The sequence below is a fragment of the Epargyreus clarus genome, unplaced genomic scaffold (genome assembly GCF_041222505.1).
Source record: "Epargyreus clarus isolate Ecla_fem2 unplaced genomic scaffold, WU_Ecla_fem_2.2 ptg000007l, whole genome shotgun sequence".
In the NCBI taxonomy this organism is placed as follows: Eukaryota; Metazoa; Arthropoda; class Insecta; order Lepidoptera; family Hesperiidae; genus Epargyreus; species Epargyreus clarus.
The window spans coordinates 18,107,104-18,391,094 of NW_027332215.1; the positions used below are offsets into that span (position 1 = coordinate 18,107,104).

Here is a 283,991-nt window from a genome sequence, read left to right on the forward strand (position 1 = left end):
ATAAAAAGATCTACTACCCACTTTTTAACGATTAAAATATATATTTAAAGCGATATCAAAAAGATAGAACCTATTTCTCCGATAATATTGCTAATTGTAGAACTTGGTATTGCTAATATAAATAATTAAAGTTACAATTAAAGTATTCGTAAATTAAATTAAAGTATCAATTAACTGTTGCGGTTACTTCATTTTTATATTTTTGTCTTATCGGAATATTCGTAACCATTTTAGTTTAATAATATATAATCTACTAGTTTTTACTGTTAATCTACTAGCCCGTGGCTTCGCCCGCGTTAATAAATATAACATACTAACATACATAAAACTGAAAATTCGTACCTTCAACTTTGCTAAAGATCATCACTTGATCAAATGCATAGTTTACGATCCAATCCTTATTAATATTGTTTGTTTTACTAATATTGATGTTTTGGGTCCAAAAGATCGATTCTCCGATTAATCGATCTTAGATCGCCATGCCCTAGTTTCCGGGATAAAAACAATCCTATGTCCTTTCTCGGGTCTCAGACTATCTTTGTTCAAAATTTCATTAAAATCGGTTCAGTGGTTTAGGCGTGAAGAAGAGACAACCAAACAGACAGACAGACAGAGTAACTTTCGGATTTATAATATTAGTAAGGATATAATATTGTAAAAGTCGTAAGGACATATTATTTTTGTTGTATACAGGGTGAAATTGAAGCTTTTCCCATAATTTGTCATTTAATTCCAGAATTTAATCCGTATAAGGGACACTATCCGATAGTGGAATAATATAAGGTGTGTATTTTTTTTTTCAAAATGAACTTGTGATTCCCGTATATAGGGATATTTTAAAAAATTCGCCACCAGATGTTTACTATTTTATAAAAATAAGTATACCCTAAAAACTAATGATGCAGTATTAGTTTTTATCAAAATTTGCCTCGTAACACCTTTTAGCATTTTTCGCTAATCCTTATAGATTCGGATTTGAAACATTCACCCTGTTAAAATACATTAATTATCCTGTATTTGTCTTTAACCCTGTTTTTTTCTTACTAAAATAAAAAAAAATATGAGAAAATGTTTATAACGTGTTTTTTACTCATATTCTTTCTCCGGAAAAATACATTGGCCCCTTTGACCGGTAGGTTGATATATTTACATCAAAGATATTTATAAATTATGTCAGATATTATTGCACCTTAGTTGACGTCACATGTCATAACACATGTCACAATTATTTGATCAACGTTATCATCACATATTTTTGCTGCCTATAAATGTCAGATATTTTTGCTGCGTTCGTGCAGGCATATATTATTGAACTCGTTATTGGGTCACATATTTTTGCTGATCTGCCCATAGTCATATATTTATGCTCGTGACTGTACATGTTCAAAACTATGATTATATGTATATGTTACAGCCAAAGTGTTACCCCTAAGTGATAAGGGTTGTTCACCCTTAACATTTATTTATTTATATGGCAACATAACGTTTGCCGGGTCAGCTAGTATTTTATGAATATTTGCAACGCACTGGACTTATGTGATACTAAAGTTTGAACTCTTGTCATCTTAAATTTGAAATATATTTGTAATGATCGTGTGGCCTAATGGATAAGGCGTCGGGCTTCAATCCGAAGAGTGCAGGTTCGAGTCCTGCCACGATCGCTCGGCGAATCGGCGTTGTTTTTTTATGTTATTTTTTTTTAATAAAGTTCCTAATGAAATTCAGTGTACATTTGCACTATTTAAAACTTTAATAACATAAGAAATATTTTGTTATCAAAATGTTCAAATAATTTTGGCCGGTACCGATTGCGTAGCGGCGCCACTGTCGTAGCTGTGCGCTACACTTATAAAACCATGCAGAGCATCGCTATATCGTGCTCGATTCTCTTTACCCCATCCTCGAAAAATACTGACTATAGTCTTGATTCACAGATATTCTTTAGTTAAATAAGTAATTCTCCTAAAAACTACTATTTCAATGAAACTTCACTAGGTATATAAGTATAAATGGACATGACAAGTACAAATTTCCACTGCTGTTTTAAGGAGAAGATAAGCATAGGGCACGTCGTTTATCTCTACAACTTACAAATCAGTATCATAATACTTCAAAATAACCTCTTTCATTTGGGAAATCGCTTAAAACCATTTTATGCAATCGAGTTTTTAATCTTCCACATTCCCTTCAACCAGCGACCCATCGATGTGTTGAAACGAATTCTTTACGTCGGCCGAAGAAAAGTTATCGGAGAGTTATATTGGATTGTCTGCCCGAGCGGAAATGTTTTCGGCCTACGGACTTATAAACATACACATAATTGGCGATTACCTTACGTAGCTGTTTCAAGTTTATTTTTGGTAAGGCTTCGCTGAGGATAGTTTCAAAATTCGGATAAAAAAAAATGTTACGCTGAAATTTGACATGACAAGAGTATTGAGCCTAGTAAATAGTCACTTTTTTTTGTATTTAACATATTTTTTCTCAATTAATTTGTAATGAAATGTATTGAATTGTAACATACATACAACGATAGTATATGGTACTATTTTCACAGAAAAAAGTATCATAGTAAGATATGCTTCATAGCATTCCCCGCCACCTGTCGTGCAGCCATAACACTTCCAGCGACGTGTACGAAGGTCTAGCTCTGCATGAACACAACTCTACTACCACCACACAGATGGCGCTACGATATGCGAAATAATATTTAACCATTGAATTGCTCTATTGTAAGTGCAAAAATGTACTTACAACAATTCTAGTTGTATTATCGATAAACACCCAGACCCCAGGACAGTAATCAATCTAAATTCATCTTTCAGGTCTCGGTTTGTTCGGGGATCGAACCCGGAACCCTCTGCGCGTCAGACCAGTATGTGGACCGTTCCGCCAAGCAAGAAGCAAACCTGACTATCCCAGTATTGTCAGACCTAAAACTTAGCTCCCACTACGATTAAACGGACCGCATTTAACTGAAAGTCTGAAACCGCAAAAAATTAACACATTGCTTTCTATAAAAGTGCACACATTAGTGACTTTTGTCAGTGACTGATTTAAAAAAATGTAGATTGTTGCATTTCGATAAAGCTAAAAATTTTTGAGACCTGTACCTACCCTTAGTATGAGCTTTTACGTTTTTTATTTTTATTTCATTTACTCCCCGCCCGCTCCGGCATCTGTGACCTCCCCTCTAGGTGAGCTGGAAGAAGCTCGCAGGACACACCAAAAACCAGCTGTTACACGTAGTTACTGAGCTGGACGAACAGGTCCAATCGAACTCGGGGCCGATGAACATAGCGCAGAAGTCCATGAAAATGATATAAGCGGGTAAAATGAGACGGAAGAAATACTATAGGTTGAAATCGGAAGAGGAGCCCATTTTTGCCTTCCAACAAAAGAATTTCTATAACTATATATTATAATGGAGAAGAAGAAAATAATAAAAACTTTGACGTTACTGTCTATGTGTAAGCAAAATGTAAAAAACGGTAGGACTTTATCAAGATGTGGTTATTATACCTATACATGACTTTTGTTGTATCGCATGAAATCGTCAAGTATCTACGGTGGTGGGCCTCGGAGATATAAAATATCATTATTTGCATGTAAGGAAATTCAGCTTGTGACTGTTTCCATTATAAGGTAAATGTAGTCAATCGTTCAGAAAAAGATACCAATTTTTAAAACTTGATTATTAAATAGGCGTTTATTTTGTTATTAAACTAATGTTGGACATTTAATTACAATTAATTACTGTTAGACACATCACTACTGTTAATGACCAGCACTAGCTGTCATCTAGACAAGTAGTTTTTCGGCGCGTTTTTCGGTGGAAAAACAAAATGGAAGTTTTCGCAAGTTCGTTGTACGTATAAAATGTTCAAATAGTTTTTGCAAAGTTATCTAATATTACATACACATATTTTGTATATACAGGGTACATTTTTCCCTTTTTTTAATCTGCCATGCCTTCTGAAAGCTTTTATTCCTATATGTACATTTCTTCTATATCATCCAAGGATTAACGTAGCTCATTTCCAAGTAGTTTGCAGACAAAGTCCTTACGAGTTATTCTAGTTCAAGCTTTAATCGGCTTGTTCATGACTAAAATCGAGAATTGATTATTACTCATACTTATTAACTATAAAATGTTAATATGTCAAATTCCTCACATATTTCCCAAACAGAACCAATTCTCACACTAATCCCCGCTTGAGTTGGATTTTCCCGCAAATCGGGGAATTCCCCACAAATATGCAACCCTGCCGGCATGTTCGATGCCACCAACCCCACCCCTCTGAATTTGTCCCCCCTCGTGTTTTCCGATAGATGATATTCGTCGAGCAATGTTCGTCGAATAGAACATTGTGAATTATTTTGTATTTTATTCCATTAAATATATTTCCTTTATTAATTTATCATCGTATATAAATATATTAATAAATGTAATTACTCGTTCAGAAAAAATAGCAATTTTAAAAATTTGATCATTAACTCCGTCTTTGTTTCGTTATTAAATGGAGAGCAGCAGACGGATATTTAATGAATTTATGAGAAAAAACAACATTCTGCAAACTAAAAACTACATTCAACGTATTACAATAACATGTAACGATCAACTATTATATTTTAATTTTTATTATAATACTTGATTAAGTGTTTATACTGTCCATAATTTTATTATTACCGTTTATTATGTTTACTATGCATTTTGGCAGTCTTTAAAATTCCATAGGAGCTAAACACACTTGTGAAACGCTGGCGTTCACCACACCTTTGAGAGTGTGAGAAAACCCTTCATCAACTGCTAGCGGGGAACTTGAATGACTTCGAGTTAGCCCCCAAATGACACAGCGTGCTAGAAGCCAAAATAGCCATGGAGCCGGATGGATGGAGCCCGTCGTTTTAATTACCCGACTGCCAAGGAAGGATTATGTTTTTCGCGCGTATCTTGTATGTTTGTCTTTGTTTATTTCATACGGATCTAACAAACAGTTGGACGAATTTCAACAGTTAAGGTGTCATTCTATTTGTCTGAATGAAAAAAAATCAAAATGGCGGATTTTTGGCGCGAAATAGTAACAAATTTTAAAAAGAAATTAACCGAACCTATAGAGTAGGCCATCAAAAGAAAGGAAATCAAAAGGAGATTACACATACATTTTATATTATGTATCGAGATGACTGTCTGGCTAAATAAGTAGTGTTGCTGTGCCAGAGTTGAACGCAAAGGGAAACCGCTGAACTTTAGGGTGCTGGAATTAATTTAATCATGCGATAGTTACAAATTAGATCACATGGTTCATTTCTTTAATTCCTCCATTCTGTCTACCACTAGACCACCCCTTTTTTTTTTTTTTTTGTTTACGAGGGGGAAACCTTCAAAAGGTACCCGACGACGTGGGAGCGACGCCGGGTTATGTGGGATTTTTACCGCACTAAAACCCCCCCGGTGGTCGTCCTCAACGCTTGTTGGAGAACTCCGGGATCTCCGAGGGAACACAACCGGAGTCCTCCAAGCGCAATGCCCCGATCGGGCTCTACCCTGGGGGAGCGATACCGTAGCCCTATTCTACTCCCGAGACTACAGGGACAACCACTAGACCACCCCTAGTTTTACTGTATATTTTTCTTAGTTTGATTCTCCTAAAAAAACTAAAAGCAGTTTACAATTAACGAGTAGGTACTACTGAAGGTGGCTTCATTATTTCGTCCTCTTGTATGTCTGTATTAAAAACAGTATTCCCGATAAGTATAGTAGTTTAGAAGGATCACAAACAGTTTTAAGTTTATAAACATACACATGTCATACATCAGTCAGAAATGGGCTGGAATAGGGAAATCCAAGAATTATTGCAAGTTGGCAATAAGTTGTTCTGAAGTAATTATCCCACGTGAGTCTATCCCAGGTGATGCCGATGTGAAAGGTTTTGTTTGAAAATCTTGGTAATATCCGGTCTATAGCCCTATATATCTATTTGAGTATAACCCAAGTTTAATTGAAAAAACATAGATTAGTAAAGATTACTCACTCCTAACAAGAAAATGTACCCAGTTTTGAGAATTGAAATAGTTGCGTAAAAAAGTTTTGCCACGTCTCCGTGCTAAAATATTTGAAATTATTATTATAAATTATTTAATTATCATGTAAATTACGCAGTATTAGTTATTTATTCGTAAATTTTCTCTAAAAATGTTTTTATTTGTCAAAAATTCAAAAAAAGAACTTACTATAATAAGCCATTTGCGGCTTCATTCAATTTCAAGGCGGCGAAGTATCTTTACTAATCTATGTGAAAAAAGGGCAATATTAAAAAATGACTACATTCGAACCAAGGTTCAGTCTCAAGTTATCGCGAACGGGTTGTTCAATGTTATGCCATTTTATGTAATTGTGACTTAAGATCTACTTATTGACATAATGTTATTAAAAATATTGATATAATTGTAGGAATACTAGGAATTAAAATAAATAAATGTATAGACAATTATTTTCTGTACTTTAATATTTCCAAAATTTATCATAATCCACAACTACAAGCCAAGAATAAGGTTCTAAAATCTACTTACAATATCACGCTCCCAATCTTTCATTTTGTCATTACCCTGTACGCATTCTTAACAGATGATATCTGGCTAAAATATCTGTCGCTGTTACTTTGGCACTTAAGTAAACGATTTATGGCATTTGGGAAACAATATAGATGGACATAGGCGTAACGATATAACTGTACACATAGACAATGTATATCATTCTAATGTTTTCACGTATCTTTCGTCCCTTTTGCGATGATTAATCTGTTTGGCAACATTCCTCACTATTTATTGTCCCTAAGTGTCAATCCCCAACTTTCACTAGCGCACCTTATAGAATAAGTTTACATCAAAACATCATTGAATCGAAATTAAGTAAAGTATACATATTAAGTCAGAAATACATGAAATGGTAATGATTACTTAAACGTTACATCTACTACATCAACAAGATAAAATATCGACAGCCAGAAAGATTTTATATTAGTAGACAAATGTCTTTCATTAGATCTATTGACACCAAATCTACATTATCAATAAAATAGTCGTATGGTTACTAGACATTAATTATGCACATAATTCATAAAAAGTTAAAAGTAAGTTACAATAACTATATCAATGATCTCAGCTATTTGGCATGACAATATGAGAGAATATAAAAATAATGTGGTATATGTCAAGTATACTTTAAATGGCACAATTGCAATGTGCAACGCGGGTGTGGAAGCGTAAGGTGCGTTTTTAGGTTGAGGTCTTCGTATGCTTGATACCCACAACTTGGAAGAATATAAAATGAACTTAGTTTTCTTTTTCATTTTAACGAACTCATTAATTTGTTTAAAACTACCTATAGTAGTATACTTTCAACATAATCAATAACGATAATACGCTAATCATAATATATTAGAGAAGTAATTAAAGGGCTGAAAGTACAAATTATATCAACAAATATTGTAGTTTTTTAAACATTTCAAATATCGCGAGAGAAAGCTTTGCGTTACTTAATATATGACAGACATATACGATTCCACACATCATATTATGCTGGGAGTCTACTAGCGACTAAGGTACTTTTATCATAATCTATCTATATGTAGGATCTGGAGCCAAGGAAGGTATGTCAGGATTAGGAATTCCCATATTGCAGGGATTAAATAGCCATAAATAATAATCAAAAGGTTTATTAACACACCAATCTTACAGGATAGGACAACACTCAATATAATAACAGGTGTACAAATAGTAAAACAAAGTTAAAATAGTTACGAACAGAATCTTAATTCTACGTTAATATAATGGCAACACTACCACCTGAATAATGACGAACAGAACCTTAGTTCTTCGTTCGTATAGTGGCAACACAGCCACCCGAATAGTGACGAACAGAGTCTTAGCTCTATGTTCGTATAGTGGTTACACAACCACCCGAATGGAGACGAACAGAGCCTCAGCTCTATGTGTTCGTATAGTGGTTACACAACCACCCGAATGGAGACGAACAGAGCCTCAGCTCTATGTGTTCGTATAGTGGCCACACGTCCACCCAAATAGCGTATCGCCTTGTTCAGGCAATACAGCTAAAGCATAGGGTATCGCGCCAGCGATTCCGCTTATGCAATATACAGTGCAAGACTGTACCAGGTAAACCAACAGTTCTGTTGGGAGCAGAGCTCTTTCATGAGTCTTATCCGAAGATAGACTGCCTGCACCAGCCAGGATGAGCTCTTATATAGGGGTAGACCACGCCCCTAATTCCCGCCAAACAGCTCTGTTCAATGGCGTTCGAAAATACGTCAAGTGTTTAATCGATACAGTTCCAAATTTGAATTATTAAAATTAAATCAAATATTCGTTCAGAAATTATCGTAAAGTTAATACAGTGTTCTTTATTTAAAAACTATAATCTAATTACAATGTTTTGAACAGAAACCCACTTAAAATCGAATTATATTCTCAACTGCCTGCGACATATATATATGAAGATACTCACGTTCAAAACGTATTAATCAAGGTTTTGGCTAAACTACTGAGGATAGAATCTTGAAATTTGTAATATAGCTTCATTTTATAATGTAGATGCGCATTTTTTGATATTTCACCGTTAATGGGGTTAAAAGGGGGGTTGAAAGTTAGTATGAAAGTCCGTCAATTTTAAAGCAATCTCGATGAAAATTGATATTTAGCTTGCTGATTTAAAATAATAATAATCTAATTTAAGAGTTTTTCCAAAATCAACCCTTAAGGTGGTTAAATAGGGGTTGACAGCTTATTTTAAAATTTGCCATTTTGGAAGCCAGCACTATGAAACTTAGCCATTGCCTTACTGGTCTGATATAGTGGAACTTTAATTCTACCGTTTATGGCAAATCAACCCCTATGAGTGTTAAATAAGGGTTGTAAGTTTGTATGAAAGTGCCCAATTTTGATGTTAACGCTATGAGAATCCCGATGTTTTCGATAGAAAATAATTGAATACCTACCTATTTCACCATTTTTGTAAAATTAACCCTTAAGTTGGTAAAATAGGGGTTGACAGCTTATTTTAAACTTTGCCAATTTGAAAACTAGCTCTATAAAAGTTAGCCATTGCCTTAATGGTTAGATATAGTGGAACATTAATTCTGCCGTTTATGGAAAGTCAAAGCTTATGTGGTTAAATAAGGGTTGTAAGTTGGTATCCAAGTCCCCCAGTTTTGATGTAATCCTTATGACAATCGATATTTGGTTTTTCGGTAGAAAATAATTAAACACCTATTTCATTGTTTTTGGAAAATCATCCCTAAAGGTTATTAAAAGGGGGTTGGAATTTTATTTCAAACTTCGTTAATTTGGAAGCAAGGACTGTAAAAATTTGCATTTGGCTTTCTGGTTGGAAATAATAGGACACCTATTTCACCGTTTTTGGAAAATCAGCCCCTAAGGTCGTTTAATAGGGGATGGGACTTAATTTTAATAACCTTTAATTCGGAAGCAAGGACTGTAAAAATTAACAATTGGCTTTCTGGTTGGGAATGATATAACTTTTTAACACCGTTTATGGAAAATCTACCCTTAAGAGTATAAAATAGGTGCAGTAACTTCTTTTAGAAGTCCGCAGATTTTGAAGCAAGGTCAATGAAAATTGGTATTTGGCTTTCTGATTGAAAATAATGGGACACTTATTTCACGTTTTTGGAAAATCAACCCTTAAGGTCGTTTAATAGGGGATGGAACTTTTTTTAAAATCCGTTCATGTAGAAACAAGACCTATAAAAATAGCATTTAGCTTTCTGGTTCGAAATAATAGAGTCTCTTTAACACCGTTAATGGAAAATCTACCATTAAGAGGGTAAAATAGGGGTAGAAACTTCGTTTAGAAGTCCACAGATTTTAAGTAAAGACTTTCGTCGTGACTTTCTGATCGGCTTTCTGATTGAAAATAATAGGACACTTATGTGACCGTTTTTGGAAAATCAACCTTTAAGATCTTTAAATAAGGATTTGAACTGTTACATAATCCGTTAATTTGGAAGCAAACACTATGAAAATTATCATGACACACAGTGAAGCATCTGAGTTACTGTTTTTCTTTTTTTAGATCAACCCTTAAGATGGGTATGAAAGGGTTTATGCAGCATGTCTTTCTCTTTACACACTTGTTATAATTGTTTATATTTCTTACTATGTTAAAACGATGTGATAAGTGGTTTGAAATAATAAAATAAAAATGTGCATATTCCCTATTGAAATAGCAAAAATTCCGGGAAAGCTAAATTTTCGTAGAGACCTTGGGTTTACCATTACAAATAAAGTGTCAAAAGTCCCCATCGAACCGATGTGTGCGTCGGCACTTATTCGTGATCAAACGTCAAAATTTTAGGTTTTTTGGATTTTTTTCGAAAACGGTAAGTTTTATCGATAAGTACCTCAGGCCAAAGTTGTAGCTCTTAAAATTCTCTATAAAATAGTGCTTATAATTTTTTTCTTTCGAACCAATCACTATTCAGATATTGCGCTTGTAAAAAATACGTTTTATATGATATCCACACCACCTGTGAAATAGCGTACTTAGCGCGTTTTTTAACGTGGTTTCCCCGGGAGGACTATTCTACGAAGATTATTGATATTGGTTATTGAGTTCAAGTGTCGTTTTTTTTTGTTACTTTAATCTGATTTATACTCTTCATACTCAACTTAAAGAATCATGTTTTGATCTTCTTCAGAAGTTGTTCAAATGAAGACGAATCAGTTGCCTCTTCATCAAGATCATACGATTCTTCCTCTCTTGTATTTAATTAAACATTTGAGCAAGACAGACCATGGCAATTGGTACACGCTGAAAAACACTGTAATCCTACTTTTCTACAGCCACATTTAGTACTACGGACGGCGAAAAGACTGCAGCAAAAACTCACGTGCAGGCAAAACACGTACGCAATCATAAACCCGTTGTACAATTAAAAGTATCAATTTAAGATATAATTATTTCAGAAAAGTATCTATGAAACGATATCGTGCAAGTTTTATGATCGCGGACAGCATGTGGATACAAACACGCGTGATAGAAAAATGTCCTAAGGGCTACCCTGCACAGTATCGCGCATGCGCTGTAGCTATTGATCACAGTCAATAGGAGTTTTCGAGGTTTAAATCAACAGCCTCCATAGCTCAGAGGATAGAGCAATGGTCTAACAAACCATGGGTCGGGAGTTCGATTCTCCCTGGAGGCATGCGTCTTTCATAATGTATTTTTTTTCCGTTTTTATGTGTTTTTTTTTTCACTTTTTTCCTTTTTATAATGTATGTAAATATTAGGTTTTATGTTAAATTGTGTGTAAAAAGAACAAACAAACAATGTGTGTCATCGATTTTATTTTAAACTAGCAGAACCCGCGGCTTCGCCCGCGTAAAAAATATGATCTATCTTCTTCTATATATGAGTATATAAAAGCGAAAAGATACTCACGTTCAAAACGTATTAATCAAGGTTTTGACGAAACTACTGAAGCTACAATCATGAAATTTGAAATATAGCTTCATTTTATAATGTACATGCGCACTAAGAACGGATTTTTTGATATTCCACCGTTAAGGGGGTAAAATGGGGGTTGAAAGTTAGTATGAAAGTCCGTCAGTTTTAAAGCAAGTTGGATGAAAATTCGTATTTAGCTTTCTAATTTAAAGTAATAAAAATGTAATCTAAGGGTTTTTCCAAAATCAACCCTAAAGGCGGTTAAATAGGGGTGGACAGCTTATTTAAAATTTTGCCATTTTGTAAGCCAGCACTATGAAAGTTAGCCATTGCTTTACTGGTTAAATATAATAGAACTTTAGTTCTACCGTTTTTGGAAAATCAACCCCCATGTGGGTTAAATAAGGGTTGTAAGTTTGTATGAAAATCCCCCAGTTTTGATCTAATCTCTATGAAAATCTGTATTTAGCTTTTTGGTAGAAAATAATTAAACACCTATTTCATTGTTTTTGGAAAATCAACCCTTAAGTTCGTTTAATAGGGGATAAAACTTTATTTTCAAATCCGTTAATTTGGAAACAAGGATTATAAAAAATAGCATTAAGCTTTCTGGTTCGAAATAATAGGGCTTCTTTAACACCATTTTTGGAAAATCTACCCTTAAGAAGGTAAAATAGGGGTGGAAACTTCGTTTATAAGTCCGCAGCTTTTTTAGCAAAGTCTATGAAAATTGTTATTTGGCTTTCTGATTGAAAATAATAGGATACCTATTTCACAGTTTTTGGAAAATCAACTCTTAAAGTTGTTTAATAGGGGGTGGAATTTTATTTTAAAATCCGTTTATTTGGAAACAAGGAGTGTAAAAATAGGATTTAGCTTTCTGGTACGAAATAATAGATCTTCTTTAACAACGTTTATGGAAAATCAGGGTAGATTTTAAGAGGATAAAATAGGGGTAGAAACTTCGTTTAGAAGTTGGCAGGTTTTAGAGCAAAGTCTATGTAATTTAGTATTCTACTTTCTGATTGAAAATAATACAACACCTGCTTCACCGTTTTTGAAAAATTAACCCTTAAGGACGTTTAGTAGGGGATGGAACTTTATTTTAAAAACCGTTAATTTGGAAGCAAGGACTGTTAAAATTGGCAATTGACTTTCTGGTTGGGAATGATAGAACTTTTTTAACACCATTTATGGAAAATCTAAGTGGGTAATATAGGGGTTGAAAGTTTGTTTAGAAGTAAGCCGATTATGAAGCAAAGTCTATGAAAATTGGTATTTTGCTTTCAGGTTGTAAATAATATATCACTTATTTTTCCATTATTTGAAAATCAACCCGTTAAATAGGGGTTGGAACTTTATTTTATAATCCGTTAATTTGGAAGCAACCACTATGAAAAATTATCATTAGACTCAATGAAACATCTGGGTCACTGTTTTTTTAGATCAACCCTTAAGACGGCTACAAAAGGGTGTTTGCATTATGCCTTTCTGTTTACACATCTGTTTCAGCATTTTTAGCAATTCCTATAAGTAAAGAAAGTTTATTTAAAAACCGTTATTGACTTTACTTCCTTTGGCGTGTCTGGAAAAAGAACAAAGTGCAGAGAAGTTTAGTGTAGGGCGAAATTCCACGGGCCTTCGTAACATATATTTTTAACATGGGAATGTATTGCGCGTGCTGAAGTACAGAACTGCGGTTTTTTAGGGTTCCGTACCTAAAAGATAAAAACGGAACTCCATTACTAAGACTTCGCTGTCTATCCGTCTGTCCGTGTGTCACAGAGCTCCATCTCTGGAACCGTAATAGATAGACATTTGAAATTCTTACGAGTATGCATAACGGTGGCCGCTATAACAACAAATACTAAAAATAACATAGGTCTCCATACAACAAACTGCTATTCGATATTTTTCCAACTAACTTTTGAACCGTTAGAGGTAGAGGAGACAGTTCAAATTTTCACAATGTGTGTACTTTAATGGCTGCTGCAATATTAAATACTAGAAATAAAAAAAAAAAATCGGTTGTACGGAACCCTCCAGGTGCGGGTTTGACTTGCACTTGGCCAATTACTAGTAACGCGCAGACCCGCGGGCCACACACCACCCGTGGGTGGCGGATTGCCGACCGCTGGTGTTGAATATTAGCTTTCAGAAATTTCCTGATAAAGTTTTTATTGACGCATATGTACATAGGAATGTTTTTAAAATTCTACTAAGGAGGTAAAATAAGTGTTATATATACATATAAAATTTGTGTTATACATACGTGTTATACATACGTATACGGGAATCTTTTAGGTTCGAAGTTAGAAACGTGAAATTTCAGATAACGTCTATTCAGACAATCTATACACGACAACGTGGACGGGTGCAAATTTCATATATGATGATGCGTAATTTTATTTAAATCGGCCTACATTTTGGTATAGGTAGGTACTGATTAGGTACATCGCAACTACTTTGGACACACTGCGTGCCAACATTTTGTCCTGCCGTGGAGTATGGTTGTGGCTATGCGTGGATTAGTGATGGATATGTGGTAGACACATAGACCTTGGATTAAGATTTTGGGCTAGAACAGGGCTACAGTATCCCCTGCCTGTCGTACGAGACTAAAGGGGGACTACTGGTGTTGCGGGCGGCAAGAATGGGAGCTCTAACCGCCCAGCGCCAGAGACCATGGGAAGAACCACTGTATGTAAGGCCCCATATAACATGGACGGTTCCTATGGAATAGTGTAAATAATATAATTATTGTATCCTACGTGAAACTTATATTTTAAACGAAGTTTCATTACAGTCCACTAATTAGAGTTTTAGTGTATGTTTCTGAAGAAAGCTTGACCCATTTAGATACACAGTGACGAAAAAAGAAAGCTTTTAGTAATGAAATATTAATACTACTTTATCGTTAAAATTGTTAAAGGTAAGAATTTACGATTACAGTTATTTGTATGTCATATCATATCTTTTTTACGCGGGCGAAGCCGCGGGTTCTGCTAGTACGTACATAATTTTGAAAACGTGGAAAGTCTAAATTACAGCTCAGAAATAAAAAAAACAATTTTAAAACGAAATTGTGACAAAAAATAACTAATGTACATTTTCTATTCAGCGAGACTTACTTGCGAGATTGTTTAATTGCTTAAAATCGATAATTTTGGTCCTCCGCCATCTCTAGCTACCCTGTTAAAACTCTTTTTGTATTTTTGTATTGAATTTTAAAGGTATTTCAGCCGTTTTATTTATGTCGTCATTGCATCATCTTTGTCTTTACATCATAACCTTATTACTATTGTGATGGTTTTGTGAAAATCGTGTAACGTTCTAATATAAAGATTATCAAGAACATTTGTAAGCTAAGGATAAGCAAAGTTAGTAATTTTGTTCATAAACATATATTTTGTCAGATATACCACGAGATGGCGTTCTCTTGTCGCTATGATATGATATAGGAGGACATACTTCAGAAAATGAATAGAATTTGAACTACGTGCAATTTTCCCAGTTAAATTATAATGTGTAATTAATTATGAGCCATTGAATATCAGTTACATAGTTTTAGTAGTCTATACAGATAAAACAAGTGAACTATTTTTTTGGATGTCGGTAAAAGTTGCTTGGCTGTTATTTAGTTAGCATTTTACTTGTAGGTAGAGTTATTGGCTTTTTCAATTTATAAGTTAAAGATTGTCAAGTGAGGGAGAAAAACGGTATTAAAAATTGAATATGAAAAATAGGGCTGGTCTCAAAAGAATTATTAGATTTAAGTACAGGATTATAAGATTGTAGATAATATCTTGTCGCTTACGAAACGTTCTTTGGACATTTAAATTTTATATTAGATCCAATATCAGTTCATATTCATTTACAGTGCCCCCTTGTTTTAATGTTAAGCGCAATGTTCTTCAGATAAATATCTCTACCTAATATGGTGCTCTTCAAAAATATGTCCAAACTTGTCAGTTTTTAGTGTAAAAATATTGAGAAGTTCATTTAGAAACTATATGTGTTATGTTTTACATGTGTATTGTGATAAATAATATGAAATTTGCAAGTAAATCTGTACGTTTACTAAATAAGTCGGTTCATTTGAAATGGACTATACTGTAGGCTAATTCGCCTGTTGCTTACGTAGCTTCCGTGGTGTAGTGGTTAGCGCGCTCGGTTGAGAAGCCGGGAGACGGTGGTTCAAATCCACCCGGAAGCATTATCCGCTTCAGAAATGCTTTTTCTTAAAAACTTTGATATAACTTTTAAAAAAAATTACTCTGTTTAATTTCAAATTTTGATGTTTAATTTATTTTAATTGTTATATATGTATAATGTTTTTGTTGTAATTATTATTGTAAAACGTCTTGTAAATAAACTTTAATTTTGATGATTTAGTTTTTTTTTAATTTATTTCCTATTTTATTATTTATTATTTTATTATTTTAGCATTGTTTAATAATAACATATTTTTTATTTATAACGCAAACTATATAAGTTACTTCTTCTATTGATAAGCTACGTTCTTAATACATCAACAGCATAAAACGTAATGTCATATTTCAGTTTTCCATACATAGAACATAATCCACAAAGAGTGTCTTAAAGAATTGATCTTATCAAAATATAGTATTTTATTCTAAGGAATTTACCTATTCTATTTCCCAGGAAATTATACAAAATAGTTTAGACAAATACTTTTTAGGGCCTCTTATTGTTTTATAGGGTCTCTAAATAAGGTCAGGTCTTCTGGTGTAAAGGGGTGGATTAGACGTTTAGGGTGGATGCATGAAAAGTTTCCGTTAATTATAATAACTTGGATTCTGTTAATTATAAAATCATCCCTTAATTATTATTCTTAACATTAAAGTAAGTGTGTTTTTCTTGTCGTGCGTGCATATTCTTCCACGTGACCTACCCGCACACATATCATTTGCATCGTTTCATACACATACTCACACAGGTCGCGAAGACTGTAGAGAGTTAATTCATGTATGGGGGCGATCGTACTAAAACCAGGTTAAAGGTACTTCAATCCCTTTATAGTTCTTGTGCTGAAGCGGGGATGCATAAAGAGTAGTTAAACAGATTCACGCCAAGTTAAAATTAATATGTATTCCGGTCCCTCGCTGAACGTCTCCAAGATTTACTAAATAATTAACTCAGTGTAGGACGTACGGTACAAAGGATTGTTTGACTTTCAAATCCGAGCCAATAGAAGGCTATTTGCAGAACGCGCTATCGAACGTTTGCTTTTAGGTATTAACAGCAGTGTTAGGCGCTGCTGTGTTCCGTTTTGAAGGGTGTGGTAAGGGAGACAGATTTTTCCGAGGCGTTCCAGCTTAGTCCTCAGGGGTAGCGGCGCATCTGTGCCCGACCTCAGTTAGGAATATCTAATCCTATCTGGGGTTGATTACAGATGTCCATGGGCGGCAGTAGCCACTTATCATCAGGTGGACTGCATGCTCGTCTGCTACTCTTATATTATAAAAAAGTTACAATAAATAATTAAGTTGATCTTCATTCAAGGTTGAAATTAATTAGCCGATATTTGATACCTTTCTTTTTCAATTGTTCTATGTTAAGTAGGTATACGTTCTTTTACTAAATACTAGTTGGAAACTTAATGTAATTTTTATGTACTATTAACAAAATAAAGTATATTTCGTCGGTTTGCAGTTTACTGGCCAGTGATTTTGTATTGATAGTAAGTCATACGAGCGCTCTAATTTTATGGCATAGAACATATAAGTATCATATTATTAAGATTTCCAAAAAAAGTGAGGGTGAGCGTTAAAGGGTTAAATTAAATTAGATTGTTTAGGACGATTAACAAGTCAATCTATTTATTTAAAACAAAAGATTTTTAATTTTGATATGAGATGTTGTTAGGTTAGATAGTGAGATATGGGTCGGGAGTTCGATTCTCTCTGGAGGCATTTATCCTGTATGATTTTGATTTTGTTTTCCGTTTTTATGTGTTTTACACATAGAAGAGATGGTTTTCACTTTTCTCTTTTTATAACGTAATACAATGTTTTTCTCATTTTATAATCTGATACAATCTCGCGTAATAGAAAAAACGTCCTAAGGGCTACCCTGCACAGAATCGCGCATGCGCTGTAGCTAATGATCACACTCAATAGGAGTTTTCGAAATTTAAAGCAACAGCCTCCATAGCTCAGGGGATAGAGCAATGGTCTTACAAGCCATGGGTCGGGAGTTCGATTCTCTCTGGAGGCATTGATGCCTTTCTTGTTCGTTTTGACTTTTCTCTTTTTATAATGTATTATAATGTACTATAAACAAAATATTACGTTTTATGTTAAATTGTGTGTAAAAAGAACAAACAAACAATTTGTGTCATCGATTTTATATTAAATTATTTAATAAAATTAAATAATATTAAAAACACTTAATAAATACATAAGTGACATTAACCAGTTTCAACAACCTAACCAATCGTATGTAGGCAATATAAAAACATACTCGTATCATTATCCGAAAAAAAAAAACAATATTTCTGTTGATAAATCGTGAATTTGCCGCTGTCTTATTTCTTATCGTAAAATAAAGTATTTAAATTTCACCTTGAGAATAAAATTTTGTGTATAGATTGCTTAGCACATTTCTAATAAGAAGACAAAATTCGAAAATTCAGATTAATCGGATATATAGACTTTTTGAAACTACACCCCTTCAGCCAATATGCTATGCTACTAACTCCATCCTATCCTAAATATTATTAAAGGTAAAGTTTGTGAGGATGGATTGATGTATACACCTTATAAGTACATGAGAATAACATGTAGACTTTTTTTATAATATAGGAGTAGCAGACGAGCATGCAGTCCACCTGATGGTAAGTGGCTACTGCCACCCATGGGCATCTGTAATCAACCCCAGATAGGATTAGATATTCCTACCTAAGGTTTGACACAGATGCGCTGATACCCCTCAGGTCTAAGCTGGAACTCCTCGGAAAAGTAAGTTTCCCATACCACACCCTTTAATCCTAGTGCTTAACACAGCTGTTATTAGGCAGAAATAGGTGTGGCGGGGGTGCCGCCGGAGTCAAACCACAAAGAGTTCTAAGACCTTCAAAAACTCTATCTGAAGCCACTTACATAGTCGCATCCAAATGTTTCCGCAGAACGCAAGAACTACTTCACGCTAGGAACAGGTGTGGCGGTGGTGCTCCTCGAATTGTAGTGGTTGTTACACCTTTACCTAACATTAAAAAACTTTCAGCACTTTTTCGTAAATCAGCGAAATATGGCGAATGGGGAAGGAAAATAGTTTTAGTTTTAGTCAGTTTAGTTAGAAAAAAATAAACATATGTTAAATGTTTTTACGTTCCGTTTGTTAAGCGAGTTACAACCTATACCTAATGAAAACCTTGCAATCGCGTCGAAAAGTTGTTTCAGCTACAAAATAAATCTAGTAAACAGGCACCTACATTCGCAGTTATATTAATTACATCTTAAGTTATGCCTAACGTTTACATAACAGACAAACCACTGCAGGTTTCAAATTTGAATAATAAACTATTTTCGTAACGTATTCATGATTTTAACATAAATGCAAACTTGCAAATTCGCATTACACTGTAATTTGTTATTCACCGCAGATCGCAACGTTTAATTTCTAATATCATTTTTATTTAAATATTTATTACGGAACAGAATTGAGGTAAATATAAAAAAATACATAAATAAAACATCTCCTAAATATGTACTTGTGTACAACTAATTATATCTTTAGATTATTGCATCAGAAATATTGCAATTTGTATATGCGGTAGGTAATGTGTACCTATAATTTTTCCCCTGTAACCCTCCGTGTGGAAGTTCAAGTCGCACTTAGCCAATCCTCTTTTTATTTCTGTTCTTACAGACGGCACCTATAGGATAAGTCAGGCAATGCGCAAGAAGTACAGACGCGAGATGGACTACGTGTACGCGATCATGAATGTCTTGGAGCGTATGCTGGAGCGGCCCATACGATACCTGGACGACGTCGGCACATGTCATGTGTTTATATACTTAGAATAAGATAGCTATATACACTCACGACTTACATTCATTTCCGGCCTATACTTTAAAAACTAAGTAAAATGAAAATGAATAAAGTAACGTTAAGAAAAATGTTTCATTATCATATTAATTGTGTTTTGTAAGTTAAATCTCTAAAAATACTTAGTAACAAATTATTAACAAGTAAGATTTCTAGCGTTTAACACTCCTATTTTTAGGTAGAAATAGTGTGGTGGTGTGGCAGGTTTGAGCCACAAGGGTTTCTATTACCTTCTATATAATAGAATGTAAAGTGTCTCCTCGCCTTGCAGGAAGCCTTCAACGTGACAAAGCGGTACGAGCTGCCCGTGAGCAAGCAAGACATGGAGCAGGAGGACAACCTGCAGTACAGCTGGCAGCAGCTGCAGGCCACCGCGCTCGCGTCGCACGTGCAGCTGCTGACCATGCAGCCGCAGTTCGAGGACGACCTCGAGAGCAACCTCGACCGGTTCAAGGAGGATAACACGGAGTACTGTCATGTACAGGCGCGCGGGACCAATGCAACCAGGGCTGAGTCCCCGGGAAGTGTCTGATCGGTTGATAGATTGACAGATGGCGCTACAATTTGCGAAATAATATTTTACTATTACATTCCTATATTATTATTCCAAAATAAATGTACTTGCAATTCTATTTTTTTGACATTTTTTTTCATAAAATGCTCTACATGAAGCAGCTGAAGATTATTATTATATATTTTGATGTTTTTCGACTTAATTAATATTTTTAGTTAATTCATACACAATATAGGTAATTTATTTATTCGGCAAGTAACTTATAAAATGTCTCTTATTTTGGAGAGAAAACGTGAATTTTTATACACGTATGTATGATATTCTACACGTCGGGAAGATCAAATAATATCTTTAGCAAATTAATTTAATGATAATAATTTGTAAGCCTTACAAATTATATTAAAAACAACAAAATATATAGAAAAAGAAATATTGATAGTCGCAAGTCTCGTACCAGGCATCGAACCCGAGCCTCCCAGAGAGAAATCCTTCTTGGATTCGCATCGACATCGTCATCGCGTTAGTCATATCTCGTATGGTCTAGTGGCCAGGATACCTGGCTGTCAGCAGGACGCCCGGGTTTGCATCCCGGTACGGGAGTGATTGGAAACGAACGGTCTATTTTTGTATTTAACACATTTTTTCTTAATTAATTTGTTTAGCATTCCCCGCTATCTGTCGTGCAGGCATAACACTTCTAGCGACGTGTACGAAGGTCTAGCTCTGCATGAACACAACTCTACTACCACCACACAGATGGCGCTACAATATGCGAAATAATATTTAACCATTGAATTGCTCTATTGTAAGTGCAAAAAAATGTACTTAATTATGCACTTAATTTAACGCGCGCGTTTAACCGAAAGTTTGAAACCGCAAAATAATGTAACACATTGCTTTTTATACAATTGCACGCATTTGTGACTTTTTTCAGTGAGTGATTTAAAAAACGTAAATTGTTGCATTTCGATCGCGGTATGTTTAGCGCGTTTTTTTGTGACCTGTATCCTTAGTATGAGTGTTTACGTTTTTACAAAAATGACTGTTTTGGTATTTGTTTACGTATTTGCCTATACATGTCCAATCAGCGCCCGTAGCGGCTGTATCAGAGCTGATGTACTAAGGGTACTGTTCGGCAGAAATCCGTGATGATACTGAAATAAAGTTAAGCTAAAAGGCAACCGCAGTGCGTGTTCGCATGCGTTTTTGCGGAGGTCGATGCACACGACAGTAATGTAACCACCCCCACCACTCTATAGGAACACTTAAAAATGTGATGCATCTTAGTCTTTCATTGCTTTATAGTTTTAAAAGGAAAGTTTTCAAATTTTGAAATTTAAGGGTACTTTAGTAACTCTTCGTTTTTTAATGTGCTACTATTAAGGAATTTACACACTGACATTTAAAATTAAAGATATTTGGGAATATATCTCGTTATGCTGTGGCCTCACGATCACTGAATATTCAGGATCCTAGCTTTATCGAAAACAAAGATAAAGGTTGAAATGAAAATGCCCCGAATAAATATACTATATGAAGCTTAAATTACTCAGTTTACTCATATCCCGTATGGTCTAGTGGCTAGGATACCTGGCTTTCACCCAGGAGGCTCGGGTTCGATTCCCGGTACGGGAGTTCTGCATTTCTACGTAATTTGCTTTTTTTTCGATACGATAAACAAAACATATTACAAATGTATGTAAAGTTTAGGTATAAGTGATGATAACATAAATATGAATATAAATTTTCGCTTTATACAGAAATCAGTTCATTTTGGTGCAACCTATAATAATAAACAAATATATAGTATAAAAGTAATTGTTTATAGGTAAGTGGAAGGAAGGGTGATTTTTATTTGATATTTGATGCAGCAACGTAAGTTTAAACCTTAATGAAATATAAAAAATATGCTTCATCGTATTCCCCGCTATCTGTCGTGTGGAGATGAAACTCCTAGCGAAGTGTACGAAGGTCTAGCTCTGCATGAACAATACTCCACCACCACCAGACAGATGACGCTACAATTTGCGAAATAATATTTAACGGTTCAATTACTTTATTGTAATCGCAATATACATGTATTTGTAGTTCTATATACAGGGTGAATTCTTCAAATAGGCCGACAGGGCCAAATCCGAAACTATAAGGATTAGCGAAAAATGCTGAAAGGAGTTACGAGGCCGATTTTGATAAAAACTAAAACTACATCATTAGTTTATTTTAAATATCTTTTTCATTAGCCGGGAATCGAACGAGTTCATTTTGAAAAAAAAATACACATTTATATGATTCCAATATCTGATAGTTTCGCTTACACAGACCTAGATATAGGTCTGTGGTCGCTTATAATGATCAAATTCTGGGAAGTAATGTTATGTGACAAATTGAAGGAAAAGGAAAATTTTAAAGAAAATACATATTTTTCCATACATTGGTGTACTAATCCTCAAAGATTATACATAACAAATGATTTTTTGTATAATTCTTTAGAAACATACATAAGTCATACCATTGAAGAATTTGTTGGTTAATCAACTAATTATTCGATGTTATGACCATGACATATGGCTTAGTATGAGAAAGTAATAGTTTGACAAATAAGTTACCGCCGTTTTTAGGATTTATTTTTTAATCAAAATAGATAGATTAAATAGTAAATTCTTATGGTTTGTTGTTTACAACCTCGTTTTAACGTTAAATATGATTTTCTATATCTCTTTGTTTAGTAATCACTCGGCTTTGACTCGAAAAAGTCATTCTCACAAATTTTCAACTTTACATCTGTATTAAACGTAACTCCGCCCATAGCAAGTTAAATCTATTACAATGGCCCTAAAAATAACCTTAACTAAGTCGGACATCAAAATATAAATTCTTGGAGAACAAAACGTCCGTTTCGTATGATTTGAAACATTGAACCAAAAAAATCGTTAATACTCTACTATACTTACGAATAGCCAAATTTAGCCCAAACTCAAGTGATTTACTAAGAAATGAACCATGCACCTGTAGGCTCCATCATCAGATCAGTTCCAAGATGTCAAATTATGGTATTGTCATTCAAAATACATACATGTACGAAGTTTCATTCCGAAGCGACCATTCAAAGTAGGTATAAATTAACTTAATAAATTGTATTACTTTGTTTACTAGTTAGTTACTTAATTGTTTTTTTACAAATGAAGAATGATATTTTTAAGTGTGTAATTAGGTAATAATGTGATTTAGTACTGCCTGACACGTTGTGAGTCGGTAGAAAGCAATTTAAATAACAACTCCATCATTACGTTTTAGTTGGTTTCGGTCCCTTTCATGCAAAAACGGCCTTAACTTTTTTCTCCAACTTTATATAGTAAGTGTGGTACCTTTTTGAAATTTCTAATAACTGGACATATTTTTTTTGCGCAATGTACACTTATAGTCCAGTACATTTTTTTTTCACCGCGACGAGTCAAAGTTGAGGGAAAAATAGTAAAAAAATTAAAATCTAAAAATACCCGTATTGTTTTCATGGTTCCTTTACATCTTTTAAGCAATTTAAATTTCAATATGATAGACCAACTATCTGATAGTATTTAACAGAAAAAATAAACACTGCATCACCAAATTTGTACACGCCGTTAATGAAAGAAGATGAAGAGGGCTGAATTTCTTAAAAAATCTAAAACAAATGATAGTGCAAAAACGGTGCCACTTTTACTGAGGTATTTTTTTTTCCCACAGAGATGTCAGACCCTCACCTATGTTCTCCCCAAGTTTGTCGTAGTACTTACGGGACACCCTGAATAATTTACGTTATAAATAAAAAAAAATCTATTATTAAACAATGCTAAAATAATAAAATAATAAATAATAAAATAGATTCCCTATTTTATTATTTATTATTTTAAAAAATTAAAAAAAAAACTAAAACATCAAAATTTGAAAGTAACAGGGTATTTTTTTTTTTAAAGTCATATCAAAAATTATTAAGAATAGAAAAAGAAACGTAAAAAAATAAGTAAGAAAAAAATGTATCCACCTGCCAACGCTCCCGGGTGGATTTGAACCACCGTCTCCCAGCTTCATAGCCGAGTGCGCTAACCACTACACCACGGAAGCTACGTAAGCAATGGGCGAATTAGCCTACAGTATAGTCAATTTCAAATGAAGCGACTTATTTACTAAACGTGCAGACTTACTTGCAAATTTTATATTATTCTATATTATATAATATATCATTTGATATAACCTCCAAAAAATATTATTTCGTAAAAATTGATAAAAGTGTAGTATAATTTCGTTTTATGTGCATCAGTTACATTTTTAAACGCGGATGAAACCGTGGGCACATCTAGCTACTCATATGTATATTCATATTCGGCATCCCAAACGTAGTCATATGTAAAAAACGGCACCCTAAAAAGTAAGTTTGGTTTTTAATGTTATCGGAACACGAATTATTTTTCACTTCAAATCAATTTCTATCGTCTCAGAGAAGTCGAGATTGTGATGTATTGATTCGATTAGATTAAAGATGAACATTTTTAATAAAGGCTAAACAATTGAACTTACTTACTTCGTAAGGAAAAATCAACCCCTTAGAGGGTAAAATAATGGTTAAAAGTTCATTTGAACAACCGTCAATTTTGAAGCAAAAACTATAAAATGTTGTATCAGGCTTGTTGGATAAAAATAATGAAATTTTACCCCTAAAGAGGTTATATAATCACCGGATAGATCTTTTATAGATCGTAAATGGTGGTTTTTCTTTTGCGAAATAGTAAGACGTTTAAAAAAAATATTAAACCTATCGAGTAGGGTATCAAAACAAAGGAAATTAAATGGGTATAGGATCAAAAACTACTAGACCGATTTTAAAAATTATTTCACCATTCGAAAGCTACATTATCCACGAGTAACATAGGCTATATTATATATGAAATATATTTGATAAATAGATTTTGAGGCGGTACAAAGTTTGCCGGGTCAGCTAGTTACCTATATTTCTAGTATTATTCATACAACCTGTACAGTACACAACCATGTTATAAGTTAAATCTAATTATTTACACTTTTATGAATAACTTTTTACAGATTAATTTACTTAAAACAATTTAAAAAAAACATGATATAATATGTGGGTCCCTAGTAGGCGACAGGTTCACTGACATTTTGTGATAGTTGAAATTTACCTAGTAGTAGTATAGTACCTAGTAGATTAAGTATCTAGTATTAACATAAAAATTAAAAATATATATATCTGGATGTGTTATTGTCGAAAACCGTCACATCACCCGCTCGTCACTGTGGCATGTTCACGACTGTTCGTGCACTTGAACAGCACGGTATAGACTACAGCCTAATCCTTCTCACTCTGAGAGGAGACCTGTGCCCAGCTGTGGACTAATTATGGGTTAATGATGATGATGATGATGATAATGATGATGATGTAATTATTGTATATTTAGAGAGAGAGCAGGAATATGGATCTAATATTGGCGAAATGTAGTTAATATTCACCACTTTATATTTTAAAAATTCATATACCTACTAATGAAGCTACTTCCTACTATGATAAAAAATACTAATAATAAAAATAAATACGTGGTACGGAACCCTTCGTGTGCGAGTTCGACTCGCACTTGGCCACTTATTGTTATTTTTTAACAAAAATATATAATCATAGTTTGGTACATGTTCAAAACTATGATTATATGTATATGTTACAGCCAAAGTGTTACCCCTAAGTGATAAGGGTTGTTCACCCTTAACATTTATTTATTTATATGGCAACATAACGTTTGCCGGGTCAGCTAGTATTTTATGAATATTTGCAACGCACTGGACTTATGTGATACTAAAGTTTGAACTCTTGTCATCTTAAATTTGAAATATGTTTGTAATGATCGTGTGGCCTAATGGATAAGGCGTCGGGCTTCAATCCGAAGAGTGCAGGTTCGAGTCCTGCCACGATCGCTCGGCGAATCGGCGTTGTTTTTTTATGTTATTTTTTTTTAATAAAGTTCCTAATGAAATTCAGTGTACATTTGCACTATTTAAAACTTTAATAACATAAGAAATATTTTGTTATCAAAAAGTTCAAATAATTTTGGCCGGTACCGATTGCGTAGCGGCGCCACTGTCGTAGCTGTGCGCTACATTTATAAAACCATGCAGAGCATCGCTATATCGTGCTCGATTCTCTTTACCCCATCCTCGAAAAATACTGACTATAGTCTTGATTCACAGATATTCTTTAGTTAAATAAGTAATTCTCCTAAAAACTACTATTTCAATGAAACTTCACTAGGTATATAAGTATAAATGGACATGACAAGTACAAGATTCCACTGCTGTTTTAAGAAGAAGATAAGCATAGGGCACATCGTTTATCTCTACAACTTACAAATCAGTATCATAATACTTCAAAATAACCTCTTTCATTTGGGAAGTCGCTTAAAACCATTTTATGCAATCGAGTTTTTAATCTTCCACATTCCCTTCAACCAGCAACCCATCGATGTGTTGAAACGAATTCTTTACGTCGGCCGAAGAAAAGTTATCGGAGAGTTATATTGGATTGTCTGCCCGAGCGGAAATGTTTTCGGCCTACGGACTTATAAACATACACATAATTGGCGATTACCTTACGTAGCTGTTTCAAGTTTATTTTTGGTAAGGCTTCGCTGAGGATAGTTTAAAAATTCGGATAAAAAAAAATGTTACGCTGAAATTTGACATGACAAGAGTATTGAGCCTAGTAAATAGTCACTTTTTTTTTGTATTTAACATATTTTTTCTCAATTAATTTGTAATGAAATGTATTGAATTGTAACATACATACAACGATAGTATATGGTACTATTTTCACAGAAAAAAGTATCATAGTAAGATATGCTTCATAGCATTCCCCGCTACCTGTCGTGCAGCCATAACACTTCCAGCGACGTGTACGAAGGTCTAGCTCTGCATGAACACAACTCTACTACCACCACACAGATGGCGCTACGATATGCGAAATAATATTTAACCATTGAATTGCTCTATTGTGAGTGAAAAAATGTACTTACAACAATTCTAGTTGTATTATCGATAAACACCCAGACCCCAGGACAGTAATCAATCTAAATTCATCTTTCAGGTCTCGGTTTGTTCGGGGATCGAACCCGGAACCCTCTGCGCGTGGACCAGACCAGTATGTGGACCGTTTCGCCAAGCAAGAAGCAAACCTGACTATCCCAGTATTGTCAGACCTAAAACTTAGCTCCCACTACGATTAAACGGACCGCATTTAACTGAAAGTCTGAAACCGCAAAAAATTAACACATTGCTTTCTATAAAAGTGCACACATTAGTGACTTTTATCAGTGACTGATTTTAAAAATGTAGATTGTTGCATTTCGATAAAGCTAAAAATTTTTGGGACCTGTACCTACCCTTAGTATGAGTTTTTACGTTTTTTATTTTTATTTCATTTACTCCCCGCCCGCTCCGGCATCTGTGACCTCCCCTCTAGGTGAGCTGGAAGAAGCTCGCAGGACACACCAAAAACCAGCTGTTACACGTAGTTACTGAGCTGGACGAACAGGTCCAATCGAACTCGGGGCCGATGAACATAGCGCAGAAGTCCATGAAAATGATATAAGCGGGTAAAATGAGACGGAAGAAATACTATAGGTTGAAACGGTTGAAATCAGAACAGGAGCCCATTTTTGCCTTCCAACAAAATAATTTCTATAACTACGAGTATATATTATAATGGAGAAGAAGAAAATAATAAAAACTTTGACGTTACTGTCTATGTGTAAGCAAAATGTAAAAAACGGTAGGACTTTATCAAGATGTGGTCATTATACCTATACATGATTTTTGTTGTATCGCATGAAATACGTCAAGTATCTACGGTGGTGGGCCTCGGACATCGATATACTACCTCGGAGATATAAAATATCATTATTTGCATGTAAGGAAATTCAGCTTGTGACTGTTTCCATTATAAGGTAAATGTAGTCAATCGTTCAGAAAAAGATACCAATTTTTAAAACTTGATTATTAAATAGGCGTTTATTTTGTTATTAAACTAATGTTGGACATTTAATTACAATTAATTACTGTTAAACACTTCTCTACTGTTAATGACCAGCACTAGCTGTCATGTAGACAAGTAGTTTTTCGGCGCGTTTTTCGATGGAAAAACAAGATCAAACAAGATGGAAAAGCAAGTTCGTTGTACGTATTAATGTTCAAATAGTTTTTGCAAAGTTATCTAATATTACATACACATATTTTGTAGAGTTGATTCAATCAAGGTATATTTTTCCCTTTTTATAATCTGCCATACCTTCTGAAAGCTTTTATTCCTATATGTATAAATATACATATAGGAATAGAAGAAATGTTCTATATCATCCAAGGATTAACGTAGCTCATTTCCAAGTAGTTTGCAGACAAAGTCCTTAAGAGTTATTCTAGTTCGGGCTATAATCGGCTTATTCATGAGTAAAATCGAGAATTGATTATTACTTATTAACAATAAATTAATGTTAATATGTCAAATTCCTCACATATTTCCCAAACATAACCAATCCTTACACTAATCCCGCTTGAGTTGGATATTCCCGAGAATCGGGAAATTCACCACAAATCGGCAACCCTGCCGGCATATCCGATGCCACCACCCCCACCCTCTGATTTTGTCTCTCCTTGTGTTTTACGATAGATAATATCCACGGGAATCTGCTGCCCTGGTAGTATTGCGGGTCTAAAATACCGCCTCCATAAAATCTATGTACATGTCTTGTCCACACAGAATGGAGCGTTCATCTCCTTGTGTATCATGCCTTCCTAGTACAAATGCGGATTCAAAATTTCTTTGCGGGCATTGGAAATAACTTTTGTTAATATTTTGCGTAATACACGATAGATTTATGTGAAAATAGTCAAAACATTTTTAGAATTTCCCAATAATGTTAAAAATATAAAAATCTATATGATTTTTATGTTTTACAAATTATTTGAGAACATGTCGCATATTTGGAAGCAACAGAGCAATGTTCGTCGAATAGAAAATTGTGAATTATTTTGTATTTTATTCCATTAAATATATTTCCTTCATTAATTTATCATCATTTAAGTATATCTAAATAAATGTAATTAATCGTTCAGAAAAATAGCAATTTTAAAAACTTGATCATTAACTCCGCCTTTGTTTCGTTATTAAATGGAGAGCATTAGCAGTCGGATATTTAATTAATTTATGAGAAAAAACAACATTCTGCAATCTAAAAACTACATTCAACCTATTACAATAATATGTAACGATCAACTATTATATTTTAATTTTTATTTTATACTTAATCAAGTGTTTAAACTATCCTATTAATTTACTAACTATTAATTTTATTATTACCGTTAATTATGTTTACTATGCCTTTTGGCAGTCTTTAAGATTCCATAGGAGCTAAACACACTTGCGTTACGCTGGCGTCCTTACCACACCTTTGAGAGTGTGAGAAAACCCTTCGTCAACTCCTAGCGGGGAACTTGAATGACTTCGAGTTAGCCCCTAAATGACACAGCGTGCTAGAAGCCAAAATAGCCATGGAGCCGGATGGATGGAGCCCGTCGTTTTAATTACCCGACTGCCAAGGAAGGATTATGTTTTTCGCGCGTATCTTGTATGTTTGTCTTTGTTTATTTCATACGGATCTAACAAAAAGTTGGACGAATTTCAACAGTTAAGGTGTCATTATATTTGTCTGAATGTCCCGAGTGACCTTAGATAAGTGTTAGGAAAAAAAATCAAAATGGCGGATTTTTGGCGCGAAATAGTAACAAAATTTAAAAAGAAATTAACCGAACCTATCGAGTAGGGCATCAAAAGAAAGGAAATCAATGGAGGAGGTTACACATACATTTTATATTATGTATCGAGATGACTGTCTGGCTAAATAAGTAGTGTTGCTGTGCCAGAGTTGAACGCAAAGGGAAACCGCTGAACTTTAGGGTGCTGGAATTAATTTAATCATGCGATAGTTACAAATTAGATCACATGGTTCATTTCTTTAATTCCTCCATTCTGTCTACCACTAGACCACCCCTAGTTTTACTGTATATTTTTCTTAGTTTGATTCTCCTAAAAAAACTAAAAGCAGTTTACAATTAACGAGTAGGTACTACTGAAGGTGGCTTCATTATTTCGTCCTCTTGTATGTCTGTATTAAAACAGTATTCCCGATAAGTATAGTAGTTTAGAAGGATCACAAACAGTTTAAGTTTATAAACATACACATGTCATACATCAGTCAGAAATGGGCTGGAATAGGGAAATCCAAGAACTATTGCAAGTTGGCAATAAGTTGTTCTGAAGTAATTATCCCACGTGAGTCTATCCCAGGTGATGCCAATGTGAAAGTTTTTGTTTAAAAATCTTGATGTCCGGTCTATAGCCCTGTGTATTAATCTATTTGAGTATAACTCAAGTTTAATTGAACAAAAGGGCAATATTAAAAAATGACTACATTCGAACCAAGGTTCAGTCTCAAGTTATCGCGAACGGTTTGTTCAATGTTATGCCATTTTATTTATGTAATTGTGACTTAAGATCTACTTATTGACATAATGTTATTAAAAATATTGATATAGTTGTAGGAATACTAGGAATTGAAATAAATAAATGTATAGACAATTATTTTCTGTACTTTAATATTTCCAAAATTTATCATAATCCACAACTACAAGCCAAGAATAAGGTTCTAAAATCTACTTACAATATCACGCTCCCAATCTTTCATTTTGTCATTACCCTGTACGCATTCTTAACAGATGATATCTGGCTAAAATATCTGTCGCTGTTACTTTGGCACTTTAGTAAACGATTTATGGCATTTGGGAAACAATATAGATGGACATAGGCGTAACGATATAACTGTACACATAGACAATGTATATCATTCTAATGTTTTCACGTATCTTTCGTCCCTTTTGCGATGATTACTCTGTTTGGCAACATTCCTTACTATTTACTGTCCCTAGGTGTCAATCCCCAACTTTCCCTAGCGCACCTTATAGAATAAGTTTACATCAAAACATCATTGAATCGAAATTAAGTAAAGTATACATATTAAGTCTGAAATACATGAAATGGTAATGATTACTTAAACGTTACATCTACAAGATAACATCAACAAGATAAAATATCGACAGCCAGAAAGATTTTATATTAGTAGACAAATGTCTTTCATTAGGTCTATTGACACCAAATCTACATTATCAATAAAATAGTCGTATGGTTACTAGACACTAATTATGCACATAATTCATAAAAAGTTAAAAGTAAGTTACAATAACTATATCAATGGTCAGCTATTTGGCATGACAATATGAAAGAATATAAAAATAATGTGGTATATGGCAAGTATAGTTTAAATGGCACAATTGCAATGTGCAACGCGGGTATGGAAGCGTGAGGTGAGTTTGTTATAAAAAAAAAAATATCACGAAGCAAAAATAAAACATTTCAATACAAACCAAATAAAATGTGTAAACTAAACTTAAATAAACTTACATACATCACGGTATGAGTCCTCGAATACAGTATTCAAAAAATATATTAATGCACCTGACACGAATTATCATTCGTTGCAACTTAAATTATAACTTAATATAAATATTATGTAGTTTGATTTTTTCTAAGCCCTATTACTTGCCAGACATAAAATATTCTTTGGGTTAAATCGCAGTTACACGCCACGTTATGTACGCAAGTAACTCTTAAAAACATAATTAGTATGTGAATAAAATATATAGGTATAATATGTATTTATCCGCTGAAAGGGCGTAGGCTCAGTTGCAAGAGAAAAGATAATAATTATCGGTCTGCTTTAGTTTTCACTATAAAATACGTATCATTTAACGCGTAAATTTTAGCTATGTATGGTTGATACCCACAAGTTGGAATAAATATAAAATGGACTTATATTTTTTTCATTTTAACGAACTCATTAATTTGTTAAAACTACCCATAGTAGTATACTTTCAGCATAATCAATAACGATATTACGCTAATCATAATATATTAGAGAAGTATTTAAAGGGCTGAAAAGTGCACATTATATCAAGAAATATTGTAGTTTTTTAAACATTTCAAAGATCGCGAGAGCGCGCTTTGCGTTACTTAATATATGACAGACATATACGATTCCACACATCATATTATGCTGGGTGTCTACTAGCAACTAAGAAACTTTTATCATAATTAGATACATATATAATTTTGATGATGGCGAATAATGTCATTAATAGGTTACCATATATTCAGTTCAGATTTGAATTTGTACGAATCATAAACGTGCATATAAAATATATTACACTACAAACTAGCAACCGATTTAAATTGTACTGCTATACATGGGTGTCCCCTCACAACTAAATAAAGCCTGCAGAGTAGTTACTGCTAATGCAGTCTACTTGAGGTACAAGCTAGTGGCCAAATAGTATCGGATGTTTTCAAACCGCCCCTAAACCCTTAATAGGATTAAGGTTCTATAAGTGATATATATTGATAAATGAGACCGGCGGATTAACTGGCCTTATTGGCTACTAACCTAACCCAACTCCCGACCGCAACCGACATTGCTGAGCGTTATATATCGGATATGACATGCACTTAAGTCGTGCTCTGCGATATAAGTATCGGTATAAATGGACATGACAGCTACAATTATTTACTTTTATATAACAAAACAATTTTTTCCATACCCCTTACCTGTTTATTTATCCAAGGACCTGGCTTTCACATAAAAAATAATGCGCATTTATATATTTCCCCTTGTCTATTACTACGTATTACATGAATAACGAATTGAATGACGTTAAAATACAAGATTGTATGATTGGCACTTACTCCGAACATAATGTATAAAAATGTTTTAATTAAGTATATTTCATAGCTAAATAAATTTCTTCCTCTTAAATTAAATTCCACGTAATTTTTATTAAAATCCATATAATCTGTGCAACAAATAATTTGCGTTCTCAAATTATTTATTTATATATCTAGTAGTAGTAGAAAAAATAAATAAATGATTTTTTTTAAACAAATGCAGAGAAATTATAAATGAAAATGAGATAAATTAAAACATAATATAAAATTATTTACATAAGACGCTTACAATACAAAACCTAATTAAAGTGTATTATAGTGTGTTACGTACGGCTATAGAGACCCTGCGGGGGTTTTGAAAATAAAAGGCGGATACTTGAAGAAATAAGCATAATTTCGAGCTACTAAGTACCAATAACAAATGCTGCCTACGTTGTATTGTAAGAACAATCAATGTCTCTATACCCGCTACCTAAGTTTCAATAACAGTCTTTTATTAACGTTTAAATAAATGTTTCAATTTGTAAAATAAACAGACTCGTATCACAGGTGTCCTTTTATATATAAATGTAAATAAATGACTATTATATTCAAATTACCATAAAATGTCAACATTGGTTAAATTCCGTAAATATAGTATTGTATTTTATTACCGACCTGTGGTACGTAACTAAATAATGGCACCGAACATACTTTTTATTTTTAAATATAATCATTATTAAAATAATCAACAATTATAAAATTCATATAAATAATTGATTTAAGTGGAGAACGCTTATATTATTTTGATGTTACTTTTTTATTATCTTTCGGTAGAAAGTAACCTCAGATAATGCCATTTCTCGTTAACGTCATTAGGAATATGACGATAGTATTTGGTATATCAAACACAAGCTTTTTAACTGTACAAAATAAATCTTTATACGCTTCGACATATCAACATACTGTGCTGACGTTTTCCATCTAAATCAAATATAACATTTTTGGTACAATTTTGTACAAATCTATGAAATAATGCCATCAAATGCATATTATGATGCTACAGGTAATGTTAATATGGTAAACTGTTTTAGTTCACACACAATGGTAAAATATAACTGGTAAAAATCGCGGCTAAAATTTCTTTACATAATTTTACCCGAAATAAACCTTGTCACTAATTTGGTTTACGATGAATAACAATTATAATAAGTAAAATTAATTTACCATCCACCAAATATAATACTAAGGGTGAATGTGCCAATTGTACTTCAACCATTCTTCAAATACCGAAAAGGAACGTATACTACGCGCGCGAGATCGTGAATGACGTCAGAAGCCCGGGGAATACTTATTAACTTCCATAATTGTAGTAACAGTTCTTTCATAATTGATGGCGACACATTATATTCTCAGATAAATTATAATTATTAGAATTTAAAAAGATTATAAATTATCTTAATAAAGTTTCACATGTAATTTAATATTATTATTATCGAATAATAATATTTGAAATAACAGCATAATAACTTTATTACATTTGAAATTGTCGTCCGTCGATAGGCCAGTAGAATGTGTCTCAAATGTTTACCTCATTTATAAACCATAAACAAAAATATATACTATTTTTAAGAAAATCTGTCAAAATGACTCATTTGGAGGGTTTTCGTATTGATAACCATGCGCGATCGCCTGAACTGTAAGATGATCTCAGGCCCCGATACTAAATTATACTCACAACTCGCGTGCGTATTATACTTGCCGATTTCCACCTCACATGTCAATCGTCTGTTTAAAATGTAAAACTTGGAAGTTATAGCGTGATTTGTCACTTGAACTTACATACTTTTGTAAGTACTAGATTTAGTTTCCTAGGATAACAAAATCTTAATTATAAATATATTCAGATTTTATATATCCTTTAAAAGTACACAACGCAACTGCAATAATAGCAGACGAGAATATGTACCATAAATCAAATATAAATTTGTACTTTGTATGGTACCAAAGATAAACGTAGTTTTCTATAAAATATAAGCGATTTGGATAAAATATGAGCGATGTTCGCTTTTCAAATACAGATAAAAGATTTGGCTTCTCTGTAAAAATATAACTTTCTAAAAACAATCTAACAATTACCAGACCTCAGATCTAACAACAATCTTTGCAGAGCTTTATATTTATATTACTCTAACAACTGGAAAGTACATGATCGTAGACTACCAGTCCTAATTTCACAATAACATCAATACAATAATTACTTAATATCCTAAGTATATATTAAATAGTATGTATTCATACACTTCCTTATTACACAGCCCTTGGCAAATAAAACTTAACAAAAGAATGTTAAATAACGTTTGTTAAAAATATAATCCTATCATATTAGGTGCTACTCAAAATAAAGAGAAGCAATTATTCAAATTTAAGAACAAGTGTCCTAAAATAATAACGGTAAAGGTAACAATGAACATAATTTTAACAATTATGTTAAGAATATAATATATTCTTATCAAAGTCTTATCTGGTACGTCTATTTTGGTTTCAGTTTCAAATATGTTATAAAATTTACAACTGTTATACTAAAATATAAAACGGTTAGATGACTGAATGAACTGTATATTTTTAACCGTTTTCTCTCAACGCACACATGTATTTTTGATACAGCCCAAAACATTAATATTTGTAATGTTTATGTATTAAATGACGGTAAGCCAAGTGTCGCTGTACAGATATACAATATGAGTTCTAACATCTATAATATATTATTTAAACATAAACCTTAATAATCTAAAGTTGCTAAATAGCTACACCTTCCGAAATTAATTTATTATCAAATTATATTTATAATACTCGATGACGTCCGACTCTCCATATATGTGTAGCTTTGAATGATGCATGATGTATATACATTTTAATAATGAATTGTAAATGCATTGACCTACTACACAAATATACATCGGGCCTTATAAATAAATCACCAAATAAACATATTCTAGACGTCAAACGTGTTTATGATAGCATCATGTGAAGAAAAGTCGAAGGCAGTCAAAGGTTGCCTGCAGATGGGAAAACTTAAATCTGTTTTTTGAAATTTCAAACTTTAATAGTAAAAAAATAAATTTCTTATATTATTACATTTTTACGAACAAGCACATATATATTTATTCGTTACAACATATTATGGCTTCATAAACTCCGTACAAACATAAAATATAAAAACAAGTTAATTTAAATATTAATAAGTAATATGCACGGTGAATTTTCAAAGTGGGCCTGGATTCAGAAACTGTATGGTATAGCAAATAATGCTGAAATAAGTTACGAGGTCGATTTTAACAAAAAAAAACCTTCCTAACCTAACCTCAGATTCCTAACCTCACTTATTTCTTATTACACATTTTATATAACGAATTAGAGCAATTATTTTAAAAATTGTGGCGCCTTCGTATATTCGAGTAGTAAGCCAATGTGTAAATGCCCTTAATATTGATATTAAGGAATTTATCAATACCCACATAAACAACGAGCATACTCGAGACAAACATTACACTACGCTTGAAATGTTTTATAATACGAAATTATTTTTTAAAGTTGTGCAATCTTAAACTTAAAATTACTATTATTTATCTTCGATCTAAGAATGAGATCGTATGTGAAGCTTTAGCTATGTATTTATGTCGCTGAAGAAATGTATCGATTATACAATTTAGTTCCTCATCCAAGGGTAAGAAATAAGTATATGATTCTGGACTAAAATTATCACGGAATTGATACATTTTAATATTAAAAGGGTATTCACGATACGCGGTTTTAATTTTTCATTTACCAAGCAAGTTACCTATAGTCTGATTCATAATTAGGTGTCCAAAACGTAAGCAAAGGTTGACCTATCAAGAAAATATGTTTCAAATGGTAGTTTCTCATTTTTGACGATATTAAAGTAATACAACAATAATAAAATAATAAAATACAAATAAATTAAAATTAATTTACATTTTTTATTATTTATATCACCTCAATTTCATTCTATACAGTAATAATAATAAAAAAACAATATTTATGATAGAAAATTAAAATGTGATGATGGTAACACAATCTGATTCCAAAACATTTCTCGAACTCGAATGTTTTCTCATTTTCATAGCGTTTGTTAAATTGTGTATAATTGTTAATGTTTTCGGTTTTTGTTGACTTTGTTAAAGTTTTTGTTTCTTGTTAATTTTGACAGTGACATTTCTTTGTTTACATTTTGGACACCTAATTATGAATCAGACTATAGGAAGAATCAACTGCGTTAGCTCTATCCGGACAAAAACATAGACCGCTTTCCTTGTCTTTGGGTACGAACCTTGAACTGTACAATATTTAGCAAATATGTATTTATTGTGGCATGTGTGGGTGATGTTCGTTTTGATGCGACTGGTGTGTTGAATGCTGGGGTTGTTGTTGTTGGTGCTGCTGCTGTTGTTGTTGTTGTTGGTGTGGGTACCCGGCGATGGGCTGTGGCGCTGTACCGTCGTATAGGATCTGACGCTGGTTTTGCTGCATCTCCTCCGCGGCCGCGTAAGGATTGGGCACCTGGGGACATGTATCACATATGTTTAGTAAAGAGACATTTAAAATAATGTTAAACATAGGAAAAAATAATTAAACAAAAAAGGGGAAAAATACATTAATATGTAAACAGTTCAAATTGCAAATTTTAATAAAAAAAAACCTTCAAATATGCAAGGAACTTACTTGTCAACAAATTATATAATTTTTAGTGACCGACTGAAGTTTCTCTTACAGTTTCGGGCATGTTTCTTCCGCGTTTGGCAACTCAGATTTTTGTTTATATCTATCATTTATCTACGAAAACTTTATCCACTTAATTTCATGTAACCCCATTTCAATCATCATTAAGAGAAGTAAATTATCTACTTATTTATATATGTCGGTAAACCTCATAATTTTTAGGAATTTTGAAAATTTACAAATGTCTTATAAAGTTTTCTAAATATCTAGGACAGAAAACAAAGCTTCGGTTTTAGCTTAAAATCCAGTTCGGTAGGACTGCATTAATTTTAGCCTGGAAATAAACTCTTGCTTAAGAATGAAATAAAAACAAGTTTGTGCTGATATACATAAACAACATTTTTATCAAGGAAAACCATAATTATGACTAAAAAAATCGAGGTCTATACAAAAACCACTCACGTTAATAAGGGGCTGCAGGATGCCGAGCCTCGCGAGGAGTAGCTGCTCCTTCACCTGCCTCAGCTCCTCCTGCTGGCGTACGATCATCTGCTGCAGCTCCTCGTGCTTCCTCTGTAACTGCTCCTGCCGGGGCCACTAAATCAAATAATGGTATAAATGCACAAACACCCCCCATTCGCGTAACTTGAAGGTGGTAGAACCGTGGTTGGTTCGACTCCGGCGGCACAACCGGTACACCTATTTCTGCCTAATAACAGCAGTGTTAAGCGCTAGTGTCTACTGGTTTGATGGATGGTAAGAGAGACATATTTTTCTAAGACATTCCAGCCTAGTTCTCAGGGGGACCGGCGCATCTGTGGCTGACCTCAGGTAGGAAACTAATCTTATTTGGAGTTGACTACACATGTCCATGTGCGGCAGTAGCTACTTACCATCAGATGAACTGCATGCTCGTAGGCTACACCTATATATTGAAACAAACGAATCTTTTTTTATTTACTATGGAAGCAGGAAATGTGTCAGTCATCTGTTGGTAAAATACTACTGTGCCTATGGACACATATAATCAACTATGCTGTTAATAACTCCTGTTCGTTAATTTCTTAATGTTGCATTCATGTCTTTCTTCGGCGATTAGGCTATTATTAAATCCAGCAATTAGGCTGACCTGCTTTCTGACGGAAGGCAGTCACCACACACTTTCCACCATTTTGGTCTTATAATATTTTAAACGTTTCTTCGAAAGCCCATGTGATAGAACTCTGGTTGCAAAGAAATACGAGTAAATGTACCCACAGACTGCTGTAACGTGACAAGCATTGTAACATGAAAGGATCATTCCGTACATGTGGACGCAGCGCGCGCCCTTATTTGGCAATGTACCCATTCTCATCTGTTTTCGTCATGGGCGTGGCGAACATAGCTGAGTCTGTCGAGAACACCAAAGACAGTACCATTTGTGTTCAGCGAAAAAAACCGACAAGTGGCGGATCGCAGCGCGCACGAATTGAAATTACCTGTACGCGCACGCAACGTGCACGGTTCGTGCGCAAAAGGCGTCTACACTATGGGAATTCTGTTACATTGCATGTTACGTCACAGCAGTCTGTACCTAGCTTAAATTCCACATGTGTTGTGTGTTAGTATCGCGCGTGACGCACCTGCATTTGCGCCTGGTCGGAGGACACGATGACGGGCAGCGTGGGCAGCGGCAAGGGCAGCACGCCGGGCACGCTCACCGCGCTCACGTACGGGGCCGGGTCAAGGTACTGCGCGCCTATGCCATGCTGCGGAACCAACGCGGCCTCTGCGCCCTTGACCGCCTGCGGGTACACCATCATGCCACCGTGACAAGCATGTCGGAAATACTGCCCACTGCCGGGCCCCACTTCATTCGTCTATTGAAAAACAAATTCCACACGTTTACATTATATCACATGCGAGCCGCATGCATGCACCAGACGATGCCACCGAGCGAATCATGCGATCACATTCCAGCTCGGAACAACGGCATCGACCTACACACATAACACATCCATACATACAGATACATAGACGCCATCAAGTTTGTGAATGCAATTAAAAGTAGCCAAACGACAAGTACGAGCTCGGCACATTGTCAATGGCCCCACTAAGATATGGACACATGCGACCAACCTCGAATTCTTGAAGTCCCATGGTAGAATATAATCCACTGTCGGCCTGTGAAGTCAAGACACATTCATATTTTATGACAGTTCGCGTGCAAAATCATTTGCATCTATTGCAAGATCCAAAATTAATTTGGTTTGAGTGAGTTCAAAACTTATTAATGCAAACACACAATGCAGAACACACGTTACATAGTTATGTAATCTATATTTACAAGGTAAATTATATGTACATAATTTCACCCCACAACCATATACTATTATGTTAAATACAAGCCAAAATGAAATTAAAAGTGTGTCTTGTGATTAGTAACTAATTACGATAGTGTGTGGACATTAATAAATTAATTAATAGGCAATTATAAACACTCTAAAACAAAATAGTTATTAACACTTAAAAACCAAAGCATAGTTACTGTTAGTAAGAAAATTATTTTGATTCAAAAAGAGAGTACATACATACAAACCTTTTATTGCTTCATGCATATAATATAATATTGTACAAATCATTTGCACGACTTAATATATTATCTACAACTGTACATAGTTGTGTTTTAGGCGGAACGCTTGTGACTATTGCAGTCCATTTGATATTTGGTAGGATTTCTCACCCATGGATATTTGAGCGATTAAATCTTATAAAAAGAAAGAAATTGTATTCTTCTTAAGATAAAACAACATGCTAACAGAACACTACTCCTATGCGTGCGTAAGTAGCGCTGATGTACAACAGTCGAATCATAAAAAAATCACCATACCATACCACTATTCTAGTTGAGGATCGAAAAATACTAATAATACAGAATATAAAAACCTTTTAACTATAAATGTGCACGGCTTATTTCTATAACGCACCTATGTGCAATATATTGTGACACTTTCTTTGTATGTCAAATCCCTTAGTGTTTAAAAAGGTTTAGAATTATTTATGGTTTGACTTCAGCGCACCAGTGCCACACCTATTTTTATTTAATAAAAGTAGGTGTTAAGCTATGCTGTTTGGTTTGAAGGATGTCATATAAGTAAGGGAGTTATATATGTAAGTATGACAGTAACGTTCCAACATAATCCTCGGTAGTATTTAATCTGTGGTCGACCTCTAAAACCTAAATCTAGTTTTAGTTACAGTTATGTAGCTGCTTACTATCACATGGACTGCATATTCGTTTATTTCTGTGACCAAAAATACAGCAAATTCTTTTCCCACATACAGCACACATACATTTCAGCACAATTTTCATTTTCATCTTTATTTGACATTTTATTGTTATTGACATTTTATCTTATTACAATTTTAATAATATTGGAAATTAGTATCTACAATTTAATAATTTGAATTTATAAAATGCTACTTTTAAATTATATTTGTACGCCATTTATGTCAGAACGAGCGAAAATTCTTGACTATATCACCAATGTATAAACCTAATTCTACAAATGAAGATTTTTGTATTTGTACTAGCTGACCTGGCAAACGTTGTGTTGCCATATAAATAAAAAATAGTTAAGGGTGAACAACCCTTATCACTTAGCGGTATGAAAAATAGATAGTAGCCGATTCTCAGACCTACTTCGGAGGAGTATGGTAACTAACATTATGACACACGAGTTTTATATATAAGACAGAACTACATACCTCACGTAAGCCGTTCCGTTGCGAGGAGCGGGAATCGCCCGAGACCGAGGCGGTGTCGGAGCCGGTAGTGTACCGCGTGAGGGAGGCGCGCGGCCACGACGCACCGGCGGTCGCGGCCGTCGCGGAGGTTGCGATCGTGCCGCTAGTGCTGCCCGCCGACGCTGATTTCACTGACGCCGGCTGGTGTATCATAATTATAGTCGTCACAGTTTAATAGGCCCATTTTGACACATGCCATCCTAATGTCATTAATGTATTAAACCAACTTTTTAGTAGGCAGGTTACGAACACGAGACGGCTAGAGCTTGCGGCTTCAAACCATTCAAAAGAAACCATAATCGATTAACTTTCAAGTAATCGAAACTTAGAATTACCAATAATTCATTATTTATCCCTTTTTCAACACAACAACAATAAAATAATCAAGACTTTGTTTCTTAGTGAATGATAAAACGAAAATAAGTACAGTTTACGAGCGATGCTTTATTTATTTTTTTAAATATGATTAAGTTTTTAAATTACACTAGAATTTATTTTCTTTTCTTCTTTTTATTAAATATTTAGATGATTTGGAAAAATATTTAATACATATTCTGTTTACAAAATATTAAGTAATCTATACAATACATTGTGGATTTTAATCGATTTGTCGTAAAAATCGTTTTATTTGGTTATCGATTTATATATCACATGCTTAGAGCCTAATGATGGCATGTGTCAAAATTAGCCTATTAAATTGTGACGACTATAGAACGTTAATAACAGATATAAACCTTGAAAAAGACGGTGAACAAAATGGAGTAGTAAACTAAGCAAACTAACGATTAAAATTGGCCCAATACTGCATTACTGCCTAAACACAACAGTGTTCAGTGCTGTGGTGTTTTAAGAGAATGGTAAGGGATACACTCAAATGAGGCATTACAACATTAATTCATAGCCTGAATATTATATATGCAATAAAACATTAGAAACAAAGTTATAGAAATCTAAGTTGCCCTAAGTTGAAAGTTGCTAATGTAGGCAGTATTTATTATTCAAATACGTATTTGAAAGCTAGCATTAAAATAAACTGCAGATTAAAAATCACGAAGCTATATTTGGCAGCATGCCATAGAAATAGTAATACTTCTATCGTGTACCATATTATATAGTGTAATTAGGCCTCTACTTTAAATATTTTGTGTATAACCTTTGGTCCCATAAAGCTAGTATCAAGAATTATAAAGCACTACACTCACCTGCGAGAGAGATTGGTAGTTGCTACCGAAAGCCTCGCTGGCCTCGGACATATACGAGGGCGATACGTCGACCATAGCGGGTTCTTCAGCAGGTGCCTCCTTCATGACATCGCGGTTCAACTCCGCCTCGCTCACAGTGTCCGCTTCGCCCCCCTCTTGCTTCGTGCTCTTCACTACGTCGGCGTAACTGAAAAGATATTACATTTAAGTCTATTCACTTTGAAAGATAATAGAACCTGTGTGTTTAGACTCTCGATCGAGGAGTGTGAGGTTCAAATACCAGGCATACACCTCTGGTTTTTCAAAGTAATGTGCGTATTAGAAATTAACGGTTTTAACGGTGAAGGGAAACATCGTGAGAAAACCTACACAGTCGACATAATAAAAAATTGTTCTAAAAGTTATGTGAAGTCTACTAATACGCATTTAGGCAGTGCGGTGAATGGAGTAATCCTTCTCATTCTGAGAGGAGATCCGTATCCAACAAGGGGACAATAATGGGCTGATGACGACAACCTGTATCATTTACCGGTGAGGTAACCCTACTTGTGTCCATCGGCAGTAACCACTTATAGTCGGCGTAAAACTGGTAGTCCGCTCCGAATATAGGAATGAAACGCGTCCACCAACTTCAGAGCGAACTTGCAGTTTAGCGCTGACTATATCTGTGGATTGCATGTTCGTTTGGTACTTCAATGTTTAAAAAAAATCTCCTAATATTATTATTATTCTTATCACTTTTTTCTTTTTTAACTTACAAGACCTTATATTATACACAACTACTTATAATTACCTCACAACTCGGTGAGTGCAAACAACGAACTCCGGTTTAGAATTCCACTGATGGTAGGTAATATAGAAACGGCTTTGAAGCCATATCCACTGCTGGCCTTTAGTTAAAAATCTGTAGTAGCACGATGTCAGTTCACCTTTTTGCATTACTGAAAATAAAATTTGTTTTAATAATTATGTGCAATTCTATTATTATTACTATAGGTTCTAGTAATGCTGGCTTATACCTATGAGTATGTTTAGAAATTCATCATAGGTATTTAATGAAATTGTCCGAGGTATGTTACTGTGGTCTACCTGACACCATGTGGTCTGCAATATTGTTTTTTATACCCTCAACAGTCTTAATTTGAGTTTCAAATCCTAGACACGCACCTATAAGAGGTGCTAACGGAGCTATTTGCATATTGAAATATAAATATCACTTGCTTTAATGGTAAAAGAAAATATCGCGACGAAACCCACACGCCTGAGAATTCTTTAAAAAAGTTCCCACAGTTCTGTCACATCTACCAATCGAGCTCTTGGCCAGCATGGTCTACTTTGGCCTAAAAGAGAGAGAAACATTATAATTATCTAAATCTCAACCGACAATACACTTACAGGCTTCGTGACAAGTGATGACTTTCTCCAGATCGTCGAAGTGGTAGTAATCATAGCCGGAGGTTCCTAACACTTCAAAAGGCAGATAGCCGATGATAGGCGGCGCACGGTGGTCGAGGAACAGGAACTTCCACTCGAGGCTGTGTCTCGATGTGAACTCGTTCCGACTAGAGTCCACCAGCGAAACGTCACGAATCAGTTGCGGTGTGTGCAACTTGCCCGTGCACACGAATAAAAACCTGCAAACAACCAAAAAAAAAAGAAATTTATATTCCCCTTTTTTGTAGGTATATCTCATAGATAAGTATAGTAATATCTCACCGCCTTGTAATTGAAGGAAGCCATTAAATGGCTTAAACAGCTGACACTTCAAAAAATCATACCTGTATTATTCCATACCATCATCGGATAATGTGAAAGAAATTATGAGGCCGATTTTGAAGAAAACTAAAACTGCATCATTAGATTTAAAAATAAACTCTCTAGCCGGGAATCGAACGCTTTCGCTTAATACACCCTGTAGAATTCGGATAGTGTCGATTGTAAATATCAAATTCTGGCAAACTGGTAGTGGTGGTTCCATTAGAGTATAACCAAATTTAGCCCCGAGAAAAGACGTACATTACTGATAGCATGTCATTGGTTAATTCTTTAAGCCTCAAAAAAGACGTATAAGAAAGATAGCACGATAGTGGTTAATTTACCTGGGTTCTTGTTCCCCGAACGGCGTTAAGTCGTCGTTGTCAACCGGCTCCAGATTCGCACCTGCCAAAAATACATTCAATCTGTAATATTGTAAAACCTCGTTAATAATAATTTTATTAATTTTAGAATTTACGTATTTCAGTTCTTACTATTAAGTTTATATTAATTATAAAAGTAACTTTGAAGAATGATAACCTGAATTATGCATATATGCATGCAGCTCCAATACATTGTGCAGTTAGGCTAAATATAATATATAGGTACCTATACAATGGATAAGGGGTGTTCAGGGGTGGCGGCGCATCTGTGAACGACCTCAGGTAGGAATCTACTCTTATCTGCAATTGATTACAATGTCCATGGGCAACACTAGCCACTTACCATCAGATGGACTGCATGCTCGTCTGCTACTATATATTATAAAGAAAATATCCAGGGTTTAGTGTCACATGGGTCTATGCCCACGTGGGTGTATCAACTGCACGCGGATCACAAGTGAATTAACCGCGTGCGGAGGGGTAACGCGTGCGAACGTACATTTGTTTAGGTTTTAATCAATTTCATTTATATAACTGAGGAGTTTATTGCGTATTGTAAGCAGTTTTTTTGTAATACTAATTACCTACTATATCATTAAATTTCCATCACATAACTTATAGGTGTGCTTCACAGAGGCACTATAAAGTCCCAAATACAACTTGAACATTATAAGTTGTATACCTAAGAGATTAAAAAAATCTCCGGGCCAGCGCGGTGAACTATGGCCTAATGTCCCGTGGGACAATAATGGGTTGTTGATGACGATGATGACGATACCTCGTTTTGATTATTTTAGTAAAACTGTTAATTATTTCGTTACTTTGGTTACATTAAAGGATAAAGGCTTTTGTTTCCAATAATATTTTGTTTTATTTAATCTCACTATAACCTACAAGCAGTTTTCATCTTTACAGTGATGTGATTTTTTTAACTAGACGAGATCCCGAAAATATCGATTAAAAATCACAATCCCGCGGGATCTCGACTTTACGATCTCGAGTCGGGATTGCATTCACTATATATACGCTCGAAATATTATTATCCTACGCAATCGGTGAAAACACGGTCAGACTCGCCTATTTACCCAAAAAAAGATTATTAAATGTACTCACGGAAGTGGCCATTGAACTGCACCAGTTCATACGACACCTCATCCCGGAGGTCCAGCGCCCCCCGTTGCAAGTGGCATTGGAACATAATCTCGTTCTCTGAAATAGGGCAGAACAATTCTATGTATATCTCTCGGTGTCTATAAACAAACAATAATGGCACGAGAGTATACCGTACAGTATAAGAGTAAAACTTTTTACTTATAGGTACTTTAATTTAAAAATAAATGAAAGAAAACAAAATAATAGGTGTATCAATCTTTATTGTGTCCCCGAACAAGTGAAAGTACAAAACGTACGTTGTGTTATGTACCTACCTAAAAAAATGTATTTATAATTACTATGCTGGTATAATTTTCTGCAAAACTTCCAACATTTACAACTTTAAATGTTGGTGGTGAAAAAAAACAATTTCATTATGTTTTCGAAACCGGTAAACCAAGTAAAATTTCAAAATTAACATTGTTATTTATTTATCACTAGCTGTGTCCCGCGGTTTCACCCGCGTTAAAAAAAATGACGCGGTTGAAACCGCGGGGCACAGCTAGTTCTAAAATATAAGTAGCCTAAGTTACTAATTATTACATCAGCTATCTGCTAATAACAGTCCCGCCAAATCGGTTCAGCCATTTCAGAGATTAGCCAGAACAAACAGACAGACAGACAAAAATTTAAAAAATACGTGTGGCACTCGGAGACTGCCGCAGTAAAGCTATTGCATAGCATTTTTTATCAACTTATGCAAATTGCAAGCGTGATATTTCAAAAAGTCATTAACCCGTCAACTGGCGTGTGCGCCCCGGGGCGCACAGATCGCTACTAAAAAGTATCACCGCTGTGCCGGTCGGAGTGGGGGGTGTTAGGTTTTTTTCGTTACGGAATTTCTGGATTCAGTCTCCACGCTCAAGGCCCGCGATAGAAGCTATGCAATAGCTTAAAAATGTTATTTTGGTGTATGTACCGTATTTATATTCATATGCATGTAGTAAAAAGCGGTTATTTCAATATTAAAAACAGACACTCCAATTTTATTTATATATATATATATATATATATATAGATGATGTTAGTATAGAACTGGTTGTATACTAACATAATATATATGATTTTAATGATATTAATAATGATTCTCATATCATTAAAATCAATAATCAATCAAGACGTAATTACAAATGCTATTTGGCAATAATAACTTTATCTAATATTACGTGACATAAATTTATCTGATATGACTCGTATGTGCAAAAAGTATATATAAATTCTTTGCTGGACTGTTACGAATAAACTTTTGTCACCTTCTTGGTGTTTACGTTAAGTTAACTCAACTAGTTAACTTAACGTCTTCCACTTTCATCAACTGTATAGACAGGGCCGGATTTAAGGGAGGGCAACCGGGGCGGCCGCCCCGGGGCCTCCAAAGAAGATGGGAAATAATCAGGCTCTTTGTAAAGATTTAGCGGGTTTCACTTATTCCGTTGGAAACAAATATTTTGCAAGTTTTCTAAAGTGAAACCCCATGACATTTCATCAACAATTGAACGTAAAAATGCTAAAAAGCTATTTATACACTGTGTTGTTCTTACGTAGATTCGGGTGCGCTATATAACGTGCGTATACAACGTGGATAATGACATTTAAGTATCGCTTTTAAAATTATAACTTTTTTGGTGAGACCGTAAATGAGATTCACTGTAAATATTGGATTTAAATGAAATTAATAAAAATTACAAAGCTAACCCAAGACCATTAAACATTTCTATTCCATGTCGAAAAACATTAAAATTCGTTAAAGAATTGCAACGAAATGAAGCGAAGTTATTAATATAAATCGTATATGATTATTAGTATATTAAATAAAAAGAAGAAAAAGTAAAACAATAATTAAAAACTGAAGTCTTGATAATGTTACGAATAATATAATTTGTTGTATTGAGAAAATTGATAAAGATAAGTTTCTATAAGTTTTATGTCATCGGTTATGTTCCATTAAAGGTGGTAAAAATAAGTATGGTTCGGCCATGTCCATGGGTGACAGTGACCACTAACCATCAGGTGTATTGTATGTCCATTTGTTATGTTCTTAAAAAAAAAAACAAAACTGCTATTAACATTGTTCAGTCATCATATATCACATATTTTTTATAAAGCAAAAATATAGTTACAAAATACTCGCTAATACAGTCGCGTCAAAATGCGTATTTGTGTTAATCAAATTCAACATTAAAGTTTAAGTACCTACAGAATACGCTCTGCTTGCCACAGCTACACGGAGTAAATTTAATACCGACTTTATCTGCGGATTTAAACCTGTCCTATATAATAGTAAATGTAGTTTCGCTTCATATTTATTGCGTGTCCATGACACTTCGATACATTGTGTCCTTTATACATAGATCATTATATGGCTTTATATTAAACATTCACATATTTTCACCTACTGTCTAGTATCATAGTCGATTATTTACTATTACCTCCAAAATTTTAGGACGGACAATTTTAGACAACACCAATCAATTAGGTTGGATAAAGAACATAATAAACCAAACGTAGTAGGTTTGGATTTTAATAACATAAGAAAAGCTAAATTTAGCTAGCGCCCCTAACCGCTTTAGCTTAGTTTCCACCTTTGCTCGCCTTCAGCACCCACTAGTTCCCACACACTGTCTACACTGTCTCTACACGTAGGATGTATGTATTTTTAGTTCATATTTATTATCCTATTACATAAGACTGTCACGTTTAATATATACAATTGGCATGTGCGACGAGTAATCACCACGTTGACAGTAATAGGGTACTTGACTTCGGCGTGTTACCAGTTACAGTCACCAAGGGTTCCCAGGCAAATTGAATAAAAACCTTGACCGCATTCAAATTAGCGATATAGTATGGCGGGTGAGCTTCGCGACAGGCTTGCAACAGCTAAATTACGACGAAGATATTCAACGAACGGAAGATATAAATTTAATCTACTTAATATTTAAAGGCAAATGTTCAGAGTAACAATTATTTTTGTAACGCCGGCAATCACAGGCATTGTTTCAAATGAGACTCGGGTCTCCTTTCATATTAGATAAGTCATAGTTCAGCACGCCGGCAATGTGCTTTATATCAATTTAAGTATACTATGAGGATATCTTAAGCAAGCTTCGTACAACTTTGTGTGGTAAGAGACATACTTATCCAATGCATTCTAGCTTAGCCCTCAGGGTAGCGGCGCATATGTGGGTGACCTCAGGTATGAGGTATCTAATCTTATCTGGGGTTGATTAGAGATGTCCATGGGCGGCGGTAGCTACTTTCCATCAGGTGGACTGCACGTTCGTCTGCTAATCTTATATTATATAAAAAAAATACTTTAAAAGACTTGTGCCGGGAATTTGCAGGTCAGACTACCACCACGCAAAGCTGATATTCATACCACAGCTCGTGACATTACTGTAGAAAAAGCTTCAAGCTCCATAGGCTTGCTAAAGTTACTAGCTCGCTCTAGCTTAGTTAATAAAATCAACATATTTTTCGCTAGCGTTTAGTCTTATATTGTAACTGCATATTATGCAGTTAGACGGCAGATCAATATTATAAAACATAGCTAATATGCATTTATTTTGGATAATATTTACCAGTCGTATAAGAAGTATTAAATGCACGCTGTAATATGAATTACCTAAAGGCAGTGTAAACACAAATGAACTTGCTATTGCCTCGCTTGCTTTCAATTTTATATATAAAACGCATCTAACTCAGTAAGCGATCAAAATGATAAATAACCATCCTTTGCGTCGCGCAGTCGGTTAAAAAAATATAGACTGTGTAACCAATAAAAAGTTGCTTTACGTCGTCATTACATTTATTACAAATTTTAATGATAACCTAACTTTTTATATCAAAACCGAACTCGTTTTCATGATACAATGTTAAAATAATAACGAAATACAACACAAATCATAAAAACAAAACAATAAACATAACATAATAGAAGGAAAGAAACAAAAATCGCAAAACAAATGTAAAGCACACATATATAAAACAAAATAATCTCTGCCGAATGTGGAAAGAATCACGTGTGACAATTATGCATGTATTCGCATCGCAGACAGATTATTCAATTCAGCCCAAACGCACCGCCAACACGCGACGACGTCATGTTTTTCTATAAATACAGAAAAGTTTGCGAAGGAATAAATGTGCTAGCCTAAACAATAGCCGCAACCCGTTATATGACCAAGCCCTTTAAACAAAAATTTTGCCTTTGTTCGCGTTGGCTTTGTTGTTAAAAATAAATTTTCCATTCCTTTTACTCCACTCCCACTCCTGCATTTCTTCATATAAATTATGTAATCATCATGGTGAGGAAAAATACATTCAGCTTATATTTATCTTAATGTTCTTGTAAGAAAATAGGGACTCAATATTTGTTTAACCAATCAATAAATAAATCACAATTAAATAACATTCTCCTTACCTGAAGTGACAGGCTGGTTCGGTTCAACGACAGTCCCAGGATTCTGAAGCATGTTATATAGGCTCGGCCTGTCGTCCTCGTACGCCAAATCGAATACGCTTTTGTGGACGACATCAGCCTGAAACAATTGGACATTAGTAAAGCATTACACTATATACATAAATTTATGGACTGCATCATACAAGAATCGTACCGGATTATGTCCCAATAACGATGTGATACTCTCGGAGACGTAATAGATACGACCGGTGGCTGAAAACACCATCACGAACCCTTCGAGCGCTTCTAACACCAAATACGTGAACTCTTCATTAGAAAGAAAAGCAGGTTTCCACTCTTCATTGATGTCGTGAGCTCGTGATCTGACAGTTATTTCTGAAAAAAATAATTTTGGTAATTTTCACATAAGTCGTATGGGAAAGAAATAATTATTTAACTTCACGAATCATCCTTGTCTTCAGTCATGAAAGTGCAGATAAAAGATAAAAATAATCTTGTCGTATTTCCTTATAATTAGATAAAAATTTCTGCTTTATTTATCATGGACACTTACCATTATGATTTTTGAGGAAAGATATTGTTGACTTCAGGACGGTGGATTTGTCCATCTTCCGATTATTCGTAGACACCATCGCCCCAAGCTCATTGACGAGCATATTGAACTGGTCTCTGCGTTTTTTCTCACTCAAGTTACGTGTCCTCCTGTACAAATACAATTAAATATTATTATATTAACCTTGTTATTATTAACTTAACACGAAATGTCATCAAGTATGATAACTCCTGAATGAAATAAACAAGAAAGCCAAAAGTCGCCACTTTAGTTATCAGAATCATCTATCTCAAAGGTGCATAAGACATTTTTATGACACTTGATTCTTTCCATTATATGTATAAAAAAAATGCTTACTAAACATTAAACATCCTTATTAAACAGAAATCAGTGCTATATAGTCTGAAATCAGAGAGATTGCAAATCCAAAGCTACCTAGGAATAACAAAAAATGATAAATTGAGTTATGAGGCTGATTTTCATAAAAGCTAACACGGCATAAATGGATTAAATCTGAGTGTAAAATGGATGAAACAAGTTTTTTCATTTTGAAAAAGAAACATCCTATATTGATGGGGCTATCGCTTATAAGAATCAAATTGTAATGAGTAAGACATTAATTTCTCATTACACCTGTACACTGAGGTACAAAAAAATATTAGACATTTGAAAGATCAAACATTAATTGAAATATTATGACTGCAAGATTTCAAGAAACTGGGTGTGGCTGGATTTATCTATATACAATAGAGACATATCACAACCAACCACACCCCGTTTCTTGAGCGTAGTAACGTAGGTGATGTAATCTAAATATATATAACTCAAAGGTGACTGACTGACGTAGTGATCTACGGATTAGGCTGAAATTTGGCATGCAGGTAGATGTTATGACGTAGGCATCCACTAAGAAAGGATTTTGATCAATTATACCCCCAAGGGGATAAAATAGGGGATGAAAATATTACTTCGTAACGTGAGCGAAGCCGTGGACAAAAGCTCGTTTTTAAATATGGTATTTTTTGCCATATTAATATGGGTTTTATATGAAAGAGGTTGAGGCTGCATAAAGCCTGTTGCTACCGTTGTATGGTAGAAAGACGGGATGGACAGGCAGCTTGGGTCATTGAACTTTTGGCTCATGGTTGCTTTGAAAAGTACTACTCTGAATTTCAGCAGTGACGAAAGCTATGGCAAAGAGCAAGAGGTCATAAAAAGTCATGAAAACTTTTTGTGAGGGTGTGTTCTCAAAGATGGAAGCTGCGGAAAGGGAGAAAGGAAAGTATTGATCTTCAAATCCACTGCTGGAAAACCAGTGTAGAAAAGTGGACCCTACAGCACTCCATTACCCCTATAACAGAGTTGTTGCCACTTATGCCACTTTAAGGACTCAGTTATCCTAAATAACATTAAAGACATAAGTAGACACTATTGGTTTAAGCTAACAAGTGAATGCAGGAGTCTGGATTCTGATCAGATAAGTAATTAAGTCAATCAAGTTCTATATAATGGCTATACATCAGTAAAATTAAGTTACTGATGGATAGTACAGTAATTATAATCATCACTGACAGCCTTTAGACATCCTCCTGAACATACCATCTATCACCATAAATAAATAAATAAATAAATAAATAAATCACCGTGAGAATGTGCAACAAATACAATGTACAAGAACAACACTTATTATGGAAACATAGTAGGCTACTTACTTGCTATATTACTATTAATGGTAAGGAAAGTATAAATGGATTTTTGTGAAGAATACTACATACCTCTTGGTATCATCCTTATCATCACCATCGTCATCCATGCTTCTTGAAATTGATCTGACACTAATTAAACACAGGTATTACGCCCTAGGCACATCGCATTAGCGTAGGTGCGGTTAATTCTGTCTAACTTATATTTCCACTAAGTGGCTTTCAACAAGATGTTACATGGGGATACATAGTAATGCAACGATATTTTATATTATTGTTGCTCTTGAGCTTCAACTACGTATCACTCAATCAGAGAGCTGTACTCTACCCGCAGATGATTAAGAACACAAACTAACTAAACGAGTAAACGTGCGACAATACATCGATATTTTCCGAGCGAGTCCGAACTCGATAAAAAGTAGATGCTGAACTCTAAGAGTCTATATCGCAATTATACGACTCACAAGTCGCTAGACTAAAGCCACGTCCGATGTTGTTTATTCCGCGACAATCTAAGTGTAAGTGGCGTTAATGTTCACAATATATTTTTACATATTTTTACATTTTTTACTAGCTCACTTTACATCACTCGAAAGACCAAAGACAATGAATGAAGAATTTATTTTCTTCCTGTTATTATTTTTTCCTGTCAGAGAACATGATTGATAGGTATAGATAATAGATTACTAATTGTACGAAAAATTAATTAATGATGTCATTATAGAAAAACTTATAATATGTTCATATTCCTAAATAGTCTCTAGGTTTTGTGAATTTATCGTTACATCATAATTGAATTTAATTTTTGTAAATTTTCAAATCATACAATCATAAATTAAACCTATTCGTATTCTTGAACGTTAATGTCACGATTAAAGTTCATAGTGCGCATGTGACAGTTGTCAATAATGTCATAATTGTCATTTATAGTTGCGAAAATAACATAACTAGTGAAGTTAACTGATAATATTTATCGTAATTCGATGTCGATAAATGAGAAGGATGAAAAGGATTAGGCCATAGTCCACCGCGCTGGCCAAGTGCGTATTGGTAGACTTCACATACCTTTGAGATTTTTTTTTATAAATCTCTCAGGTATGCAGGTTTCCTCACGATGTTTTCCTTCACCGTTTAGCAAGTGACAATTAATTTCTAATACACACATAATTTTGAAAAACCAGAGGTGCGTGCCTGGGATTTGAACCTCGGACCGCTCGATCGAGAGGCCAAGTTTCTTAACCACTAGGCTATCACTGCTTTTTGTCTATGTATCAATCCTTCTCATTATGAGAGGAGACCCGTGCCCAGCAGTGGTTCAGTAATGAGTTAATGAAGATGCCGATAAATAGAAAATTGTAATAAAACATTTAAAAATCTATCACGTATCTCATCGAGTATTTTGTAATAAGGGACCAGAAACATTATTTTGTCTTAATCAAGGCAAAAAATAAAAATAAACAATTATTTAAAATAAAGCTCATTTTCATATTAAAATGAATGGTTATTAACAATTTTACCCATTATATATTTCATTGACTACCAGAAGGCTTTCAACTATATTAGTCGCTGAAAACTGTGGGAGGTCCTAAAGAGAGCTGGCGTTCCTTGTCATCTGCTACTGTTCAACAGAAACCTTAATATTAACTCGACATTGAATTTCGAATTTCGATAAAAAATATTCATGGCCCTCATTAGTCATGTCCATGTCGTATTGACAGATGTCAATATACCACTCTCCAAATTTATGGCAAAAGGTAAGACATGTTGCCAGATACAACCATTCCAATATTTCCTTGTTTCCCATACTTTATTAAGTTACCGTTAATAAATATGTCACTATATGAGAGTGGAAATAATAATAGTCATTATAATATCATATAACGAGGATTTAATTACTGTATTTTATTATTACATATTTTAATTGGAAATGGTTATTTGACAGTTATAACCATATGAAATATGTTCGGTATGATAGCTTATAAGTAAACATAAATTATACAATATTTAGTTTAATTTTTTATACATTCTAAGTATTTTAATTTTTAAATAGAAATTTTAGATTTTTTGTCTGTGGATTGCAAATTCCAAAACGGCGACGGTGCTGCTTGAAATATCACATGACGTCACCACACCAAAACTATACAAGAAAAATAATAATTATATCGTTTGCTTTTAGAGTTGGTTGGATTTATGTTGTGAACCGAAATGAATGAAAATATATTAAAGCCAATAGAGTGAATCTTCTTAAAGAAGATCCATATATGCAATGCAATAAATAAAAATGAATACAAAAACTTCCGTGAAATAACCTATGGAAATAACAAATAACGTAATTAAAATATTGCATATATTTAGATTTAATCATTTCGGACAGTTAAAACATTTCTTAATTGACTTCCGATAGAAGAAAGGTTGTCTTTAAGTGATTATCAAGCTTATTTTAAACTATACTTATAATCTTTTTTGATTTGTTTTAAGGTTATTAATTGGTTATAATTATATTTTCAGATCTTCGCGACAGTCGTATAGTGACGACGCTATAGGGTATGTGCAGTTTAAGGAAATGTATATTCAGTTGTTACAGAAAATAATTTTAGAAATGAAAAAAAGTCACACACGCAAGCAGCACATAAATTCTGCTTAGCAAGAGCTTCAATATACAAGAAAATGACGGCGTAAAAATGCTTTGAGCTGATCTGTAATTATTGTAACTGTAACATATGATAATAAATATATACAAAAGTTCTACTGTGTGTACCCAATAATAGAACCATATAAACCAAATAAACAAAGAAGACTAATATTAGCAAATCATGTATTTTTAATTATACAGTCCCGTAAGTTAACCAGTACACAAAAAATAATAACAAAGTCATAGAAATAGGTTAATTCTTATTTATTACAGAATGAGGCCTTAAAATAGAGATTTCTCGTAGATGTCTTATAATTAATTTCTTGTCTATATAATATACTTCGACTTGCTGTTTTGTTCTGATTACATCCGATTTTGACGATTTAGCGTAGACGAATCACTCCTTATTCCTTTTTCTCATTAATAATTCTCTTATACGTTTAAATTCTCTGAAGATTACGTATTGTATGTAGCCGTCAGTGTAGCGTTGTTTGTTTATAGCGTATTGACTAGAGGTGAGGCGTATACAGGGTGAATTTTTCAAACGGGCCTTCAGGGCCAAATCCGAAACTATAAGGATTAGCGAAAAATGCTGAAAGGAGTTACGAGGCCGATTTTGATAAAACTAAAACTGAATCATTAGTTTTTTAAAATATCTTTTTCCTTAGCCGGGAATCGAACGAGTTCATTTTGAAAAAAATTACACCCTCTATATTATTCCACTATCTGATAGTGTCGCTTATAAGGATCAAATGTAAAAGTATACAGGGGGTGAAAAATTCACCCCCTGTATAGTGGAACAGGTTCAGGGACTAGATATTTTTCCGGACTAGGTGGGACCTAGTTCTAGAGGTGAGGCGTATATACTGGAACAGGTTCAGGGACTAGGTATTTTACCGGACTAGGTCGGACCTAGTCCAAGTTTTAATTTGTACCTAGTCCAAGAATAAGTACCTAGTCCAAGACCAGATTGGACGCGTGTCGAGATTTTATGGGACTAAGTGGAGCAGTTTCAGGGACTAGGTAGTTTCTCGGACTAGGTGGTTTCTCGGACTAGGTAGTTTCTGGACTAGGTAGTTTACTGGACTAGGTAGTATATCGGACTAGGTAATTTACCGGACTAGGTAGTATATCGGACTAGGTAGTTTATCGGAGTAGGTAGTTTATCGGACTAGGTAGTTTATCGGATTAGGTAGTTTACCGGACTAAGTAGCATTATTACACCTTATAAATATTCCACATAGTCTCATCTTAATAACATTAGCGCTCTCGTTTTTTTTTTTTTTGCTCACCGCTCATGACACGTTTAAGGCATGAACGAACTAGCTTCATAGTCCAAGAACCTAGTCCACACCAAATTGTACTAACTAATGAGACTTTATGGGACTAGGTGGAACAGGTTTCTGGATCACGTATTTTTAAATACTAGGAACAGGCATACCTAGTCCCAAATTTACCTAGTACAACCCATCTCTAGTATTGACGTTCCGTCACAAAATGACACTTGACCGCCTGTTGTAGCACCGTAAAGAAAGTTCGTTTTCTATTAATAAATAGCCCTTTCTTTTAATGTTAGGAGTGGATCTCTTAATAAAACAGTATTTAAATGTAATAGTTCTATGTTTTCCTCCTTGGAATTTATAAAATTATTTCAAGTTACTTGTATTATTTGTATTGTATCTCGTAGTCGTAATTGGTATTTGTAATAATGTATACCGTTAATTAAACGATATAATGTTTTTAACGCCACCAAGCGTACAGTTTGAAACTTTGTTAGAAAGGGATCTATTGTTAGCAATGCCATCTCTTGAATAGTCTGACAACTGCCTTTACGGTATTTGTCTTTATTCAGTATATTATGAAAAATATAATTATAATTATTTAAAGTTCATACTAACAACGTGATGTATGAATAAAATAACAACATCCAATACTTTTAAAACAATCTATAGAAGATTTGGAGTTTTGTAAAAAAATATACAATATCTATAGTTAAAATTGTAGAACTGGCAACACCAACCGTATCGTTTCATTTATTTTATAGATAGGTAGTTTATTATCTATGCAGTTGTAGAAGAAGTGGCTTGCTGGGCAGTTGTGTTTGTTGTTGTGAATTTTATTGCGGGATTGTTGAATTGTTTACGCTACAATCTATCGCTATAAACACTCAATAAAGGAATATGTGGCAACCGCCTGGTGGACTTTCAGGTCCACCTGCACTCATTCCGGAGCCAGAGGTAAGAAAAATTCATGTCATAGTAACAAGTAAAATGCCGGCATTTTCTGAGTCATGTTACGTTATACGATTCTGACGGAGGATTGGGATTTATTTTTTTGACTAAATTGATGACATTGATATTACATCATTCTGGCGATTTAGGAGCATTTGGTGAAGTGCAAAAGGTGGACATCCTCGCCACGCGGTCATTACGTAAGGAATTATATAAGGATTTGAAATAAAGGGATAATTGTAGACGACCGGAGGATGTAATTAAATTGGAAGTTTCATTGTAAAAATAGTTACCAATAGTGGGCATTTTGCAACAAACACGTTCGCTACCCTTCGTGTACACAGTAAAGAGTATACACATAGCCATGATCGCGCCATCGGACGCCGTAAGCGACTCTACATTTTATAACAATTGTCAAAGCTTTTGTTACATATTACACATATCGTAATTAAATATTGTAATCGATATTTTTATTAACGAGTACTTTTAAAATATAATAACAACTTATTATATACAAAGTTCAATTATTATGTAACATTAATTGAATAAGTTTCTTTGTTACTTAATCAGTTGTAAAATTTTGCGCAACCGTAAAACCTAGTTATCAGCAATACTTGTGGTTTTTCTTAAAAAAAAAATACTGATTCTTTGTTTCCACATGGTTCCTGTCTATAAGTAAAAATTGTTTCAAGTAAAAATTACAAAATAAGTTAAAAATATGTTTTTATAATAAAGTATTTTAATTGTTACCACAAAGGTCGATTGCGTGCATGTTTAGGAGATTGTCTATCTCTCATTATTATATTTGAAACTGAACGTTATTGAGTAGATATAATCCACACCAAACTACTAGCCTCTCCTAGTATAGAAATGAGTCGCATCGCAACAGCAAATTGTAGATATCAGCGGGACAAAGACAGCACGGAGCCCCCATCCACTGCCTGCTCTCGCCTGCGGGAACGCAGGGGCAGATGGGGCATAGCTGTGTTAGTGTGTCTTTATTGTTGCTACAAAGTATATGTTTGTGGTTTTCCTCGACCTCATGTCTCTCTGACTACACCTGAACGCAACAATTTCAGAGCAGACCAATTCAAATTTATTTTTATTCCATAAGCAGAAATTATGTCACGTTTCATTCTTACTGGTTTATTTCTGTATTAAACAGTTTAATTCCTTTATTATAATACACCTTTACATGAGATAAACTTAGTTTATCTCAGGTAAAGGTCGACTAGGTTGTGTAACCAAAAATATATACATTTTTATTCTATCTTGATAGGTTTTTATGTGAACTTTTCCATGATGATTTAAAGTTTATGTGCATTATTCAACATACCTTTTATATACAATCTCAGCTAGATCCAGATGGCTATACATAATCATGCAAGCATTTAAAGGAAAAAAGGCTCTATAATACAATAAAACTATTAAGTAGAATGTAATAATTAAAGATAGAGCATAATATAATTAAATAATTATATTAAATAATATATTAACATTAACAGTGTAATGGAAATTAGATTACCATTCTTCATAATTATCATAACAACTAGTTTATCTCAGTTACATATTAAAAATATTATAAATATACCACAACTTTTAACTAATTAATAAAATATTATTGTCCCTAAAATAATAAACTAGCGCCTGTCGTGAATGCTGCGCTAGTCGATCCTTTTGCGTATGGTTAAAAGTTTTTTTCTCACATAATTTTAGTATGGTTACATAAAAATAATGTGGTCAAACATCACGATTGACATTTAATCATGATAGAATAACATTAATTGTAAAAAGCATATTTTATTAACAAAGTATGCATTTGCTACTCTACTGAGAGTAAAATATTATCTGTACATCATTTGTATAGCATCCCAATCGTTATCTCTGAGAGACCAGAAATCAATAATATCCCTAATGGCGGCGGCGCCACCCCCGCCGCCTACCTCCCTACGCGTCTAGCATTTCGCGAGGGTGAAAACCGGACGAAGGGCGTACTGCAATGTTTAATATTGGGGAGAGCATGTCTGCATGGTAGCAAATTCATCATATTTTAACAACCTATTCAGTACGAAAAACAGATGTCACGATATTTGTTCTAGTATATTCTCGGGCGTACATAATACACATATCTAAATGTCCTTAAAATGATAAATTCTTTATATTTAAAGTCTACCTAAGCGTATACGACGAGGATACTGATAACGTGATGCAAATAATGTCATATTACATATACATGGATTGTTAGGTCGCCGACCGTTTATTTGGAGATATGGAGAATACGTCCTAGCAAATTTTGTTAGAATTTCGTCTTATAATATTTTACTTCACCTACTAAACTTAATACAAACATTATCTATTAAAACTGTACTGAGTACAAAAATGTGATTCGAAAAAGATTTTCAAAATGTGATGTCATCTTAAAATTATCAATAACTCAGACGTTACAGAGTTCAATGTCGCGTCAGGAGTTTATAGACAGACGCGAACAAAATGGAAGCAAGGGGCATTAGTGCCAGGCAGGTTATTGAGCCTGAGCACTTATCGATCCGACGGTCGCTCTTAACCAGTTGTGCAAATGACGCACGCAAATGAGAGATGGAATTAGGTACGAGAGAGTAAATCTCTATATAAACAAAAACAGCATTTCATATGATTGGGCCAATAAGCTTTTGAGGTACTTAATACCAACCTAGTTTCAAAGTTAACAGATCTAAATAATAAACCGGGCACTTTCTTCCCGTAACCTGACATCTCACTCTATAATTACATCCTTACCTAGTATCTTAGTGTTGAAATCATGCACACACTTAAAGTTTACGTAACATTAGTATTCCGCCATTTCAATAACCAAAAACAGCTTTCAAATAACCATAACCCCATCCAAATTGAACTAGTCGTTTTTGAGAAAATCGCGGCCATAGAAATATACATACATACATAATAAAACCTCCTATTTATAAAGTCGGTTAATAACAAAACAGTTTATTGTTAGACGTCTAATTTTCGAGCATTGTATAACAGATTCCTCTCTGTGCGTTATGCTACATACTACATGCTACAGGCTACGTCAATTAAGAAACGCTTACAAAAATACGCTGTTCGAAAATACTTTCGATTTCGAATTGTGACCAAAAATAAACAACAAGCGAATCATAACTTTGAACTCGTTAATGACGTTACCTTTATTATGGCTTTCTATTAATACACACAACAACAACCTTTATATCTGGTTATTTCTAAAAACGATTATGAAAGGAAATATATTACGAAAGGTAGTTCAAACGGGTTCAATGAACCTTATATTTTATTATAAGTCAATTAAAGGATTTATGTGTAATCTACATTTTTGCCAATCATTGTTATGAGGTTTTCGCAAGTTATGATTACATTATTGAGATTTACCTAAAGTATTGTCAAAATCGCTGCTTGTCACTAAATAAAAAATATATATATTTTGAAATGACAGACGGATATTTCATTTAACTATTTATGCGAACTAGTATTCCCTGAGCATTAGCATTTTATGCCGCCGATGGACGTCTGTAATAAACTCCATATAGAACGAGGTCGAGGTCTAGGCGTATAACGGAATGGACCCCTAGATTCCAAACTAAGAGAAAAAGAGGAAGACAGAGAATACGTTGGTCTGACGACATTAAAAAGATTGCAGGTCCACTGTGGTTCAGAACTACTCAGTCGAGAGCAGGTTGGAAAGAGCTGGAGGAGGCCTTCGTGTCGCAAAGACACGCCGACACAATCAACATAGATATATAATAATATATGTAATAGTAATATATGTAATATGTATGTAACTGTGTAAGTTGGCAATAAAAGCTTAATAATAATAATAATAAAACTTTTCAAACAATTTTGTACTCAGCAGCATACACAGCTGTAATATGCAATGGCACCAAAATTAATTCTATTACGAGTAGAACCCTTAGGAGAGACACAAGGCCACCATGGCAGAGAAGACTCGAGAGCAAAATAGATATTTATAGAGCAGAAATAGGCAGACTTACACAATACATTCGTGGAAATAGGACCAATAGAATTAAGACAGCAGTAGAAAAAATAAAGAAAAAATATCAGGTGCATGCTCAATACGAAAACATTAATACTGAACTAGAACATTTCATGGACACTTTAAAACAAAAGTTAAACACAGCATCCAGTAGATTGAAAAGATACATTACATGCACCGCCCGAAAGAAGCAAAACACACAATTCACAAGCACAGAAAAAGCTTTCTATAGAGGACTTACATACAATAAACAAACTTCAAATGCAAGACAAGAATGTATAGGACCAACACCGGAAAATCTACATAAATTTTGGAGTGATATTTGGGAAAATCCTGTTCAGCATAACCTAAAAGCAGAATGGATAAATGTTATTAAGGAAGCAACAAAAAACATTCCTGAAATGATTTTCGAACACATTACATTTGAAACATTCGTACACGTAATTAAAAGCACACATAATTGGAAATCACCTGGAACAGATAACATACACAATTACTGGTATAAAAAATTCACTAGCATTTATCCATATTTACATAACCATCTTAACAAATTCATTCAATCACCGCAGTTAATGCCCCAATACATCACACATGGAATAACTTATATGATACCCAAAGAAAATAATACAGAAGACCCCTCGAAATATAGACCTATAACTTGCTTACAAACCATTTATAAAATCCTAACTGCTTGTATTAGTAAGACGATTTATTCTCATTTATCTGACCATGACATTCTTGCAGAACAGCAAAAAGGCTGTAGAAAGAACAGCCAAGGATGCAAGGAGCAACTTACAATAGATGCAATAGTAATTAACGAAGCCTACTCCAAAAAACATGATATTCACACCCTGTTTATAGATTATTGCAAAGCTTTCGATTCCGTTCCGCATAGTTGGTTATTACAGATCCTTCAACTTTATAAAATTAACCCAAGTATTGTAGAATTTCTAGAAACCTCCATGAAAAATTGGAAAACCGTACTCAAAATTAGACAACCCTCTTCCACAATTACAACTGATCCAATTCGCATTCTTCGAGGCATCTTTCAAGGGGATGCGCTTAGCCCGCTTTGGTTTTGTTTAGCATTAAACCCACTCTCTACACTTCTTAATAATAGTACTGCCGGATATAATTTAATAACTACTGACAATCGATTCTCCCTAACGCACCTACTGTATATGGACGATATTAAATTATACGCCGGTAATGTAAACGATCTTTTCCAATTAGCAGATTTGACCCAACAATTTTCTACAGATATTTGCATGGAATTTGGCGTTGACAAATGCAAAATTCTATCTATAAACAAAGGACACATAGAAACTAACAAATACGCTTTAGAGACCGGCCAGAATATTGAACCAATGGATGTAAACAGTGCCTATAAATACTTAGGATTTAAACAGTCGAGGAAAATACTTCAAAAAGAAACGAAAGCAGAACTTACAAATAAATTCAAACACCGCCTTAACCTAGTACTTAAAACTCATCTTAATTCAAGAAATATGGTCAAAGCTATTAACACATTCAGTATCCCTATCCTGACTTACTCATTTGGAATCATTAACTGGACACAAACGGATCTAAAGAACTTACAAAGAACAATAAATACACATTTGACAAAGCACAGAAAACACCATCCCAAATCTTCAATAGAGAGACTAACATTACCACGCAAAGAAGGTGGCAGAGGCATAATAGACATACAAAATTTACATAATAAACAGATATCTTCACTTCGACACTATTTTCACAGTAAGTCACAACATTCACTTCTTCACAAACAGGTAGCCGAAATAGATAGCAGACTCACACCACTTAACTTAAAGAACACAAATTCACAGTCTAATGAAGCTCTTATTACCGTAGACCAAAAAATAGCGAAATGGGTTGGTAAATCTTTGCACGGAAGACACCGAACCGAACTGAGTCAAAATTACGTCGATAAAGAAAAATCGAACGATTGGCTCATGAGAGGGGAACTGTTTCCCGAGACAGAAGGCTTCATGCTCGCTATACAGGATCAGATAATTGCCACTAAAAATTATAGGAAATTTATCATTAAAGACACCAATCAACCCTCAGACTTATGCAGACATTGTAATTCAGCTCCAGAAACTATACAACATATTACCGGTGCCTGTAAATCCCTAGTACAATCTGATTACAAACATCGTCACGACCAAGTAGCTGCAATAGTTCACCAACATTTAGCGCATAGGTATAATTTCATTCTTAAAAAGAATCCATATTATAAGTATAAACCAGCCACAATATTAGAAAATCAAACTTGCAAAATTTACTGGGACCGGACCATAATAACCGACAAAACCATTCACTTTAATAGGCCCGATATAACTTTGCACGATAAGAAAAGTAACATTGTTTACATCATTGACATAGCCATCCCTAACAGCCATAATATACAGTCCACAATTTCGGAAAAGCTTACAAAATATCAAGACCTAGCCATTGAATTAAAAACCCAATGGAAAGCGCGCATTGTTCATATCGTTCCTATAGTTTTATCGTCCACTGGTATAATACCCAAAACCCTCACACAAAGCCTTAATATCCTCCAAATGCCAACACACTCACATCACTTGTTACAGAAAGCAACCATCCTCAACACCTGCCGCATAACACGCAAATTCCTCACGTCATCATCTATTTCTTCAACCTACTCTATTTAATGTGTCATGCTTGACTTAGGTCCGCATGCCATATACTTTACCCCTTCAAAAGAGGGAGATAAATAACATATATAAATAATAATAATAAAAAAGAACGAGGTCTATCTACAGTTAACTACAGACGCATCGCCATTCCTGAGGAATAAAATGTTTCCCTTCATTTATAATTCAGCTCGTACAGATGATACATTTTCACACGTTCCTACCGAAATGTAAGGACTGCTTTACGATGAAAACAGATTTCTCCCTGTCTAACCAATACCGTTTTTCTACGAGAAATTCGAGCACAATCATGTTTATTCCAATTATTTAATAATTGGGAAGACATAAAGCATTTGGCTAGTAAATTTCATATGTATACTTATCAATGTAATAATGAATATTATACGTAAGCGTATTAATAAATCACTAAATCCTAAAGTTGTCATTGTATCTAATAAGATAAGGGAATTCTCAATACTTTTTAGGGTATCGATAGTGTAAAAACTGGACCCTATTCCTAGATGCTTCACTGCCTGTCAGACTTACAAAGCTCCGTCTCTTAATCTGTAATAGATATTCACTTATTACAGATTGCGTGTTACTAGATAAATAATAATAGGGGATACACTGTTAGGTACATGAAAGGGACGTCTATGTATGGACAAGGAAATAATATTTCTCAACGTTTTTAAATACAATAAAAAATTGGTGGTACGAATACGAAACTCTCCCTCTATACGCCTCGTACATAGCCAATTAATTACAGTACGTCACTGAAATAATGTTATAATATTAGAGAGATTGTCTGTACTTTACTTTGTAATGTTTATATGATAATATTATTTATCAATGAATCTATCGGATCGGATTCTATCGCCTAATCGTATACTAATTAGCGAAAAATATTTACCTCCATTTAACGCGAATCTTATGCGTGCGAATACTTTTTAGCGCAACACATATACTCTTGATAAGTTTAAATTACTTATCGAAATGATTTTCACGTCACATTTTAATGGTGGTAATCTTAATGGTATAAAAAAACATCTTAATGGTGACTGATGAAAATATTTATCCAAAACAATATTGACCTTTTTATGATATTAATAAGGATTCGATACTATTGTCCGAGTCGTTTAATACTAACATTATAAGAAATACTATTTTGTTTCAATTTTTAGTATCCATCATACATGTTTTGTAGATGCACTAAACTTACAAAATAAACTCACTTAACCAGGCATTCTACTTGGGTATTTCATCAGTCAAATATTTTTTTATAAAAACTTATAAATATTATCAGTGTCATATTTTAATCCGCGCTTGGATGAAAATCCATGACCTAAAATTTTTTTTCGGGTGACCGCTCCCGTGCACAATACCTTACTGTATAATTTTGAAAAAAATGTGATAAAAATGATTTTCAGTTGGGTTGGGTAAGCTAGCTAAGATAGAAAGACAAATAAATAAGTAAAACCCTTATATAATTGACATAGATTAGATTATACGTGATATTCGCATTCACATTGTGAATGTCATACATCAAAGGGAATACCTTTACCGATAGTAAAACCAATTCTTCTTTTAGAGATATAATAGGAATACAATTCTTTATGATTCGAAGAATAAAACGTCCAGTTGCGCTTTATAATACGTGTTGCAAATAATTTTAACCGTATCGTTAAAAAATCGGGCTCAAAGATTCCGTTACTGTTACATACATACATACAAACGTACAACCCAAGCTAATAAAAGCGTGTTAATAAGAATGGAGTTGCTAGTGTCTGCGTAGTTCAGCGCAGCGCCGTCTCAAGGTCTTGGAAACGAGAACCTTGGGGATCGCTGCAATTCCATAATGTTTAAAACTAAGAGAAACGATATAAAATAAAAGAAAATTACTTTTTTAATCAAGACTCTTACGTAACATACGTTATTAAAACCCTTCTTACTTACATAAACTTTTAACTATTTGCTTTTATAATTTTAAATAAAAACAGATTTATAATCTCAATAACGCTCATGGCAATTAATCAAATAAAAAACCAACGTTTGAGATTTAAACGTTGAGGAATTACGATCTTAAAACGAGTCCTATTTATAAAGAAGGTACCTAAAATGTCGTTGCATAGCATGACGAAATGTAAAATAAATTTGTAATGTTCGAAAGGAGACCTACATTATAATTTTTTTCGTCCCGCTTGATGGATCAGTATTAGTAGTAATAATTGTAACGATTACGATAACATAAAATAGGTGGTACACAGTGCAAGCGGCATGCATTTACAGAGTCAGTGTGCCACTGGGTCGTCTTATGTAAGACCACCGCTTACTTCACCTTGCGTAACGTTGTAAGCAATACCTGAGCCAGACGATGATTTAACGTGTTCTGTGGTCCACCGTACGATCCGGTACTAAGATAAAAAAATAGATGACATTTTAATAAAATTAGATCTTTGACGTAAAAAATCCATTTGTCATATTTTATTACGAATATTGACGAATTTTGACTTAAAAATACATATAAAATCTGTGTCACACGTAAAAGGTACGGTAGGACATAGGTAATAGGGATTTATAACTATTTGTTTTGACAAAAAGGTTTTTTCATTTTTAATGATTTAAGTCCAATATGAGATTACCTACTTTATTGTTTTTGTGTACCGAATTACAATTTCAGTCTAATTGTATCGATTCTACTAACGTTACATTTTCTTTTCCCAGACGCCTCCGGAGCAATCCTCCTTGACAACTACATTCTCGTCAAGTGAAACCCCAAATCCTCAGGTAAAGTTACCCTTATTTTCTTTACATCGTTATTAGGCTCATGCTTATTAGGCTCTACAAACATTAAGCGATTGCTAAGGTAATGCCTGTTAATTATGCGATAGCGCCTATGTGAAATACTCAAAATGATTACTTTAAATAAAACATTGTTTTGATACAGATCGCTGACCCGCTGCAACCATTGCAAATTCCATCTGCGACTCGGGTTTCAAGAGTTGCCGTTCCGAGAAAACGAGTAAGTTCCATTTGCGTGACTTGCTGTAATTTATCTAGTAGCCATTTTTTTTATTTTTTTTATTTATAATATAGGAGTAGCAGACGAGCATACTGTCCACCTGATGGTAATATGGTAGATGGTAATATGGGCGGTTACTGCCGCCCTTGGACATCTGTAATCAACCCCAGATAGGATATTCCCACTTGAGGTCGGCCACAGATACGCCGCTACCCCTGAGAACTAAGCTGGAACGCCTCGGAAAAGGCTGTCTCCTGGAGTCGAAGTACAAAGGGTTCTACCACCTTCCAGTTCATCGAACGTTAAAACCTAGGAGCAACCGATAAGTACAAACTATTCACTTGCAGGGACTAAGAAGACCTGGCAGTGACCGTCCGAGCGGAGCATTACGTCAGGTATGTAGTTTGACCTTAGATGAAAGCTTATTTGTCGATAATAACAAAGTAGAAGCTGTTTGGCGGTTAAATACTATACAAAGAGGCTGCCATGCAGATTTGATGAGAAAGGGGAGAGCAGTCTAGCCTGTGTTTCAGTCTAAGATCCAAGTTAGAGACTTCGCTTTTAAGTTGTCGATGAGTTTTGTGTTGAGTTGAAGCCAAATTGAAATAAGATACTAAATTAAATTTTGAAACCGGTATAGGCCAAGATGATACCGAAACCGAGAGAGCCGCAGTGCAGTAGAGGTTGCGAGGCGGGTCTCGTCTCGCTTGCATAAACCTATTACCGCTAGCTTCGCTGTATTGCGTCGTCGATGCCGCGGCCGACGCATAACCGGTCCGCTCACTCACTAGGCCAAGTTCACCATTTTGTATCAACGCTCCACTCTCGACTAATCCACATAGCCGTATTACTTTTAAAAGTACATATTAATTATAAATTATATAATTATAAATTATACTGTAAACAAATACTGACTAATATTAATCCGGGCATATAAACAATCAATTTTAGCTAGGCATTAATAAACAATTCCCTGCTAGATAAGAGTGCTCGGTGTGACGAATTATCGTACGCGTGTGATGTCACGTTTCATGATAACGACGTTTCCGAGCGGTTCATTTGAAACTTTCAGTTTATTAATTAAATGTATGTTAATATGCTTATAAAAATTATCAATACCCCTTAAATATGGTTCATACGAAAATTCCATAATAATCATATTTTGAATATCTTAAATTACATTTAAAATATTTTAAATTGAAAAGAAAATCAATAAATAAACAAACCTACCAAAGTTCGAAAAAGTGAAGAGTGTAACTCCAATTCAATTTGACCTTTCAAGCCCGAAATAGTAGAGTTAAAATTAAACTTTCATAGTTATACGCACTTTGCATTATTATAAGTGCACGTTTAAAAGTAGCTGATCAGTTCATTTCTTTTCCAGGCAAATACTTCGCAGTTTAGTTCGGAACAACAAAACCTATCCGAAAATGGTTCCTCGTGGCTATTTAAGTACGAAGGATGCCCGACGGATCAGCCTGACAGACGTTTCAGGATGGCTAATCTCTATGACATGCAATATTCATCTAATAATCTATTACATGCGATTCCACGCGAAGTAATCCCAAATGTGAATGTTGAAGGGCATGTGCCTCATAGATTTTTAACTAAAAGACAACACCCGGAGGCTGTCACCATTCAGTCGAATGAAGAGTTGCCCCGTGAGAACTTATGGCCCTTAAAGCATCGCCGTTTCTCTAATTATAGCGATGATGATTTTAGTGTGATTTCATCGTACGCCAGACCGCAAATAGTCAACGCTGAAATATCCACATTCGCTACATCAGACTCCTCTACGGATTCAGAAATACCTAATCTGTTTAGAGCACATATAGATAACGCCACTATTTGCGACTATTCATCAGTTATCGGCAGTAATTCTACATCTTGTGTGAATCCATCAACATCAATCACCGGCTACCAGGTTACTGAACATTTTAGCGGAACGGTGACCTCAAGTATTCTAGAAAACACTGATTCGAACGGCAGTGAGATGTCAAATTCAGAGGCGACATCTACAAAATACTATGGTGCCGAGCGCACATATGAGAGGAAATTTACTTCTGAAAAGCATAATGACTTAGTGCTGGTAGAGTTTTATAAATTACATGGCTCTAGAAATCTTAATCTTCCTCCCTCAACGGTGCAAGCACAGAAGGTGGCGAATAGGGTGATAACCCACACACGCCTTTATAAGACACTGGATGAGAGAGCGATCTGGTGTTTGAATTGTGATCGCATTCCTACTTTCCCTGTAACGGGACAGTGCGGCCATACGCGATGTTCCAAGTATGTATTCTACTTTTAAGTTACTATTATTATTTAGCGTATTGTTTTTAAATATTGTGAATGGCATGACCGCCTTAGTTTTTGATATTTTTTCGCGATTCCCTACTGTTTTTTTAATATAGATAGGCTTTTAAACTTCGTTTCTTTTTTGTACTGAGACTCGCGACGCTTCGCGACCCCCTTATAGAGTTTGCCCTCAGGGAATTGCGATTCGCACTTTGAAAAATACTGATTTTAAAATCTGATTTTAATATTCTATTGTATTTTATCAGGTGTGTGAAAGAAAATGACACATGCCCCTGTGGTACTCCGGCCCCGAGGTCACCCTGCCTGAATACGGTTATCCAGGGAATAATCGACAAAATGCTGCATCACGAACCTGGGACCAGGTATATATATATACTCTAACATTTTTATGTTTTTATTCTTGTTCATATTTAATTATTGTCATATATAAAAAGCCTTGTTGTTTTAATTATTGTATTATATAACCATGTATTTTCCACACAGGGTCACGGTGAATAGTGTGGTCCTCACAAACGACACATCTCAGAGGAAGTGCCCGTTACCAACTTCTTCCGCTACAGGTTAGTTTCAAATCTTGTAATTGTCGTTCAATTAACACCTCATAGTATAAGTATTTAAATGTTTACGTTATTGTGTGTGTTTTTACCTTCTACATATCATTTGCACAGCGCATGTCTCATTTAATTGCTACTGTTGTTGCGCTAATTGCGATTGTGTCCATATCATTAACTTTATTTTATTCTTATATTGCACAGGCTGTGCCCTACTTCCTATAAAAGTAATTTCCTGAAAAGGATTATTTTCATTTATTTGGCAATTCTATTACGAATCATGGCGTACATTTGTTGCATAATAGTTTTGGCCAAATAAAGTTCATATTTAGGCCGAGGTTGTGTTGGGTAGCCGTCCGTGTCGCGGCAAAGAGAGCTAAACAAACTTCTTTAAAATAGAATCGGCCTTTCAGCACAACCTTGACTTAAAATCTTAATATATTTTCAAAAAATTCGCCTTACGCTCCGATTTCGCTAAGCTAAAATTGATTGTTTACATTATATAAGAAAAGAAAATATTTCTTTAATAACAGTCGAAAGTATCATAACATCCCGCAAATTGGCATTGACTTTGTAAATTAAAGTCTATTTTTGTAATCTGCTGTAATATTGATACAGTACGAATATAACGTTGACGTGAAAGCTTTGTTCCTTGCAAACTGGTCGGGTGATATCTAGTTACACTACATTGTTTCCTGCGTATGTTTCACTGCGAAGCAGTTGCCTTATAGAGATGATCCGGAGCTGAACGCCCAGCTTTCCGCTCCAAGTAGTTTTTGTAGTCACGCGTGCGTACGAGATTGTTACGCTACGACACATCGCTGGTACTTCATTGTCATTGTTTCGTGTTGCCTAGGTCACCGGTAAGGAAGTGCTACCTGTGGTATTCTATTACTGAGCATAATCCCACGTTCTCATACGTAGATGAACTTTGTTTCTTTTAGATTGTCATAGTTTAATTTTCAAGTAATCAATCATCAACACTAATGTTTAAATTTACGACGCTTTTTTATTTATTTCTGACTGCTGATGTAGTAGTAGAACAGAGTCGGGCAGACTTCAGTCGTTAGGTATTTATTCGACTTTGATACGTAATAAACACAAGTATTCTGTTTATAATCGGCATATAATCTATTATAAGTAGAGCCATTGTTTTGTAAATTCTAAATTAGGTAGAGGACGTCGTGTTTGACGTGAAGCAATTTTTTGTGGCGTCCCCCGTAATGACGGTGAATCAGCCACCATCTGGACGTACTTAGAGCATAGTCAATGAAATCATTATACTATAATATAAAAGGCGTTATTATGACACCACGTCGGCGTCGCGTGGGCGTCGCCGGCGATAATCGCGCACCGACAAGGCTATTATGTAAATCGGCCATTTGTTTGCTACATTGCCGTTATGTAAGCACATTGTCGGCGATGCAATGGAGAGCGCGGGTCGCAGGTTACGTTAGGCTCGCGGTATTAACTCGACATGTAGATCAACTGTAATTCTGCCTTCCTGTACACCCACTTAACACCCCTCTTAATGTTAACACGTATCGTATGCGAATTTCAACTCACGCCCCTGTATAAGACGACGGTTTCAAGGTCCACCGAACAAACTTATGTAACTGGCATCGGTTTGGTTAATCTATGCATATCTAAAAGAAATACAGTCGCAATGACCGTTTGTAAAAAAAAAATATATTTATAAACGATTTTTTTTTAGTGAAATATAAAATCAATATTATTTATATACATGCTCTAATTTCCCTGTATCAAAAATCGTCATGGACTTAAATAAATAGTTGAAATAACTTCAGTACCGAAGTCAGAGATCAAGTACACGTCACTTTATTATTATGATTATACTTTACTAAGTAATCTGTAGGCAAATGACCGATTAGCGTAGGTTTATTTACTTACGCTGACTTTGTTATTGAAATAAATTTAGTGCGATTCAGGTTTGGTTACTTAATTAATATGTATTTTTTTCTATCAGATAACGGTTTTTGTTTTACTTGTGTGGCAGTAGATTATTTTTTTAATTAACAATTTGGCATAATACAGACTCCGCTGAGTATATAGACCTAAATAATTATATAATATTAAAATTAACATATATTTAATTTTATAACAAATTATAACGATTGAGTCGTCACGAAAATAATATAACGGCTCGTAATTTATGTGCCGCGTATTGAAGTTAATGGCTTCATACAGCTTATCTAATTATCCGATTTAAGCTTATGTAACTGCCAAATAAGCGCCATATGCGATAGGAATTACCGATACGGGATTGCATTACCGATAAAGATAAGCTTACGTCGAAAGATATGTATTCTAATAAGATGAGGGCTTAGCCGTCAGTGGTGACGACAAAGAACTTGAATTACGCAGCTGCAAAACTCACGTAACGGTGCAAGTGTCGAATGGTGAGCGGTGTTACGACACGTTAATGCTTCTCTGCTCTCGGACCTATTCTCAAAGTGCCCCTTATTAATCTTAACGGATAAGAAAATTCTGTCAACATCCACGTTATCTTATTTTTGTTTATTGTTTTTTTTTTTGCTTGCGTCTTAAATGTCTAATATAATTAATATGTGGAAATCGTTCTCACACTGTTTGCGCGAATGTAGAGATTGTTAAAAATTATAATCATTTTTCATTTCATCAAATATTGCATGTGTAACTGTTTACATCGTGTTGTGACCTTCCTACGTATGTATTGTGCACGTATTGTAAATAAAATGCTACAGCGCACTATTTATGTGTTTCAAAATTGTTAGCTACGCGCGCTACGGCTTATCTATGTAAGTAACGTATTCTATACGGGCGCTTACTCTCCTCACTTAGTCCGGCCGTTACGTAACGTAACGCAAACTCTGACTTCATTGGGTTACGTAACTCTAGGTTATTATGTAGCGTTGCGAGCAAAATGTCGCAGGTATGGGCTCCTCTGATAAATGATAACGTGTAATTATTGTAACAGTTTACTGGTCACTGGTCTCTTATTAGTGGGAGTTTAAGCCGTAGTCCACCATGCTGGCCAAGTGCGTATTGGTAGACTCCAAAAGACCACACACTTTTTGGACTTTTTAAAAAAAGCAGGCGTAGGTATCGTCACGATGGTGAAGGATAGTTAAAGAAAGTTATAATTAATTTCTGATACGAAAACATCATAGATGCGTGCCTGGGTTTCGAACATCGAACCCGCAGATTATTCTAAACCATAACGGACACTACCATTACAATGTAATAATAAGGTATGTAGCAAATAAACTGTAGCAACGTTTGTAAATGTTGTTCACGCCTGTAATTGGAATTCACATGTGTCTATGTACCATTGGTGAACTACAAAACCTCTTTTAACAATTGTGCTTTGTGTATCTGTTTCTGTGTTATGATTCTTTTAGTGTGTAAATAAATAATTAACAACTTTTAATATGTAACGGGTACTGACTATACGCGGTTTTAAATTATTTTTGTCAATATATCAACCCAGTTACATAGATAGTGATCATATCGAAACTGTCCATTTCGACCTGCGATCCATGAAACTGGATCGAAATATCAGCAAAAAGGAATTGAAACCCCGTATGTATACGTGATATATTAAAATATCTATTCCGCGATAATATTTGTCTAAAGTTACATCCTCTACTGATCGTAGTGCAAATATTATTGTGTTTATTATTATTCATAATAACATTTAATAATAATTGACAGCTACATCGAGGCGGACTGCGCCTTGCCGAAAATTGCGTCGCTCGTCGAATGACTTTATCTCACCCAAAAAGTCTATTTCAACCGCTGGGACTGAATGGCGCGTGCCGATGACTCCACAGGTAAACAAAGTTATTAGCGTATTTAAATATAATTATACTTATGTGTGCACGATGATAATTTTTGCCATGTGACATTGCTTAAATATTTTTCGCTTAATTAAAGCGAGGTCGGATTGTATTTGAAGGAATACGAATACATGATTGTTACGTAAGTATGTGACTTATCTTCAGATATTCACGCGGCATGTAGAAAATATTTATGACCCTTTTTTGAAGGCGATTTTATAGCAATTTTAAACAAAACTTCTATGTTCCTTTTACTCATTGATTTGTTCGTATTTTAATAAATCGTCATAATGTTTAGTTGCCTCATATGTATGTATTTCATAAGAAATCTAATTGAAACTGTTATGAATGTAATTACGAAACTTGCTCTGTGACATGTATTAAGGTGAACTAGTTTTAGTGTAGCGGTTTATTGATACATCGTATGTGCGGTTGCGGTCCTAAATTATTCGCGCGGTATGTGGTTAGCGCTCGCTCTTCATTCCCCAGTCTAGTGTTCTTGTGCCCAATTAAAAACTGGAGCTTACTTTTTCTTGCGATACGTATTTACATACATTTGCGTATGGAGGCAGGTTTTCGTTTATTTGCCATTATTGCCCCCACTAGTAGGCACAGGTTTTAATTCACAGGGATAGAGGCTTAGGCCATCATCCACTGCGCTGACCAAGTGTCAATTCGCAGACTTTACATCCTTGAGAACTTATTTTTTAAAGTCTCAGCCCTGTATGTTTTCCTTCGCTGTTTAAGGTAGTGATAATTAATTTTTATATACCTATATGTTTTATGTGCGTTCCGAAACTGAGACTATCATTTCTTCAATTGTAATGAAAAGTAAAATTTTAATGAAGTCTTTCATTAAAAGTTAAACAAAATATTGGAAATAAGATATGAATTTATCTTCACTTTTGTTATTATGCATTAATTAACATTATTTAGAGGTCAAGTGCAGTTATCTCTCTCTACACCTATGTACTCGTTTACCTGCTAACGTACTTGGTTGAGTTAAGAATAGATTAATATATTTACGAAAACAATATTATTTTTTCCGCAATTAAAATGAGTTCGTGAATATTGTAAAAACAAGTTTTCTGTAGTTGCTATAATTAACAGCTTGTAAGCAAAATAATATTACACACACTAAAAGGAAACAAACACATGTGTGAAATATTATTTTATTTAAGTATTTTTGAACGATTATGGGTAAATCATTTATTAAGGTTCCGTATTCTAAAAGTAAAATAAGGTTAAGTGTAAAAGGGGGTCTCCATACAATAAACCGTACTAGCAAGACAGTTGAAACTTTTACAATACGTATTACTACTATAACTGCTACTATAATAAATACAAGTAAAACAATAAAACATATTTTAAGGCCATTTTAGGCCCCATTTTAAAATGTGCTTCCTAAGGCGTAACGATATTTAGACGTTTTCAAAAATCGCTCTTAAAAGATACACTTCGTAGAGCAAAACATGAATTCGGACTTTTATTAAAAGTTATAATGTATGACGATAACGTCATACATTATATTTATATATTAATAATTATTTATGTAATTATTAATCGAGTGTTCATTGTTACTTATTTTCATTCTCGATATAAAATAATTATGGTTTAAAAACTAAAATCGCACAAGGAAAATCGTTAATCCTGAGGAGATCAGGACAAAATAATTAAAATCGTGTATTGTCATCGGTTCTAGATAAGTATTGAAAATTTTAAATTAATCGGACCGTTCAAAGTGGGTAAAATCGAGTTCAAAGATTTAGTTACATACATACAGGTCAAGCTAATAAAAGCGTGGAAATAAAAAGGGGCCCTGTTTATATCTATCTATCTATACAGACATTGAACGTGTCAGACACGTATCGTGGCAAACTAGTATTGTCATACATAATGTATATTAATAACGTTTTTATTATTATACGTATCGCAACTTGGCTGCGGTGTCACGGCCCATATCTGTCAAGAGTATTGTGTAGAAAAATATGGTATTGTTCGCCACGGCCTGTATGTAGCATGTTCAATGACTGTATATATAAATGTGCATTATAAAACTCAGATATAGCCCGCGTAAAACTGATAGTCCGCTCTGAATTTAGAAATGAATCGCTTCGCCATAATAAATTGTATGACTACACCTGCACGCAACAACTTGAGAACGGACTATCAGATAGGCGCGGAATATACCTACTATGTGATTTTCTCAAGTTTTCAGTTATCATAATCATTTCGTACCTATGTTTGTACCTATGTATGTGAGGGTCAAATCTTGCAACCGAATTTTAAACCAGTTAACTCCATCTGAATCTTGCTTAAACCTTTGATTTGGATGAAAAGGCATGACTACCTTAGTGAATTTATTCTAAATGCAATATGTTGGAACAATTATTTTTATTGCACACCCTTGTAAAAGGTATATTTTTTCTGAGAAGTTCAAAATAACCTTATTTTTGGGAAAAACCATTAGCTTCTAAATAACCTTATTTTTAGATAAAAAGTTAAAAACCCATTAATTTTTATTTTATTACGAAAACACACAGTGTTTAAAAACTAAGTTATATTCCTCGCCAAATTGTTAGTCCGTTCTATGCGATTCAGTTCTATATTCAGAGCGGACTAGCAATTTAACGCGGACTATACTTACAATATAATTACATAGTGCACTATTTAATAGTTTTCGCATTACATTAAGTTAATTAAAAATGTTTTTCGTACGCAGAATCGTTTCAAGCGAGCGCGGGAGCTGTTGTCGTCCGGTCATTACGGCGAGGCGGCGCCGCTGCTCGCGCGCGTGGCGGCCACCACCGCGCCGCTCGCTCGCCTCGCGCGCACTCTGCTCGCACAGGTAAGACATTCTTCTTTACCTTTTGGAAGGTGGTAGAACCCTTTGTGGTTCGACTCCGGCGGCTCCACCGCCGCTCCTATGTCTGCCTAATGACATCAGTGTTAAACGTTGCTGTGTCCCGTTTTGAAGGGTGTGGTAAGGGAGACATACCTTTCCGAGGCATTCCAGCTTAGTCCTCAGTGGTAGCAACGCATCTGTGGCCAGGTAGGTATATCTAATCCTATCTGGGGTTGATTACGGACGTCCATGGGCGGCAGTAGCCACTTACCATCAGGTGGACTGCATGCTCGTCTGCTACTCCTATATTATAAAAAAAAATAACAGCAGTGTTAGGCGCTGCTGTGTTCCGGTTTGGGAGTGGTAAGGGAGTGATACTTTTCCGAGGCGTTCCAGCTTAGTCCTAAGGTGTAGCGGCGCATCTGTGGCCGATATTAGGTGGAAATATCTAATCCTATCTGGAGTTGATGTCCTTGGGCGGCAGTAGCCACTTACCGTCAGGTGGACTGCATGTTCGTCTGCTACTCCTATATTTTATATAAAAAAAAATACGCAAATAATTTTGAAAAATCAGAGGTGCGTGCCTGCAGCTCACGAATTATTACCATACGACTGATGTAATTCGGTCCTGGGGACCTTTTTTTTTTGATCATACCAATAACCTTTCAAGATAATTTATTTTTCGCTCATTTACAACAATTTTTGGTCAGTTTTTGAGCTCTCAGCCTCTCGGGCCGGAGGCCCCGTCAAGGGCCCGTGGCATTTTACTAGTCCTACCACCCTATAGTTACACCACTGATTAATATTTAATGGGTACTCTTTGGCTACGGAGTGTTAATTCCTTATGCATTTTGCCGTTATTTCGGCTTCCAAGAGATCGCGAAATAGATCACGAAAACTAGCCGTGTCGACAATCGTGTATCGTGGTCGTGGTGTACGGTAGTACACCTCGTATATTAAAATATACTTATACTATTTTTTAGGCTTTCGTAGCCAGGATAAAAACGGCACTCTATTCATTCTGCTGTCTGTCCGTCTGTCACAGAACTCGAATCTCTTGAATTGTAATACGTAAATACGTCCTCGGTGCATTTCCTTGGCGCTATGTAAAGCGATCTGTGAGCTCCAACGGAACACGTCATTAGTTCTCTGAATGGGGTCTTCTTTTGGGTTCTACACGGGGAGAATTTTATTTGTTCGGGCTTGCGATTGAATAGAATGATTGAAATCACAATAACTAAATTTCTTTGTGATCATAATCCGAATACACAATAAAACGAAGACACGCTTTCACTTTCTAAATAGGTACTCAAGGATTTTCCAGGGAATAAAATAGTCTATAGGAGGCGTGGTAGGCACCTATGATTAGTTGCACTGCATGCGTTTGGAAATTCTATATTATAACGGAAGTACGGTAAAATGTAATGTTAGAAATACAATACTCCACTTGACAATGCGTAATACTGTCAACTTCAGTGATTTTGTATGCATGTGGACCATAAAATTATTAGTATCAACAAAGCGAGGAAGCTAACGGCAGTCTACGCCTCAGTAGCTTCCTTTTCCGCTATGGGTACAACAAGTACGCGCTCACCTTGTGGTTTCTTAACATCTAGGACATCTAGGCAATGTTATCTATAAATTGCTACGTTTGTTAGCACTTTGTGACGCGTGCAATATACCTATATAATTTTCATAAAATTGCGGAGTAAGTTTCTACATTTACAAAGCGTTTAAATATAACATATATGTATTTACTTACTGTAAAATGTGCAAGATGCATAACAAACTATTCGAGCGACACAAGTCGCAAGTGAAATGCAACTTTAAGAAACAAATAATAAACAATAGCCGTACATTATTCACAAATAAAGCAAACAAAAATATCAACCACATAGATCAGAAACAAAAATGAGAAATCTTAGTCGTGTGACAAAAGTAGGTAGGTACATACGAAATGGAATGCTTATAATTGGTTTCAATTTCATTAGGTAAGAAGCGTGTATCTAAGAGCCGTGGGTTTTGTAAATAAATTAAGAAAATATTGTGGAAAAGACTTAAAAACATAAACGGCTCTACATTAAATAATATTATTGAATGCATACTATGCATATAATACTGCATTCAATAGTATTATTGAATGTAGAGCCGTTTATTTTTTGAAACAATTCATTTACATTTTTTTGTAGATGATTTGTACTATTAAATATAAATGTATTTGTTTTTTCCCGCAGTCTATATCAGCGCTGAGCGTCAACGGCGACCCGCGTCGTATCACCCGCGAGCTGTACCGCTCCATCCGCCTGCAGTCCGCGGTGAGCTGGCTGAAGCCCTCCGACCTGGAGTGCGTGCTGTGCTACCACACGTACACGTGCCCAGTGACCACGCCCTGCGGACACACCTACTGCAGGACCTGCATCGAACGCTCGCTCGACTACAGGAAGAAGTGCGCCCTGTGCCTCCGCCCGCTGGATGACTTCAATCTGGCTGCGGTGAGTCTTCTGACGTGTTTATATTTAAAAGTTGAAGGTGGTAGAACCCGTTGTGATTCGACTCCGGCGGCACCACCGCCATATATATTTCTGCCTCATAACAGCAGCGGTAAGCACTGCTGTGTTCTGGCTTGAAGGGTGTGGTAAGGGAGACATACTTTTCTGAGGCGTTCCAGCTTAGTCCTCAGGGGTAGCGGCATATCTGTGGCCGACCTCAAGTAATCTAATCCTATCTGGGATTGATTACAGATGTCCAGTTGCGGCAGTAGCCACTTACCATCAGGTGGACTGTATGCTCGTCTGCTACTGTATTATAAAAAAAGATTATATAATATAACTCACATATTATGTAACTTTTACATGTATTCGTATGTGTGTAATATGCCATACTGCTATTCAAAATACATCCAAAAATAGTTCTAGATGAATGTCGGCGAATATTCCGATTCCTTTTAACTGAGTATGTACTCAATTAACATACTATGAAATAATACTATGTAATGATATATAGTTATATTTATGAGGTGTTACAAGTATTCATACGCCGCAAAAATAGTTTTTATTAGGTCACCGTCAGCCTTATCACTAGGTTTCAAGTTGACCGAACTATTTTAAAACTGTAAATTGCTGATAAAGTACCACGGACAAAGGTAGGACAATACAGGAAAAATGAGACTAAATGGACACATTGTTATTTGTGCATTTAGGTATTTGGTATATTATAAAATCGCAACCAAGCATTTGTAGGGCGATATCACGCGAATCCTGAATCGGTTACTGCACCAATTGAACATGATAATATAAACATGACAGCTCGCAGGATTCATTTGATTATGAGGACGAGTGCATTGTACTCTTATTGTAAACATGAGCTATATGTCATCGTAGGTGTATATTATACGTATATAAACAATACGAATTGCAACCTGTTTATATAAGCGAAAAGTTGACACAGTGTATAATTTATGCAGTGTTTGCCTTGCAGACGAAATTCGACTATAACTAGTATTAAACATTTTGTGATCTTCTTTTTATGGATACTACTAAGGCTGATCATTCATTGGATACTATTGTGTGAGCAACCGTTGTGTAGGCTACTTTTTTTTTGCTTAAGCTACTGAACAGTCGCTGACGGCGCTGTAGCTCGGGCGTTCAATTTGTTGGTTGAAGGACCGACGAGCGATACATGTTTGATTTTATTCGGAAAATCCGTTCACACTCGATTATCAACGAGTTTGTGTAGATGCCTAATTATGCTACTATGATAAATAGTTGCTGAGTAGTTTGACAGGAGTTTACTACTTGTATCGTTAAAGCTACCAGTCGCTCACGTGATAGTAGCAAATAGGCCGTCAGCCTAAAGCTTGTCAGTAGGCAGCAAAGAAAAATAAATCGATTGGTAAATAAAAGAGAAAAGCCTCGCCTTTTCCTTTTTATATACAGATCTTGCTTGTTTTTTGATAATTTATTCTGCAACGACCGTTCACATCGTAACCGTTTCGCGATCAAATCGAAATAAAAAGACGTATGTGTTCATCAAATAATAAACAGATTCAAACACGATCTATAAAACGTTACTAATTGTGGCCATTACTGGGCGAAGTGTGTTTATGTAACAAAGCCCTCGACGCGTCACCGGTAATCTAGATCACACAGACGTAAGCCACTTATATCAAAACTTAACTAATCATAAAAACGTAGGCAGGTATGGGGACTAGCGATGGTACTGAAAACTGTGTTAAATGTGTTGTTTATATTAGAATTCAGCATTTCAATTTTATCATTTGATGTCACTCCCACAATTTAGGCGAATCTATCGATATCTCATATATTAAACTCCGTTAAGCCCTTTAGACTGAAGGGCGTGCCAAAGAATGTCACATACATACATACACTCGAAAAGCGACGAATACCTCCTTAGTCAGGTAAAAATACAAGTATATTAGCCGAAATACAGATGCTACTAGTGCAAACTAAACAATCGAAACACAACCTCCACTATCATTATGATAACATCATTTAGTTAAACCGTTACACATACCTACGTGTAATTACTCGCTCCTAATTCCGTTTATCTGTAACTGTAAAGTTAATTCAAACACGAGATCGTTTCAAAAGTTCAAAATAAACGTAACCTAATTAGTCGTAAGTTTATGAAATTAGCAAAAGTTCTATTTAAGTCTGACCCTGTTCTTGCATAACAGGTCAATGTAATAATTTCAAAAGTTCAAAATAAACGTACCCTAACCCTAATTAGTCGTAAGATTATGAAATTAGCATAAGTTCTATTTAAGTCTGACCCTGTTCTTGTATAACAGGTCAATGTAATAACTTCAAAAGTTCAAAATAAACGTAACCTAACCCTAAAACCTAATTAGTCGTAAGATTATGAAATTAGCAAAAGTTCTATTTAAGTCTGACCCTGTTCTTGCATAACAGGTCAATGTAATAATTTCAAAAGTTCAAAATAAACGTACCCTAACCCTAAACCCTAATTAGTCGTAAGATTATGAAATTAGCATAAGTTCTATTTAAGTCTGACCCTGTTCTTGCATAACAGGTCAATGTAATAACAGTTGGGAGCGATCGCGTCACGCTTGTTTCTGATGTAACAAGAAAGCCTAAGCTGTCGTATTATAATATCGGTTTACGTCTGGGTGGACGTTTTATGTTTATCGTAAGGTGTCTGTATTTGTTTTGATCTTTACGTTATAAGAAGTAGATAGAAGTATATTATAAAATTTACACATTACAATATTTGCATATTTTAACAAATATTGTTGAGTAAAAAATATTTCAATAACGTATTAATTTGACAATGGAACACTGTCAAATTAATACATTATTGAAATATCTTTAAAATGAACGAACTCGTTAAAATGGATTTTTTTTTCGACATTTTTAAACCACGCCGATAAATAAATAAAGTAATAAAGCCGAGCAGAATGTTTCGTACGTTTGAATTCCCTTATCACTGAAAATACCAATCGGTTTATTAAAAATTACTTGTAAATTCGACATGTCATTTGTTGGAGAAGGGTTAAAGCTATTATTTATAAAAAATAATACTGGAGAACTAGAAAGATCTATCTGTACAATGCGCCGTCATAGACACGAGAGGTCCGGTAAAATGGTTTTGATCATTGAAATTTTCTAGTATGGAGAGTGGGAGTCGAAGCACGTTAGGGTGATGGAAGAGTGCATAAAATAACCTGTTATAAATCACGTATCCACAACTTATCTATAAGTCACTTGAGAAACATGAACACAATTACCATTGCTTATATTTTTCAGACCCGTGAAACGGAGTTTGTCAGCGCTGCATTGGCTGCCATTGATGCTGTCAGCGCGCCTCCTCCGCCAGACCCTGACGTCATTCCGATCTTCGTGTGCACTGTGGCTTTTCCATCGTGAGTATTGTTAAATTATTCCGACTAATGGCTGCGGGTTTCTATTAACAAAATAACAGAGTGGTTCTTCACAATAATGCTTCAGTGCTAACCTAACCTAACTTAACCTAATATGCTTGTATTAGGAAAGGAGTTTCCTTCCGAAATAAATCAATCCATAGATAATGAAAACAATGGAATAAATATTTTTGGGAATTTCAGATTTATTTATGCCTTGATTGATGCTTTGATTAAAAAAAACAAAATTCTTCATCCAAAAATTAATTCATTGTTCGATTAATCGATCTCTCATCGACTTGTGTAGTTATTATGAAGCAGGTCTTCAGTTTTTAAGGGGTAGTTAACGAAATGGACTCATGGAGTAACGTAAATAAGTCATCTGATAGGAGTTCTAATAGAAGCTGAGACTACAAAGGTACTGCAGCTTATCTGAACTAAGTATTAATTCCAAATCATAACAAGTCATTATGTATACTGCCGTTAGAAGGCAAAATTGTTATCTTAGTAACATATAGTTACGGGTGGTAATGAAAGGTACTATACTCTGATTCATAATTAGGTGTCCAAAATGTAAACAAAGGTGTTGACCTATCAAGAAAATACGTTAGAAATGGTAGTTTTTATTTTTGTCGATATTTAAGTAATACAACAATAATAAAATAATAATCTAAATAAATTAAGATTAATTCACATTTTCTAATATTTATATCACCTCAATTTCGTTCCATACGGTAATAATAATAAAAAACAAGATTTATGGTAGAAAATTAAATTGTGATAATGGTTACACAATCGGGATCAAAAACATTTTTTGTGCCGCCATTTTAAAGTTTCGTAGTTGATATTATTCATTTTCGTGATCGTGGTCCAACTCGAATGTTTTCTAGTTTTCATAGCGCGTTTTTTAAATTGTGTGCAGTTATTAAGTTTATGTTTTTTGTTGAGTTTGTGAAAGTTTTCGTTTCTTGGTAATTTGTTAGGGTTTGCAATACCTGTAAACGTATTTTGACAATGACATTTCTTTGTTTACATTTTGGACACCTAATTATGAATCAGACTATAGAAATTTTATTGTATAGACTATCTTGCATGTGTGCCACTAGGCAATAAGGTAATCATGGGCTTTGAACAACTATGTACATTCAACAAATGTAACATACAGGGAACAAGAATGAACCTATCATTAAGGTAATTTGTAACATATACATGTGATAAGACCTTGTTAGTAATTATGGTAAATGGTAAATAATTTGCAAAATTGTATATTCTCATATATTCCATCCGCCCGTGGACTCATTGCTATAAAACGAATAGTGATTTAAAGTGAAAATGAGAGGGTGTGAACCTACAATTTACATATTGTCAGGTTATTGCAAGAACATATTAATGCCTGTTATTAATAAGGCAATTTATCTAATGTTTTGCATACACGATATGTACGCTTGACTATCTCTGCTCTACAAGACCTTTTCTAGATCCATTTTTGGTAGGCACAAATGGTGTCATGTGCGAAATGTTTAATAACCATTAATCCTATTTGATTGTAATGATCCATCATGAATAATGAAATTATTAACGAATGGATGTTACATTACCCTAATAATATATATGTTGACTAAATCATGACGCAGCGTCGCTTACAATGTTTAAAATGATTATATCTAATATTGAATCAATACGTCATTCATGTATGTCTTACGTATAGTATCACTGATTACATGATTACACAGTAATCTTATTTATACACTTGTCGTGTTTGTTTACAATAACACATTATTATGAGCTAGTCAATTTGTACTACTTAACATGATATTGTTTTATATAATGTCTATTGAAATACTCGCAATTGATATGTGGCCAAGTTTTAGCGAATCTAAATTCGTATATAAAAACAATTGACTTCTGTAAATGAATAAACAACATCACTTTACTAATACGTATTTCTGCCGTATATTATTAGTGCTACAAAGATAGAAGACATGCTACAGTTAGTATCGATCGAAGAAATCGTTGCTTTACAATAGACACATATAGTCTGCGCCAAACTGCTACTCCGTTCTGAAGTTATTGCGAGCATGTGAAGTCACACAATTTACTATGGCGATGCGATTCATTTCTATATTCAGAGCGGACTAGCAGGTTTGCGCGGACTATACATGCATGCGGTTAAACGCTAAACGTAGGAAGCATTCGTATGCTAGATGCAACAACTGAACACGAAATACGCGATATAGCATTAATACAGTTTTCAATACTACTTCATGAGTTGCTAAATCGCGAATCGTATATGATAAAAGTAGCATGTTTATTAAGGCCGTACCCTGTTGTAAATTTGAATGGTAACTAAGTTCGCAGTGCTAACAACACAACCAAGGGTATGAATGATCATAGGTTCGCTCAATTTTTTTGGTATTGATTAGTTATTATTGGCCCACGCCCTAATGACCATTTACTATCATTCGCATAGTACTTATATTGCAAAAACTTCAGATTTTGTTGCAGTCAACCGTATCGTATTATAAATTAATATTTCATTTCAGTATCCCGTGCCCTCTGTTCATCTTCGATCCTCGCTATTGGATGATGATTCGCCGTATCCTGGAGTCCGGCTCCCGTAAATTTGGCATGGTCGCCTACGAGAGGGACCGCTCCTATTCCGACTACGGCACGGTAAGTCTGAATATTTTAGTTTGGTAGATCAATAAATCGGGCCTGTGTAAGATATATCCTAGCAGTTTTCATTGTTAATACGGTCGTGTTTTTTTTGTATAATATAGAAGTAGCAGACAGGCATGCGGTCCGCCTGATTGTATAAGTGGCTTCTGCCGCTCATGAACATCTGTAATCAAGCCCAGATAGGATATTACATGAGATATTCGACCACAGATGCGCCGCTACCCCTGAAGACTAGCTGGCACGCCCCGGAAAAGTATGGCTCCCCTACCACTACTGTTATGAGGCAGAAATAAGTGTGCCGGTAGTGCCACCGGAGTCAAACCACAAAGGGTTCTACCACCTTCAAAATAATGTTGATATATAAAGACCAAATTTCCCAATCTATAGAAAACAAACACTTTATATTTAATTACTTAACAACATGAATGCATGTAATATGCTTTGTAAACTTTACACCTAAGTTCTAATGAGAACTTAGGTGTAAAGTTTACAAAGGAAGGAAAGGACCCATGCTGTGTATACGCTTTGATTTTTAATATATCCGCTGTCATAACTGCTGTCACACAAAACTGTTTATTCGCAGGTGCTGGAAGTTTGCGATTGCGTGCATTTAGAAGACGGGCGTTCTATCCTGTCCACTGTTGGCGTGTCCCGGTTCAGAGTGATTGAGAGAGATGTGCACGATGGGTGAGTAAAGCGAACTCGTTTACATATATTTAAAGCAAAACAGTAGCTATTTGGAATTTATGTGCCGTTTTTAAAATCCATTCATTTATGCCAGGGGTTCTTAAATTCTTCTTGACTATAAACTGCTTTACATATTTTTAACTAATACTAAACATACTTCAAAGTAACATACAAAGGTTTAAATTCTTCAATTAAAACAGGTTTATGCACTGGTTCAAAAATACTAATATAAGCATATTTATGTGCGTATAACTGAATATGTCGGCTAAATACCAAATTTTATATAAACAGGTGCGACGTGGCCCGCATCCAGCCGCTGGTGGACGTGACGCCGTCCGACGACATGATATGGGAGTTGCGCGTTATGGCGACGCAGATATCGTACAAGGCGCTCGTGTGGCTCGATAGCATGAACCGCGCGGTGCGGGCGGAGATCGAGGCGGCTTTCGGCCCGATGCCGCACTTCGACTCGGGCGACGACTGGTGGGAGCGGGTCGACGGGCCCAAGTGGCTGTGGTGGTTGATCGCGATCCTGCCACTCCGGTCTGAGATTAAGGTGAGTCGTGGTTTTGAGTTATCGCATTTTTTTAGGATACAATCGGAAGTCTGTTATAGTCTGCGCTAAACTACTAGCCCGCTCTGAAACTGTGCGCAGGTTTAGTTAGCATATACTCCGTAGCGTATGAGCACACTAGCGCAGCTATGTACCCGTGGGTAAGAGCGGGCAGCGGAGGGTGCCGCAAGGATCCTGCGCTGTCTTCGTCCCGCTAGTACCTACAATTTGCTAGTGCGACGCGACTCGTTTTTTATATTCGGAGCGGATTAGCAATTTGGCGTGGACTTTACTAAGTTTATGTCTGTGCGTCCGTCCGTCCGTCACAGAGCTCTATTTTTAAAAAACGTAATAGATAGACACTTAAAATTTTACAGGGAATTTTAAAGAATACCTACCACATTAATTATGTTTAGATATACCTTACTATAAACTTATCTTAATTTTATTTCAATAATAGGTTCGGAGGTTTTATGAATATAATAAACACCTGTCTTTCTGTTTACTCTGTCGGCTTACTTTTGTAAAATCATGTTTTAATATAAATCTACTACTATATGATCACTACTAATAGATATGATTCAATCAATTGTTATTTACAGATACTAATACTGTCGACTCGAAGCCTGCTCAAGCGCATGATGGCGGTGACCCGCACTCTGGAGGTGATGGATTCGGTGGCTTTCAACAACAACAGCAACACCGAGTGCGACCTCGGCACAGCTCTCAGCACCGAGGAATGGCTGGAGAGGAATGCATGACATGGACGACTCAAGCCTCTCCCGTGTTTGTATCCTATACGCTACTAGCTGAGGCTTCCGAGCTAACAAGACCACACACAACATCAACAAACCATCAATAACTAATATTATTAAACGGTAGAACCTTGGTTTGTATACGTCAATAAGTATGTAGCGTAGTCACATCGACAGAGCAAAACTTACCTGAGTGAGAGGTGAAAAACCCAACAGTTTACTATGTATTCGTAGTATTGTGAGTATTGTGTGTTCGTTAGCCCTAATCTGGGTATATACATTATTCACTTTTACCTTATCTTTATATACTGTATGCTTTCTATACTTGATCAATATAACTAGGATTACCAAATGACACAATAATAGTGCACACAAAACATGAAAATGTTTTATTGTATATATTTCAATATATTAACTATTTATTAATTCTCTTGGGAGACTGTATCCAATTAGATGTAAGTTTTTAATGATTACACGACACAGTAAAATGATTTGCGAACCATCTGTTTCTGAGCAGAACTTCACTTAGACATTATCTACACTATATTTAATTCAATAATAATTTCCTAAATTTCATACAGTTATGATAGGTTTGGCTAAACCGACAATGATTATAATTGATATTTGCAAAATTACATTATTCCAAATAAGTAAAAGAAAATCGGCTAACTATTTGGCATCTTCAAATTGATTTATTTGTCTGTCCTGTTTTAGAATAGTAATTAAAATTTATCCGTATTTTTATAATTATGTAGCCGATGTGTACTTTAGTTACGTTGGTATATAAAATAATTAGTAATTACCGAAAAAAATGTAATTTTACGAAGAGGATATTTACATTTATTTTATAACTTAGAACTGGTCCCAATCTTCTAACTATTTGGATACTAGAAATAGCGGTATCTGATGACGATAGGTTCCTTAGTCCAATTTATTTATAATGGTACTAGTACTTCGGCCGGTTTTTAAATAAATGTCGCGTGCCAATGCTTTTTTGCGGAAGCATTTAAATTAAATAATGATTAATTATTGTGTCTCACGTATTGTCTTACCTTTTCATCTTATAAATGGTACATTGTAGTACTATTTATTACTTTGTAACGCACTATAATTAAACAATAAAAGGTATCTTTACTATGTTGCAACTGAATGTGACATCTTACTTCCAATTCTTGCCAATTAAACGTAGGAGTAGGAATTGATCTGATGTAATCGCTTGTAGGAACATACGTATGCATATCTTTTTACCTTCATCATTATTATAATAATTTACAAATATTTACTTGACTCGATATATTATAAACTCGTCAAATGTAGCTTCAATGTGTATTTAGTACTTTAAATAAATGTACTTATTTTCGGGTTCTTGATATTGGTTACGTAAAGCATAATAGCAAAAATACCATCTTAAGGCTATTTACATTCGTCTTATTCTTTGACGTAATGCTTTGCGTAAATATCAAATAATATGTTAAGTAATAATAATTTAAGTATTAATTAATATTTTTAAATAAGCTATTGAACTTCTCTGGCTATGTTGACATAAAAATTCAAAATAAATATCCCTCACCGTCATCAATAAACTTACGTACATAAGTTGCATTGTATTGTATATGCATGCAGTTGAAAAAAAATTAAACATTATGTTGCCATATTTAATAATAATGTGTACTAAGAAATAGGGGACCTTCGGTAATTAAACATTGTTGCAGGGTCAATAGTGTGATTTAGGAATTTGATTTTTTAATCAAACAATAACTTAAAATTAAATAGCGTTTTAATAGTGTATCACGGAATAAAAGTGGATAGGTTATGTTAGTTTTATTTAATACTTATATTATACAATTTACTGTAGAATGTAGAATTCCAAAATATTTCAATGTACAATATTAATGTATCAACGTACGATTGGTGTCCCATTGTCATCATAATGGACTGAATACTAAAAAATTGAACAAAATTGTTATGTTTAAATGACAATATTTATAACCAAAAATACTCATGAGAAACATGTTCATTCAGGAAAATATTAAAGAAAATGAGCTTACATTCCTTTTTAATATTTTCATATTTTTTAGTATTTTTACATATTATTATGGACGATAGATATGTTGATCGTCTATTTTGAAAGTGAAAAAAAAAATAAAGATTGCATTTAAAATACTGAGCATGTAGGTATACTTTTTATGGATTTGTAATGCATGAATATTTACATCATCCGATCGACCCGACTTAGATCACCTTCAAATTTCCATGCTGGATAGATTTGTGAAAGTAACGTTGAAAATGCATGACCACAACCACTACTACTACTACCAGTTTAATTTAATGTATCAATTCCTTTAAGTAGTGGAAAATACATCGGGATCTATAAGACAATTGTTCATGATCTCGCGACACTGGTCAAACTGTTTACATATACGTTATTCATCGCGGTATGCGTAATGAAGTACGTCAAGTTTCATACTTTCAAATTTATTTTTAGGTCTACTTTTCACCTGGAAAAATCTGGTTCGAAATTATTGTACTCCTTGTTCTTATATTAAAAGTAAGTACTTTTAATTGTTCGTCAACTATAGACGAGACTTTCTGATAAATTCTTGTATCATTATATGTAGTCATTCATAAGTATGTAGTGATCTTAATGGATAAAAATATGCAATTACACTATGTATGTACTTTTGTATGTGTATTTAGATTATCTTAAATTATTTCAAGGAGGAATATTTATAATAATATTCCAAAATAATCTTAATAGAATTAAGCAGTGTGTTGTGTTCGTGATAAATGTTTTATGGAGAAACTTTTAAGTTAATTTAGTGAGCTAGAATTCTGTAATCTATACAATATTATTAAAATGTATGTTGTCAATAGGGGTTTTACTGAGTCACTACTTTACTATTAGGGTCGTCTTAGACCGTGTAGATGGCCCAAGTCATATTTATGGTTCTTCCTCTTTAAAAAAAACTAAACGCTAAATATATGATAAAAAATAAAAGAGCAAACTTTTAGTGTGCTATAAATGTTTTGATGTAGTATTCGATGGTTTGGCTAAGATGTACATCTCCAGGGTCATCAAACACATAAGGCAAAAACTTCGTAGTAAAGACTCCAGATACTGTTTAAAGAGTCTTGGTATAACCAAAAATGTTAGTGACAATTACGATGCCTGCGATATCTTACTAAAAGTTGTATAATTATACATATCTCCTATGGGTCGCACAACACTTTAAATTGGGCATTCGAATACAGGTACTCCTAGTAGTTTTATCAAAACTCGATGGAAATTAATTTCTTTTGCAAATGAGTAAACTCTAATTAAGGAATCATTAGGAAGTATATCTTGTATTTCAGACGGTTCAGTTTTAAGGTAATATTAATACTATTTTATTTGGAATTATTATAATTAATACTAAAGGTGACTTATACATGCTATGGAAAAAATGTAGTTATGTATTAAATTGATGGAATAGAATATATTGCACTAAATATTGGCCCTTAGTTATTGTAAGAATTGAATATTTTATGTACAATTCTGAACTTAATCCTTCAGGTCCTGCTTTGTGATACAGATAAATTTAATATTATTTTCACAATGAAACATGTTGTAAAATAACGTAATAGTATAAACTCCTTCATTATCTTTACAAGTTTCATAAGAAATAAATCATTTATAACGAAATATTTAAAGTAATCAACAGAAATTCAATTTTCTTTTCGGTGCATCGTATGAAAACGCAAGAATTCGCGTAATGTCGTGACTGTCATACTGTATTTTTATTGTTCCATTAAAACCACGCCGAAAAAGAAACACCTAAAATGGCGGCCAAACGCATTCAACTTCTCACCCAATGAAACTTAGGTTTTATTTATTGAGACGTTGTAACTGATAGGTACATATTTAAAAAAAGTGTAACAGGTATGATGCATTTTATAATTATATGAAGAATACGAGTATGTAGCATTATAAACATATTTTTTAGCTTTGTTTTGTTTTTCATATATATTTTACAATCGCAATATGTCTTACCAAAAAGGTTCATAAATGTTGTCATCTGGTCAATTATATTATTTAATCCAATATTTTATTTTTATCATAATATATATAGAAATTTGTCAATTTCGTAAATATTTTCCGTATCGTACACAACTGGCCACCATTTTTATATCGTATGGCGTGGCTTTGTGAGATATAATACAGTAAGCAATAATATATGATATTGTCAGAATATAATCACACATTACGGATAAGTATACTACTTGTCTATAATCTTAATATCTCTAATAGTTACTGCTAACATTTTCCCAACACTTTCAAAGAAAATTTACAAAGAAATCCGTCATAATATGCAGTGCCGTTAAATATTGGACAAGTGTTTTCATAACTACATTTTACGACTGTAAGCACCGTAATAATGATAATTCCATTAATGTTCATAATCTAGATATACCTAGTTTTAAGTTAATTTTCTAACATTTTTATGATAGGAATTATGCATATCTGAAGTTAACTGCAGAACAACTGGAACACCATGCCATTCCCATTTTAAGAATGTTATTTTGATCTCAGTGGTTAACAGATGGTTTTGTAGGTAATCTCAGAATTTAAGTTACTTAGCTTTTAAATAAAACGTAGAAATTATGTCCAAGCTTTATGTAAATATATGTTTCAAGGGCAAGTCAAGTAATAATAGTTGTAAAATAAAACAGTTCAACAAAGCTGACAAGTTCGCTGTGATCAATTTAATTTATATGGAAAAATATTTTTTAAAGCTTGGACATTTATTGTATGTCTAATACACTTTTTATATCACCTACGTGTTTATGGTATAATCCTTTCTTATACATAATCCTATCTTAACACAGAAAGCGAAATAACTAGACACGCTAGTGCAATTTCAATTAAATTAAGGGTTTCCTTGTATTATTTTCACATCTTGAATGTAATTTTAAATATAGGCTTTCAGACAAATTTCGCATTCTGTGAACATCTTTTATACGTCAATATAATGTCTTTCGATATGACTGCCATTCTTAATTAATTATGATAATCATTATTCTAATATTGTGGTAATATCAAAATAAATACATTAATCTCAATTTGGATTCTTGGTAGTTTTTTTTTCACCTTTAGAGTAGAACAATCGTAACAATAAGTCGTAAACGATAAGTAATAATAATAATATAAATAAATATAATATTTAAATATTACAAAATATATACTTTCGGAATATTCCTAGAGTGTACTAAAGCATTATTATTTATATTAAGGCATACAACAATTATGATCTATGAATCTGAATTCAAGAGGCGATTCTATTTGGATACTGGTTACAAAACAATCTGGGTGCCCGTTTACTATATAATTGCTGATAATCGTAAATGTGAATATGATTACGTTACTTGTTAACCACATAAGTCGACTGCAAAATTTCTATCAATAAAAATAAATACACTATTACATATTATCTCAAGTAGGTAAAATTATACAGTATCAAATTTGCCGCCATAAGGCCCTTTCATACAGACAAGTCAAGTTCGTTGTCAACAGATAATAGTTGTCAATAGTGTAAATTGTTGTCATTTGTCAATATGACACGATTTTTTTTGTTAAATAGCTTTTTTGTTAAAGGGCTTTGGCTTCTTGCCTTTCAGCCTTACTTTATTGTACTTTCATCATTATAAAATATGACACGACTAATGAGGACCATGAATAATGTTTATGTTTATTGAAATTTATGTCGATAAATATTTAAAGAAGAAATTAATACTAATGAGATAATAAAACCTTGTTTTTTCTGTTCCATGAATAAAACTAAATGCAACTATTTGTTTATTTATACGAGTGGAAAGTATATTAAACGTAATATATGATTAATCGATCTCTATATTATATCATCATTGGACCGTTATTACAACCATGAAGTTATAGGTAAATATGGAGGCCAGACTTAGAACAAAATCTTGAGGCAAATACCTACGTATCTCCATCCCGCTTTCTGTGGGCCGACCTCTCTTTCTAGTGTGGACTATAGTATTGCTATCTTCTTCTTTAAATCTCCTAGAAAATTCTTAGAATTAGTCACCACAATAGCCTAACCAGAAGTTAAACACTGTCAAATAATTTACCTTTAAATAAATACTTGAACTATGATTAGTTCAATTGAAAATCCCAAAATCGTAGGTCACGTATGCATATCTGGGTTGGCAATTCAACGAATTATAATCCCATTTCTTAAGGATTCGGTAATGTGGCAACATTGGCCCTATGTGCCAAAATAAATCGTGCAATATGGCGGTTGTTTACTTTTCGGTTCATAGCTTGGTTTGAGATTTTTCGCGTTAAACATTGTTATAGTTAATAAAAATGGTGCAAAGTTGTGTTGTGAGTGGTTGCGATAGTACGTGGTGTCCAAATGGTGATATAAAATTTCACGCGTAAGTGTTTAAACCCTGATTTCTGACATCGAATCATTGTAAACATATTTCTTTGTATTTTCACATAATTTCCTCCTAAATCGATTAACCAGTGTTTTCAAAATAATTGTAAAAGATAACTATGTCAAGATCAAATACATTTACATTGAATTTCATTGATTTTTTGGAAGTTAATTTATTTTGTTTACATGACGAAGTATTGCAGTAGTGTGACCATAATGAGGATATATCTGGGACTTTCCGTAGACCGTAGGACCTTAACAGTTTTAACTAATTATCTAGGTTACTTAGTTATTGCATACACTCTTCTCCATTCTTAAGGCAGACTATTTTTTTAGATAATATTGAATTTATTATATAATAAGGAGCTCGTGGCTAAGTAATACCAGCCACACGGGTCGATCCATCAGGTTAAGCTACGCTTGCCGATGTTCGTCCGTGGATGGGTGACCATGACCATCTTTACACACCGAGAATCCTCCGGGCCTCGGCAAGCACGTTAAGCCGTTGGTCTCGGGCTCCCGGCTGTCTGTAAATCGTGGATCTTTGCCAGTCATTACGGGTCGTTAGAAGCCCAAAAGTCTAACAACCAGTCTTATCAAGGGGCATCGTATTATCCAGTTACTGGGTTGTGGAGATCAGATAGGCATTCGCTCCATGCAATTCAGCTGCATCCGGTTAGACTGGAAGCCGACCCCAAGATAGTTGGGTAAAGGCTAGGCAGATTGATTGATATATTATTATAACTATTTATATTACTTTTTATTAAATTTTTATTTATAACTATTCTGATATGTTAATAAGTTAACATTAAAACCATAAATATGTTATTTTTTAGATTTCCTCAAAATGATACTCGAAAAAAATTGTGGCTATCCATTGTACCATTGAAAATGAAGTTCTATAAAAGCGCAAGGATTTGCAATTTGCATTTTCAAGAAACAGATTATGATTTAAAAACAAGACGATTAAAATCAACAGCAGTTCCTACTATATTATTAAATCAACAAATAATATCACCAGTCAAGGTAAAAATGTCACTTAATTTAATTACCTATATTACATATACATTTATAAAGTATTTATAAATAATGGTAGTTCAAATATAATTATGACAAAAGGCAACATTTTGTAAAATACATAATCATATTATAATTTTCAGACATCAAGTACATTACATGAAGAGTCTATGGTGCCAACAGCTGCTTTGGCTGTACCAAGCACTAGTTCTACTATTTATAAAAGTAATTCTCCACATAAGGAAATGGGAGTTAAAAGTGCTGGCTGCAATGTTGAAGACCATTTCAGTAAAATACAGTGTCGGGAAGTTCTTGGAAATATAAGCAATCTTAACAAGTTAACTGTAAGTTTCCCTTTCCTTTACTTATACATAAGTATTTAGAAATAATGGTAGTTCAAGTTTAATGATGACAAGGCAACATTTTGTAAAATACATAACCATATTATAATTTTCAGACAGCAAGTACATTACATGAAGAGTATATGGTCCAAACAGCTGCTCTGGCTGTACCAAGCACTAGTTCTACTATTTATAAAAGTAATTCTCCACATAAGGAAATGGGAGTTAAACGTGCTGGCTGCAATGTTGAAGACCATATCAGTAAAATACAGTGTCGGGAAGTTCTTGGCAATATAAGCAATCTTAACAAGTTAACTGTAAGTTCTCTTTCCTTTACTTAATATTAAATACATACCATTTATATGTATTACATAATATATTATTATGAATCGTTTTAAATACTACATATACCTAAACTCGTTAATGCGATGTGGTAACCGTCACTATAACAATAAGCATGAAGCTCCTTTTTTGACGGTTAATTCTGCCTACTCATGAAGTCGTTTCTTCATGTTTACTGTATCATTTGTTTTTGCTAATGGATAGGCCCCTATGTGTTTGGCGCGTCAGTCCTCCTTACTCATGAAGGGTTGGTCTTTTAAATAAATATACGAGTATTACAAAGTTGAAGAGCAAATATTTTTTATTTTATTTGAAAAGTTATAATAATTTTCTAATCCGACATTATTTGTCGGAGAAGTTTTTTTGCCAACTGAATTCTTTAGGGAGATAGAACATGCTGTGACTTTTAGGAGTGGAGCAATACCGCATTGCACCGCTACTATAGCCCTATAACCGCGCGGCACAACTATTATTTATTAAATATTTAAATAAAACAGTCAACTGGATTATAAACATATAGTGCTGATTTCACAAAGTTTTCTTGTTTTCTTAGGTCAGCAGCAGTGAAGACCACGTTCCTGCGATGATTTGTAGGGGCGTACAAGCGAAAATAAAATCTAATAAAGAAAAAATACTTCAGAGAAAAACTAAAATTCTGAAGCAGAAAGTGACGCGTCAAACTCAAACTATCAACATCCCAACAGGAAGAGCAATATTTACTGTCTGCTGGACGCTGCACATATGCTAAAACTCGCTAGAAATGTGTTGGCCGATTTTGAAATTAAGTCAAATACCGGCGATATATCGTTTGAATTTATACGAAAATTACACGAAATACAAAGCAAAGAGGGGTTAAAATTTGCCAATAAATTAAGCGCTTTACATATTGATTATAAAAACAAAAAAATGAATGTTAGGCTTGCTGCGCAAGTACTTAGTTCATCAGTTGCTGATGCAATCGATTTTTTTAGGGTTAGTGGTCATCCCGACTTTAAAAATAGCAAAGCGACTACAGAGTTCTTGCACATGATCGATAGAGTGTTTGATCTTATGAATTCAAGGTCTCCCTTCGGAAAAGGTTCTAAGTCTCCCCTGTCGGTGAAAAACAAATGTTATTGGGAACCAATATTTAATGATACTGAATCGTATCTAAAATCCTTAACAATAAATGGAAGAGGTATTTTAAACCACCCTAGAAAAACTTTTCTACTGGGTTTTTTAATGAACATACATAGTTTCTCATTACTTGTTAATGATTTGTGTACACTGGAGCAAAATCCAATTAAATATTTGTTAACTTTCAAGTGTTCACAAGACAATTTAGAAATATTTTTTTCATGCATTAGGGCTCGCGGTCGGGCACAAGATAACCCGTGTCCTCTCGAGTTCCGCTATATAATGAGAAAGATGTTGTTCAGACATTCTATTCAACCGAGTATCAATGCCAACTGCGTAGAAAATGGCTTTGAGACTTCACACATCTTCGATTTCAATAAACCGAAAAGTTTGTTTCTACCTCGGGTTGAACCTGACTATCAAGAAGATGTTGAAAATGTGTTTCAAAATTTAGACGCATTTCATACTAGTCCATACCAGGAAAATATTTTATATTATATAACTGGTTACATTGTAAAACAAATTTTTACCCGCGTTTCTTGTGAACATTGTTATAATGCTTTAGTAACACTTAAAAATCCGCCAACAGGTCATTCATATTCTTTGATTATAAATAAATTTAATTCATTTACGTCATTTGTGAACCGAGGCAAACTTTATTTTCCTTCGGTAGCAGCTTACAAAATTGTAAAATATTGTGACAAAATTTTTCAACGAGCTAAATTGATGGGCCAACTTGGAGAAAATAACATAGAAAACAAATTAATCAATGTCGTATCACAATATTTTACTCCTCTGTTGCAGGAAATGTTTAACCATCCGATCACGGACTCCATTCAATGTAATGATTTGCATGAAACTAAGATAGTTAAACAATTAGCTCATTCGTTTTTTTTAATGCGTATACGTGCTCACTTAAAGAGCCACAAAGAAAATATTTTCCGAGATTTACGTGGTAAGAGACAGAAACTACACAGAACAATCATATTTAGTCATTTATAATAAATAAAAAAATATATAATATATGATTTTAATTTGGAAAGTGTTTTTGTTTTTTTTTTTATATATTGCCGTTCCTATTATATTCCCGTATAATATATATACGTAATATTAAAAATAGCACACGAGTTAAAAAACACCTTAACACCCTCCTTACCACTCCTGCTCCTTAACACTGACTAACCCAGAAATTTGTAAAAAAAATAGCTGTTTATTATGTTACATTATTCAACAAAATTAACGAAACATCCGATTTCTTTTTCGCAATTTCTGGGTTGGTCTCTTAGTACCAGTTGTTGTAAAATGATGTGTACAATGATGTCTATTTCTCGCGCCCGCACAGATCTCAGTCATTCATTTCGTATTGCCGCGGTAACTAAACCTATGTCCTGGTCATGATCTATTTCCGCGAAAAATTCTGTCCATGTCGACCCAGCACTTTCTGCGTGATTAGACTAATGACAAACAGCCAAATTTACAAACCCAGAAACATCTAAACTTTCACACTTTAACAAACAGCTTCTTTCATAATTTACTATACGCATGCATAATTATCATGATCTATATTATAATCTTTAGGGGCTCGGTCTTAGTAATAATGAGATGTAGATAATTATATAAATATTATTGTAAACCTATAAATGGACAGCAACAATTATAGCGATGTCCTGGAAAAAATAAATAAAGGTTACCCTACTTAGACAGAGAGGGTCTGCCCACAGAGAGCGAGATGGTGATACATAGGTTTTGCTTCAAGTAGGTATTCGAAGTGTGTTCTCCATATTTACCTATAACTTCATGATTACAACTTACATGGTAATATATGGATATAGATTAATGTCACATGAGGTTTTCAGATTATACAAATACCTATATACATACACCACACACGTATTTAGTAAATACTATTTACCTGGATCGTGCTGGATATAATGCATAATATCCGCTGAAGAACCTACACCTCGCGTATAACGGGCAAGCACCATAGCGAGTATCGAATACAGCCAAATATATAGATTGTTTATATGCCCGTACTCGCATCGTTTACACTTTTCTACTACTACTTCGTCGTTCTGAAATGGAAATTCATTGTTTTATAAAACATTTTTTATAATATTCGTAAGCTGTTAATAGAGGTTCAAACTCAAAGCAAAGAAAATTAGTCCACCCTTTTATTAGGCCGAACGGCAAGAAGCCAACGCGGTAAAAACATTATTTAGAAAAGTAGTATTTTATCCTTTTAAGTTTTAACTATCTGTGATTCTGCGGCTTTGGCCTTCCATACAAAATTCTAAATAAATAAAAAATAGTAATTGATAATTCCATTCCATCATGATATAAAATAAACTGATTTTTCTAATATATATTTTTTATTTTGTATTAAATGCAATGTAAGAAATCAAATCAAATCAATCGTTATGAATTATATTGCAAAATTAACATTCATTAACTTCAGTTAACCTACTATATAAATATTTAATAGAATGGTAGTTATTAAATGGCGTTGCCGCTGGAGGGAGGGTTTTAGTAGAATAAGGTAAGGTGTATTAATTAATATAATTTAAATTGGTATATATTTAGTGTTGAAGTATTAACCACTTATTTAGCAATATAATGTAATTGAAATTACTTTTCGTTTTCACATTGATATTAGCTGTACCACATATATTTATTAAGTTTATTTCTCTTTCTATTGGTATATTAGTCTAGTAAAAAGTAAAGGGTATTCTCAAGAAGTAATTGAATATATCATGATACTATATTTTTCAAGTGATAAAAATGAGAATACTTAGAAAGACAGTAGTTATAGGATGAATTTTCATTTGAATGAAATATCGATTTTTGCTAGTGACATTTAGTGCTTTTCATTTTCTGAATATCAATCATGGAGAGACCTGGAAGCTATTTGTAGGCATGACAGTGATTGGTGGCTTACCATTCCATGCCTGTTTCACTTAGAGCACTTAATGTCAAAATTTGATGACCAAGATTTGCAAGAAAATCAATATCTTATTCTCAGTAGTAATAAATTTATGGCTACTATGATGGGGATCCTATTCTAATCCTGAGTCAAATGATTCCTGACACACCTTTGATTGATTGTGTCCATATTGATCTGTATGGGTTTATTCAATGATAGTAATAATATAATTAAATTCAATAATAATTGAATAAACCCATATATGTGCTCTGCCAGTATATTTTTCTATTATAGAATGTATTCTATGCTGTAGCATCCGTTGTGTTGTTTTCGACTATAGAAATGTATACCTAATAACTTGACACATTTAAATATTCAGAGATAAAATCAATACGATCGAAACAATGTAGGATGTATACTGAAAGTTCTTTAGTTAAATTATGAACAATATTTGTGCCTAATAGCAGAAGTGTTTAAAGCTGGTGTTTTCTGGTTTGAAGGGTATGGCAAGGTAGAGTTCTTCTCCTAGGTGCACCAGTTTGGATCTCAAGGGTCTAGCACATCTGTGAGCACGGGTCTTCCCTCAGAGTCAGACGGGCTTAGGCCTAACTCCAACATGCTAGCCAATTTCGAATTCTTAATCTTCACATGCATTTTTGAGATTTTTTTAATACCTTTCAGATGTAAATGTTTCCGTTTGAAGTTTACGTTGACAATCATAGCAAGTGAAGGCTGGAATTTGAAACTTCCGTCTCCTCGATTTAGAAATGTAGTTTCAACCCCTAAGCTACTGCACCTATATGACAGTATCTAACACAGGGTATATTAAAGAAATATTGTCTTGAATGTTGTGAGCGTCTCAATCCAATCTCTACTACGTCACGCAGCCACATAGCCAGGTGTAGCAAGTTTAATAATTAAGGATAGAATAACTATTTAACAATACTAAATGGTTTCATAACTATTGTTGTTCGATAAAATCTACCTATAATAAAGTGGTGTTAGCCTTTAAATTGGAACTCAATTAGGGGCTCTGAGATTTAAGCCCTAGGCATTTTAAACATTATGAGAGTATTTGAAAATTATCATTTGTATATCAGTGAATATTTACACCTGTAACCTGATAATTTCCTGTTCCTGACTTCGTGCCCTTCAAACAAGTCCACTGAGAAGTGACTCACGCCCAGTAGTGGGATAGTTGTCAGCATTCAAGAACACCATTTAAGTTATCATGGTTTATTGTACTTGAACAATTACTTCATAGGGGAATTGCTTTGGTTGTAATGCATTTCTAAAAATTAGGAGGTTGCCTGCTTGTAATTACAATATATTCTAATTATATAGTGTGGTTGTTGATATTTCAAAAAGATTGTTGTTGTTGTATAGTATGTAAATATTATATAATGTATTTTATTTGCAGAGATTACATCTCGGGAAAAGTGCAAGCAACTGCTTTGACCGTCCGATCTCTCACGTACAATGAACATATGAACCAGAGTTACGCAATTGATATTCTGCTAGAACCTATATTTTGGTTTGTCGATAATTTTGCAAGTTATTTGGGAAAGGTAAGATACTAAATGATATTAAATTTGTTTATGGTAGTAGTACCATATAACCATGCAGTCTGTCGGTTCATATGTAGTGTGGGCCAGATCATTAAAAATGTATATTCAGGGACTATCAATCGTCAATATAGACGAGTGTTACCCTGAACAACTGTTTGCATTCATGATTAATTAATTAATGACAACTAACATAACGTTATGTGCGTATTAGAAATTAATTATCATTTGCTAAACAGTGAAGGAAAACATTGTGAGGAAACCTGCATACCTGAGAGATTTATAAAAAAAAAATAATCTCGAAAGGTATGTCAAGTCTACCAATAACGCACTTGGCGGACTATGGCCTAATCCTTCTCATTATGAGAGGAGAACCGTGCCCAGCAGTGGGACATTAATGGGTTGATGATGAACATTACTACATTACCATATCACATCCTGATTACAAAGCATAATTTTATATTAATTTGTGCAATACATTTATGCCATAGTTTTCATTCAAGAAATAAAACTAATTTAAACCAAGGGTTTCCTTGCTAGAAATTCACACATTTAATAAAATTTAATAATGATCAAGTAATATAATTTGAATAATAAAAGTAACCTGACTGCACTAAAAAGGCAGATGTAGAATTTCCAAAAATGAAGTAATAAGTGTTTCATTATTTCTATTCAGGAATTAAATACAAAATTTCAGTGTCTGCTTCAAACTCAAACGACTTTCAAACAACCTACACCTAACCCTCTATTTTACCCCAGTCGGTTAGTCGCCTAAGTTTTACGCCACTGTAATTATACCTATTACAAACATTAATAATTGAACTACATTAAAAGTATATTTAGGTATGTATGTAATATATGATTGAAAATATAAGATTTATAAGTGACTTACAAGAAGGGACTAAGTTGGGCTGAAATAAAAATCATAATATTATTAATACATTTTAATTTCATTTATGACATATTATAATATTTACATCAATACATCTTTTTTTCAGGCCTCTTAGGGAGTACAAAACCAAAATGCCTCTCACTAGATTTGTGTCAATTTTAAGTACGACCTTCGACTTTAAATATATTGAGGATAAGTTTCTTCTGCCTGTGTATACCATGAAAATTTTAATAAGGTGTAACCAACATCTACTGTAAAATATCTGCGTTATTGTTGTTATAATTTATGATATGTATAATATTGGCATATGTGCATTTTCCCACCCACTTTGATGTTACCTATCAGTGTCAATTTACCTGCTCCAATTTGTGTTGTGAATGGCTTCTGTGATGTCAAAAACAGTCACTTAATATATAATCAAGTTAATATAATACAACTAATATTCAAATATTGAGATATGATTTTTCTCTAAGCTTAAAGTATGTATGTGCATACGAGCATGCAGTCCACTGGTAATTGGTCACAGCCGCCCATGGATATCTGTAACTCCATAAGGAACAGGGATTCTACCTGATGCTGGTCACCGATGATGTGCAATCCTGGGGACTCAGAGGGTCGTTTTATACGTAAGTCCAGATATTGCTATTGGGTTTTAAATAAAGGAAAGCTCAATTATATATTATCAATGTTTAATAATAGCTAGGTCTGCAGATATTCTAGCTATATTTATAAAGCTTTTACCCGCATAATGGATTCCTACTATAATTGTTATAAAACAAAACAGCATTGTAATTAAAATATTTTTAATACTTATCAATTTCATTTGAAATATCACAACTAAATAAAAACATAGACATCTTCAAGAACAATATGAAGATACTTTTTTGAGATGCATTACACACATTTGACTCATGGGGCAACAAGAGCTCTGAAATACTCATGTCATATGTGATATCGTGATAGGCTATCTGTATTTTGAATAAATAATGTTTACATATGTTTCTATAAAATGGTTTTTGAGGATCACCAATATTACTCACAACAAGTTGCATGGCATATGTATTTTGTTGTTATGCACACATTGCTTTAATTGTGAGTATTAATTATATTATTGAATGTGATAAATTGCTATTAAACATATTAGCCGTGTAGTTATTGATTTATATTTAACTAACAGGATAATTCACACAGTTTTCAGGTTCAGTGTTATGTAGGCAGGAACTTGAAAGCTGATCATGTAGGTCTACATTATATGATAGTTAGAGTAAGATTTTATCAACATATCTATATGTTCGATGGACTGATTGTATCTCTACGCATATAAATAATAATCCAGACACGTTCAGAAAATATATAACATAGAAAACAGTATTTCGGTAAGTTTTTATTGGACCAGCTTAAAGCTAAGATATGTCTCAAATCTTTTAATATTCAGAAATACTTTATGGCGCCTGCTTTGTGTGGACTGCAGCAAATATTTCGACAGCGCTGTTGCCATTGTACATACACGAAGCCCTAATTTTATTTGTCGTTTAAGGTTAACTCGATTATTGTGATAGAGTGCACCTTTGAAAACGAAATACATAGGAAATGTAAGTATTGCAATATTGATGACAGTCTCCTGAAGCCTATTTACAACTGGCGGTACTTACAATTTTGCGTTTCGGTATGTTAATAACCTTTAATATATTAAATATTAGTGCTTCTGTGCTTCCGCACTTCGGAGCATGTCCCAAGCAGTTTATTATTGAAACTGTAACTATTTAAGATTTAGATAAAATGTTACTTTAAAGGGAGTTTCCTGATAAAGATCAATATATTGAGATACATTACACAATCAAATGGAAACACTGTACGGCGCCATCTTTAACAGTGATCCAAAGATCGTAAGAGAAACATGATCCAAAGATCGTAAGAGAAATATGTTGGTATAAAATTGTATGATACTTTGTTTAACCAATTTCCCTTGCCCGATTCATATTTTAAGTATTGATACCATAGATTAGTAAAGATACTTCGCCGCCTTGAAATTGAATGAAGCCACAAACGGCTTATTTTAGTAAGTTCTTTTTTTGAATTCTTGACAAATAAAAACATTTTTAGAGAAAATTTTCGAATAAATAACCAATACTGCGTAATTTACGTAATAAATAAATAATTATTTCAAGTATTTTAGGGACAATTTAGCACGGAGACGTGGCCAAACTTTATTACGCAACTATTTCAATTCTCAAAACTGGGTACATTTTCTTGTTAGGAGTGAGTAATCTTTACTAATCTATGATTGATACGAATAACTTTCGACTGATTATTCATATGCGCTTTATTAACATTTTTGGGGTCTGTTATTTTTTTATTAGTATAACGATAAAAGACACAGGCAGAGGGGTAAAAGCATGTAAAAGCATATATGAGTACAAACATTTATATATGATTTTTATTTTTGATCTGGCTTTCCGTCTTTCCAATCTCAAATGAACTATTAAAATTGGCGTAATTGGTCTATAGGAAACATTTATTATAATAAGAGTAGAATTTAAAGTAGGTAAATCGTTGACGACACCGTTCCACTTTACTTTTAACACGAAAATACTTCTTTTAAATGTAATTTCAGGTTTTTGTTTTCTGCGTCAGTATTTTGACCTCAGCTGTTGTATTTGTGGCTTACTGGGTCGGTTTGCCGTACTGGTGGCAACGATGTCCTTACACTACGGTCTTCTTGGTCGTCTTCGGCAATTGGCTTCTGCTCAACATTCTATTCCATTATTACAAGGGTGTTGTGACGCCCCCTGGATACCCACCTCATGTAAGTTTAACTTTACTTATTTATAACATCTTTTTAACCAGTTCAATGTAATATTTTATAATTAATCTGCCTATTAAAAGTATGATTTGAATGTGCACTTTTCAGTTCAAGTTAATCAGTTCACTTTATGTATTTCACGCGGGTTTTTTTATAATCTTAAAGTAACGTACAGTCCACAGTGATGGTAAGTGTCGTAAGGCTTTTGCTTGCTGCCGCCCATGGACTTCTGAAATCAACCCCTAGATAAGAACAGAGTTCTATCCGAGATCGCCCACATGTGCGCCGCTACCCCTGAGGTATAAGCTGGGATGCCTTAAAAAAGTATGTCTTCCATACTAAGTCCTCTAAACCGTAACACAACAGGGTTTAACGCTACGGTTATTAGGCAGTAACAGGTGTGGCGGTTGTTTCGCTGGAGTCGAACCACAGAGTTCTACCACCTTTAAGTTCCTACTTATAACATTCAACTAACATTGTAATTATTACAGGGTACTATGATAGCGGAGGCTGCGAGCATATGTAAGAAATGCATATCGCCGAAGCCGCCTCGCACTCACCACTGTTCTGTATGTGATCGCTGCATCCTCGCCATGGACCACCATTGTCCGTGGCTGAACAACTGCGTCGGCTACTACAACGCGAGGCACTTCTACCTGTACATGGTGTATATGGTCGCGGGAGTCACGTTTGTCATTATAGCCGGCATCGATCTGGGATACCAAGTGATTTGGGTCAACGATACAGGTAATAATTTGGCGGTGTTAGAATTTAATATCATGATTTAGTGCACGTAACAAATAGGCATTGTTTAAATTAACTGCACATTATGAGACCTTAGTTTATCAGTATTATCATTACGTAAATAGGATAATTTGTTTGTCAATCGATTATCTTTCCTCAAATTCTCTATTATGTTCATAGTCTGTCTGGCGGCAGTGGTCGAGTCAGTGAACTAGGATTGATATGTGAAAATTCGTAAATTAGACAATTCTATTTATTTTTATAAGTACATATTCTTATATATTTCCAACAATAATAATTTACGTAAATATATTTCCAGGTGGCATCATCCCAAACAATGATCCGGACTTGATAGGGCATCCAGTGAGGATCAATCAGAGTGGGGCCCTCGTACCGGTTGATGTCATCGTTGAGTATGATTCCATCAATTCTCCCCGGGAGCACATCTTGCCCGTTCCCCCGATCACTGAAGCACAACGCATCACAGCACACCACTGGAAGCGCAAAGCCGTTATCTTTGTCGCAGTCACATGCGTATCCGTGTTCATGGCACTCGGAACCTTAACCATAATGCACGGGAAGAATATAGGTAGAGGCGAAACAAGCGTAGAGGCACACATTAACGCTACGTTGCGGAAGACTCAGAAATGTAAGTTCCGGAATCCGTACGATTTCGGTCGCAGAAAAAACTGGAAACTCTTCTTTGGACTTACTCAAGGACGTACTTTTTGGAGGCATGTGCTTTTGCCGTCCGGTCACGCTCCTGCAGGCAATGGACTGACTTGGCATACTGTGAACAACGTGTTGGAGGACTGGCCTTAGGTAGGCCAGTTCCACGGACTTCTTACAGAACTCAGTGCAATAAAATGTGCATTAAGTGTACCTTATGCTGATTTTTCGGGACTGATTACAATTAAATGTGCATTGTTATGTTTAGGTTAAGCTTGTTAGTTCTAAGTTTAATACAATATTAATAGTAGCATTCAAATATAATGACTATAGATATTTGGTTCAGAATAATATCAACACAGCCACAGTTTTACTTGCAAAAATGATTTAAAATGACTACTTAGCTGAAGCATGTTTATAACTTGTGGCGAGACTATATATATACATACAGACTATATATGTATATACATATAGACATGGGTAATAATTTAAGCCCACTATAGAAATAAGGGTTTTTAGCAAACTAATTTGTGTAGACATTTCACTACCTTTTTAATATTAATTAATATATATTAATATAATTACAATTAACTGATCATTTTGATAAATATGAGCATCTTGTAAAATCCAAACTCTTGCTCGAAACTCAAAATGCTTATAGAAGTGTCAAAAACTTCGGTTTTAAAATCAAATCTAAATCGTAAGTCTTGCTCAAGTTGATTGTGAATTATATGAGGACTTTACTTATCAGCTTATCTGAATGTATAAAAAATATAATATATCTTGACGTGCGTTTTCCTGGAGTCTAAGCTTATTCCCGCGTTTGATTACAAGATTTAAAAAATATAAACGGAAAAAATACACAAAATAATTTATCTTAACCAAGTTTGATCTGTCCTTGATTGCCCGTCAATTATTTGTTCGCGAAAGGATGAGTATCAATAATGTTACCAGATTGTTTGATTTTATAATTATGGTAGGCTAAAATACAAGCTTTTTTGATTTGTATCATGGTTACAATAATTTAAATAGGGAAGTTGAGTGAGAATGGTGGGTTCGTAATAATGATTTTATTCAAAATCTCACTTGTACTGGAGTAAATTAATATATTGCCGTCGTTGTAAGCAATGTTTATTCATATTTATGTAGGTGTTTGTGATATTATTACTATTAGTAATTATACTAGTCTTATGTTAAATATTCTTTAAGTAGTGAATAAATTTATATTATTTACTGGAGACATTTGATAAATAAAACGATATTCATTTTATTTCTATTTATTTATTTTAGTTACTTTTATGCGTGATTAAACATTGTTTACATTTAATAAATAATATAATCTAAATTATTCTAATAGCAACAGTATTAGTGTTACTGTTTATATTGCACCAAATTGACTAGAAACTATATAAAAGTATTAGAGTAAATAATACGTAAAAAAGATAAATCTATCATCTCGCTATTTTTGACTGAATGTTACTATTTACGTTTACTGTATTAATATAATTATGTTTGAAGTACTTATGATTTATAATAACGCTGTCCGTCCATTGAGTGCTATCGCTTGAGCAAGTATAAGTAGTGGTTAACGAGACTTATAAATCTATTGAATAAAATCAATCATGTGCCTCTCGTCGGTCGCTCAGTCAACAAACTTGACGCCCGAGTTAGTGGCTCAAGCTTGCTAGCTGAGTAGCTTAAATGACAAGACGGCTGACCTTACGCAACTATCGTTCAGGAGGTAGCATCAAATGGACCGTTAGCCTAAATATGCAGTTGATAATGTAAACAATTATTGATAAGATTAGAATAACAGAGCACGATATACGATAATACAGTTTTGACTCTACAATAGTAATACAGATGATACTTATTAATTTGTCCTATATGATAATACATTAGAAATAGTTTTTCATGAATGTAATGCTGTAGTGTGAGGATAGTTGGAGTAATATCGAATGTGGGGTGAAATCATACGATTGAAATTATAGGCTGTTGGCCACATTTTTTACAATTCGCGACGTCACACCACGCTATGAAGATGATGTACATACTACATACATGTAATTATGTACTCCAACTAACCTGATTCCACTACTAACGAATGACATTCCAGTGCCGTTTATACGCTTCATGTGGTTAATATTAATATATAACACAGTAAAGTAATAGCTATAATAATACATTATTCGATTAATATATACTCTATAGTTGTATATAAAAATAACAAGTGGGAGCTTATGGAGGGGTGGTAGTAAATGGTAGTTTTAATATTAATATATTGTTCACCTATTTAGTTAAAACCAATTTTTAAATAAGGTAATGATTTATGATTTCACTTTTGAATCATTGCGTAGGTGTATGAAATTTTGTAATTATTTTGTCACAAAATATTAATATCCAGTCTGTTATTATGTTTGAAATTCATGGGGCGTTTTTCAGACGATTTCATAATATGCCACACGTGAGTTTGAAAATATGTAATATGTTATTCTGCGTTCGCGCCCAGATGTGGCTGAAAATCGCCCCGTGAGTTTTCACTGTTACCTACTTATTTTTCGTTTTGTTTTTCTCAGCTCGATAAGTGAATTTCATGATTGTCCATACATTCATTATTTTATCTTAAGTAAGTATTCATAATATTAATTATTGTTAGCGTCATTTAATATAGAGTATATCACTTACTGAAAATGTTTAATTCATTGCTTATGTGTTTCAATGGTAGCATAAATGACATTATAAATTTAAATTATAATTAGATAACAATAGTCTATACTACTATAACACTACTTAAAAATAATCATTATTGTATAGAATAATTAGCGAAAATTTTGAAGAATGCCGTCTTTTTAAATCCATTCAATACTACTAAAGATATTTTATATTTTGAAATGGAAGACAAGAAGACGAATAAAGTTTAAGTTATGTAAATGTGAACATTAAGTTGTGTCGCTTTACATGATGGACGCAAAAAAAATAAAAATGCTATTTTGCTGAGATTACAAATATGAATATAAATATGAGATTACCTGCTCGTTTCTCAAACGAGGATACAAGTAAGCGACGAAATTTAAAAATATATATGGTGCATGCCTGGTATAGGCATTATATCACTGGGGTTCAGTTTGGGGGTGGCTTGACTTTGATCTACTGCCTTGATGGTAGATTTTGATAGCAAAAAAGGTCACCCTATAAGAATAAGCATGTAGTCTTCAAATATCTTTTGGAAATAAACCACAGACGTGTATTTGTATTGTACCTAATGTCTGTGAATGAAACCTATTCTTGATTTTAAAATTGGAATTTGAGCAATTTTCTCAACGCTATAGTTTTATTTTTTCGCAGATTAGTACTTAGTATTTATTAAAATTGTATTTTTAAGATATTGTCAGTAGCTTTTAAGTTGTATTTTTGAATAAATGTATTATTAGCCAACAGTGTTTTGTTTGACTGCTCTCACCTGCTTTTACTTTTGTTTTATTTTAAAATAGAATTGGTAGACAATTAATACAATATTTAAAAGAGCTATTTAATGTTAGCTCCACCCGGTTTTAAATGTTCAAATATACATTTTGGATATAAAAAGAGTTAAATTACAACAGGCGTAAGGTAGGTTGTACATTTTTCACCATCCACTTTACACAAAGCAATTAATCAAAATTTGGCGATTGATACCTATAACTGAAGTTTACCTATCCTCTGATATATTGGAAATTGGATATTACATGGAACGAAAGTGATGTTTGTTTTACTTTACATTTGAACTTAAGGTTATAGTAGTATGAATGTATGATTAAACAAACGTGTATAGTCCGCGCCAAACTTCTAGTCCGTTCTTGTTGCGCGCAAGTTTAGTTAGCATATACTCCATAACGTAAGGGCACACTAACTGCACTATGTACCCGTGGGCGACGGAGGGTGCCGGGGGAGGCATGCACTGTTTACGTCCCTCTAATATCTCCAATTTGCCTTTGCGACACGACTCGTTTCTACATTCGGAGCGGACTAGCGGTTTGGTGCGGACGATACTGAAGTACCTACATATATCTTATAAATACATCCATAGTTACTTATTATGAATATTAAAGTAGATATTGCGTACTCGTCTGCGTTGTGTTGAAGTAAGAGAAATGGATCAGTTGTGTGTGTACTGCAAGTTGTCGGAGCTGAGCGCGAGCGACGTGAGCACGCTACGTCGCTGTGGGTTCACACCCAGGTTCTCCCAGTTGATCCAGGACAGCCTGGCGGTCAAGTCTAGAAAAAGATAGCATTATTACGATAAACTGTACACTTAATGTCCTGGAAGAGTATCTAGTTACATAGATGAAGATTTTGCAATGCCGTCCTTTGACATCTGTAATCGATCCCAGATAAGATTAGACTTCTAAGTGAGGTCTGTCGCAGACGTGTTGCAAGTCCTGAGAATTAAGTAAAGATGCCTTGGATGTTTCCATAACTCTTCTTTACCCTTCATACCGGAACACAGCAGCCCTGATCAATGCTGTTAATAACCAGAATAAGGTGTGGCGGTAGTGTCTCCGAGGTCAACCTATAGAATTCTACCATCTCTACGGCGAAAGAACTAAATAAGAAAATACAATAATAGAATAATAAAATAATCTAGGGCTGACCGTCTATTGGCTATTATCACGTCAGCGATAGTTGCGTAGGTAGTTAACGGTGGTAGAACCATTTTATTATGTGACGGGTACTCAACCCGTTACATAATATGCGATATGCGTTTTTTGAACCGACTTCAAAAAGGAGGTGGTTATCAATTCGGCCGGTATATATATATTTTTTATGTATGTACACGAATTATTCCGGTAGTGGACCGATTTTAATTATTCTTTTATTATTGTGTAGAGACGAGCTGGAAGTTGGTCCCACTTAAATATGGTTAGGATCCATTGATGGGTTCCAGAGAAAATCAGGGGAACTCCTCCACCCATGTAAATATATCAGCCATTACTTCGCCGTTTATGAACCTATTTTAATGCCTTTAATTTCGTGTGTGGATAATTGCTACAAGTTGGTCCCATTTAAATATGATGAGGATCAGAGTGGGTTCTGGAGACAAAATATGTAACTCCTCAACTGATGGGTATTATAAAGTTTTGTTTGAAGATATTTGGTGTAGGTTCTAATGAAATTGCAAAACCAGTTTATCATTGTCTATTTAAGGGTCTGATAATGTGCCTCGGAGTCAAAATATGCAATTCCTCAACCAATGGGAATAATTGAGTAAGGTTTGAAGATATTTGGTGTAGGTTCTAATGAAATCGTAAAGCCAGTTCATCATTGACTATTTAGTTAGGTTAGGTTGGAAGACAATATAAATCTAAGCGAGCAGGACGCGGCAGCGCCCTTTTATTTTGGTTTTTTTTTTGACGAGGGAGAAACCTTGAAAAGGTACCCGACGCCATGGGAGTGACGCCGGGTTATGTGGGATTTTTACCGCACTAAAACCCCCCCGGTGGCCGTCCTCAGCGTTTGGTGGAGAACTCCGGGATCTCCAACAGAACACGCTCGTGTTAGTGACCACTTTCTAGGTATACTGCGTCCTCGTTTCCTATTTTATAATGAATTAAGGAAAACAGTCGATACTATCTTCTATGCTATGGTTACTTTCTATCAAACCGAACGAAAATCATCTGTATTGATAGCGCGTGCGCTATTATATTCATCCCGCAAAATGTTATACATGCTATAAGGAGCAAATTTTATTTACATTAAACGCTTGATTTTTTTAAACAATTTATTTCGATAAGGATTAATATTTGCTATCTATTAAAACCATTTTATTATGAACTTAATTTTTGTCTTGTTTTTAAATCATAAAAACGGTTATTGTGGAGTACGCAACAAAGATATATGCCATCGAGGATTTTTTTGGTTAGTATGTTATGATTGTATTATTCATACAAACCGTCCTGTTGAATCACTCTATCTATTAAAAAAACTGCATCAAGATCTGTAGCGTAGTTTTAAAGATTTAAGCATACATAGGAATATAGGGACAGAGAAAGCGACTTTGTTTTTATCAGACTTAAAAAAGGAGGTGGTTATCAATTCGGCCGGTATATATTTTTTTATGTATGTACACGAATTACTCCGCCGTTAGTGGACCGATTTTAATAATTCTTTTATTGTGTAGCAACGAATTGGAAGTTGGTCCCACTTAAATATGGCTAGGATCCATCGACGGGTTCTGGAGAAAGGGGAGTTCCCCTGACGTTCCTCCACCGATGTAAATATAACAACCATAACTTCGCCGTTTATGAACCTATTTTAACGCCTTTAAAGCTTTTAAGCGGTTGCAATCAGGGTTGTTGCTGATGCAGGTTTTTACTAGATCAGCGGATGCTGATGCTGATGCTGATTTTTAGGGTTCCGTACCCAAAGGGTAAAAACGGAACCCTATTACTAAGACTTCGCTGTCTGTCCGTCTGTCCGTCTGTCACAGGGCTCTACCGCTTAAACCGTAATAGATAGACACATGAAATTTTGACAGAGGAGGCATAACGGTGGCAGCTATAATAACAAATACTAAAAATAAAATAAAATTGTATATTAAAGGGGGTCTCCATATAACAAACCGGATTTTTTCGGCATTTTTCGATCTAACTGTTAAACTGTACTCGGAAGACTACTATAACTGGTATTATAATAAATACAAATAAGAACCATAAAACATATTTTAATATACTTATTTTAATTTTATTATACTTTGATTACGTATAATCGTCGTCCCATTGTCACCGCCATCTATTTGTGTGTTATATAACTAAGTATTGTTGAAAATTTACGTATCATTCATCATCACCCCAACGCCATCTATTGTTGTTTCATATGACTAAGTATTGTTGATAATCATAAAATGAATTAAAATAATGAACATTTGGTAGTACGGAAGCCTCCATGTGCGAGTTCGACTCGTACTTGGCGAATTATTTTTTTCACTTTTCTTTTTTTATAATATGAGACAATGTTTTTCTCTTTTTATAATAAGATACAAACTCGCATGATAGAAAAAATGTCCTAAGGGCTACCCTGCACAGAATCGCGCATGCGCAGCAGCTATTGATCACAGCCAATAGGAGTTTTCGAGATTTAAAGCAACAGCCTCCATAGCTCAGAGGATAGAGCAATGGTCTAACAAACCATGGGTCGGGAGTTCGATTCTCTCTGGAGGCATGCGTCTTTCATAATGTATATTTTTTCCGTTTTTATGTGTTTTTTTTTTCACTTTTCTTTTTTTATAATATGATACAATGTTTTTCTCGTTTTATAATAAGATACAAACTCGCATGATAGAAAAAAATGTCCTAAGGGCTACCCTGCACAGTATCGCGCATGCGCTGTAGCTATTGATCACAGTCAATAGGAGTTTTCGAGGTTTAAATCAACAGCCTCCATAGCTCAGAGGATAGAGCAATGGTCTAACAAACCATGGGTCGGGAGTTCGATTCTCTCTGGAGGCATGCGTCTTTCATAATGTATTTTTTTTCCGTTTTTATGTGTTTTCACTTTTTTCCTTTTTATAATGTATGTAAATATTAGGTTTTATGTTAAATTGTGTGTAAAAAGAACAAACAAACAATGTGTGTCATCGATTTTATTTTAAACTATTAATTTGGAAACAAGGATTATGAAAATAGCATTAAGCTTTCTGGTTCGAAATAATAGAGCTTCTTTAACACCATTTTTGGAAAATCTACCCTTAAGAAGGTAAAATAGGGGTGGAAACTTCGTTTATAAGTCCGCAGCTTTTTTAGCAAAGTCTATGAAAATTGTTATTTGGCTTTCTGATTGAAAATAATAGGATACCTATTTCACAGTTTTTGGAAAATCAACTCTTAAAGTTGTTTAATAGGGGGTGGAATTTTATTTTAAAATCCGTTAATTTGGAAGCAAGGACTGTTAAAATTGGCAATTGACTTTCTGGTTGGGAATGATAAAACTTTTTTAACACCATTAATGGAAAATCTAAGTGGGTAATATAGGGGTTGAAAGTTTGTTTAGAAGTAAGCCGATTATGAAGCAAAGTCTATGAAAATTGGTATTTTGCTTTCAGGTTGTAAATAATATATCACTTATTTTTCCATTATTTGAAAATCAACCCGTTAAATAGGGGTTGGAAGTTTATTTTATAATCCGTTAATTTGGAATCAACCACTATGAAAAATTATCATTAGACTCAATGAAACATCTGGGTCACTGTTTTTTTAGATCAACCCTTAAGACGGCTACAAAAGGGTGTTTGCATTATGCCTTTCTGTTTACACATCTGTTTCAGCATTTTTAGCAATTCCTATAAGTAAAGAAAGTTTATTTAAAAACCGTTATTGACTTTACTTCCTTTGGCGTGTCTGGAAAAAGAACAAAGTGCAGAGAGGTTTAGTGTAGAGCGAAATTCCATGGGCCTTCGTAACATATATTTTTAACATGGGAATGTATTGCGCGTGCTGAAGTGCAGAACTGCGGTTTTTGAGGGTTCCGTACCTAAAAGATAAAAAAGTGTGTGTGTGTCAGCTACGACGCACGATTGGAGTTTACTCCTTACGAATGATAATTATGATATATATCGAATAGAAAAAAGGGTAGGTAAATGAACGCATCTGCTAAAATGATAAGAGAAACAAACATATATCTGTAATTATTCGGATTATTTATATTACTTCAATAATGCGTATTACATAAAGTATGTTACAAAATAATATAAAATAGCGCCATCTAGTGGCAAGTTTTATAAATTGTAAGTTTGCAAGTTTATCAATCTATGTATTTTGGTTCCAAATATTATAATGGTAACTTAATATAATTGTTTATATTAAAGTAAATTTTAATATAATATAATTATTTATATTTAAAACAATGTTAAACGTTTTATAACTTAAAACTTAATAATTATAATTTCTTTGCCATCTATAAAATATCCTTGTTGCAATTTACGGATGAAATTTATATGAGACTCAATAAACATGTTATTATATGTAATTTGGATTGTTTCTGAATGTTTTATAATTCTAGAATTCATTTAAAACGTATTGCTAATTTTATATAACTTATTTTGAACATAATTCATTAGCAATAATTCTGTAATAAATATTAAATAATACTGTTTTGATTTTGCCCGTTTATCGTTGATAGATGGTGCTGATCAATAATGCATCCATTTTTATAAGTTAAATTAATATATCAGTAACTTACAAAAGCCTCTTTATGTTAAAAACTTATTTTGCTAATATTATATCTTATTCAATTGCTTACTGATTTTATATGTTACTCTTCTTTAAAAACGTTCATAAAAGATTGTTAATCATATTATGGCGCCAATGTTCATATTTTTCACAGTGTTTATAAATGATCAAACCTATAACTTAATTTATGCAAAAATGTAAACAAATTAGTTAATGACGTTTTAATGTTTTATATATTGCTAATTATTTTTATTGTAATAATTACTTTCATATGGGATTTGAACTTACTGTATTTTAAATTAATAAAAGCACTCTTGATTCATATTTTGGTTACCGTTACGCCTCAACTTTTCGTGTTACACTTGATTTTACTCCTCATAAAATTTCCGTACCGGGCCTTATAACTCAAATCGTTTCTTAAGGAGTAAACTCCAAAAACGGAACTCCATTACTAAGACTTCGCTGTCTATCCGTCTGTCCGTGTGTCACAGAGCTCCATCTCTGGAACCGTAATAGATAGACATTTGAAATTCTTACGAGTATGCATAACGGTGGCCGCTATAACAACAAATACTAAAAATAACATAGGTCTCCATACAACAAACTGCTATTCGATATTTTTCCAACTAACTTTTGAACCGTTAGAGGTAGAGGAGACAGTTCAAATTTTCAGAATGTGTGTACTTTAATGGCTGCTGCAATATTAAATACTAGAAATAAAAAAAAAAAATCGGTTGTACGGAACCCTCCAGGTGCGGGTTTGACTTGCACTTGGCCAATTATTTCAGATTAATATCAGCTGATGCTGATGCTGATATTTAAAAATACTACATAATAAATATATTTTATACTGCGGTATTTGTACGTCCCTTACGAGAATAGTCTTTTTTAACCAACTGTACAAAATGAGGCGGTTTCTCAATTCTACCGTATACAGGGTGAATCTCCATAAAGTGCACATATTGAAACAGGTAAAATTAAACCGCATTTTGTCGACAAAAATAATAAAAAAAATAATAAAAAAATTTTTTTTTAGGTTTTACGACCTTTTGAAGTTTTTTTTTTGGAATTGTGCACCTAAAGTAAATAAATCGCTATAACTTTTGAACTAAAAGAGTTATCATGTTCAAACAACAATTACAATGAATGCCAATTATAGGGCGTACTGATCCATGAAAAAAACAAAACATAAAAGCTTATCTTCCCAGGAAAAAATAGTCAGATTAGTGTGAAAAAAGCAATTTTTTTAGGTTAAATTTCAGTAATCGTGAATTTCCTCAAAATAATCTAGGCTTTTTATTTTATTTTTATTATTTAATGTAATTCTACGTCGTATTAGCTTTCAAACACTAAAAAAAGCATGCCTCTAACTTAAGTATAAAGTTTCCTACGAGCGCTTAAACAAAGGCAGTTTTTAAGGGTGTTGGTAATAAATAACATTTTTCATACAAAATAGTGTTTTTTTTTTAATTATTAAAGATTTATTTTATTACAGTTTTATCACTTTAATATCGTCAAAAATAAGAAACTACCATGAATTTACCATTGAAACATATTTTTGATAGTTTTCTTTGTTTATATTTTGGACATCTAATTATGGGTCGGACTATACCAGTTTTATTAGGGCGCACGTGCGTCGCGTCATGAGTATCTTTTTTGAAACGTTCCTAGCAAACTTTATACTTGAGTTAGAGGCGTGGTTTTTTTAGTGTTTGAAAGCTAATACGACGTAGAATTGCATTAAACAATAATAAAAAAATTAAATGCCTAGATTATTTTGAGGAAATTGATGATTTCTGAAAATTTTACCTAAAAAAAGTGCTTTTTTGCACTAATCTGACATTTTTTTCCTGGGAAGATGATTTTTTTTGTTTTTTTTTTTTCATGGATCAGTACGGCCTATCATTGGCAATCATTGTTATTTTTATTTGAACCTGATAACCCTCTTAGTTTAAAAGTTATAGCGATTTATTTACTTCAGGTGCACAATTCCCAAAAAAAAAATCAAAAGGTCGTAAAACCCGAAAAAAATTTTTTTTTATTATTTTTATATTTTTTTTGTCGACAAAATGCGGTTTAATTTTACCTGTTTCAATATGTGCACTTTATGGAGATTCACCCTGTATATGTCTTTTTTATGTTTGTTCGCGGATAACTTCGTCGTTTATGAACTGAACTGGATGATTTTTATTTTGTTGGAAAAAAAGATATTTCCAAAGTAGTTCCATTATAAGAAAATAAGGGTCTGATGACCAGAGAAATCGAGGGGAACTTTCAGAAATCGTAAGGTCGACTAGTGCATTTGTAAGATGTTTTAGTATGTCATCACTAATAAGGTGAAAAAAAATTAATTTAAAAATACAATCGACTTCCATGTCACTACAAAGCAAAAATCAACTGAAACAAATTTTGGCTCAGCACATATCTCCGAAGCCGGCGCTCATATTGAACACGCTGTTTACACCGTTATCCAACGAAATATATTTAGCACCGACTTCAGAACCATGTACCAAACCAACATCCACTTCAGTGCCCTCCACTCTGCAGTGACACAGAAATCGGCATTTATTTGTTATTTATTTTACAAAAACTACACCGTGTCGTGTCTTTGTTCAATAACGAAATATTTGGTCATATTGCACATTTCACTGGATGTGGCATTATGAATTGAATACATAATTCTGTTTGATTGAATTATGATCGAAAGTTATTGATGTCTGACCAAATTACGGTGTCAATACAATCGAATGATTGTTTGATGACAACTTGTGTTTATAAACGATCTTTGAGGAGGAGGATCTTTTGTTGCGGATGCTGATATTCGCAACAACCCTAGTTGCAATCAATGTAAATTCAGACCTTACCTTAATTCATGATCACATTTATACAATTTTATATTGTATATATAAAAAGGGTGAAAAAAATTTTTAACAAAAAAATACAACCGAATTCTATGTCACTATAAATAAATGTTGGTTTAGTACATATTTCTGAAGTCGGCGCTCATATTAGATACGCTGTTTACATCGTTATCCAACGAAACAAATAAATCAACACTTATTTGAATTATTTTTTACTTTGTAGTACATAGAATTTAAAAAAAAATATATTGCCGATATTTCGTGGTAGGTGGTAGAACCCACTGTGGTTCGACTACGACGCCACCACCGCCACACTTATTGCTGCCTAATAAAATCAGTGTTTAGCGCTGTTGTGTTCTGGTTTGAAGCGTGTGGTAAGGTTGACATACTTTGCCGAGGCACTCCAGCTTAGTCCTCACGAGTAGCGGCGCATCTGTAGCCAAACTCACATAGGAATCTAATCACATTCAGAATTGATTACAGATGTCCATGGGCGGCAATAGCCATGCATCAGGTGGATTGCATTCTCGTCCACTACACCTGTTTTTAAAAAACCTTTTTCGTGTGAACATTTTTCGTTACCACATATCGGAAATGGCATACAAAAGCCGCAAATCACTTACCACTAGTATTCCAGTGAGCGCGCTCGGCTTTGATTTCGCCCCTCAGGCATTTTTCCACATACGTCAATGGATCGTAGTCGGCGTCCAATACCTGTCACAATAGTTCATATGAAAGCGCATTTTATGCGTAAAACAGTTGATTGTGCGATAAAAAATTTTAGAGCCATTGGCAAAATGCCATGGACCCCCGGCTTGACGCTCCCGTCGGCCCGTGAGGCCGCGACTCAACAGTAACGAAAAGTAAAAAAAAAATATAAAGCAGTGAATAAAAACACATTATTTCAACTTTGATATAATAGGTATCTATTTAAATACCTGTGAATGTGGTGACTGGACGACACTATTACATGACTTAAAGATAGCACATACCTACCTATGAAGGCTTCCAGAAAAAATTGAAATAATTAGGCAAATGGCAGCATTGAATTTAGATTTATATTTAAACGCTATGTATTCGTCATTAATATGTCCGTGAAATCCACGAGACAGATAAATATGTGTGGTTTTGAGAAGAGAAACTAGTGACCAACCGGTTTCGCATTGATTTCAGCCTAGTTTTGGCCAAAAAATATTTCGATCTAAGTTTAGGTTTCGTTAACATACTTACGTGACACTTTTGAGTTGTTTGGCTGCATATTACCTGCGTATCTTGACTACTTGATCTTCATTCAAACATATCGGCAACTTGTCCAAATAAAAAAAAAAAATAGCGAATAGTGTTAATTTTTATACGTCTAAAAATGTTTCGGTTTTGGTTGAAAGTTCGTCTTCGGTGTCGGTTTAAACTACAGACAACCATTTAGATATATGAAAATTAAGGATGGATAAGAACATTTGGACAAGTTATCAATATTTTTAACAGAAGATTTAACAGTTTCTCTACTCATAGCGCCACACTAGGATTCTTTGTGTCGTGAATACACAAACACAGACCCAGACAGACACAAAAATTCAAATCATTTATATCTATCTACCGGTGATTGAACCTGTACCCACCGCGGCAGACCGCCATGTTTACCGCTTCGCCACGCGTTATGGTTACATCTCGGGGATGCCCACCCACTATACACCCCCTTTCTAGCTTTAGTCGTCGGGTGGCGACCTCTTAGGCTGTAATCTCTCTTCTTTGCTCTGACTTTGCTAAGGCTGAATTTGGCTAAGACTATCCTAAGCGTAATCTTAAATTTGAAATATATAGACATAATCGGGCTGAGAATAAACTGAGCTAGAAAACGACATAGTCAAACTTTCAGGTACATTCCAAGCATCATCTTCTTGACAGTCATTTAAAAAATATTTTAAAAATATGGTTTTTATAAACTTAAAATGGTGCCATGAACTCGTATTATTTTAAACAAAACTAATTAATATAAAAAAGAAATCCTAGAATTATATCTGTACTATGCAAGAGGCATTATCATTTGCCTGAAAAAAATGAAAATGCATCGTATTCTTTTGCCAACTGACAAGAAGTGACTCAGTGCAAGACCATTCTAAAGATAAATATATCTTCCGAATAGCAAAGATTTCGCTGAGTGGTCGATTTCGTGAACTTAGGCTTTGCTCAGCTCGCGCTCAGACGTATTGAAAGATTTCTTTATAAATACCGACTTGAACTTAGGTAAGTCTAATGCTAAGTCAGAGCAAAGTCAAATAACGCTCTATGCATCTCAGCCTTAGTGGGGAATAAGAGTTGCTAGGCTTACCTCTCGATATCCCTGTAGTTCCGGGACCAGAATAGGGCTACGGTATCCCTTGCGTGTCGTAAGAGGCGACTAAAAGGGGGCTTCCGCGGTTGCGGGCGGCAAGAGTGGGAGCTTGAACCGCCCGACCAGCGGCCTCGGGAAGGACGACGGTATGTGTGGTCGCATACCGTCGTACGCACCAGATGGTGTGGCGAGTGTCCAGCTCACCTGGGCGGAGCCCGACGGGGCAACGCGCTAAGAGGACTCCGGTTGCGTTCCTTTGGAGATCCCGGAGCCCTCTACACAGCGCAGAGGACGGCCACCAGGGTTTTAGTGCGGTAAAAATCCCACATAACCCGGCGTCGCTCCCACGTTGTCGGGTACCTTTTGAAGGTTTCCCCCTCGATAACAAAAAAAAAGGCTTACCTCTCGAAGCAGTGCGATGTAGGCGATGGCGAGGCGCAGCGTGTCGATCTTGCTCAGCCGCTTCTCGTACGGGAACGTCGGCACGTGCACGCGCAGCTCATCGAACGCCGAGTTTATACTGCTAAAGTTACAACGCCATACACACGTTTTAGTAATTACGATCAACTCGTGTTTCATTTTTTAGTAATTACCATCAACCCGTGTTTTATTGAAAAGCAGTGGTAGCCCAATGGTTTAGAAACTCGGCCTCTCGAACGAGACGTCCGAAGTTAAAATCATAGGCACGCACCTCTGATTTTCAAAGTTACGTGCGTATTAATTATCACTTGTTTAAAACGATGAACGAAAACATCGTGAGGAAACCTGCATACCTAAGAGATTTATATAAAAAATATCTCGAAAGTCTGTAAAGTCTACAAATCCGCGCTTGGCCAGCGCGGCGGAGGAGAGACCCTTGCCCAACAGTGGGACAATAATGGGTTGATAACGTGACTTGTTTCATTGAATTAAAAGGACGTCCTAGGTAATATGTAACTTATGTTAAGTAGGCGCTTTATGGAAAAATGAGACTAAAAGTTGATTAAGTAGAACGTGTTTAACATACAGCTGTACACGTCATCAGTAAACGACAAGGATATCTATTCTATACTGATAGTATCCTATAGCTAAGAAATATCCCATAGCTTTATTATCTTTAAAGTATTCTTGTAAAGCTTAAATAAAATGAATAACATGAACGTCGATAGATATTGGTAGGTATTTTCTACAATAGTAAGTGTTTTCAAGAAGATGTAATCCTTTTAAATTATTAAATTTGAAAATTTGGGCGGATTTTTGTTACTCCATTCATTGACTCCATCACACCTGTTAGCTAATCTGCATGAAATTGGTCAGTGAGAATCTTAAATAGGTTAGGTACATTATGGAATAGCAGGTAGGGTATTTTTATATAGGAAAAATGCATGGTTCCCTTGGGATAGACAATTAGACATAGCGTTACAATAGTTATGGAACGAAAAGAAATTTCGTCAAACTTCATGCAATAGAATTTGAGCGTAATCACAATTCCTCACAGTAACACACAGTCCTATTGACACGGAAACATATTTCTCTAAAAATCCAATTACACTATTATTCATTAATATTAATCCTATGACTACAATGACATATAGTCTGATTCATAATTAGGTGTCCAAAATGTAAACAAAGGTGTTGACCTATTAAGAAAATACGTTTCAAATGGTAGTTTCTTATTTTTGACAATATTAAATTAATACAACAATAATAAAATAATAATCTAAAAAAATTAAGATCAATTCACATTTTCTAATATTTATATTACCTCAATTTCGTTCCTATATATACTAATAAAAATAAAAAAACAAGGTTTATGGTAGAAAATTAAAATGTGACAATGGTAACACAATCGGAACCTAGAACATTTGTTGTGCCGTCATTTTTAAGTTTCGTAGCTGATGTTATTTTTTTTTCATGATTGAATTGAACTCGAATGTATTATTGTTTTCATAGCGCGTTTGTTAAATTGTGAATAATTGTAAAGTTTTCGTTTTCTGGTGAGTTTGTTAAAGTTTTTGTTTCTTGTTAATTTTGACAGTGACATTTGTTTGTTTACATTTTGGACACCTAATTATGAATCAGACTATAGTCTATGTATGGCTATTAATGATTGAAGACCTGACAGTACAAGAATTACTAGATTTCAGTTGTTGTAACGCGCGTGACGCCACGTTATTAATACTATAATAGAAGATATATAGTTGGATGAACAAATATTGTGGTACCCATTGGGTCCGGACCTCAGCATGCGACGGCGTTCGCGGACGTTGGCCGCGGCGCGCTGCACGCGGTACGGCGAGCCGCCGCACTGGTACTCCGGCTCCACCGACGACTCCAGCAGACCATCTGCACAAACACCAGGAGCTGAATAATAGGACAATATAGCCTTGGTAAATAAATTTAATAAATTAAAGTTGAACCAGGCTCTACTTATCAGTGGAGTCGTACTCCAGCAGACCATCTACAGAAACAATTTATAGAGTTGGATTATTGGAGATGGATTATTTAATATGATTATTGACTTGATGCTTATGTAATTATTATTAATTAATCAACTAATGCCATTCAGGTATCATAATTTAATTACTAACTAATTTTAGTTTATAATAATTTTGTTGTATTTCGCAAACCTCATATAGGTAAAACATTCTGGACTGTAGTATGTGCATAATAACTGTGTTATAGCAAATAAAGAATTTGAATTTGAACACCAGGAGCTGAAAAATAGGACAATATTGCCTTGGTTTTATTTTAAAAGGTGTAGTAAGTAAGAGACACTTAGACGAGACGTTCCAACTTAGTTCTATATGTGTTTATAATATAGAAATACCAGACAAGCAGTCCATCTGATGGTAAGTGGCAACTGCCGCCCATGGACATCTGTAATCGATCCCAGACGAGATTAAATTCCTATCTGAGGTCAACCACAGATGCATCGCTACCCCTTAGGATCAAGCTGGAATGCCTCAGAAAAGTGTGCTTTCCTTACCAAACCCTTCAAACCAGAACACAGCAGCGCTTAAAACTACTGTTATTATGTAGAAATAGGTGCGGTGGTGATTACGTCAGAGTTGAACCATAGAGGGTCTTAGTTACCACTTTCAAAAATAACTTTTCAGGAGTTGATAATAGCTTTCCATGGACGGCTGGCACCACTTACCCTCAGATTCAGATCACAAGACTACAGGCTCATTTGCTTCATCTATATTAAAATAAATTCTTGTATTTTTAACAGATAAGTGTCGAGTAAGCGAATATATTGAGGCCCCAGAGGTTAGGGAGCCTGGGCACGGCTTGCTATGCTTTTAGGACGGAAAAGCGTTTAGTCAACCTGTTGTTAAATTGTTATAGACACCCATCTGCCACAGATAGTATTGGATTGAGGCCGACCACGGATGGTTTAGTGTCCTTGAGTAAACAATGTTGGAATATCATATATAGGCAAGTGTCATTGGCTAACCGCAATCTTCAAGCCATACAATAGCTGCGTTTAGGTACTTAATTAAGTAGTCTGCCCTATACCTATGTTAATTATCAGGCAGAAATAAGCATAGCTAGATAACCATAGCAGAGTTCTACCTTCTTCAGAGTTCTTCTTGCTGAAATACAAAGGGTTCCACATTCTCTAGAATTCAGTTCTACTTTCAAAATAAGAACGCTTTAGCCCGAGTCCACAGCATTGATAAAATTTAGTAGATTCCATAGCTTTTAATTAACTTTTAGATGTTTAGATCATCGATTCTTTATTGGTGCATGAATCTCAGCCTAATAATAACAGTTACTACCCTATATCCTTTGACGAGCTGTGGATTTTAATACATCTAGGATCAATAAAGAAGAACAGGTAAGCGAGATGTTTGTGTGAAATAAATTCTGATTTATTTCAATTTTTTTTGCGAAAGAACATCCCTCAATAACAGTATTTAAGAAGAACATACCTCAATACCAGCATTTAGGGATGTTCTTCCTCAAAGGACTTTTATACGATATTCAATCCGTTCAATGTTTTTTTATTTTTTTATACGGACATTGGTTATCCACGGTCGAACTTTTGACAGATATGCGAAATAGGTTACAAACAAAACAAAAAAAATACTAGTTTTGATTCCCTTCGATATCGCAATGGTATCGACAATGTATGACAAATTGATATTCGAAAACCCAAAGATAACCCCGAGATCCGAGCGTACATTAACACCTCTATAATAATTTTCTTTGAGCCATAGCCGAGGTGTTCGGTGGACATCGGGATGTCTATCGGTATGGATATGTCAAAGGTGCCGCAATACTAGTGGCATTTGCAGTTCCTGTGGGTTTCGCATCTATCACATACCTATCACTTACGAAGTTTATGTATAGCACTCACTATCTAACATTAAATTCGACACATATCGAGGTTACGTACATTTCATGCCTTAAAAGTAATGATAAATGCAAAAATAAGTAAATGTACTCTGTTACACATTTAAACTTATATAAGACCAATATAATAATGCAATTTGTATATATAACAGTCGCCAGCCAATGTTAAAAGTGATAATTTAAAAAAAACTATTTCATCTAGATAATATTGTTGCAGAATTATATCAGCAGTAACAGTCTGGATCCAGGTTCAAAAAATTAGGTAAGGTTACCAACTGCATATAAACACGGCTGCATTGCTTAAATGAGTTGAGAATAACGAGAAAAATCGCATGGCTTATGTTTGCTACTAATGTCTTAGGTCTTCCCACCTCACGTTTATCTAACAAAAACGTATGCAGCAATATAAACTTAATTAACGACGTCTGATATTAGAATTTATGAAATTGAAAAATAAAGTAAGAATTCTTTCGATACGCCGCTAAACTTTTATTCAGGCTAAAAGGCTTTATTTGCACTTTATGCTTTTGCTGTACATTGATGATGGACCATTAATGTACTCATAAAGCAAAAGCATAAATTTCTCTCAAACTAAAAATTTACACCGATAATTTCACATAATACCAATTATCCGTGTACAATGTACGTCCAATATAATCCTGCAATAACGCCAATAATCTAACCAGCTTTATTATGCTACATACACACCTGTGTGCAGCTGTCGAGTATGTTGATGGACGTAGGCTGCCAGGGGGAGCTGTAACCGAGTTCTCGCCGCGGCGTAAACACAGGACGGCAGCTCTGGCGTGAGAGACGGGGCCTCGTCGTCAGACCCGTCCGCGTACGTGAACTTCAGCCCCGTGTAGTCCAGACGACGATTGTCACTGATCAAATTAAATATGTATAAGTATAAGCTTGTTTTTTTTTATAATATAGGAGTAGCATGCAGAGACGAGCATGCAGTCCACCTGATGGTAAGTGGCTACTGCCGCCCATGGACATCTGTAATCAACCCCAGATAGGATTAGATATTCCTACCTGAGGTCGGCCACAGATGCGCCGCAACCCGCTGAGGACTAAGCTGGAACGCCTCGGAAAAGTCTGTCTCCCTTAACACAGCAGCGGCTAACACTGTTGTTATGAGGTAAAAATTGGTGTGGCGGTGGTGCCGCCGGAGTCGAACCACAAAGGGTTCTACCACCTTACTCATGTATCATGCACGTTCGAAACTACTCTCGATCACCCGAATAAAAATGATCAACAATTAAGTTATAGGTAAACAAAATAGAAATCATGAGTAGAATATGAAAAAAAGCTGAAACAAAATGGAAGACAGTTTGCTAAATAGTTTTCATTATTCGCTATAAATGTACACTAAATAAATAAACATCAAAGTTAAATTTATCGTTTCGCTGGAAAACATAAAAGAGAAAAGCTAGTAGAGTATGAAAAAAATACAAAAATAAGTCGAGATTAATTTAGCCAAACATATTATTCACGATTTGTTTTACAATACAAGAAGTAAAAATCATGTTTAGCAGCAAAAATAAAAGGTGAAAAACTGCAATAAAAACACTAGTAGAATATAAAAAAGCTGCAAAACCTAACAGATTATAAGTTAACTAAACAAGCTTAAACTAACGAAATAGTAATAAATGAGGTCTTTGATCACTGTATTTTCACATAAAATTCTCTGTCAAATTACTATAAAATAAATAAAACACAGGGAGAAAAATAACGTTCACTTTTATGTTTAGTGTTCTTGATTTTAACGATTAAAATGTCCAGTTGAGCTTTTCAAATAAAACCAATTATAAAATAGCACCTTACTACTTGAAAAAACTATTACGGCCTTTTCTCGCCAGGGATAAATTAATTAATAATATTATAAATAATCTCAGCGAGAAAACTTACCTCAAAGGCGGAGACGTGGAAGAGTCTGCCATCTGCGTCCGTGTTCCCGACATAATTTCACAAAGTTGATAATCACCTTGAAGTTATTAGTTTAAAAACGTGACTAGACTGACACTGTACACAGTAAGTGAAATAATTTTATACCACACAATTGAGTCTTATCCTGCGTGGGGAGAGCCGGAAGGTCTGGTCGAACCTTGTGCTATAGGGCACTGTATTTAAAGTTTGTTTTTAGATGTCTAAATATGTGTGTGTGAGCCGGGGGAGAATCATCCCCTAGCTATTGGGCGGTGCCACGAACATAAGGGCGGGAAGGGGCCGGGCCTGTTCGATTTTAGAGGAAATTGCATTAAGTGGTATTTTGGCATGAGTACGACTGATTTATACGGATTTCAGCCCGAATAATTGTGGCCATACTTCATATCTGTCGACCGTACTCTTCAAACTATATTCTTACTCTTTTCTGTATACCTACCTAGTTATTATAAATTAATTGGAGCTCTACTAATTTTGCGACTTTGATTTCTGTGATTTCGACTTGTGTCGATACTGTAAATCTGACATTTTCGATTTCCTACTAAATTAACGTAACATAAATTGAAAAGCATTCGAGCTCGAAGTGCAGAACTTTAATTAAATATCCTGTTATAACCATACCCAACCTATCCTTTAAGAATAGAATTGAATATTTAATTGCATGTTACTGTTTCCTAACCTTAAATGGAGATCAAATCTATTATATTCGTATGTACATTCCAAAAAATAACAAATTCATAAAAATAAACGTTCTCTATCCCTATTGTTTCTAAATTGTACTACCAAAAATTCGACAGATAAAAATTGCACGCATTATAGTTCATCTTAGAATCATATGACTCTGCAAATGATATGAACCGATAGGCGACACATCTTTCTGATAGTCTCGTTACTCATTTATGACTCTCAGTATTGTCATCCGAATCGGGGATATTTGAAGAATTTCAAGCTCATCATGTAAAATTGATAACAAAATTCCCGTTTAATTTTCAACAAGTTAAAATCGTAAATAAGACAATTATTAAAAATAGAGAACCCGCACTTACCCAATCAATTTAGACGAAGAACCATCAATGAACATAAATACATACACTTTCGATAAACTTTATCGTCCGCCGTCTCATAAAAAAATATGCGGATTTTAAGAAATAATGATCGTAATTTTCACTAGCGGTCTTGTTGTCGCGAACCGACGCCTCGGAGATGCAGAGAGGAAGGAGACCAGGCAGTTTGGATCGATCGTCAACACTTGCTATGATTGGTGGGAGAATGAGTGTTCTTGACAAGCAATAAAATGCAGCACCCAAGAGGCTATCAGCTCTCCACCGAGGACAATACCGTTTTGGAACTATATAGGTATATACGTCAATCTACAACTGTTGAGGTAATTGTGGTCTTGTGTATCTATCTTCGATCAGTCGGTATTGTTGATCGAAGGCATCTATTAACTAAGTGTCCGTTTAATACCTGCTTCACTGTCGTGTGCCGGCGTTACCTATATGCCTTGCGTATGTGTCAGGTGCACAGTTTTCCTACCTGTAGTAGGTGCGTCTGTTAACAATTAAGTATATTTAATATATATTTACTTTAGAATAATTTTACTATTTTACTGATAAATTTAGACAGCACCAAATTAGGTAGCTCACGTGCATGCAGTAGACCTGAAGCTAAGTGGTTACTCTAGAAGGTGTCTAGGTAGAAGGTGGTAGAACCCTTTGTGGTTCGACTCCGGCGGCACCACCGCCACACCTATTTCTACCTAATAACAGCAGTGTTAGGCGCTGCTGTGTTCCGGTTTGAAGGGTGTGGTAAGGGAGACAGACTTTTCCGAGGCGTTCCAGCTTAGTCCTCAGTGGTAGCAGCGCATCTGTGGCTGACGTCAGGTAGGAATATCTAATCCTATCTGGGGTTGATTACAGATGTCAATGGGCGGCAGTAGCCACTTACCATAAGGTGGACTGCATGTTCGTCTGCTACTTCTATAATATAAAAAAATCTAGCCCCCGACATGTGTGACCAAATCCATATAAAACAGGGGTCCTGCTTAAAGTCGAGCACAGATGAGATGCTTTTGAGGAATAAGGTGATCGACCTTTGTGTAATCCAGCCAGCATCCACATCTATCTAACAAAACTCTCTCACTTTTTGGCAGTAAAAATAGGTGTAACGATGGTGACCCGGGCATCCTCCTAATTATATCACCATTCAAAATAAAATACTACACAATTACAATTGATACATATTAACGTTTAATAACTGATCAATATGTTAGAAATATATTCAAATTATATAATTATAGTATTATTTGAATTAGTTATTTTGTGTTATTTTCATGATGTGTTATTTTTATTATAATAAATGCCCATGTATATAGTCACTGGCTGGTACGATTTTATTAATTAGCATAAAAAAGATACCGGCCGAATTGATAACCACCTCCTTTTTGAAGTCGGTTAAAAATAAAAAGAACGCTTTTGACGTTTGAGTTGTATTTTGCGCGGGAATAATATAGATTAAGAACAGTTGTGAATTGGATATAGAAATGCTTTTATTTTATTAAATTTCATATACATTGCGCATAAATTACAGTATACAGAATATTGAATTACCTCCGGTGTAATTTGTGCGTGGCTTTCGGTATTTCGGAGCGAGAAAATGAAAACTAATTTTGAAACCACCACGGCCATGGCGTGAATATAATTCAACTCATAAGCTGACAATGTTAATTACGTTATTTTAATTAATATCATCCACAGACTTTTACATTTTAATTTAAGCGCTAATATGAGTAGGTAATGAGTAGGTACCTATATTAGCGAATAAATTAATTTGTTATGAGGTAAGTAATAATCAAATAATTTGAACGTCTACATATCTACATGAGGCATTATTATGCAATATTAGTATGACAGTATTGTTATGGATTATGGTTTGATATATTTTTGTTATAATTTGCTTTCCGACTTCTTACTGCTACTATCAATGGTATCAATATCTATTGAATTCTCTGAAATGTAGAACCAGTACCTACCAAATTTAAAAATCTTAATCAATTAGCCTCATCTCCCGACGACTTTCTTGAGTCTCGAGTGTTGATGATTAGCTTTTAATCATTAATTTAATGTATTTTTTTAATTATATTTTTATTTTTTGTCTTCATTTTAAAACATGCACATGATAAGGGTAAGGCAAAACAACCTAAATTTTGTTTTAAAAATGGTTTACAAGCAGTTCACGTCGAGTCAACAATCGAAAAAAATAAGAACCGTGTGAATGGCGCAACGGCGTCTATTAGTTACTAGTAGCAATCTGCATCATTGAGTCTATAAATTAGCGCGTCACCCTCAGCTATAAACAAGTAATTTGGCGAGGTCTATAATTTTGTGCTAATTCCCATTCGGAAGCGAGCCCCAGTCGGCCCTGTAATTGATTTGTCGCGGCGCGGCATTCGCGCGACCTGCGCTTGTCGCGCCGCGTGGCGGACACGCGCGACACACGCCGCCACGCCCCGCTCGACCCCGACATCAAACTGTGTGGGACTTATTTGTCAACTTACATCACAAATGTTGCGTGATGTTGTTCTGAAGTGCTGAGTTGGTTTGGTGTTTGAACGACCTTTAGTTACAAAGTCTTATACTTTTAAGTACAAATAGGTATCCTTTTATATCCTAAAGGCTATTTTTCTCGTGAACTGTTTAAAAGCGCCACGCTGCTCGAATTCAAATTGGCAGATGAAAGTACATGTTGGTACATGGGCGTAGCTATAACTTTGTTAAGTGAAAATCTAAAAGCAGTGGTGTACTCGAATTCGGCAAAAAAATCTCTAGACTTTGAAATATGATAAGGGTCTTGAATAAACAGTCTGAAATTTGTCCGTCGAAAAAAATATCACCCATACAACTCTCGGTGAGCAATAAAGCAGTCTTCCGAACATTTTTTCCCGCAGTTGTTTGTGTGGTAAACGAATAGATAGAACCTGGATACCCCACTCTCCCCTTCTAGAACATCCACTTAAAATGGTGGTGTTATTCTAAGTCACGCTAAGCCACCACATGACATTTACTGTACGAGTAACTGCAATACTTCGTTACCTAATCAAAATTATCTCTCTCATTTTCACCGATACGAAAACTTCTATTCACGGATTATTCAGTAGTGCGAGAAAAAAATTCACCACTGTTGCGAATAATTCTGAACTTTCGTGATCGTATCATGAATTCAATAAAAATAAACCCTATTTTAACGAGCTCCGGGGAAAGTTTTGTAATACACAAACGTTTAGATTTACCGCAGCTCTACAATTTATGCAATATAAGGTTTTCTTTTTAACCAAAATAATTTATTCGCTCTATAGGTAACACCTTTTATTGTATTTATTTATTTCGGTATATTAAACAACCTTAAACGTCTATTTTTAGGGTTCCGTACCCACGTAAAAACAGAACCCTATTACTAAGACTTAGCTGTTTGTCAGTTAGTCTGTCACAGGGCTCTATCACCTGAACTGTAACGAAGAACACACTTGAAATTTTTACATAGTTCAAATTTCCAAATACTAAAAATAAAAGATATATGAAAATTTTGGTGGAACGGAACAGAACCCTCCTTGTGCGAGTTCGACTTGATCTTAGCCAATTATTTATTAAATTAAACATCGGACACCTATATTATGTATGGAAAATAATATTGTATGCAGTTCATTACAATCCGACTGAGAAGTAAGGTGTATGTTTAAAAGGTGTATGAATGTGTAAAACAAACCTCTATTTTATACACAGAAAATATTTAGGTATAGTCCGCGCCAAACTGCTAGTCCGCTATGAAGTCGTTGCGAGCAGGTAGTCTTACAATTTGTACAATTTGCTATGGCGACACGATTCATTTCAATAATCAGTGCGACTAGCAGTTTTACACGGACTAAACCTACGTGCATCCTGTTACAAATTTTATCATTATTGTAGCTTATTATTTCTTTCAATTTGTATGTTACTTTACTGATTTATTTAAAACAGTGACAGACATAACTAATAAAAAATTCCCACAAGCGTATTTTAAATTCAAAGCGTGTAAGTAAATTTAAAAAGGATCGCGGATTTGGGATTACGGTTAGCCGTCGGCGTTGGTTAATTTATTTATTTGGTCGCGTATGCTCGGTCGAGATTATCCGGTGAGTGGTCGCACGTGGTTGCACTGGTAGGGTGGTACAGGGTGGGTTTACTTTGTGCTCGCGTACGACACGCGACTAGCACGCGCCGCTCAAAGTACTCGGAACATGTCCTGAGCAAGCCAAGCAAGCTTGTCCTGACTGCACTTAATTAATCCCTGGCCACTCGGCTATAAATGTTGTGTGACCGAGTTGTGGGTTAATCGATTTTCTTGATCTTCTAACAATAATGGCAATGTAAACGGAACGAAGGAAATGTTTGATCATTTTCTTTCAGTTGATAATGGATGAAGTATTTTCGGAAAGAAAATTTAATTATCCAGTGACCAGTAAAAAAAGAAAATTGTAATAAATATAGTCATTTCGATATTTTGATAATTGGATATTTACAGATTGTTTGATTATTATAAGTATAAATAGGATACGGTTACCTAATCCTCATATGTTAAATAGCTACGATAAAAAGCAAAGTTAATTTCCAACTAGTAAATAACCCGATTTTCTTTTTACATACATATGAAAATTAGCAGAAATCGATCTAATCTGAGTTTAATTATTTTTAGAAATCTCTTTATTTCTAAAAACAAAGCTTCACTGGTTTCATGTTCTCGTGCTTACAATATTTCAATAGCCGGAAAGACAATTAGAGCCCATTATGTCGATACCCCAGCCCGTATTAGTATGTCTGTTTGTTGTATTTAAGCATTTATTATACGCAATTATTAACAAGTCGTCTGCAGGCCCGTGCTATTCAATAGCTGCATGTGGTTCTCAAAGTTTGTGTGTTCTCGAATAGTTATGAAATAATATTTATGTGTACCTATGTAATATAAATATCATGTGTTAATTTGACAATTACATTAAGATGTGTACCTAATAATTATTTATGTATGGTGTGGTTGGAATGATCGTGGTTATAGTAATCGTACTCCTTCATGTTATGGCTATATGTTTTAGTATTATTGAATAAATTATTTATTATTTGATGTATTTATGTAATACTCGTATGTATCATGTATTCATGACATATCATACCCAAAAATGAATTTTTTTAATTTACTTAGTTAATAGCGTTTTATGCATGACTTGTGAAATATATTAGCTAACGTGGCGATTTTGTACAAAATCATTACCATATTTTTTCTAAACATGCCCAAATAAGTTACTTTAAAGCATCTGGTAGCAACCGTAACATAAACAGTACAATACAAACAAACTTTGAGAGCATCCCAAAAGTGACCCTATCAAGTCCGGAACAGGAGGGTTAACCGGCGTCACACGGCTCATCCCCAGCGAGACTCGCTCCTATGGGAACAACACACAAATTATCCAAAACTAATTGTCTAATGTGTCCACGCCATTTAACTGAACAGATTGTACACATTTCAAAGTGTTTGCGATCTGATTTTGCGGTTTATCGCATTTATTGTATTTCAAGTGTGGAACTGTTTTCGTTTGTTGTTATTTGAAAAAAAATGTAATGAACTTTTGGAATTCAAGTACGTCAGTATCTGAATTTAAAAAGTTTTTAAGTTATGTGTTAGTTTAGTATCATGTGTTAAATTTGATTATAGCGACTCTACCTTACCACCATAGATTAGTAAAGATTACTCACTCCTAACAAGAAAATGTAACCAGGTTTGACAATTGAAATTGTCACTCACACATCACATCACATTTTCTTGTTTGAAAATTATTAAAAAAATGTAGTTTTTAGAACATTTACGAATGAAACGATATTTCTCCACACTTTTTCTTTAATTTCGTGTTTTTGCACCCTTAACTGCACATGTCGGCATTGTTCTGCGTAAATTACACCATGACAGCCATTACTACGGCTGACAATGTGTCAGCCATTTAAGCGCTTCCTTCAATTACAAGGCGGTGAGATATCTATACTTATTTATGCTTACTACTTGAACGTATGAAGGTATGTAATATGTTTTCAGTAAGTTCTTCACAAATGCAAAGAGCTTTATTTACGTCTAGGTATGTAATGACTGTTCTTTGCCTAAGTAAAAGTAGAATTAGAAAATATAGTTAACTTTCCTCTAGACGTGTCAATAAAACGCCTCGCCTTGATATTTCATAATGTGAATGATGTAGGTCGTTCTTTATAAGAAAATAATTATGTATATTTACGATATAACGCACCCATTAAACCATGTGGCTATCTTAATACATAAAATATAATAATAATAATTAAAAAAAAAACTTTACACATATATAAAAAAGTAATAAATAAATAACACACAGAAATAAAAATATCTTCAAAACGTAAACACATTCATAATCAAATCGAAAAATAAAATAGCATTGATCAGTTAATTAAGTACATGGAGTAACTGGGCGCCTTCTGTTAATTAATTCTGACTCGGCTAACGTTTACAAGCAAAAAATATCTGCCTACCCACTCTTTTGCTCACAAAATTAAATACGAGAATTATTGTTAAACCTCATTTCTCAGTAAGCGATTGTAAATTTTTTTGAGAGATAAAGAATCTTAAACCATATCCTACTAGATATTTAAAGGAAAACTTACATACTCACATATTACTTGAAAATTAATTAATCTATAAATCAAATTTGTTAATGTGTATCATGAAATTGGCACTATATGGAAATATGAAATAAAATATACATAAACATTTTGTATAGTTTTAATCTTAAGAATAATATATGATAATTTATAACAGGAGTGAAAGAAAACAATGACAACTTAATACATAATTGGAATGATTTATAAACATAACTATAATCGTAAGTATAAAATATTAAACATTAAGTTAAATCTCTTTACGTTGCAACTGGAAAATACCTCTGTTTTAATAGTACCCTGGCAATCCTGGACATTCCATTAGAATCAAAGTCTTATTTAAATTAAAAGCACACCAACATTCTCCGAGTGCTCGGAAACGTTGGTATATCTTAATTTGGTTAGTTTAATTTACTATTTAGAACGAATTTATCTAAACAATTCATTTTATATTACGTAACGGGTACTCACAATAGGCGGTTTTTTATTTTCTAATACTTCGATCCAAGCGCTGAAACTACGCCGTGATCGCGATAAATGCAAAAAGTTTGGAAAATCCAAAAGTGCACGACTCATAATGCTCATTTAATTATGAAATACTCGTATAAAAAAAAAAACTTAAGTCATTCAAAATTAATTGCCGAAAAAACAGCTGTAGTAGGAAGAAGGTACTGCACAAGCGCCCCTGGTGGAATAAATGTACATAATATCTATAGATATACAGTCTTGTAGTTTTCGTTTTTTATTAATTGCAATTAAACGACACTGAATTAATTAATCATTTGCATTCAGTGACCTACAATCGTCGATTATAATTTTTTAAATTTTTTTTAACTCAAATGATGGATTTTTTCACAAGTTACAGTGTTTTCAGGTTTCACACATGACGGACAGGAAATTTTTTTGACCTATTTTGGTGTTTTTTTCCAATTCTATTGCAGTAAATCAATTTTTTAAAAGTATGGAATTAATCTCCATTAAATTATCTCGACAATAGTATGCAAAATATCTTGATTCCGTGAACTATCAAGGCTATAATAATAAAAATAGCCGCCAAAATGAAGCGAAAAAAATTTTTCGATCGTAAAGCACTCTCTGATGCTTCGCATCATGAGTCGTGCAATAGATCGAGGAGTCAGCATCAAAAGAATAAAAACTACCTATCGTGAGTACCCATTACATAATATAACTGAATTCTGCGATAACATTCGTCTAAAGTCATATACAATTTTTGTTAATATAAATCCTAAAGTTTGTGGCGTCACGCAGCCTCCGAGGGCTGCGGGGAAAGCTAATCGATCGCCGGTTTTGTTGTTGACTTTAATTCATTACAACTTATATTTTCTGTACTTGATTTTAGTTCTGTGTATTTATATCTGATCGCCATGGCAGTGAAGATTAACATATCTATTAACATGAGGCCGGCGAACAAGAAGAACTCCTTCCACTGCAAATAAAACATATAGGTTAATTAGGCTTCATGAAATTTTAATAATATTTTTTTTTATAAAAAGAAGTATTTTTAAAATTGCGTATTTTTAAAATTGCTTTGCTATTATTGTATAATTAAAAAGCTTGGGGTTCATTTGACACTGAATATAAAATTAGGATGTTGAGTTAAGTAAAAGTTAAGTATTAATCTTCAAAATTCGGTAAACCTTTGAGAACTTATGCCTACCTTCAGATGTTAGAACCTTTAAAGGTGGTGGGACTATCAGTGGTTCGACTCCGGCGGCACCACCGCCTCACCTCTTTCTGCTTAATAATAGCAGTGTTAAAAGCTGCTGTATTCTGGTTTGAAGAGTGTGGTAAGGGAGACATACTTTTTCGAAGCATTATAGCTTAGTCCTGTGGTAGAGGTGCAGCTGTGGTCGACCTCGTATAGGAATCTAATCTTATCTGGGCTTAATCAATGGGCGGCAGTAGCCATTTGCAAGTGGACTGCATGCTTATCTGCTACTATAATCATAAATAAAAAAATGTACTGACCTGTGCATCCAAAAAGTTTCCTTCAACGATGAGCACCACGATGAGGTTTCCGAACGCGACGGTGAGCAACCACACCGACTGCAGCACCGACTTCATGCTGGCCGGCGCTTGCGTGAACGAGAACTCGAGGCCCGTGACCGAGAACATCACCTCGCCCATCGTCATCACCACGTATTGAGGTATCAGCCACAGTATGTGGACGGTATTCGGCGGCGTGATCATTACTGCGTTCGCCATCTGATGAAATTCCATATTTTAATACTCACATCATTGATATAAGGGTTCCGTTTATACTCTTTGGGTACGGAACCCTAAAAATGTGCATGTGTGTGTGAAAGCGCTCGCATTTTTGTGTTGTTTAGTGGGCATGTAAAGTATCTATAGTTTTAATGTATCATTAACTCAGATCTAGTACGGGTAAAGTCTGAGATGGGCGGTAGGACGCTACAACGGAATTTCCGTTTGTATAACATTTCGGCAGATTTTGAGCATTAATAAAAAATACTTACTGCCTCTGACTGATGAGCATTCCCTTACAATATAAAAAAATAAAATGGAATATTTTGGAAACAAACCACCGATTAATATCCGATTATTTTCTCATTTTTCTGATGTTACAAATTATATCATAACACACTGAGTACTGTCTTACTCAGTCCATTAAAATGTTACTTACCAAAGATCACAATTTGACAATATATATTATGAAGAATTATCATTATATTTAGTTGCAAGTGTGAATATTTTTAGATTTTTTAATACAATATTATGTTATTCGGGGTTATCATCCGAATTTGAGATCTGAAAGTTACTCATAAGGAAGATACTATGGAACCGATTACAAAATTCTACCGACCAGACCCAATGCGAGTTAAAAGGGTTGTCAGGATTATATAATTAGTACTCACATAGCTTCCCGTGGTGTCCTCGTACACATTGATGGTGTACACAGCCCCGGCTTTGAATGAGTATTCCCTCAGCACCTTGTCCCCGTTTATAATGATATCGTATGTTCCTCTCACTATCGACACTTGGCTAGAGTTGGTGCTTGGTATATCAAGCATTGTCCTATTCTTCTTGTTATTCAAGACTTGCATTCTGACTACATCATTGATATTTGCCAAAAATCTGAAAAAAATGTAGTTGGTATAACACCATTATATTCGATGTTTTCTTATGCATTCGCACGCATATAATTTATTAATATCTATATGAAAAAAAAAATTAAGGAAACCACGCAGATTTCCTCTAAAAACCTGAAAATTTAAACTTTAATTTAAGTTTCATTTAATCTTATAATTTCTAGTGAAGCAGAACGTAACAACTGGTTTTGATAAAGTAGGCGAGTGTAAACATTAAATGGCAGAGAAAATTTTCGATAACGGCCGCTGGCCTAACGTTTTCATAAAAACTTTACCATAATGCTTATTTCGTTTTATATTTTGTCATCATTATTTGTTCAATTAAAGTGTTACGTGGAAGTAAATATAAAGCAAGGAGTTATCATCGGAGTAAAGGAAATGACTTTGTTCGAACAAAAATGGTATTACGCGTTTTATGGCGTGCCCTACGCAAAGCCTCCGGTCGCACGCCTGAGATTTCAGAATCCAAAACCCCTAACAAGATTTAGCAAACCGTTTGATGCAACAACCGAATATCATGGTGCTTGTGCACAAGCGCACATCGTTCACAAGCACGCTCTTTACGGCTACGAAGATTGTCTTCATTTGAACATTTATACACCACACCTACCTCAAGATAATAAACAAAATTTAAAGCCTGTTATCGTGTGGATCCATGGATATGCATTTACTTCGAGCTTTAGTCACGTATACGGTTCCGATTTTTTGATAGAACATGACGTCCTATTTATAAGTCTCACCCATAGAATTGGAGCGTTTGGTTTCCTAAAACTAAATGAATCAGACCCCAATAGCAATATGGGGTTAAGGGATATTATAACTGGCTTAAAGTGGATACGGAATAACGTTAAATATTTTGGTGGTGACAAGAAGCAAATTACGCTCATGGGTGGCGGCTCAGGAGCTACATTGGCCTCGTTATTATTGCTCACAAAGTACAGGAAATTATTTCAAAAAATAATTATTCAAAGTGGTTCAATGTTTTCTCCGTCCCTCTACCAAGATTATAATACATTAGAAGCAAGTAAGTTCGAAAAGGAAATTAAAAAGGCAGGTTACAAAGATCACATGACGGCGCCCACGATTGCTCTTGTCACGGCATCAAATAAAATATATTCTTCTAAGGACATCATAAACTCTCAAAGACCGATAGTGCCTTTTAAACCTTCAATTGGTAAAATAAACTTTGACGAGTATGAGAATAGTAACAATGAAAAATTTGATATACCGATTCTAGCAGGATTATCGACACAAGAGAGCCTGTCAGAAGCGTTACCATTTATACACAACCCCTCCTACCTGAAGTATTTAGGCAAGTATTTTAAATACATGGTTCCCTTTTTAAATGGATGCAGTTACAATGACACCACAAAATCATTTACTACTATCGCGGGCAAAATCAAACAGAGATATTTCAAAAAGTACCCTGATATAGCCCTTCAAGAGTTTTTGAAATATACGTCAGATATTCACAAATATCCAATTTTCAAATTTATAAAAACTCACGTCAAGAATAATAATAGAAAAGTATTTGTGTACAAATTTAACTATGTCGGTAATTTCAATGTAATGAAATCCACATCATTGGCCGGTATACAAACAAAAGTTAAGGGTGCTGCACATGGTGACGAATCGTGCTACGTATTGAAATGTGAACCACTGTGGGAAAATTATGTTAAAATAAAAGACGACGTGGATAACCGAGATAGAAGATTTATAAAACAAATTGCGAAAATGTGGGCAAACTTTGCTAAATTTGGTGACCCGACACCAGCAAACTATGGTGGTAACATCACGTGGTTACCTATGACGGAAAGGGAAGATAATTTGCTTTTAATTCAAAAACATACCAAGATGATTGATTCGAAATCAGAAACAGGAATGTTTAACTTTTGGAACAAAATCTATCGTGATTATTATTCGCAAGAACATTGCAGTAACGTACATGATGAGTTATAGAACGTTTTATGATTAAGAATTAAATAATACACATGTAAGATTTTTTAAGGAAAAATACTTAATATGAATGTTATTTTATTTACCTGATATGAAAACCATCGATGGCTTTGTCGTTATTGTCCGTAAAATTTGAAACTCCTTTATTATTGATGAAGAATGAATTTGCCTTTTTCTCCAACAACCGGAAATGTCCTGTATGTGATATACCTGCGCATTCAGTATCATTTTGTCCTTGGAGCGAATAAGGTAATTCTAGGAATTTGTCAGCTTCAATTTTAAGATTTTCATAAACGTCCAAAGGTCCAATCATAAAGCCATCCGTGCTATTAACGGTGTCTTCGGTCATGTAATTTGTGTGCAAAGTAAAGTTGCAGTTGTATCCGTTGTATACTCTCAACTGCGCCAAACCTTCTGAAACTGGCGTACCGTAAGTCGGCTGAAATATGAAAAAGTGGAAGTTAGTTTTAATTAGAAAATAGTCCCCATTAAAAATACTAAAGATTAGAGTTGCGCAAAATGTATCACTAAAGTGAAAAGAGTGATATATATCTTTTGAACTCAGTGATATATATCACTCTTTTAGCTCAATAGCTCACTTTAGCTCAGTAGCTCTGTAAAGATACGCGACATTTTATATCAGTATATCAGAGAATCAGATCAAAATGTTTTGACAACATTTTTGATTCCTATAATTAATACAAAACTGGCAAGAAATTATATATGAATTATCACAGCCAACGCTATTTGTATATCCCGGTTTCCATGTTCTTAGCAATAAAATATTTTAATTTAGTGTTTAATACGTAACCGTAACTGTTATATATCTCAATCAACGCATTTGACTCGAATCAGGCTCACTACTCACTCTCAGTCAGTCGCTCATTTGACTCATCGCTCACTCGCGAGCTAGTATAACACTGTTGAGTTGAAGAAGATCTTATATCCGGAATCGTTTGAATCTATGAACTAAACCATGTGATGCGGATATAAAGATATAATTCAAATCCGTCGGAGTTGATGAGTGATTAGCTCTTTGGTGAAGATATATATCTTTTATATCACTCACTCGCGAGCTACACAATTCTACTAAAGATATTTATACAAACCAAAAGATTCAATTCTACGACCCCAGATATAACAAATGCACAAGCAGCTAGCACACCTCCCCAAATCATTTTGTGCAGGGGTTTTCGTATAAGTTTGCACCAGGTCAAAAATGGATAAATTGCCTGCAAATTAAAAATCATATTAAACAAATGAATTTACAATATTAACGTTAAAAGTTTCAAGCATTGATCCAATACTTACTACTTCAAATAAGGGAATAAAGACTAAAATGAGAAGTGGATTTAGGACTTGCATCTGATCGGCTTTTAAGGTCCAACTACCGATATCTTGTTGCATTCTGTCCGCTTGGAAAGTCCACCTAGAACCCTACAAAAGAGAAAATCCATTTACCATTACTTTATTTAATTCCTTGACGTACATTATTCATCTAAATTACAGCCAAGAGAAGAGAATAGTGTTTAAATAAGAATTTAAATAATCAAGATACATGTTATAAATAAACAAGAATAATAGGTACATTGTAATTATTCTTAATCAAATGCAAATAGAAAGACAAATAGGAAGGAGTAAATGTGTTTTCATATGTTTGCATAGTCTTGTATAGTAAATTTTATATTACGGGCTTCGATCACTATAGCAACAATTAGTAGTGTTATTTAGTAACCGTTCAAGTATTACGTGAGCACTATGGGGGGGGGGGGGGGGTCGGGTCTTAGCCTTGCTTATTTTTGATGACATGGGGGATAGGGGAGTCTAGATGATGATTACGTCATCGTTAGTTATTTACTTGTTTACATTATAATTATAATTAAAAAAAACAATCCATTAATTGAAAAATGTTTACGTAAGAATGGGGGAGGGGGGGTAAGATCTTTGCTTACTTTTGCTGACAAGGGGGATGGGGGGGGGGTAAATATTTGTAATAAATCTGCTTACGTAATACTTGAATAGCCCCTTACGAATAGATACTACTAGTGTTCCTATTATGTTAATGATTGAAAATTATGGGTAACAAAAAACAAGAAGATAAAAATGAATTTAGGTCTTTTTCATACTTGTTGGTCAAATAACGCCCAAAACACAGGTAAGGGGATGAACAGCACGAGAACTCGGAGCAGGCTCTTTATGTCCTCAATGAGCCCGCCATCGAACTTGTCGTCAGCGTGGTCCAGCCAGTGCTCGCGCTTCTCCTTGGTCTTGCATGATTTGAAGACGGCGTGCTAGAAAGGTAAACAATAATTGGCCAAGTGCAAATCGAATTCGTACACCGGTGGGCTCCGTACCATCAATTTTTTTTTTAATTTTTACCCGACTGCCAAGTAAGGGTTATGTTTTTCGCGCGTATCTTCTATGTTTGTCTTTCTTTATTTGGTCGGATCTAACAAACGGCTATATGAATTTCGACACTTAAGGTGTCATTACATTCGTCGCAATGACCCGAGTGTCCTTAGATAGGTGTTAGAAAAAAAAAAAACTAAAATGGCGGAGTTTTGGCGCGAAATAGTAACACATTTTAAAAAAAAGTTAATCAAACCTATCGAGTATAGATATCAAAATAAAGGAAATTAAAAGGAGATTACACATGCATTATATAATATATACATTATACATATCTATAACACATCGAGATGACTGTCTTTGTCAACGCAAACCGAAACCGTTGAACTTCAGAGTGTTGGAATTTTACACATAGGTACTTTATATAGCGTAAATAAGCACTATGAGGATAAAATGGGATAATATTGTTTGAACATCATTTGTTTTTGAAGCATATACCTTTTTTATTGTTTACGAGGGGGAAACCTTCAAAAGGTACCCGGCACGACGTGGGAGCGACGCCGGGTTATGTGGGATTTTTACCGCACTAAATCCCCCCCGGTGGCCGTCCTCAGCGCTTGGTGGAGAACTCCGGGATCTCCAATGGAACACAACCGGAGTCCCCCGAGCGCGATGCCCCGGTCGGGCTCTGCACTCTCACTTGTTAATATGTATTAATGAAGTCAATGCATTGTAAAAATTTGAACTGTTCAATAGATAGAATGCAAAACGTCGAAAAATGGCGGTTCTTGTATGGCGATTTCCATTTAATTAAAACGTTTTTCGTATTTTTAGTGTTTGTTGTTATAACAGCCACCGTCATACCTACACACTCTGTAAACATTTCAAGTGTATATCTATTACTGCTAAGGAGATAGAGCCCTGTGACAGATGGACAGACAGCGGCGGCTATTAGTAATAGGGTTCCGTTTTTACCCTTTGGGTACAGAACCCTAATAAACAATCTGAAGTTGACAAAACCTTTTGTGGTTCGAACTCGAAATGCTTCTCATTCTGAGAGGAGACCCGTGCCAGCAGTGAGACAATAATGGGTTGATGACGACGTCGATGGTCAAAGATTCTCTTAAGATTTTTCTTGCTTAACAGAAAGAATGCTCGTATCTATGAACGAATGAATTTTTAACTAAAAATGTAGGTACAGAAAATGTGTTGCTTATAAAATAACACGGCTTTATAAATTCTATTAATTGGAGTTTATGAATATGTCAAAAGCAAGGATTCTATAAGCTTTCCAATTTTCCAGTACAACGAACTGAAATCTGTTTGATAGTAATTAGCGTATGAAATTGCTAATTGTGGGTTTTCAGAACTAGATTGGTTTTATGTTGTGTGAGTGAGGTTTTTTATACATAAAGTTTTATGTTTAGCACGTCCACAGAAGTGTATCCGTAAATGTAGGTATAGCTTAATTACCAGGTGCTTTGCCGCTACACATTCAAATCTAATTAAGTCAAAGTATATTATGTACGCATGAAGCATTTGGTTCATTATTTTTGTGTTATATATGTATGTATATGTTTATATGTATCATATATGTTTATTCTTTCTTTCTTCTTTTATTACACATCTATATAATAATTAACCCCAAATAGGATTAGACTCCTACCTGAGGTTGGCCACTGATGCGTTGCTACCCCCGAGGATAAGTTAGAACGCCTCGAATATTTGTGTCTCCGTCACCACATCCTTCAAACCAAAATAATGTTGTTGTTGGCGGTGGTGGTTCCGGAGTGGCACCATTTTCTACCGCCTTTAATTTGATTGAAATATATTTAATACATTGCAAATAACAAGGCGTCCTAACTTAGTTTTTACCGGTAGCAACGCTTCTGTAACTAACATAAATATATTTATAGTACACGTACTTACAAAACGACCATATTCAATTTGATTTCAATTAAAAAAATGCTGCTTCAACTACCATCCTTATCATACATAAAGTTTTATCAACAATTCATGCGTTGCCGTGTCCAAAAACAACAATCGTAAAAACGATTTGCTTCCAAGCCAACATGCAATATGCGAAACTTCGAAATTTTCATCGAAATCACCGATTGACATTCTAATTGCTATTGTGGAGCAAACGGGAATACGGACATAGTGGGCAAGTTGTGGATGACACCCCACACCCAATAAGCCAACGCCTCTGGCGTTAGCCAAATTGCAATGGTTTGAAATGCATTCAACATTTCAGCCTCGCTAAATTAACGAACAGTAACGGTGCTTTGCAATGCTAAATGGTTTGCAAAATTCGGACAGACCTATTCTCGATTTATTTAGTGATTAATTCAGGTGGTTCAGATATGATAAGTAAAGTTATAATGTTAGAAAATCTGATGACCTCTTTTTCGCTATAGCAAATCCACATTTTTTTTAAAAGCTTCCTATAAGTACTTACAATGTTAATTTATGCTAATGCAGCATGTACTGGAGCTACTTTAGACCATACATTTTTATTTCTGTGTCATCAACCTATTTTTTTCTATTTCGTCGGAAAACGATCATTGGGTTTTCGCGATGGGTTTAAAACAAACAACTGTTTGTCACTACGACTATGACATTATCTGTCTATTACTTAAAGATTGTAGGACTACCATGAGTTTACAAAAGTATTACTCGCTAGCGACTGCGTAAAATAAATGTATGAAAAATTGTACAGCGCTTCTGGTGGTTACTCGTAGAACTAAAATCCGTAGTGACGTAACTCGATACGTAAAAAACCCATCGAAATCAAATCGCTAGCGAATGTCATTATGATCTATTGCCATACAAATTCGGTCCCATGAGTCATTAATTTGACAGACGTTGTCAAGAAATACCGTAACGATAGTAGTTATGTTATTCACTAGCAAAATGACAATAGTTTTCTATTTACCATTTCTATAGTGGCGTTTCTATGCCAACTCATGGTAATGCTACAGGGCATATAGGGTTTGAAACTCTAAATACTGCCCTGGCTTCGGTCATGCCAAATATGCTATGTGCATTAGAACGCATTTTAATAAGTAGAAATAATAAAAAAGAATCGTAAGTAATGATTATGTATTGTGAAAATAAAAATTAGTTTCAGATAGTGTTTATAACGATAAAGTATATTGCTGTTTATTAGAAATAAAACGTGATATTAAATATTTAGTTGGTACAAAACCTTGTAAGATAAATTTTAAAACTAACATTAAGATACTCATAAAAAGTGTTTCGATAAAAATACAACTAGAAATTGCATGCAATTCTATTGAGTTTGTTTATCAAATTAACTACTTTTAACTATTATTAATTAAGATAAAAACAAATAAGGCAGATATAACATGAGAACTCCGCCGACGGCCGCCTAAAAACGGCTGCCTATGACTACTTATAAAATACTAGATAGAAAAAAAGCGCGGGAAACGTTCAACTTGGCGGGCGCCTTTTTTTGAGATTTTTCATTTTATTTATTTTTTAGTAGTTTAAAGATCAGTTAAGTAGTGTATTGTAAATATATTTTTATTAGTTTATCTTATTATATATAGTTTTGTAAATATCTCACTTGGGTAAGTCTTTTAAATTATTTTATGGCGGAGGATGGTACCTTCGATCCTGGGGGACCTGAAATCCCCCAGGTCGGAGTTAATATTGTAATACAGAACGAATCCAGTATGGACACTGATAGTTCTATCAGGTCTGAAAGGAAACGTGTTAAAGCTGCGCGCAAATTTTGTAAAAACTGCAATAAAAAGAAAAGGACCGATAAATCAAAACACCATAATAATTCAAATCGTAGCTGCATGTGCTTAAGTGAGGAATCTAGTGGAAATGAAAAGAAAAAACATAGAGCCCATAAAAAAGTTGATATTAGCTCTCCTCCATTGGAATCTTCACCCGCAGATGTATGTAACACCTCAAATTTGGAAGTATCTAATACCCAGGATACAGTTAGTGCAGAACCAACTAGGCGCATTCGTTATTATATTGAAACAGATAATGCTCCTTTCCTTGTACATGTTCAAAAAGTTACACAATCTTTGTCTGACGGTGCCACACTCCACCCTATTACATTTGGTAATTTCCTCAAAAAAAATAATAATGTGATTAAAAATATTGTTAATGGCAGTCTTAAAAGAATAGGTCGCAATAGAATAAGTATGGCATTTACCAACTATGAAGATGCTAATAAATTTGTTTTGAGCCCCCTATTAGAACAAAACAAGTTAAAAGCTTTTATTCCATCATTTAATGTTACGAGAGTCGGCATAGTAAAAGGAGTTCCCTCAGAATGGTCTGAAGAAGAAATTAAGTCGAATATATCAGTACCAATTGGTTGTGGTGATGTTATAAATATGCGTAGGCTGAATTATAAGGTAATTGTTGAAGGATCACCTGTATGGAAACCCTCTCAATCTGTAGTACTGACCTTCGATGGACAGATATTACCTAAGAGAATTTTCATGTGCTATAATTCATTAAGTGTGGAACTATATATCTATCCAACTATACAATGTTATAATTGTTGTAAATATGGTCATACTAAGGTGCATTGTAGATCTAAACCACGTTGCTATAAATGCGGTCAGGAACATACAGGAGACACTTGTAGTGTCATTGAAATTAATGCGTACTGCTGTTCATGTTCAGGATCTCACTTTGCTATAAATAAATGTTGCCCAGAATTTGAAAGACAAAAAAGGATTAAGCTGACAATGGCCCAAAGTTGCATCTTGAAGCCTCTAAAATACATCCCCCTATTTCCAGGTCATATGCCGAAGTCTTACTTTCTGAACCAAACACATTACATTCCGAATCTATTCTTTCCACAGCACCACACTCAAGTACTAATACATCTACAAAAAAAACAATATTTTTGAAACCACGTGTACCACCTAAACAAGTGAGAGGATATGACAAATTAGCTCATAACTCTCTTATTAAAGATTATAGCCCAAATCTTTCTGCACCCAATGGTTCTGCTATTGCAAAAAGTACAATTGAACATTTTTCTGTAAAAGATATCATAAATGAATTAATTAATACTTTAATAAAGTTAAATATTGTAAAACCGGACAACGCTGCCTTTTTAATAAATGAAATGAATAATGCGCAAAACCAAGATGGACAAGTTAACCAACATAGTCCAATGGAATTGCCGCAGCATAGTTAGCAACAAAAGTGATTTAATACACTTAATTAATAAATATAGCCCTATAGTCGTTACTCTGTCTGAGACATGGTTAAAACCAGGTTACTCTTTTAGAGTTCCAGGTTTTTCATGTCTCAGAGAAGACAGGCCTGATGGGTATGGTGGAGTCGCCATACTCATACACAATTCAGTCTCCTTTACTCCACTTATATTGCCATCCCATAGTGAAGGTATATGTGTTATTGGAGCTTATGTATATAATGTAAATATAATTTCTATGTATATTCCTAATCCTTCTTCAGCAATCTTATCTGAAATAAATGTCTTTCTAAGCAGATTACCAAAGCCATTTTTATTATTAGGTGATTTAAACTGTCAACATGTTACATGGGGAAGTTCAAAATCTACATGTTATGGAGAATCTTTATTAGAAATCTTAGATATAAATAGTTTGTGTGTACTTAATACTGGAACACCTACTCGGCGAACTAAGCCTGAACAAGGTGATAGTGTGCCAGATTTATCTATATGCACTCCTGATCTTGCATCTATTCTTACATGGCAATCATTGCCTTATTCATATGGCAGTGATCATATGCCATTGCTGATCTCTTTTCCCCATCTTAAACCACATACATTCAAAAGATCCTTCCGTTTTGTAATGTTTGTAAGAACCTCAAGGGCTATTTAACGCACTGGCTCACCACTACACCAGCTCCGAGCAGGGCTGCACGTCCGATCCGTATCTCGTACGTCACCAAACTGACTTTGACAGCTACCCTCTCTACTGGCATACGTGAGACAATGTTCATATATATCTATTTAATAGATACATACACTACATCCCTTCCTTTTTAACAAATTTCATTTACTTATATATACATAATTTCCAATCTAAGTAATATCTTATTTTCATTTTTTGTTTTACTTATTCAAACCATTTGTTTTAATTTTGAAATCAATAATATTATTTAAGTATATTTTATTCTTTAACTGTCGATTCTTCGATTGACAAGTCTTCATATTCAACCGCTTTTCATTGCTCTATCACACGCTTTTATTGACTTATGTTTCTCGAAGTCTTTAGCCAGTTTCTTTATTCCTTATTATTATATCCCGTCCCACAAATTATTTTATTATGTGCGGTGTGTTATTATTTTAGCTATACTTTCTTACCTTCCACCTATTATGGTTTTTACGCTCTTCTTTTCCGGTCTCCATATTCTTTCCCTCTTTTTTCTAAATTATTTTAAGTCGTTTTAAACATCTCGGTTTTGGCGCTCAATTCCGACAGTGGTGAATAGTGGATAAAAGATTGATGATATACCAAGCAAACTCACTATCTCCGCTCGTACACTTCACGTCTCCACTCTTCCCATTCTATGCTTTCGTCTGTTATACAAATGCAAGTATCTAATCATATTCGTTGACCTTCCCCGTTAAAATTACAAGTTATATTTTATTGTCAAACATTTCAAATTAAAATATGGAATATGTTATCCTATGATTACAACAGACATAGAAACAGAATAACTACCTACAAATTTTAGCTATGGATTGTATTCTAGTAAGCCCATTAAACAAAAATGTTATCGTGCATACTTCATTTTAATGATCCTGCAAAGAGTTATACTCATAATCTCTTCCAAACTATTAATCCTAATTACATACTAAGGTTTAACAGGAAATTTTATCTATTTTAGATGCATGAGTTTTTAAAAGAATTTATTTGAATAAATATTATATTTGATATCTATTAAACCCTTCGAACCATCAACTTAAAATGTTAAAATTTTTAAAACATAAAATGAGTAATTGCGGTTACACGCAAAAGATAGACATATGCTGTCGCGGATACTCTGTAGAACTTTTCATGATAATCAATAGTGCCATACACGACTTCTACATAATTATAACCATTTTTGCAGCGTTCGCCAAGATAGGAATATGATGAATTATCCTTTTTTAATTTATAAAATATTTAGTAATTAATTTCACAAAATGTACTGAAATTACAATGTTTCCAAATAAAAACACTCTATGAGTGTGTGTATGAAACCTCATTATATTCCATGTTCAGGTCAGTCGTTTCCAAAATAAATGTTAACATCTTTGACTAGCTCTAGAACCACCCAATAAACCACTTTAAAGACTTCGTTTATTTACCAGACTTGCTGGATTAGGGAGGTCAATGAGGAGTTACATTGGTGCGCAAGACGTTTCGTTTAGGTAACCCTATTCTAATTATTTATAGCCTATTTTAAAGTAGAACTTATTTTAAAATATTGATTGAAATTGAACGAATACTTCCAGACATTAGCGCATACATAAAATACTCTTCCGCTTATTAGTAAAGTGTCCTTGAAAATCGAAACTATTGGAGAAGTCCACGGTGAAGGTTTATGTACTCCTCCTATTATCTCTAAATCTAGCAATTCTTTCAATTTTCTCTGTCCTTTCTTCTAATATTCGATATCGGTATTCTTTGATAGGATTGCATAACTGGTTTTATTAAAATATTTATTGGAATTCGATCTAGGGTGTCTGATCAATGTTATTTATGTTATTTTAATACGCCCAATTGCATTGATGTGAACCACTAAATTTCGAGGGCCATTTTCAATAATACGAATAGTTCTGCGTTATATTTTACGTTTTTTGTTTACAAATTTTACTTCTATAACTCCTTTGATAATGATCAAAATTTTCACCATTTCTTTTCTTTTGCAGAAAGCTCCTTGCTCTTTGTCAGACTTTTCTCCTTCCTTAGCAAATCTTAAATTATTATCTTTGCATCTTTTAATTAAATTCACTTAATTTACATTAGTTTTTTCCTTTTGTTCATAACTTTCTACATGACAATTTATAATTTCTAAAGTATAAGCTACTGTAATCACTTTTTCAAGTGTAATTTTATCAACATTTTCTGCCAACTCAGCGTTTGCTCCAGGAAGATAATATAATATCTCTTGTAGGCAGCTTCACCTAAGAATAAAAATGTAGCCCGTTTCTTTGAAATGAAATATATTTATTTTGTATAAAACTACGATGGTACTTACAAATTGTCAGTTACAATATTTTTTTCTTAAACTACAACTCTCAGCAAAGATCTGGTAAGAAACTCAATTTGTTTGTCTTTTTTCCATAATAATAATTATTCCTTTTTTAATGCCATCATTTTTACATATAAATAAAAAAAACACTAGGCTGAATTGGCTGAATTCATGATATCAGCGGTTTCGAAATAAATTCTCGGTGATCGCTTCCGTTCCTCTCATCTCAGGTTCACCGACGTATTATCACCATCAAGATCCAATTTCTCAAGAGGCTTTTGTCATTATTGTTTGTATTAAACGACTTGTCATTTAAAATAACTCAATTAGGTATTTTTACTAAATTTAAATTTAATTTAATAGAAGTCTCAATTATTTGTAATTAAATTTAATTGAATTCAAACGTCATATAGTTACTTCCAATTTAATAGAAGGCTTGTCAGTAATTCAAAGTTAAGGCAATTCTGTAATTTGATATAATTCCAATTTAATGGAATTCCGTAGTTCAATATAATTCCAATTTAATAGAAGGCTTGTCAGTAATTCAAATTTAATGCAATTTTGTAATTTAATATAATTCCAATTTAATGGAATTCCGTAGTTCAATATAATTCCAATTTAATGGAATCCTGTAGTTCAATATAATTCCAATTTAATAGAATCCCGCAGTGCAATACAATTCCAATTTAATGGAATCCCGATGCAATTCCAATTTAATGGAATCCCGAAGCAATTCCAATTTAATGGAATCCCGATGCAATTCCAATTTAACGGAATCCCGCAGTTCAATACAATTCCAATTTAATGGAATCCCGCCGTTCAATACAATTCCAATTTAATGGAATCCCGATGCAATTCCAATTTAATGGAATCCCGAAGCAATTCCAATTTAATGGAATCCCGATGCAATTCCAATTTAATGGAATCCCGAAGCAATTCCAATTTAATGGAATCCCGGTGCAATTCCAATTTAATGGAATCCCGAAGCAATTCCAATTTAATGGAATCCCGAAGCAATTCCAATTTAATGGAATCCCGAAGCAATTCCAATTTAATGGAATCCCGAAGCAATTCCAATTTAATGGAATCCCGCAGTTCAATACAATTCCAATTTAATGGAATCCCGAAGCAATTCCAATTTAATGGAATCCCGATGCAATTCCAATTTAATGGAATCCCGAAGCAATTCCAATTTAATGGAATCCCGAAGCAATTCCAATTTAATGGAATCCCGAAGCAATTCCAATTTAATGGAATCCCGATGCAATTCCAATTTAATGGAATCCCGAAGCAATTCCAATTTAATGGAATCCCGATGCAATTCCAATTTAATGGAATCCCGAAGCACATCCAATTTAATGGAAATCTAAATGTAGGTACTTGCTAAACGAAAACGAAATATGAAATTCTAATCTATCATCACAATTGATTTCTAAGTTAGTATTTTTAGCATATAAGCTTTATACTCAAGCTATTTTTATTAGAAATATAAAAATGAAATCAATAGGTATCTACAAATAATTAATTAAGACCGTTATTTTCTGTCATTCTCATATATCGCACGTATATGTATATACATGTATATGTATCGCACGCACACAAAGGTATATGTAAATTATTTATTTTAGTATGAATTATTATATTTGCTTATATATATAATATTACATTATATATATGAATTATCCAATCCAAAATGATAATAAAATAAAACTTTAAGCAAAGTAAAAACTAAACAGTAAAATATATCTCTAATGCAATCTCGTACTAATATTATTAAATAAATTAATATCAAGTAAACTTGCAAATACTGTATTATGCTTTAATATTTTATGATTATAATTGTAATAAATATAAATAGCAATATCTATAAAATTTAATTTTATACTTTTTAATTTTTTAATTTAATATTTCAACATTCTTGGCACAATGTAAAAATAATGCACGCAACGCAATAAATAAAAGAATAATAAAGACCTAATAAACATAAAAAACAATTGACAATTGATAATGCGCAATAACACAAACTACGCACTTAATTATATTTTACCACTTTGTATAAGTACTTTAAAATTATTGTTATTGATATATTTTTATAAAATGAGCTTTGTAATTTAAGAACCATATTTTCTGTATGTCCCGTACCATAACAACATTAAATCACTAAGTATTACATTCAATAAATGATTGCTATATGTTAACAAAAGCTAGTACCTAGTTTAAACTTTCATTTATATTTAGTCTCACAATTTAAATGAATTTCCATCTATATTACGAATTTATAAATACTTTTTTTAATTATAACTTTTTTTTGCCGCGTTGCAATAAAATCTATGATAGGACTTACCTAATTGTTTTCGTCACATATATAACACAAGATTGGAATGGTCACTACCTTTCTTTACCTTTTTCCCTTTTTATTTATTATTATTTTTTTTTTACACGCCTTTCACCTTTATTCTCGTCGCCACTTGTAATGTTTGTAAGAACCTCAAGGGCTATTTAACGCACTGGCTCACCACTACACCAGCTCCGAGCAGGGCTGCACGTCCGATCCGTATCTCGTACGTCACCAAACTGACTTTGACAGCTACCCTCTCTACTGGCATACGTGAGACAATGTTCATATATATCTATTTAATAGATACATACACTACACGTTTAAAATATAAACTCAATAGCCCGGACTGGACTTTATTTAAGTCTAATGTTGACAAAAGATTATCTACTTTGCCTAAAGTTTGTAGAGGACAGGAGCCAGTTTGCGCCGAGGCTTTGGCAAAACTAATTATTGAAGCTGCCGACGAATCTTTTCCTATTCGAAAAAGCAGGCCCGATAAAATTCCTTCGCCACCCTGGTGGGATGAAGATTGTTCTAAAGCAGTCTGGAAAAGAAAACAAGCTGAAAAAGATTATTGCAATTCAATGACAACTGAGAATTTTGACATTTACTGTCAGGTGTCACAAGCTTCGAAGAAAATTCTTAAAGAGAAAAAATTAGAAGGGTGGCAAAGATTTTGTTCTTCTTTATGCCCTAATGTTAGTTCTACTCTGGTTTGGCAGAATATTAAAAAATTTAGATCAGCCTTTAACCCATCCGTAACTCATACAATGCCATTATCAGTTGCATGTAAATTTATGGACAAACTAGCCCCAGCCTCAGTTCCTGAAGATAACATAATTCCTATTTCTATTTCATATAACGATGATCGCGACGGATTAAACTCACCATTTACCATGTCTGAATTAACATCTGTACTTAGTTACTTAAAAGACTCTGCACCGGGCGCTGATGGCATACCATACTCATTTCTTTCAAATAATTGTTATGGTGTCACTGAATATTATTTAAATTTAATTAATTCTGTTATGATTAGCGGGCACATCCCTCCATCATGGAAATCTCAGATTATCATACCCATTTTAAAACCTGACAAATCTCCATTGGAAGTTTCATCTTATCGCCCCATTGCTCTTTCAACTACTATAGCAAAAGTTGCCGAACATTTAGTTAAAAATAGACTTGAATGGTTTGTCGAAAGTAATAAACTTTTGGCTGATAGTCAATATGGATTTAGGAGAGGTAAAGGTACTCTTGACAATATAAGTATCTTAGTAACAGATATACGCCTTGCTTTTTCTAATAATTGTAGTATATTAGCAGCTTTTTTAGATATAAAATCTGCATATGATAATGTTCTCATTCCAATATTAAAGCTTAAGATGCTTCAATTGAATATCCCTAACATACTTGTAAATTTTATTATAAATATGCTATCTGAAAGAGATATTAACTTAAATGTAGAAGATCGTGTCATTACAAGGACGATATGGAAGGGGCTTCCACAAGGGTCGGTCCTTAGTCCAATCTTATATAACATTTATACTCATGATTTGGATAAAACGCTTAATGATTCTGTTAGAGTTCTCCAATACGCTGATGATTTATTGCTTTATTCTACTAGTTCATCAATACCCACAGCTTGTGAAAATTTATCATTTTCTCTTAAATTACTTAAAGAATGGTTAGACAGAAATGGTTTAGAAATATCAGTGTCCAAAAGTGCAATAGTTCTATTTTCCAGAATGCGAAATCCTCCACATTTAAATGTTATATATAATAATGATACCATTCCAACAAAAAGTGAGGTAAAATTTTTAGGTTTCATCTTGGATTCTAAGCTTTCAGGTATACCACATTGTCAATATATAGCTAATAAATGTGAAAAAAACCTCAATATCCTAAGATGTCTGTCAGGTGTATGGTGGGGTGCCCATCCGTACACAATGAAACTTGTATATAATGCCATGATACGAAGTGTTATTGATTACGGCTCTTTCCTATTAGAACCATGTAACGTTGCTGGTTTAAAAAAGTTAGATGGTGTGCAAGCCAAAGCCTTAAGGATCATTTCAGGTGCAATGAAATCTAGCCCAATCAATGCGTTACAAATTGAGTGTGGAGATCCCCCTCTACACTTAAGACGACAATATCTGTCCGATAGATTTTTAGGTCGGTGTCTCCAAATTTATAATCATCCAGTTTTAACAAAAATCTGTCAAATTTATGAATTAAAAAATTCTCCATATTGGACACATAAATCTCCACCCTGCCTTCTTCGAAGCTTTGAGAAATTTAATAGTATTAAAGCTCCTACATCCGCTGACACTATGCTACCGCTGTTTAACAATAGTTACGATTCTTTATTAATGTCTCCTAAAATCTGCGAGTTTTCCTTATCGAAAAATGATGTTCAATGTAATGTTAAATTTAATTCAATTATAAATAATAAATGGCAAGGCTGGCATCATATTTATTGCGATGCTTCTAAACAATCTAAATCTGGTTGTGTGGGTGTAGGTTTGTATCATTCCCAGTACAATATTGTACAAAAAATTAAACTTCCACCTGAAACCTCTGTGTTTACAGGTGAATGTTATGGCATCTTCAAAGCAGTTGAATATATATTAACAATGAAATTAGGAAAAACTTTAATATTTACTGATTCTCAGAGTGCTTTGCAGACTGTCACGAAATTCCCATTTAAATACAAAGCTCAGTTGTCAATAATCTTGGATATTAGAAATAAACTCCATACATGTCTATTAAATGAATTTGATGTAGTTTTTATATGGTTACCAAGTCACTCCGGGATTGAAGGAAATGAAAAGTCCCATCAATTGGCAAATGATGCAGTGGAGTGTGGTGACGTTTTTCCTTTTAAAAATTACGCCCAAGACCTAATATCCCTTGCTAAAGATTATTTATACGACTCATGGAGTGAACACTGGACATCGAGTTCCCAAAAAAAGGGGAAATATTATCATCAATTACAGCCAACAATCCCTGTCAAGCCTTGGTTTTATAAACTAAAGCTTGATAAATCTGCTACTTCTATTCTTATACGTATGCGCCTGGGGCACGTCTGTACTAAAGAACATCTTTTGAAATTGGGCATTGTTGATACTTCCGAATGTGTTTGTAAAAGTGGAACTCATAATCTAAATCATATATTTTTTTCCTGTCCTTTACACGATTCCTCCGCCCTTTACCAAAATCTATCTTGTCTTACGAATGTATCATTTCCACTATGTATACCATATTTATTGTCTACCCTTGATCCTGATATATATAAAATCTTAGCATTATTTATTATGAAAAATGATATTAAAATTTAATATTTATATACCTACCTTTAATTATTATATCTTTATCTGTATGTAAATTTATATTCAACCTACTGTACTGATCCTTCCTTTTCCAAATTTCATCCGTTTTTTATTTTTCTAATCCTCGTTTCCCCGTTTTTACGTGTCATTGGCTGAGCGTCCATGCGCCAAAGCCACAAAAGAAAAAAAAAAAAAATACTAGATAATGTCCACACAAAAATTAATGTATAGGGCGAGGAAGTGGCTCTATAATTATAATAGAAAAAATATTAACTGAAACATGAATGAAACGAAATCAAATATCTTTATTTGCTTGAAATTTTAGTACGAAATCAGCCGCACTGCCTGAGTGAGAGAAATAAAGTGTAGGCTATGTATGTTATTTAAAGGAGTACTTACGCTAATGCAAGTGAAGACTCTGCCTAATACGTTTCCAGCGGGATTTTTTATGATGTACAGCCTTTTGCCCGCCACGAAGAATACTGAAAAAATCATATTATATGTAATTGACGTATAAGTGTTCAAATATTTATACATAACATAAACCATCAATCATTCATCCAATTATCGACATTTAAAGCTCAACTGAATGTTTCTATCGTCAGCTTAGAGTGATAGAGGTTTGTACTGTATATGAGTCTACGATGGCTAAGTGATAGTTGAAAGACCTCAGATGGAATTTAGATTATTTTTAAACATTAATTCTTGTAAGTTATACTGACGATATTTTCTTTCGTCGTTTTTAATATGCAAATAATTTCCAAAAAATTGAGATGCGTAATTGGCGCTCGAACCCCAGACGCCTACGTAAAACGTATTAACATGATCATCGTCAAGATTTCGTATCAATATCGTTTAGGAAGGTGGTAGAACCCTTTGTCGTTTGACTTCGGTGGCGCCACCGCCACACCTATTTCTGCCTCATAACAGCAGTTAACGCTGCTGTGTTCTGGTTTGAAGGGTGTGGTAAGGGAGACTTAGTTTTTCGAAGCATTCCAGCTTAGTCCTCAGGGGTAGCGGCGCCGACTTCAGTTAGGAATATCCAATCCTATTTGGGGTTGATTACAGATGTTCATGGGCGGCAGTAGCCACTTACCATCAGGTGGACTGCATGCTCGTCTGCTACTCTTATTATTATAAAAAAACCAGTAGGCACTCTAGAAAAAGTATTTAGGGGAAAAAAACAATCTATTTATTAGTCAATGTTAAATATAGAATAAGGCAGTGATAGCCTAGTGGTTAAGAAACTTGGCCTCTCGTTCGAGGGGTCCAACGTTCAAATCCCAGGCACCTCTGATTTTTCAAAGTTATGTGCGTATTAGAAATCAATTATCACTTGCTAAACGGTGAAGGAAAACATCGTGAGGAAACCTGCATACCTGAGAGATTTATAAAAAAAAAAAAAAAACTTAAAGGTATGTAAAGTCTACCAATACGCACTTGGCCAGCGCGGTGGACTATGGCCTTATCCTTCTCATTATGAGAGGAGACCCGTGCCCAGCAGTGGGACAATAATGGGTTGCTGATGATGATGAAATATAGAAGGATATAAATTATTTGCATTAACACCAATCAAATGTTTATGAGTACCTAAGTATAACTGATATTTCTACCAGATCAAAGCATTTTGTGTGTGCGGCACATTGTGTTTTGGTACTCGTACGATAGACTTGTCATAACAATTTCTCTAATGGCTAAGAATAAAATAGCGTACGTGCGTACCGTAAAGATATCGCCGATGGTCTGGTGTTGAATATTTATAGCTGCTACTGACAATAACGACAAATAGAGAAAGTATAAACCCTTTGAGCAGTTATCACTACATCCCACTCATAAACGGATTGATATTATAAAAACTATACCATAATTGCTACTACGTACATACATTTCTTTATATTTTACCGTGCTTTTTAGTTTTAAACTACTTTTCTTCAAGGCTCGGGAATGAAGTTAAAATAAGTTTAATACTGACAATGAGGTATATGTACCTATATTTTTTGAAAATTAATTACATATGAAGGTCGGATTACGAGGACAAGTTTAATGCTTCCTATTCATTCGGATATGAACACCAGTATAGATATTTTTATCACTAACTTACGTCTTCAAGGATATTAAGAGTATGACTAATTAAAACTTGATACTAAATATAATTATTCCTGTTAATAACGAGCAAGTAGGTACCTAAGACTTTTACGTCATACCAGAAGTGTTCGTGTTTTTTGAAGAATTTGGTGAAGCAGACACTCTTATCCAGCCTTTCTATTTGTCCTCGTTTACAAACATAAAGAAATAAATTACATATGTCAAGATTAAATAAAAACTTGAATCCCGCTTCATACTGACATCCTCTCGCATTAATTAATATTAGACTCGTATATTTTTGAAAAACGTAGGTACGTTAAACCGTTTGGTAATTGATAAATGAATAGTAAATAAATGATACTTCTCTTACTCAAGTAAACACTGAACAGCTGAAAAAATACACCTATAGGTTTTACTCCGACATACACAACACAACTATATAAATATACTTACAAATAGAGACGACCATAAGTATTCCAGGTACTCCAAAAGCTAAGGAATAGCAATCATTTTCTCCAAAGCATTTGACATCGGCCCTCAAGATGGGGGTGAGGAAGGTGGAGATGAGACTTCCAGCGTTGATGGCGAAGTAGAAGAGTGAGAAGAAGTAGCCGAGGTACCTCTCTTGCTCTGGTAACTTGAACTGGTCTCCACCGAACGCGGAGACGCACGGCTTTATACCTCCCGTCCCAAAGGCTATGAGAAGGAGAGCCACGATGGTAAATTCTCTGAAAATTAACGTGTTATTGTTTATAGGATAAAAGTAGCAATTGAGCATGCAGTCCACCTAAGTGGCTATCGCCGCCCGTAAGCATTTGTAATCAACCCCAGATAAGATTAAAGGCTTCAGTCAAATCAATGTAGGTACAGATGTTTGAACTTTTAATAATGAACGGTTAATAATACAAAATATCTTTAAATACACTGATGTATAGCGGCAACGTATCTAAGATGGGCTCCCGTAGAACCCCTCTAATCCCCGTAATGCACCTGTTCTACAGGGAAAAGTATATTTATTACCTTAGTAAAATGGTTTCAGATCCAGCTAAGAAGAAGCACCACAATAAACAGTTTTCAATTTACATACCACTTTCATTTCTTGAGTTCACAAGTTATTTATCTTTTTTATCAATTACTTGTTATATGGCTATTGATTTACCTGTAGTTATAAAAGGTTAATAGTTTTGTTTATTATAAAAGGACAGAGTCGCCATTGCCGAACTCCTTGGCCCGTAACCATACATATGCATGCAAAACGAGTGTTGCACAATAATCGTAACTTTGACTAAGTACTAACTGCATACTCCAAACATATGACTTGTGTTAAAAGATAAATAAATTATAACCTATATAAAAGATAATTGTTTTCGATTCAATTCATTTATTTATTGCAGGATAAGGTGAAATACATTATATATGGAATACATTAGTTTTGTGCTCCTATCCTAACCCAAAGGGTATGCAAATATGTCATAGGTAATAATTCTAATTAAAATTAAATTAAAATAATAATATTAAACTAGAAAAGGATACAATAATAAAATTAATAGAAAATCATCATATTAAATTAATAATTAAACAACAAAATAGCATGTCTCATGTCTGATGAGTGTACTACGTCACAATGGTGGATTATGGTCTTAAGTTGTTTTCAATTGAACTAAGTATTTGTGTTCTCTAAGTAATAATATGAATGCGAATGTGAGTTAGAGTTGTGTTTATTTGTTTGTTTGCTACACTTTCCGACTTAACTACATGACTACTGTACTGATCCTTCCTTTTCCATATTTCATCCGGTATTTTATTTTTTTCTAATCCTCTCGTTTCCCCGTTTTTATGTGTCATTGGCTGAGCGTCCCTACGCCAAAGCCACAAAAAGGAAAAAAAAACTATACGATCGATTGTCATAATTTTTGTGTACATGTTCAGAAAATCGCGAGCGGAGCCGAGGGTAAAAGATAGTAAAAACGTAAATATAAGTGTTTAATTCTTGTATGCGTATCTTGACAAAGGGTAATCTTTAAAACGAATGGACCGATATGATTAGTACTTTACAAATTTTAAGAGGAGTTGGATAAGCTACTTCTTACCCTAAAATATTTAAATAAAGCATATCGGACGAAGTTTTATAAGCTTAAAGACCTTTAAGACGTCCATCATCATGTGGTTATCTTTTGAATTTCTTTTAAATAATAAATTGAACTGAAATTGAATTGAATAATTGAAACAGCTCCTTTTTACACGGTTCACTGCCATTATGTAGATACGAATATTCATATTTTAATGCATTAATTTAGATACACGTGTATGGTAATGTTCTTAATACGTGTGACATGGTTTTTTCATAGTTATGTAGGTGTTTACTGTGTATTACTCATGTTATACCTATAATTAAAGAAACGGTATTACGCATACACGGACTAAGATTATTCTCTAAAATTAATTGAACGTATAGATGGATTACAAGACAGTTTAATTTGTAGAAGAATTGTTACAGTGATATATAAAGTATATTTTAACCAGATTTTAAGGGGAGGAAGGTGAGAACTTTAGGGGCGTATAGAGGTTGCGTCGTTCAAATCTAAGTTTAATACGATTTGGTAACGAATTTGATATTACAAAATAATAAAGTTGCCAACATGCTATGTGCATGTTGGCAACATGCATGTTGCTAACATATTTTATGGACATTATATTATATGTGATAGATTTCTGTGTAGAATAGCACAATTTTTCTTGGTGAGTAAAGGAAATTGAGAAATGAGACTTAAGAAATCTTAGTAAGGAAAGTAAAGGTTATTATGGTATAACGGTAATTGTAATTGTTGATGAGTAGATAACTAAGTATTTTTTTCTTTTTATTCCATCCGTTTCCACGACAAAGATTTGAACGTTCTTTTCTAAGACATTTCAAGGCAAAAAATGAAAATAGAAATAGGTATTATGTTATAATTATGTCAGAACCAGCTGTCCGTTGACATTAGGTCTTTCTCCTTATGCTTATTCTTGTAGGAGACATCGCCATTACGGGAGATGACGTCTATCCACAAGATGTCGACTGAATATTTGCAAAAATATTTTTTACAGCGTATGTGTGTATGTACCGATGTACGAGTAGGTCTCATTCTATGGTACACCCTACGGCCAACGGCTTGACAGATCTTAATATATGAAGAATCGTTCGTGTAGATTGTGGAGTGATATAAGTAGGTATACTTACGATAGGTTTACTTACAATTGTGGCAAGTTGACTGGTGGCATGGCTGTCACTGATATCAGTACACTCCCAGTCGCATACACCAGTGACAGGTACAGTATTGTTCTGAAAATATAATGTGTATTTGTTTTTATGTAAATAATGAAGGAAGCCCCAGCCCACCTGCTGAGTTTTCACTTCCACCCATGGCACATTCTAATTGACTTAAGATCGATAATAGATTTTTCGCCTTTTAACAAATAATAACGTCTCATTAGTTTTTTTGTTTTGTTACAATTGTTCACATGTCAATTTGAAGGTGGGTAGATGTACAAAATCACCAATCAAAAACCAAAGTTGTATTTTAATGTCACTTCGACAGTCATCGTCTTGCGCTTGGTGAGATCATACGGATGCTCCGTATGTGTCCCTAGCTGTTTTCCACATTGAATAGCCCTTTTAACGCGTGTGCTTTGTGAAGTGCATAGTGACTACTCTTCAAGAAAATCAATCCATGCCTTTGGTTAAGACAGCGCCGTGCGCATCACCCCAAGGACGTTTCGAGTTTCGCATTGGAAGGCAAGGTCAGTCGTTTTATCAATTTTGACAAATCATTCATACCTTTTACGATTCATCATCATAAATTCCTATACACAACCATCGTCCACGTCCATGACTGCCGAGCAGTTTAACTACGAAGGATATAAGCTTCAAAATTATAAGTAAGTTACCTGAATCGGCCGAGCCATCCGTCAGCGATCATGGCGCCTAACACGGGGAAGAAGTAGGCGAACATGGTGAACACGTGGTAGATGACCGTCGCACCATTGTCGCTGTACCCCAGCTTGTCTCTGAGGTACAGCGAGAGGATCGCTAGAACAAAGCAATAGTTGATATATAAGATATGTTTAAAGTAAATACTCGGTAGATGTTATCGGTGTTTTTTGTGTATTTTCGAAAGTAAAAGTAGAAGAAATAAGTTACTCATTATAACATCAGGTAACTGTCATTCAAAATCCTGTCTAAATCTGGATAGATTTAGACAGGATTTTGGCTGATACTAACTGACGACTGGATAGTCGTTTCGGAAAATGCCGGAACAAACAGATATACAGACGGACAGTTTTTTTATATGAGTAAGTTTTTAATAAACGCATATGTAAATGACATGCGTTTAGTAAAAGTAGTTATTTTTGCATTAAAGACATTTGGCTTTCTCTTTATTTGAACGAAAAAGTTGGTGTCTACTTAGATGAGTATGTGATACCTACTCTATTTAAGTAAAGATCTACTATAATAAAAATGAAAGAAAATAAGAAAGGCAATAAAATCATAGACACCTAATTAACACGAATGACGCAACCAACTTTAATATTGACCCAGAGGAAATCAAAGCGCGCATAAACAGTGAAATGGAATTTTAATGTTGCATATGAAATAGGAAACTCACATGCAATGCAATTCTCTTAATGGATTGCATGTCTAAAACAATTTAAAATTAAATTTTCTTAGGAAATAGTCATTGTTTGTTTCATAATTGAAGTCGTCAAGTGTATCTGTCTTTAATGGCGTATTACTGCCTACTGTGACAATTGTTTAAATTATTCTTAGTGTTTATAACTTCTACGTTACACTTATTACAATTTTATAAAACCAAAAGTGTCCCAAAAATTGAATTTATCCTTAAAAATCGCGCGGAGGTGTTCCTTTTGTAAATAATATAATATGGCGTAGACACAGCAAACTTTTGGTTACTAACGAAGTGAAGATACAACGGCATCAAAATGGCGAATATCGTGTTAGATAATTGGAGAACAATTTAAAAATTGGGAAATTTCGAATAATTTATACGAACTTTCATTACATTACGAGGCCTTAATTACACTAAACTCCCCGGGTCTTTATAAAACTTATTAACTTGTGAGATAATAGACTACATTTATTACAAACTACCTATACCCGTAAAGACAGTATAAGCAATTAATAAATCAATCAGTTATATACAGATTGTACTAAAATATCGTGTTACCACCCAAAATCATGACCAGTTATATAAGAGAAGCATATCAATTTATCAATGCCTACGTAGTATGTTAGAAAAACAAAATAATTTTCCCGCGCGGCATCGAGTGGAAGTGACAGCCGATACGATATGTCAATTATCCACCGTAAACAGGTGCGCAGAAATATTGTTTCAAAAGCCAATCTGTAGTGAAAATTATGAAATTAAAGTCAATAGCCGCTACCCTTATTTCGGTGGAAAATATTTTCATTAAGCCAATGATGGTTTTAATTCATGTTGCAAAATGGGGTGCGATTTATAGCGGAACGAAAATCGGCTAATAAATTGTTAAATTCGTGTGCCTCATTTTTATTGTGGGTTTATTTTCACAATTGCCTGCGTACATTTTATTAAACTGTTTTAATACCATCTTTTCGTGGCGAACTTTGTGCGTTTGGACTGAGATTCATGATAAATCTAAGTAGGTATGTCTATTATATTCATAGTACCTATATTTAGTTTTTTTTTATATGTAACCTAACGATAAGGCGGACGGGCTACCTGATGGAAAGCAGTCACCGTCGCCTATGGACATTTGCAACACCAGAGGAGTCGCCAATGCATCGCCGGCTTTGAAGGAGAAAATATAAGGGAAATAGATCGATGATGATGATTAGCTCCAAAAGACTCGAGACTTTTGAGTCGTATAAATGAACTTTGGTGATAAAGAACAAGACTCGATTAATTTAAATGGGGCCAAATACCTCTTAGAGAAATACTAGAAACTAGAGTAGAGAGTACTTGAAAACGTCTTAATAAGTTTTAGAGTGTAACAAAAGACGTCAAGTATTTTTGTGTGCTTGAGACCTTTTCACTGTTTTTATACCTTATTTTTAATGATTAGATTTTTAAGATTCAAGTTGTTGCTAATCTTTTTTTTTTTATATGTAACCTAACGATAAGGCGGACGGGCTACCTGATGGAAAGCAGTCACCGTCGCCTATGGACATTTGCAACACCAGAGGAGTCGCCAATGCATCGCCGGCTTTGAAGGAGAGCTCTTTTTACACCCCTCTTGAAGAGCCCCATGTCATAGTCCTGAGGGAATACCTCAGGAGGAAGTTCATTCCACATTTTGCACGTACGCGGCAAAAATGAACGATTAAACCGAACCGTGGAGGACCGCCACGGGTCCAGTTGATGTGGATGGAACTTCATCCTTCGGCGAGTGGTGCGATGAAGGAAAGGCGACGTAGGCACCAGATCAAACAGTTCCTCAGAACACTCACCATTGTAAAGTCGGTAGAACACGCAGAGGGAACATATGTCCCTCCGCAGGCTTAAGGGTTCTAACCGATCAGAGATCAGAAATCTTGGGTTTGACTTGAATTTAGGGTATGCAGTCAATCTGATGGTAAGTGCCTACTGCGTTCCGTGAACATCTGTAATCAGCCCCATCCCCATTGCTACCTGAGGTCGTCGCTGATGCGCTTCTTACCCTGACCACTAAGCTGGAATGCCTTGGAAAAGTATTCTTCCTTCAAACTTCGAACCTGAACATCAGCAAAGATTACTCACTCCTAACAAGAAAATGTAACAATTGAAATTGTCACTGTCTTCGTGTTTTTACACCACGTAACTGCGCATTTTGCCATTGTTTCGCGTAAATTACACCATGACAGTCGGAGACGTAATGGGAAAACATTGTGCCATTTTACATTAAACCGATGACACATAGTCAGCCATTTAATGGCTTCCTTCAATTACAAGGCGGTGAGATATCTATACTTATCTACGTTTAATACATACCTAGTAGAAATAGGTAATATATCGTTGATTTTGATTACCTTCTTATTAGTGTATTTGTACGTTAATTTAATCACAAGTGTTGTTAAAATAAAGAATCAAAGACAAGTAAACATTTATAAAGAAAGACACCTGTAGGTATATTTACGAACTAATCAGTGGTGTTAATACTCGTAACAACGGCTTGAACATTAGCTAGCATTATCATTACTTAAACAATAGCCCATTATAGGTGCTTATGACGGATTTTGTTGTAATCCTTGATATTTATGTCATATCATCGGTACTTCGCTCACCATGTAACGTAATGAGTTCTCATGAAATATCTGTAATTGGTACTTTTATGTGACGAAAGTATCCAACGTGATACATTTCTATTTTTAGGTGCATCTATAATAAGTAATTACAAAATTTTATCTCACGTTGCACCTAGATGCGATCTACCCCTTTCAATTCATTAAGTTAAGATGCTTATGATTTACCCTTTACTCGAAACCAAACATACTGTTACGCTGATAATAAAAATAATAACATTACTTACACGTTCATTTCTAGACAAATAATTACTTGCCAACGCCCCAAGGTAGTAATTAATTAATTAATTCATTCCATTCTCCAGATTATCAAAGATGTTTGCCATAGTCACCTCGATGGGCGAACACTTTTACTACATACAACATACGTTTTCAAACCTATCTAGATAAAATATACTCGTACATAAGTATCCTTGTATGATCTGGCAAACGCTACAAAGTGTTAACTTTATAATTATTACAGAATAAATGCATGTGTGGATAACCATACGTACATACTTATCATCATCAACCCATTACTGTCCCACTGCTGGGCACGGGTCTCCTCTCAGAATGAGAAGGATAAGGCCATAGTCCACCGCGCTGGCCAAGTGCGTATTGGTAGACTTCACATACCTTTAAGATTTTTTTTTTTATAAATCTCTCAGATATGCAGGTTTCCTCACGATGTTTTCCTTCACCGTTTAAGCAAGTGATAATTAATTTCTAATACGCACATAAATTTGAAAATCAGAGGTGCGTGCCTGGGATTTGAACCACGGACCCCTCGATCGAGAGGCCGCGTACATACTTATACATTATTAAAATTTTTGAATACATATTTAAAGTTTATACCACAGACCTATATCTTAATACAAAAACAGGTTTGTGGTTTATACATAAACAGCAACATTTCGACATGTAGTGAATTCTAGCCTTTAGTTGTGTTACATAATAAAATACACGTATCTTATCGATTTATACACGTTTAATGTAATTATAGTAAGTATGACATTCTAAGACTATATTAATAACCTACATACTCTTTTAAATGCGTTTCAGTTATGTTTAAAATAACATACTCGTAGCTAATAATAAGCTTATCGGTCTAGACACTGCGTCAGCTGATATTGATTTTTCCTCCCCCATCCCTTTTCATCGAGATTAGCCTCAACATCCCTTTAAATAAAAATTCGTGCCAAGTATCAAACTGAGGACTAAGTTTCAATGAGACGTTTAAAATATATTGTATTTTTTATATAGCTTTCTATCCAGTGAAGCAGAACTATAGTAGCGCTATCTGCTATATGGCAGATAGAAAATTAATTTGCGGTGAAGATTATATTGTTAATAAATAAACTACCAAGGGTACCATGGCGTATTATTCCAGAAAAAGCCCTGGAATAGACTGGTAAACTTGGTAATTATTCAAACTTTACTCATAAGCTCATGGTAGCCTTGTTAGAGTAATCTTCGATTTCTTTTTATAATACTAGCAGAACCCGCGGCTTTACCTGCGTAAAAAAATATGATATGACATACAAATAACTGTAATCGTAAATTTGTACCTTTAACAATTTTAACGATAAAGTAGCATTAATATTTAATTAATAAAAGCTTTTTTAATACGCTTTTATTAGCTTCAGACGTATGTATGTTGGTATGTTGGTATGTTAGTATGTTAGTATGTAACGGAATCTTTGAACATGATTTTAACCCCCTTCAAAACGTCGGATTAACTTGAAATTTGGCATACTTATTAAGGACCGATGACAATTCAATATTTTAAACATTCTGACCCGTTATCCTTACTAGGATAATCAGGATCAGCGATTTTTGTTTTCCTGAGACCCGGAAGGTCTGCGTTAAGACCAATAAAGGAATCTACCAGGCGCGCCGATCACCTAACCTAACCTGACCTGACCTGACCTGACCTGACCTGACCTTGACCTGACCTGACCTGACCTGACCTTGACCTGACCTGACCTTGACCTGACCTGACCTGATCTGACCTGACCTGACCTGACCTGACCTGACCTGACTTGACCTGACCTGACCTGACCTCAACTTCGACGCGTCCGTTGTTAATAGCATCATGAAGCGGTGTCTCATCATCCTTATTCAACATCTGCACCTTCCTTTAACAAGATTTCCACTATTTCATTGTTCCCATTTCTTGCTGCCAAATGTAAAGGCATATATGATTTCAGCTCATCGTCATAGTCACAACTTATATTATTAACTCGAGCTGTAAAATTAATTAAACTACTAACAGTTTTAAAATCTCTGCAGGCAGCAGCAACACAAAGAGAAGAAATTTTAGAATTATTTTTGATATTAACATCATCATGCTGTAATATTAAATCGATGATTGGACGACGTCCTTTTGAAATGGCTAGATGTAAAGCAGTTGACCGTTTTTCTCTTGAGTATTGCCATCAGCGCCTGTTTTTAAAAGATGCTCTATCATCCTTTTTCCGTGATTACTTTTATCCAAGATAGAGGACCTGGGATATGGTATAAATTATGAAAGAAAGCAGTTAGCATTGGCAATTCGGATGTCATTCAACAACTCCTCTGGGATTTTCACGTTAACAATAAAAATAAACACCAATGCAAAACACCAATGCAAAACACCACTTCATACAGCTGCGTTAAACAAAGACCCAATATTCATTTTTGCACTGCTAAGCAAAGGTGCTGATGCTGATTCGAAAGATAAACTTGATAATACGCTACGTAATAATCGTTAAAATAATCGCTAAATAATCACTAAAAAATGAAAAATAAATAATAGTTAAAAAAAAAACTAAAAAATACGCTTTTATAAAAAAATCGACCAAAAAATGAAAAATAAATAATAGTTTAAAAAAACAAAAAAAATACACTTTTTATAGAAAATCCAACTAAAAAATAGAAAATAATGTTTTTAAAATTTGAATTAAGAATAGTGTAAATAAGATAAAAATATTTTTTATTGTAAAAAAAGCGTGGGGTGCTTTTTAAGATATTATCAAAATGATAATCCTTCTACTCAATATCTATCAATAAAATATTTATAACTATTGACACCATGCACCCCACGCTTTTTTTACAATAAAAAATATTTTTATCTTATTTACACTATTCTTAATTCAAATTTTAAAAACATTATTTTCTATTTTTTAGTTGGATTTTCTATAAAAAGTGTATTTTTTTAGTTTTTTTAAACTATTATTTATTTTTCATTTTTTGGTCGAATTTTTTATAAAAGCGTATTTTTTAGTTTTTTTTTTAACTATTATTTATTTTCGTCACTGTGTACCTAAATTGGTCAAGCGTTCTTCAGAAACATACCTACACTAAAATTCTAATTAGTGGACTGTAATGAAACTTTCTTTAAAATATAAGTTTCATGTAAGATACAATAATTATTATTTACACTATTCCATAGGAACCGTCCATGTTATATGGGGCCTTACATACAGTGGTTCTTTCCAGGGTCGCTGGCTGGGCGGTTAGAGCTCCCATGCTTGCCGCCCGCAACTCCAGAAGTCCCCCTTTAGTCTCGTACGACAGGCAGGGGATACTGTAGCCCTGTTCTAGTTCAACCCTTATTTTACCAACTAAAGGGTTGATTTTCCAAAAATGGTGAAATAAGTATTTAATCATTTTTAATCCAAAACCCAAATACCGATTTTTATACCGTTTACATCAAAATTGGGAGACTTACATACAAACTTACCACCCTTATTTAACGCACATAAGGTTTGATTTTCCAAAAACGGTAGAACTAAAGTTCCATTATATCTAACCAGTAAAGCAATGGCTAACTTTCATAGTGCTGGCTTTCAAAATGGCAAAATTTAAAATAAGCTGTCAACCCCTATTTAACCACCTTTAGGGTTGATTTTGAAAAAACCCTTAGATTCGATTTTTATTACTTTAAATCAGAAAGCTAAATACCAATTTTCATCCAGTTTGCTTTAAAACTGACGGACTTTCATATTAACTTTCAACCCCCATTTAACCTCCTTAATGGTGGAATATCAAAAAATCCGTTCTTAGTGCGCATCTACATTATAAAATGAAGTTATATTTCAAATTTCATGATTCTAGCTTCAGTAGTTTAGTCAAAACCTTGATTAATACGTTTTGAACGTGAGTATCTTTTCGCTTTTATATATATAGATACATTAAATATCTATTAGTTCAGGGCGTTTTTGTTGGTCCATATATGAAAATCTAGAAGCACGAAGTGCATCAGTCAAATTCGAGTCTTCCAACTGAACGCACGCAGTATGTGTATACTGCATGAAATATTTCAGTGTGTTTTCCGCTTATCATAACTTTTTAACCGACTTCAAAAAGGATATTTAGTATTCGACCGCTATGTATGTATGTTAGGGTGGTCGTTAAAAAATATTTTTTTTGAGACGTCCCTAATAAATCCTTCCTTTTGACGAAAATTGACGGGAGATTTTTTTTTGGCTTAAACAAAAAGAACACGTGCCGCCGACCGACTTTTAGGTAATTTTGGTTTGGTTTGTCATTTTGGTTTGGAAGAATTAAAATTCATGTAGTAAAAAAATTCTTTTTCGTGCCATTATCTCTTCTTTATTTTAGATGTTTTGGGGCGCAGGTTCACAATTCATTAGTTGATTACTTAGTAATTACACTGTCCGTAAATTACCGCTTTGTCTAATATGATCTATGTAATTGGATGTTTCTAAATATATCTGTATAATTGTGTACTCCAATTATATAGATCGTATAAGGACTATAAGGCATGGAAATGATCAAACCAGACGATAGTTATACCAATTATTCCAATTAGGAACTGCTCTACCGCAGCGAGGGTGGCTTAAGATCGACTTACACATATTAGGTATTGCAAATGGTTGCAAATATTTGAGGTTTGAACTTCTTATTAAAGGAGTTTAATTTTTAGTATAGGTACCTACATAAGCATAATACAGGTAGATAAATGCATATAAATAAGTATATGCAAATGCAGTGCTTGGGTGCACTGCATTTGCACCATATCAAAGATTGTTTAAGAAGGCAACGGCACATCTTATATTACAATAATTTACTTGTAATACGAGTATATGGCTAGAAAGAAAAACATCATAAGTGAACATTATTATGTGTGTGAGTTTTAAAATTATGTAAAAAAGAAAATAAGTATGTGAATTCTGCTAATTTTCGCTTAGCCTATTCTCATTTCGAGACATGCTCAGCATTGGGGCAAAAAAATGATATTGTCACACTTATAATAATAATGACCCGTGTGGTTGAGCGGTGAACACACCGGTCTGACGCGTAAAGGGTTCCGGGTTCGAACGGCCAGACAGACATCTGAATGATGAATTTGGATATCTGTACCCTTACCATGAGATTTTACGTTTTGACAAATATGACTGTTTTGGTATTTGTTTATGTATTTGCCCATAAGATTGTATAAGAACTATAGTGTCAGTAACGTAACTTTAAATGTCTAAATTGACAAAATGGCGCTTTATGTTTGTCTCTCTTTTTTGCGAAGATGTGACAGAGACATTAAATTCATCGTCACTTGAGCACTTACTTATTGTTACGTTTACTCAGTGGTGCGCTTCCGACAGCTCATGTTTTGAAAACTCGTGCTAAGGGTACTGTTCTGGGTGTGTGTGTGTGTCAATGACCTCCACGACACAGAAAATCTTAGTGTAAGCCTGCGAGTGTAGTAAGCATACATTTATATAATAATAGAAATACGCTTGTATTTCGCTTATCTTCGCCGTTGCTACTGCGTGAGCAGATAGCCTTATTCGTAGAGCCTTTTGAAGGACTTTCGAGGGCGCTCATTATCTGCTACCTATCGAGAATCGTCTGCAAATTGAAGGGGATTAAATTAGATAAACAAGGTTGCTCTTATTATAGGAGCAACATTTCATTTTCAATTTTCTGTCTGAAATGTTATATTTAGACAAATAAAATAAATTTTATTTGTTCAGCGAGATCTGTTTTTATGACAAATATAATATCTTATATATAAAATTCTCGTGTCACCATGTAAGTTACCGTACACCTCTTAAAACGACTTTACCGATTTTCACCAAATTTTATATGCATATTCAATAGGTCTGAGAATCGGCTACTATCTATTTTTCATACCCGTAAGTGATAAGGGCTGTTCACCCTTAACATTTTTTTATTTATATGGCAACACAACGTTTGCCGGGTCTGCTAGTGACAAATATAATTCACATGATAACAAGCTGTTACTATCACCTGGGGGTGAAATATGGGCTGACAGTTTTTTTGAAATTTTAATTTTGAACTACGAAATTTTGTATTTGGATTTCAGTATACAAAAATGACCTTTCAATCTTTTAATATCGAATATTTATGTCCTACTTAACACAATTATCCTTGGGCTATATACCACCACGCTGTTCCAATACATATTGGCATAAGTCAATAAAAATAGAACAATTTCGAATTTGAAAAGTTTAAGCCTTAACGTGGACTTTAGAGCTGAAACTTTTAAGGAAAAGTAGACATTTCTTTGATTTTCTTTTTTACTTTCAAAGGGAAAATCAAATGCACTCAGCATCTATTTGCCATTTTCAAACGGATTTTACGGACTTTTAGGCACTTGCTTCATAGCAAACTATATAATAATAGTTGTATAATATTAATATTCTATTTTTTATAGGATTGAGATAGCTTATGACCGTGACATTTATTAAATGGTAAGTGATCAACTCCAAAAGTAGTTTGGAACGCCTAAATTAATCTTAATAGGCAGAAAATTTATTGGATAATAATAAGGTTATATACAATATTTGAAACAATAAAATTAAATACTAATTAAACAAAAAAAAAACAAATTATATACTAATAGAAACTTATTATTTAATATATTATATTAAATTTATTTAATATTTTTAGTTTTTTTTTATATATATTATTTCTGTTCTAGTTTTTTTATATATATTATCTTAATTATTTAATACACTATTATTGTAGAGCAGCGATCGGAAGCCTTTATGACAATGAGATACCATATTTTGGGGACAAAAAGCGTCAATTATTGTAAACCATTTTTTTTCTTAGAGTAATATTTGATTTTGATTAATTTTGTGTTTAAAGCGACATCAGCGAAGAAGTTAGTATTATTTTAGGTCGGTACATAAATCTAGGGGATGATGCTGTCCGCATGAAGGAGGGTCACGGTCACCGGCTACCGGCCCCTGGCTTAGAGATTGGTTATGATATAGGTATCGTGTTTTCTCGCTTCTATTACCGTTGGCGATACATTCATCTTAAGTAATTAATGAATAAATCTGAAACTACAATGGTTCATGTGCCAGTGTTACGAATAAAAGGTATGTAGCTTAACAAAGACTTCTTAAGAATCTAATCTAAATACATATAACTTAAAGGTGACTTACTGACATAGTAATCTATCAACGCACAGCCCAAACCACTGGACGGATCGGGCTGAAATTTGGCAGGCAGGTAGATGTTATGACGTAGGCATCCGCTAAGAAAGGATTTTGATCAATTCTACCCCCAAGGGGATAAAATAGGGGATGAAAATATTACTTCGTAACGCGAGCGAAGCCGCGGGCAAAAGCTCGTGACTTATATGGGTACCAGTGGTTAAAAATAAAGACTTAACTATGTAACTTAACGAGAACAACGCGGGAACGCTTTATGTGCCGGTAGTCGATACTCGTAGATGCGACTATATAACATAACAAGAACCAAGTTGGAATGCCTAATGATTCAGTGTATCTTTTTATTGTTCTTTAGTTTTACAACAATAGTAATAAAAAAAAGTTTGGAAAATCCAAAAGTGCACGCCTCATAATCTCATTTTTTTTTTACAATGAAATTGATTATTTGTAAAAGTGTATATTATATAAATATACAAATATACAAATACACTCGTTCTCATGTGCCAAGTTCTTGTACTGTCTCAAGATCTTTCACGGTGTCACTACTGTTGAATTGAGTGGTAATTTAAATTAAAAATTTAAATAATAAATGGAGTAAAGGAGATCCAGGTGACAAGTATAGTGTAGTATAAAGAAGCAACATGTGAATTTAAAATCGTTTTGTTTAAAAAATTCAAAATTTTAGAGGCTCTTTATGAGAAAGCTGTTAAATGCTCAATAACAATCGACTCAAATGAAAACAATTTGTAATCACACCCACCTCCACCCTCATTCCACCACTACAAATCTATCGAAAGTTTTAATCTAGGTAATTAATTAACAAATTAAGAGCAGAGCACGAATATGTATCAACAATTCACCGGAAATAACTCTTTTTCACTATTCTTCTCTCGTCCTTGTAAACATGTTTATATAAATAAATAAAAACATATAATAAACCAATAAACCATAAACCAATATAAATGAAATGAAAAATATCTTCACAACGTACTATTAAAAATATTAAAATGTAGAAATAGAAAAACACATCAATAGTCAATGTAACTTTACAGTGTCTTGTAAAAAAGTACCATTTATAGATATCAGATGGAGTTATATTCACGAGGTTACAACTTAAGATTTTACATTTGACTTTTTTTTTTAATTTTTTATTATTTCTTTTTCTATTCAATAAACAAATAAAAAAATGATTTTAAAGAAGTTTAGCAATTTTTTTTTGATTGTTGTTGTATTGGTTTTTTATAAATAATAACTTAATGACAGTGAATTAAACGCTCAATATGACTAAGAAATTATTTCGTGTGTTACTTTAGATAATTAAAAAAAAATATTCCGATACGATCATTTTTTCGACCAATTTTGATGCCACATAAACCCGTCCATACACGGACGTCCAGAAAAGATTATGTTTAATATTATTAATTACTATGTTAAACAAAAAAAATGTTATTAAAATATATTTTATGTGCCTGATAATTTATTTGACTTGATATTAGTGCACTCAAATTAACCTATAAGTGCAATATAAATAACAAAAAATCAATTTCAGTTTCGAGAAAACTGCTTTTTTTGAAATGTCGAGAGTAGAGCACAACCTCAACGCTTCGCTTATGAGGCGTGCAATATACACTTTTTGGTGTTGTTTTTTTTCCTGTGTTGAAATTATCTGAATGAAGTTTTCTGTCTTACTTTCTTAATATGCTATTTTTCAAACGGGCCTTCAAAAAATATGTATTTTCTTCAAAATTTTCCTTTTCCTTTAATTTGTCACATAACATTACTTTCCAGAATTTGATCCTTGTAAGCGACACTATCATATAGTGGAATAATATAGAGGATGTATTTTTTGTCAAAATGAACTCGTTCGATTCCCGGCTAGGAAAAAAAAAATAGAAACTAATGATGCAGCTTTAGTTTTTATCAAAGTCGGCCTCGTAACTCTTTTCAGCATTTTTCGCTAATCCTTATAGTTTCGGATTTGACCCTGAAGGCCTATTTGAAAAATTCACCCAGTATATAAAGACATGAGTACATAATTTCACAAAACTAAATTATAATACATTTGTTTTCGCTCACTTAAAGTAAGAGCGTCAGTGATACATTTTAGTTCGTTCGCTTAAATAAAAATCGTTGGCGATACAACAAGCGCCTTAATCCCCTAACGGTCATCCTGAGCCAAATGGACGGTGCGACCTAAAATACTATTAGCGTGACTCTCTAATGCTAATCATTAATTCTATTCCATTGAATCATTGGGAACCAGATTATGCTGCAGCTGAATCCGCCACGATGTGTTGATGTTGACGGCTACATGCAAATGCAGTCAGGGCTAATGAAATGGGAGAAATGGGCAGAAATGGGGCTGTAGGAAATTGAGTTTAGGAGTGTTAGAATGGCTCGCGTGGCAATTTGATTAAGCAATTTTTACTTATTTACGATTTTTATTTGATTACTAGCAGAACCCGCGGCTTCGCCCGCGTAAAAAAATATGATATGACATACAAATTTGTAAATCGTAAATTTGTACCTTTAACAATTTTAACGATAAAGTAGCATTAATATTTAATTAATAAAAGCTTTCTTTTCGACATTGTGTACCTAAATTGGTCAAGCTTTCTTCAGAAACATACACTAAAACTCTAATTAGTGGACTGTAATGAAACTTTCTTTAAAATATAAGTATCATGTAGGATACAATAATTATTATTTACACTATTCCATAGGAATCGTTCATGTTATATGGGGCCTTACATACAGTGGTTCTTTCCGGGGTCTCTGGCTGGGCGGTTAGAGCTCCCATTCTTGCCGCCCGCAACTCCAGAAGTCCCCCTTTAGTCTCGTACGACAGGCTGGGGATACTATAGCCCTGCTCTAGCCCAAAAATTAAATCTAAGGTCTATCTGTCTACCACATCACCATCACTAATCCACGCATAACCACAACCATACTCCACGGCAGGACAAAATGTTGGCACGCAGTGTGTCCAAAGTAGTTGCGATGTACCTAATCAGTATATCAAAATGTAGGCCAATTTGAATAAACTTACGCATTATCATATATGAAATTTGCACCCGTCCACGTTGTCGTGTATTTGTCTGAATAAACGTTATCTGAAATTTCACGTTTCTAACTTCGAACCTAAAAGATTCCCGTATACATACATATTATAACCCTTCTTTTACCTCCTTATTAGAATTTCAAAAACATTCCTATGTACATATGCATCAATAAATACTTTATCAGCAAATTTCTGAAAGCTATTGCCATCCAAGGTAGTAGAACCCTTTGTGGTTCGACTCCGGCGGCACCACCGCCACATCTATTTCTACCTAATAACAGCAGTGATAGGCACTGTTGTGTTCCGGTTTGAAGGGTGTGGTAAGGGATACAGACTTTTCCGAGGCGTTCCAGCTTAGTCCTCAGGGGTAGCGGCGCATCTGTGCCCGACCTCAGGCAGAAATCTTATCCTATCTGGGGTTGATTACAGATGTCCATGGGCGGCAGTAGCCACTTACCATCAGGTGGACTGCATGTTCGTCTGCTACTCCTATATTATAAAAAAAAATCTTCCTTGTCATGAGCATAGTAATACTACTATAGTTGCAGCAACATGGCATCGGTATGCAAAATGTACAGCGAACCAGATAGCGCAGCCTTGGGCCACACTAGCAATACGCATTACGTTAAAAACAACGTTTAGATACGAGCCTTGTTACTGTGCGCTGCTCTTTGTGTGGTATTCTTTGTTTTGTTACCCAAATAATATTAAATTAACAAATATATAAACCATTGGGGGATTTTTAGGGTTCAGTATTATTAATAAGCCTCCGCCTCTTTTTGTGTTATTCTTTGACTTGTTGTCTAAATAGTATTAAATTAACAAATATATAGATGACCCATTGGGCATTGTTAGGGTTAAGTACCCAAGAAGTAAAAGCGGAACCCTATTACTATGCTCTCTCTGTTCGTCTCTCACAGAGCTCTATCTCTGTATACTTATATAACGATGTTTTTTGTTTCATCTGCTGAACTGCCTATTATGGCAAATAGTTTAATTTTTCAAACTGCATTTGCTTCTATGGCTGCTGTCATAACAGATATAAAAAATAACAAAAATATGCCCCTATTCTATCGCGCGGGTTTGTGCGGGCTCGTCTCATAAATAAATACGTACATTTTCCTATCACGTGTGCCTCGTGTGTGTCGTGAAGAGGTTGCAGCGGTTTAAAGGCTAATGAAACGCCACATTACCCGATGAAGCGCGATTTGTGTTGAGACAAAACACGCGTGCGGAAGAAACACGCGTGTAAGTGTACAAACGCGTGGCAGGAACATAGATTAGTAAAGATACTTCGCCGCCTTGAAATTGAATGAAGCCACAATCGGGTTATTAGTAAGTTCTTTTTTTGAATTCTTAACAAATAAATACATTTTTAGAGAACATTTACGAATAAATAACCAATACTGCGTAATTTACTTAGTAAATAAATAATTATTTCAAATATTTTAGGGACATTTTAGCACGGAGACGTGGCAAAACTTTTTTACGCAACTATTTCCATTCTCAAAACTGGGTACATTTTCTTGTTAGGAGTGAGTAATCTTTACTAATCTATGGGCAGGCTTTTTAGTTCCTTTTTTGGGCTTACCATGATGGCGGAGGTTTTGAACATACTTCACCACGCTGTTCGAATGTGGATTAATTGATTAGTAAAGCAGTGTATGTAATTGATAGAATTATAGTGAACTCAATTGGTTTATGGTTGGCTCCATTAAAACTATTCATGGATTTTATGGAAAACAACCTTGACGTTACATACCATACTCTTAATTAAAATTTCTTTGTTAAAACTATATGTAAGTGCTAATGTCCATTTTACTATTTTTGTACTAAAGATAAGCGTTATTAAAAAATAACATTACAAGTCATTAATTTCTCATGTCTATTTTTGAGTCATTGTTGGAAGAAGTTAGGCTAAACAAATGGGCAGGTCAAGACCGTCATAGGACTGCGACTGGATAGGATCCTATGACGCAAATCTTCGCAGTATATTAATACATAAATATGTAGTGAATATACATGCCCCATAGACGGCCACGTGTATACTCAATTAGAATTAAAAAAAGAACGTGTATAGTTCTAGCGTATGACACGGTGCGACTCAACACGTCTCTGTCAATACTTTTTTAGCAGCAAATATACATATATGGGTTATAAATCAGGGGACCTACCACCATCTTTTAAAAACCACCATAGTTCAGGAAAGTTTTATTTTTTCGTACCACAACCTTCTTAGAATAATTTTGCTTTATTCTTGCCGAGTGATGTAAAATAATGACTAATTTGTCTATTCCTTATCCAAGAGGAAACTAGACATCGAAACTAGTGTCATCTCTTTCGCAATACGGCCTTGATTGTGTTCCGTTATGCGCAGTTGAAAAAACTTAAACCCTTATTATTTTTTCGCATAGCCAATGTATGAAACCAACTGAAATTGTCATGTTTTCCTTAAAAAAATAAATTTCTTGCAAAAAAAGCAATAAATTCGACCAACATGCAATTGCTTATTGTAGTGCAACAAAACTGCTTATTGTAATTTTGTAAAAACAATCTTACTTTAACGAGGTCGTGGTATAAAATTTCAATGTATGATTAAAATAATATTGTTTTAAGAGATGGTAGTTACCCGCCAGGCTAAAAACAGTTTTTCAAGGTACACTTACAGGTAAAATAGCCATTCACTCTATGTGGCCATTTTACCTGTAAGTAACGCAATGCTATATATTATATATAATATTTGTGTATCGATAAGGAATCTGTACAAACAGGCTAATGTAGGTATGATGCTACACTGCCACGCATACCTTTGAAGATAAAACGTGTAAATGAAAACTAGTTTAAAAATTGGGAATGCATAACCATGCTTTGTCGTTTAATTTTTTTTTTTTTATCATTATTTGTTTTTTTATAATATAGGAGTAGCAGACTACATAGCATGCAGTCCACCTGTTAGTAAGTGGCTACTGCCCCCATGGACATCTGTAATTAATCCCAGCTAACGTAAGAACACAGGTGCGCCGCTTCCCCTGAGGCCTAAACTAGACTCCCTGCATAAATTGGTGTGATATAAGGCAGAAAGGGGTGCGCGTTGGTGCTGCTGGAGTCGAACCACCTTCACAACGATTATTCATTATACAAAAAGTTTTCAAAGATATGTGAAGTCTACCAATAAGCACTTGGCCAGCGCCGTGTATTATTGGCCTAATCCTTCGCATTCAGAGAGCAGACCCGTGTCCAGCAGTGGGACGGTCATAAAAGCCGGTCTAATCCAGCTAAGTCCTCAGAGATAGCGTCGCATATGTGACCTTTCAGATGGACTTCAGACTTGTTTGCCAATTCTTTGTTCAAAAATATAATAGCTGCAGTTGACTTACTCCGCATTCCATAGTATGAAAATCTCTCGCAGAATTCATTAGTGACGATAAATCCGACTGCCTTTGGATACGGTAATTTCTGAAAGAAAGTAAACGCATAATTAATAAAAAAAATCGATTTACACTAATTGCTTTATTGAAAAGATTGTATAACGATTAATTTATACAATTAATGGAAGAAATAGATGACATTTTACATGAAATAGTTTGAAACAGGCTAATTAAGAGATTAAGCTAGAAATCTAAATCGAAGTGACGTCATGTCGGCATAAAAGTGGCGACTAGCATTGCATAAAAAAGAGTAAAAATAATGAATTTAGAAATTGAATGAAAAATGTAATACTGAATTATTTTCGTTTTTAGATTTTTACTGCTTCACGGATTTTAATTTATTGGGAGCGACATACGCTATATTTGTAAGCAGTCTGTAAGTTCTGAACGGTCATTTTTGTCGCATACGTGCAAAATTTAAAAATGAACTTCCACCTAAAGTATTCCCTGAGCGCTCTGACATGGGACTCTTCAAGAGGGGTGCAAAAAGAGTTCTCCAAAGCCGGAGATGCATTGGCGACTCCTCTGGTGTCTGGTGCAAATGTCCATAGGCGACGGTGACTACTTTCCACCAGGTATCCCGTCTACCTTATCGTTAGGTATAAATGTATAAAAAAGGTCGCGTTTTCTGTTTTTATAATAATTTCATTGAAGCTAAGAGTATGATGCAACTTAAGTGTATTGGCACTAAATAGCGTGTCGTCACGTAATCAACACAGATACCTATTTGCTCGTGTCCTTGTCCTAATGGTGAGAACCAGATGAAGTTAATAGCAACGTATGAACGTGCCGCTAAATGAGTACTATTTAATACTCCTTAATTTATAATTGCAAAGCCGCGATAGTCCAATGGTTTAGAAACTCGGCCTATCGAACGAGGTGTCTGATATTCAAATCCTAAGCAACAGAGGCGCTTTTTCAAAGTTAAGTGTGTATTAGAAATTAATTATCACTTGCTTTAAACAGCGAAGGAAAACATCGTGAGGTAACCTTCATACCTGAGAAATGTATATAAAAAAATCTCAAATCTCTACCAATAATACTATTGGTAAACTTCTTATTGGTGTCTACTAATACGCACTTGATCAGCGTAGTGAACTATACGAGGAGACCCCTGCCCAACAGTGGAACAATAATGGGTTGATGACGAATTTATAATTACAATCCCTTATAACATCTATGCAAACCACTGAAACGAACTAAATCCCCAAATAAAAATAGCAACTTGAAAGCGTCCTAACATAAACCCTTGGTAAGATAAAAACTCGATAACTCAAAATATTTAATGTTTTTCGGTTTATATCTTATACTATAATAGATACATAAATAAGTAACTGAGAGCATATATATTATATAGTATATAACCATAAAATATTTATATAACATAAAATGATTACAGTATAAAATACAATAGTTATTTTTTTGACAACGGTATTAGTAATGCTCGTCAAGTCATTTTGTAAAGGTCGACGCGGCCAACTCGGAGTGAACGTACCACAATATAAGGATCTAATATTTGTACTGTGGTTGTAAGTACTGATTTTTCACATAGTTTATTAAAACCTCTTTTACTACCAATATTTGGTGCCATTAGGTATTAAGCGACTGCGAAAGTACCCCATCTATTTTATGTTATCCCTATAAGAATATTCTATCGTTCAGTATATTCTTCTCAGAAAATCCTTTCATTTGAAACCCATATCATGGGGTTGCATAATCCATTATTGATCCGCCATTTTGGGTCGACCGCCATATTGGACTTGAATGATGTCACTGAGCTAATCGTGTCGGTTTCGGTTAATTCACATATACATACGAATTAATAAGACAACCGAGAAGACAAGGTAATTGAATCCTTGTAGACAAGTAATAATTAAAAATGTCAATGATCCGAATTAAACAAGATACGCGCGAAAAACATAACCCTTCCTTCGTAGTCGGATAAAAAAAACAGAAAACCAAAAATTTCATCGCGTTTGCTTTAAATTTGAAGGATATTTAACCCCCATTTTATCACCTGAGTGGTTGATTAAACACTTTTTTTTTGCGATTACACTTATTCGTAATAATTTAATAGGCCTTTGTATGAACGTTTAACGCGTAATTGGAAAGTCAAATACTTCTATTTTCGACTTTTCATTACTCTTTTATAGAAATACATTTTCATTTTTTTCTTTAAAAAAGTGGCAACCCTAAGTCGAGTTGACACACTATCGAACATTAGTAACTCGGGGGACTATGCTCCTAAAATGTGTTGTATGGAGCTAACCGGCTATAACCGGATACATTTTTTGGAACCGCCATCAATTACACTAAATCGCGTGATGGACCACCGTGCTTCGAACTGGAGCATAACTATTTATTGATGTAATTGTTTGAGGATGAGAAGTACGTTGTCGATTAAGTGACGTAATCGGAAACTCTATTACGTTTTAGTATGTGGTTTAGATAAATGGTACTTCTGAGAAAAATGCTACATGATTTTACTGTGTTACCTCTTAAGGGACTTTTTATTTTACTACTCATCTTTTCTTAAAATAGAATTAGTGCGATATGACAAACACGATTTCCTATGTGAAAAACAATTAAAAAGAAAAGGTGTTCTTATCAAATAAATCAATATTTTCACGAATCGATTTATTTAAATGACAATATGGCTTCGATCAGTTCTTATTAGTGATCGAAGCAATATTAACTTAATTTGTTATTACGATTTACGTTACATACATAGATAACTAAGACTATTCTTAATTTTTTTCTTATCATTCTAACGTTCTCCAAACTTATGGGATACCGATATAAGCGTTTTTAATATGTAGTATTGCTGCGTTTTCAGGTTTTATCTATGTATGGGTAAGGTTTATCTTAGAGTAAAATCTTTTTGACAAGTCTATTCTCACAGGCGGAAAAGATTATGGCTATTAATTGGAAGAGGAGGGGGAGCTGTTTAATTGTTGTTGTGTCTTTTCCTGTTTTTCCAACCACTAGTTACCTCACTAAGTTATAGATGTTATGACTGCTATAATAACAAATACTAAAAATAAATAATAATATGAAAATCTTGGTGGTACGGAACCCTCCGTGTATGAGTTCGACTTGATCTTGGCCAAATATTTTTTTGTAATAACATTTCAACCTTTACTTTTTTTGAGGTTTTTCAACTTAGTCCTCGTAACTTCATTAAGTGGGCTGCATTTTTCTTCACCGTTTTTTACATCAGTATTTCTATGTTATATTTTGTACCTATCTGTTTTTATATACAGGGTGAATTTTTCAAATAGGCCTTCAGGGCCAAATCCGAAACATTACTTCCCAAATTTTGATCCTTATAAGCAACACTATCAGATAGTTGAATAATATAGAGGATGTATTTTTTTTTTCAAAATGAACTCGTTCGATTCCCGGCTAGGCAAAAAGTTATTTAAAAAAAGTAATGATGCAGTTTTAGTTTCTATCAAAATCGGCCTCGTAACTCCATTCAGCGATTTTTGGCTAACCCTTATAGTTTCGGATTTGGCCCTGAACGCCCGTTGGAAAAATTCACCCTGTATAGTAGGTAAAGAAACACATATCAGATAAGTGATACAATTTTATTTATTTTTCTATGCAGATATATTTTGTAGAATTTAGTTACCTAACTATATAACTTTTAGCATTAAAAAAACAAAAAGTTCTTAAACATTTAAAAAAATAATATCTTCCCTATTGCCAATTGCATTTCCGTGTATGCAATGATAAATATACGGCAATAATTGTTAAATAATAATAACGTTTTTAAATCCGGCTGCAATTAGAACAAGTAATTTAATTAAAAAATCAAAAACCCGACTGCACTTGACAGGATGAAGTAGAATTTCCAAAAACGGTGAAATAGGCGTTTCATTATTTTTATGCAGAAAGCTAAATACAAAGTTTCATAGTAGGTATCTGCTTCAAAATCAAAAGATGTTCAAACAATATTATCCTATTTTATCTTCCTATATATATGTCATCATCAACCCCGTACTGCTCCACTGCTGGGCACGGGTCTCCTCTCAGAATGAGAAGGATTAGGCCATAGTCCACCGTGCTGGTCAAGTGCGTATTGGTAGACTTCACATACCTTTAAGATTTTTTTTTATATAAATCTCTCAGGTATGCAGGTTTCCTCACGATGTTTTCCTTCACCGTTTAAGCAAGTGATAATTAATTTCTAATACGCACATAAATTTGAAAATCAGAGGTGCGTGCCTGGGATTTGAACCTCGGACCCCTCGATCGAGAGGCGGCGTTTCTTAACCACTAGGCTATCACTGCTTTTATTATATATGTATGTATGTGTAATCTCCCCTTTTAATTTCCTTTGTTTTGATACCCTCTGATTTGTTTTGTTTTGATACTCGATAGGTTCGGTTAACTTTGTTTTTTAAAGTGATACTATTTCGCGCCAAAAATTCGCCCTTTTGATTTTTTTTTCTAACACCTATCTAAGGACACTCGGGTCATTGAGACGAATATAATGACACCTTAACTGTCGAAATTTATCCAGCCTTTTGTAAGATCGGATCAAATAAAGAAAGACAAACATACAAGATACGCGCGAAAAACATAACCCTTCCTTGGCAGTCGGGTAAAAAGAAGGAAAAAGTTCCAATAGAAAAAATGTGAGCCGTCACGGGACGCCTGGCAGATATGAAACATCGACATTATTTTGTAAAAGTAATATGCAGAAAAGAACATATTGTGATAGGACTAAATATGTCATGCGTCGCCACGCCAGAAATCGGTTTTACGTGCGGCTATAGATGTTTCACATCAAAAGTATTTGACATAAAAAAATCGATGTCCCGTTTTGACTGAAGTAATCATTGGTCACTATATTCCATGGTCAATATTTACGTTTGCGTACACTTGAAACGCAAGGTCAAACACTAGTTGTCTTTTTTTATCACATTGTTCTAATAGCTCTGTCCCTTATAGAACATTTGTCTATGTAGTTAAAGGTAAGCGTCGCCACGCCAGAAATCGGTTTTACGTGCGGCTATAGATGTTTCACATCAAAAAAAACGTTTTAAACCTTGGTCGCCAGGCAACGGTTTGTTATTAAATATTCTACATCTAGGTTGATTGGCCTACAGATAAAAATAGATTTAAACACGGAAGACCGTACGAGGAGAGCGTGAGTAAGCCCAGAAGAACGTGAGCGGCGTTAATAAAATGTGAAATAAATCACAGTTAATCAATCTATAACGTGATGTTCCGTTTATTTTTATGCTTTCATTTTAACATAATACAAAAGATAAAAAACTATATAAACCCATTAATATGATATTTTTATTAGCCACACTAGAACTGGCCGTATTAGCTATATTAAAAAGAAATATTTAAAAATAAAGTTAATTTGAGCGGGTAAAACAAATGGCGGTCTTGCAATTTATAAGTAGCTGATTGAATTCTTGGATTAGAATAGGTACTTGGAATGGCTATGTTACCTAATCTTGCAATTATAGAAACTTAACTTATTTTACTGTATTTGGCGGTAATCTGAAGTAAGCGGTAAGTGAGTATAAAGTAAAATTCTTAATCTTAATTGATATTATCATCGAAATTTCGGAAACAATTAGTTGATACAAAAATATGTATATATAAAAACATCTAATGTATCCTTCGTACAAATAAGATCATATCTTAAGGAATAGCGGTTATTTTGAAATTGCAGGTTCTTCGGTGTTATTTATTTGTGTAGATTAAATATTGCAGTCGATATAGAAGTAACATATTGATAATATAATATGTCAGTGATGTCGCGTGTTGCAACATTGTAGATAGCTACAAAACATTTCACTAATATTTGACCTACATACGAATATGGTTGTTTACACAATCGTCTGAAAATGGATAACTTTATGATATTTTTGTATCTTTTAGTCACTGTTTTGTAAGACATAACCCGGTTTTGAAAAATAGATGCTATTAACGAGTTTTGTGAAATCGATGTACAAAACGAGAATCTATAAATGTAATATATTTTTATTTTTGTCATTTACACACTTAAATGTTTTAACTAAAATAAATTAAAGTAATATATATATATAATCTATAAATCGTATATCGACAATCGAGTCATAAAAAATCATAACAATTTGAGGACATCGACCTTTTTTGACCATTTATCATTATTACGCGTACCTACGCGTATAGTAGGTAGGTGGTTAGGTAGATATTGTGTACAATGAAGGAAATTTATTTAAAATTTTGTTAACCTATGTTTCACTTTTAATCGCATTTTTACGTTAAAAAAATTTATTTACTACTTACTAGTTTACTATCAAGGTAATAAGCATTTATATATAAATAATTTAAAATAAAACAGTTCCGTTCCATTTTTAACCGACCTCGAAAAGGTGATATTTCTATGTTAGTCTGCATTTATTTTCATTTCTATTTATTAACCGTTTTTCTTTTTCTGGCTGTTTTAGCTGTTACCGAGCTTTAATGTTATCAAGGAGAAAAAATATAAGGTCTAAGCATAGATTAGTAAAGATACTTCGCCGCCTTGAAATTGAATGAAGCCACAAATGGCTTATTAGTAAGTTCTTTTTTGAACTCTTGACAAATAAAAACATTTTTAGAGAAAATTTACGAATAAATAGCTAATACTGTGTAATTTACATAATAAATAAATAATTATTTCAAATATTTTAGTGGCATTTTATTATACTTGCAAGCCATAAGCAGGTATCTACTATTCGTATTTATCTACTAAAATTTACATAATCAACATAACGACATTGAACTAAAGAAATAGGCATTTAAATTAGATTAGCGATTTTTTCCTTATAAGCAATGTTGCATAGACTAATTGACACCAATATAATACAAGTTTTGAAAGTCGTAAATATATCGATAACGGCATTTCCACTCTTATATTTTATACATACTCATAAGTGACGACTGGCAAGAGGAGTAGAGAGGAAACTGGGAAGTGGCAGTGTATGTACATATTATTGTAAATGCTGCTTGTCACAGGTATGACTGATGAATTTAAGTAAGGGAGTGTATGTCTGCTAGGCAAATATTTGCGGCGGCGCGACGAGCACCGCGAAGAGCAGTATGTCGAGCATAGTGTGGATGTTGAGTACACTGGCAATTGGAACATTAAAGGAACGCTCCCTCCGTACTCTTTCCGGACATCTAAATTTTATTTGTTTTTTGCTTGCGTTTCATCAATCCCACATGAGTTAATAGGTAATATTGTCTCTTGCACACGTACGTTTTTTCACATTTAATATTTCATTAACCTAAAATCAGAATATAATTTATAATTATAAATATTTTGTAACTATGTGCTATCACAATATCAGTCATGAATAGCTTCAAACCCTTTCTTCTCTTGGACCGAGAATAGGCGACTAGGCGATGAGGCGACTAATAGATTAGCTACATTCAGAAGAGGAACAGCGGCGTTTTTTATGGCACATAGATGAATAAGGCACGGTGTCACTAATGTGCACACATTTCTAGAGGATCCCTTTCACTTGGTAATATTATTGGCCTTTGACTACTAGTGGGATTTGAAAGCACTCGATGCATCCATTTATGTCGAATTGATTACCATATTAACAATAAATACATACTTTTCCGACGTGTTCCAGCTTAGTCCTCAGGGGTAGCGGCGCATCGGTAGCCGACCTTAGGCAGGAATATCTAATCCTATCTGGGATTGATTACAGATGTCCATGGGTGGCAGTGGCCACCTGATCTTAGACTGTATGTTCATCCGCTACTCTTATATTATAAAAATAATAAAAATACCTTATCCAAAATGGATCAGTAGGTGTAGAGAAAATCGCAGGCATACAAACTTATATAGCGTTCTAATAACATTTTTTTGAAGTTGGTTAATGACTAATAATTAACCCGATCGCCATGAAACTTGGAAGTAGTTGAGTACACTTCCACAAATTTTCAGACCTAATAGTATAGGTGCTTAGTACAGTTGTCCTACCATAGATGCAACGCGTCTATACAAAAAATATAATGGAATTTAAAGAAGAAATATATACCTACCTAAATTAAGGATATTTTGTTAGTGTGTAGTTGTGTATGGTTACTTCTAACAGAAAGCATACTTTTGGACTGGTGGTGGCGTTGATGTCAGTATTTTTTTCAGGCAAGATAACGAGACTATCACAGGAGTCTACTAGTAAATAATATTAATAACTAGACTTTATCTAACACCGGCTTAAGTTTTTACAGACATAGATAAAGTAATAGTAGAGTGCAGATTTTAAGTATCTTGTCGAGTATTCAATTATTGTTTGAAGAGTTGAAAGTATTATTAGAGTAAAATATTGAAAGTATAATAACCGTTCTAATTGATACTTCAGCTGGTTCCATTGTTAATTTATAGACATTTAATAACCGTTGATTAATGTACTTTTATTATTTTCTAATATATTAATTGACGCACAGTGTTTTTCTTATTATTAAGGAGTAGCAGACGAGCATGCAGTTAACCAGACGGTAACTGCCGTCTAAATGGACATCTATAGCTAACCCCAAATAAGATTCCTACCTAAGGTCGGCTACAGATGCACCCCTACCCCTGACGACTAAGCTGTAAAGCGTTGTAAAAGTATGTCTTACTTTCCACTCCCTTTAAAACAGACTACAGCAACGCTTAACATTGGTATTTTATTTGTATAAAAGTCTTCAACAACATAGTAATATTATTATTTAAATAAATTATTACACTTTTTGGTTTCAAGTAAATTAAATAACGGCGTAATTGATAAAGATTCTTAAATTTGAGTAAACAACTTATAATTATAATAAATTCGTACCTTGCAAGCTACTAAATATGTTTTGCTTTCGATAATTAGGGGGTAACCACTTCATATGGTCAGGTATGTACGGCAATTAATTTACTTCCTACAGACGAAAATTACTTAAACCATCATTGTAAGGGTTCGTACACAAAACTGCGATGCGACGTCGCATCGCAAGAATCTGCGAGCTCCCTCGACGCATCGCAGGAACTTGCGAATTGATTCGCATCGCACAGTGGTTGTTGTTGTTGGTCACCCTGAGAGACGCTACGCCGCACGATATCGCATCGCAGCAATTCGCATCGCAATTTTCTGCGTTGCGAATTCGCATCGCGTCGCATCGCAGTTTTGTGTTCGAGCCCTAAAGATTTAGTTTTGTAAAAATAGTGTCTACACTATTCGACTCGTAGTTAAATATTATTTATTTTGTTTATATCATTATTGTTCCATTTGTTATAATTGGTTCCACTCGACGATAAGGAAAATGTTTGATTACGTACGACATCGAGTGGTTTTTCATTGTCCACGCGACTGGGTCAAGGCAAGCACTCCAATGAAAGATTCAGTGAAGGTTCACCAGCGATTGACCAACGCGCAACGTGCTATTGGTGCTGAAAGAGACTGCTCTTGTTTTATATAAATGCTACCAGCGTTGTGGTTTCACTCGCGTTTATATGGCCACAATATAGACTATGTTATTATAATTGACGAACTCCGTGGCGGAGCGGTCACCATACCGGGCTGACGCGCAGAGGATTTCGAGTTCGATCCCCGGCCAAATAGATATCTAAATTATGAATTTAAATTTCTATTCTGGGTGTGGGTGTTCGTGTATTCGTCTGTCCTAGGATTTTCTGTGCCGTGTGTCCATGGCATCCGCGACACAGGGAATCTTAGTGTGGGGCTGTGAGTGTAGAAAGCATATTTTTCTAGATATTATAGCTATTTCAGCTTCGTAGCTAAAACCATGAGTGACCCTGACGAGATATCAAGTTAACGGTCCCAAGACCTTTTTATTTATCCTAATCCATCAAATTGCATACCTGACGACATTTTTTCGGATTTTCACCAACATGTGCCTTCCTCGAGGTTGCATTCTTGGCATCCATTCAGGCTAACCTCTAACTTCAACTGTAAACTTTTAAGTGGTAGGTATGACAAAGGTAGTTTCAAAACTAATTACGAAAAAACGAATATTTGACTTAAGAAGATTTTCCTGGCCACACTACACTAATGTTTGTAGGTATATATTTTTATATTCCTTTACATATCTGTAATAATTCATATGGGTAGGTATATGTTGAATCGGAAGCAAAATATAATTATCTTTGTATATATATTTCTTATGTGCGTGTATATGTCACTGAACTCCTCCTAAACGACTGGACTGGACTGATTTTGATGAAACTTGTTGTGTGCTTTCAAGGGGACTTGGGAATGGTTTAGATTCACAATTTAGTCCGTGGGAAAAGGTTTTTTTAATAAATTTTTAATTCGTTAGTAGTTATAGAATCGGTAACTATGCATTTGATCAAGTTTGATGATCTTTAGCAAAGTTGTTGTCCAAGAGCCCACGAGGGTTTGGGAGTTGGTAAGACCAATTTTCGGCAGATGGCACCACTGTCATTCCAATGCAGGTACAAATTTTCTGTTTTATGTATGTCATATTATTACTTTAAAATGCGGGCGAAGCCGCGGGCACCACTAGTAATTATATATAGGTATGTAACAACAGCAGTATACAAACATTTTTTGAATGATGGCCAGCTGACTGGTTCTCTGGTTATAAATCACGAGTCACCAACATACGTATAACATATGTATGTATGTCCAATTTTGGCCAAACATTTTAGTAAGGAAATCTTGCAACACGTTTTAAACCCAATTCAGTTTAGTTCGGTTACACATAACCCCATATATGGACTATGACGTTGGTTGAAAGTCTCGTACAACTTTACGGTGGCCATTTCAATGCGAAAAGCAAGATGATATTTTTATCTTAGTATAAGTATATTTATTTTGTAGTCATTGCTTCAAGTTAACAGGCTTTCTTTAAAGTTTCTTTATTTCTATTATAATTCCTTTATTTATAGGTACTGACGACAATAAATAGGTATAAATGAATTTCAAAAACTTTTAATGTAATGTAACACCAGGCAAACGTACAGTTTAACATAATTTTGTAAAAGCAAAGACCTAAGCTATTTCAAAATATACACATTGTGTTAATGAACATATTATTACTGTTTTCACTATTGGCACTGGCAGCTTACAATTATATTTAATATGTACATACATATATTTATAATTACATATATTTAAAACAATGTGCTTCTCTAACAAACAAGGAGCTCGAATTAAAGTTGTATCAATCAACACTACCTAAATATATTAATTTACATTCCTAAAATTAATTGTAAGCAAGTAAGATACTTCTATTGTTTCAACGCAGCATTAAAAGTATATTTGTCAATAGAAAACATGTACAATCGCTCGTGTATTAGTAATCGAATAAAATAGTCTTCAGTCACTATTCATTTGTCGAGCGAACTAATATATTTTTGTCAGTTTTAATGTATTGATCAATAAGAATACACGTACGGTATAAGTTATTACTACATACTGTGTATGTAAACTGCCATATTCACATACCAGTGAATACTATATCTAGTTATATTGCGATAGATAGGCATATTTGATTTAGATTATTAAATCTTTGAGAGGGCTGGATAAAAGGACGTTATCATTTTAAGTATGTAATGCACAATTCTCTGGGCCCACTCGAAGGCGACAAATAAGTACTTACATAAAATATCTTTATTGTTAAGAGATCTTTGACCTGGATGTCGGGGACAAACCACAGTAGATCAAACTATACATAATCATTTTGAGAATTTCTTAAATTGTCCCGTACGATATTACCCAAAACTTAACAATGGAACATACGTATAACTTTTTGATTCTAAATGTTTATTATATATTCATTTATGAAATAGTCCGTCGGTAAAATAAATAAAGTTTTGATTTTAAAAAGATTCGGACCTTCGACCTTCGGCGCACAAGTCCTTTAGCCCAGCTCATGGAACGAGAGAGACACCTCTATTATTCACACTGGTAATACTTCCTTGGCGCGTCCACACCGCGGAGGTGGGCATCTCAGTTGGCAGAGAATGCTTGTATTGTGATTAAGGAAGGACCCAGTAATGCGAGATAAATCAAGGTTCCTTGCCTACAGTTACAGGTGGAGTCATCGACTGGAAAATGTAGAACGAAAGCACAGAAATGTAATGATTTGAAAATCGACCTTTCAATAGTTTCAATCTGGGAGACCGTGGATCAAATCCCTAACACGCCTCTCAGTTTACGACGTTATGGACATAATAAAAAATAATTATCACTTGTTTTAAAGGCGAAGCAAAATATAGTAAGGCAACCTAATTGTCTGAAATTACTGTAAAACAAAGTACGGAAACGCGTATGAAATTTATCAATCAACTATTAAATCAACCCTTTTACTCTCAGAAGACCCGTGGAGACGAATTGTTTTTATAACATAACTAGTTTTTGCCCGCGGCTTCGCTCGCGTTTAAAAGAAGATAATATGACATACTAACATACATAAAACTGAAAATTCGTACCTTCATTGGAATGACAGTGGCGCCATCTGGCGAAAATTGATCGTACCAACTCTGGAACCTTCGTAGGCTCATGGACAACAACTTTGCTAAAGATCACTTGATCAAATACATAGTTTACGATTCAATCCTTATTAATATCGATTAAAATAATCGATATTTTTGGTTCAAAAGATCGATTCTCCGATTAATCGATCTTAGATCGCCATCCCTAGTTCCCGTGGGATTTTCGGGATAAAAACTATCCTATGTCCTTTTTCGGGTCTCAGACTATCTTTGTACAAAATTTCATTAAAATCGCTTCAGTGGTTTAGGCGTGAAGAAGAAACAACCAGACAGACAGAGTTACTTTCGGATTTATAATATTAAGTAAGGAAGTAAGGATTTAATTTATCAACAACACTACATAAACCTAAGCATAACAAGGAGTTCCTTTTTCTCTAATCTTGTAGGCCGTCATCAAAATCATCTGAATTATCTTTATCTTTATAAGATAAGGATAAGTAGAAAAAAGAAACAAGGTTATAACATTCATCTTACATCTTCAGGTATTTAGGAAAAATAACAATAATTAAATATGTTTTCAATAGGTATATAAATATATTGTAAATTTTGACGTGTGTTACTTGTGCATCGGAAACTGTTCCTTTGGCGCTACTTGCTCTTTTCTGTGGTAAAGTTAGTTCATATTATATTGTTTTAATTGATAAGGATTTTATAAAACATATAATGATATATTTGAAATGTTTAATTAATAGTGGTAAGTTAAGCCGCAGAACGTGGCAAGGCCAGCCTTGGGGTCTTACAAAGAGACAATGATCTTTAGTTTATTTCCTCAAAATGATAAGGTACAGAGTCGTTCATTTTTAACACGCTTTTATTAGCTTGGGTTGTATGTATGTATGTACGTAACAGTAACGGAATCTTTGAACCCGATTTCTATCCACTTTGAACGTTCAGTTTAATTCAAAATTTTGAATTATTATCAAAAACCGATGACAATACACGATTTTAATAATTTTGTACCATTGTCCTTATCAACATCCTCAGGATTAACGATTTTCGAGGCGAGAAAAAGCGCCTGAGGGAGAGTTCAGGCAAAGTTACTACATTGATTTTTAGTTTTGAAAAATAATAATGTTATTTCCCTATAACTCAAATGTACTGAAACATCTATAATGCCATCTTGTAGAATGATTTTTAGGATTCCCGTACTCCTCAAATGATAAAACGAAACTTTCCGCTGTCTGTTCGTGAGACACAGGGCTTTATCTCTTAAACCGTAATAGATAGACACTTGATTTTTTTACAGACCATGCATAATGATTGTCGCCATAACAACAAATACTAAAAATTAATAAAATAAATGTAGTTCAAAAAACTAAAAAACACGCTTTTATGATAAAATCATCTAAAAAGTAGAAAATAATTTTCAATCTAGGAATCATTTAAGGAACAGTAAATTGTGAAAAAAGTGTGGGGTGCTTTTCGAAAATTGATAAGTGGAGCACTCCACGCTTTTTTCACAATTATACAATTTACTGTTCCTTAATTGATTCCTAGATTGAAAATTATTTTCTACTTTTTAGATGATTTTATCATAAAAGCGTGTTTTTTAGTTTTTTGAACTATATTAAATGATTTATATTGCTTTTGGCATTAATGTTACAATTGTTTGTCTGTGTGTATAGCAAATAATAAGTTTAAATACATGATGTTTTAGTTATAAATGCTATTAAATTATGAATATATAATGTACTTGAATAATATTTACGTCTTTTGGTACATCGTAACGGTTTCTTTCACATCTCTTTAAAGAACGCTAAAAACAACCAGTTTTGGTAAAACTGGCTCTGGCACTTCTGTTTGACAGGACCGTTGTAAATAATGATAATAACCAAAATGTTAATTTATATACAATTTTACTTTAAGTTATACCACATGGGTTTTTTTATATCGGAGTAGAGGTAAACCGTAAGATAAGGATTGTATACTGAATTGGACGTAATTTTTAAGTTGGCGACATCAAACAGCGGTAGAAGGAGTATGGATCAAATGGGTAAATACCACCGCTACACCCATTTCTATCGTGAAAACGTTCTTCCATTTCAGTATAAGGATGTGAATGCCTGCTGACTTATTTACAGTCAGCGCCAAAAGTAGATGAACATATTAATGTTTCAAAAAATACCTATTTACCCAAACATAAGTAGCTGAACACAACTAGAACCATAATTAGATGAATGTCGTAAAGTTTCAAATGTAGATAAACACTACAGTGTCAAAAGTAGCTGAACAATGATATTTGAAAAATAAAAATAAATAAAAATTGTTGTATAGATTAAAGTGCAAATATCACATTACTATGTTCAGCTACTTATGTTTTCTTACGATGTTCATCTAATTATGATGCTAGGATTGTTTACCCATTTATGAATTTATTTTTAAAACCTTAATCTGTTCATCTACTTTTGCAGCTGACTGTATACATGAGACGACCTGTCGATGCGACTATCGTAATCCTCAGGCGTCTGTGATCGATTTCACGTAGAAAATCTGTTCTATCACAAAATAAAATCTATATTTTGTGGTTCTTGAATGGTTACAGATCACTGGCGGCAGTGGCTATTAACTTATATACATCTTATAACAATTTTATTATATACCATGCCGTGAAAATGATGTACATACAAATGTGGTTAGCGTCTGGTAAATGCCCAGTTCAGGTAAATTCCCTTTTTCACTATTCAATAGCCATGATAAACCTACTTATATGCATTCCTAGAAGAGTATTATTATTTATATCCAGACCTATGTAGAAATTGTATTAATGTTTGATAAACTATAATCTGTATAAACCATTCATTCCACTTCATTCTTATGATTTGTTTTGACTTAATTTCACAATGAACAAGCGGAGGGTGGCTATTTTGCCTCGTTGTAGTAGCAACCTACCTATTGTCGCTGTATTCTAGTCTGTAGGGATTTGTACAGTAGTGTACCTACTAGTAGGACTACGCAATACCCTTTGCAACTACCCTTAAAAAGTTAGTAAACGTTGAAGACGAGGAAAGACGAGTAAGCCCTAAATTTTTGTTTTGAAACTTTTTCATACCTACCTTTTCTATTGGAACGAAAATTTCAAATAAAGTTAGGTATTTCCTTTGTACTACGATAAGCATTACAGTCTTTTTCCCACATGTGATGTACCTACCTATAATTTTTTTTATAACTGGAGCCTTTTCTTCTAACAGGAGTTATTCGTTATTCTACAGGACAGGGTCATTTGTATTAACAACTTAATATAAACACGAAACTGACAAAACTATAAGACAGACGCAACATTATTAAAATGTAGAATTAAATATGTAAAAATGCACTATTACATAAGTATTATTTCGAAGTTGTACAATAATTGTTAAATAAAGGAAATATCCTTAGAAGGCACGCGTGTATTATATTTCACACTTCATGTAGGAAAATGTAGTCACGTTACACACTTTTACATATGGAAAGGAAATTTACTTTATTCGAACGCGATAATTTCATCCTCATTAAAACTACAGCATGTTTAAATTTTTGCATGAATCAGATTGCACTAGACTTGGCACTTATCTATTTACAAATAAATTGGGTAACGTAATTGGATGACGACATCTAGTTTTTCTGCTGCAGCATCTTCTCAGAAGTTGCCGACGTGCAGCAAACTGAGATGCTCCAATAACTTTTACGCTCCACTTATCACGATTAACGCGCTACTTGCAAATGTGACTTATCGCAAACATGCAGTTCATGCTGGCGATTAAGTTTCATCTATTGAAAATTTGGTACCTTAACACGCGTATACGAAGATGTTTTTATTAAATAAATACACGCTGTAGAATTTTAATTTTTATAAATTTATTTTATAAATTAATTATCACTTGCTTAAACGGTGAAGGAAAACATCGTGAGGAAACCTGCATACCTGAGAGATTTAAAAAAAAAATAATCGCAAAGGTATGTGAAGTCTACCAATACGCACTTGGTCAGCGCGGTGGACTATGGCCTAATCCTTCTCATTCTGAGAGGAGACCCGTGCCCAGCAGTGGGACAGTAATGGGTTGATGATGATGATGTAGAATTTTAGTATATTATAAGAATATTTTTGATGAGTGTCCTTTTGGACCTACCGCCTCCTTATGCCTACATAAGTTCAAACACGCTTTTTAACTCAACTTACATTAAACAGGGAAGAATATTTAACGAAAATCTCCTTCGCATTTCGTTTGAACGTTTTTGGAACTTTAGTTGGGTCTGCAAAAAGGTGAGTGTGGCGATTGGTAAATGTGGTAAAAAAATAAAACAAAACGTGTTTGACTTGTTTGGCAAAATATTGACTTAGTTCGTTTTTTGGCCACGATACGGGGTTATACTTAAATACATTAAGTATACTTTCTATAAAGTGATTGTTATAATTTATTTCAGGACAGGAAAATTATTTCTCCTTTTTATCGTTGTCATATTTTATGTTTAAAACTGACTGACTCGCGATTTGTTACTTTAAAATATGGAAATTGCGATTCCACGTATATTACATGCAATTTTGGTAATTATTCTGTCATAAATCCATTCATTTATCAGAATTGGCACCTGTGGGCTGCCAAAAATAAAAATAAAAACACTGTAGGTTAATAACCTATACCAAAAGAGCGTTAATTATTGTCAACCTTACATTTTCATAAGCTATAGGGGGTATATCTGGGGGCACGACTGTGCCCCCGCTAAGTCAAAAAAAAAAGAAAAGAAAATTGGCATGTATAAGTATATTTGAAGAGAAATGACCTGAATGTAAAACAGGTTATTGTAAAAATTATGTATATATTTTCTACATACCATGGAAATTTATAATCAAATAAACTTGGTATATTTTGGCAAAGTAATTTTTGAGATGGACAACTGAAAAGGAACTCCCCTTTTCCTCACTCGAACTGCTTACATTACCAGTAACGTTTGATCTAACACTATGAGTAAAAAAGAGGTCTTTTTGCATGAGACTTTTTATGAAATGTACGTATGGTTATTATTTAATATTTTCCTACATCCTAGAAAAACTAGAAGGTAGGCAAATATAAAATATAATATAAAAGTAGCAGGCGAGTAGGCAGTCCACCTGACGGTAAATGGCTACCACCGCCCATGGACATCTGTAATCAACCCCAGATAGGTATTAGGTATTCCTACCTGAGGTCAGCCACAGAAGCACCACTACCCCCAAGGACGCAGCTAGAACGCCTCGGAAAAGTATGTCTCCCTTACCAAACCAGATGAGGTTATGAGGTGATATTATGCGGCAGAAATAAGTCACACTTATTTCTGCCTCATAACCTGGTGGTGCCGCCGGAGTCGAACCACAAAGGGTTCTACCACCTTCAAATTGATTATTTATTCATAGTATATTACACGCTTGTCGACAAATATTGATAATTATAACCAAAAGCATTCTACTACTATTATTCTATATATTATATATATTAGGTGATACAAATTATTGATTTATACCGAACGAACAATCTGTTGTATTGCACCCGTCGCTTTTTGTACTGTTGACAAAACTTGAGTTTGGGGCTAATTAACTACTAAATTTCGGACGAAACCGGTCGGAGCCGACAACCTCAACATTTCGTTTTTGGGAGATACGGCCCCCGTGACTGCATTCAGAAATCTTTTACACTTTTAAAGCTTTTTATTGCCAAAGCAAGATTCCTGGTTTCGAAACATGATTTTATTATCATATTAAAAACTTTAGTTTCTATTTTATGTACCGGTCGCAATATGCTAATCATTGTGTCTCGCTAAAGCGTTTCATGTTTTGTTCTACTTACTTATCTACTCTAATTCCTATTAATTTTTTATCCTGTTCCATTCTTATAGGAAGTAGCAAAGAGTTGCTCTTCTCGTGTCAATTATCAGTCTTTGTCACTAGTTTAGTGAGATGTAATCACATTATTTTTTTCGATTTTAATGAGGAAGTAAGGAAATATTTAATTTTATTTAAAAATTCTTACCAAATCTCTTACCAAAATTATTTGAAAAAATGGGCTGGTAATTTCACAACATACCGTTCTATACAACGCAGATTCTCAAAAGAATTTAAATATTGACACAAATATGTAAAATTTAAATATGCATGACTTATAATGTTCATAGACCGATGTAAGCCAGCTAAGCTGTACTTGTTTGCATAATAAAATCGTGAATGGGTTTATCGCGTAAGGCTTAGACCTCACGGAGCGTTTTCAGTCACCTCTGCGCGCTGACGCGGAACCACAACACAATAGGAAAATGTAGGTAAAATATAGTTGCTATTTTCATGGCGATTTATTTTCGCTGCGCATAGTTGTCAATGGTTCCCTCTGCATCGGTGGGAACTTATATCGATCTATTTACGTCTGACTAGCGACCGTGTTCCTGCGATTTTCCGGACGCTTCCTTAACCTCCGAGGCCGCGTAGCTGCGTATAACTGCTCGTGTAACAGAGGCAAATTAAAATCGCTCCGTGAATTCTCACTCTTATTGTGAGGAGAGAGCGCAAACGAAGTATTGTCACATTCACTTTCTGACGAACACGAAGTACGTTGTGTAATCACGCCGACAACTTATCATGGGTTTACTATCTTACTTGGATTAACAACGAAAAGTATTCCTCACTACAAGTATAAACATCACTAATATCTTATTTTTAGACAAACTGCGATTGAAATAATATTGTAATGATGTTTATTCTAACATAGTTTTATAAAAGATATTTATAATTCTTGTACGTTTACTCCTTTATTGTATTATATATTATTGCATTATAATTAATAGGTGTAGAGAAAATACGAAAAATTGAACATTGTATAACTTAAACACAAAAATAAAATATTTTGGTGACATTGCAACGAGAGTCCTCTCTTTGTAAGTAAATTGATATTTTATTCAGTAATGTTCTTAAGGGAATACCAATATTTAAATTAGACACCTACTCGATGATACAAGTCATTGTAAAAATGACTGATCGTGGGTTGAATTGTACTTGTAAAAAACGAGGAATGTAAACATCGTGATGTAGCATAACGATCTAAAGCTTTAAACATTGTATATTGTATGTGAGTGTAATGCTCAACAATAATAAGTTAGGTATTCGACAGCTCAGCTCCTACACACTCTTCCATACTACATATTAGAGGATAAAAATCTTTGTTTACACGAGTACAATTGATTTAACTTCGCATATTTATACTTCACTAGATCTAGTGGTCGATCGGCCAGTGCTTGAAATTCGAGAAAAACATTGTCATAAAATTAATGTTTTTAATTTATTTTATTAATAACATTAAATATTATCAATAGCTACGAGTATTAAACAAAACAACAAGGAAAATATCGGTTCCCAAAAAAATTGTTAACTGTTTCGTCTTGGCATTCGCATTATAATAAAACAGTTATATAATGATTTGCGTGTGTTACGTAAACTTTATTAGCTTCATTAACGACACTTTCATTTGTTAAAATAGTTTACATAGGTGCATCTTATACAAAAAACAATGTGCTGTAAGCTGTAACAACTAAGAATATCGTAAATATAATAACCGTAGAGAGGTGATTGTTTTTTGTTATGTGTCGATGCATAACAGACTTGCCGGGCGATTTAGAATGAGAATATTTAATTAAAGTCAGAATTCGTACAAGGACTTATTCACTCACTTCGCTGATTCTAGCATTCACCTCTGGTTGCGAGGTTTGGCTGCACGTACGAGGTCTAAAACACATTGACACAGAGCCAAAATAACACGTAACGGAAAATAATTTATTCCAAATTAATACACGAATACAAAATAATACTTTGGTCAGGAAATTCGCCTCATTCAAATTTAATATATAAGAGGTATGATAACGTATTCAAATACTAACACGCGCATAAAACATGTTAAAATTTTTCTTTTTAATTATATAGGAAGGTAGCGCGCAGTAGTAGATTGTGGACTGGTTAAAACATAAAAATGTCTCGCTTTTACTTAAAAGTTTACTTAAAACAGTTATGTTACTTTAATTTATATTATATGCCACTATATTATATGTATTATGTACTTATTATTCATTGACTGGTATCCTACTTAAATCCCAATTCTAACACGGGATAACATTGTCTCTGGAGCAGGGAAGCCTGTAGCGGATGACCAAATGTCCATTCCACTTCGGGCCGTGCCGCGGGTTGTTTAACAATGTACGTCGGTTAAGATCGACGCAAGCCGCGCACGTCTATTAAATGCCAATATTTGAATATTATTGTGCACTTCTTTACATTGTTTTACTGTATTTTTCTTTGTGTACCTAGTTATCTTTAATTTGAGTCGCAACCCTAGTTGCATATCTTTGCGAGAAAACATCAATATAGATTTTCGTAAAAGAGGAAGTACACTTCAAAAACAAAGATCATTCGCAAGCGCATGTGATATCGTCAAAGGTTAGTAATATTAGTATTGCATAAATATAACAAAAACTATAACAAATTCATCATAAGCCTGTTGCATTTCCCTAATAACGGGCAATTAAAATTGTTTTCAAGTTCAGTTTAATTTTATATTTATGCAAGTTCATAACACAAGTTAAAAAATGAGGCGATTAACAAAACGTATGCAATAATTACTGGCAGACACCGTAAGACACACGAAAAGAAAATTGCATTAAAATGTCGTTGCAAATTGCATTTTAAGTCGCTTGTGCATAATGAAAATAAAATAATACGGACCGCTGATTTGACTTCCATGATGTGTGGCGTGTTACAAAATATTATGTACTTTTATTTAAGTGTCACTTGTCTTTCGTTCTTCTGGATTATTTTGGCGCGCATACGCATAATTCGAAAAAATACGCTTGCGCAAAGACGAGCGCGCGAATAGTCGGTGCGCGCGCTACTGAACGAAGCCGACTGACACTGTGGTAATATTATCGCGCTGTCAATCGGGGAGTTGCCCGATCTAACTGTGATCATTTGACTGTCCTGATATCCTCCACTGAGCCCTAATGCGACTTCGAAACTTTCTCGCACCAATTACCAATCGTACCGAAGAACGATCAGGTCCAGTCTGAACCGTAACCACAGAATTATGGAGTTTAAAGGGTGGAATTCTATTCATGTGCTCCACATACTTATTTAATAAACTTCACAGTTCACCGGACGAAAATTTCACCAGCAATCATATTTATTCCAATATTTATACTTATAGGTACTTATACTTCGTTTAAATAATCGAAGAAATTATAGTCACCGGCCTCACCACATTCACCACGTATTTTACGTACAAGCATTGTCCATTTCATATACCAGTAGTTCATAAACCAATAATCACGCCAGATGACTGTTTAATATAAAATGATCGCATTTTTATCGTGATTTTCAGCGCTACGGCAGATACCATAGTATATTGTTTTTATTTATGTAAACGCAAGCCTTACTTTACATCAAAAAATTCTCAAATTGAAATGTTACAGAAAAACAAAGAGAATATTAATTACATGATAAATAACTTAATTATTTCCAAGTTATAATATTTTTGTAGAGGTGTGGTATAGCATTTATATTTGTGGAAATCTTTCAGTTTTTGTCCTGTCAATTAAATAATAAATATATCAATATCTAAGATAAAACGATATAAGCTCAACGACCTGGGTACGTAGTCAACCTAGATATACAAGGTAATTTAGTAGCTCAGTCAACTGTATTACATAACCATCATAGAAATAGTGTTGAAATTTGCTAGTGCTAGTTTGCTAGTTAAGTACTTTATTTTATTTATCCGCCTGTAAATAAATTATTATAATAGTAAACTTAGCGTAAATGTTAATAAGTAATAATTCGCGTGTTATGAGAAAAGATAGAAATAACTGGTCAAGTGCGAGTCGAACTTACACACGGGCAGTTCCGAATAACCAGATTTTAATTTATTATTTTATTTTTAGTATTTACTATATCCTATAAGTTGCATTGCACAATTTGAACTGTCTACCCTAAAAGAGTTAAATATGTACAGGGAAAAACGCCGATAAATAGCAGCTTTTTTGTATGGAGATCCACAGTTACCTACGAGTATTTCTAGTTTTTTTTTTAGTATTTGTTATAAAATATAATGTCGCCAAAAATATGTGAAATCCCTTTCCCGCACTAGACCAGCGCGGAGGCATGTTTAATGATTTCATAATGATGATGATGCAAGCAAGGCTATCAGTTGGGAGTTACCATCGCTGTTAGCAAAACGTGATTAATTCGCTCTGACTTGTATACCTTCGAATAGCTTCAACATACTACCTAGTCACCCACTATTGGGCACGTGTCTCCTTTTAGAGTGAGAGGAGTATAGACTAAACTCTCTTTTTGCACTTAGCCAGCACGGTAGACTATGGCGTCGAGACCCATTCCCAGCAGTGAGATAGTATTGGATTGACGAACACGACAACAGCGCATTATTCTAAAATTCCTAACTTCCGCATAAATAAATTATCATTACGTCACGTCACGTCATAACACATCAACCGTCATCAACCATCAACCATTACTATCCCACTGCTAGGCACGGGTCTCCTCTCAGGACCATGCCTTGCATGATCCTTGGCAATGAAGCACCAAGCAGAGTAGTAAACGACACTGTAGATGGTAACGACACGTCACATTGCTCTATAGTCTATGACGCCTAGATTACTTCCTGAATTTACAATTCCACTTCAATAAATTGATAAAGTTATATGAGTAATTATATACTATCTTTAAATTGTAAACCATAATGCTTGCGGCGGGAATGTAGAGGATTATCATTTTATGACTGTACATGTACCTAGCTTACCTACATTCCATAATAAACGAATTTGATTTGATTTGATTTGACCATTATAATCCTAGCTATATAAATAATTAAGACGGTCTGAATTTTTGCCATAAAATTTCGATAAAATAAAATAGCCTCTTCCACATTTCATAATTAATAAATAGGTAATCATTACATTAAATAACACTGCCTACATAATTAATTTCCTTAATTACAATTTGTGTGTAGTTAACAATAATTAAATTATAAAATTGTTAGTGTCTACGCAGTTACACCTATATAGGTAGTCACACCTACTTATTGAACTTATGAAACAAAATGATTATTATGAAAAAAAACTGATAAGATGTCTAATAAGTAAAATCGGTATCAGGATTTCCAATTTATATTCATATTGTTCATCCTACCTTCTTGCGATTATCCAAAAGAGAACTGTCGTGTGAATCTTCGTCTGGATCCATTATAGATAAAACTTTAGAATACCGTTAATAGACAACGAGAGTATATTAGTACAACGGGCCTTCTCTAGGTTATGAACAATAACTGATAAACTCATAGATCGACATGTATGCACCTAGCAATCATGACGCTATTACGTGTATCTTCTACATGTAAACCTCAACGAGGTCATAAATGATACGTCACGCGTATAAAATGCTAGGTAGGTTCACCACGTGCTATTAAATTGTGTGCGCGACAAATACGAGATCCACGTGTAATTGCACAAGATTGTTTGCCGCTACAATGACTATGCAATTCTTTGTAATAGATTGTATTACAGAATACTGTAGATTTGTATTACAGAATACTATGCTTCCTAGTCACCTTAACACAAAAGTCGATACTAAATTCTCATAGATATATTCATATAGTCAGTGTCAGAAGTATCCAATACGTAGTAACCTTGTTCATTACGTATTGGATTCAATATCAATGTAAAAAATGATGCTAATTATTACTGTTCTATGTTTTTTGTTCAGTTTTTCTTTTTCTAAGCTCTATAACATTGCACATCTGTTTACGAATGTTGACGTATAGCTCGGTTACTGATGAAGATAAAATGATACTTATCATGGAGGTATAGAGAATTTGAGATGGATTGATATGCACCAAGCAAGCAACAAGATAATTTATGTTACGTTCATAGTGTTGTATAAGTATATTTATCTGTTTGTATCTCGAGAAGCTGATAGATTTTGAAATTTTAAGAAAAAATCATTTTAGGGTTCCGTATGTGAGCCTTAATCATCCATAGTCAGTCAGTCTGTCCTTTTATTTTAATGACTGCATCATTTAAACCGTAGAATATCTTAAAAGTTTTCTCATATGTCTCTATGACGGATAATAATAAAAATACAATATAAAGAAATTATCATAAAGGCATCTTCAACATTTTTAATGGAAAAAATACATTGCTTAAATAAATGTACTTAGTTATAAATATTTTGTGTGCGGCCTACGGACTCCTTAGCACTCGGTCTCGGTCTCAGTTGTCCAGTTTTATTGAACATAACGTAACAATAATAGTTGGGACATCCTTACTACTAATTTAAAAATCTATTTGGGTAACAGAACGGTCGATAGCTTAATTTTACGAAAGTTAATTCAATTTAAATCGAATCATATAACACAAGGAGGGTGACATTCATCTTAATTGAAAAAAGTACGTTGGGTTATTGACCTTCAAATTAGTCTAATCGGCCCTTAAAATATATATAACAATTTTGGTCCATTATGGTTATGTAATAATTGTAATATACATATTGTAATTGTATGACTCCCCAGTAGGTACGATTTTAGTTAGTTTAGTTATACATGAAAATATACTTATTGTTGAAATACTTTTTTAGGGTTCCGTACCATAGGAGTAAAAAACGGGGCCTCTGCTGTCTCTATGTATATCACAGGACTATCTCTGGATCCGTTATAGAGATACAATTGACATTTTCACAGAATATGTATAATGGTGGCCGCCTTAACAACAAAGTAAATAGGGGTCGCCATACAAGACCGCTGTTTTTTCGACGTTTTTCGCTTTATCTATTAAAATTTTCATAATGCAATAACTTCTGTGGATGCTGTAAAAGGAATACTAAAAAAATTAAAAATATATGTGGTACGGAAATCTCCGTGTGCGACTTCGACCGTTTGCCGACTTGGTGAATAATTTTATTGATGGCACTAAACGCTTCTCAAGGAAAGAAATTAAAGTGGCCATTGTGTCTTCTCACTGAAGACGAACAATTATTATGGGTATCCCGATATAAGTAATAAGCTACTAACACGAAAATAGAAATGCTATATTAAAGGTCACGGAAGGAATACCTGCTATTTTAAGGAATAAGCAAAGATATGACCGTTAAATGCCACGATATACGGAGATTATAATCTTTGATGGTATCGAATAAATATGTCAAGATTAAGTCAACACAAATATAAGTACTTGTATGGTACCTATTTAATAACAAGTTCATACTTGTTCTACTATTTCAATCTATAGATATAAAACATTTCATGAAATAAGAGATGAGAACACGAGATTTAAATATTTTTAATGTTAAAAAGCATGTAAGTGGAAGTCAAGCTGGTGTTTATAATTTTGATTAGTTTTCTTTATGTTCATACCACATTTTAAATTAATATTTCATGTGTCGGAAATTTGGGAAATGGCGACTGTAGACAGTGGATCTCGTCACCATAGTGTTCCAAATTTGACAAATCCACGCTCAGATATTGCGCCATGTACCGATAAGATTGTAAGAAAAACAGATAAATATTAGAAGACATCTTGTGACACGATATTATTCTCACCGATGCTCCAAGGACATTCCCAAAAGCGTGGGCCCAAATAATTCCCAAGAAGTGTATGAGAGGCTTCTTTTTGAATTTCAGTAACTTCTCTATATTATTCTGCATCTGCATGATCCGATTATTTTCAGAATATAGTTTTAGGAGCAATAGAAACAACAGGCTTTTCTTGGGGAGGCAGGAATGAGTTTGGTTGGGTAGGTCTGGGTAAAAACAGTTTTCTTCGTAAAAGGATTAATGGGCTCCGGGATAGCTCGATGTTTCACTTCCATGTTGATTCTTGCAAACTTATCACCTTTTTCTTCCTCCTTTCGAATCAGAATAAAGTAAGGTCGGAAGTCGTTCGAATACATTTTGAACGAAAATAATTACACTTTTTATATATTTTTTTCATAAATTTTATACTTATTTTTTTGACATTATACAGAGGTACATATTTGACGCAAGGATTAAATATGTGTTTGACGTCAATATATTTTTAAAAGAGAATTTAATCTCTTTGTCTAAGAAAATAAATTCATCATAAACCTTCGATCACTAATAAGCCACAAACATTATTAATCGGTACTTGCGTTACCAAAAGAATTTCGAAACAGAGAGGTAAATTTAAAACAATGACCGCAATCAACATTATGTATTTCTGTTACACCTGGCGCAGCCCCTTGCAGTGGTTGTGGTCGTTTGGAAGATTTTTTTCAGTTGATCCATAAGATCTCTAAAATTGTCCTTATCCTTTAGAAACTTGGTGTCCTTCATTTGTGCCAAAACGTGTTGTATTTGTGGCGCTAGAGTTGTTCGTATAATGCGTATAATCGGATCCTGGTTGGACTTCTTTTTTTGTAAATACTTGCAAGTGGCCTGCAGATAAGGTATTATTTTCAGAGCCAGAAATAATTTCAATATTTTTACTCGTATATTAATAACCTGGATGTAGAACCTCTAAGTTTAATAGTAAACGATACTGCAAGACAGTCGGTCAAAAAAATCAAGTACATTTATAAGATAATAAAGAAAGCCAATACACAAATAGAACATTGAGTCAATTGAATTAAATAATTAGTATGCTGATGTTGTATTAGTCATGCGAATAATGAATTTTCTTTTTGGTACGGCAATTTTCACGTATTTTCCCGATAGAGCTTCATGGGATTGAGCTGCGCACGTTTTACACTGAAAGAAATATATATAGAAACGGTAGTTATGACTACTTTTGAGTGGGTTAAGTTCGCATAAGTTAGTTTAGGTTATACAGTTATACTTAGGCAATGACGTCATTGAATTTAGGTATTACGAGTATGTTATTGTTTTCCTTGGAGAGAGAGGTATTTAAAAAAGGTAATATTCCGTAGGGATTAAAAACTGTTTATTTCCTTTTTGAACGAGTATGTAATTGTATTGCAGAACCTACGGTCAATATTGTGTTTGTTACAGTGTGGCCATGTTGTCGGGAAAGAGTTTTAAAAATAGGTATACAGGAACAATGCCGTGTGGTTTGTCTGATGTATATTTTTGACACTTTTATTCGAACACGGGAATTTAGTTTCTCTGTTGATAAATATTGACGTAGTTAGGCAGAGAGTATCAATTATTTTTTTAATCAATGGTTTTGAAGTGGTTATTTTCTTTATGTCGCTAATGTTGAATTGTATTAAAAACGAATAACACCTGAAATTTACGTTGCAAATTGTTGTCTAAAGATATTCATTGTATTTCCAAATATGATTTTGAATTCCATCATTTTATTCGCAATAGAATCAGTCGCGTCTTTAATTAAGTATTTTTCAGGTGCTGTTTTGTAGTAAGGTCCCTAGGGAAGGAAATATTTAGAGGAATAATAATCGTCCATCATTGCCTTTGAATAAAATTTGTTATTACAAAAACAAAAAAATGCAAAAGGAATTGTGCGCTAACATATCTAATATTATCTACATTAGAGGGTAACCGCCCGTATCGTAAATTTCATATGCATTTCCATATATGTATCATCGGAGTATCTACTTATTTTTGATATTATTTTTAAATTGTAATATACTTACGCCATTAGCGAAACAGGCTATTAATATAATTCCAACAATCGTAATATACAACGCAAATAGTTTCATAGCCGTTTTCAAATATGCTCCTATGTTTCTGGGAACTTGAATGCTAGCGATAGGGTATTCGATATTATATTGTGAAATTTTATTATAGAGAGTAAATCGTTCTTGAAATTGAATTACTTTAGGTACGCTACGTGAAATGTTGCAATTTAAATAGCAATTTTTATAGACTATCTATAATTTTGCTGGACTTGGGTGGTTACATAAATATGAAAGGAACTTAAGAACGCAGGAGAATGAAAATTATTGAGAATTATTTGTGTCTCTTCTCATCCACTCCATTTAAATGGAGTACCTAATAACCAAATATTGTGTAGGCATTATTGTATTTTAATAGACCATCTTTCTTTACTTTTACAATTAGACTTTTACTTTTAGTTTACCTTATATTTTGGTCATTAATGAGGATTAGGTAGGTACTTTCTGCAACAAGCTTTTCGTAGTAGAAAGTTGTTATTCATCTTTAGATAGGTACCTATAGATTTATGTAGGCATAAGTCCAATAGTTTTCACAGTAATACCTGATGGTATATTTTAACGGTTAAAATAAGGTTGTAAAAATAAGGTTCTGTATTTAATGCACCTATGTACGTTTTTATTATCCGCGATTTTCTCAAAAACTATTTGAAAACGGATGTGTTTTTCGTTATTAAAACGTTGTAGAATAGGTAGGTATATAGTTACTTTGTCCCTGTAGTTCCGGGACCAGAATAGGGATACGGTATCCCCTGCCTGTCGTAAGAGGCGACTAAAATGGGGCTTCCGGGGTTGCGGACGGCAAGAGTTGGAGCTCGAACCGCCCGGCCAGCAACCCCGGGATGGACGGCGGTATGTGTGGTCGCATACTGTCGAGAACACCAGATGGTGTGGTGAGTTTCAAGTTCACCTGGGCGGAGACCGACGGGGCAACGCGCCATGTGGACTCCGGTTGCGTTCCGTTGGAGATTCCGGGGTCCTCTATGCAGCGCCGAGGACGGCCACCGGGGGTTTTATTGCGGTAAAAATCCCTCATAACGCTGTATCGCTCCCACGGCACCGGGTAACTTTGATGGTTCCCCTCTCGTTAAAAAAATAAAAGGTATATAGTTACTTCTGTCGATGCTATACTCCGAGTTCGCGCAGTCACAGAGCATGCCGTATCCAGTGGCAGAATCGTTATGGCTATAAGCCTAGACATTGTGAATGCTTTCAACACTCTGCCCTGGAAAGCGATAAGGGAGGCCCTCGTATATCATCAGGTGCCTCCCTATTTGCGTGACGTGTTGACGGTCTATCTGTCGAACCGGAGTGTAAGCTATCCGGGCCGATACGGGAGTGTCGGGGAGAAGCGTGTCGTGTGCGGGGTTCCGCAGGGGTCGGTCTTGGGGCCACTCCTGTGGAATCTCGCATATGATGTCGTACTGCGGACGGAGCTCCCTCGAGGTGTAAGCGTTATCTGCTACGCCGACGACACTCTCGTACTCGCCGAGGGTGAGACTTTTGAGGGCACGACGAGGCTGGCCGAATTAGGGGTGGCACGCGTTGTCGCAAAAATACGCGGAATAGGCCTTAGCGTTGCGGAGAATAAGACCGATGCGCTATGGTTCCACGGCCTGCGGAGGGGCGTGGAACCACCCTGCATGTCAGTGCGGGTGGGTGACGCGGTTATCGAAGTGGGCACGTGCATGAGGTACTTGGGGCTCGTGTTGGACAGCCGCTGGCGTTTCGACGAGCATTTCGACCGTCTGGTCCCCCGGATTCACAAGGTAGCGGGTGCTTTGCACAAACTGCTACCAAATCTAGGGGGCCCAAGGGAGGAAGTCCGCCGCCTCTACGCAGGTGTCGTGCGCTCTGTCGCGCTCTACGGTGCGCCCGTATGGTCTAATAGACTGTCGGGCTGCCGGCGCCACGCGGCCAAATTGAATGCCGCGCAGCGTATGATCGCGATCAGAGTCGCACGAGGATACCGGACTATTTCGTATGAGGCGGCCACAGTCCTGGCGCGGTTTCCGTCCCTGGACATTCTGGCGGATATGACTGCTGAGATCTTTTTTAAGATCCGCAGTCTCCGCCAGGGTGGCCATCCTCCTAACGCTGAGACGGTCGAAGTGCTCCGGACGAGAGCCAGCTGGCACGCCCTAAGACGCTGGCGTGATAGGCTCCAGGAGCCACGGGGCGCACGCCAACGCGTGGTCCGTGCGATCCTGCCCAGCTTCCGAGCTTGGCTAAAAAGGAAGAAACGCGTCACCTACCGGCTGACACAGGTGCTCACCGGACATGGTTGCTTCGGTGAGTACCTGCACAGAATAGGCAGGGAGGCCTCAGCGCAATGCCATCATTGCGGCCATGCCCAGGATTCTGCGCAGCACACCCTCGAGGACTGCCCAGCGTGGCAACCCAAGCGGCAGATCCTGGTGCAGAATATAGGGCCGGACCTCTCCCCGGAGACTGTTGTTGCGGCAATGGTCCGTTCTGACGAAGCGTGGGATAGCGTGGTCGCGTTCTGCGACCGCGTTATGCTCGCAAAAGAGGACGCCGAATGGGCCAGGGAGCGCGCTGATCCCGTGCGGAGAAGGAAATAGAATAGGGCTACGGTATCCCCTGCCTGTCGTAAAAGGCGACTAAAAGGGGGCTTCCGGGGTTGCGGGTGGCAAGAGTGGGAGCTCGAACCGTCCAGCAAGCAACCCCGGGAAGGACGACGGTATGTGTGGTCGCATACCGTAAACACCAGATGGTGTGGGAGGAGCCAAAAGTGCGCCCCCAGGGTAGAGGCTGATCGGGGCATTGCGCTTGGAGGACTCCGGTTGTGTTCCCTCGGAGATCCTGGAGTTCTCCAACAAGCGTTGAGGACGACCACCGGGGGGGTTTTAGTGCGGTAAAAATCCCACATAACCCGGCGTCGCCCCCACGTCGTCGGGTACCTTATGAAGGTTTCCCCCTCGTAAACAAATAAAAAAGGTATATAGTTACTTAAATTCATTTGTTTATTTTTATTTTGTCTCAAAGTAGATAAATTAAAAGTTAATCAAGGTTACACCTGGTACAAGATGGAGAACTGGATATTAGAATATTTTTGTGAAGGTTATAAAATATTTTATCAACGGATTTTATATTTCTATTAAGTATATGCAGTTATAAAAGAAAGCCTCACTATAGAATACTACTTGTTCTACAAACCTCCTTGTTCATAACTAAAGAAATTTAATATAGGTACAGTTTTACGCTACAGTATCATAATAAGTTATGTCAATATGCTATTATACACGCCCTCCCGTTTAGAATTGCATGTTGACAGAACGTTGCTATAGCAAATATACTCGTGCCTGTAATTTTAATAAATTGCATTGAAATGCTTTTAATACAGTTAATAACAAAGCACAGTACAGTACACATGGACAAATTACAAGCTACTTGACTATAAATGATATTGAATCGTAACATACGCAACATTTACTACAAACTAACGAAGTGAGGTTGAGATATACAGTTAGTGAGACGTATAGTTTGATAGATAAAAAGTAGTTCGTAAATGAGTACTTGGAATTTTAATTAAAAAAGTCACTAGAATTCTGGCAAAATAAATTTTTGAAAAGTTTTAAACTTTTAAAAAGTAAACCAATTAAGTTAAAATCAGTGCCCATACTAAAAAACGAGTCTAGAAATGATTTTTACGGACGGCAAGGATCTAAAGTAAGTAAAATAACTTGTTTCCTGACTGCCTATTGCACATTTGTATTAGGTAATAGTTTCCACTCACCATTCGATCGATTGTCGATGGATGTCATCGATTGGTGTGGAGAACTTCGGCTGTTTGATGTAGGTACCTAAACCAGGCGATGAAACGTCCATCGACGATCGATGGATGAATAGTATTATACCTTCTAATTACTGTCAATTCATTTCGCCTAAAACTACTACATATAACACTTTGGTTTCTGGTCAATGTTGATTCATGTCTGAATAATGCAAGCGTTTAAAGTTTGATGTCTATTCTATTTAATCGTCAATTAAATGCACCGTTTCGTGTGATAGCAATTAACGATGAATGTTGTATGGTCGATTTTACTATCGACCGACGATGAGATGCGAGGGTTTCTAATTAATAAACGTTAACAACTTTCGGTTTTCCAGGGGAATAAAACGAGCCCAAGACATAAAATATATGAGAGTACTGCGGTTTTCTCTGAGGATCATAACAGCATGGCCGGAACGAGAGATAGAAGGAGTCCAGTCAAAATATCACATATACAAAAAGTGCTACACTTTCTTTATCGAACTCATATGTCTATTTCCAGGAATGTTATATCTGAAAAACAATTATAATGTGATCCCTTTCTTTGACTTAGGACACACATACATAACTGTCTTCATGAATGTTATTGCTGTGGTGAGTTTACATATAATTTACATTCTTATAATTTTCGGCAAAATGTATACACAAATATATACTTACGTATCTTGTTAACCTTTACTTTCAGTGCCGACTTGTTCTAATATTCCTACAATCGTATGCGGATACGCTTGCTTATTTCGTGAACGTTATTCATCTATTCAATTACAGGGCTAAGACTGAGTATGCTAAGGAAGTAAGTAATCTATCTATATATTACACAACCAAATAATACTATGGGTGGCAGTAGCTAGATACTTAACATCAGGCGTACTGCATGCTCGTCTGCTACTTCTATATTATATAAAAAATGAGTCTTATTTACGCTACCCTAATTATAATTCAGGATTCTTTTTTGTTCACAGACGCAGTTACTCGTCCACAAACTGTCTCATTTCTTTACTATACTCATGAAGGGTCAGATAATTGGCGCTCTTCTGCTTTTCAACACGACACCGCTCTGCAACAACGTTTTATCAGGAGGCTTCAGCGGCAACCGCTCTGAAGACTTCAAGTTCGATCAATCCGTTTACTATGCTCTTCCCTTCGACTACGAGCGTGACATTACTGGCTATATCATTATTTTCGTATTCAATTGGTACATTTCATACATCTGCACGACCATTATCTGCATAACGGATCTGTTACTCTCGCTAATGTCGTTTCACGTGTGGGGACATCTGAAAATCCTTATTCACAGCTTAGAGAACTTCCCCAGACCTCTGATTGAAGTAGGAAATAACGCCATGTATTCGAGCCAAGAAATGGAAACTGTCCGTCAACTATTACTGGAATATATTACCCATCATCGTGTTATAAAGCAGTAAGTGACGCAATAAAAGAATGTTTTTGTTAAGAAATTATTTTATTATCATTTTGTGGTACTAATTAAAATACCGTGGTTGCAGTTTCGTTACAAAAATGTCTGACACATTTGGACCGATATTATTTATTTACTTTATTTTCCAACAAGTTACTGGGTGTCTGATGTTACTTCAATGTTCGCAAATGGTACGTTATACTAAATAGTCTGATTAACTAATACAGTAGTAAATCTCAATAATATAAATATTAATTCTTTTTTTCAGGAAACACGTGCACTGGTGCGATATGGCCCTATGTCGGTCATGTTCTTTCAACAGCTTGCTCAATTATACATAGTTTTTGAACTGTTAGGAACATTGGTAAGCTACTTTGTATGGAAATTGAATTATTGAATAGTTTTCTTAACTTGACCTTACATTAATGTATCCTCCTCCTCCTTGCTTCGTATTCCTCATTACTGAGGGTCGTGACCTCCTCCATGAATTGCACTTGAGTTCACAATATTGCGCCACTGGGCTCTGTCCTCAGCAGTGTGCAGAGCATCGTACAGCCTCTTTGACTCAAGGGCAGCGCGAATCTGGTCTGACCATCGCATAGGGTTGCGACCACGAGGTCTTTTTCCTTCTACTTTTCCGGTCACAATCAGCTTTTCGAGATTATCTCCTTGCTTCCTTGAGATGTGACCGAAATATTGTAGGATCCTCTGAAGACACGTAGTGGACAGCCTGGTCTTTATTTCGAGTTGTTCCAGTATGGATGCGTTTGTTCTGTAGGCTGTCCAAGGGATGCGTAGCATTCTTCTCCAGCACCACATTTCAAACGCATCAATGCGACGTCTGTCTGCTGTCCTGAGAGTCCAAGATTCTGCGCCATACAGAAATATGGAGAACACTAAAGTGCGAACCAGCCTTTGTTTCGTTTTAAGTGAGACGCTTCTGTCCTTCCAGATTCGCTTCAATTGTGTCATGGCATTTTTGGACATGCCTATGCGTCTTCGCACTTCTGTTTCGCAGGATCCATTGTTGCTGATGGTTGATCCCAAGTATGTGAAACTGTCAACTACCTCTAAATTGAGTGTATCGCTGAGTTGTAGTTTGTTGAAGCGATCAACCACCAAGGTTTTGGTTTTGGATCTGTTTATAGATAGGCCTAGGTCGTTGCTAACTCGCTCTATCCTCTCCAAGATGGTCTTTAGTATAATCTTTAGTTTAATGTATAATCCGCGTAAAACTGCTAGTCCGTTCTGAATATAGAAATGAAACGCGTCGCCATAGCAAATTTTATGACTACACCTGCTCGCAACAACATCAGAGCAGACTAGCAGTTTGGCGCGGACTATACTTTATAAATATCCTTATTAATTGAAGGGCGATGCTTTATCTGACGCGGTGTACAGTGTTCCATGGGAATGTATGAACCAATCACAGAGAAAGATTCTATATATATTCCTGAAAGAATCTCAGAAGCCGATTAAGTTCAAAGCTATGGGTGTTGTTAACCTTGGTGTGGAAACTATGGCAATGGTAAGTGAAATTTTAGTATGTATGTATTACTGCTACCTAATTGTCTAAGTCATATTTCTTTGGTGCAACCAACATTAATCTACTTCAGTTTATATTTAGCAGAGGTAGAAAGGTTCGCATGCCAATGTACCACAGAATTCATTTATTTCTGATTATAATCCGAGATTAAAATTTTAATGATGTCATACGGTGGTACGAGTATTGTTAACAAGTGTTCAAAAAGTTAAGGCCTAAGAAGTATAACTTCTTAGATGTGCAGATGTGTACGAACAAGTTTTTTACACAGAATACGTACAAATAATTACTAGATATTTGATACGTAGGTAAAATACATTACACACTTAAGTCTGAATATGCAATACAAATACCTACTGTAAATATGCAAATAGACAGACTTCTTTTTTGTTGTAGTTTCAACGATAATAGTTCTAATATCCTTCACGGATATTCTAAAAAAATATCATTTAAGAAGTTTTCCGATGCATGTTTCCAGCTTTTTTATATTATTTCTAGAATAAGATTTTAATGTCATCTTCCTTCAGTATCATCGTATCATAATTACTCAATTAGGCCAATATCAATACAGTATTTGTATATTTTATATATAAGTATTCAGTTATTCATACGAGCTTTTTTTTCAGATTATAAAAACTTCTTTCTCCTATTTCATCATGCTACGGACATTATAAAATAAAGATGAAAGAAGAAAATATATGTAACCAAAGAAGAGCATTTACATAATAAAGAACAATAAAAAAACAAATAGACATTTTACAGAATTCTATTTATGGAAATGTCGGTTGGAAAGCATTACTTCTAACAATCGACAATATTCGTAGAATTATCTATGTATGAAATATCATAGAGCTGGTTTGACCAGGGTGGTACCATCTCCGCAACCGTTTTTAATGTAAAGCAGTTCGAATAATTCGGAGAATAGTGTGGATGCCAATTGCTAACTGATTAACATAATGAACGAACCGTCTTAATCTTCAGGAATGGCAAAGCATTTGTGATCAACTTCCGGCAGAACCTGTTCTATATGAAGTTGGTCACATATGTTCTTAGCTACATCAGGTGGACTGCAAGTACGTTTACTAATCCAATCCAACAAAAAACATTGAAGGAAATGTACCCTATATTATCAGTATTATATTATTTTCGTAACTGCTATGTCTAAGACATTTTGTGTAGATTACGCACCATGTTTTAACTTATAGAAATTGTAATGCACATGTGCACATAATGAATATTCGTTTTTGAATTATTAAAGAGATAATTAGTACATTTTGAGTTTTATAACAACGCCTAGTCCTCTTTTAGTCCTGCGTCAGTAAATTTAAGTATTCTCAAAACCAACTCTTGATTCCTTGATACAAACTTAACTAATTGTACAGTTTCGGTTAATATCCTTATTGAGCAGATAAAATAAATAATGAATTTGACTAAATGATTTACAAAAAACCACAACATAGAAAATCGAGTGAATTATTATGTGTTGTTAACAAGAACCTAGTTTTTAGATAAGGTAATTATTAGCTTATATTGGTATTTTTCATATTATACTGTCCTACTCTTGTATAGAGGTCGGCGACCTTAGTTTCAGGCTAGGGCTATATTAAAGTATTTTTCATATTTCACTGTCCTGCAATTATCATAATTTTTCGCAACAAGGCCCACATAATAGGGAGTTAAAACAATATCGTCAACAATACAATATCATAGTTCCGAAAATTGTTGCGAAATAAATGAAAATCAATAGTGAATTTCAGGAACATTATATCTAAGAGGTGCCACAAGGAGCATCGATCGATAATTTTGCATATAGATATTCCAAAACACTTAAATTAATTAATCTTTCTTTCTTATAAAATATACTTGTCTCAATATCTGATGATTACTGCAAATCCTTAATGTTAAGAGGCACACAGGTAGTAAACTGTTGAACGGACCGATGTAGTGTGTTGTTGGGAAGTGAAATGCAAGTCTTCATGCACTCAAGCTGAGTCTGGAAGTTGTTTTGGTTGCCGCCACACCCGGAGTACATATAACGCTTGCAGTTCCTGAAAATAAAAAGTAACACAATATTTAATATCACATACTTATCTCATATTCAAAATAATATATATGGTACAGTTTACTATAGTCTAAACAACCAATGCACTACACCAAGTATAATTTGTTTTATTACAATATAAGAGTAGCAGACGAGCATGCAATCCACTTGATAGTAGGCGGCTACAGCCAGCCATGGACATCTGTGATCAACCCCAGATAGGTATTCCTACCTGAGGTCAGGAATAGATGCGCCGCTATGCCTAAAGACTAAACTAGCTAAGAACTCCTCGGAAAAGTATGTCTCCCTTACCATACCCTTCAAACACAGCAAAGCTTAACACTGCTGTTGTCAGACAGAAATAAGTGTGGCGGTGGTGCTGCCGGAGTCAAACCACAAATGGTAATGCCACCTTTTGTGTCAAAAGCATACAGAAATGCGCTAAAGTTACATAATATGCTTGAGTTACGTACTTTGTCATTTTATCCCAGCCCCATCGGAAGAAGTGTCCAAAGCAGTCACCATATTCAAATGTGAGGGAACAAAAATATGGTAGTTCATCTGGAAATATATTTTTTCAACAATAAATATCATTATTCATTACACTAATCTCCAAAAATAAACATATTTCAAACCTTACTACATGTTGATTTGTTGTAAAATGTTTTAAAACAAAAATTGTGTCAATATACTGATTCCTTTTTTCAAATGACCATGGAATTCACCTTATGCTGGAACATTTATCAACCCCAGGTAGTATAAATGTTCCATCTGTGACCAATGCATTGTTTCCCTGAAAACTGGGTGAAAACACACCTTATATAAGTTTATCTTCTTTACCCCACCATTCCAAACAAAACACAATAATACTAAATATTATTGTTATTAGACTGAAATAAGTGTGACAGTGGTGCCTCTGAAGTCATACCATGATAGATTTTACTTTAACGGGGTAGAACCCTCTGTAGTTCAACTCTGGCAGTGGCATAGCTACACCTATTTCTGCCTAATAACAGCAGTGTTAAGCCCTGCTGTATTCTGGTTTATAGGATATGGTAAGGGAGACATACTTTTCTGAGGCATTCAAGCTTAGTCCTCAGAGGTAGGGCGCATATGTGGTCGATTGCAGATGTCCATGAGCGGCAGTAGCCACTTACCATCAGGTGTGCAAGCTCGTCTGCTACTCCTATAATATAAAAAAAACTTCCTTTAAAAGATTTATGCATGTGGTGAAGACTAATATTAAACCAGTGTAGATTTGTATTATTGCTTGTGTTACCTAGGCAATATTTGTTGATCAAAGATTTAAATAAGAACACTTACATCTTACAGAGGTCGCGTTTAAGTGACAATAGCTCCTGCATTCTTCTTTAGTCTCGAATTTATTACCGTTCCCTTGACAGCCTCCCCAGTAGAAACGGTAGCATCGGCGTTGTTTCGCATCATAATACCATTGGATAATATCAGCACGGCAAGGACCTGTGTCCGGACGTAGCAAGCAACTCTTGTGTCGGACTGAAATATCAAAAATGCACAAGTTAAGTAAATGGATATGATACAAGTCGCACCTTTACATTTAGAATAACGTATAAATACCATGCACTTGAGAAAAATGCAACTGAAGCAGACATGTTGCCTGCGATTTGTTTTGAATACCTCTCAGACACTATATCCATCGAGAGGAATTTATGGTAACTAAATAGGACACAAAGTGGCTTTGAGATATTGCACTTTTAAGTGTTTTTGTACATAAGCCAGTTAACAATTTTTTACACTTACGTCACTTTAATTCTAAAGATATATAAAAAAAATTGTTTTATACACCTTTCAGAGTGCTATCCATGTTCATACAAAGTTTGTGTGTACTAGGATTTCCAGTTGTACGTCCTCTATTCGGACCATAAAACTTTTTCCTACCATGTTCATATCTATTTTGAGAAGCATATATCACACTAAATGTAAATATTATCAAAATAAAAAATATACACAAACAAATAAGTTGGTTGGTAAGAAGAAAATTTAAACGCAACTTGGTCATACCACCACCTTATTTTTATTACACTTTTATTCACTGTGCAATAAAACCAAGTAAATAAAAAATAATAATAATTATAGAAATAATTTGTATATATTTTAGCTTTAATAATTTCTTGTTATTTAGTTATAAATTTATTATCCGAATAAAATCCTACATAAAGTCGTAAAAAAGTAAATAAAGTAGAAATTGAAATGTACCTTTAAGTCATATAATTTAAAAATTCCATTACACACTACGATAAAAATATTTTATTGTTACAAGTACAAATCTTATAAAAAATCTATTTCTAGTAGGAGAAACATTTACATATAGAATTTTATTTAGTTTGAACAAAAGTGACTGTGCACTGGTGAATGAATAAATGTTACTTGGTAATTTAGAAAACTGGTATAGTCCGCACCAAACTGCTAGTCCGTTCTGAAGTTGTTGCGGGCAGATGTAGTCATACAATTTGCTATGGCGACGCGATTAATTTCTATATTCAGAGCGGACTAGCAGTTTTACGCGGACTATACCTTTTATTAATAGAATCCAAGAGTATTAAAGAATGTTTATTTTAATTGTATATTGACTTTTATACAAATCAAATAATTTTAGGCATAAATCAACTACCATAAAGATGAAAAAGATTAACTGTTTTAATTCTTCAATTTAGTAAAAATTTGCTAGTTGATTGATTTTAGAAGTAACTATTATTTTTTATACTCAAGTATTAAGGTTTGTTTGATTAAGATTTTTATTTAACACGTATTTCCAAACTAATTATTAGCAACTGGTAATCACTCCAATAATAGAAGCAAACTTTCATGAGAAACGAGATGTTTATGTTTGTCAATACAAAACTAAATACTCACCATTGTAGGAAAGACATTAGTTTATACATCGAAGTTCTTGAAAATATGTGGTATAAATTAATAGCACGTCTTTGAGAAGAAACACTCATTTTACTCTCCAATAACTACTTTTGCACGCTATTAATTGTAAAATAATAAAACGATGGTAATGTGTCAATGTCTAATGTGATTGCTAAATGCTAAGTTGTTAGCTGTCAATGTCCTATTACTGTCATACTGACGGCTGTCAGTAGCTACGAATACCGGTTTCTTTACTTTTGAAAAGGCTTTTTTAAAAGTAAAGAAACCGGTATTCGTAGCTAATTCGTAATCCTTCCTCGCTCTTCGAATATGAGAAATCGGAAAATGAATATATTGTTACAGGTAGTATAGAAAAAAAATAAAAACACAATAAAAACGAATATTATGATATAATAATTTAACTTTAATATCATACAGAGTAGTGGATTATTATAATTTAAATATCTATGTTATGTACATATTGAACAATATTAGCTCTATAAAATTAATTTGGGACTTCATATTAAATAGTGAACCATAATATTTGGAAAAACTTTTATATAAAACAATTCTTTATTTATCGTTTTAAGAGCCGATAAAATTAAACTAATTGAAGACGTTATAATTAACATATTGTTTTAATTAATTGTACAAAGTAGAATTTCTTTGTCATCTCTTAAGGAATTAGGTCACTTCGGCAACATAAATATCACATATATGATAGTTAAATCGATTCTTGGTGGTTATCGATTTTTTCAGTATATTAACACCACTATTTTCGTCTATAGTGTTGATTTTGTCTAGTTATTCTTAGGAGGTTTCGTCTTTTGACTTTTGACAATCGGTCATCGAGTGAAGTTATTCGAATAGACTAAACTAAGCAGTGGGCGGGGTGCGTGTGCGCTTTTTGCTTGTGAGAACTCGAGACCAACCCGGGGGACCGGGAGCTCTTATTGTATATTATTCCGTTTCGAACTCTCTTTACTGGCGAACGTGTCAAGAACGATTTATTATTTAACTATAACAAAAAACAAAGCTCGTTGTTAATATCAGTATCACGCCAGTATGATATCTACAAGAATTTTTGAACTAAGTTTTTTAAATGAACATTTTGTTTTGTTGTGTGAATGAGTGTTCTAAAATAAAGACAATAACAATTAACTATTTAATATTATAATATAGTTAAACTGGCATTATGTATATCAATGATTTAGTGATATCTATTTTTTGTTTGAATTTTATTTATTATGTTTCTGGCGCTGGAAGCGACATTAAGGTAAATATTATATATAATTAATTATTTTTAAGATGTGATAATTATCCCGAAATCTAAAGTAACGTAAGCGTTAAATACTCTAAAATTTTATTTATATTCTATTTTGGATAGGTAATCGTAAAAGGTAATTATAAACTAAATCACATGTTTCAACAGTATTGTATTATACTGATCATTTATGCACGCATTGATTAATGTGACAGGGTGTAGAACTTGAATTGAGTTATTTATTAATGACTGTATGATAAAGTATTTACGATTTTGTTCCATCTTATCAATCCGTACAAGCTATGCCCTATACTCATGAATTTCGTAAAACCGATTCTTAATTGTCGTTCAATCGTTATGAATGCTTTAATAATTTAAATTAGTATTTTTTATTATTATTTGTATTTAAATATCGCTTGACTATAATTATGGCGATTTTAAGGTGCCCTTTATTCCTCATCTTTTTATTAAGGTAGTATAAATTTACTGAAAAAATAAGTACATTATTAATTTCTTGCAATGTCTTTGTAACTATAGGTATGTTTTTGCAATCTTAACTAAAATAAGAAGAATAAAAAATTAAATAATACGTAATGTATTTCTAAGTTTACCGATTGATAAAGGTATCTATTAAAATAGTTATATTAAAATTATTATTTTTCGAATAATGTAAAATATCATTGAATGTGGATAACCGGTAGCCGATGATAACTTCCGTTATCGGTTTTTAGTGCAATCCCGCAAGTTCCGCCCTTACGCCACTTAGCTTCCGCCCAAAACACTGCAAATAAAGTGGTATAATAATATGACATTTGAAATTCTTAGATATTTTAAATAGTTTTAAATAATTGCATATTATAATTTTATATTATTTTGTGATTCTACCTTTACTATTAAATCATTTTAGCACCATCTGATATAATATAAAATAATAGGTGCATGGGATACGATTCAATATATTGCTTTCCATTGCATATAACTATATAGAACCTAGACTGGATCGTTTAAATTATCTATGATGCCTGTATTTTGCCTGTACCATCCTATCTATTGAAACAGCTTATCATTATTCCGATATTTAAACACAGAAAATAGTCATAGATCACTGTTTGTCCATTACTAATGATAATTGATTAAATGGCATATAATGTAATTTTAATAATTTTCGAAAAGAAAGTGTAACGCCGGTAATGGTTCGATTCTTAAAAATCAGGATGTAACTTTAATAATGCTACAATATTCTCCAAATTACGCGATTTTTGCAATTTTCCCGAGCAATAATTTGCGATATAGGTATAGGCGTTACGCATTTATACGCGCTTAATTCGAATTATTCTACAGTATATTCCATTTATAATTGACAATATGTTGTTTCAGCAGTTTATCGCGTAGGTAATGTAGATTGATGTCTACTGCGAATGTCTTTATGAATTTTAACTACTATATCGCCTTTTAATGAGTTCTCAAAACAGCAATGCGGCAGAAATGTTTCTACAAATAAAAACTGATTTTATAAATTCATTCTTGTAAATTGTCTCTAAGAAAGAAGAAACTAGCTATTTTTCATCATAAACCTTTCGATTTTTCTTATAAGTTTTATAAAATTATAAACACGAAACAAAATTATTGTAGGTAGCATCTAAGTAAGTTTTTAAAGGTAATCTTATCAGAAATAGCCAGTTAGGAGCAATATACTTCTAATAACATAAATTACAATTACATAAGTTAATCTATTATGGATGAATTACTTCCTCTATAGTCGGGTAATGATATACTGTTGCCAATACTACCCTGTGACCTACCATAGAAGTAACGATCGCATTTTTTATTATTCATATAGAAGTAACGAATAGAAGTATAAACGAGCATTTAATGCGAGTAATGTAAAGTCACCAGCCAAGCGGCAAAACTACTCAAAGCCAAATGTGTTGTTAAGGAGCAAGAGCACCAGCAGACATGCCGCTTTTCGTATCAGCGAACGACGATTTAGCTGCTTTTCGGAATTTAAATGGGATCAAACGCTACTCCGTGCTTACTTTTGAGCGCCGATTACAGCTTTTGGACGCTCTATTCGAATACGATTCGCAGATGCTACATGCAGTAAGGCTGCTAGTATCGTACTCTTACTTGATAGTGTTCAGTAATCCGGATAATCGCGAATCTGTTACCTAATTGAGGTTCGGATTATCAATTTTCTACCTTAATTCTGATTTTACTTCGGGAGAAACTATATCCAATGTCCTGAATGGGAAAATGAAGGACAAGCAAACAATGAGATCTTCAATTAAGCATGTTAAATATAGGATTATTACCTATTAAGATATAAACTGGAAAGGGAGCGTAAAAACCATTACTGGCTTTTGGTTTTCTTATAACTTTTGAATAATGGATGCACACACCACGCAACAACGGATGCCTTTACTATACTTGGGTATAACACTTTTGTGCATGGAACCGTGGGTAATCGGTGAATCGTAAGGCTATTTACAAAGGAAACGGATGCTGAAGCTGACCAAAAATGATCGAATCAAATTAATGCACATCCGTTAGCAAATTCAATAACACTCGAAATTTGAGACGGAGAAACGAACAAGGAAAGGATCCATTAATTATCGGCTTCCTTTTTTAATAAAAAAACCCTTATCGTACAATTAAAGTTAAGCGTATCGAATGGAATGAAGCAGTAATTCCGGAAGAGACAATTATTGTAATAGATATCTATTACACCAGCAAAATTATAATGCTTATAGTATCATCAGAATCAGAAATTACATGATTATTTTCAAGCGTTTTCTCGTAGGTACACTTGCCCACTTTTAATTTGATTTTCCCATAAAGTTAGGAAGGTCTAATTTAAAGATTAATAATTGCAGATACGAATGATTACAAGAAATATTAACGATCCTAATGAATTTCACATTATCTCAAGATTAACAAGTTAATTTACCAGAGATTTATTGTATTTAGAATTACAACATGAAGCAGAGCTTATATTAAATAGCTTTACCAAACCGCTACACGTACCTTCTGCTGTCCAAAGGACTAAGTGTCCAGACATCCCATATTAAATACTAAAATGTAAATTACTACGTAGCTCCATACAATTTCATTTTAAGTCATACTACTACGAATAGGAAGAATAATTCATAAAAATCACGTTATTTTGCTGTAATTACATACGGTCATTAACAGCCATGCGTGGAACGTGTCATCATGGTAATGTGTCAAGTAATGAACACGCAATATGTTTATTAAGAGAAATGGTTAATAAAATGTGTATGGATAGTTCTTTAAATCTTCGCAAATAAATATCTCTTTGATTTCCATGTCATAATTATAAGTATATTGTGTCGTAAATTAGGAGAGGATATGATACACGTCGTAACAATCTCAGCTGACGCAAGAGACAATGCTCCTGGTGGTTAGTATCTACATACTTGTGGGGAAAACCGAAAGTAAAAAAATCAATTCTGATACTATTGCAATAGGTATATAGTTATAACAGTATCTACAGTTACTATTAACGATCCAAATGTCTGTAGTTTTTAAACCAGTACTAACAAAAGTACACCAAAAATAAGCAAACAACATTTTCCGAAACGTTATTTATTTGCAGCATTGATTTAATAAGTGCGTCAGTTCAAACATGTTTATTTAAACGCACAAGCAGACACTTCGATCGCATTAACATAAATCGATCTGCAGATTCACATGTTTACGGGCCGGCCGGCAACTAGACGGCTAGATATGTGTACGTTACACATTCCTCTTATTTAAACCGCAAACATTAATACGTAGCAAACAACGTGAAATTTAGCGCAAGCCAAGTTTAGCTAAAAGAGTATTTTGCCATCGTGATTCACTTGTCTTGTCTGCAGCTCTGCAGAAACTGGTTTGCGCAGGGCACGCACGTCGACAACTCTTGCACGTATGGATGACTCCAAGAGAGAAAAATAAATAGAAACATTTCCCCTGTAATAACCCGAAACCTGACACTGCTTGCAAAAACGCTAAGACTGCTTCCAAATAGCAGTGAGTACTCGTAAAACAATCAATGGTCATGTTTGCATTTCACAACAATAAGTTGGTCATAATATGAAAATCTGCCATTTAAGTATTTAAATTCCTAAATAATCTCTACAAGAACGCAAGTATGGTCTGAGTATCACAAACCTTGTTTATTACAGGAAAATCCAGAAGCTATAGTTTTCAAATGACTGTCGCTACATTTATAGTGCAACTATAGCCAGGATATAATAGTCACAGTGGGAGCGCACCTAACGGACGCGATGTCGAGTTCAACTTACATAACGATTAGCAATAAACCAGCAGGGCCTATCCCTCATGGACCCAATAAGAGGTCATCAAAGCTGGATATATCGTAATTGACATGACTAACGCGTTGCAACAAGTAACAACCATTCAGCCTCTTAAGCAAATTGAATCCCAGTTCAGATTCTGTTTATTAATCGCGCATTAATCGCGCGCTGCCAGAAAGATCTTTGTCTTTGCTAGGATGCTTAGATTATGTACCCACTTATATGCAGACAGTTATTTATTTACATTTGTTTTTCAGTATATTGTGCTTTATGAAGTATAACTATAATTTTACAAGTCTTCCGAATCCTCTGATTGCTATTTGTCAAAATTAATAAATAAAAAACATATTTTTATTACACAAATATAACATCTTTGAAATATTGTTTTAAGTATGAGTGTAACATTTTTTTCTGAACCGATGTTACCTTACCTCCAATAGTTTTCGAATTTACTTCTGAGATAGTATCAAGATTTATGTCTTTATTCTTATAATCTTGTGAGCAAGCCGAAGGTTCGTCTAAAAGTCTAAATTATCTCCCTTATATAACAACACAAACATACCAAATATAACATTTTATAAACTTGTTTAATTTCTACTAAAGAAATTGTTTAATAGATAAAACATCGAACTAACTTTAATAAAATACTGAATCACAAATCATTCCAATTAAAACGAGGTGTTAACACGGATGATTACTTTAAAAATGTTATCAATAAATTCTCTCTTACTTCCCGACAGGATCCAAGTATTTTGCCAAACGAAATTGGCAGCAAACGACACATTCACTCGTTTGCCATTGTAGCGAACTGAATTTAAATCGCATTTTAATACAGTCGTGTTCCTTTATAAGGAAAAATACTTATAAACACTTAACAGTCCCTTCGTGTTTTCGCTTCTATTGTTCTTGTCTCAGTCAGAACTTTCTACGTATATGCAACATCGGTAATTTTAATAACATTCCTGATTAACGATCTATATGATATTTGTGTATGTATTGACGTTTCAATTAATCCAAAGTTCTCAAACTTATTTCGTAAATCGCCAATTTTTGAAAATAAATAAGCGTAACAAAAGGTCCTGTATCAGCCTCGAAAAGAGAGGTCTCGCAAATCGCTGATCTTCACATTTGGTCTATAGATGTAAAAACACAAATACAACATAACTCCTAAAACGCTTTAACGCTCTCCGATTTTCTTTGGACCTCTCACCGTTCCTTGTTGGCTTCTTGCGCCCACTTTGAGAGACACTGAACTAGTCAAAGTTCAAAGAATGTTATTGCAAAAGTGTCAGATCAAAGAATTCTTGACTACGCCTGAAGTGAAGTGAATTACGCATTGTTTTTTATTATGTATCAAGTGTTGGACCGCGATCTCGTTTGATGATAAGTAAAATGTGGTAGATAATGTAGCTCGATAGCCTAGAAAATATCTCATATATGTGTTTTGTACTTAACAGTAATGAGTAAGCGGTAAACAGACTTAAACAGCATAATGGAATATCACATAATCTTCCTAAATTACGGATAAGGCCATGATGACAACGTTAAAAAATTAAAAAGTGTAGCAAATATTAAAAATATTTTTTTACTAGCGATCATAATATGGGATATAAGTAATATTCCTCATAAACATGAGGACATAAAACTAATGTTGGAAACGAGCAATAAGTTTGTCTTTTTACCACGCTTTTATTAGCTTGCGTTGTATATATGTATGTACGAGTATGTAACGGAATCTTTGATCTCGATTTGTACCCACTTTGAACGGTGCGATTAATTTAAAATTTTGAACAATTATCAAGAACGATGACAATACATGATTTTAACAATTTTATCCCATTCTCCTCATCAGGATCGTCAGGAAATAGGATGAACAGTTTCCTTGTACGATTTTAGCGTGGTTTTTAGTTTTTTAACTATATTTTATTTCTAGGCAAGTACACAAAGCACAGAAACATGCCTAAACCGCGTGGCAGCTTGCGAATCCAACACCGGCAATGCTCACCGAGTGGTGTGCGGCTCGGACGGCCGGAATTACTCCTCCAAGTGCCATCTTATGAAGGCCCAGTGTTCAGGGGAACCAGTTGCAATCGCCCGTAGAGGGCCTTGTGTGGGTAAGTCCGTTTTTATTATGAAATTTACATACATATTGTGGTTTACATCTGCTGAACTAGAACCTAGAGACATTCTTTTAACCAAATTAGAATGCTAAATAATGGACATTGACCGCAAGGTCGTGTGTATGCACTTACATTACTGACATTGTGACAATAAATTCAATTTATTCATTTGAAGATGAATATATTATTAGAAGAGATGTACGTATATGTCATATTATAAAATGTATTGTATTTGAAACAAATGTTTGTACATCAGTTCACAGCCCTGAATTAATCACTATAAAAATTCCCGTAGACGTAAGCTCATTGCAATGACGGTTGCGTGCGTGCGAAAAACGGAATGCGTTTTACGTTGCGACTCAAAAAAAGTTGACTTTACTTTCCCGTCTATCATAATAGATCAGCGCTCGCGCATATATTTGTAAACATGCTGTACTAGCGTCGCTCGCGGCTTTACTTGCGATTATTGGTCTTACTTTGTGTTTTTTTTTATATATAATGTAGGAGTAGCAGATTAGCATGCTGTCCACGTGATGTTAAGTAGCCACTGCCGCCCTTGGACATCTTAAACCAACGCCAGACAAGACCAGGTCGCCACCTGAGCGATCACAGATTCGCCGCTACCCCTGAGTACTAAGTTGGAATGCCTCGGAAAAATATGTCTCTCTTACTGCACCCTTTAAATCAGAACGCAACAGCACTTAACACTGCTGTTAATAGTCTGAAATAGATGTGGCGGTGGTGCCGCCGGAGTCAAATCACAAAGGGTTCTACTATGTTCAAATTCTACCACCTTGTTTGCATTTTTATAGAACCAAACGAGCATGCAGTCAACCTGATGGTAAGCAGCTACTGCCGCCCGTGTATCATCAAACCCAAATAAGATAAAAGTCCTAGCTGAGGTCGGCTACAGATGCATTGTTAGGTACTTCTGAGAACTAAGTTGGAACGCTTCGCGTACTGGGATAAATCGGAATACAGCAGCACTGCACACTGTTATTAAAAAGATGTATCGCTGATGGTGGTCGAACCACAACGGGTTTTAGCGCCTTCTAAATCTCGATTTGATATTTTTATACAAGCAAATAAGGACTGGCCGTTGCCAGTGACACTAGATTGATTGGCTAAGGTTGTGCATTTATCGGCTCAGATGCTACTGATTATCTCACACACGTACGTTAGGTGTTGAGATCAATCTACCTGGCCATCGATTGGAATCCTGCTGGTATAATGCAGAAAGGTAGTAGAATCATTCGTGGTTTGATTCCAGGTAACACCGCCAAAAATATTTCTGCTTAATAACAGCGTATGTGTTCTGTTTGAAGAGTTTGTATAGGTGAATGTGTATTCACTCGTAATTAATAATTCAATCTTAATCTTTAAAATGTTATAATTTAAGTCGATAGAGCAGCACAATTTAAGAAATATAAAATTGTCAAATTTTGCGACTCGGACAAAAAATTTAACGGGAGTTACACCACACATTCTAACGTAGTCCTTAGAGATAGCAATTTAGTATTTGTGGCCGATTTCAGATAGGCCTTAATTCCTATTCGGGATTGACAAATGTTCAGGCAGGGGCTACTTAAGATCAAATGGACGTCATGCTCGTTTGCTACTTGTATCTGGAAATAGTCCGCGTAAAACTGCTAGTCCGCTCTGAATACATAAATGAATCGCACCATAGCAAATCGTATGACTACACCTGCTCGCAACAACTTCAGAGAGGACTAGCAGTTTGGCGCGGACTATACATGTTTACATACTGTCTTAACGCTTAAACCATGTCAACAGAGGGCCAGTCCTCCTGCCTGCTGGTGCTGCGTTACGCGTTGAACGCGCAAGGCGGGCGGCGGGCGACGTTCATGCCGCGATGCCGCGCGGACGGCACGTACGCTGCCGTGCAGTGCGCGACCGGCGGCGCCGCGGCCGGCTGCTGGTGCGTCACGCCCGACGGCAAGCCCCTACCAGACACAGCTGTCAGGAACGGCAGGCCTGATTGTACTAGGACTGGTGAGCACACTTTCGTTAACTCAGCAACAGAGCTTAGGTACAGGCAATGGACGTACAGTGGCAAACGAAATCAAGTTTTCTATACAATATCCCAACAATACATACATTTGTATATTTAAACATGGTACCTGTATCAATAACTTGATGATAACACTTTCGTCTGCCATGGCACGCGTCTGACGCTCTATGTCTTTACATGTAAATGAACTGTCACTCAGCTAGGGTTGTGAAAATATTGCACATACAACTAGATATCTTGGAAAGAACGCCCACATTATCAGAACCTCGGCTTTGACTTATCAGTATCAGTTTGATCGACTTTATGTAAATCAGACGGTCTATTTGAAGTTCGTTAAATGTGCATGTTTAAAAGTCATTACAAATTGTCTTTTATTTTATCTATTTTTTGTTATTATTTTAACTAACATTTACACAAACGAAATAAATTGTGAAACTTAGTGATGGCGTTATCCTTAAAATTAAAATAACATTCTTTTATTTTTATCAAATTTTACACAAACATTTCGGCAACCTGTAGTAAAAAATTAATCATTCGTACCTACCCGGATTCAAAACATCTGCTCTGGTTAACACCACATTGTAAATAATGTGCTCCAGAGCGTTTGTAAACAACAGCCCAGATGAAAGTAACTGAAACGGCCTCTGAACGTACCTGTTGATGCGTTGATTATAACTAATTGTAAATATCTACAGCGCCGGTATAAAAAATATGTTTTTTTCCTCCATTTGTTTATTGACCGTTGCATCGAATTGTTTTGAATGAATGTTTTTCATATAATAAATCTTCTATATCGGCTCGCGTTATACTTCACATCCCGGCGCCAAGATTCTGGGTATTATCAACCAGATGCAAAACGTTGACAGTTGTTTACATTAAGCCACTAGAATTATTTCATTACAACTATTTCACTACAACTATTTGTAGAATGACGTCAATAGAAGCATATAAGATATTTCAACGCTTAATAATTAAGACGAGTATTAGCGCAGTAGTCTAAATTCAACCACAATCATAAATCCATATTTAGTTGGTGGTTAAACAAATGGTTAACATACAAAAGAGAAATAATCAAAACCCCATCCAAATTGGATCAGTAGATTTTGAGAAAATCGCGAAGATACCTACATACATCGAATATAGAACCTCCTTTTTGAACTCTGTTAAAAATACTAAACATTTTGGTTTTTGCTAATTTATTTAATAATCGAAGTTATATGTACACAAAACAGAGCTGATTGTATAAAACAGAACAAGATATTTATTTACAATCCTCCTGCTAGGAATCAATCTTGAAACTATTTACACGTAGAGCAGCGTAATTGATGGACTATAGGTACATCTGGGACTCATTTTTAAAATCATAGGCGGATGGGTTGCTTTGCAATATTTTCCTTAACCGTTAAAGCAAGAACTGATAATAGAAATCTAATACTTACATAACTTCGAAAAAAACGTGTTTAAATCAAAGCTCGGACATTCAAATTAAGAGACTCGTTTTGAAACTACTAGGTTAACAGGAAATTTAGGACACTTATATGAGAAAAGACAGAAATTCCGCTATATCGTACTTCACATAGGTGTCAGGTTCATGGATGTTTACAACAGGGCAGGAGCTAGAGGCGGAAGGCATCAATCTACACCTGTTTACTCGACGGCACCCATCATCGAGTTAAACGATACGAACACCCATTGTTACGTATTGAGACGGCTAATGGGTGCCTTGTGCACGCCAACACGACGTACTTCGTAGTGATCCTCATAAATTGTTTGCATTCAAATAAAATATTTTTATATACCTACTATAGGAATAGCAGACGTGCATGTAGTTCATATATTTGTAAGGTCCTACTGCCGCCCTTGGACACCTGTTATCAACGCCAGATAAGTTTTCTACCAGAGGCGGGCCACAGATGCACTGCTACCCCAGAAGACTAACCTGGAACGCCTCGGAAATGTCTTATGTCTATGTCTTACCCATCCACACCATTCAAACCAAAACATCAGCGCTTAACACTGCTGTTATTAGGCAGAATTGGGTGTGGCTGTGGTGCCGCCGGAGTTTAACCACAGAGGGTTCTACCTTTGCAACTGTTGTAACTACCCTTTCAAGGAAGCCTAATCTCTTCTCATTAATAATGACGATAACGAGTTGACGATGAGATTTTGTTATCGCACTGATAATAAGTTCTTGGTTTAACCCTTTGGGTACGGAAACCTAAACAACAGTAAAATGGCAAACAGACCTTTCATTATTATTCTTTTTATGAAATTGTGGTTTTGAAACAGAAATAAATATTGTTCTATCTTATACGATACGATAGTTAACAATATAATTTTATTGAGGAGACAGTTTTCGGTCTATGCTACTAGTCGTGGAGCAGTGATCGCCAGAGTATATGCTGACGCCCTGGGAGTAACAATGTGAGAGAGAAAAATAATATAAACTTCAAAAATATGTCAAATATGTTTTAAATAATTATTTATATAACGCACACGTAATTGTCTATATACGAATAAGTGAAAATAATGTGCGGATTTATTATTTGGACCATTTTAACGTACAAGATACAAACGGCGGACGGCATGAAGTCGCGCGTGTTACTGATAAATTATCAATCTGTCAAAAAATAATTAAAATTTCCTTTAAAAAAAAACATGTTAGCATAAAAGTCAAATTTCGAGGCTTATTAGACAATAATTGGTTAGTTGTTATTAATGGGAATGAGGAATGTACCACGAAAATTGTATAAACACTGCACTAGACAAACAACCAAGTCTGTGTTCTAACAGAGAGATGTTTGTTGAACGAGACCGTGTATGCCTCATTATGACGTGCTTCCAGATACGGCCACAGTGCTGCTACCACTGTGTACCTTTCTAATTACTTCACACCTCCTATGGGTCGGTCTTTCCGTTAGCTGTTAGTAGACCATTAAGTTCTTTATAGAAAAGTCGATAATCATGCATTCGTATCTAATGTCATCGTCGTGACAGACATGGTCAATGGCAAAACAAAATCATATCTTTCTAAATAAAAAATTAAAAATATATAAAACATACTAGTTTTAGCCCGCGGATTCGCCTGCGTTTAAAAGAAAATAATATGACATACTAACATACATAAAACTGAAAATTCGTACCTTCATTGGAATGAAAGTGGCGCCATCTGGCGAGAATTATTCGTACCAACTCTGAAACCTTCGTGGGCTCATGGACAATAACTTTGCTAAAGATCATCACTTGATCAAATGCATAGTTTACGACGTGTTTAGAAATATTCGACTTTTTGGTCCAAAAGATCGATTCTCCGATTAATCGACCTTAGATCGCCATCCCTAGTTCCCGTGGCATTTCCGGGATAAAAACTATCCTATGTCCTTTCTCGGGTCTCAGACTATCTTTGTACAAAATTTCAATAAAATCGGTTCAGTGGTTTAGGCGTGAAGAAGAGACAAACAGACAGATAGATAGTTACTTTCGGATTTATAATATTAGTATGGATTTTTCCGTAATAGGACCACGTAGACACGCGCTGCGCCTGTGGAATAACTTTGTTATTTTTGGTTTTACAACATAAAGTTATAGAACAAAATTTGTTGATAATTAAATTTGAGACTGTAATTGTTATTCCTTTTTTGTTCAACGAATGGTTTGCCTGATAGTGATATAACCCTTTTTCATGGCGGCTGAGAGGCAAGAGTCCCTACAAATTATTATATAGCTTTACACTATTAGTTGACATCCAAAAAATAAATTTGCGTCCTCTGAAAACTGCATCCAATGTAACATTTTAATGGATTAAGAAACATATGATTGTGTCTGCAACGACACGTTCAATGTCTGTTGATATAAATATAAAGGGGGCCTGATAAGGACGGGGCCAGCTGTAGACAAATTATTTTATTTTTCTTTAGTACTACCTACTAACCTACTACTAACTACCTATAATAGTACGTGATTCGTTTGTTCCATTTTGTAAAGTTAGTACGTCAGCTAAAGTCAAATATTTAGTCAAATAGTTTGCGTTGTGACAAACATACTTTATCAAAATAATATCCTCGAAGCAAAATTAATGGATCAGCTAGGAACAATAAAATGAGATGAGAATTTCAATAAACAAAAATAGTTATTTTTTTACTTCTATATTATTTATTTCTGCACTTGGTACTTTTCCTTATTGCTATTAAAACTATTCCGTGTTTACCTTAAGAGTACAAGAGGTCCATACCCAGGGCACCTGTCATAAGAGGGCCCCAAAATAAAAATATTTACCATTCACTGGTCGGGTTTTAATTTTTCTTTTAATTACTCCTAAATAAGGCTATATAAAGAATGCTTATAATATGATATTGAACAAAATAGTGGATTGTTAATAATTATTCCTTATAAAGCTAAAAATGATGTTTAAATTATAGATATAAACTTATAAAAAATCAGCAATTAAATAAAAGTGAGTTCCAAACGCTAATAGGGGCTTCTCTCATCACGTGGTTCTCTCGTTATTAAATCAATAACTAATACGGCAAAGGAAAAATATTCTCAAGTAGAACCAGTTTTGATAAACTGAGATGTATAAACGTTCATTATGTGTATATGACCATTTGTGTCACACAGATTATAAAGTGCAATACCCTTGTCTAGGTCACGATTAAAGTGACGCCACCAATGACCAACAATGCTTATAAAAGTCAAGTGGCTGCGGTTCTTTATATGCTCAGATTATTGTACTTTAATAATTTGGGTTATTGAAGCGTATTACAAATTATTTTTTGTAGTTTTTTCTGTTGTTTGTTTTCGGCTTTTAGGAGGACTTAATATTTTAGTTTTTGAAATTATGCGCATGTTAAACAAAATGTAATTGATATTACCTACTCGTAAATTATTTGGTCGGTATATATTTATGTGTAGTAGAACTGTAGTTAAACTGAGAGGTACTGTCGTGACTCCTGTTTACTCACTTACACGAATCTCTTGAAATGTATTAGAACTCTACACGCCTCAAGTTGGTAGAGTACTACATTCATTTGTAACATATAATGTCAGAGTAGAGATTTTGCTCTATATAAATTGATATTGTACGTATATTTATAATTGTATGGTATAGTATTGTACCTACGTCAGCTTTATGTACGACCAGTCGCTCCAATACATTACATTAAATAAATAATTAACTGACTTTTTATGTTTTGTACTCATAAATAGACATTTCAACTTTATTTATTTGTACAAATGTCGTTGCTCAATACTTACCAATAAGAACATAGAGGTACAAAAATCTCTTTATCCATGCATATGAACAAGCCATAACAGCTGCAAAGGGAGGAGGCGAGCGTAAAGTTTTTATTAATACTAATTCTAACTAAGAGTCGACCTACGCAGGGCGTCGCCCGTAAAACTCTCGGGCGATCCTAATCGCGAGTTTCCTTCCTACATACCCGCACCTTATTATGACCCATTACTGTTATTGCATTTAGGACATACAGACATATGGGATAAATGGTTTGCTCTCCCGCTTCGCCCATTTAATCTATGACTCTGCCTTTTTATTTGATGGATGTAGCATAGGATACGGGCATACACGCTTCTCACTAAATTTAAAGAGGACAATGTCCTTCGTAAAGACTATCATAGATATATTACTACGACTATCCTTAAATACTAAATTAAAACTCCTCACGCAAGTCTTGTGCGGAACCTAATTAATCCTTCGCATATGATGACAAACGAAATTTTATCACATTTGTTCCCCGTTCGGAACGGTTGCGCTTTATTAACTAACGTCCGTTAAAAAAACGTTATAATGACATAAATACTTAAATAGGTTTCTGAGAGTTCATCCAGACATTAGCGATTTTAATCCGTGACGCTTTTTATTTTATTATATTGCATTTTAAGCGTTAGGTGGCGTTCATTTATATGAATATGTTAAATACATTTATAGAAAAGGTAGGCGTTTAACGCGACACTTTTTAAACGCTCGTGCGAACGGAGGCTTAACACATATTAGCGCTTCCAAATACGCAACTTAAGCCGTTCTTAACAGTAAACAATTCCTAACCCAACTTACGACCAGCACCGTTAGGTTCATTATCATTTTATACACCAAATATTCGGATTCTATTATAGATCTATTCCAAATTTATTGCCAAATTATGAACGTTAATTTTAAATGAATAAAATACTAAACAGTCCATGAAAATGAGAACTCACGAAAAACTTCGGTGTAATATTACATTTATATGTAAAAGTCATAGTGATTGACATTCTCATTTTGTATGACAAAGAACTGAACAGAAACCATATATTTGTTCCAAGAATAAACTCAGGTAAAAATTGGCATGAGTCAATAAGTTTAGTCCAGCGGCAACTTGATTTTGCACTTTATTCTATCAAAGCAATCTGATTTAAGGCGGTCCGTTTATTAAACGATATTTTAATGAACCTACAAACTGGATTGTAAGGCGAACTCAATTTATTGGACATCGATTGTGCCTGTACTACGTGTCCTACAACATATTGCGTTTCGGAGACCTTTTAGTACATATATCAGACATCGAATGTCACAGACAAAACAAATAATTGTTGTATAAAAATTGTATGAGCGCGCAATCACGGGTCGTGCATGTGTTATTGTATAAAATATTGTTTGGAAGGAAATATTTTTATTTTTCTATAATGTGACTTTTTATCAAAACATTACAATAATTGTAATGATATAAAAAAGAAAAATGGTTTAATACTAGCTGACCGGGCAAACGTTGTGTTGCCATATAAATAAAAAATGTTAAGAGTGAACAACCCTTATCACTTAGGAATTATGAAAAAAAATAGTAGCCCATTCTCAGACCTACTGAATATGCATATAAAATTTGGTGAAAATCGGTAAAGCCGTTTCGGAGGAGTACGGTAACTAACATACGAGAATTTTATATATAGGATATTAATATTTTAAATTAATTATGGAACGAAGTAGGTAAAAATATGATTTTGTATAACACGACACGTAGTATAATATTTGTCCTCAATACGAAGTATCTTTTCAAGTTTGAAACTGTAAAAATAACAATTGAAATGAATATGACCAAAAATAAGCATTTTATTAATATTATTTAAATACCTGTAAATGCATTTCCGAATCGAATGCTTACTTGGCTAAGACTACATTTTAAGAGTTTTTTGGTATTGCATAACTCCTTTATGCTATAAACGTTACCTATAGGTAAATTTTTATGTTGAAAACTCGTACGATCACAAAGTACAATTGAACTCAAGATTGATTCAGTATCTTAAGATTAGCGCATATAGCAACAGACAGAATTAAAACCATACAATGACCATACATTAGTTATTACCTAAAATAAAACTACGAAGAGAATTGCTAACATTATTTATTTTCTCAAATGATGCCACCTGTTTTGCATTTTTATGATGAAAAAACGTTACATAAAAACTGGCTTTGAACTCTATATTGTTCATTTATTATTATATTATTATAATAGTTGTAATTTTATTGTTGGAGGAGCAATAAAACGGTTGGTCGTATGATTGCCTATAACTGCGTTACGACCAGTCTGTGTGTCATTAAATTATCGTTGGATAATGTTATAGGATAGTAGAACTTATTCTCTATAAATATATAGAAAATAGTATTTTTGAATCTATCTATCTATCTATACGTTTAATAAGAATGAAAGCCTCCCATAAATTGTATATATTTGAAAAATAACAATTTGGGTCTGAGAATAGGTAGGTAATAAAAAAATCTATCATTTAGACTTTAGACTTTTTGTCTTTGTGTTTGTCAGTGTGTTTGACTTTGCGTTGAAACTAAATTACTAAATAAAATTCAAGGGATTAAAATATATGCATAGCATATATCTTAGCGTGACATTTATCTGTAGGTATTTTATTAAAATCGATTTACTCTATCAAAAGTTATTACAAATTAAAGTCATAAGAATCTTTGAGAAAATAAGTAACTTTGTAACATAGTATTACGTGGTCTATGTTGGTAGATAGAGTATAAAATCTATGCTAATGATAATATTATATAAAATGTCTGGATTGAAGTTTGAATGTCATATTAATAGATATTTTAAACGCGGGTGTAACCCGGGGCTACGGACAGCAATTTACTTAAATCGTAAGATTAAATACGAATAAAGCCACTGTTGCATCGGAGTCACACAAGTGACAAGGCGCTTTAATTTATCCCGTATTAAAACTGTGATCAGTTTTAAATAAAGTTTTCCTATAATTGTTCAGTGGAATTATAACTAATCCATTTCTGTGGAAATGTTTTATCGCTTTTACATTTGTCTAATTGGCGCTAACTGTTCAATACTTATTAAGTAGGAATTCCATGAAACACTAACGTTGTTCCGCTATAAAATAATTATAAAAATGAAAATGTTAACCACACTTGTCCCTGTAATTCCGGGACCAGAATAGGGCTACGGTATCCCCTGCCTGTCGTAAGAGGCGACTAAAAGGAGCTTTCGGGGTTGCGGGCAGCAAGAGTGGGAGCTCGAACCACCCGGCTAGCGACCCCGGGAAGGACGGCGGTATGTGTGGTCGCATACCGTCGTATACACCAGACGGTGTGATGATACAAACTCACCTGGGCGGAGCCCGACGGGGCAGTGCGCTGAGAGGACTCCGGTCGCGTTCCTTTGGAGATCAATTAAGGAATTAATAACAATAAAACAGCGTAAAAATCTCTACTTGAAGATATATAAATATGTAAGAATAAGTAAAAGTAGTATGTATGTATGTTGGCCTTTTGAGAATATTTTATTTCGGGGCCCCATGTGTTCGGAGGCTGAGAGCAGGGGCCCTGCGTACCTTTATGCTAAAGACAGTGTTACTCATTTGCGCATAATTTATTACAAAAAGAATCCATATCTTAATAGTATTCTTCGGTCTCTTATCAATATAATTTTAATCAAATTGTCTGCGGCGTCGTCTGCGTCTTAGTATTGAGTCACACAACGATTGTTACTTCAATAATGACTTAGTCATACAACACAATGAGTAAAGTACTGATACTAATTAAAAAATTGTAATTAGTTATACTTAACCATTTATTGTATATAATGAGACATTAGCAAATTAAGGCGTTTATCGTTTTCAAAATACCGTTTCTTAGCTCATTAACTTTAAAGTAATTTTACGCGACGTCACGCCGTATTAACGAACGAAGAAGCATTACACGTGTTAAAATAATTTTACTACCTCATTCGCAGATTGATGCAAAGTAGTGTAATAGACGTAGTCACCATTTTTTAGGGTTCCGTACAAAAGACGTAGAACCAAACAGTGGCGGACTAAGATAAATGGAGGCCCCCAGAATAAAAAAATCGCCAGTGATTCGGTGATCTTGTTTTTATTGTCTGATACACATTTCATAGATTGTTTGGTTCTAACGACCTTTTTTTAGCAACTGTGTTTGGGGTCCCCCCAGGATCGGGGGCCCGGGGCGAACCGCTCCTTCCTCGCCCTCTTAAGCCGCTAGAGAAACCAAACCTTATGACTAAGCCTCTGCTGAATGTCCCTCTGTCACAGAACTCTGTTTAACCCTAATAGATAGACACTTGAAATGTACTGAGTATTGCTTTTGGCCGCTATAATAACTAATAATAAAAAAGTTTCAAATAAATAGGGTCCGCATACTATTGAACTGTAGTGGGCAGACAGTTTAAATTTTCACAATGTACCGTTTAGCTTCCAAACAAAACTTTAATAACAAAATTAACTAATAAATATCGCCCAATATTTGGCTAATTCTTATTTTACTTTAAGACGAGACTTTCCTCTGTAAGTTATTGTGGATAAAAAACGTCGAGTATCTATATAATTATGGAGCATTTTATTTCGATAGCGTAGCGTTGTTTCGAACCGCTAAATTATCAGTGAAAAGAAAGGTCCTCCTATTTAAAGTTTTGCTAATAAACCGCTATTGACATCTTCGTAAGTCAGTTGTTCTTCGGTACATCGGGACAAAGCTAAAACGGGACAGTCCTGTTCAAAATAGAACAGATGGTCACGTTAGTTATAGACGCATTTTAACTGCTCATTCATAAATGATGAATGGGCCCACGCATAGCGACGCATCACATCTTATCCAAAGCTAAGAAGTAGTACGCCAGCCCTTTGACGTCACCGTGGTGTCCTCGTTAAAACCGCCTCTATCTTACTCAGACACGGCTATTTTCCAATTACCGACGCCCAGACCCTTTCATTAGGGCTCGGCGCTTACTCACTCCGGCAATTAAGCATTAATTACCACTTAAATTGATCCCGTTGAATCTGCTATCAATAACTATTTTGGGATTACCGAAACGTGTCTGTTCATCTGCGTTATTGAGGAAATGTTTTGACTGTTCTAACAGTGTGTTTTGTCTTTTGATGCATTCTCTTTTTAATACGCTTTTATTAGCTTCAGACGTATGTATGTTGGTATGTTGGTATGTTAGTATGTAACGGAATCTTTGAACATGATTTTAACCCCCTTCAAAACGTCGGTTTAACTTGAAATTTGGCATACTTATTAAGGACCGATGACAATTCAATATTTTAAACATTCTGACCCGTTATCCTTACTAGGATAATCAGGATCAGCCATTTTTGTTTTCCTGAGACCCGGAAGGTCTGCGTTAAGACCAATAAAGGAATCTACCAGGCGCGCCGATCACCTAACCTAACCTAACCTGACCTGACCTGACCTGACCTGACCTGACCTGACCTGACCTAACCTGACCTGACCTGACCTGACCTGACCTGACCTCAACTTCGACGCGTCCGTTGTTAATAGCATCATGAAGCGGTGTCTCATCATCCTTATTCATTCAGCACTTCAACATCTGCACCTTCCTTTAACAAGATTTCCACTATTTTATTGTTCCCATTTCTTGCTGCCAAATGTAAAGGCATATATGATTTCAGCTCATCGTCATAGTCACAACTTATATTATTAACTCGAGCTGTAAAATTAATTAAACTACTAACAGTTTTAAAATCTCTGCAGGCAGCAGCAACACAAAGAGAAGAAATTCTAGAATTATTTTTGATATTAACATCATCATGCTGTAATATTAAATCGATGATTGGACGACGTCCTTTTGAAATGGGTAGATGTAAAGCAGTTGACCGTTTTTCTCTTGAGTATTGCCATCAGCGCCTGTTTTTAAAAGATGCTCTATCATCCTTTTTCCGTGATTACTTTTATCCAAGATAGAGGACCTGGGATATGGTATAAATTATGAAAGAAAGCAGTTAGCATTGCCAATTCGGATGTCATTCAACAACTCCTCTGGGATTTTCACGTTAACAATAAAAATAAACACCAATGTAAAACACCACTTCATACAGCTGTCTTAAACAATGACCCAATATTCATTTTTGCACTGCTAAGCAAAGGTGCTGATGCTGATTCGAAAGATAAACTTGATAATACGCTACGTAATAATCGTTAAAATAATCACTAAAAAATGAAAAATAAATAATAGTCTAAAAAAAAAACTAAAAAAATACACTTTTTATAGAAAATCCAACTAAAAAATAGAAAATATTTTTTTTTAAATTTGAATTAAGAATAGTGTAAATAAGATAAAAATATTTTTTATTGTAAAAAAAGCGTGGGGTGCTTTTTAAGATATTATCAAAATGATAATCCTTCTGCTCAATATCTATCAATAAAATATTTATAACTATTGACACCATGCACCCTACGCTTTTTTTACAATAAAAAATATTTTTATCTTATTTACACTATTCTTAATTCAAATTTAAAAAAAAAAAATTCTATTTTTTAGTTGGATTTTCTATAAAAAGTGTATTTTTTTAGTTTTTTTTAACTATTATTTATTTTATCTGACTACGGCGAAGCAGAAACTTTGTTCTTCAGGTTTTACCCGGTTTAACCTTAGGTATATTTAGGGTAAGACGGGTAAATTTACAAAAAGCATACGATTACGTTTATCCTCTAAAATCAATAAGAATATTTTCTTTTTTTTTTATAGTTTTTAAAGCAGGATTTCTTTCCAAGTCGGGATTTGCTTTTGAAACTATGTTTAAGTCTATAATATTATCCATTTTAGTCGATAAATCTACTCAACAAGCTCTACCTTTCTGAGAAATACTTATGCCGGTCTATGTTAATAAAGCCTATGTAAATATACAGATTCAGGTGGTTAATCAAACATGTTATAATACCTATCAATTTTATAACTGTTTCATCTATACTAATATTATAAAGAAGAAAACTTTGTTTGTTTGATTGTAATGAATAGGCTCAAAAACTACTGGACCGATTTTAAAAATTCTTTCACCATTCGAAAGCTACATTATCCACGAGTAACATAGGCTATATTTTATATGAAATATATTTGATAAATAGATTTTGAGGCGGTAAAAAGTTTGCCGGGTCAGCTAGTAGAACATAAGATAACAATTTATTTGAATGGCTCAGTAGTGCGCATATCAAGCCGCGGACATAACTTAGTTCATCTGTAATTACATATTGACATGGAGACGCGTTTACTTGACAGGCGGATGCATAGATAACCGGCTACCAGCTTCGTCTGGATTCAGCTTACTAATCGTATGTACGTAATCACTTTTACTTCTTACTTTGGATTTGTTCTGACCCTTTTTAATAACGTGATGACATAACGTGTACAGTTTATTTTAGATAAACGCCGTCAACACATTACTGTCCCATTTCAAGGCACCGGCCTCCTATCCCCTGGCTAGTTATGTTATACAGAATACGCTCAACAGAAAATCATCTAGGTATGAATCTCTATATTTATAATGGTTAGTAAAACTAAAAAGAAATATATTTAATTACTTACTTTACGACTCTACATTTCATTTCATTATCTTATACTTAAAACTTACTTAAACGGTCTACCTAAACAACTTGTGGTATACCAACCAACCTATAATTCTTGATCTCATTCATATAAATTCCCACAGTGAAAATCCCACCTTTCTAAAAAGCTATAAATCGTCGAGCTATCATCCCTTAAAACGGGTACAATTTAGCGAGCGAGCGAGCCGAGGCAAACCTCGTTGAGAGGTTTCTTAGAAGCAACGGACCGCTCAGACAGCTCGACGCCAGATTACAATGGAGTCCAGTTTTTTGTTACCATAAGCCAACCATCGGGCGATAGAAAAAAAACGCTCCAGACATTTAATATCTTTGTTGGGATAGTTCGCCGCACCTTTGATGTTTTATATTTAGTTTAGGTACCTGCACCGCGGCCTATATAGGTATAATAAACTGAGCGAAAGAGTTACAGATCGCCAGAGTAGGCAGCTTTATAGTTTATGCAATCTTCGAACGCGACGATTTTAATTTAGATTTAGAGCGATGCATTAAGTTTGTTGGTATTGCAAGAATTCTAATTATACTTTGTCGGAATTTTATCTACGATGAAACAAGAATAGTAAGGAATTTAGCATTAATTAATGTCACTTCGAAAACATGCAGAAACTGGATCCGAAGATATAAAAGCGAATGTTGAAAGATGAGACGAAACTAAAACGAAAAATGTATTATTACTACAGATTTTAGAAATTACGTAATCATGTGCATAGAAAATAGAAATACCTATCTGTATTTTTATAACTCTGCAAGTTCGAGATTAGCGTACTTTATATCAACTCCAAACTCAAATGAAGCCATTTCACTACTCAATTAAAAAATTATAGCGGCATAAGCAGCAGGCTCGTTCGTTACCGGTTTTTATATTGACTAACGCGGTACATCTCAGCGGTCTGGACCGGTTGGTAGACGGACACCCCGCCTCTCCTTTGCAGGACATCGCACACTTGCATCAAAATAATATGATGCAAACACACACACGCGACTGTGTTCCGTTTAGACGTGCCTCGTACTCGCCCAGAGTAAACACTATATTATAAAGCCCAAATAAATTTATTGTTTTTCCCCTTTAATCTAAGCAATCGGATCTTGTGCACGTTGTTACAATCGCATTGGCATGTGGTACTATAAACTTCAATTAAATTACCTAGCAGTCAGAACAGGGGGCCTACCACCATCTTTTAAAAACCGTCATAGTTCCAGAATGTTTTATTTCAATATTACATTAACATTATTTTGATTCGTACCACGACCTCCTTAAAACAATATTGTTTTATTCCTGCCAAATGATGTAAAATAATGAATAACTTGTCTATTCCTTATCCAAGAGAAGACGAGACGTCAACACTAGAGTCGTCTCTTTCGCACCATAGTCTTGAGTGTGTTCCGTCATACGCAGTTAAACAGACTTACTTAATTTTGCTTTACATTACATATTATTATTATTAATTTAATTAAGTAAATATTTAGACACCCTTATCCAGTTTTCGAGTATTCGTTGTATAAAAGTAACTGAAATTTACATATTTTGGCAATTGACATATTTAAAAAGTTAAATTTCATGTGCAATTATTTTTGTTGAATATATTTTAAAACGTTATTCAAGTGTAATACTATTATCCAGTGCAAAGGAACGTTTGACGTTAATCGTCATTTAGCTTGGCGATTGCAAAATTTGACATAAGTACAACATTAAATTATGACATTTTGTGTCACTTCATGGTACGAATTCGGTACAAAAGAATGAGTAATTCCACACAAAAGCGCTTGTTTTAATATTGTTTAAACAATCTTAGTTTAACGAGATCGTGGTACGAAATTTCAATGTATGATTAAAATAATATTGTTTTAAGAGATGGTAGTAACCCCCAGGTCCTATTTTAACTACTAGTCATAATTCAAAAAAATGTTGTCATAGTCTTGACGTGCAACGTTTGATTTTGAATTACTTACATAAACGCTTTCTACACTCACAGCCCCACACTAGGATTCCCTGTGTCGTGGGTGCCATGGACACACATAGTCAGACCATAACAAAATGTTCAAGCATTTTTATTACACGTTGTGAACCCATTATTGTCCCATTGCTAGACACGAGTTTCCTCTCAGAGTGAGACTTTGGGGTTTTAGAGTCATAGGCCACCGCCAGAAGCTAGTGTGAATTTAAAGACTTCACGCATCCTTCAGGGGCCTACCACCATCTTCTAAAAACCATCATAGTTCAGGAAAATTTTATTTCAATATTGTATAAACATTATTTTGTTTCGTACCATGACCTCCTTAAAACATTATTTTCAATGTATGATTAAAATAATATTGTTTTAAGAGACGGTAGTAACCCCCCAGAACTTCTCTTAAGCGTGTATGTTTTTCCACGGTATTTTCCTTCACATTCTTAAAATAAAGTAAGTGATTATTGACTCCTATTACAAACAACTTTTAAAAACATAAAAAACTAGATATCCTAATAATTGTTATAGATATCTAAATAGCTTTTTATCTAATGAATGGATAGAGCACATTTTAAGGTAGGATTGACGAACGTGGTAGAACCCTTTGTGGTTCGACTCCAGCGGCACCACCTCTAAACCTATGTGTGCCATTGAGTGCCTTATAACAGCAGTGTTAAGCGCTGCTGTGTTCTGGTTTGAAGGGTGTGGTAAGGGAGATATACTTATTCGAGGCGTTCCAGCTTAGTCCTCAGGGGTAGCGGCGTATTTGTGGTCGACCTCAGGTAGGAATATCTAATCCTATCTGGGGTTGATTACAGATGTCCATGGGCGGCAGTAGCCACTTACCATCAGGTGGACTGCATGCTCGTCTCCTACTTCCGTATTATAAAAAACGGATAGGATGATACAGCTATTTCTTGTAACTCCTTATTCGAGAGGGTCAAGGAGTATAGGAAATTGCAATTCTTTCTTATGAATCAGACGCCTTAAATAAAATTCAGCATAGTTCAAGTGGCTGTTAGACCAACGTAGCCGGAACTTAATCGCATATCTTTGATCTTTCTCATGGTCTTTATTTAACGAGGTTTAAAACTGTTTGCTAAATGAAATACAAATTTTATGACTTGAAATAAATTGATAGTGAATGATTGAATTGATAAATGCAATACAATTTCCAAATCACATTTTATGCTTTGACATGAAGTCAGTACATTTTTAATATGTAGGGTGCGTGTGTGACTATGTAGGCAGCCATAGCCTAGTGGTTGAAACTTGGCCTCTCAATCGTGGGGTCCGAGGTTCAAATCCCACGCGCACCTTTTTTTTCAGTTATGTGCGTGGTAAAATTATTACTTTTTGTAACAGTAAACGAAATCATCGTCAGGCAACCTACACGCCTCAGAGTTCTAAAAAAGTTCTCAAAGTCGTGTGAAGTCAATATTCAACAAATTTTGTTAAAATATTATTTCTACAAATTGACATTAATCGTAAAATGATACAAAATGATTTATAAAGAACAAAATTAAAGTAATAAAAGAAAAAAAATGCAATAATATAAAAGGCTAGAATATATTTAAAACAGAAGAACGAATTCAAAAGAAAAAGATAAAAATTTAAACAAAAATACGAATTAGGACAGTGTATGCTCTCGGGTGGAATCGAACCACCGACCTCTCGACTATATAGCCGAACGCGCTAGCCATTGCGCCACGAGAGCTCAAGTTTTGAGGGCGAAATTTTGCTACAGTTAGCATTCTGTTAACTGTCTACAAATATTGATTGTGTGTTTACTGTAGAACTTTAATTATATGGGTACCAGGACTACCAGGCGTGAATATATTACACTTTAATATGTACATTTTAATATGTATATATACACATTTTTATATTTTTTAATCATAATAAACATTAAGATTGTTTGAATTATCTATATGGTAAGTAAATAGGTAAGTTAACGGGTATTTTTACCATACACATGCCACTTGTAAACATTTAAATAATTCTCACCAAATACGTACGGATATAGTACTAGCAATAACCTGCGACTTCGTTTGCAGAGTTTTTTAACATGAGAGTTTTTAGAAGTTATAATAGTCCTATATTCTGGTTCGACGGTGGCGGTACCATCAGTGTTTCGTATATATGGATGTTATGAAGATGTGCCTGTGACTGATAAGATCAATTTTAACTTAGTTTACTAAAACATAGACCTTATCCAATTCTACATTATACAAAAACATGCTAGTATCATCACTTCAGAAAAAAATGTTTTCTTCGCTATGTCGCTGGCTTATTTTTGTCATGAAGTAAAGTATTTAAATTTGACCCTGCAAACGAAATTTGTGGATATAATATTTGTAGGGCTCCGGGGCTCGCAGCGATGCTTAGGTGAAGGCTTGTCGAATTAAATCGAGGTTTTATTACTTATTTTGGGAATCGGAGAAAAACAACGTTCTTTTCTTTCTTGAGTAGTGAAGTAGTCACATATATTTTCTTTTTAAAAATACAAATAAAGTATAAAAAAGGTAAAAATATATAAAAACCTATTTCTATTTTCAGCCAGCAGCCTGCATCGCCAACAATATTCTTAGAATATTTGTAATAAGCAAGTCAAAATATATACAAAAAGATTAATCGGAAATATGGACTTTATGACACTACACACTTACACAGCTTCAGCCAACAATTCTCTCTTATTATACTCGTAAATACTATAAAGGGGAAAGTTTGCGTGAATGGATGGAAGTATGTACAGTCCATGTACGTACTCCAGGGTCTCATTTTCGGGTTATTAAACTAAAAGTGTTGTTCCCAGTAAGTCACTGCTTAGTTCTGTTCAGGAATTGAAATTTTGACTAAAGCTATCTATTGCTTTTGATTTTCGTTATAGGCGTCATATATTACATTTTTCAAGCGCGGGTGAAACCGCGTTCAAAACAAACAGCAAGATGTACCTACCTGTACTCTTAGTATGAGTTTTTACGATTTTAAAACAATGACTGTTTTTGTATTTGTTTACGTATTTTCCATACATTTCCAATCAGTCCTGATACAGTTCGCTAGGGGCGCTGATTGGAAATGTATGAGCAAATACGTAAACATATACAAAAAACACATAGTAAATGTACGGTAGCAAGAGGTTTTGGTAGATACGTCGGTACATGTTATATGTTAAGTGCAGCCTAGGACCTTTGTCTCGATCTTTATTAATGTTAATATGATAACCTATTCCTTACAATACCTACACATTATTAAGTAAAATACACACCATTCTTAGTGTGAAACAATTCACTGTTTTGGCGAAAGGGGTTAAGTTGAATATCTTACTCGTCAGGAACTATAGATCTTCGATCAGCTTCTACTACAACCCCTGACGGGTTACTACCATCTCTTAACACAATTATTTTAATCATATTTTTACTTTTTTGGCAGGAAATTTAACTATTTAAGCAAAATTTGACAATTTCAGTTGATTTTATACAATGGATGACCGAAAAAATAATAAGGGTTTAAGTTTGTTCAACTGTGTATGACGGAATATTTTACTGTTTTAAGGAAGAAATAAAACTTTCCTGAACTATAATGGTTTTTAAAAGATGGTGGTAGGCCCCCTGATGTGTAGACAATTGCTTTTATTTTACCATTTACCCTATTTCCCATGGCGGCAATTACCCACTACGTACTGTCAGGTACTACTTTCCAACTTCAATCTAATCTAAATCTAAATATAGTATATAAAATGCTAATGTTAGTACGTAAATTCACAGTTTTTCTATCATCCGCACTGCTAGTTTTGTATAAAAAGTTATAGTAGTAGTAGTAAGTCATAAAAAGTGATATGTGGTGCTTTATTTCTAAGGTTTATTAAAATATTTAGCGACTTCATACCCTCCGTTCTTTCTAATGTATATTTAATTATATTAGAACTAAGAAATCCATTGAATATTTCTACAGAAAACCTGTTTTAGTAAAGAGTAAACCAGAAATATTTTGCTTCTTTTAAGTAATGTACAATATTTAAAAATAATTTGGATTGTAAAAAGGGATTAGATTATGCTTTACAAACTACCAAAAACAAATTGTGTCGTTTCCCTCATAAATACTTCAGAAATCGTGATCGGGAGTGATATTATTAATAGCATATCAAATTGGCTTATCTATCCAGGTTGGCGGTAACGTAGTCCGAGAGCCTGCCGCGTGGTTTCAGCTTCCATTTGATTTTTAATAAAATGTTATTTGCATTTTAAATTCATTATACCAGTTACAAAACATTTAACCCTTTTTAACCGACTTCAAAACGAAAGGTTCTATATTCGAGCGCTACGTATATGTAAACTTCTATGTCCGCGATTTTCTCAAAAAACTAACGATACAATTTGGAAGGGGTTTTGGTTGTTGAAAGCTTATTATAAGATGGAAGTAGCAAACGAATATGCAGTCCATCTGATAGTAAGTGGTCACTGCCGCCCACGGACATGCGTAACTAACTTAATATTGAACAGAAATTCAAATTAAAACTACTACATATTTTTTTTTGTTTTCCTCTAAATAACATTTATTGCGAATCTTTATTAATAACACACAATTAATAATAGATCGTCCCGTAATTGCCGTAGCCGTAATGCACTAGTATTATAATATATGAATAAAAATAGGTAAACATACAAATCACGCAGCCGGGTCTTAGCCTATTATAAATTTATTTAATTGAGACGTTATTTGTCTCGTGAATATTTATCAGAAATGTACCACTAACAGTAATCCTTTATTATTTATTATAATAAATACAAAACAATGCTCACATTTACTTAAAGTAATTATACTAGAGATTAACTTCTTATTTAACCACTTTACCTGTCATATTGATCAATAAATTAATTATTTGCTAAAGCGCCTAATTTCATTTAATTAATTTCGTGTATCACATAGTTACATATATTCCAATTGTAATGGTTTTGGAAACCTGGGTGGTTCGACTTCGGAGGCACCACCGCCACACCTTTTTTACCTAATAACAACAGTGTTAATTGCTACCGTGTTCTGGTTTGAAGGGATACCTATCCTTATTCGAGGCATTCCAACTTAGTCCTGAAGAGAAGCAACGTATATGGCCGACCTTAGGTGGGAGTATTATCTTAGAAATGAATCACGTCGCCATAGCAAAATGTATGACCTGCTCGCAACAACTTCCGAGTCATACTTTTCCGAGGCCTTCCAGCTTAGTCCTCAGGGTTTGCAGCGCATCTGTGGCTGACCTCAGGTAGGAATATCTGATCCTATCTGTGGTTGATTACATATGTCCATGAGCGGCAGTAGCCACTTACCATCAGGTGGACAGCATGCTCGTCTGCTAAAATATAAAAAGAAAAAAAATAAGGCGAACTCTATGTTCGTTTGCTACTTGTTTATTATAGAAAGATCCAAAGGATGTATTTAGTTAATAAATGTTTGATTTCTGTGATGACTGTATAATACAGCAGACAACATACCGGTCTGTCATGCTAGGGGTTCCAGATTCGATCTGCGGACAAACAAGTGTTTATGTTATTTGAATCGACATGTGTATTTGCCATTGCGTGTGGCACGGAGACGCGCTAAAACATAATTGATCCTAACAAGGGCGAGTAGGAAAAGTTCTTATAAAAAGTGAAACATTGTAGTCTTTACAAGTTTCAGTAAACACCTAGACTGCTAAAGCGATACCAAGCTTATTTGCCTTTGAATTGGCATCCAACGTAACGCCGTCGAATCTACTGACATGTAAACTGCATTAACATATTTTTGTGCACGTGAATCTTTGTTGTGTAAATGCGATGGTCTTTACGATAACTCCGCGTTTTTTGCAGGTAAATCACACACAAGACGACGCTCCTCTGTACGGGGTCAACGGAACAAAAGAAGTGAGCTCCCAAAATCTACTTAGTTTCCTGTCGCGAGTAATGTGCTATGCAGTTATAACTGGTCTTTTGTGATCGGTTTCAATAGATATTAAAGGCAGACGATGGAGAGATACAGTTGTAACCATTACTCGTGTACCGCTTACCGGATACCAGCTACATAAATAGGCCACTCCTATTTTACGGCATGCGTATATTGTTTTCATATTTTGATTTTTCTCATGTATTTTTGTGTCACTAAAGATTAAAGAAATAAAGAATAAGTATCTACTTCTGAGGCACCACCGCCGCACCTTTTTTAATAATCACAGTGTTAACCGCTGCCTTGTCTGGTTTGAAAGGATATCTATCCTTATTCGAGGCCTTCGTCCTAGTTTAAAATTATCGAAAAACTCAATAAAATATAGATATAGTAATTCTTTTAAACAGTCCTAATTAATTCCTTAATTTAGATGTTTTGGATGATGGTAGCCTGACTCCTAGTATAGTTATGAGCCTGGAATTCACCATAATGTAGGTATTCATTTGAATCACATTTGAATCATTTCACTTATAATCGAGTAATTCGATCCTTAATAAAAATACTGATATTAGGTATCTGATTAATGAGTAAGTTTCTTTTAATAGTAATACTAAGTTTTGCCTTCGTGTATACAGGTTGCACGCGGGTAGATCGTGCTCAATTTAACGGAAATCTTATAAAGATATTCAGTGGAGAGTACGATAGAGCACGGTCTGACACGGGCGGAGCACCCGTGGAGCCCCGAGCCGTGGCTGACTGGAAGTTCAGAGAACTTGACAGGGACAGAAGTGGCTCGCTACAGAAATCCGAATATCGCGGGTTAAGAAGACTTATTAAAAAGGTTTGTTATTTTTACTTTATCTTTTATAAGTAAAGATACTTCGCCGCCTTGAAATCGAACGAAGCCACGAAAAGGCTGTTTTTTTTTTAATTCTTGACAAATAAAAATCATTTTTAGAGAAATATTACGAATAAATACCTAATATAAACTTCGTAGTTTACATAATAAATTAATAAGTATTTCAGATATTTTAGGGACATTTTAGAACGGAGACGTGGCAAATCTTTTTTACCCAACTAGGTACTTCAATTCTCAAAACTGGTTGCATTTTCTTGTTAAGAGTGAGTAATCTTTACTAATCCTTCAATACACGTAACTTTGTCGTTTCTTAAGGATTCTTAGTTACGATTGGATACAAGGATGTGAGTGTAAGATATCAAATAACATATTTTGCATGCCGTAGACAAACAACTAAATTAGTTATTATAGTTCAAGGCCGCTTGATCTTCCAGTTCAAGGTATTTCCGTCATATTTGCATCTCACGTAAATGCCTTATTGTATTCGAAATGCGCTTGATGGACTCGTTGGATGGATGTTTGCTGTCTTTACGTCCTACTTATTGATACGTTAAACACAGTTAAATAACAAAGTCAACCAGTAAAATTCTAGATACGATATACACATTTTTTTGATATTTTCAATTTTGGTTTTAATGCTGATCTATTAACACATTAAAGTATTAGTAGCAATAGAAGGGGCATGGGGAGGAACAGGGTCATCTATGAATAATTCCAATCGGTAATACCCAAGTCTTTCTGAAATATATGCGAAAAGTCAATCAATCCGAAATTGCGCCAGTGTAAAGCGGGATAAAAGTATTTGTATGAAAATCTTGACAATGCCCGTCTTAACTTCATATTAATGTTAAAGTCTCTACAAATAACAAATCCCTTATTTTAATTGGAGAGTTCTTCCATTATCAAACTCCTCATAACGTGCAACTTGGGGTCTATATTCCTTAAAAATCAGGAACTGCACTAGAGATTTCAATAACTCGTTCAGCAGACCGGTTTACGATGTCATTTCGTTATCTATATTGTACAAGCCCGCGGCTTCGCTCGCGTTACGAAGTAATATTTTCATCCCCTATTTTATCCTCTTGGGGGTAGAATTGATCAAAATTCTTTCTTAGCGGATGCCTACGCGTACATCTACCTGCATGCCAAATGTCAGTCCGATCCGTCCAGTGGTTTGAGCTGTGCGTTGATAGATCACTATGTCAGTCAGTCACCTTTGAGTTATATATATTTAGATTATTGATATGTATATGTTATCTCTTTGATTTTATTGCACTATCGTAACTGTATGACCTACCATGGTTACTAGGTGGTGAAACCAAAGCGTTGCGCGAGGGCGTGGGCCCGCGGCTGCGACGGCGACGGCGACGGCGAGATCGCCCGCGCGGAGTGGGCGGGCTGCTTGCTCGCCAACCCGGAGCCGCCTGCACCGGACTGTGAGTACCTTGATAAGCCTTTTATGTATGGCTCATGGCAGTTTGTCCGCCAATTAAGCCAATTAAGTGTCTATACACTGGAGGAGTAAGGAGGATGGGGACAGGAGCGGTTACGAGTTCCCTTGTAGACATTTTAAAAACTTGTAAAATTAGATCAACTTCTTAAGCTGGGAACCTAATTGAACTTTCTACCCCGGGCCTCTACGAGCTTAGTCCGCCACTGCTACTGCATTCCAAGGACCAATGCAAATAGGACAGCGATCCACTAATTCCAAATCATTCAAAAATTGGTCTCAAAATGGCTCAGATGCGTTGTTACTGCTGGAATGATATCCACATGGATGGACATCTCACAGGCCCTCGAAGTCAGTGGCGTGGTGGATTAATCTAGACGTGGATGGAGTCGCATTAGCGAGGCCTTTTTCAGTAAGTAGTTGTTGTCATAGATCTATCTTTCCAATTTGTTCGCAAAGCGACACTGTCAGTGCGGGCTCACGAGCGAAGGGCCGCTCGGTCCATACCTAGTTACACCTCTACTATGGGTTATGGGTACTATGGTAAAATACCTTTAGGTATTTTCCTTAGTATATTAAATCAGAACCCATATTCAAGCCTAACACATACTACTACAACCTATAAGGTTACGAAATAGCCATTTAATCAAAATAATCAAATATGGATGTCGACTGATTTACATAATGGAGCAATCTGTCTCCAGTGGTAACTCCTCAGTGATCAGCTTCAGGTAGAACACCTGCTCTACATAAAGTTGGTAATGGATGTCCAAGACCAGCAGTTGCCTCTTAACATCAAGTGGAATGGAACTGCGTGCTGGTTTGCTATTTCAGGCGTATAAAAATATATACATATCTTTCGCCTAGTATATGTTTCGGTATATTTACCGAAATCGGAAATCTTCTAGAACCCAACATAATATTTGGATGATAAAAGTCAGTTGGATAAAAGATAGCAAACAGATGTAGAACTATTGACTCAAATAAGGGCTAAAACATACACACATCAGATACGTTGTCACATCGGGACATTTTGTGGTGTCGTGTGACGTGGCGACGTTGCGTCGTGGAAATCTTCGACTCCTAACGTTCAATCACGATATCGTGCAAACCATTGTTGTAAGCCTATTTTTTTTTCAAAGTTATTTCCATCATTTATAAATTGAGTATATTCTTGATTCCATCATGAGTGATAGAAATAACTTTGCGAAAATATAACAGGTTTGCAACACCAATTTTGATGATGTGTTTCTCATGATGCACGTCATGAATTTCCACGACAGGAGATCGCAAGGTGCCACGATGCCGTGACGTGACGTGTGATTAGCCGTAATCGACTAAATACACGATAAAAATAGTGTTAATCGAACTGAGGAGAGTCACCACAAATTAAATCGTTGTGGATGGAACGTCATTCGTCGCCGAGATATTGGATAATAATAATAAGCAGTAATATTTATAGCAAGTAAAATCTTAGGCGACTTGTAATATCGATATGATATTATGAAGTAGTCGCAGGGCATAAGCTCCTGCCTAAAGCATAGCATGTTAGCATAAGATTTCTAATTTACGTCTGTTCCTTAGCCGATATATTTGTCTTATCTTTGTTGCGTAAGACGTTGAGCCTAAGTCTGGTAGGTACTGAGTTGAACCCGTGGCCACATCTGTAATTTGGAGGCTTTCAAAATTGGCAAGGCTATATTGTAAAGATAACGACGTGCATGTTATTCAAAAGTGAATGCGACGTTGTATTTTACCATCATCCCATCGAAACACGTGTAGTAACAATCACTAACTCGTGTGGAACGTTGATTATGATTTTGTTTTATAATTTTCTATCAGCATCTCCACTTGTACAGTTATAAGCAACATCTACCAAAGCATTCGGTGTCGTCTGCATTCATGTCATTCTCATATAACACCACGCAAAGCAAAATCTTTTCTGCGTAAAATAAATTCATACGTACCTACCTACTTAACTGCATAACGTACTCGGAGTAGTCTACACTACCATAATCTCACCTGCTGAACAGCTTTTATCACGCCATAATTTGTCTCGTCCAAAGTACCTCCCTACTAAGGTTATCGGTTTCCCGTTTTGTTACTGTCCGTGTGAAAATTTAAACCCTTCTCACGTTTTCGATCAGTAATAACTGAGAAACGTAATACTTCCTCCCTAGCATGATTTACCGAGAATTATAATCCTAGAGCTTTCTAGTGATTTCTCATACTGTTTAATCTTCGCAAATAGGTCAATTGTACGAAACGGAAAGCTGAGTAAAATTTATCATGTAAGCGTAGAATATGAGATAGGAGCATCTAATAGTAAGATCCCGGAGCATGCTACAGTCATCCTGCTATAGTACAAGATGGGCAATTACGCCTACGTGTGAAGGAAGTGAATTTGGGTTTGGCAGTAATAAGAGCCATAAATGCCACCTTGTATGTAGATCTTTTGTACTGTCAATAGTTTTAATGCTTTAGGGTGCTACATAATGACTGTACAAAGATTGCGACCTAAACTAAGATTAAATAAGCAGCTGAAATGTACCAATGTTTAGTTCCAAAAATAAAACAAAGTTTAAAAATACCTACTGAATACCTTTTTTGAGAAGAATAAGTTTGTTATTGCAAATTGATTTGTGGCTTTGTTTTTCGATAGATTGTCGAAGCAAATATGGGATATGTCGATAACTTAAAATGTAGCACAGCAGCTTCACGGATAACAAAATTAAACGAAGAAACTGTACATAACTTAACCGAAAACAGGACGGAAATTAAATAAAAATGCTAACGTATGCGCAAACATAATAATAATATATAGTCTCTCTCCGCTTCTTCATGTCGTTGAACGCAGACGACAGCGGTCCGGAACCAGAGCCCGACTACAATGAGGAGGAGCCCCCGCCGGACCCCAGCGCAGGTGACATTCCCCGTGCATGCATGCATAGAAGGAAGTGTGCATCAACATGTGTACCAGATTTAGGCGGGCGCTAAGTGCATGCTCTTTTAGTAGTAGCAGATTTACAAGGACGCTTCGACGACTGTGTATCCAGGATCTTGGGTTAATGTAAAGATGTTATATATGTATGCATGCAGAGATAATTTTGTATAACGAATCCTTTTAATCAAATCCAAATGCTGATTAAACACAGCATATGTGACTAAAACCCAGAAGTAACAATATCTTAAGAATGCAATAAGACAGCCTTCGACTTGAGCAACATATGCATTAAGATGGATGGATAGAATGGATTTTAAACGCTATAATAATGCATGCATTGCTAACTTCATATGTAGTATCTAACCTTTGTATCATAGAAAAAATCCTTACTAATATTATAAATCTGAAAGTAACTCTGTCTGTCTGTCTGTCTGGTTGCCTTTTCTTCACGCCTAAACCACTGAATCGATTTTAATGAAATTTTGTACAAAGATAGTTTAAAACCCGAGAAAGGACATAGGATAGTTTTTATCCCGGAAATCCCACGGGAAATAGGGGTGGCGATCTAAGATCGATTAATCGGAGAATCGATCTGTCGGACCATAAGAATCAATATTTCGATATTTTAATCGATATTAGTAAGGATTGAATCGTAAACTATGCATTTGATCAAGTGATAATCTTTAGCAAAGTTGTTGTCTATGAGCCCACGAAGGTTTCAGAGTTGGAATGAAGGTACAAATTTTCAGTTTTATGTATGTTAGTATGTTATATTATTTTCTTTTAAACGCGGGCGAAGCCGCGGGCAAAAACTAGTATCTAATAATAAAGACAACAAAATAACTACAAACTTTATTAAATTCAACGGTTTCTTATGTAAAGAGGAAGGAATGCCTTTGAGTGGTCCTCTGACTTAACATTTATTTTGAGGCTCATGTTAACTTAACCGTAGTGGCAGCAGTTAAATATAGATGGTCTTCAAATGGTTTAAAACAATAAACAGATGTATTAGGCACTAACAAGATTCGGTATCACATATGTTTAGGATAATGAAGCTTCCCTAGTTACGGAGAAGGCATGATGACTATCGCTGCGAGATATTTTTCCCTGTAGACTGTAGTACCTTAGCAAATAAGTGCATGCAGGAATAATTTATAAAATAAATCACCACAGGTAGGTACCTATATTTAAGACAGTACAATTTGTTTCGAAAAATACTTTCCTAGGTTCTTATTTTACCAACCAATACAAGATTTTGAAATGTCAAATATTTAATTACGTTTACTATATTTTTAATATATTGCTATAAAAAACCTTCTTATATTTTAGTTTAATACAAACACGTTTGTTGTTCACCTACGTAAAATGTAGAACGATATGTCAAACATCATTTAAATTCATTATGACGAAAACCTGTGCATTGTTGACGCACAAGTAAAAACTCTGGTGGTTATCTAGTTCCACAATCCATTGTAGCTAGCCCTTATCTATGAAACATTGCCAGCAGACGCTTGCTTCGCTTTACTCATGCAACAGTTCATCATCACATAGGCACAATAACATGTAATTAACTGGTAAACTAGTGTGTATAATAACATCTTGATTTATGTGTGCGATATAGCGTTATTTGTTACACTGCATGCTAGGTCAATTCACATTGGCGACGCGGCGACGCTCAATTTAATATGCCGAGATTATATATCCCAGAATTACTTATCTAACACATTTATTTAAACAGAAGTAGGTAACTATGATCCTTGCGGACCTGAAACCTCACGCGACCTCATGGCGTCGTCTCGCAATAAGATATACGGCCAAAGATAAGATGATGCACCTCAACTCCGCGTGTAGTTGCGTTCCATTCAATGTGAACTGACCTTTATACGATATGCAGTATGCACTATGCAGTCATGTACTTACAATGATATATGCTACAGATGGCATCTGTGTTGCGACCTCATACTATATCGTAACAATTGTTGATAAAATCTTTTCGTTTCAGTTCTATTGTAAAGCAAAGACTAACCTTAACTGAATAACAAAATTACTTTAAAATATGCTTGCAGCGATTTAAAAAAATAACAATGTTTTATTTTAAAAATGAGCCCCATTATTATAGCATGATGCGTGCGATGCGAACAGAATTTACCTAAACGTGGTTGAAATTAGGCATACTAATTTGTAAAGGAATATTTTATCGACAGTGTTGCCAGGGATAATGCGGAATTCCTTCGCCCCAGACGGATCGGTCACGCGAGAAGACGAAGCTAACGATTGCCTCACTGACCGACAGGCCGTGCTGGATGAACAGGTATGAAAATTACCACGTTAGTTTCAATATATTCAATTATTATTGATATTAGAATGTTAACAAGGATCCTGTATCTAATAAATTATTGAATTGATACTTCTTAAGTTCCTTCGTTCGGTTAAGTTTGTCTCAAGTTCATGAGGGCGAAAAAAGTCTCACCAGTGTGAGACGATTATTGTAACGGAAACGAATACTCTGAAACATTACATTACGATTATAACATTTAATTATTTATTTAGGAAGTATCTTACACCTAGTTATTGAAATGCAAACCAGACTGTAATTTTACTCGCTTCTGTCTGAGCATAGTTTTACACTGCGCATTTTTTTTGTTTCTGCTTTGCGAAAATCACGCTGGCTTTAAAATCGTCGTATGAAGTATAAAAACACTAAGCTGTGCTAAGAGTACATAGAATTAAAAACACAAATCAAGAATTACGATTGAGATGAATAATGTATATGTATATATGTATTTATATTTTAATACTAAATATAAGCAAGCAATGTTACTGCGAGCTTATCTATGCTGCGAGCGATTTTTTTGTTCATTGAATTAGATTTGTTGAAAAGACACAAAAAGTGGTTTCAACGTATTCTATTTATTCTTCACACACATGTAATTGCTCTGTATGTTAAGCCATATTTTCTTTGTAGACACGAAACGCGTTACATGCTATACAATATGTACGAGTACATTTTATTGTTATGTTTAAATATAGAAAGCTGGTAGCGCGGTATTATACGTGCCGGAGTGTATGGGGGACGGGAGGTATGCGCGCGCGCAGTGCTACCGCTCCACGGGGTACTGTTGGTGCGTGCACCAGGACACCGGCAAGCCCATCCCTGGCTCTTCCGTCAAGGACAGGAGGCCAGACTGTGATGCTGCGCCACAACACGCTAGTCCAATGAGAGGTAAACACACAAGCGGATATTTTTGAAAATTTGTCCCCTTCTATAGGAATAGTACGATCGGATACGCCTTCCGAAGATATATAAGTACATATAGTTTACAAAATAAGTCGAAATTCAGTGAGAAAGGTCCTCCCATTTCTCTGAAATTTTTGTCGCCTTCTTAAACATCATGACTGGTTTAGTGCAAGATTTATTATTTGGGGGAGAACTTGGATCCCTTAGTCATCCCCCCTGGATCAGACAGACAGCGGTAGCATAATAAATGTAATAAAATAACTACCTGAAAATAGACAATGGTTCGAAAATATGTCGATGGCGCCTACAATAACGGTCTCCCTTATCTATAGCATAAAGATAAAGTGCAAGTACCGGTTTTCAACTCTATTTTACAATAAGTGTACTGGAGGTTCATTTTAAATGTAGGTCAATGAAGCCATAAGTTGTCTGGTTGAACAGCAGCAATAGCCAGTCTAATTGCTCTGAATAAAAAATATGGAATCCTTAACCATGTTGATCAAATCTAGAAACCCTTCGCGTGTCTGACTGATATATTATGACTATATTAATCACTGCCCGAGTAATAATGCGCTCCAGCCAATTTAACCCTAACTTCACTTGAAATCAGAAAGACCTTGAGAAAATTTACACGCTTTAGAACTGATCTACAATTTTAATTTTTTTAAAGAACTCGCTGCTATATGGATACTACATAACGATGAGTATCCATGAAGTAAATTAACTATGGTTCTGATTTTTTAGGTTGTCCTGAACCCATGAAGACAATATTTCTACGCGATTTAATGTCCTTTTTCGTTTCCAAGATGACATCATCAAGCAACGGAACAGGCCCGGGGTAAGATCGTCTAAAATAAAACAAATTTTAATAGACACCTGAAGGTATTTATTTTTTCTAATAGGTACACTATTACTTTTAAAATACAGTTAATTTGGCTAACCGTAACAAAATATATAATTTATTGTAACTACTGAACTACACGATCAACATTTTACTTTATACATGACATAATGAAATGTGATGTCAACACTCACTTTTGTATATATAAGTATATATCTTATAACGTTTGTATAAGTGTAAATAGCGTTACAATTAATTTTGTAGAGAGATGGTAAAATGGGGTGCGTCGAAGGAGGAGCAGGCTGCCACCTGGACGTATGTGATGTTAGACAAAGATAAGAACAAGGCGTTGGAGCGACGAGAGTGGAAGTCGTTCCATCAGCTGATATCGAGCGCGGAGCCGCTGAGGAGGTGCGGCAGGAAGCTGCCGCGCTACTGCGACGTCAACCACGACGCCAAGATCAGTATTACCGAGTGGATGGCCTGCCTGGAGGTCACGCAGGCTTCACAGGCACAAACGAGTAAGACAATATTATTATACTTAGGCCGTGATTACTATACAATACAGACATTTATGTACGCTTTATATAATTTGGCTAAACTTAACTTAATAATCTATATATGTCCTAAACATTTTGATAATGACGTCAGATAGTCACACTAGAAACTACGTAAAATAGCATCTTGTAGATTTAAAAGCTCCTAGTGGATTATAACATAAATACATAATTATTCGTCAATGATAATAACCTTGAATATTCTATGAAAATATGTATCTGTACCAGCGGCCCTAGCATAGTTAACAAAATTTTGTTGATATATCGTAAAAAATGGTAACAACCTAGACTTATATAAAGAAGACTCGTGCAAACGAGGACAAAGATGCATATCTCAATTGATTTGTGCAGATACGTCGACAACGTAAGACTGCAATACAATTGCTTCCAAGAAAATATTCCATTGTATACAATAACATAATCTTATCTAAAGAGCGGAATCCTGGAACCGCCCAACGTTTACATGACATTGAAAAAACTGATATAAATCTCTTAAACGGGAACACATGGACTTAAGAGGCTATATTTTCAGACAATAGTTCTGATTAAAATACAGGATGTTGCCAACCTACCCATTTCCATTACTAAACTGATACACAATACAAGCAATTTGCGACACGTTTCAGATATATATCTTAATTAATTTAAAAAAAGGTGCATGGGTGTGCCCCTTACAATTACAACGTGCTTGGAGAATAATACTCTTATAAATTAGATAAGACAGAAAATTTAACATCGATACACAACATAAACCAACAATTGATCGACTACAATGTTCTACCTACACATTAAAACTAGTGTAATATTTTGCTAAAGAACAACTTTTAAAACATTTTAACATATTTTAATAATTTTAAATGTAATTTCCAGCTGAAGCAATCAAGGCGCCTGCAAACCCACGAAGGAAGGGCCCGAACCCTCTGGAATCAATTCTGAAAGCTGACGACTAATACTTGTTGTATTAAAACATTACTTGTATATCTTATACGCCATGCCAGCGCTACTATTTCTTTCTACTTAGTAAAAAAACTATTAAGGAGTATGTGAAGAACGCGTTGGCTTCAGTGGCATGGTACCAGTGATATGTATATATTACACTACAACTTGATCGATCATCACAAAATATCATTCACAAGGAGAAAATTGTGAAATTCTACTAAGCACATCTATCTATATGTTGGAGAAATATAACTTATTAACAGTATTTAAGACCTCCGATTGTCTTGTAAATTGTTGTCTATAGAGTATTTAGTAATCTCCATGTCCCAGATGAATTGAGAGTATGGCGGAGGAATTAAAATAGTATAAGAGAATATTTTCCTATCTCACACAGTGGCTATTAACTTTTTCCAGACTTTAGCTAACAATAATGCCACTATTAGCTTTTGTGCACGATACTTGTAATTTAAAATACAATTCACATGATATTAAGGAGTTTAATTTATGCAGTTACATTGTATTTTTATAAATAAACTTATATGTATTGTATGTTATAATTAAGATAAGTATAGGATAATATTTGTGTAGATTGTAAAATTTTGATGTATGCGCTATTATTTATATGCCACTTTGTTTTGCGAATAAATAACAGAGCAATGCAGCATGCCAAAATATTGCATAAGGAAGCGTAGTGAGATAGTCACACAGCAATTACTTCATTAAAGTCTACTTTACCCTGATCTTCATTTAGCTGAACACAAGATTTGTATTAAAAGTATTTATAGAATTTTAGTCAGTAACAAATGTAAGAATTATGTGATATTTTCATTATTATTATTACTAAATAAACATTTTAATAATCCATCCTCTTCTCATTACCATGGCTATGTGTAAACTATCTGTCGAAAAATGTAAAGTAAGACATCTGAGAATATGTGGGAGGCACATTTGAATCCAATAATATAATACCTACTTTATAAAATTGTCTACACGAAAGTTCATTCAAATACAAGAAAGACACTTTGAAGGCATTGAATTAATACATAACAGCTGAGTATTCCTACATCCTAATAACAACGACTAGTTAGCTGAATAACGATGTAAACAGATACGTTTCAATATTTCTAAAATAGCACAAAAAAATTATTCCACGATTTACACGCGAGACCTCGAGGGTAGATATTAAGTTCACTCGTTGGCACTACTGTTCTTAACACAGAGAACAGTTCTTTTATACTCGTCGACGGTTTCCGTTAGAACCCTCTGGAAGATGCTCTCGAACAGTTGGTTTTTAACGATGACCTCGTCGGAGTGCAGGGCGGTCCACTCGGGCTCGCAACGCCGCCACTCCGCGAACAGTATGTCGTCGATGTGGTCCGAGCGCCTGGCTCCGACACCTGCAATTTAAAATTGATGATAAATATTATGAAACAATTAATAAATAATACACAAACGATTGCCTAGCAAGCAGAAGCAATAGCCTAGTGGTTAAGGAACTCGGCCTCTCGATCGAGGGCTTTAAATCTATGAAACCCCTGAATTTTCAAAATTATGTGCATCTTACAAATTAATTATTATCACTTGCTTAAACGTTGAAGGAAAACATCGTGAGGAAACCTGCATACCAATTTATAAATAAAAATCTCAAAGGTATGTGAAGTCTACCAATACGCACTTGGCCAGCACGGTGGACTAATGCTTCTCATTTTGAGAGAAGACCCGTGCCCAGCAATGGACAATAATAGGTTAATGATGAAACAAACTATAATAAATAAACAATAATTATTATGAAACAGAAATATGATAGACGACGTTGAGAAATATATAAGGTGAAACATGAAACTATAAGGAATAGCGACAAAGTAATCGAAGGAGTTACGAGACTGATGTTAGGCTTATCGCTTAAAAATTAAAAAAATATATCAGCTACTAGACGTACACCATTAGGTAGAAATTTCGTAGGACCTTGGGGGCACAAATTATGCTTTAAAACAACATTAAAAATTGTCTGTAATAATCTTGAACTAAATTCCTCATTCCACTTTAATCGTCGTTTTTTTATAAGATTGGCGCATGCAGTCTATCTGATATTAAGTGGCCACTGCCAGCGTGCAAGTGGCCATTGCCTGAAGCCGATCACAGATGCAGCGCCCGTTCTGGGGACTTTTGATCGCATTATATGCATGTGCACTAGCATTCATACCCTCACAGCGAATCGCAAGAACCGCTCACTGAATAGATAGACCTCACATGATAGCGACGTTTTACTGAATTTTAATTGAAAGACGGAAAAGCGTCATCTCATTACTGTCCTACTGCTGGGCGCAGCTGATTTAGAGTGAGAGGAATTCAGGCCAGGTCACCACGCTGGATAAGTGCGAATTGGTGGACTACACACACCATTCAGAACTTTTCTACATGCTTTATATTAGCTTCACTTGTATGTTTGTCAGTGAGTAACTCCGTTTTTCAGTAGAAAGAGATCAACATACATCCTTATAATTATGTCGCTTTGTGGATGCTTAATATGAACAGCACTATAAATAAAACAATAAATAATAATTAAAGAAACTAAAGAGCTCGCTTTTTTAGAAATCAAACTAAAAAATATAAAATAAACTTAGAAAAAATTTAATGAAAAATTGTATTAACAACAAAGAAAGATATATTTAATTGTAAAAAAAGCGTGGGGTGCTTTTGAAAATATCAAAGTGTTGGTCCTTCTGCTCATGTTTGTCAGTAAAATATTTATAACTACCGAGAGTGTGCACCCCACGCTTTTTTTGCAATTAAATATATCTTGTTTTGTTGTTAATACAATTTTTGTAATTTTATTTTATATTTTTTAGTTTGATTTCTATAAAAGCGTGTAGTTTAGTTTTTTTAAACTATATTTATTTAAGAACTCATGTGTGCAGGTTTCCTCACGATGTTTTCCTCCATCGTTAATGCAAGTATTGATTTATGTGTAATGCGCACATATCTTTGAAAAATCGAAAGTGGCCTGGGGATTGAACCTAGGATACCTGATTGAGAGGCTAAGTTTCAACCAGTAGGCTATCGCATTTATGTAAATCCTACACAATCTACATAACATGTCCTTTATCGAATGGGCATTTATACTCGTACACTTCGTAATATATCTACTTGATGTGAAAGGTCAAATGTTCAATTGGAGCTGTGATCACAATAATATTATAATAACACTTAAGGAAACTAAATAGTTGGCAAGTGTGAGTCGAACTCGCATACGGGAGTTTCCGCACCACCTAATGCTATTTTTAGTGTACCCTACCCAAAAGGTAAGAACGGAAGCCGTATTACTAAACCTCCGCTGTCTGTCTGTCTGTAATACAGTTCTATTTCTTGAATCGTAATATATGTCTAGACAACTATAAAAAAAAACTTAAAACAAATCGAGATCGCCGTACAGAAATCTTTACATCTATAGAACCATCACGTTTATACTGCTACAGCACGTTTTGGCGATTTGCTGCGTTCGGTCGCAATATCCAAAGCGATTTATCCACTGAACTCAATTTTTCAAGAAGGAATTAATATTATATTTATAGAAAATAACAAAATATTTAATATTATTTACCCGACACAACTGTTGGCGTCACGCCCTTCAGTACTTCAGCAAGATGCGTGGTTGTTCGCTCCACAATCTTCTCCGCGCTGTCCGGTGGCTTCTGCGGCAGCAGGTTACAAGAGTCCCATGGCTTGTCGCTTCGCTCTGATCTTTGTATCTTTATCGTTTCTTGACAGAAATCCTTAACGAACACTTCGAACGGTTCGCTCGAGTCGAAAGTATTCTTGGTCGAGTCGCACATATATTTGCATATCTTCTGTTCGGTAGCGTCATCCAGCATGAACATTTTGGGCAGTTTCGGTGCTCGGGAGTCGTTCGGCGGCGTGTACGGCGGCGGCGGCTTATCCGGTATCTCGCGGACAACTAGCAGCTGACATTGTTGCTGCTCTAACGCTTTTATCTGGAAAAGGTCAAAAATCAATCTAATTTACAATCTAAGTAGTACTAACGCATTAGAATAGTAGCTCTGTTTACGTAGATTTGTAGACAAAACACAAGTCAATCATCGTCAATTATAAAGTAAAAGATGAATTTATAGAGATAGGCTAAGAAAAACAGTGAAGAACATTATTTTATTTGGTGGTTATAGATTCGTTTGCGGGCGATGAATAGATGAATTAAAAAAAATATGATGACAGTCGAATTTTGACAATCGGGTGAACTTCAACATATAAAAATCATACATGTTTTGAGAGAAAAAACAAATTAAAAAACCTATTTATCAATAAAGAATCCTAAAATTTTCGATCACCAGATCAAAAAGAAAGTAATAAATAAAATATATAATACCTCTCTTTCAATGGCTAATTGTTGTCTACGTAACTCCTCAGCTTCGTAATGTACTGGCGAAGCAATAGAAGACACCGACGACATGGTCGGACAACTGCTGTTCGTATCTGTAAATGCGAATAAACAAATTATTTCACTTTCGATCAAGCGTCATAAATAATTACTTTATTATTAGAATTAAAGGTAAACCATTAACTAGCTTACACGATAAACACTTATTATTATGGTAGATGCGACTAATAAGTCCCGGAGTTTTACTCTAATTAATTGACTTTTAAGCACTACCCACTAATTCGGCATATTTATATCCATAGCTTATCCATGAACACTTATTTAATTACGGTACAGTGTCAGTCAGTAATGATCTAGTCATTAATACACCAGTAAACAAAATTATTTATAGGAAAAAAGTAACAGAGTGAGAATACAGACTGGGAAAACAATAACGGGAAAAATAAATTAAACCAGGCCCGAGGTACGAGGATGAAATGACGTAAACTTTTAGGGACGGAAATTGTTCTTCAAGATTTCCAGCGAAGACCTCTCCTATCGAAACAAGAATGTCTATAAATTTAAAAAAGGTCTATAGATTTTGTTTAAGCCTCTTCTCCCTTAAGCATTACAGCTAAGTTTCCAGAACACCTAATTAAAAAAAAAATCGAAAAAAAGCTTTCGAGACCTCACATTCATCGCATTGTAAGAATCACGACACAACAGCGTACCTTAGAAATCTATGACGCGCAGCTTGAGTATCTGTTTTAACCCTTATAAATAGTTGTAACGTATCATCTATCTAAAGTTTATTGCAATAATCTATTTAAAGTTTATTGCAAAAATAATTACTAGGCGCAGATCTTACCTGAACTATTCGAGGTAGTTGATGGCTTGTGGGTCAGCCAAGTAGTCGCATCGGGTATAGTGGTGTCAGACGTGGCGGCCGCTCCAGCAGGTACCGGCAGAGGGCCAGCCACGCTCGCAACAATCACCTCCTTGCTCATCAACTCATTCGATGTTGGCAACGGGTCACACACATACGACTCATGTGACTCTATAGCACTGTCCAACATTCTCAACTCCTCGTTAGTCCGCTCATGGCCCTTCATTGATGACATTTGTATCGGCTGTTCCATTGAAACGCCCCTCGATTCTGTAGCTTGAATCACCGTGTCTCTAACTTCACATATTACGGGAGTCTGTTGCGACGAATCCACGGGTAACTTAACTTCTTCCACTAAACCCCTGTAATACTGATCGAACTCCTCCACAAGGCTACGAGCAGTTGAAGGTGATGTAGACATGTCCACCTCACGATTTTTGATCTGGTCCATGATCTTTTCGATATCACACTCTTCATTTAAATTACACCGATTACTATTAGCCGTGTTGACAATATTCTTCAATGCTTCCTCGTTCACTTCATATTGTTTATCGCTACTAAATATTTGAGGCAATGACAGATTATGAAATAAAATATTAAGATAGCCACCATCAACTACCACAAAATGCTCGTTGACCGTATTCGTCGATTGATCTACAGTCGATGTTACTAACACGCTATCGCCTGTTTGTATGGACTTTTCAGCGCTAGATATGATATCGATGTTAGTAGGGAGGTCGGGCGTAACAACAGGAGTTTCAGATCTCGGCCAAGATGTCGTGCTATCATCACATCCGCTACTTGAAAGGTCAAAGCATTTCACGGGAGCCAAACTTCGATCGCTAATGGTGTTTCTTTTAATCTTTTTCTTTCCTGAGAGAATTTGATCAACATCGATATTATTTCTAAACTTCAACTCTATGTTCTTTTTTGTTTTAATAAGAGCTACTTTCCTTTTCTCCGATAATGTTAGCAGGGCTTTACGCATTCGTTGCATTTCCCCACATTCATGCTGAAGTTTAAGCAGTGCCCCACGCTGTTTTTTCTTTAATGTTGATATGTCTGTGTTAACCTGTTTCTTTTTATTTTCTAGCCAAAGAATTTGTGATTTAGTGAAGTCCTTGAGAGCATCTTCACGCATTTTAAGAACGAATAAGAGATTCTTTGCTCGCCTTTGCTCATCGCGAATGAGTAAATTGAGCTGCAATGAAAAGATAAATTCATTTAGCAATGAAATAAAACTTTAATGACTAACAAGTTTACTGAGAAAGATTGATTAGAGCATTAAAAAGAAGTAAGGAAAAGAAATTTAAATAAATAATAAGTAATAAGTTATAAACATTTGTTATATAACCTATACTTTAGATTCACAAAAGGTAAGGAATATTGTAAGTACCGCAGGAAAAATGATTTCAATTGGCACAAAAGTTTACTAAACAAACAAAGTACAATACTTACTAGACAAAGACTCTTTGAAGCCATTGTTTCAGAATCGTCAACATGTGTCTCATTGTCATATTTCGACAAAAGAGATCCGTACTCTAACTTCTTTAAGTCAAAACCACTTTTATTTATCCAACTTTCAACTTTATTTTCTGACAAACATTTTTCAGCTAAGGAGCAATGTTCTAGATATTGTAGCGATTCAAAAAACGAATCAATAAAATTAAGTTCCCTTTGGAACTGTTCGCATATGAAGTCATTTTGTAATAAACCTTCATGAACACCTATGTTGCTTAATATATCTGATGGTTTCACTAATTTACTATTATCAAAGATGTATGGCGCATAAGGTAGTTTCATATTGTAAGGGTTATTTGAATCGTTACGAGCTTTATCTTTGTTTCTTTCAATATTTGATTGCGAATTCTCATAATCTTTGTTGTTTACTTCCTTTTTAAATACAGAAACAACATTTATCGGATAAGCTAGTGAACTATCACATACATCATTTGGTATTTTATCATTTGTACCCAGAACGTGAAAATTTATTTTTTGCTTTGTGGTGTACGTTAAAGTTGCCCGACTTATAATGTAAGAAGTACTTTTGCTATAACGGGAGTCATTGGTTCCGTCATTTTTTTTATGTCCCTTGGTATTAGTATCAAACATTGCAATTTTCACATTAGGTAGGGATTTACTGCAAAAGTTGACTACATTTTCTTTGGGTACATTACTAGTCTTATCTTTAATTAACGTTACATTTGGTATGTCTAGACTATCAAATGTTTCTTTTAGCTCAGTGTGTATATTAGTCTCCTTGACACATTTACAAATCGTTTCAAATTCTGTGTCAATTTCTGTGACTTGATCAACAGTGGTTCTTAATGGATCAGTCCCAACATTCATATCCTTAGAGTATAAGAAATTTTCCATTTCTGTACTACAATCTACTTTTTTTACTTCTTCCAAAGTGGCATTTAATATACTCTCTGGCATTTCAGATTCTTTCTCTCTTTTTAAAATATATTTATCATCAAGGGGTACATGAATAATGGTGACTGCTTTATTTTTTCCTTTAATGTCTTTTATAAAAGAAGCTTTGCTCCGGTTTTGCCTAGGCGGAGATTTACTTATTCTCTGTTTTTGTATCATTTTCTTAGATATTACATTGTTACTCCAATTCTCTGATAGTTTGTTTTTTATTAAACATATATCTTTCTCATTTTCGTTTGGTGTACCTACGTTTTTACTTACACTAATTTTTGATGTTGTATAAACACTTTTAGTACTTCGTGTAACTGCTAAAACAAAATTATTTTATTAAAACAATAGCAAGAAACTCACTAAGAATGTATTTTAAAAAAGAAATATTCTGTACTTAATGTTACATTTGGTAAGTTTTTAGTTTAAGGAATGTATGTATTATTACAAGTCTTTAGCCCAAAAGGATTAGGCTTGCAGTTATTAGAAAGTAGCCTTTAAATGTTAAGGTTAATTTAGTGTGTTAGTTGTTAGTTGTTAGTAATACCATATACCATGAAATATTTTATTAGAAAATTAGTTAAAACTTTCGATTCCATTCAGTCATTCAATTACTATCAGCTCTGTGCATTGTGAATTTGACCAAATAATTAGTGAAAACTATTATTTCCACTACTGGATGTATTCAAATTTAATAGCAACCCTCATTAATATAATTTTGAAAATTGTTGTAATTGTAATGACTTGCCGCAGTTAACACTTAATTTTTTACATTTTGAGTAGGCAGTAGTCAGTTGTTAGCCATTTATAAGCCCTTAATATGCATCATTCAAAGATCTCTCTGGTTTATCACATTTCCAACCTTCAATATTCATTGATAATGATATTTTCAATCAATGCATCTGATAATCAATTAATTTGGAAAAATATATATTTTGGTAGCTATTGCAGCAGTTCATACATATAAAAATTGTATCTATGAAAGGGCAGCTTTACATTCACTCAAATGTATCTTTATTCACAAAAGACTTCTCGATATTAAGTTCAACGCTATTTTCAATATATTTGTTCAGATGTGTATGGAGTAGTCTTCTTGGAGTAATTGTGTCCTCTTCTTTTCTAACTGTGCTTTTTGTTAATTATCTTCTTTAACATAAACATTGGTTAAACATATTCACATTTGGAACAGCTCCTTTAATGCCGATCAAATTCATTGAGATTTGAACATTTAATTTGAATAAGAAAATAAAGAAAAACCAAAATAAAATCAGGTTAGTAACAAAATAAAGTTCACTTTTTCATACCTTCTTTTTCTTTATTCTTCTGACTTCTTAAGTAGTTCTGTGCAGATGGTTTTTCTGAATTTTTTGTTCGGTAGTTCACTTTTGCAGCATCATTATCCTTTTTGTTATTGAAGAGGCTAGTTTTTGAATTTAATTTAATATCTTTTGAATCTGTAAACATAAATAATAAATTATTATTAATAATATATTATGATTACTTTGTTATCAGTATCACCCTGAGAAATTATTATTTTTAATGGATGTAATTATTATAATTGAATTAAATATATTATTGAAAGAAATATTGCTTGTAATTGTATTGTTATTGTTGTTTGTAATGGAAACTTAGGTAATAGCATTTCATTAATTTAAAATAGTCATCAATGTAGTCAACAAAATATGTATTTTCAATAGAACATCTTTAACATTTACATTTTGAACATGGGGACAGTCTAGAAGTTGTTCTTTGTGACAGAAGCTTATCCTCTCTGATTTCCGTACCAACAGCTCTATTCGAAAGCTTTGCTGTAGGCTTCTTTCCCTCGCGGGCTGAAAAAATTATGAATGCTCTTTAGTAATAGCTAGAATATATGAAAACTAAAAATAAATAAAACAAAAGCAACATTTTGGTGAATATTAGTGTAAAATGGCTAATACGTTATAGTAAAGTGCCCACAGAATTTAGGATGGAGATCATTTTCATCATCTTCTTCTATGGTTACTATTTTCCTTTTAGTAACATTTTGCATCTTCGGTACAATTGCAATGCCAGGCTTAAGAGACCTAGTCGAGGATAATTTTGGCTCATTTATAGTGACGATGCGCCTCAACCGAGGTTGCAATGAATATGATTCTTCATGCCATGTCACTGCCAAGTAATTACAAGCAGTTTAAAATATATGTATTAGATAGCTGATTTAATAATAAATTGCCTGTACTATTGAGTTAGACAAATTTAAAAATTCTAAATAAATTTTATGTATTATACAGTCTTATAATAAACAGTCTTATAATAAACACTACTATACAACAAGCCTCGATCAACATGTATGATGGTATATATTTAAAACCATGCAGTATGTACTATACTCCCTATACATAAAATATACACTATCATATTATACCGCCACCAACATGCGTTTCCCAAAATGCCTAACAAATAAAAATATAAGTCTGAAAACTCATAACAGATTGTTACTTTACAAAAATGTTAATTTAGGTTAACACATTATAGAATTAATATTGTGCTATATATGTAAAAACAATTGCTTTCTTCATCCCAATAAAGTTCAATAGACAAGATAGTCTTAGTGTTACTGTGTGTTAATACAATTATGAGTTATCATCTATACTAATATTATAAAGAGGAAAACTGTTCGTTTGTTTGATTGTAATGTATAGGCTCAAAAACTACTGGACCGATTTTAAAAATTCTTTCACCATTCGAAAGCTACATTATGTACGAGTAACATAGGCTATATTTTATATGAAATATATTTGATAAATAGATTTTGAGGCGGTACAAAGTTTGCCGGGTCAGCTAGTCTTCTATATATTAATATGTGAAGCAAAAATTTCATACCCATATTTATGGAAATTAAACGGACAGACGGATTTAAAATTTGCCACAGTTACAGTTTATATAGAGAATAAAGCTAATATATTTTTTAAATATGCATAGAAAGTACATTAAATCAATATAAAAACATTACACCCACTACCACACATTACACAAACACATTATTATATACTCTTTTGTTTATGGCAGTGTTTCCAGATGCACTGTGATTACAGTATAAGATATACTGTATATATAAAATTCTCATGTTACAATGTTAGTTACGGTACTCTTCCGAAACGGCTTTACTGATTTTCACCAAATTTTATATGAATATTCAGAAGGTCTGAGAATCGGCTACTATCTATTTTTCATACCCCTAAGTGATAAGGGTTGTTCGCCCTTATCATTTTTTTATTTATATGGCAACATAACGTGTGCCGGGTCAGCTAGTCTACTATATCTTTTAAATTTTACACCTTTTTTACTGTATACTATGGAATCTAACAAATTTAGATACAATGCTGTTTTATTATATTTCACAGACACAGTTGCCAAAATTTTATCTAGATATTTATTGTCTTTTTGTTATGGTCGAATTTCAACCACTGGACGATGATTAGTATAAATAAATTGGCTAAGACAAAACATTTGTTATACTTAATAAATACTGACATGCTTTAGTGATATTGATTATCAAAGAAATTAAAAATACAATTTACATTCATTCCAATTAAATTTTGACTAATGTAAACAGTTATAGCCCTTTTCTCTTTTTTTGTTAACTGATATTCTTTAATTTCCTTGATAGCTATTCACAATATTTATTTTTAATTAATGTTGTGTTCCAATTATAGGCAAATTATGGCAATTATGGGCACTTATGGGAGCATTTCAACCAAGAGGCAAAATCATTATTTACAATATATAAAGAAGGTAGTTACATCTTTATTTTATTCTTTACTTATGGTGTTTATTGTGATATGTGTGATAATGTGGATTGTGTAACTGTGTAATAACTTGCTTCAATGTGATTCAAATCAAAAACCAATATGTATAGGTAAGAAATTAATTTAACATACATACATTGTCAATTAATTGTGTCAGCTAATTAGTTTTTCAACAAGCTATGTGTCAAACTTTTAATACTAACTTTAATGTCAGATTATAACTTAGGGCAGGGGTTCCCAATCTTTTGTAACCCGCGGCGCAGTTACAAGTTTAATATTCTTTCATGGCGCCCTGTGCCCTGTCCTAGCTATTTGAAGAAGACAGTCGAAAGAAATAGGCAACTACAATAATAGTAGTTACCTTAGGTTGATCGAAACGAATTTAAAACACCACAATATGAAATTGTACAATACGTTATTATAAAATAATTTAAACGTAAAACAACAAGAAAGACTTGAGGATAACAAAAATAAAATACGATATTTATTCAGTCAAATCAATGTGAAGCGTGAGCTAAGTGATCTCCGCGCAGTTTTTCAAAGCGGGGAATATCACTTGACACTGCTACTCTAATTTCTTGCTCCACATTGATCCTTAGCGATATTTGTTCTTTATATCTGAAAACTACATCTTCACATAGATATGATGTTGCAAACGGAATGATTTTTTTTAATGCTTTGGATGTTAAATTTGGATATTCATTTTGAATCGATAACCAAAACGCCGATATCTGTGGTGTCCAATAATTAGAGGATTGACTCACGGCGCCCCTCTTTACTTTCTACAGCGCACACTTTGGGAACCCCTGACTTACGCAATAATATCACTATGCAAGTTTTTTAATATTGCTTTTTGGATTGAATAAACTATAAAGGTATTTCATGAAATAGCATTGCAATGTTACATGCTGCTGGGTTATTGTTTGAAGGGTGTGGTAAGGGAGCTACACTCCTTATGAGGAATTGTAACTTAGACCTCAGAGGTAACAATTAATAATTGGTGGGAGTTAAAACATTCATAATAAAATAACATGTTATTTGCATAATGGACTTAAAATTTCACATCATGTGAAATAATTTCATTCAACTACTTTAAAGTATTTACTACTACTATAGATTAGTAAAGATACTTCGCCGCCTTGAAATTGAATGAAGCCACAAACGGCTTATTTTAGTAAGTTCTTTTTTTGAATCCTTGACAAATAAAAACATGTTTAGAGAAAAATTACGAATAAATTACCAATTTAAGTAATTTACGTAATAAATAAATAATTATTTCAAATATTTTAGCGATATTTTAGCACGGAGACGTGGCAAAACTTTTTTACTAATATATATACACAAATATATACGCAAATATTTCAATTCTCAAAACTGGGTACATTTTCTTGTTAGGAGTGAGTAATCTGCACTAATCTATGACTACTACTTAAAAAGATTTCTGAATAGGGTTATTGGAACGATATCCCAAAATTTAGGAGGTAGTGCCTCCTCTGTAGTGAAGAAAAAAAAGTCCTGTGTTAATACCTTGATGATATTACAGAAATTTAATATGTTGTTAAACAGTATAATTGTAATGAGTACATATTTTCCACAAGATACACAGGTAAAGTATTATTTTCAGGTACAATACTATCAATAAATATTTTCCGGTTGCTATAGTTGTAATTTGGCTAACAAAATAATACTTAGTCTTTAACGACGAAACTCTTAAATTTATGCAAGGGCATTTTGTTACAAAAACATACCATGCTGCGAATTAAATACAAACTTACCCCTGGAATCGTAGTCGACATCAGGTAATTTTGTGTATTTGATTACAGAATGCCTTTGTTTAATAGAGGCCGGAAATGCAGAGTTTTCGATTTTTAGAAAGAAATCATATACTTTATCAATTTCGGCATCTTTTTTCAAAGATGCCGCAGCATCCATTGTAGTACCAAAACAAAATACACTACACTGCTAACATATTAATGTAACAATGAATTTTTTTGGACGTTCAAAGAAACTTCGTGAGGATGGTGAATTGTAATATATTTTTACATTTTTGATCCTATTTATACCTACTGTGGATTTACTTTTTTTTTGCTTAGTTTTATGAATATGAATGTACCTATGTGAAGTTTATAGTTTTTTTTTTTTTTATGAAACCGAACCAACCACAGAGTACTTTTTATTGATATTATGATATGCAATATCCAGAGTAAAACAAAATTCCTCTATCCACTCTGTGTCATAGACATGCGTAAAACCCTGACTGATAAATATGGCGGTAAATTTAAGTAGTGCCTGAAATGAAAAGTTGTTGTGTTAAGTTGTGTTTTGAGTGTTTATCGTTTTTACTATGTTTTTTTATAAGCGTTCGGGTAAACGTGCGATAAAGGCTATGACAAGATTTTAAGCACACTCGATGTTAAAGGGAAGCCAGTAAGTAATTGTTCCTTAGATCCAAGATTTAACTGCTTTTTATTTTTAGATACCACGATGCATGTGTAGATATTTGTGGGTCAAACGATGGACCTTAGGGAGGGTCCAGGTAAATAGGGTCCTGAACCTCTCCATGCTACTCTCCTTTGCCTTCGCGACAAGCCAGCCAGAAGAATTCAGTTTGACATTGACAGTTGTCGTTGGTAGCTTGATTAAAGAGCCCAACTTTCTTATCCATCTCTCAATATAACGGAACAATAATCTGAAAAGTATATTTCAGTGTCATTGTTTGTTACTGTTTTCTTTGTTGTTAAAATAATTAATAAAGTTGCAATTAACGGCTACCGAGAGACAAAAATTTGAACGTGCTGGAGCCATCAATGGAGTGCGGCTGGAATTTATAAAGAGAACAGAAAAGAACTACACCATGATACTTAGACAAAGGATCCCAAAGAAAAGGCAAGAGTTTCTACTCGAATAAAATCATTTTGTTCTTTAAAGATGGGTATAACTGTACTTTATGACCCGTCGAATTTTATGTTGATTTGGGGGGGGGGGAGGGGGAAGGTCATTGTTGCCGAGCCCCCCTTTTTTAAAATGTATTTTAAAATTTTGAGGTTACCTACATTATTCATAAGAAAGACTAAAAAATTAGAGGATGTACGTGTTATTGAAAGAAACCAACCCTGTACATCTAACCCTTCGTGAATAGTCTATAAGCTAGTTCTGAAACAATTAAAATATCAATTTAAACATAGAATTTGAGTAAACTAAGATCGACTAGGTCGACTAGGTCGACGACTAGACTAAGGTCGAATAGGAACCCCGATTCACGGGGTTCCTATTTTTTTGTATTGATTAAACTGCCTAACCAGAACATAACCAACCAATTCTATTTAATTGACACAATTTATCCAATAAAATATCAATTTAAACTTAGAATTTGAGTAAACTAAGGTTGACGGAACCCCGCTTCGCAGTGTTCCTATTCTTTTGTATTAATTAAACCATCTAACCAGAACCTAACCAACCAATTCTATTTAATTGACACAATTTATCCAATAAAATATCAATTTAAACTTAGAATTTGAGTAAACTAAGGTTGACGGAACCCCGCTTCGCAGTGTTCCTATTCTTTTGTATTAATTAAACCATCTAACCAGAACCTAACAAACCAATTCTATTTAATTGACACAATTTATCCAATAAAATATCAATTTAAACTTAGAATTTGAGTAAACTAAGGTTGACGGAACCCCGCTTCGCAGTGTTCCTATTCTTTTGTATTAATTAAACCATCTAACCAGAACCTAACCAACCAATTCTATTTAATTGACACAATTTATCCAATAAAATATCAATTTAAACTTAGAATTTGAGTAAACTAAGGTTGACGGAACCCCGCTTCGCAGTGTTCCTATTCTTTTGTATTAATTAAACCATCTAACCAGAACCTAACAAACCAATTCTATTTAATTGACACAATTTATCCAATAAAATATCAATTTAAACTTAGAATTTGAGTAAACTAAGGTTGACGGAACCCCGCTTCGCAGTGTTCCTATTCTTTTGTATTAATTAAACCATCTAACCAGAACCTAACAAACCAATTCTATTTAATTGACACAATTTATCCAATAAAATATCAATTTAAACTTAGAATTTGAGTAAACTAAGGTTGACGGAACCCCGCTTCGCAGTGTTCCTATTCTTTTGTATTAATTAAACCATCTAACCAGAACCTAACCAACCAATTCTATTTAATTGACACAATTTATCCAATTAAAACATTGATTTAAACCTAGAATGTGATTATACTATACTGTGTATGTTATGTGTGACTAGGTCAGTTACACTAAGTTAGTTTGGCCAGGCCTTAATAGACGCGGCATCAATGGCACAAAAAATCGATAATCTGAAGATTGAGTAAATGACAGTCGTATTGTTGATTAGAATGAGTATATTGATGTGATTTTACGTGAATGAAAAATCGATTTTTACGCGTTAATCTCAAAATTTTAATAATTCATAAAAAAAGGGTGGTTTCCGCAATTCCATATTCACAGGGAATGCTCCTGTAGTACCCCCCTACCCACCTATATCACTCGCAACTCAAAATTCAACGGGTCATAAAGTACAGTTTAGCCAGTCTATTGTTTTTAAATAAAATATTATTAAAAAATAAACGACCACTGTCTAGGTGAAGCTACTACTTTTCATACTAAGCTCTTTATTGTTTTTTTTTTTAATACAATTGTTTTTGCTTAATTTTGGAACTTTTTATTATTTCTAATTGTGTCTAAATAAACCTGTTAAAAAAGTGTCTCACTCAGATACTTATTTAAATGCATATGACAGTCTTTACAAATATTACATGAGAGTCAAAGAGCTATTTTATTATTCAGTTTGATTGTAACTTGAGCTAGTTCATAGTATTAGTCGTTCACTTAGAGTTAGCCTCTACCTCCCTTGGCGCATCACGCACACATCTCATGCCTGACATACATGAGTCTCTAGTAAAGTAGTCTTAATGTATAAAAACGATCCCTCATAAACTCTATGCAAACCTCTCAAATGAGGAGCTGTTCAAACCTTTCTAACATTAACCCGTGGCTTATAAAGACTCTGTAACTAAAAATATTTAATGTTTCTTGGTTTCATCGAGTTTCATTTCTACTGTAATAAATAAATGAAAAAAATAAGTAAATGAGGGTATCAAGTACATTACCACAAAATGAAACTGGTTTTTCAAATACAGACTGAGTATACTATAAAAATACAATAAATATTTTTTTGACAATTGTATTAGTAGTTTTGCTCATGATGTAATTTTGCAACAATCGATAATGGTCAACTCTAAGTGAATGATTTGTAAAAAAATAGTTAAAAAAATTACCTTACATAAACACAGTCTCTTGTAAGGATATTTTATCGTGACACAGATTAGGTATATCATTGTAAATTTTCAATATTTACATTGGCTTAAAATTAAAAAGAAATTATTGATAATCATTTGTTAAAATAACTTTTATGAGGGAAAATTTTTTTATTCACCTTTTATGCGATACAAATTCAGATTGTATAGTAATTTCTAAGATCATAATAATTTTGCTAAAAGTAATTTTTATATATTGTTTTAACTTCTATTTGTTGTATGTTAGAAATACTGGACTTCATAAATAGATTTAAATTTTCTGTTACTAAGTCCCCTGGTTCATAATTATATGAAGGGTTTAACCGTTTAAGCCATAGTCCACCAAGTGATATATGGCCAACTGCGGATTGGTAGACTTTAGATAACCTTCAAGAACTATTGTCAAATAACTTTGGAAAACCAAATGGACACTTTACTTATTTCCTTGTTTAAAGTAAAATGAGGCTAAGTAAACCACGGTGTTGCAGAATGGGTGACCTAATCTGGATAATGGTTTTTAGTGATGAAAATTTAACAAATCCTATATAAAATCAACACTAAACATTAACTGATAATTAAATTTGTGAGTTATCGGAAATAAACGTTCTTAATTATTTAGGTACTTAGGTAGATCCTTTTTTGTGTTATCATCTGCAATCAGTCTGTCGATTATAAACAGATGTGTTGTGAGTCTTTAAGGGTTGTAGGGAACTGCACCCAACGGACTCCTTCTTTCTTTTAGGACTTTTAGTCACACATCATCGAACATGTCCCGCCGCTTTTTTAGGCGACGTTCTGTCAGCAATTGCCAGCTGCCCCGCCAGTCCCCCGGAGTGCCCCGATAGTCGTCTTTTATATTTTTCTGTGATTTTTCTATTTCTGCTTTTATCATTAGTATGTTCAGCATTTCATGGACCTCTGTTGTTCTAATAAACCAGGGTGCATATTTGTTTTAAAATATAATTTTGTACTTGTTGGATGATCATAACGTTTGAGGTACTTGCCCAATCCCATAACTGTATACCATAGGTCCAAATAGGTTTTAGAATTGTTTTATATATGAGCAACTTGTTATAAGTGGAGTGTAGTTTTGAGTTTCCTAGATCTAGATCCTTTTGAGAAAATGATCTTGGAATTGTAATTTTTTATCATTCAAATCACCATTGACTTTTACCATTGACCAAGAAGTGTTTATATATTTTAAAGAAATGTCGCATCTTTCTTTTAAGTATTTAAGGAATTTTAAATGAGTTATCTGCTATTAAATATATTTTAATTTTTGGGTGTCAATAGTGATGATTATTCTATGCACTGATCCCATATTTCATAGATTTATTTCTTAGGGTTCTGCGCCCTCATGCAAGGACTAATAGATTGGAGCTGTTAAGCCTTTCAAGTTCTTTATAATAACTGAACTTACATGTTTTTTAGGGTTCCGTACTCAAAAGGTCTGAACGGAACCCTATTGCTAAGCCTGCACTGTGTGTCCATCTGTCAGGGCTCTATCTCTTGAAAAGTAATAGAGTAAGGATGGTTTGGACCAAAGTTTTAATTATGGTGCCCGATTGGCTAATTCTCACTTTTAATATGGCTATTTATTGACAACTTTTAGATGTCTTATTTATCCAAGATCTACTTTTGTTCCTCTGATGGGAAACACATTTTCATTTTGTGTACTTATCACAATTTTGGGATGAAACTTGAAAAATAAATGGAAGGTGGAACTTTGGACTTGTTTCTAAACGTGCAATTAACCACAAAAGTAGAAGCTGGGTAGGATTACTTCTTAACTTACATAAGGGATCACAAATGCCCAGGGTATTTGAAGTATACTAAGTCGGTCGGTGCTTAAACAAGAGGCCGATCATTAAAATGTGTAGTCTACTAATGGAATGTTTTTCAAACCTGTGTAGGTATATCTCATTCTTTGACATGTTCTGCAGCCTCAAAGGTTTGATGGATTTTAATAAGCAGATGTTTTCAAATTTCAATCTTTCATGGGTAAAACATTGGATAGATTGATTATTAATAATGGGCATCAATTGTGGTGTTGGCATATTGTTAAAACTTCAAAAAAGGAAGAGGTTCTTAATTACGATTTTATTAAGTTATCAGGGGGATTACTACCATCTCTTAAAACAATATTATTTTAAGCATACATTGAAATTTCGTACCACGACCTGTTTTAAGGAGGTCGTGGTACGAAAATAATGTTAATGCAATATTGAAATAAAATTTTCCTGAACTATGATGGTTTTTAAAAGATGGTGGTAGGCCCCCAGGATTTGTTTAAACACTTTTCGGTTTTATAATCACTTTCTAAGATATATCCTTTTTTTAACGTGTTCTTTTCTATTATCTGCAACAAGTCTAGTAGTTTTAATCAGTGTGTTCAAATCGTAAACCGTAAACCAAAAAGCGTGGTTTTTTTTAGTTTGTCGTGTTGTAAAACAATTTCGTAAGTGTAACGTGCCGCAAGATCGACGCGGCGTGTTAGAAGTGGATGGAGGTTATGGGTAACTAGTAGAAAATCCGAGATAAAACTAGCTAGTTCAGGCTAAGGTTGAGAAGAAGTTGCCTTAAAACCGATACTGGAGACTGCCCCCAACAGTAGCAGGTGAGTAAGTGATCGTGTAGTACTTTTTTATGTATTTATTTTCGTCTTAAATATAAGGTTAATTTGTCTTTGGACCAATCCTGTTTGGTCTTTAGACTCGAATACTACTAAAATCGGACAACTATATATGAGTAGGTAAGTGGGTATAATTTACGACACCAGTGTTCATCTGTTAAGCGCTGTTACCAAAACATACATTTATATGGGCGTACCTAGGTTCTGGGCTAGGGGAGGCAAATGAGATTTCAAGCTGTGTCACACGCGCTTTATTTGACTTGCATGAAAAAACCTACACTAAACATTAATTACATCAAGGCAAGAACCCGAAGGATATCCTGCTAACTTGTGTGCCCTGTTGACGCGGAGCCGAGGCAGCCACATATCTACCTGGCCGGCAGGCGAACTTTGCCGGCGTTTACTTGCAGCACTGCTAGCCAGTACAATGGGAGCATCGCGCGGTTTTTAAAAGTTAACGCATATCATATTTTAATACAAAATAAGTAGTTTTGTCGACAACAGTACTTGTAATGAGATATAGGTACAACGCCCAGATAGTAGGACAGCTGTCCCCAATTAACCCCCACTGGGTACGCCCATGTGAATTTAAAAATCAAAATTAAATGTGAAATCAAAAAATCTATAAAACCAGTACATCGGCTTCATCTACTAAAAGGTTCGCCGCGAATGGCTGTGCGTTGAATAAATTTTAATTATTAGTTACGATATCCTCCGCAATTGTATACAAGTGCTGGTACAACACCTCTAATAAATATAATAATCGGTCAAAGGTTACTTTTTCTTGAAATTGTACTAAGGTATATCTTGTATATTTTAATATAATGATATGTTATGTATGAACAACACATACATTAATCATAATAAAATTCTTCTTAAATCAAGTTCAAAAGGGTTTCATTAACGTCTACATTTAGAATACACACATATGACTCAAGAAAAAAGAACCTTTCAAAATCAGCAAAAACTGAAGGATGCGGTCACAGGTTTTTAGGTTTCCGCAAAGGTTAAAAAAGGAACCCTATAACTAAGACTCCGCTGTCTGTCCTTCTGTCACAGGGCTCTACCTCGTGAAACATAATAGATAGACACTTGATTTTTTACAAGCCACAGATGCGCCGCTAACCCTGAGGACAGCTGGAACGCTTCGGAAAAGTATGTGTCCCTCATCACACCCTTAAAACCAGAACACAGCAGTTAAAACCAGTAAAACATACCTTTATTAGCCAGTTGCGGGGCGGTTTTCGTCGCAAACGCCGATGGGCGTCCTGCGCACCTCATAAGGATAATATAAAACGCCGATTGGCGTTTTCAGCACTGTTTAAAGAGAGTGATCATTCTTACGTCAATAAATTATGATTATATTTTATTATATCAGAGGTAGTGAGCATTTGTCTTGTCCTGTGAAGCGTCCAGTTCGAGCTTAGCCGAGAACAATAGGAACCGCATTACACAGCGATAAGACTAGTATTATTATTGAGTATTCGTTCAGTTTTAGTGAATTTTAACATAAGAAGTAATAATATATAATTATATATTAATATGCAAATATACGTTTCTCTATTGATTCATTTAAGATTTTATGTCCATAGGTACCTCTGTATAATTTACATTGAGATACTGTTTCGTATCCTAATAATCTAATATCTATAGTAATTTTATAAAATTAAAAGTCATACTTAATTCGTTACGTCAAAGCAAAATTGGAATTAAACATTTTATTATTGCGAAATAAAGGGATCCCTAGAAACACCTCTATTAAAGAAAAAATATATTAATTGAATATATCAATATATTATTATTTGATTCTTATTAGTGTGACACTTCCACACCCGCGGCCATCTGATCAAAACTAAGCAGAGCTTGTACTACGGTAACCAGACAGCTGATAAACACACTCATATGTTTCTAAATACGTAAATATTATAGATAAATAACATCCAGACACTGAAAAAATAACTGTGCTCATCACACAATTATTGGTCCAGAGTGAGATTCGAACTGACGTCCTCCGGCACAGTAGTCAGGTTCACTAACCACTTGGCCGACTGGACTGTCAAATATAAACAATCAAAGGTTGTCAAACCCTGGAAAACGCCGTTAGGCGTCTTCCACACCTAGAAAGTAGGTAATTCGCAATTTTTCTAAAAGTTCAAATTCCGGAAACGGTGCACAGTAACTTGCTGTGTTATAAAAAATGTGTACACACTGCAAATATGTTTTCTTTTTGGCTGGTTTGGCTAAGATATGAACAATTAAAAAAAAAGCGCCAATTGGCGTATACCGCACCTGCATATTAGATCAAAAAACGCCGATAGGCGTCTGTCGCGACGAATGGGTTAACACTGCTGTTATGAGGCAGAAATAGGTGTGGCGGTGGTGACGCCGGAATCCAACCACAAAGGTTTCAACCATCTTCAAACTATTCTTTAGGCTTAACGAGATGGCGTTGTTTAAAATAATAAGTACTGTTTAAAATAATAAAATGAATAAGAAGAAGTAACAATGATGAACACTTGGTGGCACGGAAGCCTCCATGTGCGAGTTCGACTCGTACGTGGAAAATTATTTCTCTCACTCAAATATCTGTGGATAGGAATACTGGATACATCACTTTATTGCATTTTCGTGCAACACTATCTAAGGCAAAAACACTTGGACTGGCAAGCATGTCTGGGAAGTACAATACAGTGGAAACTTTGCTGATTTTTGTTATGTCTGTGTGAAAGTTACTGTATGTATTAAATATTGTATGTTTCAAAAATAAAAATAAAATAAAATACAGGTCTGTGGCTGGGACTCACGCAATGTGTATAGGTACTACACGAAACGTTTCAGTGTCTACCTATCATACTACGTTACTATAATGCGGATTGATAACAACTAGAAGCTAATAGGATCGCATGAATAAATGACTTGTCCAATGATAATAACTAAGAGTGGCGGTTTAAAAGCATTATAGCCATAGCCTTAAAGTAATTATAAAACAGTTCTTGGGTAAGCTATATATCTTAATTGAACAATTTTAAAGATAGTACAGATACAGTCAGCTCCAAAAGTAGTATAGGTTGTTTTGAAACCTACATTTTTTCATCGACTTTTGGAGCTGACTGTACATCATCATAGTTTGACGGCGGCATAGATATATTATCCGCACGTTAGTATAATAAATCTATGGGCGGCGGTTATTTCACTGGCACATTCATTTTTGCTTTTAATGTCAATGTAAAGCTGTTTTCATATTTTTCTATTTATGTGTAGCAGGCCAATTACAATCTTAATCTTTGGACTTTGTTTGTCTGTCACAAAAGAGATGGACGGTAAACGTACCACACTGATGCAATATAAGCTTAGAACGAATAGACCGCTTCGTTAACGTCGTGCGCGTTTTCCGTACGAAATAAAATGTATATATATACTAGCTTAAAAAAGCCCTTGACGTTGAGGGAATCCTAATAGACCTATAAGCAATCGGATAAACCGGATAGCCGCGGTCCTAACGTTGTTCTATTCTGTCACTTCCGTTAACCCCAGAAAGTTAGCAAGAATAAACGCATCATACACCTAAAGGTACAATTTCGATGTTTAGGATCGCAACAGGCGACCGCACCAAACGACCGTATATATGAAGTATTATTTTAATTTTTTTAAACGATTTCGGTTCTTTATTCGACTGTACGTATTATTTTACGTATGTACACCGATTATTCTTCAATGCTTTAATCGGTCGGGATGATTCAAACTGCATTCATCATGCGGCCAGTTCTCGAGAGGTAGAATCGGAACTTCATGTAAACTCGGAATTATTTAACATTTTTGCTGGAAAACTGAAAATAACACGATTTCTTTAAACTTGTATAATTCCGTTTTCCTCGATATTTTTTTATTTTCTTTTTTTCATTTGAAAGGGTATTTCACTGTGGAACTTTCATACATAGGTTTGGCCTGATTGGGTATTTGTGTTATGGGTGAAATTTTTACATTATTTATAATAACTTAGCTTCTACCCACTTAATTATCATAAAACTTGGAATTAACATTAAATATCCGAGGTAACATGATTTGATGGAAAATTTGACCTTAACTTCAACTTAAAAAAATATAGTTAGCATCCTTGGATAAATAGAAGAATACGAAAATCATATGTATATAGTCTGATTCATAATTA

At 34.5% G+C, this 283,991-nt stretch overlaps 11 protein-coding genes, 1 long non-coding RNA gene and 6 other non-coding genes across 29 annotated transcripts; 13 read left to right on the top strand and 5 right to left on the bottom strand.

The window, feature by feature from the left end:
- Positions 1–11,173: 11,173 nt before the first annotated feature.
- TRNAV-AAC (transfer RNA valine (anticodon AAC)) lies at positions 11,174–11,246 on the top strand. Its single transcript has one exon. It is a non-coding gene; the product is annotated as a tRNA-Val (tRNA).
- Positions 11,247–15,631: 4,385 nt separating this feature from the next.
- TRNAL-GAG (transfer RNA leucine (anticodon GAG)) lies at positions 15,632–15,704 on the top strand. The gene has a single exon. It is a non-coding gene; the product is annotated as a tRNA-Leu (tRNA).
- A 1,951-nt stretch (positions 15,705–17,655) lies between these two features.
- Positions 17,656–17,728, top strand: TRNAV-UAC (transfer RNA valine (anticodon UAC)). The gene has a single exon. It is a non-coding gene; the product is annotated as a tRNA-Val (tRNA).
- A 3,910-nt stretch (positions 17,729–21,638) lies between these two features.
- TRNAE-UUC (transfer RNA glutamic acid (anticodon UUC)) lies at positions 21,639–21,710 on the top strand. The gene has a single exon. It is a non-coding gene; the product is annotated as a tRNA-Glu (tRNA).
- Positions 21,711–30,739: 9,029 nt separating this feature from the next.
- Clk (circadian locomoter output cycles kaput protein Clock) lies at positions 30,740–53,197 on the bottom strand. Of its 4 annotated transcripts, none has more exons than XM_073074976.1 (13): positions 52,689–53,197; positions 50,914–51,062; positions 50,554–50,735; positions 50,361–50,478; positions 45,899–45,994; positions 44,747–44,807; positions 44,043–44,281; positions 43,441–43,588; positions 42,648–42,834; positions 41,407–41,586; positions 39,282–39,443; positions 38,122–38,238; positions 30,740–37,500 (listed from the first exon to the last, which is right to left on the bottom strand). In XM_073074976.1, the coding sequence occupies exons 1-13, from the start codon at positions 52,724–52,726 to the stop codon at positions 37,303–37,305; spliced, it is 1,875 nt and encodes a 624-aa protein (XP_072931077.1). In that variant the 5' UTR covers positions 52,727–53,197; the 3' UTR covers positions 30,740–37,302. The 4 variants fall into 4 exon arrangements, with proteins under 4 accessions (XP_072931077.1, XP_072931076.1, XP_072931075.1 ...); XM_073074975.1 differs by having other exon boundaries at positions 38,122–38,256; XM_073074974.1 differs by having other exon boundaries at positions 39,282–39,518.
- A 4,114-nt stretch (positions 53,198–57,311) lies between these two features.
- LOC140743580 (uncharacterized) lies at positions 57,312–92,430 on the top strand. 2 transcript variants are annotated; one of them, XM_073074978.1, is made up of 15 exons: positions 57,312–57,485; positions 66,903–66,965; positions 67,126–67,200; positions 67,548–67,595; positions 68,585–69,489; positions 69,762–69,878; positions 70,000–70,076; positions 73,782–73,900; positions 76,629–76,754; positions 78,986–79,243; positions 82,538–82,653; positions 85,194–85,323; positions 85,913–86,016; positions 86,308–86,572; positions 87,172–92,430. In XM_073074978.1, the coding sequence occupies exons 1-15, from the start codon at positions 57,429–57,431 to the stop codon at positions 87,328–87,330; spliced, it is 2,619 nt and encodes an 872-aa protein (XP_072931079.1). In that variant the 5' UTR covers positions 57,312–57,428; the 3' UTR covers positions 87,331–92,430. The 2 variants fall into 2 exon arrangements, with proteins under 2 accessions (XP_072931079.1, XP_072931080.1); XM_073074979.1 differs by lacking the exon at positions 67,548–67,595.
- Positions 92,431–93,242: 812 nt separating this feature from the next.
- LOC140743581 (uncharacterized) lies at positions 93,243–97,622 on the top strand. Its single transcript, XM_073074980.1, has 5 exons — positions 93,243–93,762; positions 94,601–94,790; positions 94,925–95,125; positions 95,239–95,439; positions 96,018–97,622. Exons 1-5 carry the CDS (start codon positions 93,692–93,694, stop codon positions 96,210–96,212), a joined length of 858 nt encoding a protein of 285 aa, XP_072931081.1. The 5' UTR covers positions 93,243–93,691; the 3' UTR covers positions 96,213–97,622.
- Positions 97,623–98,832: 1,210 nt separating this feature from the next.
- Positions 98,833–106,781, top strand: LOC140743582 (palmitoyltransferase ZDHHC16). Its single transcript, XM_073074981.1, has 5 exons — positions 98,833–99,116; positions 100,921–101,068; positions 104,572–104,763; positions 105,252–105,507; positions 105,824–106,781. Exons 1-5 carry the CDS (start codon positions 99,064–99,066, stop codon positions 106,324–106,326), a joined length of 1,152 nt encoding a protein of 383 aa, XP_072931082.1. The 5' UTR covers positions 98,833–99,063; the 3' UTR covers positions 106,327–106,781.
- Positions 106,782–107,205: 424 nt separating this feature from the next.
- Fer2 (basic helix-loop-helix domain-containing Fer2) lies at positions 107,206–126,950 on the bottom strand. The gene is made up of 6 exons (XM_073074982.1): positions 126,825–126,950; positions 125,619–125,794; positions 122,774–122,894; positions 120,972–121,092; positions 118,861–118,951; positions 107,206–110,427 (listed from the first exon to the last, which is right to left on the bottom strand). Exons 1-6 carry the CDS (start codon positions 126,875–126,877, stop codon positions 110,309–110,311), a joined length of 681 nt encoding a protein of 226 aa, XP_072931083.1. The 5' UTR covers positions 126,878–126,950; the 3' UTR covers positions 107,206–110,308.
- Positions 113,298–113,370, top strand: TRNAV-AAC (transfer RNA valine (anticodon AAC)). Its single transcript has one exon. It is a non-coding gene; the product is annotated as a tRNA-Val (tRNA).
- Positions 113,585–113,657, top strand: TRNAV-AAC (transfer RNA valine (anticodon AAC)). Its single transcript has one exon. It is a non-coding gene; the product is annotated as a tRNA-Val (tRNA).
- Positions 126,951–135,687: 8,737 nt separating the features above from the next.
- LOC140743586 (peptide transporter family 1) lies at positions 135,688–203,046 on the bottom strand. Of its 2 annotated transcripts, none has more exons than XM_073074986.1 (13): positions 202,887–203,046; positions 179,140–179,218; positions 161,905–162,046; positions 161,213–161,299; positions 158,431–158,705; positions 156,292–156,374; positions 141,774–141,938; positions 140,959–141,084; positions 140,757–140,879; positions 139,734–140,086; positions 137,458–137,677; positions 136,550–136,786; positions 135,688–136,007 (listed from the first exon to the last, which is right to left on the bottom strand). In XM_073074986.1, the coding sequence occupies exons 1-13, from the start codon at positions 202,938–202,940 to the stop codon at positions 135,852–135,854; spliced, it is 2,100 nt and encodes a 699-aa protein (XP_072931087.1). In that variant the 5' UTR covers positions 202,941–203,046; the 3' UTR covers positions 135,688–135,851. The 2 variants fall into 2 exon arrangements, with proteins under 2 accessions (XP_072931087.1, XP_072931088.1); XM_073074987.1 differs by lacking the exon at positions 202,887–203,046 and adding an exon at positions 200,409–200,597.
- Positions 137,971–139,650, top strand: LOC140743171 (esterase E4-like). The gene has a single exon (XM_073074226.1). The coding sequence runs from the start codon at positions 137,971–137,973 to the stop codon at positions 139,648–139,650; it is 1,680 nt and encodes a 559-aa protein (XP_072930327.1).
- Positions 145,805–146,746, bottom strand: LOC140743589 (uncharacterized). The gene is made up of 2 exons (XR_012102475.1): positions 146,655–146,746; positions 145,805–146,105 (listed from the first exon to the last, which is right to left on the bottom strand). It is a non-coding gene; the product is annotated as an uncharacterized LOC140743589 (long non-coding RNA).
- A 5,497-nt stretch (positions 203,047–208,543) lies between the features above and the next one.
- Positions 208,544–210,780, top strand: LOC140743789 (uncharacterized). Its single transcript, XM_073075377.1, has 4 exons — positions 208,544–209,055; positions 209,254–209,629; positions 209,732–209,830; positions 210,730–210,780. The coding sequence occupies exons 1-4, from the start codon at positions 208,544–208,546 to the stop codon at positions 210,778–210,780; spliced, it is 1,038 nt and encodes a 345-aa protein (XP_072931478.1).
- Positions 210,688–215,388, top strand: Or-1 (olfactory receptor 1). The gene is made up of 8 exons (XM_073074994.1): positions 210,688–211,055; positions 211,497–211,752; positions 211,844–211,951; positions 212,121–212,578; positions 212,664–212,766; positions 212,844–212,939; positions 213,948–214,103; positions 214,745–215,388. Exons 1-8 carry the CDS (start codon positions 211,027–211,029, stop codon positions 214,790–214,792), a joined length of 1,254 nt encoding a protein of 417 aa, XP_072931095.1. The 5' UTR covers positions 210,688–211,026; the 3' UTR covers positions 214,793–215,388.
- Positions 215,389–219,850: 4,462 nt separating this feature from the next.
- Positions 219,851–261,239, top strand: magu (SPARC related modular calcium binding-like protein magu). Of its 5 annotated transcripts, none has more exons than XM_073074991.1 (12): positions 219,853–220,327; positions 226,568–226,748; positions 228,549–228,767; positions 249,477–249,530; positions 250,185–250,390; positions 251,718–251,844; positions 254,683–254,781; positions 257,007–257,113; positions 257,833–258,025; positions 258,785–258,878; positions 259,146–259,402; positions 260,309–261,239. In XM_073074991.1, exons 1-12 carry the CDS (start codon positions 220,247–220,249, stop codon positions 260,386–260,388), a joined length of 1,698 nt encoding a protein of 565 aa, XP_072931092.1. In that variant the 5' UTR covers positions 219,853–220,246; the 3' UTR covers positions 260,389–261,239. The 5 variants fall into 5 exon arrangements, with proteins under 5 accessions (XP_072931089.1, XP_072931090.1, XP_072931094.1 ...); XM_073074992.1 differs by having other exon boundaries at positions 254,716–254,781; XM_073074988.1 differs by having other exon boundaries at positions 219,851–220,327; positions 259,146–261,239.
- Positions 258,912–273,975, bottom strand: LOC140743584 (uncharacterized). 3 transcript variants are annotated; one of them, XM_073074984.1, is made up of 9 exons: positions 273,626–273,975; positions 270,019–270,210; positions 269,775–269,891; positions 269,364–269,513; positions 267,094–268,376; positions 265,618–266,836; positions 264,759–264,865; positions 263,979–264,369; positions 258,912–261,774 (listed from the first exon to the last, which is right to left on the bottom strand). In XM_073074984.1, exons 1-9 carry the CDS (start codon positions 273,780–273,782, stop codon positions 261,566–261,568), a joined length of 3,825 nt encoding a protein of 1,274 aa, XP_072931085.1. In that variant the 5' UTR covers positions 273,783–273,975; the 3' UTR covers positions 258,912–261,565. The 3 variants fall into 3 exon arrangements, with proteins under 3 accessions (XP_072931085.1, XP_072931084.1, XP_072931086.1); XM_073074983.1 differs by having other exon boundaries at positions 267,094–268,379; XM_073074985.1 differs by lacking the exon at positions 270,019–270,210 and having other exon boundaries at positions 267,094–268,379.
- Positions 273,976–283,991: the final 10,016 nt, after the last annotated feature.

What these genes read in the sequence shown, in the direction of transcription:
- Clk (XM_073074973.1), bottom strand. Translation starts at nt 52,726, where the DNA reads ATGGATGACGATGGTGATGATAAGGATGATACCAAGAG. An exon ending in GCAGTTCAATGGCCACTTCC is followed by an intron (nt 44,808 to 45,898) that starts GTGAGTACATTT and finishes TATTTTTGGCAG; the next exon opens with GTGCGAATCTGGAGCCGGTT. An exon ending in TGCACTCACCGAGTTGTGAG is followed by an intron (nt 42,835 to 43,440) that starts GTAATTATAAGT and finishes ATATCTTTTCAG; the next exon opens with TTACGCCGACGTAGTGAAGA.
- LOC140743580 (XM_073074978.1), top strand. Translation starts at nt 57,429, where the DNA reads ATGTGGCAACCGCCTGGTGGACTTTCAGGTCCACCTGCACTCATTCCG. An exon ending in CACTCATTCCGGAGCCAGAG is followed by an intron (nt 57,486 to 66,902) that starts GTAAGAAAAATT and finishes TTCTTTTCCCAG; the next exon opens with ACGCCTCCGGAGCAATCCTC. An exon ending in TTGCCGTTCCGAGAAAACGA is followed by an intron (nt 67,201 to 67,547) that starts GTAAGTTCCATT and finishes ATTCACTTGCAG; the next exon opens with GGACTAAGAAGACCTGGCAG.
- LOC140743581 (XM_073074980.1), top strand. Translation starts at nt 93,692, where the DNA reads ATGGTGCAAAGTTGTGTTGTGAGTGGTTGCGATAGTACGTGGTGTCCA. An exon ending in AAATAATATCACCAGTCAAG is followed by an intron (nt 94,791 to 94,924) that starts GTAAAAATGTCA and finishes TATAATTTTCAG; the next exon opens with ACATCAAGTACATTACATGA. An exon ending in GCAATCTTAACAAGTTAACT is followed by an intron (nt 95,440 to 96,017) that starts GTAAGTTCTCTT and finishes TTGTTTTCTTAG; the next exon opens with GTCAGCAGCAGTGAAGACCA.
- LOC140743582 (XM_073074981.1), top strand. Translation starts at nt 99,064, where the DNA reads ATGGTAGTTATTAAATGGCGTTGCCGCTGGAGGGAGGGTTTTAGTAGA. An exon ending in CCCCTGGATACCCACCTCAT is followed by an intron (nt 104,764 to 105,251) that starts GTAAGTTTAACT and finishes TAATTATTACAG; the next exon opens with GGTACTATGATAGCGGAGGC. An exon ending in GATTTGGGTCAACGATACAG is followed by an intron (nt 105,508 to 105,823) that starts GTAATAATTTGG and finishes ATATATTTCCAG; the next exon opens with GTGGCATCATCCCAAACAAT.
- Fer2 (XM_073074982.1), bottom strand. Translation starts at nt 126,877, where the DNA reads ATGTCGGGAACACGGACGCAGATGGCAGACTCTTCCACGTCTCCGCCT. An exon ending in TCCACGTCTCCGCCTTTGAG is followed by an intron (nt 125,795 to 126,824) that starts GTAAGTTTTCTC and finishes TAATTTGATCAG; the next exon opens with TGACAATCGTCGTCTGGACT. An exon ending in TACTCGACAGCTGCACACAG is followed by an intron (nt 122,895 to 125,618) that starts GTGTGTATGTAG and finishes GTGTTTGTGCAG; the next exon opens with ATGGTCTGCTGGAGTCGTCG.
- LOC140743171 (XM_073074226.1), top strand. Translation starts at nt 137,971, where the DNA reads ATGCTTATTTCGTTTTATATTTTGTCATCATTATTTGTTCAATTAAAG.
- LOC140743586 (XM_073074986.1), bottom strand. Translation starts at nt 202,940, where the DNA reads ATGGATCCAGACGAAGATTCACACGACAGTTCTCTTTTGGATAATCGC. An exon ending in GAGTCTTCACTTGCATTAGC is followed by an intron (nt 141,939 to 156,291) that starts GTAAGTACTCCT and finishes TTACCTTTCTAG; the next exon opens with CACGCCGTCTTCAAATCATG. An exon ending in TCGTAGAATTGAATCTTTTG is followed by an intron (nt 140,087 to 140,756) that starts GTTTGTATAAAT and finishes TTCATATTTCAG; the next exon opens with CCGACTTACGGTACGCCAGT.
- LOC140743789 (XM_073075377.1), top strand. Translation starts at nt 208,544, where the DNA reads ATGGCTATAAGCCTAGACATTGTGAATGCTTTCAACACTCTGCCCTGG. An exon ending in GAAGTGGGCACGTGCATGAG is followed by an intron (nt 209,056 to 209,253) that starts GTACTTGGGGCT and finishes ATGGTCTAATAG; the next exon opens with ACTGTCGGGCTGCCGGCGCC. An exon ending in AGACTGTTGTTGCGGCAATG is followed by an intron (nt 209,831 to 210,729) that starts GTCCGTTCTGAC and finishes CTTTTAATACAG; the next exon opens with TTAATAACAAAGCACAGTAC.
- Or-1 (XM_073074994.1), top strand. Translation starts at nt 211,027, where the DNA reads ATGATTTTTACGGACGGCAAGGATCTAAA. An exon ending in ACGGACGGCAAGGATCTAAA is followed by an intron (nt 211,056 to 211,496) that starts GTAAGTAAAATA and finishes TCGGTTTTCCAG; the next exon opens with GGGAATAAAACGAGCCCAAG. An exon ending in CATCATCGTGTTATAAAGCA is followed by an intron (nt 212,579 to 212,663) that starts GTAAGTGACGCA and finishes CCGTGGTTGCAG; the next exon opens with TTTCGTTACAAAAATGTCTG.
- magu (XM_073074988.1), top strand. Translation starts at nt 220,247, where the DNA reads ATGTATATCAATGATTTAGTGATATCTATTTTTTGTTTGAATTTTATT. An exon ending in CCGTAGAGGGCCTTGTGTGG is followed by an intron (nt 226,749 to 228,548) that starts GTAAGTCCGTTT and finishes CCATGTCAACAG; the next exon opens with AGGGCCAGTCCTCCTGCCTG. An exon ending in ACACGCTAGTCCAATGAGAG is followed by an intron (nt 258,026 to 258,784) that starts GTAAACACACAA and finishes CTGATTTTTTAG; the next exon opens with GTTGTCCTGAACCCATGAAG.
- LOC140743584 (XM_073074983.1), bottom strand. Translation starts at nt 273,782, where the DNA reads ATGGATGCTGCGGCATCTTTGAAAAAAGATGCCGAAATTGATAAAGTA. An exon ending in ACTGTCCCCATGTTCAAAAT is followed by an intron (nt 269,514 to 269,774) that starts GTAAATGTTAAA and finishes TTATGTTTACAG; the next exon opens with ATTCAAAAGATATTAAATTA. An exon ending in CTTCAAAGAGTCTTTGTCTA is followed by an intron (nt 266,837 to 267,093) that starts GTAAGTATTGTA and finishes TTTTCATTGCAG; the next exon opens with CTCAATTTACTCATTCGCGA.